The following is a 280,932-nucleotide window of genomic DNA, read 5'->3' on the forward strand; positions in this document are numbered from 1 at the left end:
GTTGTCAGCACATTCAACTATGTACAGAAAAAAGTATTTAATAAGAATATTTAATTCATTCAGACTTGGATGTGTGATTTTAGTGTTCCCTTTATTTATTTGAGCAGTGTATATTCTTTTTTAGTTTTTACATGATTACTGATCAATTCATTTATAATTAGCAGGTTTCGTTATCTGTTTTATCAAACCGTTTAGATGTTTGTATTTTTTTGTGGTGTGGTTTTACTTTTTATATAAACCCTTGGGCTTCCAAGCACACCTGCACACAGTTTTTTAAAATGTGTTTTTATCTGTGTTGTCTATCACTTGTTTTCTTTGGTGCAAATAAATAAATAAAACAAAAAGGTAAATGGCTGCCACATTGGCAAGGTGTCATCGTTCACCTCAATGGCTTGCTTAATTTCGGACAACTGTATGTAATTCCTGGCCCTCCCCATTTCCCTCACTGCCCCCTCCTGCTGGTCGATCAGCACACGACCACCACCATGGCATCTTCTGTCAATTCTGAGGTTAGAACAGAGTCTATTGTCAATAGATCATACTGCAAGAATACTGTAACATGTTTTGTGAATGTACATACATTACAATATGTAATTTACTCTAAATATAATGGTAAAGCATAGTGCATATCCTGCAGACTTACCGGTTTTCTTGGGGAAATGTTCTCATGATCAAATTGAGAGTTGAACTAATCTGTCTGCCTCTGCCATGGTAAGGCTTTTGTTTACCACATGGTCAACGACGATGGCCCAGACTTCATTAGACATAACAGTTCCCTGCCGTTTGCCTCCCTCTCTCTGATGGTACACCTCTTTGACGGGCTCATGCCCATCTCTTTGACAAGGCCCGTGCCCATCTCTTTGACAAGGCCCGTGCCCATCTCTTTGACAAGGCCCATGCCCATCTCTTTGACAAGGCCCATGCCCATCTCTTTGACAAGGCCCATGCCCATCTCTTTGACAAGGCCCATGCCCATCTCTTTGACAGGGCCCATGCCCATCTCTTTGACAGGGCCCATGCCCACCTCTTTGACAGGGCCCATGCCCACCTCTTTGACAGGGCCAATGCCCACCTCTTTGACAGGGCCCATGCCCACCTCTTTGACAGGGGCCCATGCCCATCTCTTTGACAGGGCCCATGCCCACCTCTTTGACAGGGCCCATGCCCATCTCTTTGACAGGGCCAATGCCCACCTCTTTGACAGGGCCCCTTCCCACCTCTTTGACAGGACCCATGCCCACCTCTTTGACAGGGCCCCTTCCCACCTCTTTGACAGGGCCCATGCCCACCTCTTTGACAGGGACCCTTCCCACCTCTTTGACCTCTTTGACAGGGCCAATGCCCATCTCTTTGATGGGGCCCATGCCCTCCTCTCTGAGCCGTTTGATTTCTCTCTCTCCTTTGCTGTCTATACTGCTCCATGTTGAACAAAAATGGCAATTCTTCACACATCCCCTTTTGCAGTATATGGTGACCAAATGTGGTTACCACAATGTGAAATCAATGAACAATAACGAGTAGTCATTATGTATGGTTACCAGGTATCATACATGTCTTTTAGATGTTTATACTTTTACAAGCACACATTTTTTTACTCAAAATCCATATTTAGTAGACAACCCCGTTTAAAATCTATAGGTTTACCAAACGGTGATTAACCATTAAGCGCAGTTGGATTAAGTGATGGCCAAATGTATTTAAACAAATGAGAAGAGAATCATATAAAAAGTATCTTGAGCATTGCATTTCACTTTCAATGAAAGGTATTTCTTGATGAAACACTGATTAGGTTTGGTGAAAAAGTTACTGTGTGATTGTGTGTTGAAAATGTGCTTAAAGTTGAGTTGAGTTGTGAAATTGTACCACATACTTGTGAAAATAATACCAATAGTACTACAAAAGTGGCTTATTTTCCATTTTCCATTTTCTTATTTTTGAAGTAACCTTCAATATGATAGCAGCAATGTTTTCACATGGTGCAGAGTTCTGTAGTACAGCCAGTGTGTGCGCGCACGTGTGTGTACAGTACGCCTGCATATTTCTGTGTGTGCGTGCTTGCATGCGTTCATGTGTGTGTATGTGAAAGTGCACTGGGAGTGTGTCGTCCCACAGATGGACCCGCTGGGCTACCAGATGCCAGGAAGTGACAGCCTTCCTCAACCAACTAGGTCATCCCCGCCACGGCCACCAATACACAAAGTTTTCTCGGGCTATTAAGCTTGCTCAACTCTGAATGTGTGTGTGTGTGCTGTGTAAGGCTGCAAAGTTTGTATTTCACTAGGGCAGTCCAATTCAGATATTATTTTCTCACTAATTGGTCTTTTAACCAATCACATGAGATCTTTTCACATCAGCTCTTTTTCATTAGTGAAAAATAAAGATCAGAATCGTGCTGCCTGTGTAAATGCAGCCTAAGCTACATATAATTTTTATGATTATCTGATTTCTGGCAAACCATGTTGGATTTGGTTTGGTATTTTCTTTGCCCCATAGCTATATCTCCAATTAACTTATGGTAATTGAAACTCTCCTTTGTGTATCTCCTTTGTGTCATCAACAAATGCTAAGTTGAATTTTATTCGCTAAATTGTAATTTCAGAGATAGATTCCTTTGTGTGTTGTGTTCGTGATTGGAATATGCTGTCTACTAGGCCTACGCTATACATGTGGGTAGATGAGATAATATTGTAAATGGTCCTCTGATTTCTCAGTGCGTTCCAGCTCCTACCGTTTCCATGGTCACCTGAGCATGGAATGTTCTGCAGTCTAAGTGAGCTGTGGGCCAGGCAGCCTGGAGCCATCAGACTATGGCCTGTTAACAGGGCATTGAGCACTGGTTCTACCAGGATCCTCATGCTTTACCCACAGACACAGGCCCACAGGATGAGACAAATGCACAGCAAATGATTAGCATCCAACATCCAGGAAGTCCTAATATGGACACCGTAAACCTAAGTCAGGTTTAAGTTGAGTGAATTATGGGGGGAGCCTATACCTTGTCTTGGAAGAATGATCATGACTATGTGGACATTTCCCTTAGGATTTCAATTGTTTGGCCAGATTTTACCAAGTGAAGAAAGCAGCTGTACTGTTCATAAAATACATCACAGAGCCATGAAAATCTAGAGACAGTGAAATACCTCCTTTGAGTGCTTAATATGCTCCGATCCTCTTCATTACAAGCTCTATAGAGTATATTACTGAACCCTGGTTATGGGAAACGAAGCCAAGGCACGTACTGCATGCACCCTAAAAGGTATCATCCTTTATAGAGTAGATTTAGCGTATCTGCAAATCACAGGTAAAATAGTATGTAGGAAAAATGAATATTTCGAAAGAGATTGGCCAGATGACCACAGGTCCTTATGGGAGAGTGGGAGAGCTGTTGCATGTATTGAGCAGAGAACTACTCACGGGACAGCTGGGACACATCATTTAGTAGGACACTTTCTAACTTCCGTCAGGAGATGGCGCTATAGGCACCAGGAGGCTTGGGTTACATTGTAATGCTGTATGGATAAACAATTGTTATGGATTTTGCAACATATTTGCAACATAATCACTGTCCACAAAAATGACACAAATTGGACAACTGCAATATTCCCACCAAAAGTCCTAACACAAATAAGTCTCAGTACCTTACACATTTCAGTTTACGAACCAAAAACCTCGCCTCAAAGGACAAGCTGATGTTTTGCCAGCATAGCCAATATCATTCTCCAATTGGAAAATTTTGTGGCCAAAACCAGGCCATAAAACATTCCTAAAAACCACACAGTGGGTTGAATGCTTTAATCAGTGGAGTGTGTTGGCCAATTACAGAGATACAGCGACAAACTGACAGGAAGAAAATAATTACGCAATCAACTAAATGAGATAAGCAGATCAGTGGCGCCTGAGATCACCACCCTTTCAAACAGACTCCTCTAAAGGTCAAGGTCAACAAGGTTATACAATAGCTAGCTCTGGTCCAGGGTGTTAGCGCAGCTTTTAACACTGAGCCCCTTAATAACAGCGTTAGCAGCCATACTAACGCCCTGGACCAGAGCAATACAGTAGCCTACATGTTATGGTAAGGTCAGGACCATTTTGAAAATTAGCATTTATGTTATATTATCATAATAAAATGTTCCATACTGGTTCAAATGTTATGGTTGTTTTTAATAGGCCAGTGGAATATATTTGGAAATTGGTGAATTAATAAAAGTGTGGAGTGTGAGAAACACTAGACCACTCCAATAAAGCACACCAAATGTTTTTCACTGCATGATTTAAGATACACAACTAACGTGTAGGAGGAGATGATTTTGCCAACTCTCCATATTGAAACGTAAATGTCAAACTGCCTTCCCTTGAGCAGGGTTAACACTGCATGTGGAGGAAATCACAGAGGGGGGTTTCCTATACATCTGTGTTTCAGACAGTTTAGGATTGTTTTGTCTGGAGTTTTCGTTTGAGGCAGCACTCCCAGAGAATGTTTACTTTTACCTTTCCGGTGGGCTAGCTACTCTTGATCTGATTCCCATGCTGAAGTAGCCTACTGCAAGGCCTGCCTCTTTCTGGAATGGGTAGGGGGGAGTCAACATATTTACATGTAATATGACATTACTTTATAGAAGCTGAACACATAACAGTGTATCTCGTTGTTTTATGACGTTTCTTGTAGCTAACCATCCAGAGGTATAAATACTATTGCTCCTTTGCTTGACCAACACAGTTCATTAGAAGGTAGGAAAAGACACAGTTACAGATAATAAATACACTGATATGCTGATGTACTGATAAACTGAAGTGTAATAGTACAATATAGTACAATATCCACTAGAGAGCACCGATGTAACGCTGATGCTGACCTCTCAATGCACAATTGGAAAATGAGTTAACTGTTAAAAAAGTTAGATGAGGTTATGGTGAGTTTGCAGTTTGACTTATAGAGCTTCCAATGTGTGTTATTTGATCAAATCAGTGACCATACTAAATGAACGCCATGCTTCCTTTGCATAAACCTAAGAAACCCCATCATATTATCATCAAATCACAAGTTATATTGACACTTTCTCTCAAGCTCTTTTGTTTCTTGCATATGGGCTGTTTCTTATATCCAGCCCACTGACATCTTTTTGCTTCCTGTGTTTTCTACATAGCACTGCCATCACTGAGTGTTGACAGGCTGTGAAATCAGCTGCAAGTCAAGAAATGCATTTCACTGGGTTCTGTAACAGCCAGAAGACGTGGCAGGTGTTTTCACTATTTAGCCTCTTACTTGAATCCCACACGGACTAAATGACCATTCCACATGTTACAACTGTCTGCCTCAACTCTTGCGATAGCTCAGCTGCAAGAAGATGCATTTTTCACAGTAATATTTAATCAGCACAGAAATAACTACACTTTAAATGGGGCTTTCAAAAATGGTGTTCAAACCAGTGGCTGTTCGTCCCTAGTTACCACAGCCACAAAGTCAAATGAGGCTAGGCATAAGGTTAGCAGTGTGGTTAAGGTTAGGGTTGGGTTTAAAATATGATTTTAAGAAAATAAATAGCAGAAATAGGTGGGGATTAGCCATAATTAGACTTTGTGGCTGTGGTAACTAGTGACAACCCTAGTGGCTCTTGGTGATAGTTGTGAACTATGGTGTTTGAACTGATTGTGGAGTGAATACAGTGACAAATGCAGAGGAGAAACAGCCCTAGACTGTCCTTTTTGTTTTGAGTAATCACAACCTGTCCAGGTAATGATGAAAGTAAGCCTGAGAGGCTATTTCAGTTTCGTAACTGGGTATTCAAGGTAATCAATACATCACTATATATACAAAAGTGTGTGGACACCCCTTCAAATTAGTAGATTTGGCCATTACAACCACACCCGTTGTTGACCGGTGTATAAAATCGGGCACACCGCCATGCAATCTCCATAGACAAACATTGGCAGTAAAATGGCCTTACTGAAGAGCTCAGTAACTTTCAACAAGTCAGGTCATCAAATTTCTGCCCTACTGGAGCAACAACTGCTCAGCCACGAAGTAGTAGGCCACACAAGCTCACAGAATGGGACCACCGAGTGCTGAAGTGCGTAGCGTGTAAAAAGCGTCTGTCCTGGTTGCAACACTCACTACCCAGTTCCAAACTGCCTCTGGGAGCAACATCAGCACAATAACTGTTAGGTGTGAGTTTTATGAAATGGGTTTCCATGGCCGAGTAGCGCACACAAGCCTAAGATCACCACGTGCAATGCCAAGCGTCAGCTGGAGTGATGTAAAGCTTGACGCCTTTGGACTCTGGAGCAGTGGAAACGTGTTCTCTGGTGTGATGAATTACCTATCACCATCTGGCAGTCCGACAGACTAATCTGTGTTTGGCGGATGCCAGGAGAACTCTACCTGTCTGAATACATAGTACCAACTGTAAAGTTTGGTGAAAGAGGAAAAATGGTCTGCGGCCGTTTTTCATGGTTCGAGCTAGGCCCCTTGGTTCTAGTGAAGGGAAATGTTCATGCTACAACATACAATGACATTCTAGACGATTCTGTGCTTCCAACTTGGTGGCAACAGTTTGGGAAAGGCACTTTCCTGTTTCAGCATGACAAAATGCAGAAATAGTTTGTCGAGATTGGTGCAGAAGAACTTGACTGGCCTGCACAGAGCCCTGACCTCAACCCCATCAAACACCTTTGGGATGAATTGGAATGCGAACTGCGAGCCAAGCCTAATCACCCAACATCCGTGCCCGACCTCACTAATGCTCTCGTGGCTGAATGGAAGCAAGTCCCCACAGCAATGTTCCAACATCTATTGGAAAGTGTTCTCAGAACAATGGAGGCTGTTATAGTAGCAAAGGGGGCACCAACTCCATATTAATGACCATGATTTTGGAATGAGATGTTCGATGAGCAGGTGTCCACATACTACTCATGTAGTATATGTGATAAGGACTGAAAGTTGGTTACATTTCAGAATATGGCTTTCTGTTTGTAGGCTATGTGGAATAAGCACTGAATAGCCTATGTAAGTTATCTATTTGAATTTACCAGTTGAAATTTATGAACTAATCCTCAAATAAATAGTGGAAGAAGCTGAGAGCAAAATACATCATGTAGTTACATCATTTCATACATCAATTTACAAATGCTGTGTGACCCAGACCAGGCAGTACATTTGGGGATAGATCTGCAGATTTTCAGACCTCCCCCTTTCCCATCTCGCACGACCAATGAAATGTCTCACAACGTATGTTAGGATTGACGCCAAAAAGTTTGATACTGGCAACGAATCCCGCAAGATCTTACTAAAGTAGACGGCGATACATCCGACGGATGAGTGACCCATCTGTCTTTGAAAGCGCAATACATTTTCTCTGCTGAATTGTTCTAGGAGAAGTTTATCTCATCAGAGTGAAAAGTTAGAGCAGAGGAGCAGCGCTTCATATTGGCGAGACGCTATTTTGGCAACGTGCTGTTTTGGTAAGTCCAACTGAAATATTGAAAATGTTTGTCTCAGCCTACCTGTAACTCTGGGATATCACTGCACCTACAAAAGGTTGCTCTGATCATGGTAGGCTATTGCATAAACGTTTCAAATGAAGGAACTCTGATCATGACAATAGAGAACTTTTATTATTGCCTCTTTAGGTTATTGATTTAGCTTACTCTATTCTTGATGTGACTTTACAATTGTTTGTATGAATTTCCATTTTCAAATACATCGACTTTTTCATGTATTTATTACTTTAAATTAATCTGAAATTACTAGTGATATTATTCTACTGAATTATTTAAAATAGCCTAATACTTTACCACAATATTTTCAATCTATAGTTCTTGTTGTTGAGCTTTTCATTTTTTTGCTTTTTAGTTTCAAATTCCACATAAACCTTGCAGTAGATGATTCGAAAATCATGTGGTGTTTTATTTCAAGGTGTTCTCAGGGCAATTTGTATTATTCTGTACTTAAATCTGTGTCACTCCATTTAGTATGATATATTACGTTACGTTAGATTATGAATGGAATAGCAGTCGTACAATATCATACATATTACCCGGTCATGCAATAGAATACGAATTGGATGACGTACTTATCATGCGTCTTGGAAGACATGTATAATTAAATACGTGTCCACAACAGTGGATCGAGTAATCGAATTGAATGGTTTATTAACCAGAACTCACAGGCTGCTGTTTTGGCCATAGCCTACTCCAAATAAATCAGTAAACAACAACAGGCTTCCAACTCTCTGTCAGGATGCAAAAAGAGAGCAAACAATAGCAAGCATGGTCTTTCAACCTGCAGTGCCTGACCTCCTGCCTCCCTCCACCAACCACAAGGACACCTGGCACCAGAACATTCCAGGCATTCCTTTGGTTGGCAGACAACAGGTTGACTGGATACTGGTAAAGTGCACCACAATAAAGGAACAACATAACTTAGGGACACACAGTTGTCTATGTGGGTTGCTACACCCCCACCCCACCCACCTCAAAGTCCCTCGTCTCCGAGGGAACACACAAAGTCTTCGGAAGCAAACCGGAGGTCTCCTTTGTCTGCACGGGCGTGATGGGGCAGAGTGTCTGTTCTTTGGAAGGTGTCTCCTAGTGTACTCCGACCCCCGGGGGAACAGCAGGGATATCAGGGGGCTGTCGAAATGCTATCTCCGCAGGGGTGCGGATCTCCCCCAGCATGAGAAGGGCAGGTGTGCATGAGGTGGCGTTCTGGACAGCGGAGTGGCACGCCATGAGGACAAGGGGCAGATGATTGTCCCAATCATGCTGGTGTTTGGCAGAGATGTTCAGCTGCTGTGCAAGCGTTTTGTTGAAGAACTCCATGAAGCCATTGCCCTGTGAGTGGAGTAGTGCGGATCTTGAGAATATCCAGCTGCTCACACATGGTGGCTAACACGCAGCACTCAAAGTTTCTGATTGTGAATGGACTCCGCAGCGCCAAACTTGCTGAACATAACTGCTGTGAATGCATCCACAAGGGTTTCTTCTTCTTGGTCAGGCAGAGCGTAGGCCATTTTGTAAAATAGTCCATGGCCGTGAGCACCCAGTGGTTTCCACTGTCTGGTGGGGAATGGACCAATTACATCCACTCATGGGCGCCCCGACTGGACACTGTTGGAGGTGTGTGTGTGTGTGTGTGTGTGTGTGTGTGTGTGTGTGTGTGTGTGAGAGCGGCCTAAAGGGCTCTTTCTCGCTGTGCAGCTGTCACAGCGGCGGCAAAAGTCCTTCACATCCCTCTTGTGCTGCCCCCAGTAAAAGCCTTGACAGAGGCGGCAGAGGGTTTTTGTGACCCCCAAGTGTCCAGTCCCTGCTCATCCATGTATGCCCTGGAGCACAGCCTCTTGCAGTGCTTTGGGGACCACCACCTGCCACCTCTCTTCTCCTGTAGCTGGCCCTTTCCATGCTTGCTGTAGCACACCCGTAGCCAGCCGCAGAGCCCCGAACTTTTACCACAGCCCTTTGGTGAGAGCGTTGCCATTCAGCCATGTTGACCACCTGCAGCTCACAGCAGACAGGCACGTGACATAATATGGCACAGGGCCCCCTCCTCCGTACACAGCTCTCTCACGGGCCTCTCTCCGCTCAGTGGTGGAACCTGTCTGCAGTACACGGCCGGTGGGACGTGGCATTGGAGTGGCTTATGACTGAAGCTCCTTCAACCAGCATGTGACCTTCCTCTCTGGCACTTTGAAAGACTTGAGGCACTGGAGGGCAGAGTGGTCAGTCCTTACCATGAAGGGCAGGCCACCCAGGTAATACTTGGAAGTGACACAGTAGCGGCACTCATGTTTGTTGAATGTCTTGCTGAAAGTCAGTCACCACTTTCTCCCCCCTCTGGCCCCACCTAGGCCAGCACCTCACCCATTCCCACATTGCTTGTGGGGGGTGAGCATGGAGGCCTCGATTAGTGCACGCTGAAGGGTGTTGAAGTCCTCCTGGCACTCCATTGTCCATATCAAGGCCTTGTCGGCAGCAGGCGGTTTAGGGGACCGGCGAAACTGGAGCAGCCCTGTACAAACCTCCTGTAGTGCTGCTGGTCAGTGGGGGTAGGCCAGTCTCGGACAGCCCCCACTTTGTTCTCCATGGTGCTGATACCCTCTCCCCCCCCATCCCCACTTTGTGCTCCAAGAAAGAGAACCTCTCTCCTCATGAAGTGGCACTCCACCACATGCCGTAGCACTCCCAGGGCAGACTGGAACGAGCTGCCGTGGGCAAGGATGTCATCGAGGTAGACCACACACTCCTTTGGTGGAGATGCCGTCCAGCATCCTGTCCATTAACCTCTCAAAAGTAGCTGGTGCGTTGCAAAGGCCCTTGAACTGCCAGTGACCTCTGCCCTCATGTCTCTGGCCTCTGGAGATAAGGGCACCTGCCAGTAGCTGCTGCAGAGGTCCAGATCAAGCGACTCATTGACGCATGGTAGGGGGTATGAATGCTTCCCGGTTACCTCATTCAGCCACCTGTAGTCTGCACAGAACCTCAGCTTGCCCCCCTTTTAAGGAACCAGCCCTGGGGCTGAGGGCTTGATGAAGTCCTCTCCTGGCGTGCCATGCAGGTACAGCAGGGACGCACCTTGATGGGCAGAGCGTTGCCGGTGTCGATCTCATGTGGGTCTGACCCACCTTATCCTCAGAGCATTGTTCAGAACTTGAACAATGACTGCCACAGATGTTCCACCTGCTGTGAGTCAAGACCATCAGTTCTTTTCCCATATCTCCTTCACTGCCAACAATGTCCTCTCCTATCTGGAGTAGCTGGGCTAGGGGGGAGGTGTCATTGAGGTAGCTGGGGGAATGTCACACTAAGCTGTGGGGGCTTAGCTATAGTGTGCAGCTGGGGGAAGGTCTCACACAGATGTGGGGGAGGGGCAGGGCAGCCATGAGTATTTGGTGACGGCAGGCCCTCCCTGGAAGCTAGTGTGCCCCTGTCTAGCCTAGCTGGAAGCCTGTGCTCCTAAGAAAGTCCAACCCCAGGGTACATGGGTACTGTACAGCTGCTACCCACACAGGATGATGCACTGTCCTGCCCCCTACCCTTTCATGGGTACCAGCTCACCTGTGACCGTGCGGGCTGAAATTGAGTCCAACCTGGTACAACGTCTGACTTCACCGGGGTTACTGTGGACTCAGTGCAGGGCACCCCCTTGACAGGGATGTAACAAAAGTCCCCAACACAGTTCCTGCCCACCGACAATGCAGGCTACATCTGCTTGCAGTTGTCTGCTTTTGGGGGAAGTGGAGCCTTTCTCCCCCGTCCTGATGATAATGGGGGTTGGTAAAGAGAGCCAGGGGTCCTCCCTGCCCTGTCTTTGTGGAACCCAAGCCCTTTCCCTGGGCTCTGGGGGACATAGGGCAATTCCTGGCTGACCACACCCCCAGCAGACCATGGGGCCGGGGTGTGTGTTGCATGCTGTCTGTGGCGATATCGCACAAATTAGTTTAGTCATTTCAGTCACCCATACAGGCTTTCCAGGCTCTGCACCACAGCCCGCACAGTGGGTGTATCTCCAAACGCCCCCACTGTTTGCTTCTGTAATGACTTGGGATAAGTTAGCTGGGTCTGTGTGTGCAGCTCCGTAGTAGAGCGTGAACTGGTCACGTGCCAGCTCGCTCTGCACGGAGGGGGCATGTGAGCGCATGCCTGCTGAGTGATGCGTTCAATGTCATTAGCGAGCACCCGTAGTGGCTCCCCTGGCTGCCTGTATCTACTACTCAGTTTGGAGCCCAGCAGCTCGGGTTGTAAGTAGTGTCCAAAGTGCCTCATTGTTCCAACTAACACCCCATAATCATGTCTGTCCTCCGGGCTAAGCAACAACAAACAGGACAAAGCATCATCCGTGAGGCACAAAGCTAGTTGAAGTCCTCTATCTTCATCCGATCACCCGCCTAAATGAGCTGTTCTAACTGGGCATGATACTTCCCAAACCACCTTACCAGAGTACAGTAATGACCTTTATTAAATAATAAATCAAATTGTCCACAACAGGACTGAGTTCTCGATTGAATGGTTTATTAACCAGAACTCACAGGCTACTGTTTGGCCATAGTTTACACCAAATAAATCAGGATTCATCCAATGGCATTGAGGGATATCCCACCTCGGTCATCCATAAGTGCATCGACGACGTCGTCCCCACAGCGACCGTACGTACATATCCCAACCAGAAGCCTGTAATCCATGGCAACATCCACATTGAGCAAAAGGCTCGAGCTGCCACTTTCAAGGAGTGGGACTCCTTGAAATCTGGGCACTTATTAGAAATCCCGTTATGCCCTCCGATGAACCATCAAACAGGCGAAGCGTCAATACAGGATTACGATTGAATCCTACTTCACCGGCTCTGACGCTCAACGGATGTGGCAGGGCTTGAAAACTATTACAGACTACAAAGGGAAACTCAGATGTGAGCTGCCCAGTGTCGCGAGCCTACCAGAAGAGCTAAATGCCTTTTTATGCTCGCTTCGAGGCATGCAACACTGAAGCGTGCACGAGAGAACCAGCTGTTCTGGATGACTGTGATAACGCTCTCGATAGCCGACGTGAGCAAGACCTTTAAACAGGTCAACATTCACAAAGCCGCGAGGCCAGATGGATTACCAGGACTTGTACTCAAAGCATGCGCGGACCAACTGGCAAGAGTCTTCACTTACATTTTCAACCTCTCCCTTAATGAGTCTGTAATACCTACATGTTTCAAGCAGACCACCATAGTCCCTGTGCCCAAGGAAGCGAAGGTAACCTGCCTAAATGATAACCGCCCGTAGCACTCACGTCGGTAGCCATTAAGTGCTTGAAAGGCTGGTCATGGCTCACATCAACAGCATCCTCCCGGATACCCTAGACCCACTCCAATTCGCATACCGCCCCAACAGATCCACGGATTATGCAATCTTAATCACATTCTACACAACATTCGCACCAGGACAAAAAGAAACCCTTTGTGAGAATACAGTTCATTATTCAAATGGCCACAGGACTATTACATTGACCCCTCCATGCATAGTCACTTCACCCCTACCTACATGTACAAATTACTTCAACTAACCTGCACCCCCACACACTGACTCAGTACCCCCTGTGACTCAGTACCCCCTGTACAGTATATAGCCTCGTTATTGTTAGATTTTTTTTATTTGAAACCTTTGGTAAATATTTTCTTAACTATCTTATTGAATTGCACTGTTGGTTAAGGGCTTGTAAGTATTTCACGGTAAGGTCTACACTTGTATTCGGAGTATGTTACACGACGAAACCTGCATGCAATTTTTAGTAGCTTTACAACTGAGTTGCTTGATTGCTTCGGAAACACCCCCCTGCAACTAATTTTCAACTTGGTTGCATCCAGTTGAAACTTTGCGAAACTAATTGTAAGTAACAACCTATCAAAAGAAACACGTGTCACATGATCCATTCGAAGGTTCAGAATTCCGACCCAGTTGTCATGTCAACACAGCCGTCAGTGCTGCGCAACCTGGAATCAGGGCTGACAGAACAGACGAGCACAGTGGTATAAACATGATTGGCGTCATGGTTTATGTATATGGTTTAGCAATCAATAACTAATTTTGAGGTGATCCTAAACCTCTCACTGAACAGTTTCAACTGAAATTTTCCAACATGAACTGTGCTAGCTATCTTATTTCGTTGCTAGCTTGGTTAGCACGTTCCTAGCTAGCTATGTTGGTGTTTTGCAATGTCATTTTGGCTAGCTAGCTAAATTGTACAGGCTACAGGTCTGTATCCTTGCTGTTACAATAACCAAACGTTGGAGAAACAAATAATTTGTGAAACCAAGATGTAATGCAGCAGATGACATGCGGTGGGTTCTGAATTCTCAAACAAGCAGCTTCAATTTGATTGGCCGTTGCATGCAATTTGGGTTTGAGTTTCTTCATGTAACAGCAAAATTGCTTGATGTCACTTGCAACTGGAAATAAAATGGCGTGAGTGTTACTTCGTGTAACCCAAGCCTAAGGCGCGGTAGATCTGTACTATGTACACAATTTCTTATGTTTTGCCGTTCTTAGGTTTCGTTTTTGCGTCTTTTGTACACCAGCTGAAAATACAATATTTTTGGTTATAGAAAATATATTTCAGTGGTTTAGATGGTACCATGATTCTCCACACAATGACTGCCTGTTTTGTCACACAAACAGAAATTTGGCGAACTACTGGAATTTAAGCAATCAGGAAATGACGGAGTGAATTCTGCATATTGCATCTTAAAGCCTGCAGTGTCCGGCCCTCTGCCGTAACCCGCGCCGCTCCACCAACCGCAAGGTTAAGTTTGGAATAAGAGTTAGAGGAATGGTATTTAAATTGCTGCAATGGTCCTTGATTCAAACATGCAACCTGTTGGATTGCTAGACGGTGACCGATTACTCCTCCCCGACCAACCATTCTACTTCAGACAGAAACGAAAGTAGACCATTAGTAGGTATCGTATGTCTTGGAGGTGCTCAGAAATACGTAAAGAATACAATGTTTTCTATGGTTCTGAGGCCAGGCGTTAGGGCCTTTCATTTATTGCCTTTGAGTGACAAGTCAAATCGAAACACATACACATATTTAGCAGATGTTATTGCGAGTGTAGCGGAATGCTTCTGTTCCTAGCTCCAACAGTGCACTAGTATCTAACAATACACACATCTAAAAGTAAAATAATGAATTCAAGAAATGTATATATTAGGATGAGCATTGTCGGAGTGGCATTGACTAGAATACAGAATAGATGCATGAAATTAGTAAAACTATGTAAACATTATAAAAGTGACCTGTGATTCCATGTCTGTACATAGGGCAGAAGCCTCTAAGTTGCATTTTTGATTAACTGATTGGTTGCTGGCTAGTGATGGCTATTTAACAGTCTGATGGCCTTGAGATAGAAGCTGTTTTTCAGTCTCTCAGTCCCAGCTTTAATGCACCTGTACTAACCTCACCTTCTGGATGGTAGCGGGGTGAACAGGCCGTGGCTCAGGTGGTTGTCCTTTTTGTCCTTCCTGTGTAAGTGTCCTGGAGGGCAGGCGGTGTGTCCCCGGTGATGTTGGGCAGACCGCACCACCCTCTGGAGAGCCCTGCGGTTGTGGGAAGTGCAGTTTCAATACCAGGCAATGATGCTGCCCGACAGGATGCTCTCAATTGTGCATCTGGGAAAGTTTGTTAGGGTCTTGGGGGCCAAGCCAAATTTCTTCAGCCTCCTGTGGTTGAAGAGGTGCTGTTGCGCCTTCTTCATCTCAATGTCTGTGTGGGTGGACCATTTCAGGTTATCATTGATGTGTATGCCAAGGAGCTTGAAGCTTTTCACCTTCTCCACTGCGGTCCAGTAGATGTGGATGGAGGCGAGCTCCCTCTGCTGTCTCCGGAAGTCCACGATCAGCTTCTTCGTTTTGAGAGGTTATTTTCCTGGCACCACTCTGCCAGGGCCCTCACCACTTCGCTGTAGGATGTTTTGTAATTGTTGATAGTCAGGCCTACTACTGTTGTGTCGTCAGCAAACTTTTATGATTTGAATTGGAGGCGTGTGTGGCAAAGCAGGCGTGGGAGTACAGGAGGGGGTTGAGCATGCCCCTTTGTTGGGCCCCTGTATTGAGGATACGTAGTGGTGGTGTTTCCTTCCTTCACCACCTGGGGAGTGGCCTGTCAGGAAGTCCAGGACCCAATTGCACAGGGTGTGAGGGTTCAGACCCAGGGCCCCGAGCTTAATGATGAGCTTGGAGAGTACTATGGTGTTGAATGCTGAGCCATGGTCAATTGAACAGCATTCTTACTTGGGTATTCCTCTTGTCCAGATGGGATAGGGCGGTGCAATGGCAATTGCGTCATCTGTGGATCTGTATACAAATTGAAGTGGGTCTAGGGTATCCTGTAATGTGGAGGTGATTGGATCCTTAACTAGCCTCTCAAAGCACAGAATTGAGTGCTACGGGGTGATATTCGTTAGTTAAGCTACCTTTGTTCCTTTACCCAAGAAAGCAATGGTGGACATTTTGAAGCAAGTGGGGACAAGTGTCCGTAAACACTCCAGCCAGCTCGTCTGCTCATGCTCTGAGGACTCGACTAGGGATGCAGTCTGGGCGGGCAGCATGTCTTACTCACGTTGGCCACAAAGTCCACGTTAAGCCTACAGTCCATGTTGAGACTGGTGTTTTGCGGGAACTATTTAATGAAGCTGCCAGTTGAGGACTTGTGAGGTAACTGTTTCTCAAACTAGACGCTAATATACTTGTCCTCTTGCTCAGTTGTGCACCGGGGCCTCCCTCTCCTCTTGCTGTTCTGGTTAGAGCCAGTTTGCGCTGTTCTGTGAAGGGAGTAGTACACAGCGTTGTATGAAATATTCAGTTTCTTGGAAATTTCTCGCATGGAATACCCCTTCTTTCTCAAAACAAGAATAGATTGATGAGTTTCAGAAGAAAATTCTTTTTCTGTCCATTTTGAGCCTGTAATTGAACCCACAAATGCTGATGCTCCAGATACTAGTCTAAAGGACAGTTTTATTGCTTCTTTAATCAGGACAACAGTTTCAGCTGTGCTAACATAATTGCAAAAGGGTTTTGTAATGATCAATTAGACTTTAAACATTTTAAACTTGGATTAGCTAACACAACGTGCCATTGCAACACAGCAGTGATGGTTGCTGATAATGGTCCTCGGTACGGCTATGTAGATATTCCATTAAATATCAGTCGTTTCCAGCTACAATCGTCATTTACAACATTAACATTGTCTACACTGTATTTCTAATTAATTTGATGGACGAAAAAAAAGCTTTTCTTTCAATAACAAGGACATTTATAAGTGACCCCAAACTTTTGAATGGTATATAGCTAGATATATATAACATTTTACCCCCCTTTTCTCCCCAATTTCATATCTAATTGGATTGAAGTGCCTGATGTAAGTCATCCCGGCTTTGCCGCTTCTGGCGCATTCTAAAACCATTATATAGTCTAATGGATTTGATTTCCTTTACCAGCATGAACGACGACAATGACCGTTTATAATGAAAACAATTTCTATTCATTTTCTAGTCTTCTATTCTTGGAATTTTAGAGTTGTAGGATTTATATATTTTTTTTTACCCCTTTTTTTTCAAATTTCGTCAAATCCCGTTGGTAGTTCCAGTCTTGTCCCATCGCTGCAACTCCCTACAGACTCGTGAGGCGAAGCTCGAGAGCCGTGCGTCCTCCGAAACAACCCTGCCAAGCCGCACTGCTTCTTGACACAATGCACACTTAACCCGGTAGGCAGCTGAACCAATGTGTCGGAGGAAACACCGTACAGCTGGTGACAGTGTCAGCGTGCATGCGCCCGGTCTGACACAGGAGATGCTAGAGCTCGATGATACATGGACAACCCAGCCGGTCAAACCCTCCCCTAACCTGGACGACATTGGGCTGATTGTGCGTCGTCTCATGGATACCGGGGCTGCAACACAGCCCGGTATCGAACCAGGATCCGTAGTAACACAGCTCGCCCTGGGAAGCAGTGCCTAACACGGAACCCAAACCGGCTGCGCGCGTGCGCTATCGTGCAAACATTTATTTTGTCCCCCTAAACGCGATCACGACACGCAGGTTAAAATATCAAAACAAACTCTGAACCAATGACATTAATTTGGGGACAGGTCGAAAAGCATTAAACATGTATGGCAATTTAGCTAATTTGTCCTATTTAGCTAGCTTGCTGTTGCTAGTTAATTTGTCCTGGGATATAAACATTGAGTTATTTTCCCTGAAATGCACAAGGTCCTCTACTCTAACAATCAATCCACACACGAAACGGCCAACTGAATCATTTCTAGTAATCTCTCCTCGTTCCAGGCTTTTTCATCTTTGAACTTATATGGTGACTGGCATCTACACTTTCATAGTATTACCACGACGACCGGCAAAAAAACATCTTTCAATCACCCACGTGGGTATAACCAATGAGGAGATGGCACATGGGTACCTGCTTCTATAAACCAATGAGGAGATGGGAGAGGCAGGATTTTCAGCAGGATTTGCATCAGAAATAGGAATGACTTCTATTTTAGCCCTTGGCATCGCAGACGCTCGTTGGCGCGTGCGCAATAATTGAATAACATGGATTTCTACATTTATTTTAAGACAGGCACGCGATGTGTCCGGTCTGGTCAGCATGTTAGACCGCTGTGCCACTCAGGAGGCCCCTGTTGAATTTCTTCTTAATGAGCTTGATCCATAATCAGTTGGACATGAGTAGTGCCATAAGTAATGAAACACAGGTGATTGAACAGGAAGTCCAGTTAATACAGTAACACTAATAGTAATCTTCACTCGCCAGCTGTGCTCTGGCAGTCAGCTATTTTATTGGGCATCCAGAACCTAAGGACGGTCTTGAGTAGGAGTAGAAGTCTTAGGTCAGCACTTTTCCCTGTCCAGACACTGACTACAGGCAAACAATGGAGCTGGTTGGTGTTACAGTAGGTTATGTAAAATTCCCAGGTTTTCCAGAAATCCCATTTGTAAGAATCTTGAAATCAGGAGGGAATAAGCAGGAAATCTGGGATCTTCCCATGTGGATAAAAAACAACACATTATTTCACCTTTTATTTAACCAGGTATGCCAGTTGAAAACAAGTTCTCATTTACAACTGCGACCTTGCCAAGATAAAGCAAAGCAGTGCGACAAAAAACAGTTACACACGGGATAAACAAAAGTACAGTACAGATTTATGGAAAACTAACTTAATTATTACGGTTTGATATGACATGACTCTGCTACAGTCACAGTTGGCAACTGAAACTGTTATGAGGCATGGGCCCTGGTCAAAGGTAGTGCACTATATTGGGAATAGGGTGCCATTTGGGATGTACTTTGTTGAGAGGCGTGGGTTACCGGGTTGTTACTAGCCTTTTCACAGTCCTGTCCTATGAGCTTCCTGATGCTATTGACAAGCAGTAGTATTGTCCATGTACATCATGGACCCAGTTTTTATTTATTCATTTTTTTATTTTTTATTCTCCTAACTCATGTTTCCCCCAGCTGTCAGTCGACAGTGTGTCACATTTACCAAAAGCTCCAAGTGTGTGACTACTCTGAGTAAGATTAGACATTTGTGTTCATACACACGTTATCCAGTTTGGCCCCATCATTCTCCTTTCATGATGTCCTTTGTATTTAACTGCAGTCCCCTCCGTGTTGTACACCGGTTTGTCATCCTGGTGATTCATTGTGCGTCCCAAATGGCACCCTATTCCCTATATAGTGCTCTACTTTTGGCCAGAGCCTGGTCAAAAGTAGTGCACTACATAGGGAATAGGGTATAATTTGGAATGTGTATACCTTATGTGCTGTGGGTTATCTCACCCTAATGGCCTCGAGTGAAGGTGAATGACCCCATGGCCATGTAAAAGTGTTTGCTTATTGCTAGCAACGGTCCCCCAAACTGTCAGATAGAGTACATCTCTCCCAGCCAGGTATTCCAGGTATGCATATGTGACTTAACCCTTAGATGAAAGGAGCATTGGTATTGGATTACTTTGGATGGAACCAATATTCCTGTGGGCCTCCTGGGCCCATGTTGTGCATCTAAGGGTTAACACAGTTAAATAGTCTTATGTATGGAAATAGCCACAGTTATGTGGGTTTGCAATAACAGTGATACATTTTTAGTGGTTTGTCTTCTATCAGCTATTGCAAGCATTTTTATGAACTATTATGCCGTGGTTCTTTTTATTGATATTGGTTTTTAAAGGGTATGAACCTTACTTTGACCATGTCGAATGTGAGGTATGAAGCATGACTGACTCGGGGCCATGCAAAACATCATAGCTCAAATAAACTGAATATACATTCTGCAATGTGTCCACTGATAAGGCACCAATGTGCCTATCTTGGTGTTCCAATAAATAATTAATGAAACACAGGTCTGGCTGTGTTTTTGCTGATAGTGGCCCACTGTTATTATTTCATAGATGGCAAGCAACATGGCATCCTGATGATGGATTACAGAACATGCATCCCAAATGACACCCTATTCCTTATATAGTACACTACTTTTGACCAGAGCCCATGGATCATTTGGGACACGGATAGAAGAATGCATTCAGAAAAAACAACAGTTCTGTAGTTAAGGGCAACCTTTTGATGTTCGTGCTATGCTTAGAGGGAACTGTTTGTCAAATTTGTGTACAGAATAACAACTAACAGTTGTTTTTTTGCCCTGTCTTGATGGTTTATACAGCAAAAAGGGACTTTGTTGGTTATTATAGGCCTTGCACATCCTGTCAATTAAATGTTTTCTCAGACAGGAACCATTTATGTTAATTCCTGTGGCTGATGGAAAGTCAATACAAGCAACACAACTGTTTTCATTCTCTAGTCCTCACCAAGCACATGTTTAGATTCCACCTGAGGTTATACTCCAACTTTGTTTGCATCAGTTTCTCCTCGTTTTCGTTTTGATTTCCAACTGAAGAGAATCTAATGAATAAAACAAAGTATTTAACTTTTAATCAAGACCATGTGTTCTTCCTTGATAGATGTGTTTAACGTGATGTTGTGTTAGTTGAACAAAGACTCGGACTTCTTTTGGAAGTAAGCCATCATTTGACAGGCTAAATAGAGTAACATAATATGGACTTTTGAGAATCAAATGGAAAAAGAGGACAAAATTGGAAATCGGACGCCTTTGGGCATTTATTGTGTTTTATCATCGGTCATTTAAAAAAAAAAATCAGGCTGGAGCAACTTTATACTTATCAATTCAATCAATAAACAAATGAACCGATCACTCTCAATCCATGTGAAGATGTGCAGCTCTGTTTGTCCTTAGACAAATAATGTGTTCCTACCTTAACTAATTTTATCCATGCAAACAGGAGAAAAAGGAGGGACGCTCACAAACCCAGCCCCAGGGGTAGCCAGTGGTGATTCCTCCGACGAGCAAGCATCAGGCTTCCTAAACAGAGGCAGGCCTTGGTCCTCCACTGCCCCTCCTACGGCAAAGGCAGCCCAACACAGAGTACAGTGAGTTGGCTTCTCTCTGATGTTATGTTTACCCTCCCTCTTTCTGTTGCACATACTTTCTTAATGACTTAATGTTTATTGTATGTACCTTTTTAAAACACTTTTTTTTTGTGTTGACATGAATGTTATAATGCAACACGGCGCATGGTGATGTCATCATTGAAGTCTGTCATTGTCTGTCCACTGCAGGGCAGAAATGGCATCTTTATAAACTCGGCAAAAAAGAAACGTCCTCCCACTGTCAACTGCATTTACTTTGAGCAAACTTAACGTGTAAATATTTTTATGAACATAAGATTCAACAACTGAGACATAAACTGAACAAGTTCCACAGACATGTGACTAACAGAAATGGAATGTGTCCCTGAACAAAGGGGGGGTCAAAATCATAAGTCATTGAGTACTGCAGTGCATCTCCTCCTCATGGACTGCACCAGATTTGACAGTTATTGATGTGAGATGTTACCCCACTCTTCCGCCAAGGCACCTGCAAGTTCCCAGACAGTTCTGGGGGGAATGGCCCTAGCTTTCACCCTCCGATCCAACAGTTCCCAGACATGCTCAATGGGATTGAGATCTGGGCTCTTTGCAGGCTATGGCAGAACTCTGACATTCCTGTCTTGCAGGAAATCACGCACAGAACGAGCAGTATGGCTGGTGGCATTGTCATGCTGGAGGGTCATGTCAGGATGAGCCTGCAGGAAGGGTACCACATGAGGGAGGAGGATGTCTTCCCTGTAATTCACAGCGTTGAGATTGTTATTGCAGCCAATCTCAGTCCGATGATGCTGTGACACACCGCCCCAGACCATGACGCACCCTCCACCTCCAAATCAATCCCGCTCCAGAGTACAGGCCTCGGTGTAACGTTCATTCCTTCAATGACAAACGTGAATCCGACAATCACCCCTGGTGAGACAACTTACTCGTCAGTGAAGAACACTTTTTGCCAGTCCTGTCTGGTCCAGCAACGGTGGGTTTGTGCCCATAGGCGACGACGTTGCCGGTGATGTCTGGTGAGGACCTGCCTTACAACAGGCCTACAAGTCCTCAGTTCAGCATCTCTCAGCCTATTGTGGACAGTCTGAGCACTGATGAAGGGATTGTGCGTTCCTGGTGTAACTCGGGCAGTTGTTGCCATCCTGCACCTGTCCCACAGGTGTGATGTTTGGATGTACCGATCCTGTGCAGGTGTTACATGTGGTCTGCCACTGTGAGGACGATCAGCTGTCCGTCCTGTCTCCTTGTAGCGCTGTCTTAGGCGTCTCACATTACGGACATTGTAATTTAGTGCCCTGGCCACATCTGCAGTCCTCATGCTGCCTTGCAGCATGCCTAAGGCACATTCACGCAGATGAGCAGGGACCCTGGGCATCTTTCTTTTGGTGTTTTTCAGAGTCAGTAGAAAGGCGTCTTTAGTGTCCTAAGTTTTCATAACTGTGACCTTAATTGCCTACCGTCTGTAAGCTGTTAGTGTCTTAACGACCATTCCACAGGTGCATGTTCATTAATTGTTTATGGTTAATTGAACAAGCATGGGAAACAGTGTTTAAACCCTTTACAATCAAGATCTGTAAAGTTATTTGGATTTTTACAAATGATCTTTGAAAGACCGGGTCCTGAAGAAAAAGGGACAAACGTTTTTGCTGAATTTATATATAGATCCCCTAAGGTATTGATCTCTAGTTCTCCCCATTGCTCTAAGGTGTTAGATGGGGCAAAGGAGGGATTTCTGGCAACAGGAAGCAGGAATGATATTGGTGTAAGGTCAAAATAGACTTTAATTTGCTTCCAGATTCGGACCGTGCTGTGTATAATAGGATTGTCACTATAAAGTGACATCAACTTGACAGGTGACAAAATTACAGTGCCAATAGAGAATTGGGGGCAATCCTCACGCTCCATACTAAGCCAACTGGATGACGGAAATGCATCATCCAGCAAAAACATAACAGCACAAAGGTTAGCAGCCCAATAGTAAAATAGAACATTTGGGAGAGCCAATCCTACTTCCATCTTGGACTTACAGAGGTGTTTACCTATCCTGTGTTTTATAATCCCAGATGAATGGATTGATAATTGAGTCCAGTTTAATGAAAGGACTTGGGTATGAATACTGGGATGTTCTGGAATAGGTAAAGCAGTTGTGGGAGGAAGACTATTTTAATGGCATTAATACTTCCGAGCAATGAAATTGGGAGAGTTCTTAAATTGTATGTTTGTCTTGAGTTTTTGCATCAGAGGGGGGAAATTCTCTTTAAATAGTGAGGAGTATTGTTTGGTAACTACATGCAGTGCCTTGCAAAAGTATTCATCCCCCATGGAGTTTTTCCTATATTGTTGCATTACAACCTGTAATTTAAATAGATTATTATAATGTCATGTAATGGACATATACAAAATAGTCCAAATTGGTGAAGTGAAATTGAAAAATGTTTTTTTATTTTTATAAATAAAAATGGAAAGTGGTGCATTCATATGTATTATCCCCTTTGCTATGAAGCCCCTAAATAAGATCTGGTGCAACCAATTACCTTTTAGAAGTCACATAATTAGTTTGTTTACACACGTTTGGACTTTATTTGTCACATGATCTCAGTGTGTGTGTGTGTATATACACCTGTCCTGAAAATCCCCAGAGTCTGCAACACCACTAAGCAAGGGGCACCATGAAGACCAAGGAGCTCTCCAAACAGGTCAGGGACAAAGTTGTGGAGAAGTACAGATCAGTGTTGTGCTAGAACATAATATGAGAAACTTTGAACATCCCATGGAGCACAATTTAAATCATTATTAAAAAATGGGAAGAATATGGAACCACAACAAACCTGCCAAGAGGGCCGCCCACAAACTCATGGACCAGGCAAGGAGGGCATTAATCAGAGAGGCAACAAAGAGATAAAAGATAACCCTGAAGGACCTGCAAAGCTCCACAGCGGAGATTGGAGTATCTGTCCATAGGACCACTTTAAGCCGTACACTCCACAGAGCTGGGCTTTACCTGTTTGTCTTCCAGAGATTTGAGACTGGCACCGAGGTTCACCTTCCAGCAGGACAATGACCCTAAGCATACTGCTAAAGCAACACTCAAGTGGTTTAAGGGGAAACATTTAAATGTCTTGAAATGGCCTAGTCAAAGCCCAGACCTCAATCCAATTGAGAATCTGTGGTATGACTTAAAGATTGAAGAAGATTGAAGCAAAAATCCCAGCAGCTAGATGTGCCAAGCTTATAGAGACATACCCCAAGAGACTTGCTGTTGTAATTGCTCCAAAAGGTGGCTCTACAAAGTATTGATTTTGTGGGGGTGAATAGTTATGCACAGTAAAGTTTTTTTTTTTTTTTTTCTTCTTCTTGTCACAATAAAAAATACTTTGATCAAATGATACACCCCCCCCCAAAAAAAGAAAAAAGAAATAGATATTTTAATTCCAGGTTGTAAGACAAAAAATAGGAAAAATGTCAAGGGGGGTGAATACTTTCGCAAGCCACTGTATAGGAGAATGTCATCTGTGTATAGTGAAATCCTATTATAGCCGTATATCGCCTGAGCGAGAGGTTCAATGATTAGAGCAAAAAGCAGAGGCAACAGCGCACAACCTTGCTTTGTCCCTATATAAAGGTTAAATCGTGGTGACAAAGTTTGGTACGTGGGTATTCTCGCACAGGGGTTCCTATATAAAAGCTGGATCCATTTTGTGAACCCATCTCCAATATTACATTTCTGTCGGACCTTGAATAGATAGGATCACTCAACTTGGTCAAAGTCCTTTTCGGCGTCCAAAGATATATAACGACAAGGTCCACTTTGGGTTACCTCTGAGAATACATATTGTTGAAGAGGCTCCTGGGATTGAAGAATGAGTTTCTGTTAGGGATAAAGAAGACGCCATATTTTAGAATGGCCTTTTATTGTCCCCAGCACAAGGTGCACCTGTGTAAGGATCGTGCTGTTTAATCAGCTTGATATGCCACACCTGTCAGGTGGAAGTATTTTCTTGGCAAAGGAGAAATGCTCACGAACAGGGATGTAAACAAATTTGTGCACAAAATTTGAGAGAAATACACTTTTTGTGCATCTGGAAAAATTTCGGGGATATTTTATTTCAGCTCATGGAACTGAAATTTTACATGTTGCTTTTTAAAATATTTTTGTTAGTATACTTACAGAGTAATAATACATTAGAACTTTTTGTAGATAGACTGCATTGACGTTGGGGCCAATCAAGCTTCTTTTGTTAGATTCATTTAATATTTAATGTCACTAACATGTTTGCCCAGAGCTCAAGCTAAATCCTTCCCCTTCTTGTGATGCTTTTGTTTGCTGACAGGGCATGTCAATGTCATGTTTTGAGTGTGTCATGCCACGTCTGTGAGGTAATAACCCAATGGCAAAGGCTGTGTCCCAAATGGCACCCTATTCCCTATACAGTTCACTACTTTTGACCAGGGCCTCAACCAAAAACACATTTCAAAGCCCCTCAGTTACCCTGAACTGACACCGCTCTCACAACACTAAAAGAGCAAGAGGGCTTTACAACACGCCACATCAAATACACAGCTGTATTGACATCATTATTAATCCCATGTGATGTTACGTGGCATTGTGTGGATTTGGGATATGAATTGTATTAAATTCTAATAAAGGCTATGCTCAAGTTCTTTGTTTGAGGCTTGAAAGCCACTGCCATTGAACCGTAGAGTACAATAAGTGTTTTTGCAAAGTTTTTTTTTGAAGCAGATTAATGAAACTAAATGCGGCATGAGCTTTCATCCTCTGCTCAAAGGTGCCTTTCCTGTTTCCCAGTGGAACTGGTAGTTGTGAATCATCAAATCATTTTGCCTAATACCACCAGTACTTGTTGTTAAGCTGGAGAGTAGTCCAACAAGCCCTTCTGGCATCCTGTGGAGGTAACATTCATGGTTTTCTACCCTGTGCCACTCTCACGTTCATCCTCAGGGGGCACCGGCTGCAGCTCCATATGGCTGCAGACTGAAGGCCCCGTGTTTATACCAGCGTTAGGCATCTAACGTCTCAAAACAGGCAGGATAAAAACACGTGTACTTGTCCCAACTCCTCTATTGAGACCATGGTGGTGATTAACACATTCCACACATGGGATATACAATGACCAAGACATCTGTCGGACCTACTGAGTACAGTATGTGGGTGTTGTCCTTATTTAGCTATTCTAATGACTTAGATTAGATACGCAGGGATGCAAATGTTGGCCAGCTAGAGCTAGATTGAGCACGTACTGTGATCCAGAAAACTTTGAGTAGTCAAATATGGTGATTATTTTTCTGTTGAATATTTTTTGGGGGGTTGCTTATTTGCTTTTAATTTGACTTTTGACTCTGTCACAGAGATGTGGTCGAGGGGCTGAAAAGGTGTCTGAGAATGCCATTTCTGTTCAAGCCTGTGCTGGAAAATAAACATCGGAGGTATTTCCCCTAAAAATCATCAGGGAAAGGAAGTTGCAGTTATTTTCTAATATTTCCTTAACTACCTCTACAGCTTGGCCTTCCAAAGCTAAACTAGGTGTATAAGAATAACAAGCTCAAAACTTGCAAAAGTAATGATTGTTAAAAATCATCCATTGATTCACAATTGTTTTTATGGTTGCTCATTATACCGATTCTGTTGCAAAGAGGTTTGTACACTTGCAACAGGAAATGTTTACTCCAAACTGAGAACATTTTGCAACAAAAACAAGCATTTCTATTGGACAGATTCCGGTAGGTCCCTTCCCATTTTCATTCTGTTTGCTCTGTTTGGTTCTTTTAACGGTTTACGTTGTGAGACGTAATAAATACACCCCAAATGGTGGATTAGATTAAAAAGAAAGGTATATAAAGACAGGAATCGCATATTTCTATTTTATCTGTAATATGTGAAGCCAAACAGCCTTTAGCTGTGTCCCTATTCCCTTTATAGTCCCCTATGGACCCTGGTCAAAAGTACTTCACTACGTATGGAATAGAATGCCATTGGGGATGTGGCCTATAAAAGTGAAGTGCATTATCAAAACAATTTACAAAAAAGTAATTCTATCCTTTACAGAAATATGGGGGATGTGCAGCTTGTGACTACAACACGGATCTCCAAGACCAGCTTGACAGTAGGCCGAGGTTCTCCAAGTCCGGAGTCTCCAACCTTCACTCTCCCACCTCGCAATGCCCGGGTCAGCCCAGGAGAGACCGCACGCCTTGATGGGAAGGTAGGAATCGCTCTCTCAAAGCCTGTCCCAATTCGCTCCCTGTATCCCTTCCCCTTGGTCCTATCTTCTTTGATGTTAGCATTTCTGAATAGGTATAACCAGTGTAGTGTTAAGGCTTCCACCATATCTGCAAACATTGAAAGATTAGGGCCATAAGGAGGAGAGGGATCCAATTTGTGAATGGACCAAAAATGGAAAAAAAATTCCTCCCTCCTGACTTTGTACCGGTTATATCTTTATTTTCAACCCAACCGAGTGTGCGCGAGCTGAGCATGTTGTATAACCTTCATTGTGTTTGGAGTAGAGGTGCTGAAGTGTACTTTGTTGCCTTTGGGTTAAGGTCTTGTGTTGACCCCCCCCACCTCCTATTAGCAGGCCCAAGGCTCCTACTGTGCTGTTTACTGAGCTCTCCTTGGCATCCCTCTCTGAGTATCACTGTCTGTTTGGACTTGGCCCAATCCCAAATCGACCCCTATGCACTTGTGGAGATGAGCAATATGGTGAAAACTCCACCTAGCCTATCCAAGGGGCCTGGTGGAGATATTGCCATATCACTAACACCTATAATATCTTTTCGTATCTCCACGTGCGTAGGGATTGATTTGGAATTGGGCATCCGTGTCCAATTTATCAGCTCACCCAGTGTGGTCATGGGTGAGCAACCAGGCTTTTTACAAAAAAAATGACCGTCTCAGAATGCTTTTCCCAACATGTACTTGAGGCTGGCAGACGGTACTGTCAGGTCTTGATTTATCGCAAAGGTCATTTTGGCAAAGATTGCTTGAATTTCCATTTTCCAAATGATTAATGGATGGTGACTTGTTATCCTTAAAATACATTTTTGCCCAATATGTTTTGAAGTTAGCCTACGCATCAATGATTTAAATGTTTGGTTATGTTTTTTTTTAAATACACTTAAAAATTGGGGGAAAAGAGATCCATGTTGATCGGGAATAAGTTAGAGGTTTTATCATGGGTGAAATACTAGTACTAATACTAGAATAATATAATTTATGCCATTTAGCAAACACTTTTATCCAAGCAATTTTGTCATGTGGGCATAAATGTTCATATTGGTGGCCACCGTGCGACTCGAACCCACTATCCTGGATGTGCTAGTGCCGAACTCTACACAGGACCACAATGCATTTCTCCAATACATTTTATTTTCTAACTATATCTCCAGAGTGTAGGTCATTGCTTTTGTGATCTTGATTTGTTATCCCCCAAAATGCACGATAGAAATGTTACTCTGTCCACTGCACATGTTGTCAGCATGGCCAGTCAGTTAAGCTAGACAAACTCTCTCTACAGTGGCTTTGCTCTGTGTTTGGAACCCTTTCATGTACCCGTGTCATGTTTTGACACTCCCCCAAGGGTCGGTTCTGCTCCTCAGATGTCTCAGTTCCTGTCAAGTCTCCCCACTGCTTTCCATGTAAAAGGGATAGTTCACAAAATAAATGACATTGGTTTACATACCTTATCAATTGCCTGCTTACAATGTATGGCAGCAATCAATACTTTGGTTATGTTTACCTTACTGCTCTCTTCAAATGCTAATGCTTTGAATGAGTCCTCTTTGAAGTGGAAGTTCAGAATTTTACAACTTGATGTTCGATGATTCCTCACCCTGAAATTAGTCAACATGGTTCGGTTTTAATGACATGTAGGCAGTGTTATGGCCCTGCTGTGTGTGGGATCGCTCTTCGATTGGAAAGGATGTGTGACTAATGAGACTGGTGTTACAGAAAGCAGGCTCCTGTCGCTTTGAGTTCACCTCCACCGTACACATGGTTTTCATTCGGCTTCCCTGTCTCTGCTTTGAGTCTGATGTGAAGTAATGGAGTCATTTCTGGGGCTCATGGTAAAAATCCAAATTGCATCCTCTTTATGAAACGATAAAGTAAAGCAAGGTTCCCCAACTGGCGGCCCGCGAGCCAAAACCATGTGTATGGTGGATCCCCATGTTTTGTGGACATAAGATTAAAAAAACACCAGGAAATCAGCTCCAAGTGATTTTCAAATCTGTTCAAGTATTCCCACGCATATTAGAGACATTCTGTATGTGATCGTATACAAATAATAATTGATTGGATTTATATAGCGCTTTTCTACAAACTGAGGAACTGCTAAGCACTTTATACATAGTAGGGGAAAACTTCTCATCCACCATCAATGTGTAGCACCCACCTCAGGGATGCATGGCGACCATTTTCGTGGCAGAATGCTCACCACACATCCGGTGAGGAGTGATATATGCCGATTAGATGGGCATGATGGAATGTGGCCAGGTTGGGAATTTAGCCTTGATACTGCCCTGAACTCCCCTACTCTTACAATAAGTGCCATGGGATTTTGAATGGCACCCGCTTTAATGTCTTATCCGAAAGACTGCACCCTACGCAGGGCAATGTCCTTAAATGTAATCCAGGTGTGAAACGATTGTTTTAGTCAAATATTCTATCTGTTTAGTCAGTCAATTTGCAGCCCCACCATCCGCTCAAGAAACATTTGCCCCGCGGCTGAATCTAGTTAATGATCCCTGCAGTAAAGTCTTCAAGAAGGAGAGAGAATTTGGAAGGAACTGTTAACAGGCATTTGCCGACAATTTAAAGTCAATAAATAATGCCTATCAACCAATCGGCATCCAGGATCTGAACTACCCGTTTCCAAAGTTGATTCAACTAAACCAGGCTGGACTTCAACCAGTGCTCATGTTCAAGATCCAGTATGAATGTAAAAACCTCCCCTATCTTCAACTTCCTCTGGCTTCTCTAACATACCATCTTTGCCTGTGTTGCCGTCAATGAGCTTCCACATTTTAGTTGATTTTTTTTCCCCTTCTCAAATGGCTCTTGGTACTCTAAATACTCTCGCCGCCCGCAAACCCTTGCGGTGTGCTCCTAAAACACAGTGGGTAAGGCAAAGGGAATTGAAATGATAAATGCTGCTGCAGTCTGGAGCCAGGGAAGCTGCAGGAGCATGGAGCTAGAAGCCTGGGACTGCTGAGGGAGTTAGAGGAGAACTGGACTGACTTTGTCTGACAGTGACTGCAGCTCAGACGCTCGGTCAGAATCCATTGAGCTGTGGCCACAGATGTTTAACACCACAGAGCACCACAGGTCCACAGAGCACCCTGTTGTGCTCCACGTGTATAGCTCATTCACAAAGGAAGCTCATCCCTCCACCCTGTGTCATCCTAATCTATGGGTTTATTTGAATTTGCCTGGAAATGTATTTAAGATCTTTAAAGTCAAGTTGTGTTGGATGAAATGTGAATAGGGAAAAATTTATAATAAGGATCCAAGTTGGGTTGCTGGGATTTCTGGGAATTTTGGGAAAGTTACCATAGATTCAAGTATGTCTCACCCGCCTACTGTAATTCCCATGTTAAAGTATACACACTTCTGACTGTTGTCATGACACACCCCTGACATAATTTAAGGAAGCACATTATTGAATCCCCCCTGAAGATATTGAGATGGCATGATAATGGCTGCCTCAAACAATTCTGGTCATTGATAGCAAAGCCTTTGGCAACCAAGTCTAGAGCTGTTTCCTGAGAGAATGGAGTGAACTGTTGGAGTTGAGAGGTCCAGTTTGGGGGAACTGTTCTGTTAGAAACCCATTTTAGCACTCTGGTTTTAGATACAGTACCGATCATATAGGTTCATACACAGCGACCCTAATATGTAATTCTATGGGTTCAAATTGGTTTATTTTGGGCATAATAACCCACTGATATTGAAAGTACTTTTAAATTTAAGTACAGCTAACTTGAATATCTTTAATTTAAAAAATAAAACTGACACAATGGAAATTGTTTCTGCAGACTGACTACTCGCCTGGGTCACTTCTGTTCTGGCACATTGACAGTATGGATAAATCTGTATTATTTATAGTTCCTAAACACAGACCTTTTGCATTCCTGTGCTGCACGTTGGACCAACAATAACAATACCTTCAGTTCTAATTCTCTAGCTCTTTCTATAATGTGTAACAGTCTTGGCATTTTAACCTTCATACAGTGATTATGTAAATATGATTTTGGACAATAGAATTTGAAAAAAAATGTAACACACTGTATTTGCATTACTGTTGATACTAAACCAACGCTAAATCCAACATCGAAATAAATGGATGTGTATTTTTGCTATGAGGATAGTCTAGTCCCGCCTTATGCATCACTTATCCTTTGGGATTGGTCATTTGTGATGAGGGTGAGATGCTTAGCAGAGGAAGAGGGAGCCAGCATTGCGGTGTCTGATTCAGTACAGCCTGACTGTCCAGTGGTAAGAAGACCTGGGTTCAAATACTATTCAAAATAATCTCAAGTTCTTTATTTGTGCTTGATTGAGTTTGCCTGTCTTAATGGGCCAATAAAATGCTCCCAAAACTGTCACTCCAAGCAGGCTAGTCCAAATGCTCAAGTTATTGAAAGAATTGAAATAGTATTTGAACCCAGGTCAGGTGCTGGGACAGAGTAGATATATGGAATGCGTCTTGATAGGGATTAAAAGATCTTAGTCTTGTGACTTTCAGCTTCCTGAGGTATTGTTTTTTTCAGAGCCGCTGGAGCAGAACCCAGTCAGCTCCTCTTCTGCTTGGATGCTCTGCAACAACACAGAATTTCTCCAACTGTTACTTTTTGTGGAGGTGTACAGTAGTACCTCAAACTGTGAGGGAGCTAAAGCATGTTTGTGTGCAGTGAGAGCATCTTGGTGAAGGAATTTTGAAATGACTTCAAAAATATTGTGTGGGATGTAGAAATGTTCAGCACCAACCTTAAGACTTTAGGTTCTTTGGTATCGATGGAATGGAACACTTTGGACATCTGCCAGCCAAATGCCCCACACACACACAGTTAGATTAAAGCGGGCTCCCACCATCTATGATTTACAGATGACCTTCAAACAAGGGTATCGTGTGCACATATGGTTATCTGCTTCCAGGAGGAGGTCATGTGTCAGGGAGTTAGTTACTTTGTTCTGTTGCTCTCCCAGGCAGCATTCATCACTACTGAAGAAAAGATCCATCACCTCTCCTTACGTCTGTGTCCCAAATGGCACCCTATTCCATATATAGTCCACAGGACCCGTAGGGCTCTGGTCAAATGGAGTGCACTATATATGGAATAGGGTGCCATTTGGGATGCATACTAAGTACTTACTCTTGACATTGAGGATCCAAGAAGAAGAAACCTTCCCAGTGCTGTAGGTCATGGTGCGTCCATAAATACCACTGTTGACCATCTAGATTGAAGCTTTTTCAATGGCTCTGTGTTACGTAGGGGGAAACTTGACTTCTCTTTTATCAAAACGGTGCAAGTTGTAGCTCCTCTGGCACTAAGTAAAGATATTTGTGGGGTCAGATACTGATCTCGATGCAGATGTTCCTGTTTATGCAAATCCCTCTGTTATCATTATAACTATCACTAGAAGCAGCATACAAGGCGATCCAATTTTTACTTTGCTATTTTTATTATCCATGGAACCCTTGCCCCAGGTAATTCATACATTTAAGGAAATGACACCAATATCTCTCAAATATACTGACCACTTCATCTCATTATACGCAGTCGATGTTTTACTATATCTATGTAGACAATGTATCCCAATCGCTCCCAAACGCATTAAAAAGGTCATAGATAAATTCAGCGCCATCAAGTTTTATCAAATTAATCAGCCATACTGCCTCTTAAGACTCTGATGGAGGACTCCATCTCTACTTATAGATTCCCAATTGTTTCCAATTTTAGAAATTTGGGAGTAGATACATTTCTTTCCTTAGATAAAACCATTTGCAGAAACTTTAACGGAACACTCAAATCAATTCAATCCGACCTCAGTAGATGGACTAACGGTTGCTTTAACCGGCAGAATAACCATTATCAAAATAAATATATTGCCACAGCTGCATTTCTGTAGTTAAATGCTTCCCATGGTTCCCACTTCTGGCTAACGGGACAAAATGTGTAGTGCAGTTTAAAAATGTATGTCAAGATAAGCCATCCTGGATAACATTTATAAACTTACAAAGAGAGAAAGACGTAGGACTATCCATACCAAACTTTAAATTCTATTTTCAGGCTCTAGCATTTCACCACGTCAAATTGGTTTCGACATGATTTATTCTGCCCACTCGCTGAATATAGAGATTGTGTATCGTATTACCCTGGAAGAGGCTGTCTTTACTGATATAAGCCTTAAACAATGCAAATTACACTTTGTTCGAAGTAGAGCTCTGAGACAGGATTGTGTCGAGGCACAGACCTGGGGCAGGGTACCAAAACCTGTCTGCAGCATTGAAGGTCCCCAAGAACAGTGGCCTCCATCGTTCTTAAACGGAAGTAGTTTGGAACCAACAAGACTCTTCCTCGAGCTGGCCAAACTGAGAAATTGGGGGAGAAGGGCCTTGGTCAGGGAGGTGACCAAGAACCAGATGGTCACTCTGACAGAGCTCCTGAGTTCCTCTGTGGAGACGGGAGAACCTTCCAGAAGGACAACCGTCTCTGCATCTCTGGCCAGACGGAAGCCACTCCTCAATAAAAGGCACATGACAGCCCGCTTGGGGACTCACAGACCATGAGAAACAATATTCTCTGGTCTGATGAAACCAAGATTGATTTCTTTGGCCTGAATGCCAAGCATCACATCTGGAGAAAACCAGGCACCATCCCTACGGTGAAGCATGGTGGTGGCAACAGCATGCTGTGGGGATGGTTTTCAGGGGCAGGGACTGTGAGACTAGTCCGGGTCAAAGGAAAGCTGAACGGAGCAAAGTACAGCGAGATCCTTGATGATAACCTGCTCCAGATCACACAGGACCTCAGACTGGGGCGGTTCACCTTCCAACAGGACAATGACCCTAATGGCTTCAAATACACCGACAGCGTCATTGCGCAAAATAGTACTCAGCATCATCTGGATATATATGCAACAAAAGTTCAACATTTACCTAGTGTTAGCATTTCTGTCAAGACGTCTATGCATCCAGTTTGATGCATACGTTCTATAAATCCAATGTATTGCACCACACCGAACGCACTGCAACTGCTCCTGCAAGGCAAACGCAGTGTTTCATGGAAATTAATGTAATTCTGGTGTACCAAAATGCGATGTCGGTGTGATCACAGGAGTGGCTTCAGGACAAGTCTTAATGTCCGCGAGTGTCCCAGCCAGAGCTTAGACTCAAACATCTCTGGAGAGACCTGAAAATAGTTGTGCAGCGACCCTCCCCATCCAACCTGACAGAGCTTGAGAGGATCTACAGAGAATGGGAGAATCTCCCCAAATTCATGTGTGCCAAGCTTGGAGAGTCATAACCAAGATGACTCGAGGCCGTAATCACTGTCAAAAGTGCGTAAACAAAGTACTGAGTAAAAGGGTCTGAATATTTTATTTTTTTCAAATTTCTAAAGCATTTTTGCTTTGTCGATATGGGATATTGTGTGTAGATGGAGGGGGATTTAAAAATCCATTATAGAATAAGGCTGTAACGTAACAATGTGGGGATTGAATACTTTCCAAATGCACTGTTTACTGAACAAAAATATAAACACAACATGTGAAGTGTTGGTCCCATGATTCTTGAGCTGAAATAAAAGATCCCAGAAATGTTCCATATGCACAAAAAGCTTATTTCTCTAAGTTTGTGCACAAATTTGTTTACATCCCTGTTCGTGAGTATTTCGGCTTTGCCAAGATTCTCCATCCACCTGACAGGTGTGGCATATCAAGAAGCTGATTAAACAGCATGATCATGACACAGGTGCACCTTGTGCTGGGGACAATAATAAAAGGCCACTCTAAAATGTGGACTTCTGTCACACATTGCAATGCCACAAATGCCAAGTTATGTTGACGTGGTATTACACTCTGGGTCAATAGCCAGGCCCAAAGCATCGATCTAAATATGACTCTGGCCAGACATAAAGTACATTCAACTGTCCTAGTGGCCAACAAATATCTGGCAAAAAGAAAAAACATGTCAACATAATTTAACAGCTAAGTTTTGAGGGAGCGTGCAATTGGCATGTTCATTTCTCTACCAATATCCGCTTCAATGTCATGGCAGTATGTCCAACCGGCCTCCCAACTGCAGACCATGTGTAACCACACCATCCCAGGACCTCCACATTCGGCTTCTTCAACTGCAGGATTGTCTGAGACCAGCCACCCGGACAGCTGATGAAACTGTGGGTTTGCGCAACCGAAGAATTTCTGCACAAACAGTGAGAAACCGTCACAGGAAGCTCCTCTGAGGGCTTGTCGTCCTCAACAGGGTCTTGACCTGACTGCAGTTCGGCGTCGTAATCAACTTCAGTGGGCAAATGCTCACCTTCGATGGAGAAGTGTGCACTTCATGGATGAATCCCGGTTTCAACTGTACCGGGCAGACGTGTGTGCGAGCAGTTTGCTTATGACAACGTTGTGAACAGAGTGCCCCATGGTGGGATTATGTTATGGGCATGCATAAACTACGGACAACGAACACAGTTGAACTTTATCAATGGCAATTTGAATGCACAGTGATACCCTGACCAGATTCTGAGGCCTGTTGTCATACCGTTAATCTGCCACCCTCACCTCATGTTTCAGCATGATCATGCACGGTCCCATGTCGCAAGGTTCTGTACACAATTCCTGGAAGCTGAAAATATCCTAGTTCTTCCATGGCCTGCATACTTACCAAACATGTCATCCATTGAGCATGTTTGATGCTCTGGATCGACATGTACGACAGCGTGTTCCAGTTTCTGCCTACATCCAGCAACTTCGCACAGCCATTGAAGAGTGGGACAACATTCCACTGGCCACAATCAACAGCCTGATAAACTCGATGCGAAGGAGATGTTGCTCTGCATGAGGCAAATTGGTGGTCACACCAGATACTGACCTGTTTTGTTATCCACGCCCTTACCGTGACCAACAGATGCATATCTGTATTCCCGGTCATGTGAAATCCATAGGTAAGGGGCTAATGAATTTATTTAAATGGACTGATTTCCTTATACTGTATGAGCAGTAACTCAGTAAAATATTTGAAATGGTTGAGTTTATACTTTGTTCAGTGTGTGTGTGTGTGTGTGTGTGTATGGTGCCATTTGGGACATGGACAATAAGTAATTGGGCGGTGCTGCAGGACTATTAATATGGCATAATTACAGACTCTCCTGAAAGAATATATAAATAAAAAAATGAAATGTCATTCATTGGCAGTGGAAGTACTGTAGTCGTGCTTGTCTATATTCTACAGTAGACAGTGCAGTTGTCCATCGCAAACCAGGTCTGTGTCCCCATTTGAGGTCAGCTGGTCGTGCTGCCTGACAGTGACCGTACGTGGGTTTTTTTCCTTCCCGACAGGCATTGTTGTTGTCATGCTCAAGGGCCATGTTCTTAATGTGAGGGGATGCTCCTCTGAAGACTAGGAATGTCCACCAACATGGAGGCAGCCATCTGACATGCCACGGGTCAATGTAGCGCCTCTCTCCCCAGCCTCCCAGTCATTTTAATGGCCTGCCCAGGGTAGAACTCATCCTCCTAAAGAATTCTATTATTACATAATTACGAGCCAGTAGGAAAATATAGGGGGAGCAGCATGCGAGGGAGGCTCCATGTGAACGCTGTGAAAGGTATGCTGCCAGAAACCTGATGGTGGTTGAAACTGCTTGCCTATTGAAAGCAGATGTGGACCACTTCTAGGCTACTCCTACACGGCTCCACCCTGACTCACCGCTCCGCTGACTCCTCTGACCAGTGTTAGAGAAGCGGCCATCTTTCTCCTGCCGCTGGTTACATTCAAATGTTACATTTTGGTTTTAATGGCGTACGCTGTTCACATAGGCTACTTCAATGAAGGCCTTTTTTCCCCGCAGAGAGCGGTCTCATCCGTCCACTGACTGTTGTTTGGAACGGTAGTTGAACACGGGTAATTATTGTCTTTTGCGTGTGTAATTCATGGCAGCCTTTTGGCAGTCTGGCTTGAAAGTGGCTGCGAAGCCAGGAAAAATGCAATGTTGATGAGATGAAGACATCAGGTTGTTTTTGAATGGTGAAACAGCAGTCAAATACTTAATTTTTCCCCCTCCAATGGAATGTTAGCTCAGGATTAAACATGAACATGTCCCTAAATGATGTTGGATTCTCACAATGTGGATAGTGGCTATTCACAGCACTGTGAGAATCAACTTATGGATCACTCAACCTGACAGAACAGGGATGTGTCTCAAATGGCGCCCTATTCCCTAAGTGCGTTTCTTTAGAACAGAGCCCCTATGGGTCCTGGTCAAAAGTAGTGCACTATGAAGGGAATAGGGTGCCATTTGGGACGTTAACCTGTTCTGACACCATCCGGACGGTAGCAATCACAACTTGGTGGGAATACATACATAGGTTCTGCTGAACTGTACGTCCAATGAGAATTAGCCAGACAATTATTCTTGAGTCTCTGAGAGGCCAGCTCCAGCTGTAATCCACTACAGGTGTCTTCCAGAATGCAAAGTTGAAAAGTAATTCTCTGTACAAGACCTTTTGAGAATTACCGGGCCAAATAAACCATAGGCCTATTTCTTGGGGAATGGAAAGGACAAGGCCTTAGTTCCAAATGGAACCCTATTTCCTATATAGTGCTCTACTTTTCACTAGGACTTTGGTCAAAGGTAAAGCATTAAATAGGACATAAGGTGTCATTTGAGAAGCAGACAAGAAAACATCCGATGCATTTATTGATTTGGAGCAGCGTCTTGTCTAAAGACACGAGGGATGGAAACGGTGGCAGTATAAATCGCTCTGCTTACATGATTAAAATAACAAACTTCAGCTTCCCTTTGATCATTTTCCTCTCTTCATTATGAGGGGATTTCGTTGTAAAGTTTGCTTTTATCCCAGAAGTATTAGCCTTGTTATGGCAAGTAGTAACGCTTGATGTGGTGATACATTGGGTGCCAGTAGCGTGACTCAAAAAGCACTAGAGACAATATTCCTCGCTTTGTTCCTCATATGTCTCTCTCCCTGTTTACTTGTCTTCTTGCATTCTTGGGTATTTCGATGCTCTTCGGGAGCTAGCCTGTATGTCCAGGATGGATCGGCAGTCAAGGCTCTCCTCGGCTGCCAGTGCATTGATCCATAGTCCTGTCGCAACCTTTGTTTTCATGCCATTTTTCCCTTGACAAACCAATATGGTACTTGTGTCCGGGTTTTGTATAAACTTGACTCGGTGTGTAAACAACCCGTTGTTTCTCCTATACTCGACATGTGAACGTGGTCATTTGGGATGTTTGAGGTCGAGAGGTTGACCACAATAAGTTTTGTGAACGAGAAGTCTCGACTCTGCTTCAAGATTTCTGTGGCACTGAACGTCAAGCAGCTGAGGTTTAAGAGGAAATGCCAGTGTCTGTTTTATTTAATAACGACTTTAAACCTAGTACTGCTATTTTTGGGCAAGCCTGAGGAGGACTGGGTACAGCAGAGGTAATATTTTATTGAAACTGAGAGGCTAGTTTGACAGACTGGAATGAGAGTGGTCGATTACAGAGAGTAGCTGGACTTTTGCAGCTTTTTTTTGTTTTACCTCCCCTAAGACTTGAGTTCCATATGGAATCAATCTATTGTCTATGAGCTGTCGAGCCATATTCATTTGTATGTTCAATCTGAAATGCGTACCAGCTGCAGTGGTCAACAATTTACATTTTTTTGCTGTTAATTTAAAGCCAGTATGTGCATGGGCTTGTATTGCTTTGCAGAGTGAGACCCATGTAATGTTCATGTTTGGGTTTACCATGGTTCTCCTCTGAAATGGTATTTTACAAAGTCCCAGGGGTTCAAGGTGAGGATGGTTGGCAATCCTACCCCCGGAAACACAGAGTGGGAGAGAAAGAGATTGCCCATCCGCTTTCCTTTTATTAGCTGTGACCTCTGCCTGTAGATTTGTGATGCTTCAAAGACTTCAGAGAAAATAAGCTGTAGTGCGATTTTTATGGAAGTCGACAAAAAGTGAAATGAATCGGAGAAAGGTGGGAAGTTCCTCCAGATAAACGGGTGATGTGAGCAGTGTTTCACAGAGCTTCTGTACCTGTTCATCCCTGCCATATCGTGTGCCCTTTCAGCACCTCTACTCCACTCTTCACGTGGTGTTATTAGTGATGGCTACTGACCTGGGACAAAAAGCATCGAGAGAATGTAAACGTCAGAGAGGACTAAGAACTTGAGTAATACAATATGCACTGGGGATAGGAAGTTGTGGAAATGTAGGTTTTGTTGGAAAACAGAAGACCGGGATAATTAAACGGACATTAATTGCTGCCACAAGTAGCATTTGTTGTATTCTGGGAAGTCGGAAACGCCGAGAGTAATCAGTAGCTTCCCAGTTGGCTTGCTGATTGTTGATATCAATGCTTATCATTTGTTTTTGTAAATATCCTATTGTTTTTACGTGTTAAGTTTTAATTAGGCTATGGGCCACAGATTCAGTCAGTTTCACACACCCAGGGAGTTCCTGTGCTCCGACTCCAATTGTATTGAGAAGATAAATGGATGTATGTGAACACATACTAGGCATGGGGATTGTCACGGAGCTGGTGTCAGTCAGTGGCCTAAAAAAAGTCATCTGCTAGTTAAAAAAGTCATTTCTTACGGAAACCGTTATGATTGTGAGTAGCACACCGTTGGGCTGTGTTTCAACCATGACCATTAACCCCTGATGCCCCATTTTTCTTCTGTTTTTGTATAGTTAAAATCCACTGAAACACATCCATCTATTCCCAGGTGAGAGGACACCCTGAGCCCCAGGTCATGTGGTCCAGGAATGGGAAAGCGGTGATAGCTGGAGATCGCTTCGCCATGGAACAAAGTAGCCGTGGAACCTTCAGCCTGGTGGTCCACGGTATCCAGGAGGAGGATGCGGGACGTTACACGTGTGAGGCAGTCAACGATGCCGGAAGTCGCCAGGTCACAGTGGAGATCACTGTAGAAGGTACAGAAGCGCCTTCAATTTGTTTCCCAAATGGCAGTCTAGGCTTCCATTTGGAAAACAACTTGACCCTCTCCGTCAGCCATCCAGATAGATAATTGAATGGTCTGTCAACAAATGTTTTGGCAGGGTCCACTGGCTTTGCTTTGTAGCTCCTTTTCAAATGTAGCATGGAAAGCAGACTTCTAAGGAACCCTGAGAAATGCACGGCCTCAAAAGCTCATGTGAAATTAAAACCAAGACTGTGTCAAGTATTTTAAACACCAGCACATTTATTCAACTCCATAAAATATAAGATGTCCTGTAATACAGGCTTTTATACTGCTTTTATACTTTGCCCAAGTGATGTTTTAACTCAATGTAATGATAGGGATAAGGTTGAGTATGGATCATCTTCAAAAGGACCACTTTGTTTTTGATTTATTGCAGATAATGTCCTTTTCTAATTCCCTGTTCAGAAGGAACTCATTAGAGCAACCCATCCAAAGCCAACAGAGGTTTTCGTCCTAAATGGCCCCCTATTCCCTATATAGTTCACTACTTTTGACCAGAGCCCCATAGGCCCTGGTCAAAAGTAGTGCAGTAAATGGGGAATAGGGGGCCATTTTGGATTTATACTGTCCTGTTAGCATAAGCGGTGTTAGCACACTTAGTTTTTTTTCTATTCCTTGGTGTAGACATGCCAGCTGTGCCTTTCCATTTCCGATAGTTACACTGTGGATACTTAGGTAACATTATGCATGATAGAGGGGGGCCGGCACCTACTGCTTTCCGGGGAGAAGTGGAGGATGTCCGAGTGTTTCCATACATTTTGTTCAGCTTTCCAAGATCATAAACAGCTATTTAGGCACCTCAGGCTCACTAAACATTAACACATGGAGCACGCCCTTTCTAACAAGTAGCAGAACAAACACATCTTACAAAGCATTGGACTGAGATATGAAGCATTCTGCAACACTGCCCATTCATTTACGTGCTGCTGGAATTGCACCAGCGATATATTCTATGGCTGTCTCCAATGGCACCCTATTCCCTATATAGTTCACTACTTTGGACCAGGTCTCTGGGCACTACGTAGGGAATAGGGCGCCATTTGAGACGCATACTTTTAGTTTTTTTTATTCATTATCTGAGGCATGTTTTCTCTCAGGGAACACGGGGAAGAAATACAGCCTCCCTTCCTCCAGTAGAACAGGGTAAGATATCTTTGGTTGTGTCCCAAATGGCACCCTATTCCCTACAAAGTGCAGTACTTTTGACCAAAGCCTTATGGGCCCTGGTCAATAGTAGGTCACTATATAGGGAATACGGTGCCATTTGGGACACATTTTTCTTTGCACATGGTGGTATGATTTCTCTTTTTTAAATCAACCTTCCTATCCTGTTCCATCTGTAACACCAGAATATTTGTTGCATGAGATGTTTAATCTTGTATTTTTTAAATTTAGAATAATGCAGATATGTTTTATGTTGGTGTTAAAAATATAGCCAGTCAGTCATATTGCTATATTAAGTCATTATTAAAATGTAATTTGTTTGTTCAAGTGATGTTATTGAGCAGACATCTTTGGACGATAAGGTAGTGAGTCATTTTGTTTTCTCTCTGACTCCAGCGGGCGGTTTGGAGTTCCAGCGGTGGAGAGCAGGCCCAGTATTTGGGGGGAGAGCCCCCCCAAGTTTGTGACAAAACCCTCACGTATTTTTGTCAGAATGGGACAGACTGGCAAATTCTCGGCCAAAATCACAGGACGTCCACAGCCCTTGGTTACCTGGCTCAAAGTGAGTTTGGCAACTTCTGTAACTTTCCCCAAGTTTTCCAGAAATCTCAGTTGTAATGTTCTTGGAATTAGGAGGGAATATAAGTATGAAATCTGACCAAGATTTTTAGAAACCTGAGAATTTAGGGAAAGTTACTGGAATTTTGCAACTCTAGATGGTATAGAGAAGACATTCTGTCTTTCAAAGATAGAGGATGATGAATCTTCATCTCTGAATTTCTGACTTCACTCTCTTCCTCTCTCCCCCTTTCTTTCTTCCACTTTCTCTGTGATGGATGGCTGTCGCAGGGAGATGAGGAGCTCCATGCTTCTCCCCACTTCAACATGTTTGAGAAGTCCGGAATCCACTTCCTGGAGATCCGAGATGTGTGTGTAGACGATGCAGGAATGTACACCTGCTCTGTGGCCAACAGTGCTGGGAAGGCCACGGCTACAGCGGAGTTGATCGTTCAGGGTAGGACACTGCAACCAATCACACAGCCTGTTATTCAGCCATCAGCCGTCAACACACAGACAGTGTCCCGAATGGCACCCTATTCCCTTTGCAGTGCACTTATTTTGACTTGGGCCCACTAAATAGGGAATAGGGTACCGTTTAACGTCACAGTAAATCATCAGCAGCGCCAGTTCTGAATACTGAGTTATATTTCGGAAATGTTGATTCGTATTTGAGAGGGGAAATTCAGTGTGTATCCATTCCTTTTTAGGTTCAGGCAGTGACTCGGGCATGTGAGTATGTATCTCATAAAATTCCCTGCATAGTGGTATTACTGTGTGACTACATGAGTAAGCATTTTTGTGAGTTGGCTGAATTTCTAGAAAATATTTCCACAATTTCTTCACAGTGAGGTGTTCAATCTTTTGACAATGTCATATGTTACTACTTCTACAGCCTAAGTCCCTCGGCTCTGGTAGCACCTGTCCCAAAGACAACTGACTCACGTGAAGTCAAGCCCACAAGTAATGGCCTGCTCGCAGACCAACGATCCCCTGCCAAAACAGGAGACGGGACTGAGACCAGGCTCACCACTCTCACCAGGGAGACCAAAGACAGCACAGAGATCAAAACTCCAGCATGGAAGACCAGCGTAGCATCTCCCAAGACCACCGTCGTGACTTCTCACAAGCCTCCTGCAGACCTGCCAGACAAAGCCCCTAGAAAGCCTGGTGTCTCTCCCCCCAAGACTGCCAGCTCCACAACCCTGCAGCACCATCTGGGAGGCCAGGGCGCTGCAAGGACCAGCCCTCACCCCCAAAGCAGAGCCCCTGAGAGGGATACAAGAGATCAGTTGAAACCCCCCCCAAAGGGAGTCCCAGAGCCGTCTCCAGAGCCCACCAGAGAGACCAGAAGGCAGACCAGAGAGAGCCGGTCAGAGAGGGCAGCAGTGACTGCAGGAGCTCAACCCAAATTTGACTCTGTACCTCAGAGCCAGGATGCTACGGAGGGGACCCCAGTCACATTCAAATGCCAAGGTGATTCAAAACATTTCGCGATTCCATGTTTTCAGAAGTTAAAAAATAAATACATCTATATTTAATCTGAGAAAATAGTACATGACCTTCCCAACACATTCACAACTTTTAGATGTTTTTGACATTTTAATAGGCCATTTGGACAATGTTCACTACTAGCTACTTCATTGTTGCATGTTTATCCCATTAGATTGACTGTTGATGTGCTCTTCCAGTCTCAGGTTCTCCTGTGTCTGGCCTGAGCTGGGTTAAAGATGGCCTCCCTTTGAGACCCAGAGCAGGGCTGACCTTCCAGCAAGATGGCAACACACACATCGTCACTGTGACCAACGTCCAGAAGAGGGACAGTGGAACTTATGGTTGCACCATGACCACCAACACTGGGAAGGTTTCTTCTACTTGGATCCTCGGTGTTAAGAGTAAGTACTTAGGATGCATCCCAAATTGCACCCTATTCCCTATATAGTGCACTACTTTTGACCAGAGCCCTATGGGTCCTGGTCAAAAGTAAGGCACTATATAGGGAATAGGTTGCCGCCTGGGATGTAGTTTTACTGTAAATAAGTACATTTAGCTTTAATAGGGTGAACTAAGGCCCGTGTTGTGTAGGCTCATTACATTACTCCTTTTCAGTGAACAGGTCTATGTTTGTAAAAGTGTAATAGTTTTGAGCAGTTTCTGGTCTCCTGCTCTGCTTTTGGGTAAAAAAAAACACATCTAATTCCTTTCCCCTGGCTGTCTCAATCAAAACATGGTAATGATGAAGTCAGGATAAGTGAGCACATTGAGGTTAAGTCCATTCCTCAGCTACAATGCTGAGTTGATCTCAAACGAGACTGTTGCGTTTGTAAACGAGACTGTTGCATGTCCTTATAACCCCCCAAAAAGTTGCTTGTTTATTTAATGATAATCAAAGTGAAACTATTTTAGTGGAGGATTTGGAGAGGTTTTGATATCTTGTCTAGTTGTTTTTGTTTGGACTTGACAGACTGGCACCAGTCAACCAGTGATTCAATTTGCAGCAAAAGGGGAGCGTCTGGCATTTTATATTGTGTTTATTTTCTCTAATTCAGAACAGTGCCAAACACTATGCAGATTCAGTTTGCTTGAGACGAGCAGTATATATTTGTTGGGAGTGAGCATCCTTTAGGAATGACTAACAGTTGTCTACCTATGCCATCTATTGGAAAGAAGGAAAATTGCATCTTGTCAGATACCCAGTATGCGTCCCGATTTTCCCAAAGTGTGGCACACTGGCACACTCCCCGTCATCGATATAAAAGCTTTGGTTTGGTGTCAGCTTTGGTTGGAGGGCACTTCCAGCATTGTTAAATCTGAGATGGGAGTGTGCAAGTACACACTTTGGGAAAAGGGTGCAGAATCACGATGGACCTCCCCCCACTTTGCTAATACCACATTTGTCACTCTTAGACTGACCATTACCACACATTCCATTTGAAATGTACTGCAAGGCTCCAATACAGCATACTGTAAATGTTAATACACCATCTGTGTACTCCCTCCCCTGCAGACCCACGGCAGGAGGGCAAGCCCCCAGCATTCAGCACAGTCCTGAAGGGATGTTCAGTGAGTGAGGGCCAGGACTTCCTTCTGCAGTGCTCAGTGGATGGAAAGCCTCGACCTGACCTCTCCTGGCTCCTAAACGGTGAGAGAGCCTATCATCTCCCCCTGCAGTAAGAAGGGTTGCAAAAGTTTTCCAAAAATCATGGTTGAAGGATTCTGGAATACTTCCTGATTCTGGGGAATCTTCCAACCAGGATTTCTGGAAACCCCAGGAGTTCTGGGAAAGTTGAGGGAATTTTGTAACCCTTTCAGTACCAGTCATCACGTCCAGTTATGCCGCTTTACCCACTAGAGGGGGGTGACTTCCTGTTTTCAAGGCTTTGCACCCACAGGACTGACCAACTAAAATCAGGTCCATTTCTATGAAAAGTGAAGGATGATATGAGAAGGGGGAGGAATACAAATTTCTCTGTACTCAGAACCCTCTTGAACAGATCAGCTAGACAGGGGGTGTGAGTTATTGTGTGTGTGTCCCAAATGGTGCTCTATTTCCTATATAGTGCGCTACTTTTGACCAGAGCCCTATGGGATGCCATTTGGGAGGCATTATAGGAGTTCTGCTACTGCTTTCCCTCTCAGCCTGAGGGCGGCCAATCAGAGGACCACCATTTCACAAGTCTGGCTGCTCTGCTGCTGAAGGCTCATGTGTCTGTACCACGTCCAGATCACACACCGAGTGTTTATTTTTCATCTTTAACTGCTCCACATATTGAACGTCAGGGGAAACCCCCTTGAATGTTGTGTTTTACAAGGTTACAATAAAAAATGTAAGCATTGGCGTTGACAATTGATCTAGTAGAATTTCAACTCAACACAAGTGAAACCAGGTTATTATAGTTTTGTGATTTTTCTATTTGTTTTTATTTCTGTTTCTGTTTTCAGACTTCATCTACTCTTTTTTTTATTTAGTTTGAGTATTCTAAAATGTTTATTGTTTTTAATTGAGTTTCAATTTTAATGTTAGGGACAGAAACTCGCATGTGTGGGAGGCTAGGATCCATAGTGTTTTTTGGGGGATGTCACTTGTCACTGGGGGGGAGTAATCCATTCAGATTGATTTATGAATTATAATTTAAATGTAACTTAGATTTAAAATGAGAATTGTCTGCCGCGCAGTTCAAAGCTATGGCCAGCTCTGGTCATGGTTCTTCTTTTGCCTGTTGTGTAACAGCTTGATAGCCTTGACTATGTTCGCCCTGTTGTCAGTTAGGACGAGAAGGATCTTCTCCTCTGGTATGTCCAATGTGCAGTCAATTACCTCTCCGATGTGCGGATGCTAAATCCGATGGAGGTTGAGCAATGCATGCTGTGCCTTGTTGAAGGAGGGGTGACAGAAGCTGGCTGAAATGCTCATAAATGAAGCAATCAGTCCTTTCATGCTCCGTTCGTCTACGCCCAGGGTTATTTTTCATGCCTCATTCAGAATGTCATAACTTTCTGGGTTGCTGTATCAATTTGCAAAGCAATCAACCCATTCACTCTAGCACCGGCAGGAGTTTTGAATAAAATACAATTCTATTTGTCACATGCTTCATAAACACTGCTGTAGACTAGCAGGGAAATGCTTACTTAAGGGCCCTTCCCAACATTGCAGAGAGAAAGAAAATAGAAAAAGAATAGAAAAGTAACCTGTCATTTTTAAATTTGCAATGAGTAACTACAGGATACCAGTACCGAAGGGGTCCAAGCCTTCGGTCAGATGCCAAGCAGTTGCTATACCAAGACCTGCAACATTTTAGAATTCTGGATCTGGACCCGCTCGGGTCCCAGACCGGGTCTTGGGTATTCGGGTACAGGTGGATCCTTGAAGACCTCTAATCTGTGGATCTGCTTGGGCGCTATATACGAATTGGAGTGGGTCCAGGGTGTCTGGGATGATGGTGTTGATGTGAGCCATGACCAGCCTTTCAAAACATATTATGGCTACAGATGTGAGTGCTACACGGCGATAGTCTTTTAGACAAGTTACCTTGGTGTTCTTGGGAACAGGGGATATGGGGGTTTGCTTGAAACATGTAGGTATTACAGACTGGGTCAGGTAGAGGTTGAAAATGTCAGTGAAGACACTTGCCAGCTGGTCAGCGCATGATCTGAGTACGTGTCCTGGTAATCCGTCTGGCCCTGCGGCCTTGTGAATGTTAACCTGTTTTTAAGGTCTTACTCACATTGGCTATGGAGAGCATGATCACACAGTTGTCTGGAACAGCTGGTGGTCTCATGCATGGTTCAGTGTTGCTTGCCTCGGAAGCGTGCATAGAATGCATTTAGCTTGTCTGGTACTGTAAGTTTGCATCACTGGTCAGCTCGTACCTGGGTTTCCCTTAGTTATTTGTGATAGTTTCCAGGCCCTGCCAGATCCGACAAGCGTCTGAGCCAGCATAGTAGGATTCGATCTTAGTCCTGTTATTACGCTTTGCCTGTTTGATGGCTTGTCGGAGGTCATAGTGGGATTTCATATAAGCGTCCGGGATTAGTGTCCCGCTCCTTGAAAGTGGCAGTTCTAACCTTTTAGCTCAGTGCTGGTGTTTCCTGTAATCAATATCACCAAGCCGGTGACTGATGTGGTGAACACCTCAATGCCATCGGATGAATCCCAGAACATATGCGCATCTGTGCTAGCAAAACAGCTTAGCTTCCGCTTCATCAGACCTTCCGTAGTTGAGCGTGTCACTGGTACTTCCTGTTTGGAATCAGGATAAGATACACTGAACATAAATATTAACACATGTAAAGTGTTGGTCTCATGTTTCATGATATGTACAAAAAGCTTATTTCTCTAGCATTATTGGTGTTAGGGAGCACTTCTCCTTTGCCAAGATAATCCATCCACCTGACAGGTATAGCATATCAAGAAACTAATTGAACAGCATGATCATTACACAGGTGCATCTTGTGCTGGGGACAATAAAAGGCTACTCTAAAATGTGCAGTTTTGTCACAACACAATGCCACATGTCTCAAGTTCTGAGGGAATGTGCAATTGGCATGCTGACTGCAAGAATGTCCTCTAGAGCTGTTTCCAGAGAATGTCATGTTCATGTCTCTACCATAAGCTGTACTCAATTTCATTTTAGAGAATTTGGCAGTGTCCAATCAGCCTCATAACCGTAGACCATGTCTATTGCTTTGTGACGGGGCGAGCGTTTGCTGATGTCCATGTTGTGAACAGAGTGCCCCATGGTGGCAGTGGGGATGTGGGCAGGCATAAGCTACGGACAACGAACACAATTGAATTTTATCGATGACTATTTGAATGCACAGAGATACCATGATGAGATCTTGAGGCCCATTGTTGTGCCATGATTCAGCTTGATAATGAACGGCCCCATTTTGCAAGGACCTGAACACAATTCCTGGAAGCTGAAAATGTCCCAGTTCTTCCATGGCTTTAATACTCACCAGACATGTCACCCATTGAGCATGTTTGTGATGCTCTGGATTGACGTGTACAAGAGTGCGTTCCATTTCCGCAATATCCAGAAACTTCACACAGCCATTGAAGAGTGGGACAGCATTCCACTGGCCACAATCAACAGCCTGATCAACTCTATGCAAAGGAAATGTGTCGCTCTGCATGAGGCAAATGATGGTCATACCATAACTGACTGGTTGTGTGATCCACGCTCATACTTTTTAAAATATTTTTTTGAAGGTATATGTGACCAACAGATGCATATCTGTATTCCCAGTCATGTGAAATCCATAGATTAGGGCCTAATGAATGGATTTTAATTGACTGATTTTCCTTTGACTGATTTCCTTACATACTGTAACTCAGTATAAGTACTGTAACTCAGTAACTCACTACATTTTTGTTCAGTAGAGTTTGTTTTTCTTAATTTTATTTCAGTTTCAGAATTTTTTTTTCCAATTACGTTTTTTATTTTAGTTTTTGTTTACTTTTATAACCTTGCCGTTACAACCCTATTTTCTGTATTATTGTAGCTGGGTTATTTTTATCCTTTCTGTATTTATTTATTTACCTTTTTTATTTAACTAGGCAAGTCAGTTAAGAACAAATTCTTATTTTCAATGACGGCCTAGGAACAGTGGGTTAACAGGGGCAGAACGACAGATTTGTACCTTGTCAGCTCAGGGATTTGAACTTTGAACGCTCTAACCACTAGGCTACCCTGCCGCCCCAATGATGCATGAATTATAATCATATTCTTATCATATAACTTGACTCTCAAGGATTCAGTTCTCAACTCTAACTTTCATTACCAGTCAAAAGTTTGGCTGCTGAAATTGTTTGTAAACTGATAGGGGTGAGTCTAGGCCAGTGTAATTGTTTGTTTTGTTGTGCTTCGGGGGCCAAATGTGTTGAATTATCCTCTTCAGAAAACATCTTCTTTAAGCACTAATTGAATTGACTTGTTTTAGAGAAGTATCATTGTCTCAGTCCCAAATGGCACCCTAATCCCTTCATAGTATAGTACTTTTGACCAGACCCCTATATACCCTGGCCAGAAGTATTGCAGTATATAGGGTTTCATTAGGGATGTACTCATAGTTTCCAAAGGTCTGCTTCTCTTAGTGCTCCAGGTTTGAGCTGTATGTGCAGGAGCTGTTGATGTTAGCCTCTTAAAGACGGATAGACAATTAATGGCATCATAGTCAACTCAGGGAAGAGAAATAGTCCTGTTCCCAGCAACTGTGTAGGGATCCCAGTACCAATCCATTCACAGCCCCTCTGTTCTCTTCTGTTCCTACCGCTGGAAAATACACCCACAGCCATTAAACAAATATGAAGCCGAGGAACCATATAAAGGAAAAGCATGCATCCCTCCTTCCTGAAACCCTGCTGAAGTATTACACCCAGACAGACTTGGCAAGTGTTTGTGCTCCCTAAGCAGACATCTGAGATTCTCTCTTTCCGAGACTCGGACTTGCGCAGGCCGATTCTGAAATACCTGCCAACAGGCTCCCCTGGATTTCAAAGTGAATGCCTTTCTTGGGATCGGGTTGTCCAGCACTGGGCGCGGGAGTCATTTATAATTGTTGGTGGCAGAGCATCACAACTCATCCAGGTTAAATTCAACACCGAGCTAGCTAGCTTCCCGACTGTGAAATGTAGGCCTGCGAGGGAAGATTAATACATAGTGCCTTCAGAAAGTATTCATACCCCTTGACTTATCCCACTTTTTCTTGTTAAAGCCTAAATAAAAAAACGATTAAATATTTTTATATAGATTTTCAAGCTGATTTTAAGTCCACTTTAACTAGGCCACTCAGGAACACTCAATGTCGTCTTGGTAAACAACTCCAGTGTATATTTGGACTTGTTTTAGTTTGTCTAGCTGAAAGGTGAATTTGTCTCCCAGTGTCTGGTGAAAAGCAGACTGACCAGGTTTTCCTCTAGGATTTTGCCATTCCATTTATTTTTTTTATCCTGAAAAACTCCCCTGTCCTTAAGGATTACATGCATACCCATAACATGGTGTAGCCTCCACTATGCTTGAAAATATGGAGAGTGCTACTCAATAAAGTTGTTGATATGATTTTCCCCAATTTGTAAAAGTTAATTGCTTTTCCAAATGTTTTGCAGTATTACTTTAGTGCCTTGTTGAAAACAGGATTCTTTTCACTCTGTCATTTACGTTAGTATTGTGGAGTAACCACAATGTTGTATCTCCTATCACAGCCATTAAACTCTGTTTTAAAGTCATCATTGGCCTCATGGTGAAATCCATAAGACCGTTGCCAGAGAGGAAGGAAATCGGATCTTTGTATTGACTGGATTTATTGATACCTCATCCAAAGTGTAATTAGTAACTTTTTGAACATGACTGTCTGCTTTCTGTATTTTTACCCATCTACCAATATGTGCCCTTCTTTATGAGGCATTGGAAAACCTCCTTGGTCTTAGTGGTTGAATCTGTATTTGAAATTCACTGCTTGACTGAGGGACCTTACAGATAATTGTATGTGTGGGGTACAGAGAGGAGGCACTCATGCAAAAATCACATTAAACACATTGGTATTGATTATTATGTTTTGTGACTTGTGAAACACATTTTTGCCCTTATTTAGGCTTACCATTACAAAGGGGTTGAATTCTTATGGACTCAAGGCGTTTCAGCTTTTCATTTTGTAAGTTTATTTGTAAAAAATTCTAAAAACATCATTCTACTTTGACATTATGGGGTATTGTGTGTGTGTGTGTGTAGGCCAGTGACACAATCTCAATTTAATCTATTTTAAATTCAGGCTATATCACAACGTGGAAAAGGTCAAGGGGTGTGAATAAAGAAGGATCTTTTGCCGTTGTATCAGCATGTACCTCTGTGGGGTGTTGTCTTTTTATGCCTCTGCATATTTATTCGTTTTTATGAGCTATTTTACAGCAAGCATACGTTTGTTTAACATGAATGAACGTCAACGGGACATTAAGAACTGTAAAATACTATGCTTTATCGAAGTAATGGCTGAACAAAGACATGCATTGGCAGGACAGAACAGCATCTGGTAAGATCCGTAGGGGTGGGGTTTGTCTGTGCACCAGTCTTTGTTCACAATCTCTAATATTAAGCAAGTCTCAAGGTTCTGCTCGCCGGAGTTAAACCTCATGATGAGCTGTAGACCGTACTATTTACCAAGAGTTTATCTATTTTTCTGTAGCTGCTTAATTACCATCACAAACCGATGCTGGCACTAAGACCGCACTCAGCGAGCTGTATAGGGCCATAAGCAAACAAGAAAATGCTCATCCAGATGCGGTGCTCCTAGTGGCTGCTGAATTTAATGCAGGAAAACTGAAATCCGTTTTACCTAATTTCTACCAGCGTGTAACCTGTGCAACTAGAGGGGGGAAAAAACACACTAGATCGTCTTTACTCCACACACGAACAAAGCTTTCCCTCGCCCTACATTTGTCAAATCTGACCATAACGCCATCTTCCTGATTCCTGCTTATGAGCAAAAACTCAAACAGGAAGTACCAGTGCTGTGCTCAATACAGAAGTGGTCAAATGAAGCAGATGCTAAGCTATACAGTGCCTTGCGAAAGTATTCGGCCCCCTTGAACTTTGCGACCTTTTGCCACATTTCAGGCTTCAAACATAAAGATATAAAACTGTATTTTTTTGTGAAGAATCAACAACAAGTGGGACACAATCATGAAGTGGAACGACATTTATTGGATATTTCAAACTTTTTTAACAAATCAAAAACTGAAAATTTGGGCATGCAAAATTATTCAGCCCCTTTACTTTCAGTGCAGCAAACTCTCTCCAGAAGTTCAGTGAGGATCTCTGAATGATCCAATGTTGACCTAAATGACTAATGATAAATACAATCCACCTGTGTGTAATCAAGTCTCCGTATAAATGCACCTGCACTGTGATAGTCTCAGAGGTCTGTTAAAAGCGCAGAGAGCATCATGAAGAACAAGGAACACACCAGGCAGGTCCGAGATACTGTTGTGAAGAAGTTTAAAGCCGGATTTGGATACAAAAAGATTTCTCAAGCTTTAAACATCCCAAGGAGCACTGTGCAAGCGATAATATTGAAATGGAAGGAGTATCAGACCACTGCAAATCTACCAAGACCTGGCCGTCCCTCTAAACTTTCAGCTCATACAAGGAGAAGACTGATCAGAGATGCAGCCAAGAGGCCCATGATCACTCTGGATGAACTGCAGAGATCTACAGCTGAGGTGGGAGACTCTGTCCATAGGACAACAATCAGTCGTATATTGCACAAATCTGGCCTTTATGGAAGAGTGGCAAGAAGAAAGCCATTTCTTAAAGATATCCATAAAAAGTGTCGTTTAAAGTTTGCCACAAGCCACCTGGGAGACACACCAAACATGTGGAAGAAGGTGCTCTGGTCAGATGAAACCAAAATTGAACTTTTTGGCAACAATGCAAAACGTTATGTTTGGCGTAAAAGCGACACAGCTCATCACCCTGAACACACCATCCCCACTGTCAAACATGGTTGTGGCAGCATCATGGTTTTGGGCCTGCTTTTCTTCAGCAGGGACAGGGAAGATGGTTAAAATTGATGGGAAGATGGATGGAGCCAAATACAGGACCATTCTGGAAGAGAACCTGATGGAGTCTGCAAAAGACCTGAGACTGGGACGGAGATTTGTCTTCCAACAAGACAATGATCCAAAACATAAAGCAAAATCTACAATGGAATGGTTCAAAAATAAACATATCCAGGTGTTGGAATGGCCAAGTCAAAGTCCAGACCTGAATCCAATCGAGAATCTGTGGAAAGAACTGAGAACTGCTGTTCACAAATGCTCTCCATCCAACCTCACTGAGCTCGAGCTGTTTTGCAAGGAGGAATGGGAAAACATTTGTCTCTCGATGTGCAAAACTGATAGACATACCCCAAGCGATTTACAGCTGTAATCGCAGCAAAAGGTGGCGCTACAAAGTATTAACTTAAGGGTGCTGAATAATTTTGCACACCCAATTTTTCAGTTTTTGATTTGTTAAAAAAGTTTGAAATATCCAATAAATGTCGTTCCACTTCATGATTGTGTCCCACTTGTTGTTGATTCTTCACAAAAAAATACAGTTTTATATCTTTATGTTTGAAGCCTGAAATGTGGCAAAAGGTCGCAAAGTTCAAGGGGGCCGAATACTTTCGCAAGGCACTGTAGAACTGTTTTGCTGGCACAGATTGGAATATGTTACGGGATTCATCCGATGGCATTGAGGAGTTTACCACATGAGTCACCGGCTTAATTAAAAGGTGCATTGACGATGTTGTCCCCACAGTGACAGTACGTACATATCCCAACCTGAAGCCATGGATTACAGGTCACATCCGCACTCAGGTAAAGGCTAGTGTTGCTGCTTTCATAAGCAGGACACTCAACTGGACGCTTATAAGAAATCCTGCTACAACCTCCGACGAACCATCAAACAGGCAGTGTCAATACAGGACTAAGATCAAGTCCTACAACTGGCTCTGACGCTCATCGGATGTGGCAGGGCTGGCAAACTATCACAGATTACAAAGGGAATCCCAGTCCAGAGCTGCTCAGTGACGTGAGCCTACCAGATGAGCTAAATGCCTTCTATGCTTGCTTCAAGGCAAGCAACACTTGCGTGAGAGCACCAGCTGTTCCGTATGACTGATCACGCTCTCCGTAGCTGATGTAAGACCTTTTCACAGGTTTAACATTAACAAGGCCACAGGGCCAGACAGATTACCAAGACACATGCGCTGAGCAGCTGTAGAAGAGTGGGTCGAGAGCTTCAAGTTCCTCGGTGTTCACATCGCTAAGGACCTATCATGGTCCAAACACACCAACACAGTAGTGAAGAGGGCACAACAACAACTCTTCCCCCTCAGGAGGCTGAAAAGATTTGGCTTGTCCCTCAGAGCCTCAGTTCTACAGCTGCACCATTGAGAGCATCTTGACTGGCTGCATCACTGCTTGGTATGGCATCTGACCGCAAGGCACTACGGAGGGTAGAGCGTACGGCCCAGTACATCACTGGACCCGAACTCCCTGCCATCCAGGACCTCTCTACCAGGCGGTGTCAGACTGTTTGATCTGCTACCGCATGGCAAGCGGTACCAAAAGTCTCCTGAACAGCTTTTACCCCCAAGCCATAAGACTGCTAATTAGTTAACAAAATAGCTACCCGGACTATCTGCATTGACCCTTTTTGAACTAAATCCATCCTTTTGACTCCATGCACACACACTGGACTATCATGTATATAAATTATAGCTTGGCTCTATATACATGGGGTACCAGTACCGAGTCAATGTGCAGGGGTATGGGGAAATGGAGGTAGATGTGTATGGGGTAAAGTGACAGGATACATAAGACAGTAGCAGCAGCAGCGAAAGTTTGTGGCAAAAATATTTGCCCCACACATCACATACACCAAGTTGTCATTGATCATTGTCTTATCCCTTGTTAAAATGTTTTTCTATATTTACAGTACAGGTCAAAAGTTTAGACACCTACTTATTTCAGGGTTTTTCTTTATTTGTACTATTTTCTACATTGTAGAATAATAGTGAAGACATCAAAACTTTGAAATAACACATCAAATCATGTAGTAACCAAAAAAAGTGTTAAACAAATCAAAATAGGTTTTGAGATTTTTCAAAGTAGCCACCCTTTGCCTTGATGACAGCTTTGCACACTCTTGGCATTCTCTCAACCAGCGTCATGAGGTAGTCAACTGGAATGCATTTCAATTAACAGGTGTTCCTTGTTAATTTGTGGAATTGCTTTCCTTAATGTGTTTGAGCCAATCAGTTGTGTTGTGACAAGGTAGGGGTGGTATACAGAAGATGGCCCTATTTGGTAAAAGACCTCGCCCATATAATGGCAAGAACAGCTCAAATAATCAAAGAGAAATGACAGTCCATTACTTTAAGACATGAAGGTCAGTCAATCTGGAAAATTTCAAGAACTTTGAGCGTTTCAAGTGCAGTCGCAAAAACCATCAAGCAATATGATGAAACTGGCACTCATGAGGACCGCCACAGGAAAGGAGAGTTACCAGCCTCAGAAATTGCAGCCCGAATTCATCGTTCAGGTAAGACAAATCTCAACATCAACTGTTCAGATGGGACTGAGTGAATCAGGCCTTCATGGTCGAATTGCTGTAATGTAGTAGTACACAGCGTTGTACGAGATCTGCAGTTTCCTGGAATTTCTCGCATGAAATAGCCTTAATTTCTCAGAACAAGAACAGACTGACGATTCAGAAGAAAGGTCTTTGTTTCTGGCCATTTTGAGCCTGTAATCGAACCCACAAATGCTGATGCTCCAGATACTCAACTATTCTAAAGAAGGCCAGTTGTATTGCTTATTTAATCAGCACAACTGTTTCAACTGTGCTAACATAATTGCAAAAGGGTATTCTAATGATCAATTAGCCTTTTAAAATGATATACTTGATATATTAGCTAACACAACGTGCCATTGGAACACAGGAGTGATGGTTGCTGATAATGGGCCTCTGTATACCTATGTAGTTCATGTAGTCATTTACAACATTAACAATGTCTACACTGTGTTTCTGATCAATTTGATGTTATTTTATTGAACAGAAAATGTGCTTTTCTTTCAAAAACAAGGACTTTTCTAAGTGGCCCCCAACTTCTGAACAATTGTAATTTTTGCATTGTTGGGAAGTAAGCGTTTCACTGTTATGCTACACCTGTTTACAAAACGTGACCATTCAGAATTGATTTGAAGGAATACACTCTCTTAGTCCCTTGATTTGATATGAAAATGGATTTACACAAGTCCTGCATGGTAAACGTCTTCATTTGTAATGACCTTTCATTATCTCTCCCCAATACAGCCCTGCTTTACCGTGACAGCAAAAGTGTACCCTGCTCTGTGTAAGAGAAACTATTTTTGCTGGGAGTGGATTGTGTTTAGGTGTTCCTCAAGTGTGACACATGTTCCTCTCTCTTCCACCATCAGACAAGCCCATGCCATACGCCCGCTCTTCCTTTGAGAATGGCCTGGCCCAACTCATAGTCCAGGGTGCCCTGCCAGAGGACGAGGGCCAGTATACTTGTGTTGCTGAGAACATCCATGGGAGAGCCGTGTGCACTGCCAAAGTCATCATCAAAGGTGGGCCTGGGAGCCTCTACAGAGGCCATATGTATCAAGTTTCTCAGGCTGCGTTTACACAAGCTGCCAAATTCTGATGTTCTTTTCACTAATTGGTCTTTTAACCAATCAGATCTTTTGCCAATAATTGGGCAAAAGATCAGAATTGGACTTCCTGTGTTAACGCTACCTCAGTGTAGGAATGCCAGGATCAGCTCCCCTCTGTCCGGGTAATCTTATTCATTGTCATCTAAAAGGCGAAACTGATCTAGATCAGCACTCCCCTCTCTGAGACGCTTGATACATCCAGCCTCAGATGTGTTTCTTTATCCTTTGCATCTTTGAGAAGACACATTTAATCTGTGATTGATGTATCAGATATTTCCCAGAGGACTACCCCAATAGAGCACATATGTATGTAATTATTTCTCAAAATGATGCTGATCACTTGTACTTTAGCAGTTCCGCTATTAGTCCCCGAAGCCCTATAGTTTGTAATATATTCAAATGTTTTGACTTTGGCTTCCAAAAGTCTGCAGTGCTAAAATTAGGGGAATGACCAATGAATGTTATTTTGATAACTGAGTTTAGATTTTACGTTTTTGAACATCTAAACACGCGTTTTGTTTTGGCTAAATTGAGAATGCGCTCAATTCATGAGTTAGGAAAATGCTTCTTTTTTTTTTAGAAGAATGAGTATTTGACAGTTTGCTAAAGCCCTGAATTGTCTCTTGTGAGTACTTTGAGCCTCTTTGAAGAAGTGCTACTCTAAGATAATAGCTATTTAGGGATCCGATGTAGCATTTAAGGAAACATCTGCTCTCTCTGTTCCAGCAAGCAGTTTTAGTCCCAAATGGCACCCTATTTCCTTAAGTAGTGCACTACTTTTGACCATGGCCCTGATCAAAAGCAGCACACTGGGGAAAAAAATTGGTTAGCATTTGGGATGAAATCCTTGTCTATCAGCACACGCCAGGCTTCAAGGTGGAGGTTTAGCTATTTATTTCGCTGGGGTAAACATTTGAAATACCACCATTTTCCCAGGGGCACACTCCAACATCCAAACCTCATTTCCAAACAAAGCACGTGTGTTTAGTGAGTCCGCCAGAGGCAGTAGGAATGACCAGGGATGTTTGGTTGATAAGTGCGTGAAATTTACTGTTTTCCTGTCCTGCTAAGCATTCAAAATGTAATGAGTAGTTTTGGGTGTCAAGGAAAATGTATGGATGTAAAAAGTACAATATTTTCTTAAGGAATGTAGTGATGTAAAAGTTGTCAAAAATTGAAATGATAAAGTACAGAGACCCTCCAAAAACTACTTAAGTACTTTACACCACTGGTCAAAGGTGGTGCGCTAATAAACAGAATATGGTGCCATTTGGAATGCTGGCTGAGGCAGCAGTGAAGCAGGGCTGTTTAAGCAACAGTGCTGATGGAAACATGCTGGAGATGCCTTGGATCTCCCTCTGGCATGCTGGATATGCATACAGACGGTGTTCTGTGTTTATGACAAGCCTGCCTCCCTGTCTGTTGGGGCCGTGACATCCACAGGGTTAGAGCCATTTCAATTTATAAACTTGGGAAGGGAGGTGGGTTGACTACGTAAAACCAAACGCCATACATGGTGTGCATGAATCAAGGAGCGAGGGCCAAAAAGTTCCCGTTGGTCTCTCGTTCTCTCTCTTTCTCTCTCTCTCGTTCTCTCTCTCACAGCGAGGCTGGCCTGTTTTGGTGCCCAGACTACCACTAACAGCATGAAGCGAACCCATGCGCAGATACTGTGTATGACTGTGTGTGAGCGAAGTCTTGAGTCTCGCTCATCTTAATATCTGCGGTGTTGTTCGTTGCAATGTAATTCATCTGAGTCTACCTTTAATGGACTGAAGCGTAATGATGAGTCAAGTAATTTGATTTTGGACTCTCAAAGACCTTGGCAGGAACATCGTCCCTATGGTCGTCTTTTAATGAGATTATTCCAGTGTTTGCATATTCAGGAAAATGTTCCTTGCATGTTTGCCAAGAACATCACAATATGGGGAGCTGACTTCGTAGAACCAAGCACAATACATGCTGGTAATGTTCAGGATGTGTCTAGTATTCATGATCTGCATTCCAAATGGCACCCTATTCCCTATGTAGTACTAAATAGGAAAAACGGTGCCATTTGGGATTCAGACCCCATCAGAGATGGTAGAGAAACCAAGACACCCCACTCCCTTATTTATTACACAGACCGGAACCTTGACCATTTTTTTCCAAGGGTAAACTGCCGGAGTTAATTTTATAGCGTTGCTTTGTGTTCCAGATGGCAATTCCATATGAGGATCAGGTGTACTCGTGACGTTCTGCTCCATAGCTTCTGGAAGTGTGCAGACAGTGGCTGCTGCTGCAGCACCTATATATGCTTGGCTGCCAATGTCATTAAGAACATAAACAGTTTTCCACAGATTCTTTGGTATGGGTTCTTCAGTATTTTAGGTTTCGGATATCCTGCAGTAGACTGCCAGACAGCTCATTTCCTGATGTAGGAGAGCTGTTGCTCTCTCCCAGAAGGTTATCTTTTTCTGAACGAACAGAGACTCCCAAGAGACACACGGAGTTTGTTAACATCAGCATGTTAACATCAGCATGTTCCTCTTTGTTTTTCTAAATCATCATGACTGTGTCCCAAATGGCTCCCTATATCGTCTACTACCTTTGACCATGGGCTATGGTCATACGTAGTCCATTATATGGGGTGCTATTTGGGATGTATTTTAAGAGATCTACTCCAGCCTCTATATATAGTACTCCAGGAATCCATGTTGAGGTAATATTTATTTACATGACTGTGAAGGAAAGACCTTCACTTGGAGAAGACTCTCTTAATATAGCATATTTAACTGTGAAGCAAGTAATGTTATGTCTTTGACTGGATTGGAAAATGAACAGAAAGACAAACTCCCAATAGCCTGCACTGATTGACATATGCACACACCCAACTGCTAATTGTCTTGTTAATAGGTTGTTGGCTGTTTAATTTCACACTGGAGAACTGACACAGGTGCAGATGATATTAGCTTAATGAATGAATGTATTTTTAACCTGTGTCAAGTGTTTGGAGAGTCCTCCAAGCAAGGCTGTTTTTTTTCTGCCAATGGTTTTTACTTGCGCTGCAGTTTTAAAATAAATGAAGTCATTTTTTACCTCCCTTTTTGTCTGTTGTTTTAAGCCTTTTGACTGTTGTAGGCCAGCTCCCTCACGATGACCGTCAACTGGGGGAAAGTTAACCGTCGTTGGTTCTCTAGGCTTAGTGTGCTGTTCAGTGAATGACTCATGTTCCTGTTCTGTAAAAAGTAACCCTGCAAATATTACATTTCAGCTAAAAAAAGTGCCAAGAGGTCGGACCCTCCAAATGCAGTCGACACCAAGAAGCCATCGGCCCCTGTATTTCTCAGAGGTCTGAAGGATCTAAAAGTTATGGACGGTAGCCAAGTCATCATGACCGTGGAGGTGACAGGTAAGAGAAGGCCTCTCGGGTCGTATTCATTAGGCACCAAACGGAAGAAAACAGACAAACAGGAGAAGGACTACCTGGACAAGTCCAAGAAGTGCTTCCCCCCTCTATTAAAAAATAACCTTCTTTACTTTGAAACATTTTGCTGTGGTGCACCCCAATGAATACAACCCTGGTGGGTGTCTCGTTTTATCCCTGATTCCCATTAATCAGAATGGAAAACTCATCGTGTGTGTTTTCAGCGACTGTTTGCTTTAGAAGCTGGTATTTCCTGCTTGGCCCCCCAGAGATACTTGTTTGGTTTTCGGGTGTTTTCTGCATTTCCATTTCCTTCCAATGTGTGACCTGAGGGGATGGATTGACTCGGAGTATTAACACTTATTATTATTATTATTACGTAATCTTCATTATCCCACTGAGGTTGTTCGCATGGGGGAGGAGTCACTAGTAATGCGTCGTATGATTTACATTATTCTAGACCTAGTCTTTTTAATGTGAATAGTGATGGAGCAGGAGGGTCTCTTGCTTTATTTTCTTATAAAGATTTCTAATAGCATTAAAGCACATGCATTTTATTTTGATCATGCCTATGTGAAAAATGCATACAATTATGCAAGACAACTGTATATCATTGAACGGCCTGCTACTATAGGGCACAATTTAAAGGGGTAGTTCACCCAAAGTTAGAATATGATTTTAGTTTCCTTACCATGTAAGCGGTCTGTGGACAAGGTGAGACTGAAATCTGTACTTTGGTTTTGTTTACCTGTCCACTCTCCAAATGCTTACTTTTTTGTCCAAACCGTGAATTTGAATTAGAGGAAGTAGAATCAATTCAAAGAAATTTGACGAACATATGAAACGTAAGTCTCATTATTTTGGCAAATATTTTTGCCAAAAGCATCTCCCACCTCTTACTTAACCAATAAGGCCCGAGGGGATGTGGTATATGGCCAATATACCCTGGTTAAGGGCTGTTCTTATGCATGATGCAACACGGACAGCATGGACACAGCTTTTAGCCGGGGTATATTGTCCATATCACAAACCCCCAAGGTGGCTTATTGCTATTATAAACTAGTTACCAACATAATTAGAAAAGTACTGTGTATGATACACAGTACCACGACTGTCAGCCAATCAGCATTCAGGGCGCGAACCATCCAGTTTGTAATAAAGAAAAGATACCATTTCAAATATTAGTTTGATTATAACTCTATGTTGAACAAGTTTTTGCTTTGAGATGTAAGGTCAAAGATGGTGGATATATGAAGACATCCCATAAAGGCCATTTACCAACTTTTTGTTGTCGTCTGAGTTCAGTTCTACTTAAAGTAAAGAATCATCCATTTTGAATGTTATATTGTATTTGTGCATCTCTGAGTGATGTTCTATCGATTTCCAGGGGTAATTTAATGTTTTCATGTGTATCTGAGCTATTCGGCATTCAAGCAGGCAGAAATACAGCCGGGAAATGGCCCTGGGAATTGATAGATCGTATTTGTGCATCTCCGAGCGATGTTCTAACATTCAAAATGGGTGAATCTTTCCTTCTAAAGGGGTGGCTCTCCCATAGGCAATAATCAATAGTAGCTGGGCTGGTCTTTGGTTCATGGACTGTATATGAACCAGAAAAAAAGTGTTAAAATAAACAAATGTAATTAAATGATAGCTTTAGTTCCAATTGTGGCCAATTGACTAACTCGCAACTCCATTCTGAATTTACCTTAACCCCGGTCCAAATCATCTTAAAGTCACTTTATTTTTCATCTTAAAGTCACTTTTTTAAAGTCACTTTACACAATCCCATTTTAGACACTTTGAAATGATGTGGACATGAAACACGAGGTTTAATGTAACCTTTTTATGGTCGTAGGGAATCCTCATCCAGAGATTGTGTGGCTCCACAATGGGAAGGAGATCCAGGAGTCTGAGGACTTCCACTTTGAGCGGAAGGGGAACCAATGCAGTCTGTTCATCCAGGAAGTCTTCCCTGAGGACACTGGGAAGTACACCTGTGAGGCGTGGAACAAAGTAGGGGAGGTTCGCACAGAGGTCTCACTCACTGTACAAGGTAGGCTAGCAGCCTAGCTAACTCTACTTGAGATAGCTCGGTGTGTCAGGTGAAATTGTATGTATTAAACTGTAGCAGATGTAGTTTACGCCTAGGGTTACAAAAATGTGGGTAACTTTACCAGCATTTTGCAACCCTGTTCATGCCATAATGACCTGTTGGTTATCCATGTCTGTCTTCCAGAGCCCCAGGACGGGGTCCAGCCCTGGTTCATCACAAAGCTCAAGCCCACCACCGCCTACCTGGGCCAGAATGTCCTGCTGTCCTGTGCCATCGCTGGGGATCCCTTCCCTCAGTGGAGCTGGATGAAGCAGGGCCAGGTGGTGACCACTGACCTGGACTATGAGATACTGCAGAAGGAGGATGTGGTGTCCCTGCTCATTAGACGAGTCCGGTCCCACCACGCCGGGGACTACGAGATCAGCCTGAGGTAGGCTTCTACATACCAAGTGGCACCCTATTCCCTATGAAGTGCACTACTTTTGACTAGATGACCAGGGGATGCACTTCATAGGGAATAGGGTGCCATTTGGGACATAGTGGGAGGACTCTTTATACAGTAGATGACTTGAATGTTTCACTTTTGTTTCACTGTTTTGTTATGCTTTGATTGGTTATTATAGTACATGGGTTAGGGTTACATATTGAAAAGTCATGTTAAGGTCATCTAAAACTGCCATCACTGAGACACAAGCCCTCTTCTTGACGGTGTCCCTTTTTTTTTTAGAGGGATTTGGTCTGAAAGGACCAGTTATGGTCAATTAAAACACTCCCTCCTCCCCAGTTTTCCATTCCTTTTCTCATCTTCTCTTCTAGGAACAAAGTGGGTGACTGCAGTTGTGTTGCCACTCTGGTGGTCAGTGATGGTGCAGTGGTGTCCAGTGGAGAGCACCAAACGTATGTAACTAACTAGCCTACTGCTTCATTGTCGAGGTCCCTCAACCTGGGCTATTTTTGCCTTCCCTTCCCCTCCCCAGACCCCAGTTTCAAATCCGCTTAATCCCTGAATATAACCAAATAAATAGTTTACAGTACCTCCTCCAGCTGTGCCATTGTTCAAAGCCTGGGGGCTGGGGCCCTGTTCAGGGTGCATGCCCTTATAAGGCTACTGAAGTCATCTCTGATGTAACATGTTGAGTTGTGTATCTCCCCCAATTAACTAGTGGAGGCTGAGCCAGCCGGGGCTTTTAAACAACCCCTGTTTTTTTTCCTCTTCCACACCTCGCTCTCTCTGTGCTGCTGCAGCCCTGAGCCTTGTCAGCGTGTGGGAGGAGTGGACGGGACAGTGCGAGGCAGAGCACCACCAAGCAGCAGCTCCATTCCGCAGCAGGGGTCAGAAGAGCCAAGCACAGCCCGGGGACTCCTGAAGAGGCGCGTGGAGACCAAGGAGCACCGTGAGGACCAGATCCGCCTGCAGGAGGCTGAGCAGCGCGACTTCCGCACGGTGCTGGGCAGGAAAGTCACCACCAAGAGCGTCTCCGAGGAGGACCTGAAGGAGATCACGGCGGAACAGATGGACTTCAGGGGCCAGCTCCAGCCCAGAGGGGGCAAGCCCAAGACACTGTCTGAAGATGAGAGGAAGGTCAACGCTCCCACGCAGGTGGACTTTAGAGATGTGCTGGGGAAAAAAGGGGGCACCACCTCCCCGAAACCAGGTACCGCTCCTACTGAGAAAGGAGAGCCTACAGATTTCAGATCGGTTCTGGCCAACAAGAAGAATCAGACGAGCTTGGAGAAGAATGGGGAGAGCCCTGCTCCAGAAGCAGCAACACCGAAAGCCCCTGCTGCCACTGAGAAGGAGAAGAACGCTATCAACTGCGTGGCAGGTGGGATTATTGATGAGAGTAACAACATTGGAAAGGAGCCTTTGTTCAGTCAGAAGCTGAGTGATATGAGCGTGGTGGACGGGGCTTGCCTGAGGCTACATTGCCAAGTGACCTGTGACCCCCCAGCAACTATTACCTGGACTCTAGACGGGAAGGTCATCAAGCCCTCCAAGTTCATCAAGCTGTCCAACGAAGGTAAGTATGTCGACCAATACTAGGCCGACCATGTCTGCATCCCAAATGGCACCCTATTAGGTTTTTATAGTGCACTACGTAGGTAATTCGCATCCCATGTGTTTGTGGAGGCTTGGCTTCTAATATTATGAAGTAGTGTGACAGACAGTGATGTGACTGAGTTTCCCCTCTTGCACCGCTGCATTCGATATGGGATATGATGGAAACATATCAAATCCAAATCAAATCAAATTTTATTTGTCACATACACATGGTTAGCAGATGTTAATGCGAGTGTAGCGAAATGCTTGTGCTTCTAGTTCCAACAATGCAGTAATAACGAGCAAGTAATCTAACTAACAATTCCAAAAAAAACTACTGTCTTATACACAGTGTAAGGGGATAAAGAATATGTACATAAGGATATATGAATGAGTGATGGTACAGAGCAGCATAGGCAAGATACAGTAGATGATATCGAGTACAGTATATACATATGAGATAAGTATGTAAACCAAGTGGCATAGTTAAAGTGGCTAGTGATACATGTATTACATAAGGATGCAGTCGATGATATAGAGTACAGTATCAACGTATGCATATGAGATGAACAATGTAGGGTAAGTAACATTATATAAGGTAGCATTGTTTAAAGTGGCTAGTGATATATTTACATCATTTCCCATCAATTCCCATGATTAAAGTGGCTGGAGTAGAGTCAGTGTCATTGACAGTGTGTTGGCAGTAGCCACTCAATGTTAGTGGTGGCTGTTTAACAGTCTGATGGCCTTGAGATAGAAGCTGTTTTTCAGTCTCTCGGTCCCAGCTTTGATGCACCTGTACTGACCTCGCCTTCTGGATGACAGCGGGGTGAACAGGCAGTGGCTCGGGTGGTTGATGTCCTTGATGATCTTTATGGCCTTCCTGTAGCATCGGGTGGTGTAGGTGTCCTGGAGGGCAGGTAGTTTGCCCCGGTGATGCGTTGTGCAGACCTCACTACCCTCTGGAGAGCCTTACGGTTGAGGGCGGTGCAGTTGCCATACCAGGCGGTGATACAGCCCGCCAGGATGCTCTCGATTGTGCATCTGTAGAAGTTTGTGAGTGCTTTTGGTGACAAGCCGAATTTCTTCAGCCTCCTGAGGTTGAAGAGGCGCTGCTGCGCCTTCCTCACGATGCTATCCCTTTACATAGAGGGAGTCGGTGTTATCATAGTGCCAAATTGTTTTGTTCTGGGTGCTTGTAATTGTCTCCTTGTAGAAAGCCCCACATATTTACAAGGTGATATGAATCGACTGTAGAGTAAGAATGGCCAAAGGATTCCCTGTTTCTGGGCTCCTGGGGGTCCCCTGACACACCGCCAACACAGATGTCATGTTTGTCCCAAATGGCACCCTTTTCCTGAAATAGTGCACTGCATAGGGAACGAGGTGTAATTTGGGACGTGTTCGTCCATAATCACTGCGCTGTTATTTCAGGCAGTTTGTGTTTATTCAGGTACCTGAAACTCTGGCTATCTTGAACCAGTATTTGTCAGTCCAGTTAGAGTGCATTTTTGTCGGGATAACAGTTCAGTCCAGAGTTGAGGCAGGGGTTTAAGCGTTGCTCTGGTCCCATTGCTTGACGATGACAACGGCGAGTTGCCTGTCTGTTATTGAGTGCAACCGAATGACGCCCCTTGACCAGCGCTATGGGTAAGGGCTAATTTAACAAGACAATCAACGGGCAGCAGCACAGTAACATAACTAGGCACACTGCTCAACCACCAGCTGTTATGTCCTGTGACACAGCCCCAGATCTCAACCGTCACACAGCCAAGTCAGGGCCTCGTCTAATGAAATAATGGAATCATGTATAGGTGATCCCCCCTGGTCATTTTTATTCTCCTTTTAGTGTCACTGTGGGTCATGTTGAAGAATGCACATTTTTTAAATTTACGTCCCACCGTAACAAAAGTAGTATGTGAGTTATGTCCTCATGGAGCCGTAGGGTAGTAATGGAGGCTACTCTGGCTACGGTTGTGTGTTTGTGCTGGGGGCCACTGTAGCTATGGTTGTGTGTTCTCGGGGCCACTGTGATTGTGTACTGGGGGTCACTGGCTATGGATGTGATTGTGTACTGGGGGCCGCTGTGTGTGTGTACTGGGGGCCACAGTGACAAAGTTTCTGTGTGTACTGGGGCTACTCTAGCTAAGGTCCTCTATGTGTGTGTGTTTTTCCTGCAGGAGGCCAGTGCTCCCTGACCATCGACAAGGCCCTGCCCGAGGACGAGGGCCAGTACAAGTGCCGGGTGGAGAACTCGGCCGGTAAAGCAGAGTGTTCCTGCATGGTGCTGGTGGATGGTGAGTTGTTCCTGGCTGCCATGTCCCACTCCCATGAGTCCCCCTTGGACTCCCGGCTGCCCCGGCATAACCCTAGGCACTTCCTGCAATTACATGGGCCAGATTAGCCGAGCTGGAGTCCCTGTTCCAGGCTCCCACTGCACGTCCGCCTTGCCCAGCCCCCCAGCACTCACTAACAGGCCTGCATCAAAACATTAGGCAGACACGCACGGTTCAATCCTAGTTTTAGATTAATTCGCAATACACATTGATTGAACTGTCGCATACTTCTACTACTGTTGCCATCAATACAAAAATATGAGATTATGAAACGTAATTTAGGGAAAGGGGGTTACCTAGTCAGTTGGACAACAATGCCTTCAACTGAAATGTGTCTTCCGCATTTAACCCAACTGAATCAGAGAGGGGGGGGGCTGCCATTTAGTAAAGTGAGTCGAGATAAAATATGTTTAGCAGGAGAGACAAAGATGGATACAGGGGCATATCTCAATGATTCAGTTCACTTTAAATGGTCCATAGGGAATCATTACATTTTTAACATGGTTAATGGTTAACATGGACTGGTTAATTTCATGTATGGTTCACTGTCCACATGGTCTATACACACCATTATATTCCGGACGCTGACATTGCTCGTTATATGTCTACATTTCTTTTTGGATTATGTGTATTATTTTGAATTACTTGCACTGTTGGTGTTAGGAAAACAAGCGACCAATAAACTTTGATTTGATTTCTATAAAGTACTGTACGAGACTATGGTTCTTTTTTTTTAGTTACTGATACAATTCGTAGGGATTATTTTTAGCATGAAAGAAATGGCAATAATAATGTGTGGAAATCCGTGACCTGAAACATGTTTTCGTTTTCCTCTCCCATAGATCCTACAGACACAAACTCGACAGCAGCTGACAAGAAGAGCAAGAAGCCATCCATCCCTACCTCCGAGAGTGAGTTTCCAAAATATGCTTATTCCCCAAAGAAGGAGCAGCATGGGATCTGCCTTTCCCACTGCTGCAGCCTGTCTGCCTCCTCGAGCTCTGGCACTTTTATAGCATGTGAACAAAAAAAAAAGATATATTGTTCTTACCCTGTAATCGGCTTGCAGTATGTAGAGAACAAAGGACAGATATAAGGTGTAAATAGCGATCAGTAAATGTTTTATCCGAAGTAGGTTCGATTTACACTGCTAGAAAAGATGACTAAGAAGATGTGCTTATCTTAATAGTCCTCTTAATCTTTCCAAGCTTGAGGAATGCATAGGTAGTTTGACAGAGTTATGTGCTATACCCCTGCACATTATTTTCCATATGATGTAAGCCTGTAAAGAACCCAGCCGAATCCTCCTTCTGAATCAAGCACATAAATCTTCCTTTACATAAAAGGCTTTGTATCGGGCACGCTTAGGGCTGAGCATGAAGCATGTCCATTTAGCCCTCCAGCTTGGATGGTTCCTTCCAGGGGTCAGAGGCCACTACGACACCCCTCTCCTCTGTGATGTTTGACAGAGCTAATTGACTGCTGTTTGTCTTTAAGCCCGGGACACTCGCTGGCACTTAAAACAAGCCCAAGGAGGGAGGGAGGGAGAGGAAAAGGCAAGGGGGAAAGAGAGGAGAGGGAGGAAGCGAGAGCGAGAGACCCTTTGCATGGCTGCCCCGCTTACTCAACCTCCTCTCCCTAACTTCCATGTAAGGCTCGCGTCTCCCTGTTCCTCAGCCATCTCTTGATTCAGCCAGACGCACATGCTCCGGCCTCTTTTTTCAATACTTGGAGTTTCTGCAGAAAATCTGCCAGCTTTGGGATACGCTTTTGTCCTGCTGGAATGTGGCCTGACCCCAACAAGCTACAAAACTCAGAGCTGTAGGATAGTTTGGAGCAGTTAAATAAAAGCAGGAGGCTGAGACCTGACACAAGAGCCCCAGATTTATTAAGGCTAATCTCTTTTGATGTTGGATTCCCAAGTAGGGTAGATTTGAAACAAGGAAAATGTTTTCAAGTCCGGCGTCGGGTATAATTCTGTTTTTAGAATGATTCATTCACTACAATGTTCCAATGGGGTATTGGATGTCATGTGAAGCTATAACCCCGATTTGTGATTGTTGGTGTCAGCTTATACTGTAGTTCTTACATATTTTGTTATTTTACATGGTACTAGAAAGCTTATTGTTGCCAAATGTAACGTTAGTTTTATAGCTTCATTCTATAGCTGGAGGACTCCTGATATCCGCAGGAGTGTTGAACTTTTTTGTCTTTATCTGTTGTGGTCTGTCTTTTTGCTAGCTAGGGCCATCTACTTTAAGTGCTGCCTGTTTTCCCAGTGGCTGACTTGGTGTGTGAACTGCTGACTGCTCATAATTTGCAGGTAGTTGTTGACACATCAACCAGGATCAAGGGGCTTGTTTTGTTCCCCTCCTAAAGAAATTGCCTGACAAACCTGCCTGCCCGACCCCATCTCCTCCCTTCTGGAGAGCTCATTTCCCTCATCAACTCATTTCTGACCACTGGCTGCATCCCCTCTGACTTCAAAATGGCTCGAGTTGCGCCCCTCCTCGAGAAACCATCACTTGACTCATCGTCAAAAACTATAGACCTGTATCCCTTCTCTATTTTATTTCCAAAACACTTGAGCGTGCTGTCTCTGATCAACTTTCTCATCTCTCTCAGAATGATCTTCTTGGCCCTAACTACTCAGGCTTGAAGACTGGTCATCCACCCGAGACTGCTCCTCTCTGTTTCAGAGGTTTTCCACACTGCCAAAGCTTACTCTCTCTCCTTTGTTCTCATCCTCCTAGATCTATCCACTACCTTCGACACAATGAACCATCAGAGCCTCCTCTCCACCCTCTCAGGGCTGGATACCTCAGGCTCTGCACACTCTTGGATTGCATCCTACCTGGCAGGTCGCTCCTACCAGGTGACGTGGAGTTGATCAGTGTCTGTACCACGTACTCTCACTACTGGTGGCCCCCAGGGCTCGGTTCTAGGCCCTCTCCTCTTCTCCCTATACACCAAGTCACTCGGCTCCACCATATCCTCACATTGTCTCTCCTATCATTGCTATTATTACCTTTATTTAACTAGGCAAGTCAGTTAAGAACAAATTCTTATTTTCATTGACGGTCTAGGAATATTGAGTTAACTGCCTTGTTCAGGGGCAGAACGACAGATTTTTACCTTGTCAGCTCGGGGATTTAATCTTGCTATCTTTCGGATACTAGTCCAACGCTCTAACCACTAGGCTACCTGCGGATGATGGTCAACTACTTTTCTCTTTCACCCCTTCTGACACCCAGGTGGCAACACGCATCTCTGCGTGCCTGGCAGATATCTCAACTTGGATGTCGGCCCACCACCTCAAGCTTAACCTCGACGGAACTGCTATTCCTCCTGAGGAAGGCCTGCCTGCTCAAAGACCTATCCATCACGGTTGACAACTCAAGTCTCCTTCCCAGAGTGACCCCGGACAACATCCTGTCGTTCTCTGCAAACATCAAAGCAGTGACCCGCTCTTGCAGGTTCATGCTCTACAACATCTGTAGAGTACGACCCTACTTCACACAGGAAGCGGCACATGTACTAATCCAGGCACTTGTCCTTTCCTGTCTGGACTATTGCAACTGGAGGGTTGGCTGGGCTCCCCGCTTATGCCATTAAACCCCTGCAACTTATCCAGAATGCAGCAGCCCGTCCAGTTTTCAACCTTCCGTAGTTCTCTCAGGTCACCCTGCTCCTCCCCACCCTCCACTGGCTTCCAGTCAAATCTCGCATCCACTACAAGACCATGGTGCTTACCTACGGAACGGCAAGAGGAACTGCCCCCTCCCTACCTTCAGGCTATGCTCAAACCCTACACCCCAACCCGACCACTCCGTTCTGCCACCTCAGGTCTCATGGCCCTCCCCCATACGGGAGCCCAGTCCAAGCACTTCTGTGTCCTGGCACCCCAATGGTGGAACCAGCTTTCCCTTGAAGCTAGGACAGCAGAGTCCCTGCCCATCTTCCCGAAAACGTCTGAAACCCAAACAGTATCTTAAATCATTCTCAACACTCAACTAGCACTTGCACTTGACCCCACCCCCGCCCCCCCTTCTAGCTCCAACTCTACTGATGGCTATGTTGAGGAACAATGTACTGTCTATGCCTGTGATATGTGTTTGTCCTACCTATCGATCTTAAGATGAATGCACTAACTGTAAGTCGTTCTGGATAAGAGTGTCTGCTACATGACAAAAATGTAAATGTTTTGATTCAGATTCTCATCCAGATGCATGGTCGTATTACGTCCAAGTGCTTTATCGAGTGGGCTATCGGTGTTATTCGCCATGTTATGGTTTTTCTAAAGCAGTCCCTGTTGCTCGTGCTTGTGTGTTATCTAATTACAGCCGCAGAGCGTGGTGAGCCATGGGAAATGCGTCAGTGGTGTAGTGCTATGAAAACAAGCAGCTTTTTCATCCCCGCTGGAAAACTCTAACCCCTGCACATTTATTTAACTTGCGCTCGGGGGCACAGTCCAGCACTGCAGGGTCCTGGAGAGCTCAGAATGCACTGTCCCATCGGGACACTCAACCGCTCCTTTACCTCATCAAACTGCTTTCATCTGTGCCCTCTACTCCTTTTGACAGCCCGTAACAATGCTGGACAAGTGAGATGTAATGTTCTCCCTCTGTTATGACGGAGTGTGTGCTCATCAGGTAATTCAATGGTTTCTCTAGATTCCATGTTGGGGGGGGTGGGGCGATTTTTAAAAAATAATTTAAAAAAAAACTGTGATACAGGCCTGTGCAATGCAATATCTCCAGATTGTCTAAACACAATGAAAGTAGAGAGAACTGACTCCAAGCCTGTGAGAAGGAACCAGATCAGGGCTCTGTGGAAGGGTTAAGGCCGGACTTGTTTTGACAGCTTCAACACGTCTCTGGCTGGGTAACATGGTGCAACTGCTCTGCAGCTCACATATGGGCCGTGAGCCTTCAAGGCTTGATATCCTGGGTGCTGGCATAAGAACAGTTTAGTAGCAAGTAGCTGAGAATTCTCCACTTCACACTTTTGCATCAGCCCCAGCTAACACACCTGGCTCCAATAATCACCTAATCATGATCTTCAGTTTAGAATGCAATTTGATTAATTATCTGTGTTTGCAAGGGATGGAGAAAATGTTGACAAATCAGGCCCCAGAGGATTGGGGTTGCGCACACCTGCACTAGATGTTTGAACATTGCTTCGGGGACTTGCTTCCATTCAATCACACAGCATTTGTGAGGTCGGGCACTGATGTTGGGCGATTAGGCCTGGCTCGCAGTCGGCATTCCAATTAATCCCAAAGGTGTTTGATGGGGTTCAGGGCTCTGTGCAGGCCAGTCAAGTTCTTCCAAACCAATCTTGACGAACCATGGACCGCGCTTTGTGCACGGGGGCATTGTCATGCTGAAATAGGAAAGGGCCTTCCCCAAACTGGTGCCACAAAGTTGGAAGCACAGAATCGTCTAGAATGTCAATGCATGCTGCAGCATTAAGATGTCCCTTTACTGGAACTAAGGGGCCTAGCCCAAACAATGAAAAACAACCCCAGACCATTATTCCTCCTCCACCAAACTTTACAGTTGACACTATGCATTGTGGCATGTTCGCGAAATGCTTATGCTTCTAGATCCGACAGTGCAGCAGTATCTAACAGGTAATTTCTAACAATTCCACAACAAAACCTAATCTAACAATTCCACAACAAAGTCTAATACACACAATCTAGTAAAGGAATGGGATGAGAATATAAAAGTATAAAATATATGGATGAGCAGTCGTGCTAGTCCTGGCTGTTTAACAATCTGATGGCCTTGAGATAGAAGCTGTTCTTCAATCTCTCCCAGCTTTGATGCACCTGACCTCGCCTTCAGGATGGAAGCTGGGTGAACAGGTAGTGGCTCGGGTCGTTATTGTCCTTGATGGTCTTTTTGGCCTTAATGTGACATCGGATGTTGTCGGTGTCCTGGAGGGCAGTTAGTTTGCCCCCTGTGATGCGTTGTGCAGACCGCACCACCCTCTGGCGAGCCTTGCGGTTGTGGGCGGTGCAGTTTCCATACCAGGCGGTGATCTAGCCCAACAGGATGCTCTCAATTGTGCATCTGTAAAAGGTTGAGGGTTTAAGACAAAATTCTTCAGCCTCCTGAGGTTGAAGAGGCGCTGTTGCGCCTTCGTCACCACACTGTCTGTGTGGGTGGACCATTTTCAGTTTGTCTGTGATGTGTACATTGAGCAGTGTATCATTTATATGGCGCTGGTCTGATCCTTTTGCTACCAAAGTCGATTATTTCCTGAAACAGCTGTTCCATTTATCTAGCGCTTTGATTTGTTGTGTGTGAATGTCCACTATGTCTGGGCTGGCTGGCTGTTTTTCAAGGATACACAAAAAAGTGGTTTGGTTGAACTGTAGATGGGAAGGTGAACCTTTGCCCTAGTCTGAGGTCCTGAGCACTCTGGAGCAGGTTTTCATAAAGGATCTCTCTGTAATTTGCTCCGTGCATCTTTCCCTCGATCCTGACTGGTCTCCCAGTCCCTGCCACAAAAAACATCCTCACAGAATGATACTGCTACCACCATGCTTCACTGTAGAGATGGTGCCAGGTTTTCTCCAGATGTGACACTTTGCATTCAGGCCAAAGAGTTCATACTTGATTTCATCAGACCAGAGAATCTTGTTTCTCATATGGTCAGAGTCCTATAGGTTCCTTTTGGCATACTCCAAGCAGGCTGTCATGTGCTTTTTACTGGGGAGTCGCTTCCATCTGGCCACTCTACCATAAAGGCCTGATTTGGTGGAGTGCTGCAGAGATAGTTGTCCCATCTCTACAGAGGAACTGGAGCTCTGTCAGTGACCATCTGGTTCTTTGTCACCTCCCTGACCAAGGCCCTTCTCCCCGATTTCTCAGTTTTGCCAGGCGGCCAGCTCTAGGAAGAGTCTTGGTAATTCCGAGCTTCTTCCAATCCTGTCTCAGAGCTCTGTGGCAAATTCCTTTGACCTCATGGTTTACTTTTTTCTCTGACACGCACTGTCAACTGTGGGACCTTATTTAGACAGGTGTGTGCCTTTCCAAATCATGTCCAATCAATTCAATTTACCACAGGTGGACCCCAAGTTGTCGAAACATCAAGGATGATCAAAGGAAACAGGATGTACCCGAGCTCAATTTAGTCTCATAGCAAAGGGCCTGAATACTTATGTGAAAGTATATATTTTTTAATGGATTTGACATTTTTATTTACTTGAATTTGCTTTGTCATTATGATGTATTGTGTGTAGATTTAGGGGGGTAAAAATAATCAAATTTAGAATAAGGGTGTAACGTAACGAAGTGAGGAAAAATGGAAAGGGTCTGAATACTTTCTGAATGCACTGTATCCATAGCCCTCAAACTCAACTGTGGACTTTGAAGCCAGTTCCACTGTTTAAAAAAAAAAAATGTTCCCCTCTAATCAGTGATGATTTTAGACCTGGGACAACAGGTGGCTGCAATTGATTCAGGTAGAACAGAGAACCAGAATGCTCCGGACCTCGTAGGGTACGAGTTCAATACCCCTGATCTATAGTATGACAGCATCAGCAGTTTGCTACCAACAGCTGGCAGACATATTTACATTTGCTTAGTTTGATCAATTTTATTCAGATGGAAAACGTGAGCTTAATGCTAGCTAACGTTAGCATAGAGATAGAAAGCTAGCTCTTTTGACTTTCACTTACACCGTTTGACTTCCATGCATGATTAGTTTATTTTGGACCAAAGCAAGATTATTTTTAATTGTCAAACGGCAGCCATGCATCGACTGTCACCAGAATAAGACCCTTAATATTTATTGGCGCATCAAGCTCATCACCTTGCACTTTCACAACCCTGTGAAGTTCACAATTTATTTAATCTGTAGCCCCAACCCTAATAAACTGCATACATTACCGAAGAGTCATAGTGGGAGTCCAAGTTTACTTCAATATGGTTGTTATATCAATATTTGAGCATCAGTGTTTTCACTGATATTTCTCACATTTATTTTAAAGACACATTAAGATCCGGGCCTCCCGGGTGGCGCAGTGGTCTAAGGCTGTGCCACCAGAGATTCTGGGTTCGAGCCAAGGCTCTGTCGCAGCCTGCCGCGACCGGGAGGTCCATGGGGCGACACAAATCATCCGGGTTAGGGAGGTTGGCCTAGCGTCGTCCTGGTTAGTGAGGGTTTGGCCGGCAGGGATATTCTTGTCTCATCGCGCACTAGCGGCTCCTGTGGCGGGCCGGGCGCAGTGCACGCTGACCAGGTCGCCAGGTGTTTCCTCCGACACATTGGTGCGGCTGGCTTCTGGGTTGGATGTGCGTTGTGTCAAGAAGCAGTGCGGCTAGGTTGGGTTGTGTTTTGGAGGACGCATGGCTCTCAACCTTCACCTCTCCCGAGTCCGTACGGGAGTTGCAGCGATGAGACAAGACTAACTACTACCAATTGGATACCACGAAATTGGGGAGAAAAAAAGGGTAAAAAAAAGACTAAGATCCCACCTTGTATGCATGTTACTTGATTTATTTTTTTACCCCATTTCAATTCAACTTATATAAACAGGTGTGTGCCTTTTCAAACAATTGAATATACCACAAGTGGACTCCAATCAAGTTGTTGAAACATCTCAAGGATGATCAATGAACTATGTTATATTTTTTCAATCAAGGGAGGTCAAATGCTCACTGGCTTCTCTTGAATTCAGTGCTATGGATGGCAACAACGTCATACTCTTTTTGACCAGACAGAGTCAGGCGGGTACTGTTTCGCTCACTTTGATGCTTTCTCTAGTGAGATACAGCCTCTTGCGAAATGAAGGAAAATTATGAAACAGACAATTTCTGGGGGGAAGCCTGGCTTCCCTTGGTACCCATGAATACACACACTACCTTTTAACTGCAGCTCAAAGGCTGGGTGCAGTAGTTTTAGAATTCAGAACTGAACTGATGTATGTGAAAACTTTACAACTGGACTAATTAAGCATTCGTTGTTCTTTAAAGGGAAAATCTATCTTTTGGTGTTTTTTATTTTTCATTAGTCCGCTGTTGATAAAGTCCCGACATATTTTGCATGTCAGCAGTCAAGTCTTCAAGACTTTGGACTTTCAAGATGCAAAGTGTCACCGGCCCCATCACGTTGTCATGATGCAAAATGTATTTGTGACACATTGCTTCTTGAAAGTCCAATATCTTGAAATTTGACTGCTAGCATGCAAAACATTTAGAAAAAAATACCAAAAGAGTGGATTTCCCCTTTTAAGTTCTCTACTTGTTTTGGAAACTTCATGAACACAAGCTTTTAAAGAGTACGCTATTTCCCACATTAAACCCTTTCACGGCCATTCAGTGTGCTCATAACAATTTTAGTGTGTTTAAAAGCCTGTTCTCTTTGTTTGGCTGTCATTTTCTGTATTTGACGCTGCAAATGTAAACAGCAATGGTAGATGTGATTTGTGCAAATTAAACTTCATGTTTTGTTTCAGTACACTGGGCAAAAATAGTTGTTGTAAAAAGGATGTTCTTTCCAGAGAGGAGGATCTCATGCAGAAAAGAGGGAAGTAAAGACATTACGAGCCTAAGCTGTAATTCATCAAGGTTAATATTCTGTGTTGCTCCTCACTAGCTCCATTAGTTTGTTTTTACTGTCACATTCATTCTTGACGGCAATCAAATGTAGTGTATATTGTGCCAAGAGCTATTTCCTGAAGACTTTGGTACAATTTTTTTTATTTTTTTTATGACCAAAAAAGGCAAATACCAAAGAGCTCCCTCCCCCAAGTTCACTTATCAGACAGTTTGTTCTTGGTTCACATATACTGTCCTGGGAAGAACTAACATTTTCTATGAAGTTCATAATGCCTTATAATACACTGGTTATGGCAGACTATACGCCTAAGTCTTCAGAACTCATAAGTGGTTATAAAACCAAAATGATTTTATAGATGTACTATAAAGGCAAATGCTTTAAACAAGGATTCTGAATGTACGAATGTGTTATTTCCCACAGTATGTGCTCCATCAGAGGCTAGCCTACAAACTGGACTGGTGTTTCAAACTTGTGGTAAATGAGCTGTACAAATTCAATCTTCATCTATGCTTTGATCAATAAGTCTTGTCAATAGTAACAACTGGATTCCAGCTATATTGGTGCAGGAACACTGAGTGATTATGTTGGGAAAAGAACAGGAACTTAAACTTTGATTTACTGATGCTTGCTGCTGTTGTTGCTCACAATGTAATCAAATGCAATGTCATTAATTTATGCAAATTCTACACACCATTTTTAGAATCAGTCTGGGTTCTGATCAGTATATTCATTTTACTTGAATAATTGCGTTGAAGATTCACAAATGGGAATCATTTGTATCAAATCTCATTGGATCCATTATCAACTGCATTGACTTAACTGCGGCCTTCCCAATTTGTAAAAATTTATTTTTTCCAGGTGAGGCAAGGATAAAGAAACCGAATACAAAGACTCCTCCCAAACAGGGTAAGAAAGACTTCCTCATAAATGCTAAAAGTATCTCTATGTACCAAGCTTCTCAGAGTAGGAGTGCTGAAGTAGGATCAGCTCACCCTGTCCAAAAAGACAAAATGGATCCTAAATCTGCTCTTCTACTCTGGAGCACTTGATACATAAGGCCCCTGTACTAAAACTCTCTGGCCTAATAGAGAACGACCCAAATGTCAACAAGCAGGATAGATGATCCCCCTAGCCTGTGCTCCAGCCCAGCTCTCATTCAGGCTCGAGGGCCTAGCTCATGTGCCAAACACTGGCTGGACTCAGCTGCTCTGTGAGAGCTGCTCCCTGCTCTGTCTGAGGGTGCCTGTAATAGCAATGGGAGATTCCCACTGCCAACCCATCTCAGCCCCCAGATTATTGGACAAACAGTGGATGGGGGGAGCCAGATGAGTACTGAATGCTTTACCTGGAGGTTTGTTCTGATGATGGATAGAGATGTTTCTTGCTGAAGTGTGTGTGTGTGTGTGTGTGTGTGTGTCATCCAGCTATACCACCTCAGATTGTTCAGTTCCCAGACGACATGAAGATCCTGGCAGGAGAGAAGGTGGAAATTCTCTGTAAGTTTGGAGGAGCTCCTCCAATCAAATGCACCTGGCTCAAGTTCCGCAAACCAGTAAGGACAAGTCTGTACCAGTCCGCCCCTTTATGTATTGATTATATATTGACTCTATTGCTCTGCCCTGTCTATGATCAACTCCAACCATCACCTGAAATGAACCACCATGTCCAATTTCTAATTATTTATGTATATATATTTAACAACACTATAGTAACTCTGTAACTGTTTTAGCTAAAGTTTCCTTCTCCGTGATATGACTGACCTTTTATGGTGGTTTTGTCTGCAGATCCAAGAGGTCAAAGGTGATTTAACCATTGAAACCACTGAGTCCAACAGTAAACTGACCATCGCTGACAGCCAGCAGGAGCACTGTGGCTGCTACACCGTAGAGTTGCGAAACAACTACGGCGTGAGACAGGCTGCTCTCAACCTCACCGTTGTTGGTATGTTCCATTTATCCAAATCAGGCCGTATTGAGTTTGGCCTCTAGGTGCTAGGCAGTGACGCCATTTTTAGCTCCATCATTGAGATTCACAAGACAATTAAGACTCTTGAGACATCTTTCCCTGTGAAATTATTTTTGCTATAACGCATGATTTAACTCTCCCTACTACCTATCATGTTCGTCTCTCGTAAAAATGGCAGTCCTGTAGCTTTGGGGAATGTGGTTGGGGAAGGGAAGGTACGCAGGCCGGGAAAGCTGGAGCTCTCTAGGTCCTAACACTAACAAGCCACTGCAGGGATCTCCAATGGCCTTTTAAGGCTTGTGCTTTCTCTTCAGCTGTTGCTTTAATGAGGCCCTTTGCCACTTCTGTCAGAGTGGAGTGTATCCAGCCTGACTCAGGGAAAATACGCAGCAGCCTGGGAGACGAGTTATTGAGCTGCTCCACATAAACGCAACCGTTTATGTGCCCAGAGAACTGTTAATAGCGTACAGAGACACAGCACTTGTTACACACTGGTATAAGCAGCCCCCTACTTAGATGCTTGTTAATGTATATGGTCCTCGCGTTACTATTAAAACCTTCGACTGCATGTATGGCGTATAGAGGTTTTAGTATTGAATTGTTTCATATAATTTGTTTCATTGACTCCTCCACCTTTGCAAGCCTGTTGGTGTCAAGCTGTGCTCTTTGAGGCGGCTTTGTTTGGTTTTTTACAATGGAACCCTGGGGATTAAGTGGGGGTATGGTGGTAACAGCTTGTGTAACATGGCTCCCACCCCTTCAACAAAGCAGGGAGAATAAAGTGCACTGTAGCTGGCTGTACATAAAACTGATCCAGACTTCTTGTGTGGATCCTCCCTGCCTCACTGATCATCTGCTCTTACGTATAGTCTCCTGTACTGTGCCCTTTAATGGACACCCTGCCATGACTGGATATGGTGAGACTGTTGTTGACGAATGGTTGTTGGCTGTTCAGAAGGTAGCCACTATAGCCAGACACAACTTTTTCATTACCAACACGGCTGTGCTTTTGTGTATGGTAACTACTGAGTACTGACATTTGTGAATGGAAGGTTTGTTTGTCCTTCCTGGAACTGTTATCATTCGATCTCCCCCTCAGGTGGTTCATCTTGCACAACACATTTATCAGATCCTGGGACTGGGAGTCTAATCTGTCCAAATCTTATAGTGCACTACTTTTGACCAGGGCCCATAGGTATCTGGTCAAAAGTAGCGTACTATATAGGGACTGGGTTACATTTGGGACAAAGCCTAGAGCATGTTTCACATCAATGTAACCCGGACCAGTGTTCAGAACTCAGCGTTGACCTCTTGAATGGCTCTGTGTTCCAGACAAACCTGATCCCCCTGCCCGTGTTCCAGCTGCCTCAGACATCCGCCGCTCCACCCTCACGCTGTCATGGTACGGCCCCACCTACGACGGGGGCAGCGCGGTCCAGTCTTACAACCTAGAGATATGGAATTCTGTGGACAACGAGTGGAAGGATCTGGTCTCCTGCAACAGCACCTTCTATAATGTTCACAATCTGCTGGGTCAACGCCAGTACAAGTTCAGGGTGCGGGCTGTCAATATCTACGGTATCGGCGAGCCCAGTGCAGAGTCTGAGCCTGTCACAATGCTAGAGGAGGATGTAGAGGGTAAGTGGGGGTCTTTTGGTGTACTGCCACTCATTGGTTACACTTGTCACTCGTTGTTAACAAGCTATTTTCCTTGACATTGTCGGACAGTGATTCATACTAATGATTATTGATTCATACCAATGACTAACAACATTCTTTTATAATTTTATCGAACAGAAAAGGAGGAGGTTGAGGATGATGAAGGTATGTCTAATCCAATCCATGTTTCGACATCATTGTTTCCTTCAAAAAAATTAAAATGGGTAACACCTGTGACGCACATATGTAAAATGCTTTATTTCGTGTTTTGCAACGTGCTTATGTGTTATGACTGACCAGGCATATATATATATACTGTCATAACTCCAAAGTGTCATGTTCCTATTTTCAGACAAAGAGCCAGACTACAGAGACGTGACCGTGAGAACAGATGTTAAAGTCAAGGATCTGTACGATGTGGAAGAGCGCCTCGGAACGTGAGTACCCACCTACAAACGTTGGTCAGCAAAGCATTTATTTAATTGTGCTCCTCAGGCTCAGTCAGTAGAGCATTGCACTTGTAACACTTGAGTCGTGGGTTCGATTTCCGCTCCGGGTCCCCATATGAACAGAGTATGCCCTACTACTGTACGTCGCCTTGGATAAAAGCTTCTGCTAAATGGCATATATTTCATGCAAAGCATTGATCTACATTGACACTTGTCCGCAATAGGCCTATTGTACATGCCTCGCATCCATGATCTCCTCTATCAGATTCCCCAAAAACATTTTTGTCTTCTATGTTGTAGGGGGAAATTCGGACAAGTATTTAAACTTTTGGAGAAGGCAACGAAGAAGCATTGGGCTGGAAAGTTTATCAAAGCCTACTCTGCCAAAGAGAAAGATAATGTGAGACAAGAGATTGCTATAATGAACTCCCTCCATCACCCCAAACTTGTCCAGTGCATTGATGCCTTCGAGGGCAAGTCGGACATCGTCATGGTTTTGGAAATGTGAGTATATTTCATTTCACTTTTATACCTTACAAATAATATTAATTTCAGTTACCCTGTGGGGCCTGGTCAAAAGTAGTACACTATATAAAGAATAGGTGCCCTTTGGGGGACACAGGCCTATTTACAGTAGTTTGGCTAGAAATGTTATTTAGTAGATGATGACACTCATATGTTGAAAAAAAAACCTGAATATGAAAGTGATATCATCTTTATTTTGGGGAAGGAATTTGTTTTCCATTTCCAACATTTCCGTCTATTTTTTTTTTTACCAGACAGACACTTCAGACAGAACCATCGGCTTTTTTTATATGGTTATGCTTTGAAAAAATTCACTTGCCAAATATTTTAGACATGTAAACACATTAGACTGAAACATTTCCCCTTTACTTTTTATAGCATTGTCAAACAGTTGACTGACACAAGAACACTTGACTCATATTAAAAACAGCAATTGTCCTTAGTACCAATTTTAGACATGCCTTGTAAGCTGAAAAATGATATTCGAGATACTCTAGATTTGACAAGGATGTGGTATCCAGTGAATGCTTTTCATATTTTGCTGTGATTATCTATATTGCAGGATCTCAACAATCTTTCTCTCTCTCCCTCTGCAGGATCTCTGGTGGGGAACTGTTTGAGCGTATCATCGATGAAGACTTTGAGCTGACGGAGAGAGAGGTCATCAGGTACATGCTGCAAATCGTGGATGGGGTCCATTACATCCACAAGCAGGGCATAGTCCATCTGGACCTGAAGCCTGAGAATATCATGTGTGTCAACAAGACTGGGAACACCATCAAACTCATCGACTTTGGCCTCGCACGCAGACTAGGTAACCAGGCCTCATGTGCAGAAGACATTTTCAGGATTAGAGTTGCAAAATTCTGGTAACTTTCCCAGAAATCCTGGTTAGAGGATTCCCAGATATCCTGCTTATTCCCTCCTGATTCCAGAAATATTCCAACTGTGATTTCTGGAAAACTTGGGAATTTTGGTGAAGTTACAGGAATTCAGAATCATGATGTTTCTTTTCAATAACTTCCTATGCTAAACTTCAACATTTCATTCTTGAAACCCTCTTCCCTTGTGTGCTCCTAGAAAACTCTGGAACATTGAAAGTTCTTTTTGGAACCCCTGAGTTTGTGGCCCCAGAAGTGATCAACTATGAAGCAATCAGTTACCCAACAGACATGTGGAGTATAGGAGTCATCTGCTACATTCTGTGAGTGTCAAGCAAGTTATAAGTACCCTTATAACCACTATAATTACCCTTATAACCACTATAAGTACCCTTATAACCACTATAAGTACCCTTATAACTAGTCTTATTTGTAATGTTTGTGGTAAGCTTCTATGGTAACACTTTATTTGGATAGTCCCAAATAGATGGTTTGTAGATTGTTCAACTAATTATCAGCAACATTTCAACTAAATATCTACTTGCCCTAGCCTTAAAAGGCAACATTTGGGTTGTTATTATGAAGTATTTACTGATGTCCTACACAGTTTGTGTAATTTTATGATTTCATGTCTGACTGTTTAGTGATGAGCAAATCCAGAAATGGCTTCTCTGACGTTTTCCAGTAGGATCCCTGAGATGACTAATACAATACCTTTTGGACAGTCAATTATTAGTGATCGTTATGTTGCTCTGGTTGTCTAACATTTGTAAATATTTTAAATAGAGGCTCAGAAACCCTTAGAAATATATTTATAGTCGGCTTACTCCAATATTTTTCTGTTCTGTTCAACTTTAATGATTCCATTTGGCAAAACCACTCCCACCATCACCAAACGAAGTTGCAGCTCCTGCCGCCATTTTGCCCTTTTTATTAATTCCAATAGGCCTCCAGTGTTTTTGGAAGGTTGCTTGTCTTATTTTTGAAAACACTATTTCAGGTGCAGCAGGTTTAGTGCGTTAGCTAGCTAGCATTGGTAATATTGGCACCAAAGACACAGGCTGAGACTAGGACTCCTTAATGATTTGCCTATAAATTTTAGAGTAAACGTTGTGTTCTTCTGACAGGCCTACATGTTAAGACAGTTGCTAAGATGAAACTCTGCTGTTATTGTTGCAAACTCTATTATTTTGGGTGTAGCAGTCGGGCTAGCTAGCATGCCATCTAGATGCAGTAACTCTTATGGTTAGCGTCTAATTATACTTTTTTTGTGGGTTGCAGTTGATTGGTGACAATAACATGAACAGATTCAGCATGACATTCATCCAAGCACTATAATTTACAACCCAAAAGTAATGTGAAATACACTCAGAACTTATGGCGTGAGCAAAATATTTAGACTAAGCCTTGTCTGTGCTTGATAGCCAGCCAGCTAAGCTAAAAGCAGGCGGAGCATTGGGAGGCGAAATGTACCCTGAGAATCATAGTATGCTGTATGGGAGTGCAATTCAGAAGCTTCAAAATGACAAACGAGGAATCGTGCAGTATGACTAACAAAAATGATCTAACAGTAGTGTATACTCACTGGCCAGTTTATTAGGTACACCTGTCAAGTACCGGGTCAGACCCCCCTTTGCCTCCAGAACATCCTGAATTATTTGGGGTATTCTACAAGGTGTCGGTAACATTCCACAGTGATGTTGGTCCATGCTGACGCAATGGCATCACGCAGTTGCTGCAGATTGGACGGCGGTTCATTCATGATGTGAACAGCCTGTTTCATCTCATCCCAAAGACGCTCTATTCGGTTGAGGTCTGGGGACTGCGCAGGCCACACAAGTAAACTGAACTCTCTGTCATATTCCAGGTGATGTTTTTTCACTGTCCAGTGTTGGTGATTGTGTGCCCACTGGAACCACTTAGTTTTTAGTTGATAGGAGTGGAACCTGGTGTGGTCGTCTGACGCAATAGCCCATCTGTGACATGGATCAGCGAGTTGTGCATTCCTAGATGCCGTTCTGCACACCATTGTTATACATGATTTGTCTGTTTGTGGCCTGCCTGTTAGCTTACACAATTCTTGCCATTCTCCTTCGACATCGCTCATCAACAAGCTGTTTTCACCCACAGGACTGCCGTTGACTGTTTTTTGTTTGTCACACCATTCAAATCAAATTGTATTGGTCACAGACACCATGGTTAGCAGATGTTAATGCTAGTGTAGCGAAATGCTAGTGCTTCTAGTTCTGACAGTGCAGCAATATCTAACAAGTAATCTAACAATTCCACAACAACTACCTAATGCACACAAGTCTAAGTGGAGGAATGGAGTAAGAAACATAAGATGCAAGATGCAATAGATGGTATAGAATACAGTATATGAGATGAGTAATGCAAGATATGTAAACATTATTAAAGTGACTTGTGATCCATTTATTAAAGTGGCCAATGATTTTGAGCCTGTATGTAGGCAGCAGCCCCTGTGTCAGTGATGGCTGTTTAACAGCCTGATGGCCTTGAGATAGAAGCTGTTTTTCAGTCTCCTGGTCCCAGCTTTGATGCACCTGTACTGACCTCGCCTTCTGGATGGTAGTGGGGTGAACAGGCCGTTGCTCGGGTGGTTGTTGTCCTTGATCTTTTTGGCCTTCCGGTGACATCGGGTGCTGTAGGTTATCTTGGAGGGCAGGTAGTTTGTCCCTGGTGATGTGTTGTGCAGACCTCACCACCCTCTGGAGAGCCTTGCGGTTGTGGCCGGTGCAGTTGCCGTACCATGCGGTGATACAGCCCAACAGGATGCTCTCAGTTGTGCATCTGTAGAAATTTGAGGGTTTTAGGTGACAACAAATTTCTTTAGCCTCCTGAGGTTGAAGAGGCGCTGTTGCGCCTCCTTCACCACACTGTCTGTGTGGGTTGACCATTTCAGTTTGTATGTGATGTGTACTCTGAGGAACTTAGCTTTCCACCTTCTCCACTGCTGTCCCTTCGATGTGGATCGGGTGCTCCCTCTGCTGTTTCCTGAAGTCCACAATCGTCTCCTTTTGTTGACGTTGAGTGAGAAGTTGTTTTCCTGACACCACACTCCAAGTTCCCCCACCTCCTCCCTGTAGGCGGTCTCATCGTTGTTGGTAATCAAGCCTACTACTGTTGTGTCATCTGCAAATTAGATGATTTGAGTTGGAGGTGTGCATGGCCACGCAGTCATGGGTGAACAAGGGAGTACAGGAGGGGGCTGAGCACACACCCTTGTGGGGCCTCAGTGTTGAGGAGCAGCGAAGTGGAGATGTTGTTTCCTACCTTCACCACCTGGGGGGCGGCCCGTCAAAGTCCAGGACCCAATTTCAGGACCCAGAGGGCAGGGTTGAGACCCAGGGCCTCCAGCTTAATTCTGAGCTTGGAGGATACTATGGTTTTGAAGGCTGAGCTATAGTCAATGAACAGCATTCTGATGTAGATATTCCTCTTGTCTAGATGGGATATAGGGCAGTGTGGTGGCGATTGCATTGTCTGTGGACCTATTGGGGTGGTATGCAAATTGATGTGGGTCTAGGGTGACAGGAAAGGTGGAGGTGATATGATCCTTGACTAGTCTCTCAAAGCGCTTCATGATGACAGAAGTCAGTGCCACGGGGAGATAATCATTCTCGGTAAGCCCTAGACACTTGTGCGTGAAAAGCCCAAGAGGGCGGCTGTTTCTGAGATACTGGATTCGGCGTGCCCTGCACCAACATAGTTTTGCCCATTTTAACGTTCAGTCAAACAGTAACTGGATGCCTGTTTGCCTGCTTTATGTAGCAAGCCACGGACACTTGACTTATTGTCTGTAGGAGTGATCCATTTTCATGAACGGGCTGGTGTACTTAATAAACTGGCCCGTGGGTGTATACAAACAGCATAACTGGTTATAAAGTGGCAGAATTGTCTTTTAAACCTTGCTCTAACCCTAACCAGCAAGCTGTTGCAGTAATAGTTGATAGATGACATACAGATGCTCAAACTATAGGGGACTATGCAAATAAATTATGGCTGTCTATGTGCTACAATGTGTCCCTAATCTCAAACCAGCCTTATCAGGTTTTTCTGGGCTTTCATGATCTCTGCAACAGATACTTTCCACCAGCAGGCAGTGTATGGGCCTTTCTGGCCTCTATGCCTGTAAATGGATATAGAGGAAGAGCACAGCGATACTCTCCAGTGCCCCCAAACCTCTGAGGTCTCCTTGGTCCACAAAGATTTATTACACACTGCTTACATAAGTGTTACAAATGAGGCTCTCCCCGTATCTCCTCTGTTGCTTCAGATTCCAGTGTGCGTCCCAAATGGCACCCTATGTAGTGCACTACTTTTGGCCAAGGCCCTATGGGAATAGGGTGCAATTTGGAGAATAAAAAAGCTTTACTGATGTACCGTTATACACCTACAGTATGGAAAACACCTGGGTGTGCCCAATGAAACAAGCAGCTTTGTTGAAATTTACCAAGACCACCAATCGTAATAATTTATACTACAATTTGGCCTTTCATAATTTAAAAGTAAGCAGGTTTTAGGGTGCCGCCAGGGTGTGGTGTACTTTCCATGCAAAGCAGAAATGTTTTTTGGTAGATATTGTTGTGCAATTTTTGTAGGTCAAACATCACGATCCTCTATCGCTTTGGCTCTTTCTCTCTCCCCAGCGTGAGTGGCCTGTCCCCGTTCATGGGGGACAACGACAACGAGACCCTGTCCAACGTGACCTCGGCCACCTGGGACTTTGAAGACGACGCCTTCGATGAGATCTCAGACCACGCCAAAGACTTCATCACCATGCTGCTGAAGAAAGATATGAAGTAAGCACGATGGTGCTGCTCTCTGAAACACTACATGATGAAAGACCTGTGCATCCCAAATGGCACCCTATTCCCTACATAGTGCACTACTTTACCATATTTTAGGGTGCCATTTGGGATGAAGTCCCAGTTTTGACATGATTTGAGTGTAAATGTTGTAGAATGGCTTTGATCAGCCTGCCAGATGTCTGTTTTCATTGTTGAGGTGTAAGATGTACGTAATGCTTCCTTCCCAAATGGCACCCTATTCCCTGGGTTGTAGACTACTTTTGATCAGGGCTCTGGTCAAACGTAGTGCACTATATAGGGTGCCATTTGAGACTTGACCCAAATCACTATCTGATGTGTTGGAATACAGTGAGAATGAGATCTTTACGCCTCTCGCTCATGTGGTTATCTGATCGTAGGGCCAGACTAACATGTGATCGCTGCTATGAACACCCATGGCTAAAACAAGACACTGGCAAAATGGAGGCCAAGAAGCTGTCCAAGGAAAGGATGAAGAAATACATCCTGAGAAGGAAATGGCAGGTAGGTGCAAACAGAACAGATCGTGGGCTTTGTCCCATAGGGCTCTGGTCAAAAGTAGTCGACTGCAGTATATAGGGAATAGGGTGTCATTTTGGGGTGCCGCCCATTTCTCATGTCACAGTGCAACATAACGGCCATCCATCTTTAACCGTAGGGCTGTGCTCAGCAGCGTAAAATTGTTTAAATGAGAAACAAGACTAGCACTGTAGTATGGCACAGTATATGAATCATCCAAAACATGTGCGTTTGAGAATGTTATTTAGAATTCTGCTACAGGAGAGGCTACAGAAATTGTTGACTTGCCTCATCAGGCCGTCTCGATGAGCTTCCAAGTTGGTTAAGAAAAGTGAATCTCACTAAGTCCCTGCAGTTCAACTCATTCTCTGAGTGCTCACACATGAGTAGACCGCTCATTTTACGACAAAGTCAACATGGAGGTCCATTAGTATTTCATGAGGTTGAAAAGGACAAACTGCTGTTGGAAAACTAGAGCACAAAACAGTAGACTGTGAAAGTGAAGCGATGTCTCTTTTTTTGTCCTTTATAAATCCTGAAGGCAACAATCTCAGGGATCAAGTTATCAAGCTTTGGTTGTAGTAGCAAGCATACTTTTAGGATCACAGGCTGGGTGTGTCCCAAATGGCATCCTTCGCCATATATAGGGCGCTACTATAGACCAGCTCAGTGCACTATAAAGGGAATAGGGTGCCATTTGGGATTCACACCTAGTCTATACTTCATGGCCAACAAACAGGACATTTCAAATTGATACAAAGGAGCCCATTTACTTATAAGATTGCGGTTCTAACATTTCTGGAGGATGTAATTATCTTCTAGCCCATGAACTGTTTGTACTGCTCAGACATGTAACGATTGCATCATTGATTTCATGGCAGAAAACGGGACATGCAGTGCGGGCCATAGGAAGACTGTCGTCCATGGCGATGTTGGCGGGCGTCAGTGCCAAGAAGGGCTCCCCTACCGAAGGTGGCATGGCAACAAAACATTTATTTATTTATTTTTTACTCATGAATGTTCTAAACCTTTCTGTTGTACCCCTGAGTAAGGGATGGCACTCAGCTAGGGCTGTTTGTTTTATTAATGCCACTGAAAATATTTGCCCTCATTTTTTGGAGCACTTTGGTTGGTACAGTAGGTGGTGCTGCCAAGGGAGCTGCTGCTCCTATTTGAAGTCAGAGCAGCACTCTCTGCACCAGTTTAACTTGAGGCTAAAACAATGTCATTTTGTTTTGTCCCATATTTTGCAGAGGACAACCAGTTCCTTGAGTTCCTGGAGTCTGAGGAGGGAACCCAGGTCAAGCCCACCTTCAGCTCCATGATAAAGGATGTTGAGGTGGTAGAGGGGAGCGCAGCCAGATTTGACTGCAAGATTGAGGGTAATGTCTCATAAACTCCTCATTTACATATACATGCAACATGGCCTCCTAATTTACATATGCATGCATCACAAGTGCTGTATCCATTAATCTGCCATGAAGTACATAAACCAAACAGAAGGAAGGCAAATATGGTTTTATGAGGCAGCACACATAGTGTAAACTTTTCTCTCGATGGTTGTCCATAATTGTAATCTGTTCGATCCCATTCATATTTCTAATACTACCTGCATCCTATGAATACCCATTGAGAAACACAGCCTGCATCCCGAAGTGGCACATGCTACAATATGCTGTTCATCCTATAAGAATGCTGCTCATTGACTACAGCTCAGCCTTCAACACCATAGTGTCCTCCAAGCTCCTCACTAAGCTCAGGGCCCTGGGTCTGAACCCCTCCCTGTGCAACTGGATCCAAGACTTCCTGACGGGCCAACCCCAGGTGGTGAAGGTAGGCAACAACACCTCCGCCAGGCTGATCCTCAACACAGGGGACCCACAAGGGTGCATGCTCAGCCCCCCTCCTGTGTACTCCCTGTTCTCCAACGCAATCATCAAGATTGCTGACGACACAACAGTGGTAGTGAGGAGGTGAGTGGTGGCAGGAAAATAACCTTTCCCTCAATGTCAACAAAACGAGCTGATCACGGACTACAGGAGACAGCAGAGAGCACATCCCCAAACACGTCAACAGACTGCAGTGGAGAGGGTCAAAAGCTTAAAGTTCATGAAACCAGTTTTAACCATGGCAGTAGCAAATTGAGTTAGAAAACCATGATAAATCTGTAACAATCAACTCATGTTGAAGACGAAGATGCCTAGTTTATGGCGCAGTATCGTATTTTAAATCAATTCCAGCAAAAATGTCAAATGTAACATTTCACCCCAAATTCTAATTACTGAAAAGTGTCATGATTAAATTATCGGTTCATTTTATATAATTTTTGTTCTTCTAACTTATTTGAATAAAACACATTATGTTGCTGTAGTATTTCCATAAATTATAATAATTGTATACTAGTTGAAGTTAAACTAATAATATTAGTACATAAAAAGTGTCTGTGGACATGTTTCTCATTACCATAACACTTTCAAGTTCCTATATATATTTTTCATAGTTTAATAGTTTTATTCGCGTATGATGCATCATCTATTGAAGTAGTCCTTAGATGAGCACAAGTTAATATCTTCACTTATATGCCTTCAGAATGAGGATCTTATTCTGAAGGCATATTTCGGTAATGATAAGCTAATTCTAATGTATAGTCAATGGGGTGCGCTGGGCTGTAACTTTAATTTACTAGGACCACTGCTTACATATAGTATAGATTTTTTTGTTGTCAAACATCAATTATTTGATTAAGTAGAGGTTGTCAAGAAATATGGTTGTATAAACCCAATTTTGTTTCACTTACAGCCACAATCTGGAGTTTGTCTTTCAGCAAAGAACAACCCCACCACTTAAAGGAGAATATCCCCCATTTTGACGTGTGTGATTTTAGTATTCAAGTTTTTTGGATCAACAAATTAGTTACTGAATCTCTAATGGAGCTCAGTACAGATTTTCTTTTTATGTCAAACATTCTCATCTCAGAAACCTGCTTATCATTACCGTAATGCACCAATATTTTGTAAATGGTAAGAAAAATAACTAAGACAAAATTACTGAAGTATAAATCTAATAGTATGCCTTTATCCAAATGTGTACATAAAAATAACATGTCTACACAAGTAATTATGACAAACAAGATTCAGAAGGTTACGTGTTGCGGTAATGAGAAATTACAAAATGTATTTAAAAAAAAATTCAATTATGTTTAACTCAGGCATTTTCATTAGGTGATCAATGTAAAAAATGATTTTTAAAAATGGATTTGTTTACCTTTTTCGACTTGGAAAACAGTTTTGGAAATTGTGGTAAAATGCATAATATCAGGTCAACTAACTTTAACAATAATTCTGAAATGGCAATTGCACCGCCCGCAACCGCAGGGCTTTGCAGAGGGCAGTGCAGTCAGCCCAACGCATCATTGGGGGCACACTACCTACCCTAAAGGACATCTACAGCACCCGTCACGGTAGGCCAAGAAGATCATCAAGAACCTTGGGCAACTGCAGCCTGGTGATCTGAGGTGAGCCCGAGCCATGGCCTGTTCACCCTGCTACCATCTAGAAGTTGGAAGCCGTACAAGTGCATCGAAGCTGGGGACCGGTAGACCGAAGCTGTTGATCAATCTCCGGTCCATCAGACAGTTAAATAGTAACCACTAGCCGGCTTCCACCCAGTACCCTGTCCTGAACCTTAGACACTGTCACTAGCCGGCTACCATCCGCTAAACTGTACACAAACCAAAGTAATAAAGTTGGTCTGTATTTTGTGGTTCCCAGGCTACCCTGATCCAGAGGTGGTGTGGTACAAAGACGAACAGCCCATCAAGGAGACGCGCCACTACCAGATTGATTACGACGAAGAGGGCAACTGCAGCCTGGTGATCTCTGAGGTGAACGGTGACGACGATGCCAAATACACCGTCAAGGCTGTCAACAGTCTGGGCGAGGCCACGTGCACAGCCGAACTCCTGGTGGAGGTGATGGCGGAGGAGGAGGAGGAGGAAGAAGAGGAATGAGTGGTACAACCAGTACAAAACAAACCGATATCCCCTGTTTTTAGCTTTTACAATCTTTTTTAATAGCTGTGTTGGTAATACACTCCCCTTCTCTGACACACTCTGAAATGGGGGGAGAGGGAATGAGCTTCATTACCTTTTGCTATGATTATGCACTTTCCTACTTATCAGTTATAGTAGATATCAGATGTTGATATTTCTAACATTACCTTGACATTAACCGCATTAAGGCTGTTTGTGTGATTCATTTATTTGATTTGCTAAATTTACAGTGTCTACGGTTTTCTCCCCTCAACCAAACAAACCCGAAGTCAGTGGCGTGTTTGTGGGTTGTTCCACCAATTCGGTGCCTTTTGAGAAGTGTAACTTGGTCAACATTTTTTTTTTTTCACCAAATGTTAACTTTATCATAGAGTGCACATGTTCAACTTAATAACAAACACATTTTCCTAAGTGTGTAAGTGCCAAATAATTTAACACGGTTGACAATTTCATCTTATATCGGCCATGAATCCCCTAGTGACGGGGAATGGAAGTTTTGGTGCAAGCTTCACAAAGACATGTTTAATTGTTAAAACAATTCTAGCCTGTCTATCTATGCGTAACAGAGTTGATGTGTTATGGCAGACCCGCTCAGTTTTCCACCACAGGAGTAGAAACCAGCTCCCCTGCTTTTACACTATGATTTGATTGTTGAATGTTTCTTTTTGAAAAGAATATTTAAACATTTATAGTTTCACCATTATTTGAACGAGTTCAGTTCACGTAACAAGGTTGACCTTTAAAATGAGGGACAGACATAAAGTAGTCACGAATCACATTACATAATGGATCATCTTCACATTTGGCTTTGTCAAAGCGGCAAAATAACTAAGGCTTTACAATGATGGTGAAATGTTCGGGTTAAGTGGGTTCAAATGTTCCTAGAAGTCAGAGGGTGCACATCATGGTACATGTCAAAATGCAGAATTTAGCCACTTTAGCAAGTTATTATTTATATTAAAAATCTGTGATTTGAATTGTCCATGTGGTCTGTTAAAGGGCACTTCATTTAATATAACACAAGGGTCAATTCAATATTGGTGACCAATTGCTACTTATATAAAAAGGCAATCATTTTGTGGAATGACCCTTGTGTTTTACCAGCATTATGGTATTTGCAATTACTTGGGCTTTTAGAATGTTTTTTAAATTATTTAAGCACAGTCTTGTTATCATATTTGAGCATCAGTTTTGTGATCTTCCCTGCAAGCACATATCCACCGTTATTACACATTTGCAATACTAAACAGACCAGTGAATTATCACACACAGATTTTTATTTTGTATTCGATTGTGTGTAGATTATATTTCTTCAATTTTTATAAATGTATCAGTATGAGAGATTACATGTAATGAGAACACTACAAGTGTAGTTGCTCACGGTTACAAAATAAATTATCACAAAATCAAGCTGGTTGTATTTCGTGATTGGGATGAGTTTCCTATAGTGTTAGAAGCATTGGGAAATGTCTAGATTGTTTTTGTCAATTAAAGAAAAACAAACAGTAAAAAAAATGACTGACCGGCATTGTTCAATTAATTGACTTATTTCTATAACTTCCTTAACTGAAGAGGCTAATATGTACACCATAAATACTAGAACTGCACAACTATGAAACTTGGCTTCAGATGCCCTCACCTCTGGGATAAAGCTATTCTCAAAACGATAAGCCAGTCATCCAAAACCATAATTGACGGCTCTACACAGGTGCTCCTGCCAAAGGACAACCTGTGACCCCTTCTGGTTCTAGACTGAGACCAACTTCCTTCACAAGGCCCAGGGTCACAAGGAACAAGCTCCATTATGTTGGCAATTGTGAGACTTGGAGCAACCACCACCAGGGACAAGTGAACATCAGCAATGACTTCCAAAAAAACCTCACCAGGAACACGTTCCCTAACGCCGTCTTCCTCCAGCCCTGAGCACTCGCTGGAGGGGAACTGTTAGCCATTGCCGCCTCACTCTGACTTTGAGAACAATCTCTACCTTCTCCAGAGCATTAGTGTTCCTCGAGTATTATCAATGGGGGAACACTAACTGTATTCTCCTCACCTCCGTATGGTCATTTTCACGATTTCATAAGTTAATAGAATGCAACTTTAGATCATTAGAACGCATTCCCCAAAAGCCACACAATACCCCTGAACGGATTTCTGCAAGTGTAAAATACCACGTGAGTCCTCTTTTACATTCGGGGTCGTCGCAGTTCGATTGATCAAACAACCATGAAAAGGCAGGCTATCGCTCCCTCAGTTGCCTATTGTTATAGGGTTGTGTGTAAGTTCGAATCTGGTATCAGGATAAATATAACAATGAGTCACCGATTTTATACTATATTTTTTTATTAGCTAAGTAATAAATGGCAAATGCAACTTTCGTATATACAGGCTCACTGTAATGCCACTGTAATGCCACGCAGGGCAGAACAGAGAACTGACAAGATTCGCACAAGTAGACAATGGACCTGATCGGACAGCTCAGAGCCTCTGCTCTTTTCTGTCCATAAGAAACAATTGGATTGGTGGAAGAGGCAGGGCAGGCCAGGAACAAGGAAGACTGGTGTGGTCAGCAAGGCATCCCCCGAGGCTGAATGCCCTAAGGTTTTTATCAGAACGGTTGTAGATTAGTGTCGCCTTTTTGCTTTTCCCGACATGAGTTTGTGGTGTTTTGTTTTAAAAATAGAGGTAAAAATTAAAACAAAGTAAAAAATGTAAATTTAAAAAACTGACGATGTATGTAAACAGTGTTCTTATACTGTGATAGGCCAACAGACGGGTTGGAACAATGTCTATCACAGTAGAAACTGGGCGTGGTTTAGACTCACCCAGCCTATTGTTGATTTGTTGTCGTACGAGCTGGTACCAGCCCCCGGGCGCTCCAGTTGATAGATGTAACTTGCTGTGAAGAATATCTGTGCGCTCATGCTCGATACCGTTATCTCGCACCTGGCTCCTGTTATCTAACAAAAGACCGCTTGTTCTCGCAACACCCTGCTCTGAACGTGCCTCCCCCCAACTCATTGCACAGTTCCTGTCTTCATGTTATTCTGTATTTTTCCATCATGAGAAAGGCCCATGGCCCTGAAACTGTTAACAATGTTTCAAGTCAGCTATGTTGCATAACACATACATCCACACAAGCCAACAGCAGATAATATTCAATCATATATATGGTAATGGCTATAATGTAAAACACAGAATCCAACACTATGCACATCAACAACTAATGCTAGCCAGAGTGAGATGCACTAAAATCTAAAGAAGGAATACTAAGATAAACACTCAAACTTTTTCAGCTAGTTGGCCGTCAACATTTTAGCTATTAAGAGAGATGCTAACTGTGGATAACAGTCATTCAAGATTTCAGCATAGCTAGCTAGCAAATCAATTCACATGTATTGCTAGTCAACCAAGTGACACCTGCATCTCCAGCTGTAGCCACTGAAAAACAATGAGGGGAAAAAGTCACTCACTCACCCACTCCAATGACATCCTCCCAGCAGCTAACGTTAGACTCTGTGTTTTTAACTTGCTAAATAAATAGGTAGTGCCAGAAATAGACAAGCTAGCCCAGGGGTGTCAAACTCAATCAGCACATGGGCCGTATTGAAAATGTGGTGCACTCAAAATGTGTTGTTGTTGAGTAGCCAGTCTAGGCTACTTCTCAAATGATGCTGTAATAGGCCTACATGTTTCTCCTTTGTATGGTGTTTTGTTGCAGGTTTAGTTTTTTTAGGTTATTCATTGTCAAGCTTTAGAAAGCGAAGCCAGACTGCAACATTTTAGTAGCCTAGCTAGGACTGTGGTATGTGTCTGTACACTTTCCTTCCACTGCACACTGTAAATGGGGCAACTGAAAGCAAGCCCCATTGAAGTTGAATTCACCAATGCAAGAACATTGAGCTGTAATTTAATGAAGTAGACTGTTGACTCATTTTATATTCGCTTGTTTGTCCAATTTGGTTCAAGGGCCTTGTTTGATACCTGTACTAGCCTATTGTCTACATTATGACTGACTTGTGCTCTTTGCCCATGCTAGTTTGATTGTATTGACATTTTATTTTTGTATTTATTTAACTTTTATTTAACTAGGCAAGTCAGTTTAAGAACAGTATTATTTACAATGATGGCCTACACCGGCCAAACCCGGACGACGCTGGTCCAATTGTGCCTGCACTGAGACTCCCAATCACGGCCGGTTGTGATACAGCTTTAGTTACAGTAGTCCATTTTAGTTCAAAATATTGAGTCATTGAAACTGGAACAGTGCATCCCAAATGGGTGGAGGCAGCAAACAATGTACCAGGCCAGCAGGGATTTACAACTTCATTGCAATATTTTTTTGGACTACCAAGAAATTGGTGAACTATATTAATCAAGCATTGAACTACATCCATCCATTCTGCCAACAATGCCTTACTTTACGTCATGGAATTTTGAGTCAAATAGGTTCTATTTTTAAAACCTCTTTTAAAAGTCAGTTTTGCAGCATAAACTAGGAATTTTATATTTTTTACTGCTGTTATGATTGTCTGTTTCATATCTGCAAAGTAGTTCCAACACTGTCGGTTCCACTTTACCAGAAGAAAACACTACATGCTGCATGAACTGTCGACAGCTCCTCAACAACAGGAAGCGACAACTCCGGTGGATCTGGCTTTCCCCGCAACCTCTCTTCTTCAAGCTCCTGATTCTCATCACAAGATACAACCTAAAGAAAAAGTATTCCAGCGGAACCTCACTAATCTCACAACATGACTGGGAAGAGTCTCCTCCCTCTCACAGCTCAGTGAGAAATGTCAGCTAAATCAGCACCTGACAACCAAACAACCTTGTTGTCAGGCTGTGGAGGAACCACAACCTCCACTACTCTGGTAAAGGACATGTCAGCTAAAGGACCAAAATATAATCACTGACAACTTCTGAATACAGTAGATCACTTGGGGGAACCAAATCCTTTCTCAAACCACCAAGATAACCTAGTTCCTCAGTGTCACTCAACACAACATAGAACGTCTCCCCTAAATAGACACAGGAATCAACCTCCGCCTGTAGAGGGTACACTTTATCACATTTCTCTTCCCAGGTCGTCTCTGCTCTTCCTCATTCGGGAGAACCATTTCCTCCAAGTCCCCACACAAAACATCCTCCTCCCTATCTGGTTTTCCATCAGCACTCTTCTGAACATGAGTTACTTCACAACCTATGTGTAGTTATATTATTTAGCTACACTGCTACATGGCAGCAAAAAAAAGGTATTAAAGGCCCAGTGCAGTCAAACATGTTTTTCCTGTGTTTTATATATATGTATTCCACACTATGCGTTTGGAATAATATTGTGACATTTTGAAAAGTATATTGCCCTTTTTAGTGTAAGAGCTGTTAGAAAAAGCTGGATGGAATTTTGGCCTGCCTGATGACCAGGCAGTAAATTAGTTAAAAGATCCATAAGAAAGAGTTCCAAACAATTCTTGCTTGAGAAATTGCTTTTTGCTAAGAAGCTGTTTTTGTTTCTTTTTGACCATTTTCATTTAAAACAATCACATTAAGTTACCGAACCACACCGGTTTACAACCACACCACAAATGCTACATTTATCACGGACAAACCCCCATTTGTTACGAAACTGATTAAGACAACTTACCGGCACGCTGTTTGTTTTAAGTCAATAGGGGTCCTAGGTTTGCCTAATGGTTCTGTAACCTGAGCTAATGCGTGGAAGTATGAGTATGTGGACTGTGTTACGTGCATGTGCCCCCAGGAGACAGCAACCTTATCTGGGTCCAGGGCCAGCTCCGTCGTGACCTCCATCATGGGTCGGCCAACCCAAGCTGAGTATTAGTTGTTGACAAGGAATACCAAACTAAAGAGGTTAATTAACATAACACCGACCACATCTACATGCGTACAGTATTCTGGATAATAGCTCATATCTCGGTTAAGGTCTTATTCAGGACAAGCTGTTAACATGCATCTTTGATATCCTGCTCACGAGTAACCATGAATAAACAGAATATTCTTTATATGCCTAGGGACGGCGGAACAATTGATTTTACATGAACAAAAAAATATAGATAATTTTCGGCTACCTACATGAGATTCCTATTATGTATAAAAGAGTGAGATTATTTTATTTGTGAAATGGCAACCGAGCATTGATCGTGTCACCAGAATAAGATCCTCAATATTTATTGGAAAGCAGCAACAACCTCATAACTGTGTACTTTCACCACCCTGTGCAGTTCATAGTTTTGGAAAAAGTACTCAATTATCATACTTGAGTAAAACAGAAAATGAAAAGTGAAAGTTACCCACTAAAATACTGCTTGAGTAAAAGTATCTGGTTTTAAATGTACTTAAATAAAGTGGTAGAAAAAGTACTCAAATGGCATGATTTTCATGTTTTTTTATTTCGGACAGACGAGCACACTCGAACACTCAGACATAATTTGCAAACACAGTTTTCGTGAGTCTGCAAGATCAGAGGCAGTAGGGATGACAAAGTGTTATATTGACAGGTGCCATAATTCTGTCCTGCTTTAGCATTCTAAATGTAATGAGTACTTTTAGGTGTCAGGGAAAATGTAAGGGGTAAAAAAAATACATTATTTTCCTTATGTCACACCTTGGTCTTAGTATTTTGTGTTTTCTTTAATTATTTGTTCAGGCCAGGGTGTGACATGGGTTTATTGTGTTGCCTATTGGGGTTTTTGTAGGCATTGGGATTGTGGCTGATTAGGGGTGTGTCTAGCATAGGCTTGGCTGCCTGAGGCGGTTCTCAATCAGAGTCAGGTGATTCTCGTTGTCTCTGATTGGGAACCATATTTAGGTAGCCTGGGTTTCACTGTGTATTTTGTGGGTGATTGTTCCTGTCTCTGTGTAGTGTTCACCAGATAGGGCTGTTTCGGTTTTCACATTACGTTTATTGTTTTTTGTAAGTTCGTGTTTCTTTATTATTTAATAAACATGGATTGCAATAGCCACGCTGCATTTTGGTCCGATCCTTGCTACACCTCTTCGTCAGAGGAGGAGATAGAAGAAAGCCGTTACACCTTAGGAATGTAGTGGAGTAAAAGTTGCCAATAATATAAATAGTAAAGTACAGACACTCCAAAAAAACAACTTAAGTAGTACTTAAGTATTTTTACTTAAGGACTTTACAACACTGGCAGTTCATGGCTCAATTCATCTGTAGCCTAATAAACTGCATGCTTTCCTGAGACACAGTGGGAGAACTACACAACATATATGCATGACTACAATTTTACATTGATATGATGGTTGTAAAGACTCCAGCCACCCTAGTCATAGACTGTTCTCTCTGCTACCGCACGGCAATCAATACCGGAGCGCCAAGTCTAGGTCCAAGAGGCTTCTAAACAGCTTCGACTCCCAAGCCATAAGACTCCTGAACATCTAATCAAATGGCTACCCAGACTGGCCATCAAAGGTGAGCATTTGCCCACTGAAGTTGGTTACGATGCCGAACTGCAGTCAAGTCAAGGCCCTGGTGAGGAAGACGACCACGCAGATGAGCTTCCCTGAGACGGTTTCTGACAGTTGGTGCGAATCGGTTGTGCAAAAATGCATAGCTTCATCAGCTGTCTGAGTGGCTGGTCTCAGATGATCCCGCAGGTGAAGAAGCCGGATGTGGAGGTCCTGGGCTGGCGTGGTTACACGTGGTCTGCAGTTGTGAGACCAGTTGGACGTACTGCCAAATTCTCTAAAACAACGTTGGACGTGGCTTATGGTAGAGAAATTAACATTAAATTATTTGACAGCTCTGGTGGACATTCCTGCAGTCAGCATGCCTATTGCATGCTCCCTCAACTTGAGACATCCGTGGCATTGTGTTGTGTGGCAACGCTGCACATTTTAGAGTGACCTTTCAATGATCATGCTGTATAATCAGCTTCTTGATATGCCACACTGGTCAGGTGGATGGGTTATCTTCGCAAAGGAGAAATGCTCAGTAACGGGGAACATTTCAGAGAGTTAAGCTTTTTGTGCTTATGGAACATTTCTGGGATCTTATATTTTTAGCTTATGAAACATGGGACAAAGACTTCACATGTTGCGTTTTATATTTTTGTTCCATGTAGAATCCACGATCTAACTCCTTGATGGTTCTCAGCCTCAGAGACATTTTGAGTCTCCAGGTCCTGGGTGATCAGACTCACACTGCCCTCATAACCCCTCCCCCTGTCACCTGGCCATTCTTATACAGGTAAAAACACTCTGCCATTTTAAACCGCCTTATCGTCTTTGCAATAGCACTGGTTTCAACGGGAGATATGACCTGGACAGGGTGGCAACTTCAACAACATAAGCATTCATATAGTCTTCGGTAGTGATTAATTTAAACTCATGAGTTTAAACTCGTCTGTTCAGAAAGAGAGAGGATTTCTGGTTTAACCCTTAGATAGCCGGGACCAGTTAGGCAGGGATTAGGACGGCTTCAGGAGACCCCAAATAACACATTTCTATGCATTATTAAATGAGTGGTTGGCATCTCGTAAGGCCCGTTGTCGCATGTACTGTACGTCACATGAACATTTTATGTGACATGGGGGGAGTGGGGTAAGTTGAGACATTTTTTTACATTCAGCATCAATCAGTCAAGGGAAATGTAGTATTCTTTCTAACAAATATATCTACATATATTTCAGGATGTTGAGTATCCCTGGAAATTATCAGAATTCAATGCAAACATTACAGTTTTGAATGCGCAAATATTGGGAATATAACCACAAAGTATTGTTTTATGTGCGCTGCGCCATCACACAGCAACAAGTCCATTTGATCAATGTTGAAGCCCATACATTTCTGGAGTGACATTTATTTATTTTTCCTACCATATACAGTGCACTCGGAAAGTATTCAGACCCCTAGACTTTTTCCACATTTTGTTACTTTACAGCCTTATTCTAAATAGGATTAAATAAAATGTTTTCCTCATCAATCTACACACAATACCCCATAATGTCGAATACTCCACTATTCAGACCCTTTGCTATGAGACTCGAAATTGAGCTCAGGTGCATCTTGTTTCCATTGATCATCCTTGCGATGTTTATGTAACTTGATTGGAGTCCACCTGTGGTAAATTTAATTTATTGGACATGATTTGGAAAGGCACACACCTGTTTATATAAGGTCCCACAGTTGGGAGTGCATGTCAGAGCAAAAACCAAGCAATGAGGTCGAAGGAATTGTCTGAAGAGCTCCGAGACAGGATTGTGTTGAGGCACAGATCTGGGGAAGGGTACCAAAACATTTCTGCAGTACTGAAGGTCCCCAAGAATACTGGCTTCCATCATTCTTAAATTAATGAAGTTTGGAACCACAAAGACTCTTCCTAGAGCTGGCCGCCCAGCCAAACTGAGCAATCGGCGGAGAAGGGCCTTGGTCAGGGAGAGGACCAAGGACCCAATGTTCACTCTGACAGAGCTCAATTGTTCCTCTGGGGAGATGGGAGAACCTTCCAGAAGGACAACTATCTCTGCAGCACTCCACCAATCAGGCCTTTATGGTGGAGTGGCCAGACGGAAGCCACTCCTCAGTTAAAGGCACATGACAGCCCGCTTGGAGTTTGCCAAAAGGCACTCTCAGACCATGGGAAATGAGATGCTCTGGTCTGATGAAACCAAGATTGAACTCTTTGGCCTGAGAATCACGTCTGAGGAAACCTGCACCATCGCTACAATGAAGCATAATGGTGTCAAAATCATGCTGTGGGGATGTTTTTAGGTGGCAGGGACTGGGAGACTAGTCAGAACAAAGTAGAGATCCTTGATGAAAATCTGCTCCAGTGTGCTCAGGACCTCAGTCTGGGATGAAGGTTTACCTTCCAACAGGACAACAACCCTAAGCACACAGCCAAGACAAGTCTCAGAATGTCCTTGAGTGGCTCAGCCAAAGCCCGGACTTGAACCTGATCGAACATCTTTGGATAGACCTGGAAATAGCTGTGAATCGCCGATCCCCATCCAACCTGACAGAGCTTCAGAGGATCTGTAGAGAAGAATGGGAGAAACTCCCCAAATACCGGTGTGCCAAGCTTACCAAGCATACCCAAGAAGACTTGAGGCTGTAATTTGTTATCAAAGGTGCTTCAACAAAGTACTGAGTAAAGGGTCTGAATACTTATGTAAATGTGATATTTAATAATTTTTGTATACATTTGCAATTTAAAAAAAAAAAAAATTGTATTGTGTGTAGATTGAATGTGTGTGGGGGGGAGAACTATTTAACCTCTATTGGATCGGTGTCCCTGACGGTTGTTGCTCAGTATGCGATAATGTGACTAGAAAATTTTGTATACAACAGCCAACTTTCCAGGACATAGACATGTCTTATATGGGCAGAAAACTTAAATTATTGTTAATCTAACTGCATTGTCCAATTTACAGTAGCAAAAATACCATGAAAAATACCATGATATTGTTTGAGGATAGTGCACAATCACGGCAACTGTTTTGATACATTCACCTCTGAAGGTAAATAATGTACTTACATTCAGTAATCTTGCTCTGATGTGTCATCCTGAGGGTCCCAGAGATACAATGTAATGTAATGTATTGTAGTGTAGTTGTGTTTGAAAAAATCTCTGGCTCCACAACCACCCCGCCCGGCCATCTAGATGTATTTTATGTAGAGAAGCTAACGCACCACCATGTATGACATTCCTGGGAGTGTGTAAACTCAAATGTTTTATTGCCATAGCATTTTTGTATGTTCTCTATAGTTATGTCCTTGAAAATGTATAAATTGGCCAATTCAGCACATTTGGGCAAACTCCCGGCAGACTCGATGCCAAATATTGTGACTCTGGGATGCTGACCTTCTAGGCAGAGTTCCTCTGTCCAGTGCCTGTGTTCTTTTGCGCATCTTAATAATTTCTTTTCATTGGCCAGTCTGAGATATGGCTTTTTCTTTGCAACTCTGCCTAGAAGGCCAGCATCCCGAAGTCGCCTCTTCACTGTTGACGTTGAGACTGGTGTTTTGCGGGTACTATTTAATGAAGCTGCCAGTTGAGGACTTGTGAGGCGTCTGTTTCTCAAACTAGAAACAGTGTCAAACTAGTACACAGCGTTGTACCAGATCTTCAGTTACTTGGCAATTTCTTGCATGGAATAACCTTAATTTCTCAGAACAAGAATAGACTGACACGTTTCAGAAGAAAGGTCTTTATTTCTGTACATTTTGAGCCTCACATCTGAAAGTGAAAATCAAATGAGCAGTTTCACACCTAAACTCCACATTTACTTAACATTTGTTTGTAAACCAAGTAAATGCAAACAAACACTGTATAGCGTAAAGACATGGTTAGAACTAATATTTTTGATATCATGGATGGTCAGTCCTTGGCATCCATAGCATAGTCTATGGATTTGACTGGTTCTATTTCTCCAGCCCCATCCTTCAGCTTTTTAGCAAAACTGTGGCACTATGCGTTTGCATACATTTGCTCTTTTCTAAGAAGCTGTTTTTCTGTCTTGACCATTTAATCAAAACAATCACAGTATTTAAGGTATTTAATTGTTACCTAGAAATGATTTGATATTGAGATAAAAACAGCTGCATTGGACATTTCTTATTGAGTAATAGTGTTGTTATATGGGGCAACCCAATCCTATAGTGAGTTACTTTTGTGCTATTTAATAGAAAGCTGAACGTATGAAGTCGAGAACAAAATTACTAGTATTTGCAAGCAAAACGAATGATATTACTATCCAAACTAAACATTGAAATGATATCATGTTAAATGCGAGAGCAAATAAATTGTAAATGGACGCAAAAAAAAAAAGTTTTATGATAAGGCGATTAAAATAAAACGCCTCCCTCTTTGCAATTTTCCCTATCTTTGGTTATGCTACCTTGGCCTTTGCTTCGCTGCCTTTTCTCCATTTGCAAATGTTGGCACATTAATTCCAGCAAGATAGCACCCTTGCATCCCACTGCTGGTTGCCTCTGAAGCTCAGCAGGGTAGGTTCCGGTCAGTCCCTGGATGGGAGACCGTGTAAAGTGGTAAAAATAATCATGTGAATAAAAAGTCACGTGGGGATTTTTTTTTTTAAACGAGGGATTTACATGTGAAACTAAACACATTTCCCGAAACCGACGTCTGACTCGTGATTTTTGTTGTTAGTAATTACATTTTTACAGATTACATTTTTAACTAGCGTTAGAGGTTATTCAAATTTTCCGTTAGTGTTAGGCGTTATTGTCTTGCTGGAAGATTCACTTGTGTCAGCCTGCTGTCAGACGCATACACGTTTTTGTCTAAAATGGTACCTAGTAAAGTTCAGGATGTCACTGACCTTCACAACGATCCACTACCATATTTTACTGTAGGTATGAGGCACTTTTCTGCACACGCTTCGGTTTTTCAATGCCAAACCCACCACTGATGTACTTTTTGGCCATGCACGCCAGTGGTGGGTTTGGTGGAGGGAAGGGGGATATGGTTTACATAATTGTCATGGTCATCAAAACATTCAGTGACGACTCGAGCCCTTTGGAATTTTGGATGGGGGCATTGTCATCCTGGAAGAGACCACTCCCATCAGGATAGAAATGCTTCACCATAGGTTGAAGGTGATCACTCAGAATGGCTGTGTATTTGTTGCCGTTTTACCTTGCCCGCGATGTGGTTGAATGAACCATGCCAGGAAATGGCACCACACCATAAGACTCACCAGAACCCTCATTTACTCAGGTGTCTCCATAATTTTTTTTCATTTACTTGTGTGTTTCTAATGTGTGATTCACATAGCAAGAAAGGAATTGTATCACATTTTTCTTCTTCTTGAAATACACTTAATATACACTAGAGGGCGTTTTCGTTCTATGGGACATTACTTTCTCAGCTTTGGACCTCACTCAGAAAATGTCTGGGTAAAGCCTTCATGCAGCTTGAATCTTTAACAAGTCCAATATTCTGTCCACATTCACGATGCTTAGTTGACCTGAATACTATAACTTCCTGTCTCCTGCTGTCTACTCTGAACCGAAATGGACGCTTTGACGTGACATTTTATTCACGTTTATAGAAAGACCTGAACGAACTCCCTGTGTGGGTGATGTGTAGACTCGTGCCCACTGATTAACAGACATTGTTGGGGGTTAAGGAGGATTGTAAAACTCTGGCTCTGTTGTGGCTCCACCACAATGTTCTCTTGGTGTCACATCTCCTCCCTCTCATGAGCGTGCACTCTAGAGCAGTGTTTCCCAAACTCGGCTGATTCAAATAATCAAAGCTTGATGATGAGTTGGTTATTCGTGTCAGCTGTGTAGTGCTAGGGCAAAAAACAAAATGTGCACCCGGGGGGGGGGGCCGGGGACTGAGTTTGGGAAACCCTGCTCTCGTGTTTGAGAACACAACGTCCTTTGGCTGCGTTGTAGAGAAATATAGCAACAGCTGTGAATTGGTGTCCCTGGGAGATTCCTGACACAGAGATTTGATTGTGCTCTCTTTATTTTTGGCATCTGTTTGGCATTTTACATTTCCGTGTGGTGCGCTTTGGACTCTCTTAGGAGTGCCTTTAGTGGGGATTTCTGTAGGCCTCTCAGCACTGTGCAGCTGTGCGGTGTCTCCCCCTGAACCACCATATTCCCCCATTCTCTATGTGGAGTAGGCCAAAAAAGCCTGCCCTGGAGGACTGTATTATGTCATTGTTTGTTGTGATACAAAACATTGGACCAAAAAAAACGAAGGCATTTACTATAGTATTTGGCCTAGCGGTTGTCATAGTAACACATTTTAGCCTATTTGTCACAAGATAATGCTGGTGCAACACAATGTGTTGTTTACATGTTAAAGTTCGGGGAATGTATTCCACCTTCGTGCTCAGACACTGATGACTGCATCGTATCTAGTCACGTGCACTGGGTTATATCAACGGGGTAACTTGCCCTTTCATAGTCTTTCTATCAAATACCTGGTGTCAGAGGCCCCCTTCATTCCGTCATTGTTTGTGGGGGGCACATGGGCATCTCTCTCTCTCTCCCTTTTTTGTCTCTCTTTCTCATTCTCTTTCTCTCTCTCTCTCTCTCTGTGTTCCAGTGGACTGACACGATCTCCCTGCCTTTCTCAGCCAGCTGAGGACCTGGCCTGTTTGCAGCTACCACCACCACCACCCTACACCAGGCAATCAATGTCTCTCATTTCCATCTACACACAAACACACCATCTCCTGTGTCTAGCTCATCAGCTGCATCAGGTCTATCCCACTCACTCCACAGCCTTGGCTACTGTCCACTGCAGACGTCTGGGAGAGACCCTACTATTGTTGGACTGTTAATTGTTTTGTGTGTGTATTTTACAGGCATAGCTCTGCTGAGCACTACTGTTCTGTATGTTCATTACTTCATTTGTGGTGAATAATAGGTCAGTTGTTGAGCTCCTGAACCAATGGGATTACGACTTTGAGGGGGGAAAAAAGGCCAATTATTATAGCTACTGTATGTGATTCAGGTTGTAATATTATGTTGAAAAGATATCTATGGAGATTCTACTGACAAGGACATTTTGATTGTAATTACAATGTTATGAAGATATACCCACCGGTATTAGATGGTATTTGATGTTTTGTTGTGTGTCTGCAAAGGGGAAGAATATCAAACGGAAAGAATATAATATCTTAACTTTGAGTATTTTACATTTCCATGTGGAATTCTAAGAAATTATATTGGAATTTAAAATAGAACTCTATTTGTGCTAAACATATATGTAGGCCTACTTTTGTTCCTCAAAACTTAATCATTTCACATCAACTGACTATAATGACTGGAATGACCGTGATCTATCCAGCATATTTTTATGCTTTGCCCATGTCCCCAAAATATCACTTTTCTCAACCGACTCAGTGACTGTGAATCAAGCCAGTCAAAATCCTGCTTAATCACGATGCTTGATAATTGAATTACGAGAAACGAGACGGAGGAGGAGAATGTCAGAACATGTACGTCGCCAACAAAAACAATTTGGAGCATTTTGGTGTGCCTCACTCTTCATTATCTCCCTGATGCAATTTGTGTAGCCAGCTAACACAGCTGACCCCCTGATAACGCCCTGTTGACACAGTCTGTGTTGTTCACTAAAAACACTGTGCATCTGGAGAACCTCTCATTTTCATGGAACCTCTCCCCAAGCTGATGTCATCCTCTCTCACAAGCAATGGGACTCCATCCTGTTTGGCTATACATTATCTCATATCTTCTGCAAACTAAAAGCTTAATAGATTCTTTGCTCTTTTTTCTCTTTCAAGCCTAGTGAATAGCTGGGTTATTCTATCTACGGTGCCTTCGGAAACAATCTACACACAGCACCCCATAATGACAAATCAAAAACAGATTTCAGGGTTTTTTGCAAAAAAAAATCTGAAAACATCACAAGTATTCAGTCTTTACTCAGTACTTTGTTGAAGAATCTTTGGCAGCAATTACAGCCTCGAGTCTTTTAGGGTATGGCACTACAAGCTTGGCACACCTGTATTTGGGGAGTTTCTCCCATTCTTCTCTGCAGATCCCCTCAAGTTCTGTCAGGTTGGATGAGGATTGTCGCTGCTCAGATATTTTCAGGTCTCCAGCGATGTTCGATCAGGTTTAAGTCCGGGCTCTGACTGGGCCACTCAAGGACATTCACAGAGACTTGTACTGAAGCCGCTCCTGCGTTGTCTTGGCTGTGTGCTTAAGGTTGTTGTCCTGTTAAGGTGAACTGTCACCCCAGTCTGAGGTCCTGAGAGCTCTGGAGCAGGTTTTCATCAAGGATCTCTCTGTACTTTGCTCCGTTCATCTTTGCCTCGATCCTGACTAATCTCCCAGTCCCTGCCGCTGAAAAATCTTTGTTTCATCAGACCAGAGAATCTTGTTTCTCCTGGTCTGAGAGTCTTTAGGTGCCTTTTGGCTAACTCCAAACGGGCTGTCATGTGCCTTTTACTGAGGATTGGCTTCCATCTGGCCACTCTACCATAAAGACTTGATTGGTGGAGTGCTGCAGAGATGGTTGTCCTTCTGGAAGGTTCTCCTATCTCCACAGAGGAACTCTAGAGCTCTGTCAGTGACCATCGGTCAGGAAGATGACCAAGAACCCAAGGCCCTTCTCCCCCAATTGCTCAGTTTAGCCGGGCGGCCAGCTCTAGGAAGAGTCTTTGTGGTTCCAAACTTCTTCCATTTAAGAATGTTGGAGGCCACTGTGTTCTTGGTGACCTTCAATGCTGCAGAAATGTTTTGGGTCCCTTCCCCTGGTCTGTGCCTCGACACAATCCTGCCTCGGAACTCTACGGACTATTCCTTCGACCTCATGGCTTGGTTTTTGCTCTGACATGCACTGTCAACTGTGGTACGTTATATAGACAGGTGTGTGCCTTTCCAAATCATGTCCAATAAATTGAATTTACCACAGGTGGACTCCAATCAAGTTGTAGAAACATCTCAAGGATGATCATTGGAAACAGGATGCACCTGAGCTCAATTTCGAGTCTCAAAGCAAAGGGTCTGCGTATTTATGTAAATAAGTTATTTCTGTTTTTTTTGTGGGTTTTTTGCAAAAAAGTCTAAAAACCTGTTTTTGCCTTGTCATTATGGAGTATTGTGTGTAGACTGCTGAGGATTTTAATTTTTAATTTTATCCATTTTAGAATAAGGCTGTAACTTAACAAAATGTGGAAAAAGTCAAGGGGTCAGAATACTTTCGGAGTGCACTGTATAATGGTTCTAATGGAGGACTTCTAATTAGGCCTTTCCTAATTCTTGGGGATATGGGATTTAAATACTTTACTACGATTGTAATAAAGGTTGTGGACTAAGTAAATAAGGTTGTTATGCACATGTTATACACCATGAGTAGACTGCATATACCAGCATGCAATCATACAAAACATTGTGCGGCTTATGGCACGCCCAAGTAGTAGGCTTGTCTGAAAGAGCTCGTTACCCCAACGTGTAGAGATGTGATTGTGAATGCGGCGTGTAGAGTCGACAGGACTCTACTGTATTAGTTAGTCATCACTGGGGAGATTTAGCTAGCTACACATACGGGGATTGCTAAACCTGAATCATGCACATCGTCATTACATCTAACTGGGAGTGGAGCAGAAATTGTGCAAGATATGGATAGGAGTTATCTTTGGTTCTAGAGATTGCGCGGTTGTTGCTCCGAGTCAAGTTTCCAGCAAGTCCCATATTCCATAATGCTTCACGAGGACTCGACTCATTGGAACCATGTGCACATTTCCTCACGTGCGTTTCATGTTGAAGCGGTGAGGCTGGGATAAAACGGGAAAATTAGCAAACAACAAGCATCGGTGCAGATATATATATTTTTGGTGGGGGGGTTCGTAGACTTTCTGTGATTTCTGAAGTCGAGGAGGAAGGTGTGGACGGTAGTTGTGATCCAGCTCAAATAAATTAGAAACATGGGGAACGCAGGGAGTATGGACCAACAAACTGATTTCAGGGGACACAACATGCCTTTGAAACTGCCCATGCCGGAGCCAGGTGAATTGGAGGAGAGATTCGCAATCGTTTTGGTATGTTCACTGTACTTTCTTATCGAACACTGAGTTTCCCATTCTTTGTCTTGCGCCATGCCTCATTTGCGCTTGGCACCGCACAACCGCTAACAGTAACTAGCGCAGCATTCTCCCAACTCGAGCTCGTTCATCTTTTGTGTTGATTGAGTTCGACTTCGAGGGGACATTTCACAAACATACAAGTTTGTTTTTTTGTTTAGTCTTTTTACGCATGCCATGTTAGGTTAGTGTTAACGCTAGCTGAGAAGTATGGCAGTCATTTTTTTGTTTTGTTGTTTTACTTTCTTTACATGTTTTACATGGATCCGACTGCAATAGACAATCACATGTAGTTGTTATGTAGAGAACTACATGGACAACATTCAAAGAGTCTTAACAGTTAAGACATTTCCTTTTATTTTAACGGGTGAAGTTATACAGGTAGCCAGTGAAGGCAACTGACCTCGACAAGTTTGCTCCCTTATACGATCAGCATGTCAATATAACCTCAGACATTTGAGTAGTTAGCTGTTTGCCCCATACATGGACCAAACGGTAGTCTGGCAAATTCGAAAATGCCTTTCTGTGTGTGACATTCGTTGTGTTTAGTCAGAGAGTGTTTGTTTGTTCAGCCTGTATACGCCTAGGCTATTTACCTACACAGCATGCTTCTGTAAATTTGATGTGTGGCCAACCTGTGTTTACTCAAAGAACCACCTGCACAGCTGTCAAGACAAAATGAGCAAGTTAGTAACTTTATTGAATTCTGCTCATCTCCATGTTCTGTTTTTTTTAAAGATAAGATACAGCCTACATGACTAATACACCTTCTCAATGTTTCACTATCCTAAATCATGGCCTTAAATCATCATCCTATGTTTTGCATTACATAGCATGCACGACAACCTGTTCAGCTTTTCTGCATTCAAATGCGATGACAATTGTGCATTTCTGTGCTACGTGTTGCTGCTTCAGGGGCACTTTACAGTACAGCCCTCCAGTCAAGGCACATGGGGGGGGGGGTTGTGTAAATGTGGGTCAGACGTTATTGTAGTCAGACCTAATACTCCACTCAACTGAGGGTAGGCGGCTCTGTTGTGGGACCTGGGCGCCTGCAACACACTTAGTCTAACACAGACCTACTAAGAAGGTCATGCAGTGCCATGTGACTTAAGCGATCCTGCAACTGTACTTGTCAGAAGGAATGGTTAAAAGAGGAAATAACTGTTACATGTTTCATTCTGTGTTTCCCCCTTTTCTCTGCCTTGGGGTATAGTCTGTTACTCTGTTTGCTGACTGTGCTGGCCCAAGCCATTTTGCCTGTTATTACCTAATGAAGTTTTTTTTTTTCTTTCGTGGGAGTAACTAATGCGTGTCACAGTGTTCCAGTTGGGGTGTAATTGCTGCGTGTCCTGGCCAGATGAATCCCATTCTGTGTTGGAGGAGAGGGAGGCAGGGAGCAGACTTCTGTCTAGAGATGGGTCGCATCCCAAATGGCACAGTATTCGCTTGACCAGAGCCCATAGGTAGTGGACTTTATATGGAAAAGGGTGTCATTTGGGACAGAGACAGGGTTGACGTCACACTGCCTAATCCCGTCTGCTTCTCATGATCTGCCTGGCTCGAATACCTACTTTTCAAACTAACAGGCCGAACAAAGTAGGACAGAGGAACGGAATTGAACTGCCTTAAGGCGCTACTCTGAGGATGCCGCATCATTGAGTTCATAGTAACAGTTAATGGTCTGTTAGCTTTTCCCAGCATGCTCATTACCCATATTTATTTTCCCTCCGTAAAGGTGTAGGTCATCGATGGCCTAATGAGTCGTATTGGAAATGGATCCTATTAGTAAATGCTACTAGCTGAATCCATAAGCACTGGCTTAAACAACAGAGTGGGTCTGGTGGCACCAGGAGTAATCAGTGCTGGGACTGACGCTCACTGAAGAAGGATGGATGTGACATTGAGGGAGTTCCAGCTTAGAATGTTCTTCAGCATGGTTGGCATGTCAGCAAAACTCCCTCCCTCTGCCAGTAGGATGTCTTTACTCTTGGCAGGAAGCGAACCGTGCGACATTAGGCGAGTTTAGCGTCTTAATCACAGCACGTAGCTATATTTAATGCGATTTAAACCCTGTTGCATGTCAGCCATGCCCGTTAGCTGGTGGCTCCCCCTATGCCTCGGTGAGCGTGTGAATCTGGTAACCTGATGTGTCACTTTAACCTGCAAGGCTAGTGATTGCAAAGATGTATTGGGCCCCTCTATCATTGATCAATACCACCATACATACACTCACTGGTTGATAAGTATGTGCAGCAGGCTGATGGTATCACGGGTTGGATGTTATGGCTGCTCATTTCTTTATTTGCCAACTCAAAAAACCATTCCAATCTCCATAGATTGGGCCTATGTAAAACAGTCTATTTCTATAATAAACAGGATGGCCTGTATGTAATGAAATTATTTGAGAAAATATCCCTTTCAAACTGCGATGCTATATTGTCCGGGTATATTAGTCCTATATTTAGAGAATTTTAAATAGCTTTTGCCTTAAAAGTTCCTTGTCCAAATGGTTATTTTTAGCCGTAGAGGTGATTTAATTACAACATGCTTACATAAGAGCTCCCTCTTAGTCTGATCCTTAGGGATCTAGAGCAGTGGTCACCATGGTTGATCTTCAGAGCATTCCTAGTCGATCACCAAACATTTCTGTAGAAAAACCAATGCTACTGGTTTGTGCTCTCTTTTTCTTTCTTTTTTGCGCTGTTGGCGGTAGGTGAAGCCAAAGTGTTACCATTTTTAACCATTTCATTTGTTTAAAAGAAAAAACTCTGCCTACCTGGCGAACTGGGAGAGCTGTGGCCAAATGAAGTGTGCCTACTGCGCTGTCCAATCGGATAGCTCAAATCACCGTGCCTACAGCTTCCACGACCCTGGCCACAGCAACATTTTATACTAGCCTACTTGACATTTCATAACTTTTAAAACCTGACCAGATAGAGAGACTGTCAAAGAATACAGCAAAGAGATTCTGGTTTTATGAGTGAGTTCATGTTGGAAGTTTTTATTTAGCACTGTCAACCCTGTTTTTATTCAACACTTTTACAAAACATAAAATGCACTCACGCTGCAGCTGAAATGAAATGAGTAGCCAAGTATATTAATAGGCCTGCGTTTTTATTATTAGCAGCTCGACGTTGTCACGTTCTGACCTTAGTTCTTTTATCATGTCTTTGTTTTCGTATGGTCAGGGCGTGAGTTGGGTGGGTTGTCTATGTTCGTCTTTCTATGTTGTGTTTTGCGTTTGGCCTGGTGTGGTTCTCAATCAGAGGCAGGTGTCGTTAGTTGTCTCTGATTGAGAATCATACGTAGGTAGCCTTTTTCCACCTGTGTTTCGTGGGTGTTTATTTTCTGTTCTGTGTTTTGTATTTCACCGTTCTCGACTGTTTCGTTTCGTTCTCGTTGTTTTTGTTTTGTGTTCATATAATCAATACAATATGGACACTTACCACGCTGCGCATTGGTCCTCTGATCCTTCTTACTACTCCTCCTCAGAAGAGGACGGGAATCGTTAGACTTGTCTATTTTAATATTAGTTTAATATTAATAATAGGAAAATGCCACTTTCTCTGGTCAAATCAAATGAACGTTTATTTGTCACATGCATCGAATACAACAGGTGTAGACCTTACAGTGAAATGCTTACTTGCAGGCTCTAACCAACAGTGGAATTTCAAAAAAAGAAGGTATTAGGTGACCAATTGGCAAGTAAAAAAGTCAAAACAACAGTGAAAAGACAGTTCAAAATTAAGGCTATATACAGTAGCGAGGCTATATACAGTAGCGAGGCTATATACAGGCACCAGTTAGTCAGGCTGATTGAGGTAGTATGTACAAGTAGATATGGTTAAAGTGACTATGCATATATGATAAACGGAGAGTAGCAGTAGTGTAAAAAAGGGGTTGGCAGGTGTTGGGTGGCGGGACACAATGCAGATAGCCTGGTTAGCCAATGTGCGGGGACACTGGTTGGTTGAGCTAATTGAGGTAGTATGTACATGAATGTATAGTTAAAGTAACTATTCATATCTGATAAACAGAGAGTAGCAGAACTGTAAAAGAGGGGTTGGGGGGGGGGGCACACAATGCAAATAGTCCAGGTAGCCATTTGATTACATGTTCAGGAGTCTTATGGCTTGGGGGTAAAAACTGTTGAGAAGCCTTTTTGTCCTAGACTTGGCACTCCAGTACCGCTTGCCATGCGGTAGTAGAGAGAACAGTCTATGACTGGGGTGGCTGGGGTCTTTGACAATTTTTTGGGCCTTGCTCTGACACCGCCTGGTGTAGATGTCCTAGATGCCAGGCAGCTTAGCCCCAGTGATGTTCTGGGCTATACGCACTACCCTCTGTACTGCTTTGCGGTCGGAGGCAGAGCAGTTGCCGTACCAGGCAGTGATGCTCTTGATGTTGCAGCTGTAGAACCTTTTGAAGATCTGAGGACACATTCCAAATCTTTTCAGTTTCCTGAGGGGAATAGGCTTTGTCGTTCCCTCTTCACTACTGTCTTGGTGTGTTTGGACCATTCTAGTTTGTTGGTGATGTGGACACCAAGGAACTTGAAGCTCTCAACCTCGGTCCTCCTTTTCTGTAGTCCACAATGATCTCTTAGTCTTGGTTACGTTGAGGCATAGGTTGTTATTCTGGCACCACCCGGCCAGGTCTCTGACCTCCCTATAGGCGTTGTCGGGTGATCAGGCCTACCACTGTTGTGTCGTCTGCAAACTTAATGATGGTGTTGGGAGTCGTGCCTGGCCATGCAGTCGTGGGTGAACAGGGAGTACTTGAGGGGACTGAGCACGCACCCCTGAGTGGCTCCAGTGTTGAGGATCAGCGTGGCAGATGTGTTGCTACCTACCCTCACCACCTTGGGGTGGGCCATCAGGAAGTCCAGGATCCAGTTGCAGAGGGAGGTGTTTAGTCCCAGGATCCTTAGCTTAGTGATGAGCTTTGTGGGCAACTATGGTGTTGAACGCTGAGCTGTAGTAAATTAATATCATTCTCACGTAGGTGTCATAGGAACAACATGAATTTGTGCGTGAGGCATATGCGGAGCGACTTGAGATTCGCCATCAGGTGGAAGACTGTGTCCCTTCTCTGGAAAGTCTCACCATAGAAAAGGAGAGAGCAGGGACCGTGAGAGGTGGACCCTCTGCTGCTTCTTCCCTCGACTCAGACTAATTTTCTGTTCAAAACAACTGGGAACTCGGAAATCTCTCACTTCCGACTTCAGTGCGTTCAAGACTACTGGGAACTCGGAAAGAAACGGTCATCCAACTCGGAATTCATTAATTTTCTGAGTTCCCAGTTGTCTTGAAAGTACCATGACCATCAGATGCAGGTACGATCAGTTCAGTAAAACAAAAAAGCAAATTATTTCAATTTATGCTCAGCTGTGCCTCGCAAGTGCTACACGAACTGATCTATTTTGTCATCAAAGCTCGAGTTTTGAAATATGAGAAGAACAATATTGGCAAGCCACGCAAAAAGCTAATATGCTGTGATTATGTATTAGGCCTAGTGCCCAAAGAACTGTTTTGAATAGGTTAATGTTACATTTTCTAGGTCATGTTGCTTTTTGACTGCAAAAGGTGACCACTGATCTAGAGGGTAGCTGTGAAGGCCCCGCCAGCTCCTACATTAAGAAACCAGGTGGATTTAACAAGGTTGGGAGGGATTTGACTAAATTAAAGCATTGACTTCTCCACAGACCCTGTAATGTTCAACCCAAAACAACTCTATGTCCATGATCCGCAGACAGCTGTGCTTTTTTTTAGGCTATGTGATGCACCTCATTACAGGTTTATTCTGTTTGAGGTCACAATTGACTGTGTAGTAACACTGTAATTACCATAGTAACAACATTGTAACATGTTGTTACGTAGGCTTATAAATAGACTAATTGCTTTGTAATTACATATTAGGGGAATTTGGTTGTTATTACGCAGGTGGAATAGTGGACTTTATATGTACTTGTACTGTAATCATAAGAATAGACATTGAGAACAGAGTTAGTGCGCTTTCAGGTAGCCTTTGTCTGGAGAAGTCTACGTTTGCTCCAGGCTGATTCTACTAAGCCTAACCGTTTCCCCTTACAAAGCAAATTGGCTTCCATTGATACAGCTGCTGTAGGGGACTCAAATAATCCCTAGAGCTATGGCTGATATTTAAACTAGACATCATTTGAATGTAAGGCCTCTGCCAAGATAAGGCAACGTTTTTCAAATGCGACCTTGACCATGGAGAGAAAATAGTATAATGTGAACTTCCATTTAGGGCTGTTACGATTATGCCATTTTTGGTAACGATGAATTGTCATTGTAAATGGCCCCGTTTTTGTCATAATTATTTTTTTGTCAATATTTTTAAAAACTTGTAGTGCATCATAATGCATCTTTGAATATTAGCTGCAACATACCTAATGAATACAACACAGATTTTGTGATACCCCTGTCTAAAAAAAGTATGGTTTTAACCGCTTATAACTTTTGGAAATGAAGCTTCTCTTTACTGTGCCGTTCTCCTCTTAAAATGACTACTAACATTTCCCACTTCATGTAAAAAAAAAAAGACAAAAAGACAACTTCTATTGTGTAAACTACGCTATATATACAAAGTATGTGAACACCTTCAAATTAGTGGATTCAGCTATTTCAGCCACACCCTTTGCTGACAGGTGTATAAAATCGAGCACACAGCCATGCGATCTCCGTAGACAAACATTGTCAGTAGAATGGCCTTACTGAAGCGCACAGTGACTTTCAACGTGGCACCGTCATAGGATGCCACCTTTCCAACAAGTCAGTTCTTCAAATTTCTGCTCTACTAGAGCTGCCCCGGTCAACTGTAAGTGCTGTTATTATGAAGTGGAAACGTCTAGGAGCAACAATGGCTCAGCCGCGAAGTGGTAGGCCACACAAGTTCATAGAACGTGACCACCAAGTGCTGAATAGTCTGTCCTCGGTTGCAACACTCACTACCGAGTTCCAAACTGCCTCTAGAAGCAAATATAGCACAATAATTGTTCGCGGGAGCTTCATGAAATGGGTTTCCATGGCTGAGCTGCCGTACACAAGCCTAAAATCACCATGCGCAATGCCAAGTGTCGGCTGGAGTGGTGTAAAACTTGCCGCCATTAGACTCTGTAGTAGTGGAAACGCTTTCACTGGAGTGATGAACCACGCGTCATCATCTGGCATTCCAACGGATTAATCTGGGTTTGGCGGATGCCAGGAGAACGGATGCCAGGAGAACGCTACCTCCCCGAATGCATAATGCCAATCTGGGGCTGTTTTTCATGGTTTGGGCAAGGCCCCTTAGTTCCAGTGAAGGGAAATATTAACGGTACAGCATACAATGACTTTCTAGACGATTCTGTGCTTCCAACTTTGTGGCAACAGTTTGGGGAAGGCCCTTTCCTGTTTCTACATGACAATGTCCCCCGTGCACAAAGCAAGGTTAATACAGAAATGGTGTGGAAGAACTTGACTGGCCTGCACAGAGCCCTAAACTCAACCCCATTGAACACATTTGGGAAGAATTGGAACACCGGCTGTGAGCCAGGCCTAATCGCTCAACATCAGTGCCCAACCTCACCAATGCTCTTGTGGCTGAATGGAAGTACCTCCCTGCAGCAATGTTCCAACATATAGTGGAAAGCCTTCCCAGAAGAGCTGAGGCTGTTATTGCAGCAAAGAGGGGACCAACTCCATATTTAATGCCCAAGATTATGGAATGAGATGTTTGACAAGCAGGTGTCCACATACCTTTGGTAATGTAGTGTGTATGTAATTGAATATAAAGTTGAAATTCCCTTCTTCTTAAAGGAATGTATTAAGACGATGATGAAGCAAAATAACGTTTTCACTGTTATTGTCCATAATTAATGGTTAATTATACAATAATTGTGCCAGCCCTACTACCATTATCTTCTATGTAGATTTGATTAAGTAGCAGGACTGTAATTTCATTTCCATTAACACGTTTTTGCTCAAAGGGCTGTTTTTACCAGGTAGCCTAACTCGTTCTTTGTAGGTAATACTTTGTCGCAGTAAAAAAATATTTATTTTCGTGTGCATAAGGCCTATGAAAATCATTTTTTACAAACGCTCAGTTTTAATCATACTCAATGTGTTCTAGCTGTCATGCTTATTTTACAATGAAGGGTAGGCCGTCAATTGTAAATAAGAATTTGTTCTTAAACCGACTTGCCTAGTTAAATAAAGGTTAAATAAATACAAAAATAAATGTCAATACAATCAAACTAGCATGGGCAAAGATCACAAGTCAGTCATAATGTAGATAATAGGCTAGTGCAGGTGTCAAACACAAGGCCTTTGAACCCAATAGGACAAACCAAGCGAATATGAAAATGAGTCAACAGTTACATTAACTACTTCATAAAATTACAGCCCGATGTTCTTGCATGGGTGACTTCAACTTCAATTGCGCTGCTTTCATTTGTTCCTAACTGTAGGCCTCAACACTCTGCTATGTCCCCTTGCTGTAGTTGCTTACACTTCTGTAGTTTATTGCGTTGTGTAGTAAACTGTCATACTGAACGTCCCTCCATTGATCACTGTCTAAGCCCCTCTGATTTTGGTAAGCATAATGAAGACAGCTCATTACACACTAAGGCTCTGTTTTCATCAGAAATGTGGACGTTTCCATTTTTCATCGAACACAGAGGTGGAAAACAGTCGGTCTAAGTGAGTTTGGCATTTAGGCTAGTCGTCTCTTTCGCTCAGGAGCATGTCTGTAAGCTCTCGTTTGGTTTCCATAGCACCCATGACATTAGCGTTGGCTGTTTCAACATGGGAAATAATCAAAGAGATGGGTTGCACTAGACTAGAGGTGTTTTCCTGTTTTTCGAAAGGGCAATTCCACAGTAAAGGACCCCATTTTTCACTTAAAATTCTATTCACTAACTTTTAACAATTTACATGGAACATTTTACAAAAACACATTTACTGGAAGAACTGTGCAGATGCAAAGTTCGGTAACATCATTTTGTTAATCTCGCTGTTCACCATGTTAAAGCAGTGATGGATCTTCATTTAGGCTTTGCTGTATACACAGGCTTGTGAGGGAGGCAGAGAAGTTTGAGGCAGTTATTGGGACTTGCTTGAATACCATATGGGGGCTGAGGGTTTAGCTTTTGTCGTAGCTGGAGTTCTCAATAGCCAAGATTACTGTATATATAAACTGCTTTGTTTAAAGGAAGCCAAAGGACCATGAACTTTTCTTGTTATTTTACCCTGAGATACTGTACATTTTTTAAAACGTTTTGGTGAATGGGCCAGTTTGAAAAATTGTCAGCTCGCTCTGGTTAGAGTACATTTACCATTTTAACGTACCTTTCTCCTTGCCCACTCAGTAGGCCTATATCTTTTGAGAAAAGAAATGCAAACTGTGGTAAAGGATAAATACATTAATAGCCAGCATTCTTTTCATTTTTCATGCTGACTCTTCATGAAAAGAGTCAAATAAATGGCTATTATCTGTGCCGCAGACCCTGGCACTAACGCTAGACTGGCAGGCAGCTAGGCTAGTGGCCGTCCCTTCCCCGGGTCCAGAGGACAGCTCCGTCCCATAGCGCTTAGTCTGGGGATGCTTCTGACCTGGGCTGCTTCTGCTGGGTCGTTCAGGGGATTGATTGAGAGGCAAACAGTCGACGTGGTGTCAGAACTCCAGGATGCTCCTGGACTAATTAGCCGTTGCGCAGAGGAACACAAAATTGTTAATGGAGAGAAGTAGTAGGCTTAGTGATCCAGCTAGCACCACATTGGCCAGTCCAACCCATCACAAGTCTTAGGCTGCTGTGGTGTGCGATGGGCTTTTTAAAGCATACACTGCAGGCAGGCAAGCAGCAGAGCTTGAAGGCTTCGGCCTCGCTCCCTCTGCTGGCATAGAATCGGCTGGTTGTGTGGGAACCAGCCTTTGGCTGTGTGCAAGGAGTGTCAGGTCGAAAACGTTTGGGTTCTCTTTCAGTCTGCACTTTCGGTACAACACCTCACAATAGGGAGTCGCACTCTCGCAAGCTCGACTGAAGAACGTACGATCACGCCTGACAAGGCCAATGAAACTCAAGCCTCACTGGAAGCCCTGCCTTCAACAGGTGATAACACTGAGGCTCGGATTAATTTCTTATTCTTCAGGTCTTCACATCGAGCTGAGTAGAACAATTCACGCTGCTATCTTGAAACAAAACATTGGAAATCGAGACTGTCAAACTTGTGTGCTAGAGTTTGTATTTTGTTTTTGTTGTTTCCCTCCTACAAACCAATTGTACTGAACAAAAATATAAACACAACTGTTAGTGAGTATTTCTCCTTTGCAGACAGGTGTGGCATATCAAGAAGCTGATTAAACAGCATGATTGTACAGGTGAACCTTGTGCTAGGGGCAATAAAAGGCCACTCTAAAATGTGCAGTTTTGTCACACAACACAATGCCACAGATGTTTTGAGGGAACGTGCAATTGACATGATGACTTGGAATGTTCACCAGAGCTGTTGCTAGGGAATTGAATGTTAATTTCTCTACGTTAAACCACCATCAACGTCGTTTTAGAGAATTTGGTAGTACATCCAACTGGCCTCACAACGGTTAACCACGTGTAACCACGCCAGCCCAGGACCTCCACATCTGGCTTCTTCACCTGCGGGATCGTCTGAGACCAGCCACCTGGACAGCTGATGGAACTGAGGATTTCTGTCTGTAATAAAGCCCTTTTGTGGGGAAAAACTCATTTTGATTGGCTGGGCCTGGCTCCCCAGTGCGCCCCTGCCCAGTCATGTGACATCCTTAGATTAGGGCCTAATGAATTTATTTCCATTGACTGATTTCCTTATATGACCTGTAACTCAGTAAAATCATTGAAATTGTTGCATATTGCGTTTATATTTTTGTTCAGTATAGTATTCTTCGAGTTGTTTAGCCTGGCTATAGAAATGAGTTAGATGGCAAAAAATCTGACTGACACGACGAAGACTGACATCCAGGCAGGGGTTTGCGACCCTGAGTCAGGCAGCTATTCTACAGCACTAAAAGATACTTACAATTGTTGTGTTGTTTGTCTCGGCTTGGCGCACAATCAGGCTGCCCTCACTCGAACCAGTCTGGGTGCGCATTGCCACTGACCTCGTGCAAAGTCTCTGGATAAATGTGTAGCCTTCTTGAGGAAGCTTTGAGTTTCTGATAGTGACTTTCCTCTCCCGGATGCCTGTACCTCGGCTGATGCTGAGTTGCGGGAGGCGGGGATGGGAGCTGGGGCTTTGGTCAAATCAGATGTCTTGTTTTTGCCTCAGCTTGATGCATGCGGATGCTGCCCTTGCTCAACCTGGTCTTGTGTGTATTGTCACCGGTTGCAGGAGACTACTCTCACCGCTTGCATCCCTTTTCAGTATTGGTTGACTAAGGGTTCAGTCTTACGAGACTTTTGAGACTAGGCTATAGCGAAATGCTGCAAAACGTGCTACTAGCTATTCCTGCCTTCCCAACGGTGGAATTGCTGGTGTAGTTCTCTTCTTTAGTGTGCGTAGCGTTCAGTTGCTTGGTTATTCTAAACTGACAGGTCCCACCTCACAGTGCTATGGTCAGAGATTTTCAATATCGGAGGAAGGCTCCACAAGCTCAGGCTTGGCTACTAATCCACTGGGCGAACACCAGCTAGCTGGCTACTAGCTTAGCTTAGACTAAATCCTCATGGCTAATGTTGGCTAGTATACATAACTAACAGAAAATGAAACTACTAGCTTTCTCCCAGTGTTATGGCAACCCCCGCTTTCATTTCGATGACTGCTAGCAAGCTGGACAGAGTGAAGAGACTATAAATATAGGCTCGTTAACATTTCTACACAGTTTTGATTTAGTTTGTCAGTCCAATGTCGATTAAGATATTTTTTTCCCCTGAGGAAAAACAAAACAAAAATTAATATATTTATACCTTATGTTTGAAACCTCTGGTTTAAAGGGTTGACTGTAGGGGATATTTGTGCGAAGGCGACTTGGGCATCGCCATACACTTGTGAGGTTTTATCACTTGATGTCACTGCTCTCGGTGTGGCCCACAGTGTGCTTACAGTTGGGACAGGAGAGGGTCATTAGGCAGTGGGCAGTTTGCACAAAACCAAGACTTCCGCATCTTGCGGGTTGGTGGTCTGCCATGGCCCATTTAATTTGGTATCCGTTGGTGTCGGCTTTGGGCTGGATTGTAGTTCCCCTTAATGGAGTGTTGTACTGAGAGTACCTGCTGAAAGGGAACGTAACGTTATGACTATAACTACTGTTCCCTGGAGGAAGGAATCGCGGTACAACACCTGCTTGGCTTAGCTCTGCCCGGTTCTGGGCTCGGTGAAGTGCAGTACCGAATTGAAGGAATGAATCCGACCCTCAGTGTTATCACCTGTGAAAAGCAGGTCTTCCAGCGAGACACTGTTTTCAATGGCCTTGTCAGGCATGATTGTAAGTTCTTCAGTCGTGCTCGCGAGAGCAAATTTTCCACAAAGCAGTCTTGTGGGTTGATAGGGATGTTCGAGGGTTACTGTGTAACTAGGCATGAGTGACATGGGCCAAGTTAGAAAACATGTAGCCTAGGCCTATTGAAAGGAGTTTAAATGGATGTCAATTCAATCAGTTATACCTTCTTCTAATCACTCATACAACTTCTAGGCCTAACCAGTACTGCCAAGTCATTTTTTGACATGAGGTCTGTACTGAACAGAAGGCTAGGCTATGCGCTAGTATGATTACAGAGCTATTTTAACAGGATTCAGGCTTGGCATCCTTCAGTCGATAGTACACAAGTTTAAGTGCATATATATAGCCTCGTCTAACCCTGTTAAAAATGGAACAGATCTGCACAATGCCAGGATGTCATTGAACATTCATCATGACACAAACATAGCTTACAACTTTCACTACACATTCACTTTTTCCACATTTTATGTTACAGCTTTATTTCTGAAATTGATTAATGTTTTTCCTCATCAATCTACACACAATACCCCATCATGACGAAGAGAAACAGGTATTTTAGAAATGTTTGCAAAAAGCTCCAGAGTTCCTTTGTGGATATGGGAGAACCTCTGCAGCACTCCACCATTTAGGCCTTTATGGTAGAGTGGCCAGACAGAAGCCACTCCTCAGTAAAAGGCACAGCCTGCTTGGAGTTTGCCAAAAGGCACCTAATACCCTGACTACATCGCTCCCGTTGAAAAATAAATGTAGAAATCTGTTATTCAATTATTGCACCCACACTGCTCGCGCGCGTCAACGAGTGTCTGCGTTGCCAAGGGCTAAAATAGAACTCCTTTCTATTTCTGATGCAGATCGCGCTGCAAGTCCTGCCTCTCTCCCACCTCCTCATTGGTTATACCCACGTGGGTGATGGAAAGATGAACTGTGTTTCCGGTTGTCATGGTAATACTATGAAAGTTTAGATGCCAATCACCATATAAGTTCAAAGATGAAAAAGCCTGGAAGGAGGAGAGATGACTAGAAAGGATTCTGTTGACCGTTTTATGTGTGGATTAATTGTCGAAGTAGAGGACCTTGTGCAGTTCAGGTAAAATAACAACTCAATGTTTATATCCCAGGACAAATTAGCTAGCAACAGCAAGCTAGCTAAATAGGACAAATTAGTTAGCAAGTGCAAGCTAACTAGCTAAATTGCCATAAATGTTTAATGCTTTTTGACCTGTCCCCAAATTAATGTAATTGGTTCAGAGTTTGTTTTGATATTTTAACCTGTGTGTCATGATCGCGTTTGGTGTAGGGGGACAAAATAGATGTATGCACGATAGAGCACACGCACAGCCGGTTTGGGTTCCGTGTAAAGGACTCTGACGATGAGAAATAAGATTATTTAGTCTGATGAAACCAAGATTGAACTCTTTGGCCTGAATGTTAAGCATCACATCTGGAGGAAACCTGGCACCATCCCTACGGTGAAGCATGGTGGTGGTAGCATCTAGCTGTAAATCAAATCAAATCAAATCAAATTTTATTTGTCACATACACATGGTTAGCAGATGTTAATGCGAGTGTAGCGAAATGCTTGTGCTTCTAGTTCCGACAATGCAGTAATAACCAAGTAATCTAACTAACAATTCCAAAACTACTGTCTTATACACAGTGTAAGGGGATAAAGAATATGTACATAAGGATATATGAATTAGTGATGGTACAGAGCAGCATAGGCAAGATACAGTAGCTGATATCGAGTACAGTATATACATATGAGATGAGTATGTAAACAAAGTGGCATAGTTAAAGTGGCTAGTGATACATGTATTACATAAGGATGCAGTCGATGATATAGAGTACAGTATATACGTATGCATATGAGATGAATAATGTAGGGTAAGTAACATTATATAAGGTAGCATTGTTTATATATTTACATCATTTCCCATCAATTCCCATTATTAAAGTGGCTGGAGTTGAGTCAGTGTCATTGTCAGTGTGTTGGCAGCAGCCACTCAATGTTAGTGGTGGCTGTTTAAGAGTCTGATGGCCTTGAGATAGAAGCTGTTGTTCAGTCTCTCGGTCCCAACTTTGATGCACCTGTACTGACCTCGCCTTCTGGATGATAGCGGGGTGAACAGGCAGTGGCTCGGGTGGTTGATGTCCTTGATGATCTTTATGGCCTTCCTGTAACATCGGGTGGTGTAGATGTCCTGGAGGGCAGGTAGTTTGCCCCCGGTGATGCGTTGTGCAGACCTCACTACCCTCTGGAGAGCCTTACGGTTGAGGGCGGAGCAGTTGCCGTACCAGGCAGTGATACAGCCCGCCAGGATGCTCTCGATTGTGCATCTGTAGAAGTTTGTGAGTGCTTTTGGTGACAAGCCGAATTTCTTCAGCCTCCTGAGGTTGAAGAGGCGCTGCTGCGCCTTCTTCACGATGCTGTCTGTGTGAGTGGACCAATTCAGTTTGTCTGTGATGTGTATGCCGAGGAACTTAAAACTTGCTACCCTCTCCACTACTGTTCCATCGATGTGGATAGGGGGTGTTCCCTCTGCTGTTTCCTGAAGTCCACAATCATCTCCTTAGTTTTGTTGACGTTGAGTGTGAGGTTATTTTCCTGACACCACACTCCGAGGGCCCTCACCTCCTCCCTGTAGGCTGTCTCGTCGTTGTTGGTAATCAAGCCTACCACTGTTGTGTCGTCCGCAAACTTGATGATTGAGTTGGAGGCGTGCGTGGCCACGCAGTCGTGGGTGAACAGGGAGTACAGGAGAGGGCTCAGAACGCACCCTTGTGGGGCCCCAGTGTTGAGGATCAGCGGGGAGGAGATGTTGTTGCCTACCCTCACCACCTGGGGGCGGCCCGTCAGGAAGTCCAGTACCCAGTTGCACAGGGCGGGGTCGAGACCCAGGGACTCGAGCTTGATGACGAGCTTGGAGGGTACTATGGTGTTGAATGCCGAGCTGTAGTCGATGAACAGCATTCTCACATAGGTATTCCTCTTGTCCAGATGGGTTAGGGCAGTGTGCAGTGTGGTTGAGATTGCATCGTCTGTGGACCTATTTGGGCGGTAAGCAAATTGGAGTGGGTCTAGGGTGTCAGGTAGGGTGGAGGTGATATGGTCCTTGTCTAGTCTCTCAAAGCACTTCATGATGACGGATGTGAGTGCTACGGGGGGCGGTAGTCGTTTAGCTCAGTTACCTTAGCTTTCTTGGGAACAGGAACAATGGTGGCCCTCTTGAAGCATGTGGGAACAGCAGACTGGTATAGGGATTGATTGAATATGTCCGTAAACACACCGGCCAGCTGGTCTGCGCATGCTCTGAGGGCGCGGCTGGGGATGCCGTCTGGGCCTGCAGCCTTGCGAGGGTTAACACGTTTAAATGTCTTACTCACCTCGGCTGCAGTGAAGGAGAGACCGCATGTTTTCATTGCAGGCCGTGTCAGTGGCACTGTATTGTCCTCAAAGCGGGCAAAAAAGTTATTTAGTCTGCCTGGGAGCAAGACATCCTGGTCCGTGACTGGGCTGGATTTCTTCCTGTAGTCCGTGATTGACTGTAGACCCTGCCACATGCCTCTTGTGTCTGAGCCGTTGAATTGAGGTTCTACTTTGTCTCTGTACTGGCTTAGCTTGTTTGATAGCCTTGCGGAGGGAATAGCTGCACTGTTTGTATTCAGTCATGTTACCAGACACCTTGCCCTGATTAAAAGCAGTGGTTCGCGCTTTCAGTTTCACACGAATGCTGCCATCAATCCACGGTTTCTGGTTAGGGAATGTTTTAATTGTTGCTATGGGAACGACATCTTCAACGCACGTTCTAATGAACTCGCACACCGAATCAGCGTATTCGTCAATATTGTTATCTGACGCAATACGAAACATGTCCCAGTCCACGTGATGGAAGCAGTCTTGGAGTGTGGAGTCAGCTTGGTCGGACCAGCGTTGGACAGACCTCAGCGTGGGAGCCTCTTGTTTTAGTTTCTGTCTGTAGGCAGGGATCAACAAAATGGAGTCGTGGTCAGCTTTTCCGAAAGGGGGGCGGGGCAGGGCCTTATATGCTGGGTGTAGGGATGTTTTTCAGGGACTGGGAGACTAGTCAGTATCGAGGGATAGATGAACGGCGCAAAGTACAGAGAGATCCTTGATGAAAACCTGCTCCAGAGCACTCAGGACCTCAGACTGGGGCGAAGGTTCACCTTCCAACAGGACAACGATCCTAAGCACACAGCCAAAACAACGCTGGAGTGGCTTCGGGACAAGTCTATGAATGTCCTTGATTGGCCAGCCAGAGCCCGGACTTGAACTCGATCAAACATCTCTGGAGAGACCTGAAATAGCTGTGAAGCGACGCTCTCCATCCAACCTGACAGAACTTGAGAGGATCTGCAGAGAGGAATGGGAGAAACTCCCCAAATACAGGTGTGCCAAGCTTGTAGCGTCATACCCAAGAAGACTCGAGGCTGTAATTGCTACCAAAGGTGCTTCAACAAAGTACTGAGTAAAGGGTCTGAATACTTATGTAAATGTGACATTTCAGTTTCATTTTTAAACAACTGTTTTTGCTTTGTCATTATGGGGTATTGTGTGTAGATTGTTAAGGAAAATAAACAATTTAAAACATTTTAGAATAAGGCTGTAAGGTAACAAAATGTGGAAACCGATAGTGGTCTGAATACTTTCCGAATGAGCTGTATGTTGCTTCACTACCATCCATGCAGTTTTTTGTATTGGTCATTTCTTAGCTGTTGTTCTACCCTACCGTAATGAGCAGGTGTAGGGTGAGGCAAGTTAGACATGGTCCAGCTTGGCTCCTTTATGTTAAGCACAGCCAGTTACAGCCAGTCCTCAGTATGGCCCAACGCACCAGCCCTACAACAGTCACACAACAATAGGAGAGAAGCGTCACTGTTGGCACTCAGCCTCTGGAGTGAACTGCCTTGCGAAGTGGTTCTTTGCACAGCCCAAGGTGACAGCTGTTTGAAACAGCACAAAATTAGACACTGTTTAGACTATCTTAAGTCTGGGTGTTTTTCTGTTTTTGTCATTTTGAATTGTTTTATGTTCGAGCTGTTTTATTTGAAGTTCAACTTTATGATTAAAGCAAACCATGCTTCATGTTCCTTCAAAACAGGAGAGAATGTTTTACACTGAGGTCAGTCATGAATTAGAATCTGTGTCCTGGGCACCAGAGGCATTGTTATCTTGTGTTGCCCCTTTTGATTTCAAGGACTTATGCGCTATCAAAGGTGTTTACGTCTGACAGCACAGAGAACGGTGACTGGCTCCTTCAAATAGTCTCAGACCATTTAAACAAATATTTCCTTCATTTTCTATACCGCTGCTTTGAGTGAAAGTCGGTTAGAGTTAAAAAAATAAATCAAGTTACAGTAAATGAAGTCCATGGCCTTTTTACCCTACAGCCAGACTATCTAGCCTACTCCTTTCCTAATGCAAGCCTACTCCATTGTGAGTGCAAGGCCATTGTGTCTATCATAGTTATTAGATCTCAGATCTACTGAAGCTGAAATATTAAGGCTTTTGCAGAAAGCTCTGCAGAAGTATCCCTCCCCCCCAGTACTGACTGATGATCAACAATCAGCCGGAGTTCTCTTGAGACATTTGTTGCGTTTTGAAGATGTCTGAGTAAAAGGAGGGTTTTGTAGGGTAAGCTCTTGCCAGAAGCAACATCTGCAGTGAAAATGTGAGGTCCTGCCTTGTGCATTTGAATGTACTCTCATGTCATGGTTTGATATAGGCCTCAGAGACAGCTCCTTAGGCTCAAAACAATACAGCAATCTGCTGTTACAGGTTTTTTGGGCTGAAAACCGGCCTCTCCCCCTGGGCCTCGCACATCATACACACACATTGGGCAAAGACCTGACGTCAACATCCTGTCAACATCACATTTTAGTTGGCTGAGTGTACAAAACATAAACTCTTTATTGCTCTTTCCATGACAAAGACTGACCAGGTGAAAGCTATGATCCTTTGTATAATTTGAAGATGTGAAATATTTTTTATTGTCACACAAACAAGAAATTAGACAAAAAAAACAGAACTTGCATAACTATTCCCCCCCCCCCACCTTTTGCAGCAATTACAGCTGCAAGTCTCTTGGGGTGTGTCTATAAGCTTGGCACATCTAGCCACTGGGATTTTTGCAAAACTGCTCGAGCTCCTTCAAGTAGGATGGGTTTCCTGGTGTACAGCAGTCTTTAAGTCATACCACAGATTCTCAATTGGATTGACTTTGACTAGGCCGTTGCAAGACATTTAAATGTTTCCCCTTAAACCACTCAAGTGTTGCTTTAGCAGTATGCTTAGGGTCATTGTCCTGCTGGAAGGTAAACCTCCATCCCAGTCTCAAATCTTTGGAAAACTGTAACAAGAATTTACCTGTATTTAGCGCCATCCATCACTCCTTCAAATTCAATTTCAGTTTCCCAATCGCTGATGAAAAACATCCCCACAGCATGAGGCTGCCACTACCATGCTTCACTATGGAGATGGTGTTCTCAGGGTGATGAGAGGTGTTGGGTTTGCGTCAGACATAGTGTTTTCCTTGATGTCCCTGATTTAGATTTTTTTTACACTTTTATTTAATCTTTATTTAACTAGGCAAGTCAGTTAAGAACGCATTCTTATTTTCAATGACGGCATAGGAATGGTGGGTTAACTGCCTTGTTCAGGGGCAGAACGACAGATTTTTACCTTGTCAGCTCGGGGATTCAATCTTGCAACCTACAGTTAACTAGTCCAACGCTATAACCACCTGCCTCTCGTTGCACTCCGCGAGGAGACTGCCTGTTACGCGATTGCAATAAGCCAAGGTAAGTTGCTAGCTAGCATTAAACTTATCTTATAAAAACAATCAATCATAATCACTAGTTAACTACACATGGTTGATGATATTACTAGTTTATCTAGCGTGTCCTGCGTTGCATATAATCTGACTGAGCATACAAGTATCTGATTGAGCGGTGGTAGGCAGCAGCAGGCTCGTAAGCATTCATTCAAACGTTCATTTAAGCATTCATTCAAGCAAATGAATGCTTGAATGAATGCTTGAATGAATGCTTACGAGCCTGCTGCCTACCACCGCTCAGTCAGATTATATACTCAGTCAGATTACACGCTAGATAAACTAGTAATATCATCAACCATGTACAAATGGTATAGAGGGAAATAGTCCTATAATTCCTATAATGACTACAACCTAAAACTTCTTACCTGGGAATATTGAAGACTCGTTAAAAGGAACCACCAGCTTTCATATGTTCTCATGTTCTGAGCAAGGAACTTAAACGTTAGCTTTCTTACATGGCACATTGCACTTTTACTTTCTTCTCCAACACTTTGTTTTTGCATTATTTAAACAAAATTGAACATGTTTCAATATTTATTTGAGGCTAAATTGATTAAATTCGATGTATTATATTAAGCTAAAATAAAAATACTTAAAAAAAAAAAATTGTCCGATTAATCGGTATCGGCTTTTTTGGTCCTCCAATAATCGCTATCGGCGTTGAAAAATCATAATCGGTCGACCTCTAATTTGTTTACCAAACGCGCAAACAAAAGGAGGTATTTGGACATAAATTAACTTTATCGAACAAAACAAACATTTATTGTGGAACTGGGATTCCTGGGAGTGCATTCTGATGAAGATCATCAAAGGTAAGTGAATATTTATAATGCTATTTCTGACTTCTGTTGACTACACAACATGGCGGATATCTCTTTGGGTTGTTTTGGTCTCTGAGCGCTGTACTCAGATTATAGCATGGTGTGCTTTTTCCGTAAAGTAAAAAAATCTGACACAGCGGTTGCATTAAGGAGAAGTATATCTCTAATTCCATGTATAACACTTGTATTTTCATCAACATTTATGTTGAGTATTTCTGTAAATTGATGGGGCTCTGTGCAAATTCACGGGATGTTTTGGAGGCAAAGCCCAATGTAAACAGAGTTTTTTTCGATATAAATATGAACTTGATCAAACAAAACATACATGTATTGTGTAACATGTTGTCCCGGGAGTGTCATCTGATGAGTGATTATTTTTATTTATTTTTTCTGGTTAGTGATTCATTTTATCTCTATTTCTGCTTTTTGTGACTCCTCTCTTTAGTTGGAAAATGGCTGTATGCTTTCTGTGAAAAGGTGCTGACCTAACATAATGATATGTTGTGCTTTCGCCGAAAAGCCTTTTTGAAATCGGACACTGTGGTTGGATTAACGAGAAGTTTATCTTTAAAATGGTGTCTAATACTTGTATGTTGGAGAAATTTGAATTTTGAGATTTCTGTTGTTTGAATTTGGCGCCCTGCAATTTCACTGGCTGTTGGCGAGCGGAACGGAACCCCGTTCCCAGACAGATTAATGGTGTTGCAGACTCTGGGGCCTTTCAGAACAGGTGTATATATACTGAGATTGCACACAGGTAGACTTTATTTAACTAATTATGTGACTTCTGAAGGTAATTGGTTGCACCAGATCTTATTTAGGGGCTTCATAGCAAAGGGAGTGAATACATATACACGCACGCACCACTTTACCATTTGCATTTTTTGAAAAAAGTAATTTTTTGAATTTCACTTCACCAATTTGGACTATTTTGTGTATGTCTATTACATGACATCCAAATAAAAATGACATCCAAATAAAAATGCAACAAAATAGGAAAAAACGGCAAGGGGGATGAATACTTTTGCAAGGCACTGTATGTGTGCCATTCAGAGAGTGAATGGGCAAGACAAATTATTTAAGTGCCTGTGAATGAGGTTTGGTAGTTAGGTGCCAGGTGGACCGGTTTGTGTCAAGAACTGCAACGCTGCTGGGTTTTTCACGCTAAACAGTTTCCTCTGTGTATCAAGAATGGTTCACTGCCCAAAGGACATCCAGCTAATTTGACACAACGGTGGGAAGCATTGGAGTCAACATGGGCCAGCATCCCTGTGGGATGTTTCGACACCTTGTAGAGTCCATGCTGAGGGCAAATATTAGGAAGGTGTTCTTAATGTTTTGTGTACACAGTGTACGTAAAACAAAAAAAATGTGTGTCCTGTAAACCTAAGCCTTCTCCAATCCGTTTTTTCTTTGTATCATACTCAAGTTCTCACATAACTATGCTTTGAAATTCTGTTTTCAAAGTCCCAAGTTGTCGTGTGATTTGAAGTCGATCAAACCAACACCTATAGATGTGTATGATACAGGCGCGTATTTTTCCAGTGGGCACCTGTAGTTCAGAGAGCGTCAATGATCTCCCTACGGAGAGAGGTGGGTCTGAGTTTCTTACTGCTCTCTGTTCAGAGAATTCCTCAGAGTTCTCTGTCGAAGAGATTCATGTCTCAGATGTTGGCCTGATCACTGTGGCAGTATTACAGGGTTAATGGGTCCTGGGTCTTTTATCTGTAATCCCATTTCCCTTTGTCTGAACTGGGTGCCCTGGCACTGTCAGAAATGTTAGCAGTGCTGCCAAGACGCAGAGCCTAACCAGCTTTGAAAACAAGTGAGCCAATAAGATGGCGAGGCTACCGTCTGCTACTGTACTGTATGTGCTGGGGGGGTATTCATCTGATTTCCACAAAAAATCAGACTAAGTGTTAAGTGTTTTACACATCAGCGAACAAAAAAGAAAGTCGGCAGCATGTTTTAGGTTTATGCCCAAAAGGGGAACTATTTAGCCGTTTTCATGTCAGAACATAAGGCTACAGTCGAACCAGACCATCTTAGAGGGGTGTCACAACTGGTCTGACGAAACTAAGCTAAATAATGTTGACTTGCCACCTTCACAGATTAAATAAGAAACTGATTTGTGTCTAAATCTGATATTTTTACTAGATTATAGACTAAACGTGCTGAGTAAAGGCTTGTTCTTTACCCATCTCATTATTTTAAGTTTAGGACAAAGTTTCAGGCTAAAATTGTGTCCAGGTGACTGATGTAATGAAATGACCAATTACCCCTGTAAATTACACTCTTAAAGCCACAGTGCAGTCAAAAACTAGACTTTAATGTGATTTATATATATTTCCACACCATGAGGTTGAAGTAATACTGTGAAAATTAAGATAATGCCCGTTTTAGTGTAAGAGCTGTTTGAAAAGACCACCTAAAATGTCAGCCAAGTATTTTTCCAACAATTGTTTACAGACAGATTATTTCACTTATAATTCACTGTATCACAATTCCAGTGGGTCAGAAGTTTACATACACTAAGTTGACTGTGCCTTCAAACAGCTTGGAAAATTCCAGAAAATGATGTCATGGCTTTAGAAGCTTCTGATAGGCTAATTGACATCATTTGAGTCAATTGGAGGTGTACCTGTGGATGTATTTCAAGGCCTACCTTCAAACTCAGTGCCTTTTTTTGCTTGACATCATGGAAAAATCTAAAGAAATCAGCCAAGACCTCAGAAAAAATATTGTAGACAAGTCTGGTTCATCCTTGGGAGCAATTTCCAAACGTCTGAAGGTACCACGTTCATCTGTACAAACAATAGAAATGGCTATATTGTACTTTCAACCTTTTCCCGTACTAGTTGCAAATATCTCTGTCGCCCCAGCATCTTTGGTTTTTATGCGCTTGATGTCAGAATGTACTCACTGTTCCAAAATGTGATTGTTAGGCAACAGGACAGTTAACCCACGCTGCCCTCAAACCAAGGCACGCTTCCGGCTAATTATCTATAGGCTATGTTTCAATTAGGCTATGTTTCAACACAATTGAGCTGTGTTCCGCCTCCTCATTCATTCATATAGAAGTAGCCCATTTCACTGTTGCAGGAAATGTACGTTTGAGGCAGTAATGAGCCAGATAAAACTTCTCTCTTTGACGAGAACCAAAGCACAAACTTTTTCCTCCCTGGCACATTTTCTTGCTGGCGCATGTATTGCTTTCACTAATAATAATAACTTTGTACATGTGTGCGTTCATCTCGAAGTAAGTGCCTTATTACGTTATCATCATAGTTTCTGTATATCGTGTTGTCATTTCTACTAAGCACACCGTATGTATGGAGCATAATGTATTTACTGTTTTATTAATGTTTTAAAGTACTGGTGACAAATCTTGCATAGATTGAAATGGACAGATTTGATGGGTGTAAAATACTTTTGGGAAGGTTGGACTGATTATGCTGAGCTAATGCTAAGCTAATTTTCAGCTATGTGTGGCGCCATGTTTGTTGACATCATACAAAGCATTCTGCTTGTCACGTAAATGTCTGTCAGACCAAAGATGTTATAACAAAACGAGGTGAAGAGATGGTTCACTCGTCTTTTGAGTAAATTTTCGGAAGTGAATGATGGAAGTGAATGGTGAGGTCACCTGTGATCTGATGAATTGTGAATAGTAATTGCTATTAGCTAATTCCTATTATGGTTTCTGTCAGCCTAGAGTTAGCTAAATATTATTGTTTGTGTTAGGTCTAGGGCCTACCCAAATGAGTTAGATTGTTTGTCGACCGAGATAGTTTTAGTCGAGCAGTAAGAAATATATGTTTGCGCCCATCTCAGTGAACTAATCCATTGCGGAGGCCTAGACTTAAAGCCAATATATGCTTGATCTAAAAATGTGGTCGGAGGTGCCATGTGGACTGTGTGAAGCCATTGCGAAGCCTCCAGAGGCCAAATCAAGCTCCATACATGCATTGCCATGCGCCTCCCAAATGTTGTGACAATGCGGAGGGCTCTGTACAGCTCCGCATTGACGGCAGGTGGGGGCGGTACATCCTGTAGAAAACACGAACTCGCTTCCTTGACAATAGCTCTGCACTGCTCCACGAAGCGCATGAAGAATGAATGACCTGACTTCTGCTGAGGCCGCATCATCGTGAATGTTGCGTGTCCCATGCAGACGTCGGATTGACCACACACCCAGATGCATAATGCACTTCTCTCTCCAGAATGTGTGTCCAATGCAGACGTCGGATTGACCACGCACCCAGATGCATAATGCACTTCTCTCTCCAGAATGTGTGTCCAATGCAAACGTCGGATTGACCACGCACCCGGATGCATAATGCACTTCTCTCTCCAGAATGTGTGTCCAATGCAGACGTCGGATTGACCACGCACCCAGATGCATAATGCACTTCTCTCTCCAGAATGTGTGTCCAATGCAAACGTCGGATTGACCACGCACCCAGATGCATAATGCACTTCTCTGTCCAGAATGTGTGTCCAATGCAAATGTCGGATTGACCACGCACCCAGATGCATAATGCACTTCTCTCTCCAGAATGTGTGTCCAATGCAAACGTCGGATTGACCACGCACCCAGATGCATAATGCACTTCTCTCTCCAGAATGTGTGTCCAATGCAAACGTCGGATTGACCACGCACCCAGATGCATAATGCACTTCTCTCTCCAGAATGTGTGTCCAATGCAAACGTCGGATTGACCACGCACCCAGATGCATAATGCACTTCTCTCTCCAGAATGTGTGTCCAATGCAAACGTCGGATTGACCACGCACCCAGATGCATAATGCACTTCTCTCTCCAGAATGTGTGTCCAATGCAAACGTCGGATTGACCACGCACCCAGATGCATAATGCACTTCTCTCTCCAGAATGTGTGTCCAATGCAAACGTCGGATTGACCACGCACCCAGATGCATAATGCACTTCTCTCTCCAGAATGTCTGTCCAATGCAAACGTCGGATTGACCACGCACCCAGATGCATAATGCACTTCTCTCTCCAGAATGTGCTTTCTCCCTCCAATTTGTGCACATTCATTGTTTCATAACTTTATTGTGTGAATTGTTTTCCTTTGATTGTTAGTTTATATCAATTCCCCCTTTACATATATCACCAGTAGACATTTACCGTTAATTCCTATAAGTTCTAATCTACAATGTTAGTTACTTTGGTTACGGTAGTTTATGTTAATTCATTCAATATTATAATTCCTGTCTTACATTGTTTGTGGAGTGCACAACCTATGCTACACTTGTGAGAAACAAGGTTTTATTTCATTCTATTTACGAGTTTTGTCAATTTAAGCATTGTCTTTTGTTTGGAGCGCACCTGTCAATGTTGAGTAATGAGTAGGCTACCTGGCCTGCGTGCAAATGTAGGCATATAAATGTGCCCATTTGGGGGATCTGATAGTATTTCTGATTGGCTTAACGCACCACCACTAATGACCTGTGGAGTTTCTCAAAGTAATGTTTTCTTCACCTCGAACAGCAAGCAAACAAGTCTGTATCTACAGCCATTGAAAATTACACAGGGAATCTCTGAGAGCCCAGCTTATTTTATACAGTACAATGCTGCAAGTTCGCTAGTGCATGCTTCCCAAGTTAATAGTTGATACAATGTTTCAATTCCATTGCAGACAGGCCATGTGTAGCCAATGTGATTTATATGATATTTATTTTTATCAGGATATTTTCTAACTGCAGGCTGCAATGTTTTTTTGTTGGCTTTATGTAGGCTATTTTTACATAGTTGGCAATCACAATAGAAGTTTTGAGATATGAAGACGATATTATAAATTAAATGAAACTGTTTCACGAAAATGTGCATATGAAAACTATAACTGACACGTAGATCGATAGAAACGGTAAGATAAATTGGCATTCCACATTAGAAAGGTTGCCGACTCCTCGTTTAGCCTATTACCGGCAACTTTAGGAGAGTAATTCCAGAATCTGAGGAAGCCAGCAGGAGCGGGAGGAGAATAGTTGGGCCAGGAGAATAGCTGGCGCTCTCGAGGCATTTGTCTTATTTCATCAAACCGTAAGCTTAAAGCATCAGACAATCTCAATGCATATTGTTTATTTTATTTAAACACATAGGGTGTGTCTATATATGGAAGAATACACAATAAAACATGTCTATCAAACGATTGGTCAAAAGAACAGAACACTTTTGGTCGACAAAGATTTTTCAGGGACAGCCCTAGTTTTTTATTTACTTAATTTAATTTTACCCCTTTTTCTCCCCAATTTCGTGGTATCCAATTGGTAGTTACAGTCTTGTCTCATCCCTGCAACTCCTGTACGGACTCGGGAGAGGCGACGGTTGAGAGCCATGCGTCCTCCGAAACATAACTCAACCAAGCCGCACTGCTTCTTGACACAATAAGCACTTAACCCGAAGCCAGCTGCACCAATGTGGAAACACTGTACACCTGGTGACCGTGTCAGCATGCACTGCGCCTGGCCTGCCACAGGAGTCGCTAGTGTGTGATGGGACAAGGACATCCTTGCCGGCCAAACCCTCCCCTAACCTGGTCAACGCTGGGCCAATTGTGCGCCGCCCCATGGTCTCCCGGTCGCGGCTGGCTGCGACAGAGCCTAATCTTGGACTCAGAATCGGTAGTGGCACAGCTAGCACTGCGATACAGTGCCTTAGACCACTGCTCCACTTGGGAGGTCCAAGGACAGCCCTAGTTAGGTCATGGTACAACTAATGTAGTTTACATTTTCCAGTTTGGATGATAATTTTGTTATGCTGTCATTACTTCTGTGAATGTCTGAACATTGCATCCCCAAAAATAAACTGTTCACATTAAGGACATAACATTGTAAAGACTGTGTTTGTGCAAAACGTTTCTGTGGAAAAACAGTGTGGCCAGCTCAAAAGGTGACTGTTGCGTCAATCGTAACTGGACGTTCCAAACAAGTTTTCTAATCACACCGATTTGAGGCTACGCTGCAGGGACCACCGATCACATTCGTATGTGTCAAAGGGTTAACAAGCCTGCTACAATCACAAAGTCTCTTCACTTTCTCCCAATGAAGCCCAAATGGTTGTGGCCACGAGTGAGCAATGTCTCTTTGAGAAGCCACGCACAGTTTGAACCATGTCAGGAATGCCCCCTCCCTGGGATGTGCCTTTTGCAGCCTTGAAGGTACCGGAGACCTGAGTCTTTATGGCTCCCAGGCTGGCCCTGTCTTAGAGCCCAAGGCTCTGTGGAGCATGGGCCTGTTTACCCAGCAGTAAACTTCTGTGTCTGGCCTATCTGATGTGGTAAAGTAGAGGCAGACCTCTGGGTACTACCACTTAGGCCTGAGCAGACGGCCTCGATGTTCCAGTGTGGCGATCATGTCACTGCGGTCAGGGCCTGAGGTGGATGCCTCTCAGGTTCGTGACGCTGACTGCATGAGACGAAGCTTTTTCAGAAAGCTCCTTGGTAAAGATCAGGCATCACTGCTTGGTCAGCCTTACATTGAATGTGCCAACATCTTATTGAGTTTATTAGACTAAACTAATTGTCTGAAATTCATATCAGTTTAGTACTTTAGAACAATACAGGACTGACGATGGCAAGTCTGTTTAATTGGCTTGGCTAGCTATAGCTAGCTAGCTGGCTAAAACTAGTTTGAATGATGCATCAACACCTGATCAACACAGCATCCGCTATTTATTCTACCTGCTCCTGTTTCTGGAAAGATGTGGACTACAGTTTGAGGGGATGACAGAGGTTCGCTTTGTAAGGACACTGTTACTGATTACTGCAGAGGTGTGGTGGTTTCTCATGTGCTTATAAATGCCGAGGCGTCACCCAAGTAGATGCTACACAGTCGGTGGAGGATGTTCCAGCCTACCTGCAGTACAGAGGAGGAGTAGCTGTGAACTTCAGACAGGTGCCTGATGAAAAGCTAGGGTCTGACTGATGGTTCTCCCTCCCTGGCTGCACCTCAAGCTAATTCAAGCTAATTCTTTACTGAACTGCCTCATCTAGCTGTGGAAGAGCATCTCCCCTTGAACTGCCAGCTCCGTGAATTATTTGTATTTTTTATTTAAAATGTATAATTAAAGCGACTTTGAGATTCTGTATGAAAAGCGCTATACAAAATACATCTATTATGATTGTAAGTCATTAAATAAGTAAATTGCTAGCCTAGCGTTTAATCAGAGGGCAAATGAAGTGCCGAGGCAATTTTCATTGTGATTCCTGGAGGTTTCATGAGTGTGTGTCTTTGTCAAGAGTTCAGAGAGATGCATCTACATCTACTCTGCTCACATGACTCCTACCAGAGAGGGCAGGAGGCTTTGAAGGCCCTGTAAAGCCAATGAGGTAGTGGGGCCATTAAAGTTAATTACCAGGCTTTAAAATGACTGCTTTGCAGAAGACCATTGCACAGAAATCAATGAGCCAACAGGGGAAGGCTAATTGGAACACTTTTTTATCTTCTGACATGAAAGTAACTTTGTAACCGCGCTGCTTGCCCATCCAGACTTTATGTCCGAGGCGGCTGATGTAATCGCTACACAGCAGAAGCACATGGAGGAATAGCCATGAAGTGTCAAACAATCAGCCTAATGCTTGTGACGTGGGAGCCGCATTAGATCAGAGTGTATGCTCCGCGGTGCTGTGTGGTGCCGCATCTTTGGGATGACGTAGAAAATAGAACAAATCAAGTTAAGGATTATGGGTTGGCATTACAAATCCTGATTTCATCAAGGTGCATTCCCCAATTTCAAGCAAACAGGAATCTAGGTTGTAGATTTAAAATTGTACAATACCGTAAGTGTGCGAGTATAATCTTTTGTCGTAAAAATTGTGTCTTCTAGCCTATTAATTTGAGTTGACATTGACCCACATTTGCAACACAACCCCCCAAAAAAATAGACTTTTCCTTATAGTCTAACCAGACTATATGGCTGTAAATGCCTGTGGAAAGTTGTGTAATTTAAATCAAATCAGAGAGGAATAGGCTACTTGGATGAATTTGCGAGGCATGCAAGACAAGACGTTACGAGATACAGATTACCAAGACATTCTTTCTGCCTACCCCTCCTCTCTCTCCCTCGCGCTGGCTCGCCTGCACTTGCTCTTTGCTAATGATGCAAGTGTGTGTTCAGTCTTCGGGCCTATTGCGTGTAGAATATCCTAGCCTATTCGTTGATGATAGGCCCTGCTTTACTGAAGTTGCGAGACATTGCAAGCAAAAGAAATCGCAAGATACACTATTCCTTTTGTGAGATACAGCTTTAGATAGGCTTAGTGCACGGTTCTGACTGTCTGCCTGGTGGCTGACCGTTTTAATGGAACCCCCTAAAAAAAAAATGTTAGTGTAAACGTTTAATAAAAAATGTCCATTTGTCACATCCCTAGTGTCTGTTATTCCAGTATGTTCAACATGTAATTCCTTTTTCAAGCAAGGACACTCAGTCACTCTATCCATGATTGAAGCAGTTTATGTAATGTATTAGAATTGTGCAAGGCTCATTGGCAATGGTATTTGCACCCTGGCAGACACCTATTCACCTGGGAGCATGGACTGGGCAACCCTATTGGGAAGTAGAAGGAGTTGTTTTACACTTCTATACTAGACGGGGATTCAATGACTAAAACAAAGGAGACTATTGGCCTTTAGGGACTCCCGAGTGGCACGGCAGTCTAAGGCACTGCATCTTAGTGCTATAGGCGTCACTACAGACCCTGGTTCGATGCCAGGCTGTATCACAACCGGCCTTGATTGGGAGTCCCATACCGCGGTGCACAATTGGCCCAGCATCGTCTGGGTTAGGCCGGGGTAGGCCGTCATTGTAAGTAAGAATTTGTTCTTAACTGACTTGCCTAGTTAAATAAAATAAAAAGTAATACGAATAATTATGAGTGAAATCTTTTTTTAAAGTCTGTGGAAAAACATTAAGCAACCAAGTATCATATTAAACATTACAGTGTTATGATAAGGGAGACTTGCAGCAAATGTCTCTACGTTTGTTTGGCATAGGATACATTCCTGTGAACAGCTCTCCAAACAAAAACAATAGCCTGTCATGATGGTGGGTTAAGCCAGGGGCCGGGCAGGGGGGTCCCCAGGATTACACGGCTAATCTGAGGACAGACGAGGGACACCTGTGCCACCACATAATTCCGACTGGAGGATTATGGATCCACACTGTGCTAATGAGGGGAGGATGCTTGACTGTGCTTGGCCAGGACACACACAGTCTGGGTTAGTGGAGGGAGGGCCAATGTGGAGGGACAGCGAAGTGCTGCCTGATGGCTGGCTCTGGCTGTCATGCACATTTATAACCCAGCTGCTGCAACCAAGTGGGTCTGACTGTCTGAGAGAACATTTAATGTTTTATTTATCCGTTATTTTACCAGGTAAGTTGACTGAGAACACGTTCTCATTTGCAGCAACGACCTGGGGAATAGTTACAGGGGAGAGGGGGATGAATGAGCCAATTTGTAAACTGGGGATTATTAGGTGACCGTGATGGTTTGAGGGCCAGATTGGGAATTTAGCCAGGACACCAGGGTTAACACCCCTACTCTTACGATAAGTGTCATGGGATCTTTTATGACCTCAGAGCGTCAGGACACCCGTTTAACGTCCCATCCGAAAGACGGCACCCTACACAGGGCAGTGTCACTGCCCTGGGATATTGGGATATTTTCTTTAGACCAGAGGAAAGAGTGCCTCCTACTGGCCCTCCAACACCACTTCCAGCAGCATCTGGTCTCTCATCCAGGAGCTGACCAGGACCAACCCTGCTTAGCTTCAGAAGCAAGCCAGCAGTGGTATGCAGGGTGGTATGCTGCTGACAAACATGGCGCACACAGTAATTTCCTGAACATTGAGCAACTCTTAGATTAGTGTTATACAATGACTTGTTATTACCAGATGTCTTTTTTTACAACGTCAAAGTGCATGTTGCGGCCTGCAGACTAAAGTCAAAAATACAACAAAGATAGAGGAGCGTGGGGGGAATAAAAGTTGCTTTGAATAGTAATATTTATGCCACAGAAGGCAATTTGATTTGCAGTCCTCTTGTCATTATCATTCTCCTCTCTTTTATTCCCTCTCGCTGTCTGGTCTGATCCAACCCACTTTGCCTTAGCCTCTCCTGGGAAAGCCATCTAATCCAGTCACAGATTCAGTCCTGTGTGTGTATGTGCAACAGCCGAGCAAAGAGCCCAGCCATCTCACCAGACCATGCAGATCAGAAAAGCCTCCAGTACACTCTCCCATTCTGTTCTGTACAGCAGCTGTACAGCAGCTATACTACAGCCTCCCTGGATCCTCCTGACACTGTTGCTTGCAGTGGATGGCAGCTGGACTGTAGAGGGGTAGGGGGGCCCACACGCTCATCTGACAGGTCCTGGCTGGATCAGTGACAGGTTACGGGGGCGGAAAGGAGGGGCATGCTCTACTCCCTCATTGTAGCTAGATAGTCCCCTGGGTCGTATCAATCAAAGGCTCCTAAAAGATCTGAGAGGATGTGGGCGGGGGAGAGATGCTGCATTGCAGACACTATTTTGTATTTTCAGAATCCTGCAAAAGTGAAGTAAACTAGGCTAAATATGCTACTGTAGGACATGTTCTGGTTTGCAGAACTCTTAAGCTGGTGGGCAGATGGTGATAGATCACGGGTCACTGTCCGCATGAAGGATGAATGCTGTCAGAAATAAACAGACAATGTCAAGATTATTATTGGCCTCAGCCATTTTCCTATGATTCACCAGTGTGCTCACAACGGTGGTGATCAGAGTTCCCAAGTTGGTTCTTTTAATAGCCTAATCACATGGCCTACTGTATGTCAGAAGTTGGCAAAAATGTGTTTGCGGTGGCATAGGCCGTAGTGCTTTTGTCCAAAGCCCCATTGAATACTTTTTCACCGTATACAAGCTTGAGGTTTTAGGCTATTGACTTCCTCTACCAAGCAGAGAAATTAGGCCTAGGCTAATTGATGTATCCTATCTCAAGGTTCAAGGGAAGCCCATGTTTGGGGAGGGGTCTCTGCTGGTCTGTGACGACAGCAAATGAAGCAAAAAATAAGTGTTTTTTTTTTACTAGCAATGTGAAGCCATTTTTCTTTGGATCTCCCAGGGAGATGGTGGGTAGAGGTGGAGGGGTTGAGTCAAGTGCTGTCCGTCTGTCTGCCTGGCCAGTATGACTCGCGTAATGGGAGGCTGGAGTTTATTTAAAGGTAATGTTGTTGTTAGTCAATGGAGGTCCTCGTTCACGGCGGTCGGAGCGGACTGAATTCTCGTCTCCGCAATACACGGGGATGAATATTTCACAAAGGTGTCCACGTAGTGTGTTATGTGCCACGTTCAGGAATGTATTTTTTCCACATTTTGTTGTGTTACAAAGTGGGATTTAAAATGGATTTAATTGTAATTCAACTATCTATACAAAATACTGTAATTTCAAAGTGGAAGAAAAAGTCTTAATGTGTTATATATATATATATATATATATATATATATATATGTATATGTATATGTATATATATGTATATGTATATATATGTATATGTATATATGTATATATATGTGTATATGTATATATATGTATATAAAGTGGAAGAAAAAGTCTTAATATGTGTATATATATATATATATATGTGAAAAATAAAACACTAATATATTGTGTCTTGATTAGATAAGTATTCAACCCCCTGAGTCAATACATATTAGAATCAACTTTGGCAGTGATTACAACTGCAATGCTTTCTGGGTAAGTCTCTAAGAGCTTTGCACGCCTGGATTGTACAATATTTAATATAAAACATTCGAGCTCTGTCAAGTTGGTAGTTGATCATTGCTAGACAGACATGTTCAAGTCTTGCCATAGATTTTCAAGCCGATTTATTTAAAACAAGTTTGTTCTAGGCTATTTTTCATTTGTTTAATGCAGCCTTTTGTACACAGGGATTGTTTACACAGCGATGGGCTATTTCAAGACCACTGGGAGTCAATTAAATATGGCAATGCAGTGACATCCCTGTTGGGCATATTTAATTTTGACTGTAAAGTTCACGTAAAAGTTTATTCTATGCATCATCAGTAGATGTCTAGGCCTACATCAAACTAGTACATAGGCGTAGCCCACAGTTCACAAAACAACCATTGGTGTTGTTGCCATCTCGACAGCTAGGCCTTTAAACCTTACATAACATACTATAGCAGGGCTATTACAGGCTGATCTCCACAAGTCAGCTCATGCCTGATTTCTTGGATTCTTGATTTGGATTGACCTCCAACGAGGCATGTTTCTGAACTCTGGGGGGGGATGTCCTTCCTGTAGGCGGGAGGATGGTCAGGAGAGGAGTTGCCATACACCTACACGTCAGTCAACGACGCCGCCCCATTCATATACACACACACACACACACACACACTTCCGTAGCCTCCGGCGAGGGAAACCCGAACCGGCGCTCTAAGAGCTCATTTCAGAGGCGGGATCATTAAAGGTGCTAGAAGTGGCCTCTGCTTGAGTTGGAACACAGGAAAGCTAGCCCTCAGGGGCCGAGGGATCAGCCAGCAGGCTGCGCTCAGGACTGCACATTTAACAGCACCTACGTCAGTGACACTGCCACAGACCCATATGTCTCGGGGCCAAGGGCTACTGCTGGGCTCCAAGTATAACAAGGCAGCAGGCAGGAGGAATTAACTTTCATTAATGGTTTCGCCTCCCTTATTTTGAGCATGTCATCCAATTGATTAATATGGGTTGCGTTTCAGTGGCTCGGTGGATATAATACGCTGCCCACGGCTTGTGGCTTTATGTCACTCTATTGTGACTGGCTGCTCAGATGTAGTGTTCTCTTTTAGGGACCGGAAGGGGGTAGCTACTAGCTAGAGATGTTAGGAGTCTGGATCCTAGCCAGACCAGTCGATGGAACTCGGGGAAACTCCAATTTCCTCCAGTCAGCAGGCTGCTTGTTTCCAAGCCACTCTTGAATACGAATGTCATTTTCTGTTTCCTACGGTGGTGGGAGAGAGTGCATGGCAGTTCAGTGCTATTACGAGCATGAGTGCTTCTTGTGTTGTGTAGGCTCTGTGTGCTGAATCAGACATGGATCCTCACATGGCCTTTTCCCCCAACAGCATCCGTCACCATGAGACAATGTCGTAGAGATCCACCCACGGGCTTGAGTTTCTTCTCAGCTAGCTAACATTCAATGCAGATACATTCCTGAAAGGCATTATTTAACACTATCTTATCACAGCACTGGCAAACCATGACCAACCATTACCAACTCCCTGACCGAAAAGGCTGACCCATAGAATTAGCGATTTAGAATACTAGAATGTACTTGGATCTTCTTATGACGGGATCAAGGCCAGCCATTTTGGTCAGGGAGTTGGTCAACCATGGTTTGCCAGTGCTGTGACAAGATATTGTGTAAAACCATTTGAATAATTGATCTGCACTGTATGTTTGTTAGATAGCTAGGCAGTTTCAGAAGAATGGAAACATAAATTTTTCAAATTAAATGCCAATATGCAATTCAAACAATGCAGTCAATCTAAAGCCATACAATGGCTGAAATCAGTTGATGATAGACAAGTTGTAAATGCAACAAGTACTGCTATCGTTCCCTAAATGCAACAGGTACTGTTCCTTGTTCCCTAAAGTAAAGTTGAGGCCGTGTGGGGGATTGATCTCGGAGTATGCATTTTGATCAGGTTTTATGCATTTTGGGAATTGTGAGAAACACTGGTCGATATCCTTTTTATCGCTTTTGAATGAGAGAATCAGATTTTGCTTCTTTTTTTTACCAGGCAACACTTGGCATGTTATTCCTTTCCTTCCTAACCCTGATGCCAGCTCTGTCTAGGTCAGGCCCTTCCAACACACATTGCATAGACACAGATGTGAGACATGGGGTCATCTCCGGCTGTTTCCTGGTATCACTCGGTCACGGAAAACGACACATGGCGCCGGAGGGAATGGCGGCCATTTTACATGCTATTTTGTGTATTTTTTTGGCGCTGACCGTAATTATTATTATGATTATTATTTTTTTTACATGTTTTCACCATTGTTTCCTATAACTGAAAAGAGCTTCTGGACATTAGAACAGCCTCGTTATTGTTTTTATTGTGTTACTATTTCTTTTTTATTTAACAAATATGTGTCTTATTTTTTAACTGCATTATTGGGAATGGGCTCATAAGTAAGCATTTCACTGTGAAGTTGCATTCTGTTGCATTCGGCACATATGACCGATACGATTGGATTTGATTTGAGTTGCAGGATATCCCCCCCATCTGTCTTCCATTAGCTGTCCTCACCGTGTGGCTCTGGAAACTTCAGTGGCGGAAAACCATAGACTAGCTAGTCCCAGTGCTGAACACACATTGATAGACGATCCTGACGATTGAATCAGAGTATAAAAATAAATAAAAAACAAATCTGCACTAGACTGTAAAGTGGCCACATTTTTTCCTTCCTTAAGCAGTGGAAAACATTCTCCCTGCACCACTAGTAGTCTGTGTTTATAACAGAGACATGGTATTCAACGGTCATAGTAACAGAATGGACCACAGCCCTGGGTTGTATTTCATGACATACCTTCGCACGATGACAATCACACAAATGCGGAATATCTAGGTTCTTGTTTATAATCTGCGTTTCTCATCTGAAGAATTGCTTCATGTTTTAGCCTAACGCCTTTAGTTGTTTGCCGAGTAATAACGAAGGTTATGGTTCAATAGGGTGTGTTTTCTGTCAGTGAGTGTGCGCTAGGATAGGCAATGAATTTGGGTGTGTGGTGGCGATTAAGCACCAGCTAATTGTTTCAATATTTCCTAATGCACTTATGGGTGGGGTACAGTGAGGGTTGGGGCCAAAACGAGACAACCACAGTCTTCAGGGGGACATGACATAAAGCAGATGTTGATTAAGTAGGGTAGGCGAACCCGAAAAAGAAAGGGCTTCGTAAACAACAGGTGTGGACTAACAGTCAATTATTGGGCCCTTCCCAACAATGCAGAGAGAAACTTCTAGAAAAGTGAAACACGTAATAATAGATTAACAATGAGTACTGCTAATTTGGCTACATACAAGGGGTAGCGGTATCGAGTCGATGTGCAGGGGTTCGGTTATGGTACAGCGGACAAATATGAAATGCTAACAGTTACTCTAGTTCATTTTTGTTTATTTGGCTAAATACGCCAAAATTAAAAAGGCACCCTATTTGTGACCCAAGTCCAGTTTCTGTGACGTCATTCACAATGTTTCTGGATTTGTCTGTTGTGACAGGGATTATTATACCGGGCCTCTCAAGAAGTTGTTCCCGAAATGGACCTGGAGCTTTCCCACCTGGACAAATATGCATAAATCGACATGGTCGGATCCGAGTGAGGGAAGCAGTAGAAGAGTCCGTTTGTAAGCTACTTTATTAGCCGGAGATGACACGGCGTGAGGGAGAGCAGGCGCGGGAGGGCCCTTGCCTTGTGTTACTGTGTGCGAGACAAACAGGAGCAAGGAGGAGGTAGGGAGCGACAGAGACAGCAGCCAACCATAACAAGCCAACTTACGCTAGAATGCTAACTTCGAGCTTGTCATAGCTAGGTTATTTATCATCCAATAAGATTATTTAGTAGCTGTATTCACTGCTTCAAACCTGAGAGAAGCTAATTGGCTTAGATAGTCAGGCTAAATTGAGTCTGCATGTGCTTTCTTCCTGTTCTACAGTTACAAATAACAGCACAAGAGCCTGTTGGCTCTTGGTCGTTGTACAGTATACTACTGACTGTAGTGGCGCTTTGATGACTTGTGACTGGCCGACAACAACAACAAGCTACGTGCACCACTCTGGGCTATTCTGGTTGAGCAGTGGAGAACATATGATTAACGTTTTATCTACAACTCTCTGTCCCTCGCTGTTGTAAACGACTGTGAAGCCAAAATGTACCCAAGCTGGAGTTTTAAACAATGATTGAGGATCCCACAATTCTGGTTTTATCGAGCCCACCACTCGCCATCTACAGAGTTCCCGGCTGCCCCTCACAAAAGGATACTTTGAAAATTCGCCAGTTAATATTAGAATCTTGATTACAACGGGTGTATAGGCTGTAGTTTTAACGGAATATCCTACAATATGTTTTCAGCTCAGATTTACTCACGAGGCAATGGCATACCACCCTGCATCCCACTGCTGGCTTGCTTCTGAAGCTAAGCAGGGTTAGTCCTGGATGGGAGACCAGATGCTGCTGGAAGTGGTGTGAGAGGGCCAGTAGGAGGCACCCAGGGCAGTGATTGGGGACATTGCCCTGTGTAGGGTGCCGTCTTTCGGATGGGAAATTAAAGATCCCATGGCACTTATCGTAAGAGTAGGGGTGTTATTCCCGGTGTGTTGGCTTAATTCCCAAACCCACTGGCTCCAGGTCATCTATACGTCTTTACTAGGTAAAGCTCTGCTCACTGGTCACCATAGCAACACCCACCTGTAGCACATATATTTCACTGCTGCCAATGACTGGAACTAATTGCAAAAATCACTGAAGCTGGAGACTTATATCTCCCTCACCAACTTTAAGCATCAGTTGTCAGAGCAGCTTACCATCACTGTACCTGTACACAGCCCATCTGTAAATAGCATACCTCATTACCTCATCCCCATATTGTTTTTTTGTTTGTTGGTCTTTTACACCCCAGTATCTCCAGTTGCACATCATCATCTGCACTTCTATCATTCCAGTGTTAATGCTAAATTGTAATTATTTCACCATTATGGCCTATTTATTGCCTTATCTCCCTAACCTTACAACATTTGCACACACTGTACATAGATGTCTCTATTGTGTTATTGACTGTACGTTTGTTTACTCTATGTGTAACTCTGTGTTGTTTTTGTCGCACTGCTTAGCTTTATCTTGGCCAGGTCGCAGTTGTAAATGAGAACTTGTTCTTAACTGGCCTACCTGGTTAAATAAAATAAAAAAATCTGTCCCTTATACCATCAAGGTCACCTAATCATCCCCAGCTTACAATTGTCTCATTCATCCCCCCTCCTCTCCCCTGTAACTATTCCCCAGGTCGTTGCTAAATGAGAATGTGTTCTCAGTCAACTTACCTGGTAAAGTAAGGGTAAAATAAAAAGAATACAACGCAGCATAGCCTAAAGGCCTGGTGTTTTTATTTAAAGATATTTTCACAGTGCAAACCGAACATAGTTTCCTGTACCAAACAGTTCGGTACGAATATGTGTACTGTTACAGCTCTAGTCAAGGCAGACAGTTTGGGTAGCTATTTGGTTAGCTAATTAACAAACTATTTAGCAGTCTAATGGCTTGGGGGTATAATCTGTTGGTTGCAGACTTGGGGCATCGGTACTGCTTACTGTGTGGTAGCAGAGAGAACAGTCTATGACTTGGGTGGCTGGAGTCTTTGACAATTTGTAGGGCCTTCCTCTGACACCGGCTGGTAGCGAGGTCCTGGATGGCATGGAGCTCGGACCCAGTGATGTACTGGGCCGTACACACTACCCACTGTAGCGCCTTGCGTCGAATGCTGAGCAGTTGCCATACCAAGCAGTGATGCAGCCAGTCAAGATGCTCTCAATGGTGCAGCTGTAGCACTTTTTGAGGATGCCAAATCCCCTCCTGATGGGGAAGAGGCGTTTTCGTGCCCTCCACGACTGTGTTTGTGTGTTTGGACCATGATAGATCCTTAGTGATGTGGACACCGAGGAACTTGAAGTTCTTAACTCTCTCCACTATAGCCTTGGTGATGTGAATGGGGGCGTGCTCGGCCTTCTGTTTTCTGTAGTCCACGATCAGCTCCTTTGTCTTGCTGATGTTGATTGAGAGGTTGTTTTCCTGGCACCACACCACACCTCCCATTAGGCCGGCTCATCGTCGTCGGTGATCAGGCCTACCACAGTCGTGTCATCTGCAAACTTATTGATGGTGTTGAAATCGTGAGAGGCCACGCAGTCGTGGGTGAACAGGGAGTACAGGAGGGGACTAAGCACGCACCCCTGAGGGCCCCCGTGTTGAGGATCAGCGTGGCAGATGTGTTACCTCCCTTCATCCCCTTGGGGGTGTCCCTTCAGAAAGTCCAGGATCCAGTTGCAGAGGGAGGTGTTCAGTCCCAGGGTCCTTAGCTTAGTGATGAGCTTGGAGGGCACTATGGTGTTGAACGTTGCGCTGTAGTCAAAGAACAGCATTCTCGCGTAGGTGTTCCTTTTGTCGTAGTGGTGAAAGAGCAGTGCGGAGTGTTGAGGCGGTATGCGAATTGGAGTGGGTCCAAGGTGATCCATGACACGCCTTTTCAACGCATTTCATGACAACAGATGTGAGTGCTATGGGGCGATAGTCATTTAGACGGGTTACCTCTTCTTGGGAAGAGGGACAATGGGCTACATGTAGCAGGGACAATCTGCAATTCAAGCAGTAACAAAGCATAGAGTGTCATGAATTGAACCAATGCATGGGCGTTGGATAGCAGGCCGCTAATACAGCACATCACTTCCTGCTGCATGTCACTTTCAAATCCTCTCCATAACAAAGCAGCTTTTTGTTTCCAGTTCCCATTTACCAAAGAAAATGGAATCGAAAGTTGTATTTTCTGGCTAAATCGTTTGGTTGGATGTTTACAGTTTGTTTTACGAAGTGGTTTCGCTACAATAACTCTTAAGATTGCATACGGTATATGTGAGACAATCATATCTCATTGCAGAAGACCTATTTCAAGGCAGAAAGAAGTTTGGATTTCCTTAGTGAGGATACGTAGCACTGGGGAGACTAGGCCTTGTTATCTATGCTCTCCCTCACAGCCTTCCTCCCCTATCTTACTCTGTCAGTGTTGTGTACTTGTGTGGATCCAGAAGTGCAATCACATAGAATGATGACACGCTTGCACACACACACACAAAACCCACACACGCATGGTGCTGTGCCTGGGGATCCCTGAGGGATTAAATGGCGCTGAGTGATTGTACTTGATGGTGCTTATTATGATGAAGGGACGTTCATCTCAGAGAGAGAGAGAGAGACATGGCTCCTAGCGCTACAGACGGGTTATATTATACAGTAGTGCAATCCCATGACTGACACACACACACCCTGTATACAGACTACAGAAAGGGGTTAGTTCATCCCCCCTAGACACAGCCCACAGAGTCAGACTCATTAGGAGATAGTTCTCTCCTCACCCTGCTACTCCTTAACCTCTATATGTCACAAGCCATCACAGTCTCCCTCACGATGACAGAACAGTTATTAAAGCTGTGTCGCAAACGGCAACCTATTCTCCAAATAGTGCCCTACTTTTAACCATTGGGCTCTGGTGAAAAGTAGTGCACTATACAGGGAATAGGGTGCCATTTGGGAACCATCCAGTTTACATTTCCCTCCCGCTTTGTCTGTGTTGTCTTCTGACAGTTCGGGTCGACGTTTCGTCATTGTTTTACATGTTATTATTGGCACCTGTGTGAAAGTGTCTTGTGGTGATGTTTTCCCTGATTCTCTTTCAGAATTCGATGAACCTTCCTCCAGACAAAGCGCGACTACTGCGGCAGTACGACAACGAGAAGAAGTGGGAGCTCATCTGTGATCAGGTGGGATGTTGCTCTATCAATAATCTGTTCACAAACTCCTAGTTTGGGATCTCATATCCGGTGTGTCAGTGACTCACAAGTCTAACCAATGGCGAGGGCACTCTGTGGCTGCATCCCATGTATCACCATGTTTCCTATATAGTGCACTACTTTAGACCAGAGCCCATTTGGAACCGGGTCAAAAGTAGTGCACTATAAACGGTATAGGGTGCCATTTGCGACGCAGGTGTTGTGTTCAGCAGAATGAGTGCTCGGCCCTTCTGCCAGTGTGTTTTCTGCTTACCTGAGCAGAGGGAAAAGAGGAGAGTGAGAGAGGGACCACCAAGCACCCGCTCAGGCTGAGGATACCATTGATATGAAGCCACCCTGAACACAATGAAGCTGGGAAGAATTTGCAATTTGCTGCCTGGCTTGAGGCAATGTTTCTGTCACTGTCGTACACCAAGTGATGTGTGAGGTGGTCTGGCATTTCTCAATGCAACCCTATTCCCAATTTAGTGCACTACTTTTGACCACGGGACCATAGGGTTCTGGTCAAACGTTTTTTTTTTTTCATCTATATAGGGAATACTATAGGGTGCTTTTTGGGACACAGCGTCAGAATGACACTTCTCCTTCTAAACAAAGATTGATCAAGTAGTGGTGTAGGGATCGACTGGTGTAAATCTGTCCTGAGAATGTTTTGGCGTGAGATGTGATACACCGGGATCCGATATCTTCTTCACTGTTTGTGCAAACAAAGTTGGATCATGTTTTTCAAAAAAAAAAATGGACTCCTGGGTTTTCATGTTTGCCATCAAAATAACGAACCCATGTTAAAGCCTTGAATAATATGCTTTTCCATGTCACGGTATAGCTACACTGAGTTTCTCGATGTATAATCATGGAAACTGCGATGTTCGTAGGGGTAACCAGAGAAACAAGGCTGATAAGTGCATCAGCTTTTCACAATATTTATCCTGAAAAAATATTCAGAGGGGTTGAATTATTCAATTCTCGGGGGGAAATTAAGGAGATCGATCAAATATTAAAGATGCTCTCACAACACAACAAAAACAATGTGAGGAGATGATTCGAAGGAGGCCTGCATGAAGAACATGCTGAATTCGTCAATGTCCAATTATCCTCATCAGAGACTGTAATCACCTAAAGAGCCTTACTCTGACCCTCAGTAGACCTCTCTCATCTACATCATGGGTTTGTCCCAAATGGCACCCTATTCCCTATATATATAGTGGACTGCTTTTGACCAGAGACCTGTGGGCCTTGGTCTTAAGTTACAAACTAAATAAACAAGAGAGTGCCATTTGGGACATAGAGCATGGCTTTTCTGTTTGTCAATGCCATGTGGATGGAATGTTGGTACAGCAATGTTTTTGAGAGATGGGTCGTTTCACAAAAAGAGTACCTTTTGATATTTGTACCATTTTTTTTTTTTTGACCCTATTTTCTCCCCAATTTCGTGGTATCCTATTGGTAGTTACAGTCTTGTCTCATCGCTGCAACTCCCGTACGGACTCGGGAGAGGCGAAGGTCGAGAGCCGTGCGTCTTCCGAAACACAACCCAACCAAGCCGCACTGCTTTTTGACACAAAGCCAGCCGCACCATTGTGTCGGAGGAACTGCGTCCGGCCCGTCACAGGAGTCGCTAGTGTGTGATGCAGTGCCTTAGATCACTGCGCCACTCGGGAGGCCCTTATTTAACTTTTTCATAGGAAAATTTGTTTTTCATTAAGTTGAATATGAGCTTTGCATTAGAGGTCGACCGATTTATGATTTTTCAACGCGGATACCGATACCGGTTATTGATGACCAAAAAAGCCGATACCGATTAATCGGACCATTTCTATTTATATATATTTGTAATAATGACAATTGCAACAATACTGAACTTTTATTTTAACTTTGTAATATATAAATAAAATCAATTTAGTCTCAAACAAATAGTGAAACAAGTAAAATTTGGTTTAAATAATACAAAAACAACGTGTTGGAGAAGAAAGTAAAAGTTCAGTTCCTTGCTCAGAACATGAGAACATATGAAAGCTGGTGGTTACTTTTAATATGAGTCTTCAATAATCCCATTTAAGAATTTTTAGGATGAGTTATTTTAGGAATTATAGGAATATTTCTCTCTATACCATTTGTATATAATATACCTTTGACTATTTTATGTTCTTATAGGCACTATAGTATTGCCAGCCTAATCTCGGGAGTTGATAGGCTTGAAGTCATAAACAGCGCAATGCTTGAAGCATTATGAAGAGCTGCTGGCAAACGCAGGAAAGTGCAGTTTGAATGAATGTTTACGAGCCTGCTGCTGCCTACCACCACTCAGTCGGACTGCTCTATCAAATCAATTCTAATATAATAAACACACAGAAATACGAGCCTCAGTTTCCGGATTTGACCATATTAATAACCTATCATTTCAAACACAAAATGTTTATTCTTTCAGTGAAATACAGAACCGTTACGTATTTTATATAACGGGTGGGACTCATTTCGTGGAATGACCCAGTTATTCACGGTGCTTCATCCTCAGCCTTTAGATTGGGAAAGCCCTTGAAGCAAAGTGTCTCTCGACTTGTTCCTCCTGCAACACCGGAGAGAGACACATCTGCTTTCCCCATTCATAGAGGAGTTGTAACGATTTGCTCGATCAGCTGCCTGACGGCCCAGTATGGTGCATGTTCAGTGATTCCTCTCTGTCCCTTTGAAATGGGAGAAGTTTTTCTCATCTCCTTCTCCTCTTCCTTTTCCTGTCCTTCTCATCCACACTGCAGTGCTGTTTCTGAGAATGGGGGAGAAGCGGTGCTGCCTGGGATTTTAAAGAGATTCTCTGGTACTTTTGTATACTTTTTAGCCAGTACGTCTGGAAGTAGCACCTCACAATCCAAAAGTGGTCCCCAAATATGTCGTAGTAAGTCACGTATGTGCAGATATGTGCACCACGTCATTGCTCTCTCTCTCTCTGCTGTGTCCAGTGAGCCGTTGGGCCCGCCCTGCAACCTCATTGGATAGTGCTGAGCAGGCCTATCTAGCTGTCACTCAAATGCAAGAGACTGAGGCAAGAAATCTAAATGCTAGCGGGCTGGCCCACGTGGGGGGAAATGTAGGGAAATTTACACAGCACAGCTTCACGAACTCAGTCGCTTTCGCACTTGGGATTTCGTGGCTAATTGAGGTATGACAGTAATTCTGCTCAAAGATTATGCATGAATGAACTACACATTGACACATCCAGCCTAAAGCGGAAGGTTTCTTAGTCGCCAAAGTACCGGAGCATGTCTTTAACTCAGGGATTTACAACGGCGGCTCGGTTGTAATTACCAGGAATTCACTCCTCTTTATCTGGCGGCTATACCAAGCTCCTTTTTCCCTCCACACACAGGATATTACATAAGCTCCTGGCACAGTGCCCTTTAACCCCTACCTTCCCAGTCTCCCACTTCCTACTCTCCCAGCTCCCTTAACCCCTACCCTCCCAGTCTCCCACTTCCTACTCTCCCAGCTCCCTTAACCCCTACCCTCCCAGTCTCCCACTTCCTACTCTCCCAGCTCCTTTAATCCCTACCCTCCCAGTCTCCCACTTCCTACTCTCCCAGCTCCCTTAACCCCCACCTTCCCAGTCTCCCACTACCTACTCTCCCAACTCCCTTAACCCCTACCTTCCCAGTCTCCCACTTCCTACTCTCCCAGCTCCCTTAACCCCCACCTTCCCAGTCTCCCACTACCTACTCTCCCAACTCCCTTAACCCCTACCTTCCCAGTCTCCCACTTCCTACTCTCCCAGCTCCTTTAATCCCTACCTTCCCAGTCTCCCACTCCCTACTCTCCCAGCTCCTTTAACCCCCACCTTCTCAGTCTCCCACTTCCTACTCTCCCAGCTCCCTTTACCCACACCTTCCCAGTCTCCCACTTCCTACTCTCCCAGCTCCCTTTACCCCCACCTTCACAGTCTCCCCCTCCCCTGTCTTACTCAGCCCCCATGCTGCAGGTGCAGAGGAGAGGAGGAGGGATTCTACTGCAGTCTAGATCGAATCCAGACCACTACCCTTCCTATATCCTCTCTCAGACCACTTGTATAGCTGTCCTAGACCATGCAGGAACTCTCTTTTATATGTGCCCCTATGAATCTCATAAACTTTCTCTACTCTATAGGCTTGACACATATATTAATTTCCCTGTCCTTTTCTATCAGCAACATATGCAGCCTGTCTGTCAACAACAATGGTTTCCATGTTTGAGGCCTAAATAACACCCCATATCTTGCACTACGTTTGACCAGAGCCCTGTGGGTGACCCTATGGGCCCGGGTCAAAAGTAGTGCAGTATAAAGGGAATAGGGTGCCATTTGGGACTGAGAGGCACTCACTCACGCATTGATGTGACGGCCGAGGCCATCGCCATCATCACACAGCCAGCAATGGGATGATCAAACCGCTCGCCCCCGAAACATAAAAACCACTCTGTCTGCGTCCCTGCATGTCTGACCTGGGTTGCCTAGCGACATGTAGTGAGCTCTGGAGCACCGTGGGGGAAGGGGGGGGCCTGCCTACTGCCAGTCGGTCAGTGCAGCCGGGGGTAGCCAGCCTTCCTCCGGAGCTCTTAGTAGGCACAGATGAACCACCGCAGTGCATAAATACAGCATAGACACAAAGCTATTGTGTGGGAACAGGAGCTGTGTGGATTAGTTAATCACCCTTCTGGACTGGCCACTTTTTTTGTCCCGAATGGCACCCTATTCCATATATGGTGCACCACTTTTGACCAGAGTCCATCAGACTACCTCTGCCAGGGTGGTAGCTAACAGCACGCTGAGGCATATTGGTCACGTCCACTCCAGTGTGAGTGGAGAGTCAATCAGACATAGGGCCTGTCAGAAATGATTTGATTTGATTTGAAATGACACCCTATTCCCTATATAGTGCACTTTCTGGGGATTGTAGTACACCATATAGGGAATAGGGTGCCGTCTGGGACTCATTCAAACAGACTGCTTCCCAGCTCTCCAGCCTCTCACAACACAACAAAGCCCTATGATTTACATTGCCTGGATGGATGATGGTGATTCTTGATGGGGCTTTTGCGTGATTCGATACTATAAAGAGGGGTGTCCATCTCAAGATCAGCTGTTATTGTATCCACCACCAGCTGGTTTCACATTAAGACGAGGGAATCAAAAAGGAGTCTATGATTTTGGGGTCCCTGTGAGTGATGATCTGATGGCCTTTGATGCTAGTGCCGTTACAAAACAACCGCAATGTTTCTGAGTCCGCAGGCTTGAGCAAAGTAGCTAGGCTCGTAACCGCTGCTGAACAAAAAGTAAAGTATTCGAATGTGTCTTGTGTGTTCTCTCTCTCCTCCTCTCTTTCTACTCCTCTCTCTTTCTCTTGCTCTCTCGCTCGCTCTCTCTCCTCTCTCTCGCTTTCTCTCCTCTCTCTCGCTCTCTCTGCTCTCTCTCGCTCTCTCTCTCCTTTCGCTCTCCTCTTTCTCTCTCCTCTCTCGCTCTCTCGCTCTCCTCTTTCTCTCTCCCAGGAACGATTCCAAGTGAAGAACCCACCTCACACATACATCCAGAAGCTGAGGGGTTATCTGGACCCAGCGGTCACCAGGAAGGTGAGTGAGTGTTGATTGATCCCAACCAACTGTTCCACTGCTTCAGCCTCTTCCTTCCCTTTTCAACCAGCTCCACACCACTAGGATATCCCAGCGTCCCTATGGCTGTGGAAAGAAGGCCCAGTGGCCCCGAGAAGTAGTGGACCCCTTGGCGTTAAAGGGACATTGCACGTTCAAATCAAAAATGTGTCAGATGTTTTCAGACCTCTAATGTCAAGATGAATCCACGACCCACGGCAATCGGTTGCGTAGATCCAGCTACTGTATGTCTCCACCCCAAATGAGTGCACCGTCATCATGGGAAATAGGCATATAGGTGTCCTTCTGACTACTTTTGAGGTCTGAAAACATCTGACACAATGTCATTTGTGAGTGAAATGTCCCTATAAACATGGCCTTGCAGAGCCTCACCATAGTTTAAAGGAGTGTTATGATATCATCCCCACAACCAGGGGAGTGAAGCAGCCTGTACTGGCTGAGGATGACTCTCTGGCCACAGAAGGGGAGTTTGGGGTGTGGTTTTTTTTCCTTCTAAAGTACAGTGTCAGCCAACCTTCAGGCCTTGCCAATAAGGCAGAGTTTTGGCTCGCGGAGAGCGATAGTGCCGCTGTGAGAAGGGTCTGCGTCCGCAATCTATTCCCTTTATAGTGCACTACTTTTGGCCAGGGCCGGGAGGGTATATCGGAAAGTATCTAGGGAATAGGGTGCTATTTGGGTCGGCGGCGTCGTCTCTCTCTGTGATTAAAAACAAATGAACTGAATGACTCTGCCAGAATAACAGCAAACTGTTCCGGATCATTTCATTACGCTGAACTGACTGGAGTGAACGTTTCAAGAGCCACATTGTACGCTCGCAGCGGCACGACGAGAGTGAGAGTTCAGATCTGTAGCTGGCGATGGATGTGACGACGGCGACACAAATAGAATGTCTGTCTCTGCTATCCTAGGCTAATGTTGAATTATTTACAGCGTTGTTCGTTTTTTTGTTTTTTTTCATAGTGTTGAACGTTTGTCCCTTGTCCCCTTCCGCGATAGAAAGAGCAAAGGGAATGTGTTATGCAGCGTGTATTTTGGCACTCCTGCACCCCATAGCTGCATTATCGATGTAGTCTTAACGTCTATCCCAAATGGCACCCTATTCCCTTTCTGGTGCACTGCTTTGAACCAGATCCCTATGGGGGTGCCGTTTGGGACGCATCCTTGGTACACTGTTTTTAATGATACCCGAACAGGGTTGAAAGATCAGCGTTTCTCTCTGGAGGCGGAGATGAAGGAGAATGGCAGGAAGAAGAGGAAGAAGGTTGAGGAACAAAATAGGTGAGGAGAAGAGAGGAATAGAAAGAGGGAACAGAGTGGATGGTGGATGAGAGGTGCTCATATTGTAGGCAGACGTAAGACTATGAGGACGAGTGTACTGTGGGATGGGGCAGGTTTGCTCAGCATCCCAAATGACACCCTTATTTCCTATACTGTTGACCAGGGCCTAGTCAAAAGTAGTGCACCATATAGGGATTAGGGTGCCATTTGAAACCCAGCCGTAGTGTGTGGGAGGAGGGCTCCCAGATGACGGATGTGACTGGTCCAGGTTTACTCTGTCTGTGTCTCTCTCTCTCTCTCTGTCAGGGTATAAACACGTAGCACTACGATGGCTGAAGGAAGGATTTATTACACGCTGGTTGCATCCCAAATGGCACCCTATTCCCTATAGTGCCTTACTAATGGGTCCAAGGGGAGACCCATAGGGCTCTGGTCAAAAGTAGTGCACTATATAGGGGATAGGGTGCCATTTGGGATGTGACCACTGACTCCAGGGCCTGCATACAGTAGGTTAGCCCTCGCTCCCTTTGTTTGTCTAGCAGCGCTGACCAAAGTATGGTCGTCCTCTACCTTTATTGAAAACGTCTGTCACAATCGGACCGAGAGGCACCAGCTCTTTATTTAAACAGGTCTGCTCTGCTCTCGGAGGAGGAAAGACATCCCTGACCCTCCCGTGTTTATTTTCACATCGAAGCGTCAGCCTGTATGGGCCGTTTAGCCCCTGCCCTGGTAGAGAAGAACTGTGAGATACTCCTCCAATGTTCCTGTCTGCTCCTTCTTGCGCGCGGCTTTATACCCTGTTCCTACGGGAGTTATCGTGTCCCTCGCCGAGGTCAGCAGCCTGCACCAGGGGAGAGGGGAGAAGTGAGAGAGAGAGAGAGAGAGCGGTAAGGGGGCGAGAGAGGGGGGGGAATTGAGAGAGAGGGTGAAATAGAGAGAGAGAGTGAAATAGAGAGAGAGAGAGTCAGGGGAATTAAAGCGAGAGACGGGGAAAGAGAGTGGGAAAGAGAGAGAGAGAGAGACTGGGAAAGAGAGAGAGAGACTGGGAAAGAGAGAGAGACTGGGAAAGAGAGAGAGAGAGACTGGGAAAGAGAGAGAGACTGGGAAAGAGAGAGAGAGAGACTGGGAAAAGAGAGAGAGAGACTGGGAAAGAGAGAGAGAGACTGGGAAAGAGAGAGAGAGAGACTGGGAAAGAGAGAGAGAGAGACTGGGAAAGAGAGAGAGAGAGACTGGGAAAGAGAGAGAGAGAGACTGGGAAAGAGAGAGAGAGAGACTGGGAAAAGAGAGAGAGAGAGACTGGGAAAGAGAGAGAGAGAGACTGGGAAAAGAGAGAGAGACTGGGAAAGAGAGAGAGAGACTGGGAAAAGAGAGAGAGAGACTGGGAAAGAGAGAGAGAGAGACTGGGAAAGAGAGAGAGAGAGACTGGGAAAGAGAGAAAGAGACTGGGAAAGAGAGAGAGAGAGAGACGGGAAAGAGAGAGAGACGGGGAAAGAGAGAGACGGGGAAAGAGAGAGAGACGGGGAAAGAGAGAGAGACGGGGAAAGAGAGAGAGACGGGGAAAGAGAGAGAGACGGGGAAAGAGAGAGAGACGGGGAAAGAGAGAGAGACGGGGAAAGAGAGAGAGACGGGGAAAAGAGAGAGAGACGGGGAAAGAGAGAGAGAGACGGGGAAAGAGAGAGAGAGAGACGGGGAAAGAGAGAGAGGGAGACGGGAAAAAGAGAGAGAGACGGGGAAAGAGAGAGAGACGGGGAAAGAGAGAGAGAGAGACGGGGAAAGAGAGAGAGAGAGACGGGGAAAGAGAGAGACGGGGAAAGAGAGAGAGAGAGACGGGGAAAGAGAGAGAGAGACGGGGAAAGAGAGAGAGAGACGGGGAAAAGAGAGAGAGAGACGGGGAAAGAGAGAGAGAGAGACGGGGAAAGAGAGAGAGAGACAGAGAAAGAGAGAGACTGGGAGAGAGAGAGAGAGACTGGGAGAGAGAGAGAGAGACGGGGAAAGAGAGAGAAAGAGACTGGGAAAGAGAGAGAGAGACGGGGAAAGAGAGAGAGAGAGAGAGACGGGGAAAGAGAGAGACGGGGAAAGAGAGAGAGACGGGGAGAGAGAGAGACGGGGAGAGAGAGAGACGGGGAGAGAGAGAGACGGGGAGAGAGAGAGACGGGGAGAGAGAGAGACGGGGGAGAGAGAGAGACGGAGAGAGAGAGAGACGGGGAGAGAGAGACGGGGAGAGAGAGAGACGGAGAGAGAGAGAGACGGGGAGAGAGAGAGACGGGGAGAGAGAGAGAGACGGGGGAGAGAGAGAGAGACGGGGAGAGAGAGAGAGAGAGGGGAGAGAGAGAGAGAAGGGGAAAGAGAGAGAGACGGGGAAAGAGAGAGAGACGGGGAGAGAGAGAGACGGGGAGAGAGAGAGAGATGGGGGAGAGGGAGACGGGGAAAGAGAGAGAGAGAGAGACGGGGAAAGAGAGAGAGAGAGAGACGGGGAAAGAGAGAGAGAGATGGGGAAAGAGAGAGAGAGATGGGGAAAGAGAGAGAGATGGGGAAAGAGAGAGACGGGGAAAGAGAGAGAGAGAGAGACGGGGAAAGAGAGAGAGAGAGAGACGGGGAAAGAGAGACGGGGAGAGAGACTGGGAGAGAGAGACGGGGAAAGAGTGAGAGAGACGGGGAGAGAGAGAGAGACGGGGAGAGAGAGAGAGAGACGGGGAAAGAGAGAGAGAGAGACGGGGAAAGAGAGAGAGAGACGGGGAAAGAGAGAGAGAGACGGGAGGGAGAGAGAGACGGGGAAAGAGAGAGAGAGACGGGGAAAGAGAGAGAGAGACAGGGAAAGAGAGAGAGAGACGGGGAAAGAGAGAGACGGGGAAAGAGAGAGAGAGAGACGGGGAAAGAGAGAGAGACTGGGAGAGAAAGAGACGGGGAGAGAGAGAGACGGGGACAGAGAGAGAGAGACGGGGGAGAGAGAGAGAGAAGGGGAAAGAGAGAGAGACGGGGAGAGAGAGAGAGACGGGGAAAGAGAGAGAGACGGGGAGAGAGAGAGACGGGGAGAGAGAGAGAGATGGGGGGAGAGGGAGACGGGGAAAGAGAGAGAGAGAGAGACGGGGAAAGAGAGAGAGAGAGAGACGGGGAAAGAGAGAGAGAGATGGGGAAAGAGAGAGAGAGATGGGGAAAGAGGGAAATGGGGAGAGAGAGATGGGGAAAGAGAGAGACGGGGAAAGAGAGAGAGAGAGAGACGGGGAAAGAGAGAGAGAGAGAGACGGGGAAAGAGAGACGGGGAGAGAGACTGGGAGAGAGAGACGGGGAAAGAGTGAGAGAGACGGGGAGAGAGAGAGAGACGGGGGAGAGAGAGAGAGACGGGGAAAGAGAGAGAGAGAGACGGGGAAAGAGAGAGAGAGACGGGGAAAGAGAGAGAGAGACGGGAGGGAGAGAGAGACGGGGAAAGAGAGAGAGAGACGGGGAAAGAAAGAGAGAGACAGGGAAAGAGAGAGAGAGACGGGGAAAGAGAGAGACGGGGAAAGAGAGAGAGAGAGACGGGGAAAGAGAGAGAGACTGGGAGAGAAAGAGACGGGGAGAGAGAGAGACGGGGACAGAGAGAGAGAGAGATGGGGAAAGAGAGCGAGAGAGACGGGGAAAGAGAGAGAGATGGGGAAAGAGAGAGAGAGAGATGGGGAAAGAGAGAGACAGGGAAAGAGAGAGAGAGACTGGGAGAGAGAGAGAGAGAGACGGGGAAAGAGAGAGACAGGGAAAGAGAGAGAGAGAGAGAGACGGGGAAAGAGAGAGAGACGGGGAAAGAGAGAGACGGGGAAAGAGAGAGAGAGACGGGGAAAGAGAGAGAGCGAGACGGGGAGGGAGAGAGAGAGAGACGGGGAGAGAGACGGGGAGAGAGAGAGAGAGACGGGGAAAGAGAGAGAGAGACGGGGAGAGAGAGAGAGAGACGGGGAGAGAGAGAGAGAGACGGGGAAAGAGAGAGACAGGGAAAGAGAGAGAGAGACGGGGAAAGAGAGAGACGGGGAAAGAGAGAGAGACAGGGAAAGAGAGAGACGGGGAAAGAGAGAGAGAGACGGGGAAAGAGAGAGAGAGACGGGGAAAGAGAGAGAGAGACGGGGAAAGAGAGAGAGAGACGGGGAAAGAGAGAGAGAGACGGGGAAAGAGAGAGAGCGAGACGGGGAGAGAGAGAGAGCGAGACGGGGGAGAGAGAGAGAGAGACGGGGGAGAGAGAGAGAGAGACGGGGGAGAGAGAGAGAGAGAGAGAGACGGGGGAGAGAGAGAGAGAGAGACGGGGAAAGAGAGAGAGACGGAAAGAGAGAGAGACGGGGAAAGAGAGAGAGAGACGGGGAAAAGAGAGAGAGACGGGGAAAGAGAGAGAGAGACGGGGAAAGAGAGAGACGGGGAAAGAAAGAGAGAGAGAGACAGGGAAAGAAAGAGAGAGACGGGGAAAGAGAGAGAGACGGGGAAAGAGAGAGAGACGGGGAAAGAGAGAGAGAGACGGGGAAAGAGAGAGAGAGACGGGGAAAGAGAGAGAGAGACGGGGAAAGAGAGAGAGAGAGGGGGGGAGGGAGAGAGACGGGGGGGAGGGAGAGAGAGACGGGGGGAGGGAGAGAGAGACGGGGAGGGAGAGAGGGAGAGAGAGACGGGGAAAGAGAGAGAGAGAGACGGGGAAAGAAAGAGAGAGAGAGACGGGGAAAAAGAGAGAGAGAGAGACGGGGAAAGAGAGAGAGAGAGAGACGGGGAAAGAGAGAGAGGGAGAGAGAGACGGGGAAAGAGAGAGAGGGAGAGAGAGACGGGGAAAGAGAGAGAGGGAGAGAGAGATGGGGAAAGAGAGAGAGATGGGGAAAGAGCGAGATGGGGAAAGAGAGAGAGAGAGAGATGGGGAAAGAGAGAGAGAGAGATGGGGAAAGAGAGAGAGGGAGATGGGGAAAGAGAGAGAGAGAGAGACGGGGAAAGAGAGAGTCAGGGAAAGAGAGAGAGAGAGATGGGGAAAGAGAGAGAGAGACGGGGAAAGAGAGACAGAGAGAGTTATGGTTTTTACATTCCTGCTCAGCCCCCTTTTCTTCAAACAATTGCCACTTTGTGCCTCTGTGGAGAGCGGAGCTGGAGGTCATTGCTTCCGCTTTACATATGCAGGCCCAGTGCATTCCGCTCAGCCAATAGACAGCCAAGGAGGAAGATTTCCATTCCAAAAAGTTCACAAGAATGTATCAGCCTTTGATTTGTTTCCAGAATGACCCCCTCTGGAGCGGGCACAGCTCCCCACTCTCTACCTCTTTCTCTCGCTTTCCCCCTGTTTTCTCTGCTCTCTCCTTTCCCTGCTTTATTTCTTTCCCTGCTTTCTCTCCTCTGTTTCACCCTGCTCTCTGTCCTCTATATCCTCCTACTCTCTGTCCTCTCTCTCTGTCCTCTATATCACCCTGCTCTCTGTCCTCTCTCTGTCCTCTATACCCCCCTACTCTCTGTCCTCTCTATCCTCTCTCCTCTATCCCCCTACTGTCTGTCCTCTCTATTGTCTCTCCTCTGTTTCACCCTGCTCTCTGTCCTCTCTCTGTCCTCTATACCCCCTACTCTCTGTCCTCTCTATCCTCTCTCCTCTATCCCCCTAATCTCTGTCCTCTCTATTGTCTCTCCTCTATATCCCCCTACTCTCTGTTATCAGTCTCACTCTCTCTCCTCTATATCCTCATACTCTCTGTACTCTCTCTCTGTCCTCTATATCCCCCTACTCTCTGTCCTCTCTCTCCTCAATATCCCCCTACTCTCTGTCCCCCACCCTCTCTCTCTCTCCTCTATATCCCCCTACTCTGTCATCTCTGTCTCTCTCTCTCCTCTATATCCCCCTACTATCTGTCCTCTCTCAGTCCTCTATATCCCCCTACTCTCTGTCCTCTCTCCTCTATATCCCCCTACTCTCTGTCCTCTCTCCTCTATATCCCCTACTCTCTGTCCTCTCTCCTCTATATCCCCCTACTCTCTGTCCTCTCTCCTCTATATCCCCCTAGTCTCTGTCCTCTCTCCTCTATATCCCCCTAGTCTCTGTCCTCTCTCCTCTATATCCCCCTAGTCTCTGTCTCTCTCTCTCTCCTCTATATCCTCCTACTCTCTGTCCCTCTCTCTGTCCTCTATATCCCCCTACTCTCTGTCCTCTCTCTCCTCTATATCCCCCTACTCTCTGTCCTCTCTCTCCTCTATATCCCCCTACTCTCTGTCCCTCTCTCTCTCCTCTATATCCCCATACTCTCTGTCCTCTCTCTCTCCTCTCTATATCCCCCTACTCTCTGTCCTCTCTCCTCTATATCCCCCTACTCTTTGTCCTCTCTCTCCTCTATATCCCCATACTCTCTGTCCTCTCTCTCTCCTCTCTATATCCCCCTACTCTCTGTCCTCTCTCTCCTCTATATCCCCCTACTCTCTGTCCTCTCTCCCCTCTATATCCCCATACTCTCTGTCCTCTCTCCTCTCTATATCCCCCTACTCTCTGTCCTCTCTCTCTCTCTCCTCTATATCCCCCTACTCTCTGTCCTCTCCCTCCTCTCTCCTCTATATCCCCCTACTCTCTGTCCTCTCCCTCCTCTCTATCCCCCTACTCTCTGTCCTCTCTATCCTCTCTCCTCTGCTCTCTCTGGATCTGCGCTGGTAGAACAGCTGGTTGTACTTAGTAAGGAGTGGGGTGTGTATGTGTGTACGTGACTGTGTATGTGTGTGGGCGGGGGGTGTCAAGGAGTCTGCGCAGTAGCCCTCGCACTTGCTCTGATTTCCACACAATGGATCTCCTCCCTAATACAATTACACTCTGTTTCTCATCTCCACATGGGCCAAACACACACACCACCTCCACCCAGCCCAGTACTACGAGCCCAGAGAAGCCCTGGCAATGGGAACGTCCCTGTACTGCTCTCTCTCGCTCTCTGTGTTTATAACACTTGAGTCTAGCTCTGTTTGTTTCCTCCCTGATAGACACAGGGTGCATCCCAAACTGCGCTCTATTCCCTACACTATGCACTATGGGCACAGCATGGAACGGGAAGGCAAGGCCACAGCCAAACTGGGTGGATATGGATACTGGGAGCCTCCGCCTCGGTCTATGTCATTGGTGATGCAATGATTTCACTCTCTGTCATCATTGAGATTTCTTCCTCTGAACTAGTAGTGAGCAACATTGGTTCTTCTGGCCGTTGATTATGAATGCCTGCTAGCGAGCCCCGTCGCTCACGCTTGTGCCTTTTCTATTCCTCCTCCTCCTCACAGTTGTGGCGCAACAGGCCACAGGGCTTTTGTTTGGAGAGAGAGAGAGGGAGAGAGAGAGAGATGGAGAGAGAGAGTATATTCACATGCAGGTCAGGTCATACACTTCGGTCCCCCAAGCGTTTTCTCCGGGCGGTAAAACCACGGTAACAGCACACAGGACAAGAATGGATCTACGGTCGGTGTGTGCAAAGGGCCCGGCAGCTCAAATACAAGCCAGGACCAATTTAATGAGTTGAATATAACCGCGTCCCAAATGGCACCTTATTGCCTATAATAGTGCCTACTTTTACCAGGGCCCATTAAAAAAACAAGTGTACTACATAGGGAATAGAGTGCCATTTGGAACCAGGGAATGTATTGGAAGTTCCCAGATTTGTGCAGCCCTATTCAAGACATGGAAACACACACATTCTCTTCAGGACATTTCCCTTTCGGGAATGGCAGCGGTGGTGTCTGTTGTCTGATTTAGGATTTATAACCTGCCCGACCAGAGTGATGAAACGTTAATAATAATTCCTTTTCTTTGCCCCCAGAAATTCCGACGGAGAGTGCAGGAGTCCACCCAAGTCCTGAGAGAACTGGAAATTTCGTTAAGGACAAATCACATAGGGTGGGTGGCAATTGATATGTGTGTGTGGATGTGAAAGTGTTTTCTGCATCCCAAATGGCACCCTATTCCCTGTGGGCCTGTTGAAATGGTGTGCGCTATAAAGGGAATGCCATTTGGGACGCATGCCAGGTCAGCTGTGGTCCCAGGGAGTAATGAAGCCGGGGTGCATGCTGGGAGCTATAGTCAGGATGAGGCAAGATAAGGGACAGCAGGATGCAGCGGGGCTGATGGGACGGGGCAAGGTCACCGGTGACACGGTAGGCAACACTGGCAGACAGTTGTGAGGGACAGGAAGACACAGGCCTGCGTCCCAAAGGGCACCCTATTCCCTACCTGGGTCCTGGTCAAATGTAGGGCACTACATAGAGAAAAGGGTGACATTTGGGACTCTGTTGCAGAAAGGGGACCAGACAGCCACAGTTCTGTACCATCAACACACAGACTCCAGCTAGTCAGGCACTATAACACAACAACGGTTACAGGATCTCAGGGTCCCAACAACACCAATGCACTCACTCACTCACTCACTCACTCACTCACTCACTCACTCACTCACTCACTCACTCACATACATACACACACTGAACCACAAAGCCGAGTTACGTTGGAGGAAGTCTGTCTCCCAAAACAAAGCCAGGAGGAGGGGCATTGTTTACGTGGATTATCTCGTGCCTTGTTTTAGTGACCTTATGTCGCTAAGCTAGATTACATTAATAATCGACCTAATCTAGATGAGATAATGAAGCATTATCTTTTCCCAGAGAGAGACTGAGGGAGTGGGAGGGAGGGCGGCGGTTATAAAGAAGGGGGGGGGCAGAAACCAGAAGAAATCAGTGTGATGACCAGTAGGCTACATAACAATCAGTCCTTTTCAGAGAAGACACGTCTTGCGTCTACTGATAGTGGAGATAGCGTTTTTCTCAGTAAGCACTGAGTACAACACAGCCTTTCAATTGTTTTCACCTCGTTCAATTGTTGACAAGTTACATTGTCATATTCTGAATCAAACTGTTGCTGTTGTGGTCATGACTCGTGACTACTGTGCGTGCCTGTTTAAAGTCAGGTCACACCCCTCCACACCTTCGACGCATCCCAAATGGCACCCTATTCCCTTTACAGTACATTACTATTAAGGGCCCCCATGCCCTTTAAATGATCCCTTTTATATTAGCAACACAAGTCAGAATGCAGCCACGCCATAGTCAGACTGAGGGGCCCAGTTCATTAGGGCACAGTTCCGCCTAAAGCACTCCGTGTTTCAATCCGTTTTTCGTCCCTTCAGTGCCTAATGAATGGGACCCTGCTCTCAGACGAGCACGTCCCTTGTTAGTGATCGTCACAGTACTTCTAAAGGCCTGGCTGTGTGTCACGCTCGGTGCAATCACCGCGCAATCACAGCCCGTTAAAGTAATTGGCCCCGTAAATAGACACGATGCTGGTGGAGTCGCTAATAAAGAAAGTGTTAGAAAGAGTGTGAGTGAGTGAGTCCTTTGCTCATAAATGAGAGAGAGAGAGAGAGAGAGAGAGAGACTGTCTTTAGTCAAACATTCTGTATTGTCTCTCAAAAAGACGGCTCTGTTTTCCGTCGCTGTCGAGTGCAGATGAAAGCTCCAGCATGCTGAATAGGTGGCCCACTTTTACACTGGTGGCGGTTAGAAAGGTAGAAATGGTCTTTTGATCATTGTCAAGGCCTTCCCTGGCAGAGAGGAGAAGAGAGGGAGCTGCCTATGTGTCTTTATATATGTGTGCGTGTTGCCGTATTCCACGGCATCACCAAGGCTTTGAAGTCCCCCAACCGGCTCATCGCTATTCCTCCCAGTGACTGATGGGAAGAGTGAGAGAAATGTGGGGGAAATCTAAAATCTCGCTCTTTCTCTCCCCCCCCCCCTCCTCCCAGGACTTATTTCAAGCTTTTTATTCTAGCTAGATCACGTTTCAGACCCTTAGCACTTGACATGTATCTCAACGATAAAATGGCTGAATCCCAGACAGTTCTGTGTGTGTGATGTTTGTCGTGTGTCTCACACTGTGGGCCCACGTACTGTTTGTGTGAGCCGAGTGTTGTTCTTGGACTAACACCGGCTGTTATTTCTCCTTCTAGGTGGGTGAGAGAATTCCTCAACGACGAAAACAAAGGCCTGGATGTGTTGGTGGAGTATCTTTCTTTTGCGCAGTACGCTGTCACGTAAGTCCCCCTTCGCTCTGTTCACCCTATAGATGGACCTCGTCTCGCGCAGGCCCAGACAATGAGCACAATGGCCCTTTTCTGCCTAATCAGTGATGCATTTCCTCGACCAATGCTGCTACTGCTGCCTCGTTCTCAGAAACACCCGAGTCACTGGTCGAATGTGGTAACCGAACGGTTCCTGGGACCACTGGCTGCATCCCATTCACTATATAGCGCACTACTTTTGACCAGAGCCCTATGGGGCACCCAATGGGCCCCGGTCAAAAAGTAGTGCACTACGTAGGGGAATAGTGGTGACATTTGGGACGTAGACATTTTGCTCTGTTTGGCTTGTAGATTCAGTTACATTTGAAATGTACGTTCGGACCCTATGTTACTAGTCTGTCCAACGAGTATCAAATGTCTACCCCATCAATGAGTGTTGACCTTGATTCGCTTGGTACAAGTTAGCCCCCTGCCTTTCCATTAGAAAAAAGCCACGTCTATTTGGGAATTATTGCCCTGCTGAAATCTGAAATAAGAGCATCTCCATAATGTTGCACTTACGCAGAATTTGTATACCCTTCTACCTACTGATAGTGCGCGAAAAAGACTAGGCTTGTGTCCCAAATGGCACTCGATACCCTATGTAGTGCACTACTTTTACTACCTATGGGCCCTGGTCAAGACTAGTACACTTAAAAGTGAATAAGTTGCCATTTGGGACACGGGCGTCGGACTGTGATCAGAGAGTACAGTGATGTATTACGATCTCTTAAGTCTCCTGTCCTGCGTGTTCCCCCTCTCCAGGTTTGATGGCGACAGCGCTGAGAACAACCTGGAGAAGTCGGTGGACAAGCCCTGGAGCAGATCTATAGAGGACCTGCACGGGGGGAGTAACTTCCCGTCCCCCGTCAACGGGAACAGCATCTCCCGCGCCGGGCGACACTCCACGCTACGGTAAACCACACGCCTCAATACTGTACCTAGGCTTGAAAAAAATGTGGATAACATATACAATTTAAAAAAGAACCCCCAGATTTTCCAGGTATCCCAGTTTGACGTTTCCTAGAATCAAGAGGGAATACACATGACATCCGGAGTCCTCCAACCTTGATTTCTGGCAAAAGCTGGGGGTTTTGGGAAAGTTGCCGGACTCTAACCATACATTACAGGCTAGAAGCTACTATAAGGCTACACCACAATGATAACGTAGTCAGAGTTCTGTATTTAAAACTCTATGTGTGTGGTATCTACAGGGAATGGTTTAAAAAGTCCAGAATGTGGTTCTCTTAGTCTGGATTGTTATAGTTCCCTAATTTGATGCTCTGGGTTCATTCACGTGGTTGTCACGAACCGGCGCGAAGTCCGTAACAAAAAGGGAGACAATGTGGAGATAAGGAATAACAGAAATATATTTATTAACTGAAGTAACATAAATACAATGAACAATGGTGTGTGTCGTCGGTAATCAGTAGTGTAAGTGAGTGGTTGCGTGCATAAATGTGATCACGGGGGGTGTTGAAAGGTGCCAAAGCAAACAAACAAAACGACCACAAAAATGCCACAACCAAAAATCTATCGGTGTGTCTGCATGGAGAGAGTCTCCTCAATGAATGGGGAAGAGGTGTATTTATCCCGGGACACACCCGAGCCCAGGTGTGTCCCATTTCGCTGACGACCCTCCCGCCTCTGCCCACTATTAAGGAAAACAAGAGCAAAGAGAGAGAATTCAGGCAGACGGAGTGGGAGGGCCGTCACATGGTTGTATTTGACGTTTCTGAAGGCGCGCACATTTCATGTGATGTCTGAAAAGGTCGTTTGTTGTGGTCATGAGGCCCTGAAGGCTTTGTATGGCTTAAACCACCTTTCAGTCTGGCACGAATTGGCAGGATAGAGGACGGGGGTGGGTTTGTTTTCCATGGATACGTTCCAAATGGCACCCTATTCCTTAGATAGTGCTTTTGCCCAGAGCAATATGGGATTCCCTATGGGCCTTGGTCAAAAAAAGGTTCACTACATAGGGAATAGGGTGCCATTTGGAACGTATCCATGGAAAACAACCCCACCCCCCCATCCTCTATCCTGCAAATCCATGCCAGACTAAAACGTGTCTTAAGCCATTTAAAGCCTTTCAGGGCCTCATGACCACAACAAACGACCTTTTCAGACATCACATGAAATGTTATGGATTATGATATCTCTACCACACATTGCTGACACTGGGGTTTTCATAGCTACTGAACAAGCCGGAAATCCCCATTTTCTAACTATCTTTTCCACAGTAATTTTACAAATATGATATGTTATGTGATGAATATGATATGAATGATACACATTTTTTATAATTTGGCCAACATTGAAATTGTCCCCCTGCTTACGTTATTAAACCAGGTTCATCCAATTCTGCCTATTTCTGACTGCGTGTGTTAATCCCTGCTGTTGTTTCAATGATGTGCCAGGGTGTTATTCCCATTGACTTCTCACATAGACGGCTAATCCTTCTGTCTGACTGTTGTGACGTTGCACAAAGGAAACCATTCGCACCATGTTGCACATGTCTTCTCAATCCCAACCAGAGGCGGCTGGTGGGAGGAGCTATAGGAGGACGGGCTCATTGTAATTGTCACTGGATTCTTCTGTTGAAGGAAAGGCGGACCAAAACGCGGTGTGGTTTGTGTTCATCTTGATATTTAATTAAAGAAAGTACTGAACACTGAATACAAAAAACAATAAACAATTAACGACCGTGAAGCTAAATGAGAACTGTGATGACACAAGCAATCAACATAGACAATCACCCACAAACAAACAGTGCAACCCAGGCTACCTAAGTATGATTCTCAATCAGAGACAACTAATGACACCTGCCTCTGATTGAGAACCATACTAGGCCGAAACATACAAATCCCCAAATCATAGAAAAACAAACATAGACTGCCCACCCAACTCACGCCCTGACCATACTAAATAAATACAAAACAAAGGAAATAAAGGTCAGAACGTGACAGTAATGGCTGGAATGGAGTCGATGGAACGGTATCAAACATTCATTCTATTTATTCCATTCTAGTCGTTACAATGAGCCCGTCCTCCTGTAGTTCCCCCCCACCAGCCTCCGCTGATCCCAACACTATTCTAATTCACATATGGTGGATTAAGCTACATTAATTTTCAATTAATCTCAACTCACGACTCATGAGCTTCTTCTGGTAGGCTAGTGTGTGTGTCCCAAATGACACCCTGTTCCCTGTATGTTGCAAAACTTTGATAAGTAATAGGGTGCCATTTGGGATGCATCCAGTGTGTCAGTGTGCTGGCACGTATGTACAAGGGACTGTGGGGCTACAGTGTTAATACTCCTGTCTGTCCAAGTTTAGATCAAATGGAAGATCCTATAGGAGACTGAGGCTATGTCTGCATCCCAAATGGCACCCTATTACCTATATAGTGCACTACTTCTGTAGTAGTGCACTAGGGTGCCATTTAAGTGGCACCATACAGTGCATTCTGAAAGTATTCAGACCCCTTCCCCTTTTCCACATTTTGTTACGTTACAGCCTTATACTAAAATGTATTAAATAATGTTTTTTCCTCGTCAATCTAAACACAATATCCCATAATGACAGTGAAAACGTGATTCTAGACATTTTAGCAGATACCTTATTTACATAAGAATTCAGACCCTTTGCTATGAGACTTGAAATTGAGCTCAGGTGCATCCTGTTTCCATTGATCATCCTTGAGATGTTTCTACAACTTGATTGGAGTCCACCTGCGATAAACTCAATTGATTGGACATGATTTGGAAAGGCACATACCTGTCTATATAAGGTCCCACTGTTGACAGTGCGTGTCAGAAAAAAACAAACCATGAGGTCGAAGGAATAATCCGTAGAGCTCAGAGACAAGGTTGTGTCAAGGCACAGATCTGGGGAAGGGTACCAAAACATTTCTGGAGCATTGAAGTTCCCCAAGAACACAGTGGCCTCCATCATTCTTAAATGGAAAAAGTTTGGAACCACAAAGACTCTTCCAAGAGCTGGCCGCCCGGCCAAAATGAGCAAGGGCCTTGGGTCCTTGGTCACCTCTCTGACCAATGGTCACTCTGACAGAGCTCCAGAGTTCCTCTGTGGAGATGGGAGAACCTTCCAGAAGGACAACCATCTCTGCAGCACTCCACCAATCAGACCTTTATGGTAGAGTGGCCAGATGGAAACCACTACTCAGTAAAAGGCACATGACAGCCTGCTTGGAGTTTCCCAAGAGGTACCTAAAGGACTGAGAACATGATAAACAAGTTTATCTCGTCTGATGACACCAAGATTGAACTCTTTGGCCTGAATGCCAAGCGTCACATCCTGAGGAAACCAGGCAACATCCCTACGGTGAAGCATGGTGGTGGCAGCATCATGCTGTAGGGGATGTTTTTCAGCAGCAGGGACTGGGAGACTAGTCAGGATCAAGGGAAAGATGAATGGAGCAAAGTACAGAGAGATCCTTGATTAAAACCTGCTCCAGAGCTCTCAGGACCTCAGACTGGGGTGAAGGTTCACCTTCCAACAGGACAACAACCTTAAACACAGCCAAGACAACGCAGGAGTGGCTTCGTGACAAGTCTCTGAATATCCTTGAGTGGCCCAGCCAGAGCCCGGACCCGATGAAACATCTCTGGAGAGACCAGAAAATAGCTGTGCCGCGATGCTCCCATCCAACCTGACAGAGTTTGAGAGAATTTGCATTGAAGAACGGGAGAAACTCCCCAAATACAGGTGTGTCAAGCTTGTAGCGTCATACCCAAGAAGACTTGAGGCTGTAATCGCTGCCAAAGGTTCTTCAACAGAGTACTAATTAAATGGTCTGAATACTTATGTAAATGTGATATTTCTGTTCATTTTATTTGATTAATTTGCAAGAAAAGAACAAAAAAATCTAAAAACCTGTTTTGGCTTTGTCATTATGGTGTATTGTGTGTAGATTGATGAGGGGGAAAAAACAATGTGCTGTATGTGAATGTGAGCTGTATGAAGGTGACAGTGACAGCTGTGATGTTGACTGGTGTTCTGTCCTGGCCTTCGTCCTCTAGTCTCCTGCTCTGTGCTCCACTCTTCAGCAGCAGCAGGCAGGTCTACTTGAGGTGTCGCTCATGGTGCTGTCTGATAGATGTAGATGCCCGCAGCACCCCCCTCCCACCTCAACCCCCCTGGCTCCCCTACCTACCTACCTACCTACCTACCTACCTACCTACCTACCCTACCTACCTACCTGCCACTCACACACACACACACACACACACACCCCGGGGTTTCTATGAGCAAAATTTGGCGCCGGACAACCGTGACTGGCAAGATTTGAATTTACCGGATATTTGAGAAATGTACCGGGTGTCCATATGCATTGGGTGCGTAACGCATTATGGCATCCACCCACGGTGCTCAAAATCACCTTTAGATTGTCATTCATCACCTTTAGATAGTCATTCATCTTAACGGAATAGGAATTAGCCTGTAAAGTTGTAATAAAATAGAATGATGCTCTTAAACCAAAATGACCGGTTTTATTGAAAAGCATAGGATTGCCCGTTGCGTCTTCATCCCTTCTATATATCTTGAATGAATATCGTAATATAAATAAATACCAACAGCCAATAGCCAATAGCCGAGAAGAGCTAGTCTCCGACACGACTTCAAAATATAATATTTGTATAATGTAATTTGCCAACGACCTGTCCTATAGGCTATTTGTATAAAATGTGTAATTAATGAATAACAGAACACAGCTGTTTTCAAATACAATCAAGGCCTCTCTGATTTAATTTAGCAGCAGGTTAGGAGAATTAGCATAGCAGGTTAGGAAAATTAGGTTAGGAAAAGGGTTAGGGTTAGCAAAAAGAAAAATCGATACTGAACAAAATTATAAACGCAACATGCAACAATTTCAAAAATTTTACTCAGATTTATTGAAATATATTCATTAGGCCCTAATGTATGGTGTGGATCAGAAACGAGTCAGTATCTGGTGTGAGCACAATTTTGCCTCATGCAGCATGACACATCTCCTTCAGATAGAGTTGATCAGGCTGTTTATTGTGGCCTGTGGAATGTTGTCCCACTCCTCTTCAATGGCTGTGCAACATTGCTGGATATTGGCGGGAAATGGAACATGCTGTCGTACACGTCAATCCTGAGCATCCCAAACAAGCTCAATGGGTGACATGTCTGAGTATGCAGGGCATGGAAGAACTGGGATATTATGTTCTACGCAACAGCTCTGGTGGACATTCCCGCTGTCAGCATGCCAATTGCACGCTCCCTCAACTTGAGACATCTGTGCCATTGTGTTGTGTGACAAACTGCACGTTTTAAAGTGGCCTTTTATTTTCCCCCAACACAAGGTGCACCTGAGGAATGACCATGCTGTTTAATCAGCTTCTCGATATGCCACACCTGTTTAGGTGGACGGGTTATCTTGGCAAAGGAGAAATGCTCACTAATAGGGATGTAAACAAATTTGTGCATTGAGAGAAATACACTTTTTGTGTGTATCGACAATTTCGGAGGTATTTTATTTCAACTCATAAAACATGGAACCAATATGTTGTGTTTATATTTTTGTTCAGTGTACTTTTGACAAGCTGGATCCCTTCTAGCCATGACCGGTCCGGCCCATTCCCCATTCCCACCGCGATTCAGCAACACAGAGGTGGAAAGAGTACAATCTAGGCAGCCACAAAATGAAGAAATGATCATGTTGGACAATCAAATGTGATATTAATAAACCAAATGAGTTCAGGATGGTTCATTGAGAGAAAGCTTAGTTTACAATGCCTCACTCTTTTTACAGTTCTACTGGATGATGCTAATAAATGTTATGTTTATTGTAATTTGAACTATCGTGGTGTCGAGAGACTCGTGTCGTGTGATATACGGGGCCTATTGACAACTCTGTTTCCTACTAGTGATTGCAACATTGTACGATTTGTCCGTTTCCAAGCGCAACTGAATAAGTTCAACTGAAATGCACCAATTGCGCATGATACACATCATTACTCTAGTCTATCAATCCATTTCAAATCCTCATACTATACGTGACACGGGCGGCATATGTTGATCTGGCCTAGTGCGGCAGCAGAACTGCTAGGACTGGGCCTGACGAACACAATAATTTGCCTCTAATTTACTTGCGTTTGCGGTGGACCATGGCCTGCTCAAAGGCAGCCACTGCTTGTTGGGAAGTCAACACCTTGGAGAAGCTTGACTCACATCAGCCTCATTACTTTGTCCTTAAGAAGGCGAGATCATGAGGCTGTCTTCGTTCTGTTTTGGTGAAAGATACACCTCTCGGGCGGGCGCACTGGAGACAGAGATAATCAACACAATCTTCACCAATGTTGCCCAGTCAGGGTTCACTGAGCTGAAGTTCCTTGTGAGGGACCTCCAGTCTTTTGCATGAGTAAGACTAGAAACACATCCAACTCTAATGTCCCAGCTGCTTGAGGATTTATTAGCCTATGAAGTATATTTGCCTTTGACGTTTGGAGCACATCCACTGGTATTTCCATCAATGAATAAAAAGCACTATTTTACAATGGAATTCTTTTTTTCTCACAACAATTTGGACAGCAAATGTAGTTTATTTTATCGGCCTTGTTAAAAATAAAAATATTGGCCAAAAGCCGGTATTTACCAGCTAACAGAAACCCTGACACACACGCACACACACACACACTACCTGCTTCCATTACCAAGCTGTGTCCCAGTGTGTGAAGGGGAGCGAGGGGAAGTTAGGCCTATTTGTTCTGCTGCTACTAACTCTATTGTGCTTACTGTAGCAATTAGATTTCTGTTCCCATTTAGAGCAAATGGCTGTTTGTACTGGCATTGTTTCTGGCCCCCTCTGTATATGGCTAGTTGTTCAATTAGTAATTGGCTGTAAACCAAACCCTTCTGTACATTCTTTAGTTTCCTCCTTACACAGACTGACAAGTCAAGGTAATTAACATTAGCAATGTTAGTATTTATTCATTTTTCCCACATAGAGAAACTTAGCCTGTAACAGTTTCACCCCCTCCAAGTCAATCATTGTTGTCACTTTTCTGATGTCATATTAAGAATTCTATGTATTTTTCTGAAAACCTCACTGCACACTTGGAAGGACGTCAAGCTCTTTAAAATGCCCAAAGTGTTCTCAAGGACGATGGTATGTCTTCTGTTTTTTTCTTTCTTCCAGAGCTCCTTATTCAGGCTAGCCTACTGTAGTCTATAGTTGTGTCTGTCAACGTGGTGTTGTACTGTAGTGAGACGTGACTTAGAGTGTAAGTGTGTCCCAAATGGCACCCTGTTCCCTGTGTAGTGTACTATTTGGCCCCGGTCAAAAGGAGTACACTGTACAAGGAGTAGGCTGCCGCTCGGGACTCGGCCTTAGACTAGGTAGCTGTAGTGTTGAAATAACGTCCACGAAAGCATAGCTCGAAGCCTTTTGGCGAACTTTCATTGGGTGGAAGTTGGTACGCCACCACCAGGCCTGTCAACGCAAGCCTACCGGGCCGACATTGCAGCGGGGTGAATGACTGTCTCCTTTTACTCATAGTCAAGTCATCACACATCATTCCATCTGTATGATTAAGAAACAATGTGCTCTCCAAGTCACTGGTGGCATCCCGAATGGCACCCTTTTCCCAATGTGGTGCACTACGTTTGACCAGAGCCCTGGTAAAAAAAAAGAAGAAGAAGAAAGTAGTGCACTATGTAGGGAGTAGGGTGCCATTCAGGATATAGATCCTTTTTCCCCTCAGATGTGTTACTCTACCTATTGTCCCCGCTGCCTGGTCGCAGGCTGAGGGCTGGAGATAGTTTTGTGTAATGAGGGGAAAGAGTACAAGAGGTTAGTTCTCGAAGAACACCGCCGTCGCCTGCTGGGTGAGGCAGCGGTCCAATTCTGTCACCGTCTCGCGAAGCGAGCTCATTTACGTGAGGACACTTGTCTTTTTTCTGTCACATGCACCTAAATAGAACAAAGAGCACACATAAACACACACACAAAGACAAAGTCACGCATACACACACTTACTGTTATAGCTATTTTACATTTACTACACGCAGACGTCATAACTGCTTGGTGAATAGCTCACATTGATGAAACCAGTGAGACGTGCCTGACCATGAAGACCTATCATCTACTGTGGTTTGCTAGGTTGTTTAGACAACACACTCTGCCAATGCTGTGACTGAAGACTTGGCCCTAAGGCATCGGTGCAAACATGAGTCAGTGTTTGTGTGCATCGGTAGCCTCAAGGAACCTTTTCCCAGAACCATTGCTAGTAGTTAGAGCCTTGTGACAGCGCTGAAAATATCACGTCTTATGTCCCTGGCTGGACGGAGCTGATCTGTGCTGTACTGGGCCGTGTTCAGTAGCACACACACACTTGAACAAACACACCCACTCTCCTTTCATTGTGATAAAGGCGTCAGCGGGAAAGGCTCCCCTCTTTGCCGTTTTATCTCCACAAAGCCGGCCTGGTCGCCGCCATGCATGTAAATGACTTGCTGCCGTTGTACTAGCTGCAAGTGATATCTTTGTGCGGAGATAGTTCAATTCCCCTTTGGCCTCTTGAGTAAGGCAGTAGATTACACAACTCTTTGTGTCCTTCTAACAAGTTTAATTTCTGCAGTTTTCCTGTTCACCAAGCGCTGCTTCTTTGTTTGTATCAATTCAGACTAATGGTGCATACTGTGAAAACTCTCCTGTGTCCGTATGTTTCAGTTGCAACACGTTGCCGAGCCGGAGAACTCTGAAAAACTCCCGGCTGGTCTGTAAGAAGGACGATGTTCACGTCTGCATCATGTGCCTGCGAGCCATCATGAACTACCAGGTGAGAGTCTCTCTCTCTCTCTCTCTCCAGCCCCCATGCTCACCCAATACATAGCCTGCCTCCTAAATGGCACCCTATTCCCTATTTGGTGCACTACTTTTGACCAGGGCCCATAGGGCTCTCATCAAATGTAGTACATCTCGGAAAGTATTCAGACCCCTTGACTTTTTCCACATTTTGTTAACGTCACAGCCTTATTTTAAAATGTATTAAATAATTGTTTTTCCTCATCAATCTACACACAATTCCCCATAATGATAAAGCGGAAACAGTTTTAAAAAATATATATATTTGCAAACATTTTTTTTTTTAAATGTACGTATTTAATAAGCATTCAGACCCTTTGCTATGAGACTCGAAATTGAGCTCAGGTGCATCCTGTTTCCATTGATCCTCCTTGAGATGTTTCTACAACTTGATTAGAGTCCACCTGTGGTAAATTCAATTGATTGGACATGATTTGGAAAGGCACACACCTGTCTATATAATGTCCCACAGTTGACGGTGCATGTCAGAACAAAAACCAAGCCATGAGGTCAAAGGAATTGTCCGTAGAGCTTCGATACAGGATTGTGTTGAGACACAGATCTGGGGAAGGGTACCAAACATTTCTGGAGCATTCAAGGTCCCCAAGAACACAGTGGCCTCCATCATTCTAATATTGAAGAAGTTTGGAACCACTAAGACTTTTCCTAGAGCTGGCTGAAGCGGACAAACTGATCAATCGGGGGAGAAGGGCCTTGATCAGGTGACCAAGAACCCAATGGTCACTCTGACAGAGCTCCCACCTCCTCTATGGAGATGGGATAACCCCTTCCAGAGGGACAAGCATCTCTGCAGCACTCCACAAATCAGGCCTTTATGGTAGAGTGGCCAAGCAGAAGCCACTCCTCAGTAAAAGGCGCATGACAGTCTACTTGGATTTTGCCAATAGGCACCTAAAAGGACTCTGACTGTGAGAAACAAGATTTTCTGGTCTGATGAAACCAAGATTGAACTCTTGGCCTGAATGCCAAGCGTCATTATCTGGGGGAAACCTGGCACCAACCCTACGGTGAAGCATGGTGGTGGCAGCATCATGCTGTAAGGGATGTTTTTCAGCAGCAGGGACTGGGAGACTAGTCAGGATCAAGGGAAAGATGAATGGAGCAAAGTACAGAGAGATCCTTGATGAAAACCTGCTCCAGAGCGCTCAGGACCTCAGACTGGGGTGAAGGTTCACCTTCCAACAGGACAACGACCCTAAATACACAGCCAAGACAATGCAGGAGTGGCTTCTGGACAAGTCTCTGAATGTGGACTTGAACCCGATTGAACATCTGCACATTACGACCTGTTTGAGAGGAACTGCAGGGAAGAATGAGAGAAACTCCCCAAATACAGGTTTGCCAAGCTTGTAGCATCAGACCCAAGAAGACCTGAGGCTGTAATCACTGCCAGGTGCTTCAACAAAGTACTGAGTCTGAATACTTATGTAAATGAGATTTCATTATCTTTTTTTTTTTTTATGTCCCAAAATGTATAGTCCCAAAATGTATAAAAACCTGTTTTGGCTTTGTCATTATGGGGTGTTGTGTGTAGATTGATGAGGGCGGAAAACAATTTAAAACATTTTAGAATAAGGCTGTAACATAAGAAAATGCAGAAAAAGACACACACCCTCATCTATCCTCAGACAAATTGTATTTGTCGTCTGCCATGTTTTCCGCGACAGATCATTTCTCAAGTTTCCCTTTATTATGTAAACGGGTCACTCCCTGTTTATTAACGAGCTATCTTTCTTTTTTCTCTCCCCCTCTCTCTCTCTCTCTCCCTCTATCTATTTTTGATGGCCCAGTACGGCTTCAACATGGTGATGTCCCACCCGCATGCTGTGAATGAAATTGCACTAAGTCTCAACAATAAGAATCCCAGGTAAAATGGACTCTTTGGGTGGATGGCCCCCAGTGCCTGGTTCTAAACAGCTCCTCTGGGTGCTTATTTTTCAAGCGTCTCCGAGGAGTAGTGCTGATCTAGGATCAGCTCTCCAGGGTCCATATATTATCGTATTTCATTATGATCTAAAAGGATTAACTGATCGTAGATCAGCACTACCGGCCTACCTTCCCTTAAGACTGCACCAGCTCTGTCAACTGCTGATAGAGCCAGTGCACATGCTCATTCAACACCCCACCCAAAGTGTGTGTAAAGCCAGCATCCAGTGCAAACTCATTCAGCCAGCCATCTAGACAGCCCGGCTTGCAGATCAGGGCACCACTTCACTCTCTGTGTGTGTGTGTGTGTGTGTGTGTGTGTGTGGAATAGAATAAAAAATAATAGAATACCTTCCTTTGAATGAATGAGCGAACGGTACAAGGTACCACGTCACCACCTCATCACTCATAGGGATTATGGCTGAGGGATTCACTCTGCTCTGTATACCTTTCGTTTAATCCCCAGGATTAGACCCACAGCCCTGTTTATCATATAGTACTATTGAATTGACATGTTTGATCCAGCAACATCATCTGGTAAGACACGTTATGTAACCTCGGATGGCACCCTATTCCCTTCATTGGGCACTACTTTGGGCCCGGGTCCATGGACCTCTGGTTGAAAGTAGTGCACTAGGAAGGGAATAGGGCGCCATTTGGGAAACAGCCCTTGTGGGAGAAAGGATGCGACCTCTCTTTCTTAGGCATCACTGGGGGTTGGCTTTGGCAGTGGCATCACACGAGGTTATAACCCAACATTGTTTTCTTCTCCTGCTTTCCCAGAACCAAAGCTCTCGTGTTGGAGTTACTGGCCGCCGTGTGTCTCGTCAGGGGAGGACACGAAATCATCCTCTCTGCGTTCGACAACTTCAAGGAGGTACGGTGCAGCGGATGCGCGGAGCAAGAAGGCGGCGCTATGCTATTATACCTAAACGGTGTCATTCCATGTAGTTCACGCATTGAGTCGTGTAGTGGTGGAATGCTCTCAACAGCAGACCCGAGGTTGGTAAATTCCTGTGGAGGATTGCATCTAGGAATGCAGCGCTGCCTGTATCGAAGGCTATAGACGTGTTGCTCGGCATCGATCACCCGGAAAGGCAGTTCACAGACCTCTCAGACCCACAGAGAAAACAGTTTGTTAGTGATTCGCGAGGCACTTCACAGATATAAGAACCTATGTGACACCTATGTAATACAGCCGGATCAGGGGTCGTATGTACCAAGTTTAGCAGAGTAGGCGTGCTGGTCCAGGATCAGGTCCCCCTTTCAATTTAATCTTCAATTCAGTATGATCTAGAAGGGAAAACTGATCCTAGATCAGCACTACTCTGAGACGCTTGATACATATATACAACCCCTGACCCTGTGTGTCTGCATTTGTATGTGTAAAGTAGTTGGGCTTCTGGAGGGGCCCTCTGTACAACAGTCCAATCCGCAGGCGGGCTCTGGAAAAATTGGGCTGACTGAAGTTAATACAATATTTAGACCCAGAATAAAATATTGAGCATTACTCTCTATTGTATTTCACTGTTGTTAGAGGTGGACTAGCCAACTCTAAAGCTCAGAGTCGCTCCCCCTTAACCAGAAGGTAGAGACATAGCCATGTGTGTCGCTGCACTATTAAAGTCAATGGATTGCGATTGGCCCTTCACAATATATGTGGTGGAAACGGCAATGGTCCAAAAACTATTAGATTATCTTATTGGTCACATTGTACAATCGTTATTGTCTGGCAGTATGTTCCATATAAACTGTAATATAAAGACAGCGCTTTCTTTTGATGCTTTTCTTTCGTGTTTTATGCTATTATACAACAGATATACAAGTGTTATTTTGGCTTGCTTGAGTTGAGATGGTGCTCATTGCTTTCCCTCTATGGGGAAGCTTGTTGTTAGGGGGCTCTTGACTCCCCGCCCTGTGGGTTAGAGGGGGTTGTTTGGAGTGTGTTTTGAGTGGGGGCAGCGTGCAGGCTGGGGCACAGAGCATTGTGTGGAGTGCTTATGCACTCCTCTCCTCTCCTTGGCTCTTTATCTTTCCCGTCTGTCTGTCTCCCCTTCCCTGCCTTTAAGCGATGTCTGAACTGCAGAGGTGTCTCTCTCTCTCTCTTCCCCATACCAACCTCACTTTCTCCTCTCTCTCCTCTCTCTCTTGTCCTCCTTTCTCCACTCTCTCTCCCCTCTCTCTTGTCCTCCTTTCTCCACTCTCTCTCCCTCCCTCTTTTCTCCCCTTTCTCCCTCTCTCTCGCTCTCGCTCTCTCTCTCCCTCCTTTCTTTCTCTCCATCTCTCTCCCTTCCTCCTTTCTTTCTTTCTTTCTCTCCCTCTCTCGCTCCCTTCCTCCTTTCTTTCTCTCCCTCTCTCTCTCCCTCCCTTCCTCCTTTCTTTCTCTCCCTTCCTCCCTTCTTTCTCTCTTTCTCCCTCTCCTGCTCTCTCTCTCTCCCTTCCTCCTTTCTTTCTCTCTCTCTCTCTTTCAGTGCTGTATATATGGTAAACACAGAGGGGGAAAATAGGTCATGAGTGTTACAAAGCCCTATGGCAGGGGAGGTTTCACCATGCTGGCGCTCTTCTTGATATTTGATCAGGGAAGGATTCAGTGTGATGGGAGGGAGTGAGGAGACAGTACAGGGGCTGGGTTTTTATATAAGGCAGAGATTATGACGGAAACATTTCATTTCTCTCGCTAAGGTAATACAATATTCTGCATTGCAAAGTAAGACTTAACTTGACGATTCCATGTATAATGCAGTTATGAGGCTTGGACCCGTTTATAATGTCTCACACATATTTCATAATGATTCAGGTAAGTAGCCTAGTGGTTAGAGCGTTGGGCCAGTAACTGAAAGGTTGCTAGATCGAATTTTTTATTTTTTTTAACCTTTATTTAACTAGGCAAGTCAGTTAAGAACAAATTCTTATTTTCAATGACGGCCTAGGAACAGTGGGTTAACTGCCTGTTCAAGGGCAGAACGACAGCTCGGGGGTTTGAACTTGCAACCTTCCGATTACTAGTCCAACGCTCTAACCACTAGGCTACCCTGGTTAAATAAAAAATAGCAGCCAGTTTGAGACAACTGAAAAATGTTATTCATAGAGAAACATAACAGCCTTGCTATAAGAGATTATTAAGACTCATACATATTTATAACCAGTCATAAAGCGTTATATCTGGATGCTCTAAGTAATTAAAGATTCCTTTCATGGCCTTTTGAGTCCACGGCTAAAAGTCAATGATTGCTGATTTTTCTTGCAGGTGTGTGCTGAGACACAGAGGTTCGAGAAGCTAATGGAACACTTCAAGGACATGGACAACAACATTGACTTTATGGTACACAGCGTTTCCACTGGTCGAGCCATGAGCTGTTCGGTTACATCATATCCTGAAATCACATTTTATAACCAGACCCTGTTCTGTTTATTTCTATATCTAGCCAACCACACGTAAGGAATCCTCGGCAACTCAGTTTGTTTTGTCGCACTATTCCTACGTGTTAATCGAACTAGATGAGGCGGCATGGTGTGTGTGCCAGCGAAATATCTGTTTTCCTCAATGTGCCACACTGCCTCCACTTTGAGGCTCCCCATTGGTCCGTGCCTGCCGTGTGTGCATGAGAGGCCAACCAGATGCCCTGTGTGTTTGAATAGGCCGCGTGTGTCACAAGTCCGTTCTGAGCCATTTGGTAGAGGGCCAGTCATTTGACACGAGCGCGAAAGCAAACAGATTTGTCAGACAGGGCTGGCATCTCTCACCCAGTTGACTCCAAGCTTCTTAACAAGGCAGTCCATTAAGACAGTATTAGCAGGGTGACAAGAATGCACTGATTCTGTGGCGCTCCACTGTGTACGTTCAACACGGAGGAAGTGTCCCAAATGGCACCCTATTCCCTATGTAGTGCGCTACTTTTGACCAGAGCCCAAATGGGCCCTGGTCAAAAGTAGTGCACTACATAGGGATTAGGTGCCATTTGGGATGCGGTCTGAAGTGACTCCCTTTATCTGCCCATTTAGCATGACGAATGCACCCATATCATTTCCATGCTCATTTACACATTTAAGACTTTTCCCCCCAAATGGCACCCTCCTCCCTGAATAGTACATGGAATAGAGTGTGATTTGGGATGTATCCTATATCCCATGGATGAGTATCAGTACAGTGAGATTATCCCTTGATGGTTGTGCTTGTTGGTCCCTTATAGGTGGCGTGTATGCAGTTCATCAACATCGTGGTCCACTCAGTAGAGGACATGAACTTCAGGGTTCACCTGCAGTACAACTTCACCAAGCTCTGTCTGGACGACTATCTGGACGTAAGTAGCTGGATACCAGCCTGAGTTGGGGTCTCATACATTTTCTCAGCCGGTTATTGTCATGCTAAAGCTTACCGGTGTCACGGTAATTGACCGTTAATTAACATGAACATTTAGCATCTCCAGGCCTCCACACATACAAGCCTGCTGATGGGCACCTTTGGAACATCTACATGATAAAAAAATATATTTAAAAAAGTCTTAAGAAATCAATTATATATACGCCATCACAATACATCCATTATTTATTTTAGTCAGCTCTAAAGAAACAATACGAAATGAAGGAAATGTATTTCCGAAGAACAGAATATGAGTCCTACTGTATGTTATCTGGCTATGCTCCATGTCATAGGCTGTAGGCTTGTTCATTTAGCTGACAAGATATGCTGATAAGTCCTGTGCCATTATTTTATATTATATGATTTTATAGTAAGAACTTAGCTAAATAAAATAGAAAGGATATTTTTTCCCATTATGGCAAGAGTGCGCATATGAAGTGGCTATGTTGAGCATAAAAGTGATCATTTGAAACAGGTCCTATATGCTAGATTTAGAGTTATTTGTCAACTTTAGTTGTGAAAGAAACAAACCTTATACTGTCTTAGAAATCCAAACGTATAGCTTGCACTCGGGCCCTCGCCTCAGGCTGCACAGCTGTTCTCTCATCAAGTGATCATATTTTCGCCCGTCAGACAATTCTAAATGAGATCTTGTCTTTAGTAATATGTCAAATGAGTTTGGATTTAGAATGGTCCATGATCGAATGGGCAGGAACAGGGGCAGGGGAAAAACACATGTCATTTGTCCGCACTCGAATAGCGAAAAGGGAGGAGGGTGCGCTCTTTCCCGCCAGTCTGTTTTATAGGCTACTGTGGCTTTATAGCGGAGTATGTGGTTACTATGAGCAGCTGAGAAATAAATATACAAACACTTATTTCACTCCACTCGCGTCAACCACTGTTTGAGGAGAACGCTCTCACTGCCCAACAGGTGGATATTCCTCCCAAACTCTGTATGCCATGGGCTCTCCAACCTCCTCCTTGCAGCTACCCAGTGCTTAATTTGGGGACATTCTCGCCACAAAACATATTTCACTAAACTGTTGACAGCCCCTCTGCCCGCACGCGACAGGAATAAAGGAGAGCGAGGAGGAGATGGAAACGCGTGGCGGTGAGATATTCTGTATAGTTAAAGGTAATGTGCCACCCAGTTAATTATGAAAATATATCAAGAAATCACTATTACTAAGCTATTCAAAGTCAAATACAAATTCACTCATTGTAGGTCAAGTGTAAGTCGCCCTGCACAATCAATGAGCCAATAGCATTGTCTAGGGCTGTACGTTCTCTCCCAGACTCATGGACAGACATTTTGGAGTGTGGCATAGAGTAACCAGTCTATCCAGAATGCATAATAATACGGTCCACACTCAAAGGCCATTACTTTAATTTTGGAGTATAGGCTGGACCAATTATGTACCAAAGACATCTTAAATCGGTTTTGTTTGATGTTTTTCTGCCATGTGTAATATGGGTAGGCTATGTATTGTATAACGGAACAATCCTCATTTTAATTCAGTTCTTTTTTGGGGGGGCTTGGGCTCATAAACCTTCATATGCATAAGCTCTAATATATGCGTATGGTTGTTTTGTAATTAATCATCACCTTAGAAAGCAGCTGTCCATTTTGTTGAATTAGGCTTTGAAACAACATCCACAACGACCATGTTTTAAACTCAGTTTCAACCTGCTGTTGAACTTCTTTCTTCAAATTGATCACCACAGCGAGGGGAGTTTTAAAAGCACAATACTGTTTTGATGTCAAGTGTTTGATGTGAATTGTGATTTCATTTGCATTGATGTCAGAGGGACAATAGAGCCCTGAGTACCAGGCCATTAGGACCTGATGGTACATAGCAAGTTGTGTACACATGTCCAGAGGGCATAAAGGAGATAACAGTCACGTGGAATTTTACTGTGGTCATGACTCATGGCTGCCAGTGTGGTGGTAATATGGCCCCAGCAAAGGCCCTAGAGTCAATTCCATTTCAAGTCAGTCAATTCAGGAAGTAAACAGAATTGCAATGTTTTTCTCTCACGGAAAAGCATTTACATTTTTCTGTCTAGGTAGGCCTCGAGGAGAATTGGAATTGGGATTTATTTTTACTTACTGAATTGAAAAGCAATTGGCCTCAAACCTGCTATATATCACAGGAAACATGTTGAGATGCTAGTAAAAAATGCACTTAGTTATTCAGCTCAAGACTCTGAAACAAGGTCAATACTCTGTTTGGAAAATGAATTAATTCTATAAACCCTCTCCTTGAAGAAGAAGCTGAAATCAATCCTCGTCTTTGAGATGCGACCCTGAGTTCAGTAAAGTTCAGTATCCTCAGACCTGTCTGTCAGACCTGTCTGTCTGTCTGTCTGTTTGTCTGTATATCCATCGGTCCTGCCTGCATGTCTGTCTATCTCCCGTTCTGGATCAAAGTGTCTCCTAAATATAAAATCTAATGTAAGTGTCTGTGTGTAGAAGCTGAAGCACACGGAGAGTGACAAGCTGCAGGTGCAGATCCAAGCCTACCTGGACAACGTGTTTGACGTGGGCGCCCTGCTGGAGGACGCCGAGACCAAGAACGCCGCGCTGGAGCGGGTGGAGGAGCTGGAGGAGAACATGTCACATGTGAGAAGAAACGACAACCACGCACAGACGTACTGTCTCTATCCAATAACACTCTGACTCCCTACAGGAGACTCTTTGCCACCCTACCTTTTTGATAACTCACTCCGCCGTCCCTTCTATCTGAATCCTCAGTCACTCGTTCAGTGACTTGGCATCCATCCATTTCTCTCCATGCATTTATTCGTTGACACGTTCACTACAAACACTCAGTCTGCGTTATACGTGTCATGTGATCTGACGGAACCCCCCTTGTCGACCTTTGCTCCCCCAGATGACGGAGAAGCTGCAGGACACGGAGAACGAGGCCATGTCCAAGATCGTGGAGCTGGAGAAACAGCTGATGACGCGCAACAAGGAGCTCGACGCCGTCCGGGTGAGACTTGAGACTTTACTCGCTCTACTCCCTCAATCGGTAGGGGAGAGGAGTTAGTGACGTTGACGGCATCGAGATCCTAGAAGTAAAGTGGTCGCCCCCCCCCCGACCAAGACGGACGGTTCTTTAGTCATGTTGCTGGGATGCCAGTGTCCATTCTACTTTTTCTTTATGTAATTCTATGGCTGACGGACACAGGTTGATCATCCTCTGATCTGCGTGCAATGCAGTAACACGTCTGTCTGTTTCCTGCCCTCCCCCCACCCAGGAGGTGTACAAGGATGCCAACTCGCAGGTGCACACGCTGCGGCGGATGGTGAAGGAGAAGGACGAGGCCATCCAGAGGCAGTGCAACCTGGAGAAGAAGATCCACGAGCTGGAGAAGCAGGGCACCATGACGGTCCAGAAGAAGGGCGACGGGGACATCTCCATCCTGACCTCGCCGCCCGCCCCCGGGGGCCCGCTGGTGGCCGGATTTGAGGGTGTACCAGGGGGCTATAACGGGGGTGCGGTCAGCCCGATGGGGTCGAATGGGATCCCGGGGATGCCCGCGCCGCCCCCTCCTCCTCCCCCACCACCTGTGCCTGGTAGGTGGAATTCCGAGTCCAGACCAGTTCCGGCTTAGCTTACTGTTTAGTCACAGATGGTAGCGAAGCAGTCTGGACTGCTAGTTGCTAGTTTCACAACATGCCCTTTCATTTTTACTGTCCTATTTTCTTGAGTGGAATTTAATGTAACGGTATGCCTTTAGCCCAAGCTGTTCCAGCTCTGGCATTTGAGTTGTAACATAAACAGACACAGAGGCAGAGCTGGGGAAGCCAGCAGAGAGAGAAAGCGAGAGCAGAGCAGTCACACGAGAGGAGTTTGTACTCTGCTGATTGAGTCTCAATGGAAGACAGCACTTGGCATGCTGTCATCTCAATTCCACGCTTACTTTCTCTCTCTTGTTCCCTCTGCTCCTGTTTGTTCATCTTCTCCTCTATTTCGCTCCCTCTATTCCAGTGCCAAATGGGCCATTGGCTGGCCTCGCTGCTCCTCCCCCTCCCCCGCCGCCCCCGCCTCCCCTGGCCCTATGACGGCGTCTGCCCCCCCCCCGCCCCCTCCTCCACCCCCCATGGCCCCACCGCTGCCCGGCTGTGGATCCCCCACTGTCATCTTCAACTCAGGGTTAGCAGGTAAGGTCATCCCACCCAGACGCCGCCTGCGTGTGAGACTGAATACGTCTCAAATGGCACCCTATTCCCTTTGTAGTGGATGTGGAGGAATCACGCTGGACCAGACAATGAAAGATGGGTTTTCCCGATACGCTTTTGTTCTGTTACAGTTTTTTTGTTATCGCTTTGGTGCATTTTCAAAACTGTTAATGCAATACTCCAAACTGCTAACACTTATTCAAAACCTTTTTATTTTGCATTCATTTTGTTTGGTGACATCTTTCACCAAACAACCATTGATCCCAAAAATATGTTTATATAATTTCTATCCCATGTGTGGTCAAAAGGTGAGATTATTACAAATTTTCATTGATGCGAAAATATATTGTTCAGATGTAATTACAACATAGGTGTCCTGTATTAAAATGAAACAAATGAAAGAAAGAAACAAAGTTTTGCAGCCTCAAGCCTGTCTTGAGAATTTGGCCATAGGTTCTCATCAACATTGCAATAAACGTCCTCATTGTTCATGCACCTGGAGTGGAGAAAAACCTTTTGGCATGGCGAATCATTGCATGCCTCATCCATGGCCTGGAGGGGATCATGTGCAATGTGAAACGTATTTTTAGATGAAACACTGATTTAAGTTTGGTGAAAAAATGACCTATGTTTTTGTGTGTTGTACTTAGTCAATTTAAAATGTGCTTAGAGTTTTAAAACTGCCTTTTCGATTATCTGGTTTGAGTTTTGTACTAAACGTTTTGAACTTTCCTACTTGTGAAAATCGCACCAACGCAATTGAAGAAAACTGTAATGTATGTTAATGGTATCGGCTATCAGTGATCATCACAATTGTAATCTTTTTTGGTATGTTTGTGAACCGTCATTATCAAGTGTTAATCATTTGCAGTATTTTATCAGACCTTATCATAATACGGTGCATTCAGAAAGTATTCCGACCCCTGGACTTTTTCCACTTTTTGTTACGTTACAGCCTTATTCTAAATTTGATTAAATAGTTTTTTCCCTCATCAATCTACACACAAAACCCATGATGGAAAAAGCAAAAACAGGCTTATAGAAATGTTTGCAAAAGTATTTATTTACAGAAGTTTTCAGATCCTTTGCTATGAGACTCGAAAATAGCTCAGGTGCATCCTGTTTCCATTGATCATCCATGAGATGTTTCTACAATGTGATTTACCTGTGGTAAATTCAATTGATATGACATGATTTGGAAAGCCACACACCTGTCTTTGTAAGGTCCACCAGTTGACAGTGCATGTCTGAGCAAAAAAACAATCCATGAGGTCGAAGGAATTGTCTGTCGAGCTCCGAGACAGGATTGTGTCGAGGAAGGGTACCAAAAAATGTCAGCAGCATTTAAGTAAAAGGCACATAACAGCCCGTTTGGAGTTTGCCAAAAGGCAACTAAAGGACTCAGACCATGAGAAACAACATTCTCTGGTTTAATGAAACCAAGATTGAACTCTTTGGCCTGAATGTCAAGTGTAACGTCTGGAGGAAACCTGGCACCATCCCTACGGTGAAGCATGGTGGTGGCAGCATCATGCTGTGGGGATGTGGGAGACTAGTCAGGATCAAGGGAAAGATGAACAGAGCACAGTACAGAGAGGTCCTTGATGAAAACCTGCTCCAGAGCGCTCAGGACCTCAGACTGGGGTGAAGGTTCACCTTCCAACAGGGCAACGACCCTGAGCAACAGCCAAGTCAATGCAGGAGTGGCTTCGGGACAAGTCTCTGAATGTCTGAGTGGCCCAACCAGAGCCCGGACTTGAACCTGATCGAACATCTCTGAAGAGACCTGAAAATAGCTATGCAGCAATGCTCCCCATCCAACCTGACAGAGCTTGAGAGGATCTGCAGAGAAGAATGGAAGAAACTCTCCAAATGCAGGTGTGCCAAGCTTGTAGCGTCATACCCAAGAAGAGGTAATCGCTGCCAAAGGTGCTTCAACAAAGTACTGAGTAAAGGGTCTGAGTACTTACGTAAATGTGATATTTCCGTTTTTTGTTTTTTGAAAATGTGCAAACATTTCTAAAAACCTGTTTTTGCTTTGTCATTATGGGGTATTGTGTGTAAATTGATGAGGGGGGGGAAACTATTTAATCCATTTAGAATAAGGCTGTAACATAACAAAATATGAAAAAAAGTCAAGGGGTCTGAGTAATTTCTGAATGCACACCATGTGCTTTCCAATGCTTCTAAATTCACAATTTTATGTTGCCTTATCAACTTGAGCCAAGCCTCCTGATATCCTTTAGGCCTTTTGAACCCTGCCGATATTTACAGTATCACTGTGTCTGATGCTGTTTACTCACCGCAATTTCAAGCTGCTTGACTTCCTGGATATCAGGGTGTGGATATCATGGGTGACTCAGAGCGGATGTGACGGCTAGTCAGGCGTCTTCTGACTCACTGACTTGGCCTCCCCCTTAACCTATCATTCATTGTGTGTCACTGGGTCTGTACTCACTGCAGACTTTGACCAGTTGAGACAAAGATACAATGTGACACAAGATCATTCCAGAATTTGACCTTTAACCTTGAATATGACTCTTGATCTGAAGCCTTAATTCAGTATATGACAGCACTAGCATTAGTACACTTTCAGCTGTGAAGCTTGTTTTGTATGATTTATTATCTTACTAATCTTTCTCTCCTTAATAATGATTTCTCTGGTTGTTTTTCTCTATCTTGTTTTCTGCCAACCAGAGGGACCCATCAAACTGTTCTGTAGGTTTTTTTCTGTCATGTGGTTGTGTTTTCACTGTTCCTCCTCTCCTGAGTATTTGGAAATGGTATTTTTAGTCATAACACCAAACGTGAAGACAAGACACACACACACACACACACACACACACACACACACACACAGGAGGAATGTCTGCATAGAAATGGCCATTTATGCCCTATGATTTTTTTAGTCTAGCCAAGCATGAAATTGGACTCTTTTGTTTCATGCATTCTCTTTAAATTCTCTTGCGACTGTTTGCAGACTCCCCCAAAATATTCTTAATTCTTCACAGCTGTACTGTAGAAGGCTTGAGCCCACCAAAATATGAAACAACAGTCTATCCACAAAACAAGGACCACAGGACATGGAGTTCTAGTTGGGATCATTTGTCATCATTCTGGGATCCTGAACTGCTGGGGTCTTTAGCCTGTTACACATAATGGGACGAGACAAAATACAGTACAATCTGTCTTACTTAGTCTTGACTGATGGGAAAGCACTGAAAATGCCACATTTCCAACTCCTGCACGGTCTCCATACTTGTATTCTACCATGTGCGTGTGTGATTTATTGTAATGTCAGGAAGTGTCTGTTGTTGCATGCTCAAACACATTGACGTGCCACTGCAGGTAGGCTGGTATTGATAACAAGATAGGAGAGTGTTGCGCAAGCCTGGAATGCCCTGGTTGTCACAATCTCCAATCCTGATCCTTATCGCTAGGCTCCACGGTACCTCTGTCTGTCTGTGTGCTTGAGAGGTTACCCGGGGAGAGGCAGTCAATCTGGGTTTATATACTCCGTATGGCCATAATCTTTGTCTATATAAACACAATATGCCACTGTGCCAGGGATGACAACCCTAGCCATATGCACATTCAATATCATAGCTAACTCAATTTGGTGTCCCCCAAGGCACTATTCTGGGCCCGCTACTGAACAGTATGTCTTGGTTAAATGAAGGTTAAATCAATAAACTAGTGGCTATGGCTAGCAGTAAAGAGCTAGCCAGAGACCATCATGCCCTGCTGTAGAAGTGGCTGTAGAGCACATCTCCATCTCTCTCAGGCGGGATTTCATTAAATGGGCTCTTAAGATGAGACCGACGGCCAGTCTCAGCCTATTTATCTATCTACGGAGGGAGGCATATCCATGTGTGTCACCACCACCAGTCACTGATAGGACTGTGTGTGTCCAAAATGCCACCCGTATTCCCTATATAGTGCACCCTATTTCCTATATAGTGCAGTGGAGGCTGCTGAGGGGAGAACGGCTCATAGTAATGACTGGAATGGAGTCAATGGAATGGTATCAACCATGTGTTTGATACCACTCCATTGACTCCATTCCAGCCATTATTATGAGCCGTCTCCCCCTCACCAGCCTCCACTGATCTTGTGCACTTCTTTTGTAGTACTAAAAGTAGTGAACTACATAGTGAATAGGGCACCATTTGGGATCCATGCAGCCTATGTCTATCCTTCATCACACGATGTGTGCACTGTGTGTTTGTGAGAGCGATGACAGAGAGAGGTAGATGGTGTGTTTGCTGACTTATTCCTCTGTGTTCCGGTGCAGCCGTGAAGATTAAGAAGCCCATCAAGACCAAGTTCCGTTTGCCGGTGTTCAACTGGGTGGCACTGAAGCCCAACCAAATCAACGGCACCGTGTTCAACGAGATCGACGACGAGAGGATACTGGAGGTAGGGAACCGTCCACTCACCCCCACGTATATGCACTTCACACTTCGACCTTCTCTAAACGCTATGTTGGTCTTCTGTACTTCAAAACAACATGTAGGCTACTCACCACAGGGTTGCTTAGGATTCAAACCTTCTCACTTGAAGTGTGTTTTCAACCTCAGGACCTGAACGTGGATGAGTTTGAGGAGATGTTCAAGACGAAAGCCCAGGGCCCGGCCATCGACTTGGCCGTGAGCAAGACCAAGATCATCCAGAAGGGTCCCAACAAGGTGGCGCTGCTGGACGCCAACCGGGCCAAGAACATGGCCATCACCCTGAGGAAAGTGGGCAAGGCCCCCGAGGAGATCTGCAAGGCCATTCAGCTGTAAGACGTCATGGACTCCGCAACACGACCTAGTGGTCTTCTTAATCTATGTATCACTGCAAATGAGGGTTTTGTTTGTGTGTGTGTCTGTATAGCAATAGCGTCTGTGTGCATGTCTGTGTCTCCAGTCCGTGTTTGCCTGTGCCTCCACACAGCGCGCATTTCTGTGTCTAATAACCGACATCACCTGCGTGTCCCCCCCACCCCCCTCCCGTCAGGTTTGACCTGCGCACCCTGTCGGTGGACTACGTGGAGTGTCTGATGCGCTTCCTGCCCACGGAGAACGAGGTGAAGATCATGCGTCAGTACGAGAAGGAGCGGAAGCCCGTGGAGGCTCTGACGGACGAGGACCGCTTCATGATGCACTTCAGCAAGATCGAGCGGCTCATGCAGAAGATGACCATCATGGCCTTCATAGGCAACTTCTGCGAGAGCGTTCAGATGCTGACACCGGTGAGGCTGTCTTAGGGCTTACCTGATATGATTGAGGTTATATGTGACGGGAGAGGAGGATTCGGTCTTCGGCCCTGTATACACTCAAGTTGTGCAACTGATGTACAACGCTTTTGGGTTTTGTGATACAACGGGGTGTTTTCTGCACACCAAAAAATTACACAAGCATCGTGTGAACATTTTTGTGCAAACCAACTAGGGCTGGGCGATATGTCCAAAATACCATATCAAATTTTTGACTGTATTTGATGTTTTAGAATAATACAAGTTCTAACTTTGCTTTATGAGTAGTGTGACCCTAGGGTGGCAACACATACCAAAAATAATTTCCTGCATTTTCATTCATTTCTGCATTTCCAGCACTCATTTGAGGTCATTTCCACACTGCCACGTAGGCCTGCACGATTTGGGCAAAAAATCAAGGCCATATTTTTAACCAAATGTTGCAGTTGCGATTTGACTTGCGATTTACAGCAAAACACTTGGGTGAACTGTTGGAATCATGGAAATAGAATGATTATTCTAATTCTATATAAATGTATAGTGGGCACTTTGAATGCAGTGTTTGACATGACAACGAATGAAAATGCCAGGGAGGAGTTATTGTGACTGGATAGGAACCAAAGTGTTGGTCAGTGTTTCTTAGGGGACCCTACCGGTTTAGCTACATTAAATGTTTCTTCATGTAGCCAACATATTCATGCTTCCTTCGCCTATTCCTCTTTGATTTAGAAGATAATGTTGCACAAACAATATGCTGATTTAGGCCTATACCATCACTGGTATCAGTCTGTATAGTTAGCTAGCTCAGTACATTTATTAGACCGCTAACTAGCGATTAACATTAGCAGTAACGCGATTTACTTAAAACTTGCTAAGAAAAGACAAACTAGCTGTTTGCAGATATAAGAAACACAAAATAATAGTGTAATTATAGAACCCTTTACATTAAGAAGCAAAGTGGAAACAACATTGTCATCAGCATTATTGCATTGACCATGCAAACTGAACGAAAGCGTCTCGTGGTCAAGCAACATCAAACACTCTCCTTGAGTGATAGGGGGCCGGGCTAGGTCTGTGTAGAAAGTGGTATGGAGAGAGATGACTCACTTGTATTTATTTAACCAGGTAAGTTAACTGAGAACAGATTGTCGCTTAAAGCAACGACCTGGGGGACAGTTACAGAGGAGAGGAAGGTGGATGAATGAGCCCATTGGAAAGTTGGGGATGATTAGGTGTATATCATGGTATGAAGACCAGATTTGGAATTTAGCCAGGACACAGGGTTAACACCCCTGCTCTTTAAATAAGTGGCATGGGATATTTAGTGACCACAGAAAGTCAGGTCACCCATTTAATGTCCCATCCAAAAGACACCACCCTACAAAGGGCAACGTCCCCAATAACTGTCCTGGGGCATTGGAGATATATTTTAGACCAGAGGAAAGAGTGCCTCCTACTGGCCCACCAACCACTTCCAGCAGCATCTGGTCTCCCATCCAGGGACCAACCCTGCTTAGTTTCAGAAGCAAGCCAACAGTGGGATGCAGGGTGGTATGATGCTGGCCCAAGTAGCAGTGTAAACTTAAAAAATGTACGTTACACACGGCATATCACATTTAACAAACCAAAAATTCAAATAACGTTATAGAAGGTAAAGTAAAAACCCAAACCGGTCTGTGCATTAATACCGGTATATAGTAAAATACAGTATACCGCCCGGCCCTAGGACCAACTCTCCATTGTATCATAAATATATCAGTCGTATCACAACCATTGTCAAATGTGTTGTAGATCAGTTGTACAACCTGAGTGTGTACAGGGCCTTCTTTAGTTTGACTTATTCTCCTCTTGTCTGACTTTTGTTCTACTTCCTTCTTTCTTATTTTTTTTTAAAGCAACTTCATGCGATCATCGCAGCATCTGTGTCAATAAAATCCTCACAGAAACTCAAGAAAATTCTAGAGGTAAGCGACCAATAACAGATTTCTTTGCATCGAAAATATTCCGTGCTGATTTTTTGTTGTTTGAAATACTGTTCCTGGCTGCCTTCTGTGTTGATGTTCCAGTGCTGTTGTTTCCCCCACAGATTATCTTGGCTCTCGGAAACTACATGAACAGCAGTAAAAGGGGAGCGGTATACGGTTTTAAACTACAAAGTTTAGATTTGGTAAGAGATTTTCTCTCCCATCCTAAATGTATTGCTAGTGCATAACGTGGTTCAGGATTGTCATTGGCCACATCCCAAATTGCACACTATTCCCTATTTAGTGCACTACTTTGAACCACAGCCCTAATGGGCCCATGTCGAAAGTAGTGCATTACAAAGGGAATAGGGTTCCGTTTTGGGGCGTAATTATCTTCGCACGCCTTTTTAAATCCTCTAATTCCCCCAGCTACTAGACACCAAGTCGACGGACCGGAAAATGACACTGCTGCACTACATAGCCAACGTGGTGAAGGAGAAATACCAGCAGGTCAATCTGTTCTACAACGAACTGCATTACGTGGAGAAGGCCGCAGCAGGTACGATTCACAATATGGCCTCGTGATATTACAGTGAAAGGGCTGATGCTAAATCAGAACCTAGGCTGCACCCTATTTCCTACATAGTGCGCTACTTTTGACCAGAGCCCTATGGGCCCTGGTCTAAAATAGTGCACTATATGTGGAATAGGGGTGCCATTTGGGACGCTTGCCTAAGTCATTGGGTTGTAGCCGATCTTTGGTCCGCAGACAATTCTGTTGCACTGCGCCTTCAGTCATCTGCCGTTTTGTGCTACAACGGACTGTGATGTCGTTCTCTTGCTGAGGAATTGACACCTCCAAGCTGGGTGTTACTCTGAAGAGCTGTGCTGTAAACTCACTGAGGTATGGCCCTCCCTGATTTGAACAGTATCCAATTGTGTGTGTGTGTCTGCGTGCTATCTCAGTGTCGTTAGAGAACGTTCTGCTGGATGTGAAGGAGCTCCAGCGGGGAATGGACCTGACCAAGAGAGAGTACAGCATGCACGGTCACAACACCATGCTCAAAGACTTCATCACACACAACGAGGGCAAGCTGAAAAAGCTGCAGGACGACGCCAAGATCGCACAGGTAAATCTCCTCTCACCGAATTGATTTTGTGCCAAACTAATACAGCGACTTTAATAAAGGTTTTAGTTCAGGACTAAGTTTAATCTGGGTCTGAGAAACTGGCCTTATATGTTTGACAGGATGAACTTACGATTGGCATATGTAACAGATGTTTCGATGCTAAAGAACGTCGAAGGGAAATCACGAATGCAAAATGTGCAATTTTTTCTCTCTCACAGGATGCCTTCGACGAGGCGGTCAAATTCTTCGGCGAGAATTCCAAAACGACGCCCCCGTCTGTGTTCTTCCCGGTGTTTGTGCGCTTCGTCAAGGCCTACAGGGTGAGACTAATGTCCCAAGCCCCCCCACCTGCTCCTGACCAACCCTCATCCCTGTTCCCCCAGCTGTGGAAACACCTCAGTCTAAGGCTCAGTCTAAGTGTGTCTGTGTGTGTTCTTTCAGCAAGCGGAGGAGGACAACGAGCAGAAGAAGAGAGCGGAGCAGATGATGATAGAGAAACGTCTGGAGCAGGAGGCCATGATGGACCAGGAGGACAAGAAGGTAACCTCTCCTCCCTCATCTATATCTCTCTCTCTCCCTCCCTCCCTCCTCACCCACTTCCTATAAGATAAACTACCCCTTCCCCCCTCTCACCCTTTCTCCCTCTCTCTTTCCCTCTCCTTCCTCATCCTCTTCCTATAATTTAAGCTTATCTTTCTCTCACAGCTCTACTTGTCTCTCCTTCCCCTAACTCTGCCCCCTCCCGCTCTCCCTCCTCCCCCACCTGCTGGTGGGGCAGCTATATTAGGTACTGCAGACACCTAGTGTATCACATAAAGTCCAGATAAGCCACTATATATAACCAGTAAACATAAACTGTTAGTAAACCAACCAGGAAATATAGACGGTATATATAATATATGTAGAACCTTTCCAATGGACACATTAGAGTGACAGCTACGGCTCTAGGTTTTATAGAGCTATAAAGTGTCACACACGGACACCCTAATGCTGTTTGAATAGTCGAAAAAGGCGCCTGTGATTTGACTGTGTGCGTACGTACGTCCGGGTGTGTGTGTGTGTGTGTGTGTGGTCTCCCCACCAGTCTCCGTCCCATAAGAACACCCGGGGCAGGAGTCAGCAGCAGGAGGTGATAGCTGAGCTGAGGAAGAAGCAGGTGAAGGATACGGGCAGCCGCCACGTCTACGAGGGAAAGGACGGAGCCATCGAGGACATCATCACCGGTAAACAGGACCGGGGGCCAATCACCATCAGTTCTACAATCACCCAACATTACTTATACACATCCAAACGTACACACACACACACACACACACACACACACACACACACACACACACACACACACACACACACACACACACACACACACACACACACACACACACACACACACACACACACACACACTGGGTGTTCTGCATGCAAGTCCTCTCCTGTGCTCTAATCCAGTCTCATTCAATCATTAACATGGGCTTCTAAACCCCTAACAAGTACGTTGCCTCTGAACTATTGAAATGTTTGAACTGTCAAAGATTCGATCCTAAGGCTTTATTTAACCTTAATCATGTGTTAAAAACATGCATTGACAGTCCAGCTAACCTAACCTAGACACTTGGAGCCGGCTCAAATGTGTATACGATCATTACCTGCTCTCTGCTTTTTCAGAAATCCCCGGTTGGAAGATTCCCGAATGTCCTACTTATTCTGTACTGATTCCAGGGAATCCTCCAACCGGGGATTTCTGGAAGACCTGGGAGTTTTGTGAAAGTTCACAGAATTTTGCAGCCCTTGTAGGCCTGTAGTAGACTGTAACCCTCTATAGAATGTGTTAATGTTTCTGTGCTTCAGTCTTTTAATGCTGTACGCTGTAGGGTGTTAACTTGTTCTAAAACCCTGTAGATGTGTGCTTCTCCTTACTGTCTTGTCTTGGCTGTTGTCGTTGTTTCAATGCAGTGCTGAAGACAGTGCCCTTTACCGCCCGCACAGCCAAACGGGGCTCTCGGTTCTTCTGCGAGCCGGTTCACAATGAGGAGAGCCATTACTAAAGCTTAGAACTCTCTCTCTCTGAAAGGTTGCTGTAAATACAGTTTCTCTTCTTTCTTTCCTATCTCTCTTTCCCTGTACTCTCACTGTGTGTTGTGTGTTCCCTCTTCACTCTCTCACTCTGTGGGTGTCACTTACGTGTGTGTTTGAATGTGTGTGTGTGGGGGGGGGTGGTGTCTGTCCGCCCCTCCTATGAGGGGAGCATGAGGAGGGAGGAGTCGCTGATGTCAACTCCGTTACCCTGCATGAAGCGTGTCATCCCTGTTATATACTTTCTTATCCGTTTCTATCATCACCCATAGCAGACCATAATGTCACAGACATTTTCTTGTCGGTCAGTCAGGCCATTGATATTTGAGAAGAGTGAGAAACCAGCTCACTCTATCTGTATTAGTAATACATCCACTGAGTGTACAAAACATTATGAACACCTGCTCTTTCCATGACATAGACTGATCAGATGAATCCAGGTGGAAGCTATTATCCCTTATTGATGCCACTTGTTAAATCCACTTCAAATCAGTGTAGAGGAAGGGGAGGAGACAGGTTAAAGATGGATTTTTCAGCCTTGAGACATGGATTGTGTATGTGTGCCATTCAGAGGGTGAATGGGCCAGACAAAAGATTTAAGTGACTTTGAACTGGGTATGGTAGTAGGTGCCAGGAGCACTGGATTTGTGTCAAGAAGTGCAACGCTGAACAGTTTCCTGTGTGTGTCAAGAATAGTTCACCGCCCAAAAGACATCCAGCTAACTTGATGCAACTTTGGGAAGCATTGGAGGCAACATGGGGCCAGCATGCCCGTGGAACACTTTTGACACCTTGTAGAGTCCATGCTCCGACGGGACTGGGAGGTGCATCTCAATAGTAGGAAGGTGTTCTTCATGTTTTGTACACTCAGTGTATATCAATCAGACAGCGTGGTAAGTGCCCTCTGCTGTTAAAATAGCTGAAGTGCTTTCTAGGCCGTAGCCCAACGGATTGTCACTGACTTCCATCCAAGATGTTTATATTGCATGACATATGTTATGTTGACTAGTATTAATGCCAGTAGTTATGTGGTATAGTGTATTGTAGTTCTGCTTCAGTAGATGAAGTTTTAGTATAGTTAGTATTGTCAACATAGCACAGTAGTTTACCCTATAATTCTATAATATATTGTAAGTTAGGATGTGTTGATCTTGACTCATTTTAAAATGGCTGTGGCATTATACCTTGCTTGTGTGTCCGTCTGCCTTATAATGAAAACTAATGAGTGTCGTGTTCATCATGTATTACTGCTGCTGTTCGGGTCTCTGCATGCCACTGGCTTTCTCCTGCTTCATACCTAAAAATGTCCCCTGTTCCCAGATCCCCTATCTCTGATCCAGGGTGTTACATCTGTCTTGCTGATGCTGAGCCTTGAAATTATACGTAGCGCTCTGGACCAGAGCTACAGTTCCCCACCTTACCTTGTGCTTGGCTCAAATGCCTGGTGATGGAGCACAATCTGATCACATGACTTTCTGTGGCCTGCCAGGGCACCTTTCTAACATATTGCATGAGGTTGTATTTTCTGACACGTGGTCTTGAATGTCACATGTGCTTTGTGTGCCACTAACCTACAGCCAGATACATGAATTAGCGATTTGAAGGGAAAAGCCTCAGTATTTCTAAACATTTCCGAACAGTTTAATTTGCATCCTATCCCCATGTACCTGGCTGAATGCATGCTGTTCTTTTGGTTTTTGGTCCGTGTTCTATTCAATATTAACTTTTTTTGTTGGGAAAAAAAAAAGTTGGTTCATGATAACTATTCCAAAGTTTTAGTGCAAAGTTTGATGCTTAGCTCTATTTTTGTCATGCTGGTAGTCATTCTGCAAAGCAGCCTGAGTTTTGAGACCCAGAAAAACAAATGCTTTGGTTTGTTCTCCCTTTGTCTTAGCTTTGGCCCTCCTTAACACCTCTAGTCATGTCTTATTCTGTCCCCTGCCCCCCTATTGGCTGCTCGCTCCCACCGCTGCAAGGACACTGTGAAAACACTGGAGTGACTCCTCTGGTCACCCTGCTTCTTTAACCTCCATTTTGTCTTCTCTTCATCCATCCAGCCCTAAAGAAGAATAATATTACTAAATTTCCCAATGTCCACTCAAGGGTAAGGAATTCCTCCAATAGCACCCCTGTGGTGGTGGATGTGTCCCAGACCTGGCAAGCATCTCTCTCTTTTTTTGAACCTCCATTCCCTTTAAGTTACCTACCGCTGAGGGCTTTCCCTCAGCGGTAGGTATGTCTGAAATCAAAGAATGCAAAATTATATTTAAAATGCTCTTCATGGAAGACATTTTCAGCCTTTTTGAAATTTGTAAAACATGTTACTTCTCCATTGACAAGGCTTGTAATAAAGGGCCATCCATAGCTTGTTTTGTTTTATTGATTGTAAATCAATCAGGTCTTTTCTGTAGACCTGTTTTTGTTTTACGTCCAGATAAGTGAACGGAGTGGGGAATGTTTCTGTAGAACTCGAGCTGCTTTGCCTGACTGGCTGCCAACGCAACCAGCCTCTGGGCACATCTGAAGGCCCTGGCAAGATGATTGACACATCTTCCTCCATTCCAGGTCTTCGCAATCAGCCTTACAGGCGAGCCGACGCGGTGAGGAGGAGCGTCAGGAGACGCTTTGACGACCAGAACTTGCGGCCGGTCAACAACTCTGAAGTCGTCATTTGAAGAGGGGGAAGTGCATGTTAGGGGCGGAGGGGGAGTGATGTGGAAAGTGTAGCAGTCTCTCACTCTTAAGGACTGAAGGAGAGATGATGGGTCTGACAGGTCAGTTTTAGGGAACCTTAGACAAGCCAAGTGCCTAAAACTTACTTGTGTTCAGTTGTTGTTTTGCCTCCTGTTTGTCTGTCTTGTGATTTTTTTATTTTTTATTACTTCAAGCAATACAACTTGATCTGGCTTTAATTGTATTTTCCTTTGATATGTAAAACTGGACACAGACGTCTGTAGCAGGGATTCCTGAAAGAAGTGTAGAATGTAACGGGTCGCGGTTCCCTTAGCTGTCGAAAGGTATTCCGCCACAGGGGATGAATATGGTATTTCATAGCTAGTATCTTACTACATTCCTGGTGCTACTGCCATCACTCTTAGAAATTACACAATGTGCTCGAGTGGCACTTTAAAGAACGCATTAGCTTTTCCATTGTTACTAAAGGGCTAATGTACTTTTTAAAGGGGACATACACTATATATACAAAAGTATGTGGATTTGTCTGTTTCAGCCACACCCGTTACTGACAGGTATATAAAATCAAGCACACCGCCATGCAATCTCCATAGACAAACATTGACAGTGGAATGGCCTTACTGTAGAGCTCAGTGACTTAACGTGGCACCGTCATAGGATGCCCCGTTTCCATCGAGTCAGTTCGTCAAATGTATGCCCTGGTCGACTGTAGGTGCTGTTACTGTGAATTGAAAACGTCTAGGAGCAACAACAGCTTAGCCGCGAAGTGGTAGACCACGCAAGCTCGAAGAACGGAACTGCCGAGTCCTAAAGGCAAGTTAATGTAAATAAGAATTTGTTCTTAACCGACTTGCCTGGTTAAATGAAAATTGTCTGTCCTCAGTTGCAACACTCACTAGAGTTCCAAACTGCCTCTGGAAGCAACGTCAGCGCAATAACTTTGTCGGGAGCTTCATGAAATGGGTTACCATGGCCGAGCAGCTGCACACAACCCTAAGATCACCATGCGCAATGCCAAGTGTCGGCTGGACTGGTATAAAGCTTGCCGTCATTGGACTCTGGAGCAGTTGAAACGTGTTCTCTGGAGTGATGATTCCATGACCTCACTAATACTCGTGGCTGAATGGAAGCAAGTCCCCCCAGCAATGTTCCAACATCTCGTGGAAAGCCTTCCCAGAAGAGTGGAGGCTGTTTTAGCAGCAAAAGGGGGACCAACTCCATATTAATGTACATGATTTTGGAATGAGATGTTTGACAAGCAGGTGTCCACATACTTTTGGTTGTGTAGTGTACATGTCTTACTTTAGTATATTATAAAGCAGTGATCCAAAACAAATATGTTCAAAGAAAGTACTTAAGCGAGTATGAGGTAGACATATGTACACCAATGTATGACCACAGAGAAATCATATCAAAGACAATATAGCTCAGAGAGGTGTGGCTTTCTCAAGATGAGACCAGGCTAATGTGAATTGTATATAGCTGGCCTCCATATTACGGTTATGACGGTATTAACATCTCATTTATCAGTGTTAACATGGTTAGTGGACCAAGCCGTGAATAGATAGAACTATATATTCTCCTCATGTAGACCTCAAGTGCCATTCACATGCAATGCTGTTGGTGGGGGCCCTGGAGCCACAATAGCTCTGGTCCAGGTCGTTGTTTGGTCATACGATTGTGTGATCACAGCCAAACTAGACCAGAGCGAGAGACACAATTGACTCAGAGCGAATAGGAAAGGTGCTGAAACAAACACTTCTCGGCAGATATACTTCCAGTGAAGTGTAGTGGCTGCAAGTAAGGCACTTTAGGCTACTTGAGGAGCTTGTCATGAAAACTGGATTCCAAGATTTTTTTACTCTGAAAACTGCTATCGGCTAATGAATCTCTAGGAAACTGTCAACTCACTATTATAACTTTAATGTATAGTATTTAACCACTGAAAACTGTTCCCATTCAGTATCGCTCATGTGACCCACTTGGACAATGAGCGGCAGTTGTTTTTGATAGTGTTTAAGTATGTTAAAAACATGTCAGAACAGACGTTTTTGAAATGTACAGATATTTTGATAAATGTATGCATTGTTTTATACTTCTTAATCTACTCATTACCATATAAGGTTAATATTGTACATATTGTTTAAAACACCATGTCATATACAATTTCTTATTTTAACGTATCTTTTGGTCCATTTTGTATTTTTAATTTAAGACAAACAGATGTGGCTTCTCTTGAACATAATGATCTAGTGTGTGAAACAGGATGCCCTGGTGTCACACTTGCCCGACAGTAAAGAGTTATTAGATCAGTGTATGTGTCGCTAATGGCACCCTATTCCCTATATAGTGCACTTCTTTTGGCCAGAGCACAATAGGAACTGGACAAAAGTAGCGCTCTATAGGTAACCCATTGACATTCAGAGAAGCTTCCTGTGGTCTTGGGACTGTAAATGTCCACATTATAGCATGCGCAACAAACCACTCATCTCTAGATTTCCTGTGAACTTAACCACTCATCAGCTTCATAAGACTGGATAATATTGGCATGTTATTAACTTCATGTTTTTTTTAGGCAATATGTGCTTATTACAAAATACTTGTTAGATTGAGTTCAATGGATATGATCAAATAAACTGTCTACACTGTGCGCATCTTTACTTCAACGTTAATATTCGTTTAAGCAGACAGCATGTCTACTGATACAGAATCCATCTCATCCTATGTAATTACAGTTGCAATCATTACACACTCATCTCTGTTGTGCCGACTGGCACACAGGGCAGCAACCAAGGCTCTCCATTTGTCAGTCTCTGGCCAGCTCTGCTTATGTTGTTGGAACTCAGTCTTGATTTCTTCTGCACCATGTTCTTGGGCCTCCCTCCTACAATAGCACTCATTACTTACAGCCTGCCTAGCATGTCACAGATACTAATAAGCCTATTGAATGAGTTCTGAGAAGAGGTCCGCATAAAAGGATGATCTAAGGAAATAATAACACTATTTGTAGGGGGACCTATGTGTGTGACTCGGTAATTGTACAGGAAGGCTAATCCATGTCAACTATTTTATTACATTTATAGATCAGGTCACAAGGACTTTTAATTCCTCCAACCAATCCTAGACCAAAGATTAATTTTAAAATGTCTCGTTTCACCTGTTTGTTTTTTTAATCAAATGTACAGAACATGGATTCTTCAAACAGACTTTGGGACAAACAGTGAATAACTACTTCCCTATATAGTGCACTACTTTTGACCATGGTCCCTGGTCAAAAGTAGTGCATTATAATGGGAATAGGGTGGCATTTGGGACTCAAACTAAGAAAATGTACTGCGAACTGCAGGGCACAGTCACCGTGAAGAGCAATGTTAAGATGTGCTTTTAATCCATTTAGATATCAAACTAGTAGCAAAGAAAAACTTCTACGAATGACTACAAATTACAAAGAGAAAGGATATTATCAAAGGCAACATTTCAACACAGTAGACCTTACTCTGATAAAGTAGTCAACTCAGCCTGTGACCACTTCCCATTATGTAAGGAAACAAAGAAAATATGTACCCAGTATTCTTGTGCAGCGGATTCATTCCCATAGTTTACATACAGTCAAAGTAGGGTTGCGAAATTCTGGTGAACTTCCCAGGAATTAGGAGAATCTCTCAAATGGGAATTCCTGAAAACCCGGGATTTTGGGGAAATTTACCAGAATTTTGCAGCACCTGTCCAAGCATGTGTGGCATTACGCTGAAAAGGAAGCACTAGGGGGAATGCATGTTGGATGAAGTGAAGAAAGAGCATAGGGAGAAACGGAACATTAAGGAGCATCCAGCTGTTCTAGTAGAGTCCTCCTCCTCTTCTCCAGCTCTCCTTCACTCAGCTCGCTGCCTGATGTGTCCCAGCCACCCTACAGAAAGACATCAAAACCCACATTTTCCAACAATACTTATGAGGCGATGGAATGTCACATTTATCTGTTTAGAAATTAAAGCACTAAGCATCTAGTCCCCCTTAAGGTGTCATATGTCTTTGGAGAAATTCACTTGAAGTGTAGTAGACCTTCACACCTGTATACGGGTTGAAAATACCAGATATGGGCACTAATTGGAACATAGTGGCTGTACAGTAACACGCTATATCTGTAAATAGCACACCCAGCTACCTCATCCCCAAATTGTTATTTATCCTCTTGCTCTTTTTGCACCCCAGTATCTCTACTTGCACATCTATCACTCCAGTGTTAATGCTAAATTATTTCACCTCTGGCCTATTTATTGCGTTACCTTCCTACTCCTGTACAAAGATTTTTCTATTGTGTTATTGACTGTACGTTTAACTCTGTTTTGTTGTTTTTGTCGCACTGCTTCGCTTTATCTTGGCCAGGTCGCAGTTGTAAATGAGAACTTGTTCTCAACTGGCCTACCTGGTTACATAAAAAATAAATGTCAGAGCTCTGGCTCTGCGCTTCACAGCTCTGTATGGGTTTTCACTGACAGCCGTTCTGAACTTCAACACCGCGCGCGACAGAAAGTGGCCTCCGTCCCTCCCAGTTATTGGCTAACTTTAGCAAATGTCTAAGTGAGAGAATTGCTGTAAATTACGAGGACTATGTATTTTGACAGATGAGACGTTGAGGATTATAATAAATACCGCTTTGATGTCAGACAAGAAAGCGGAACACCTGTGAGTCCAAATCTGCACTTCACATTTCTACATCATAAAAATCATGTCATATACAGTTTATGATCACTATGTTTGATGTAGAGCTACATGATGACATACCCATGATGACATGGTGTCATACCCTCTGAATACAATGAGCCTGTTTATTGTTAAGAATATGTACCGTGGCACACCAGCATATGTGAGTGGAGCGAAGCGAGGAGCAGAGCGTGCCCAATTTGAATGGAACACCGAGCGAGATTCCCAAAATGCAGGAGCGTTGGCGTTCGCCTGCTCCAATTTTGACTGGCCAAACTTGTTTTCGAAAAAATGAATTCAAAGTATTCTAAGTCACAGCCTATATATGCACAATTTATACACTAATGATTTAATACAACAAAATGTTGTTTAAATGCTGTGCGTTTTTAGGTTCTTACCAGCCTATTGTGCCGCACTTGCAAATGCTTCAATGGATTTCTTTGTAGGCTATAACCTTAAAATAATAGCCTAAATGATTAATTATCGTTCCTTCTAAGGCTCCCTGTCTGGCTCCTGACATAATTTAGAGTTTTTATCTCTTGTTTAATATGACATGTAGCCTATCATTTCAATAGGCTACATGTGCTTCTTACATTCCCCTTTTCATGCTTATGGAAAGAGAGGGGGGACAATATACATGCCTCCAACTTTCTCGCTCATTATTCACGATTCATTCATGACTATCCATAATCATGTAGAAGTGTTCAGAAACATTTATTTACAATAAAAGTGACCACCACATTTACCATTCATTTCTATTGGGCACAACATAATCCAAAACAAACTGCAAATGCATCCAATAGTTCAGTCACAAGCTTGATGTAGTCCTTGGGTGCTAGGAATATGGGACCAAATAGTACCATTTTTGACTACTTTAACCTATATAGAGTCTGAGCCCTATATAACCCGTGGGAGAGGTAGGCGGTTCTAAACTAACATGGAATTGTTTTAAGATGGTCATACAAAGGATCATTTAGCTATTATATACTTCCATCATTTTTTTAAAAACGGTACCTTTCAGACGAGTCTTGTTGGTGTCCTAGGGGTAAGGGGTAAAGGGTAAATGCCAATGCCAGTGTGTAAACCATTTGGACACCACAGATGTTTTCGTGAGACAATAGATTTTTGGGATGTCTCTTGGTCTGACAAACACCGTTCACCACAGATGTGGAAGGGCGATATCGGCAATTGTGACAACAACAAAAAAACATTTCTATTTTAAACACAGATTTTTGTATTATGTTAATGTGATTTCCGGAGGGGCGTGACCATTGTAAGCCAAGGGTTAATACAATAGTAAATATACTTGACACCTTCAAATGGTGGTGGGGGTGACTAGATACATAAAGTACTTTACATTTCTAAATGGAAAATACCCTCAAATAAAAAGTGACATTCTGTACTATCGCCTCATAAAACATTGCATCTTAGCTTCACTGTCCAAATACATATATGTAGGGGAGTCTACATATTGACTCGTGTGACATTTGGGATGCACTAGGAGGATAGTACAAAATATGACCTCTGCACCCAGGATGAGCCAAAACGCTTCAATAGCAGTACAAGTGGTGTTTACTGGAATGGTGTATTTTTTTTTTTTTAAGCTTTAAAAGCCCAGGCTGGCTTCAGTGACCGGAATGGGACGACTCACCTCCTCCTTGGTAGGTTTCCTTTTAGGAGACTTCTGCTTGGAGTCAGAGCGACTCTTCCCCCGGGACTTGTCGCTCTCTTTCTCCTTCTCCTGGTCCTTCTCACGCTTGCTGTCCCTCTCTCTTCCTTTATCTTTTCGTTCCCCTTCAGATTCAGGAGACTGCTGAAAGGTCACAATACCCAGCACATGGTCAGCCATTGCACTCCACATCCTTTCCCCAAGTGGCCCAATCATTCCTCCAAAAATACAGTCCAGTCCTGAGAACCTACCGACTTGTGACGCCTCTTCTTTCCCTTCTTCTTGTGCTTCTTGGACTTCTTATAACTTCTCTCTGTTGACCAAATGGACAGGGATGTCAGAAAATGGCCGCCACACATTTCTTCCATGTAAATGTGTTGAGAAAATGCCTAAACGTAAAAGTATTGTCAACGTGAAAACCACTGACCAGATTCACCGCTGGAGGAACGCTCGGACGGGGACTTGGACTGTGAGCGCTTCTTCTTCTTGTTGTGATAATCGTCTTCACCATCAGACTCCGAGCCCTGCAGAGAGAAGGGTGTGAGTAGGAGGGAGGTTTGTCTGGTCAGGTGCCATGCTGATACAAATACTGGCCTCGGAAACTGAATATGTAATTATATGAATTTGTATATTGTACCTGTAACCCCCCCCATTAAGAAATTACTAAATAAATAAAAATTTGGTCACAAAACAAAATGTCTCCACAAGTGTATAGGGTGGGTATATGTGTTGATTTGGAATTGGGCCATAGAGGGGGCTTGGCCTGTGCGGTGACGGGGCATACTGACCGATCGCGATCGAGACCGGGAGCGGGAGCGCTTCCGGTGGTGCTTCTTGGACTTCTTGGAATGTTTCTTGGTCTTGGAGTGATGATGCTGGCACTCGTGCTGTGAGGAGAAGAAACAGCAGTCAGGTTGGTGTATAGTATGTCCTGATGATTACACATGTATCCACATTCTTGGATACTTTTCCCCCCACAGAGTTTAAAAACCTTTTTGGGATAGGGGGCAGCATTTTCACTTTTGGATGAATAGCGTGCCCAGAGTAAACTGCCTCCTACTCAGTCCCAGATGCTAATAAATGCATAGAAAACACTGAAGTTTCTAAAACTGTTTGAATGATGTCTGAGTATAACAGAACTCATATGGCAGGTGAAAACCTGAGAAAAATCCAACCAGGAAGTGGGAAATCTGAGGTTTGTAGTTTTTCAAAGCTTGACCTACCGAATACAGTGTCTATGGAGTCAAGTTGCACTTCCTACGGCTTCCACTAGATGTCAACTGTCTTTAGAAACTTGAATGAGGATTCTACTATAAAGGAGGGGCTCTCATGAGACCTGAGTCAGTGGTCTGGCAGAGAGCCTTGGTCTCATGACACGCGATCACGAGAGAGTTGGCTCTCATTCCAGTGCTTTTCTTCAGACATAGGGATTCTCCGCTTGGAACTTTATTGATGTTTTATGTTAAAAACATACTAAAGATTGATTCAATACATCGGTTGACTTGTTTCTACGACCTGTAACGGAACTTTGAGTTTTTGTCTAGACGAAGTGCTCACGCCTCATGAAGATGGATTACTGGGCTGAACACGCTAACAACAAGTGGCTATTTGGACATAAATGGACTTTATGGAACAAATCAGTCATTTATTGTCGAACTGGGATTCCTGGGAGTGCCTTTTGAAGAAGATCATCAAAAGTAAGTGAATATTTGTGTTATTTCTCCAAAATGGCAGATATTTCTCTGGCTGGATTGGGCTCTGAGCGCCGTTCTCAGATTATGCTTTTTCCATAAATTTTCAAAAAATCTGACACAGCGGTTACATTAAGGAGAAGTCTATCTTTAATTCTGTGAATAACAATTGTATTTATCTTTAATTTGCTGTATTGGACTTGTGTGAAAGTTATATATTTCAAAAAATATTTTTGAATTTCGCGCGCTGCCTTTTCAGCGGAATGTTGTCGAGGGGTTCCGCTAGCGGAACGCCTGCCCTAGAAAGGTTAATAACAGTTAAATTAATCTTACCTCCAAGACATGCATGAAGTCTTTGAATATCCTTTTCCTCTCAGACTCCAGAGTCACGTCTTCGAACGCAGATTCTTTGAGGAACCTTTCTCGGACCTACGACATCCAAAGAGACCATAGGAAGTCAGAAAATAAAATGGTTCGCTTTCGACTATTTGCATGATTATCAAATCAGGTGCCAGACAGTAGCCCCTAACACCAATATGTGTGTGTGTAAGGCAGCGGTGTCAAACTCATTCCATGGAGGGCCTAGTGTCTGCAGGTTTTTGGCTTTTCCTTTCAATTAAGACCTAAACAACCAGGCGAGAGGCATTCTATACTAACTAGTGACCTTAATACAATCAATCAAGTGCAAGGGAGGAGCAAAAACTGCCCTCCATGGAATGAGTTTGACCCCTGTGGTTTAAGGGTAATATAATTTCATACCCCCTCCCAGGTGGCCTCTGGTTCCAGGGCCGGGGTGGCCTGCTTCAACATGCTCTTAAAGGTAGCCTCTTTCCTCTTCATCTTCCTGGCCTCCTCCTTCTCCCGCTCCCTCTCCCGAGCCTCTGCCTTCTCCAGCAACTACAGAAGGCGAGAGGGAGGGCACAGCGGGGTCAGTGAAATGATCAGCATCCCAAATGGCACCCTATTTGGTGAATTACTTTTTGACCAGGGCTCATATGTGTCTGGTCCAAAGTATTGCACTATCTAGGGTGTTATTTGGGACACAAGCCGGGTCTAAATGGCAGCACTCTTACACTGTTGAAGGCCAGCTTGATGTTGCCTGCGTCCAGCGTCATGGCTCTCTTGTCTGAGCTGATCACAGAGCCAAAGTCTTCAAAGCTAGTGTTGACCTCCACCAGGAAGTTTTTGTCCTACGGGAGGAAACAAAGTGACAAGAAAGTAAGTTCATGAAATGCACATGAATCAAAAGTGGTTACCAGACAAGAGACACTGTAAAGTAGATTTAAATGCATCCCAAATGGCACCCTACTCTAGGTACTCAAAAGTAGTACACTAAACAGGGAAAAACGCAAAATATAGTTCAAACGCAGGGCAGGGAATAGGGTGCCATTTGAGTCTCGACCCCTAGGTGGCAGTAAATAACATCTCCCACCTTCAGGATATCCTTAATGATCCTCTTCTCGTCGTGGTAGCGAGCCTTCAGGTCTTCCACATAGAACTTGAACAGATCGAGGGGAGTGGAGCCTGCAGAATAGACACCATAAACTAACATGCACATGTTATTCAAGACAAGCTCCGACAACACATGGTTATGACAACACCAGAGAGTTAAAAGAACCAGAGCAGCAGAAGGACGATTTGACATTATTAACGCAGTGGCTTTGAACGTGTGAGTGAGTGTCGTCAGTCTGTGGGTGCGAGTGCATGACGGAGTGTGTCTGTGCGCATGCAGAGAGCGAGGCCGTTACCTGGCTGGCCCAGCATGTTGGCGAAGCGGATGTCTGAGCTGACGGTGGGGTACATCTCCATCCAGGCAGACATGGAGTGGAGTTGACCGTGGTCATGGAGCTCGTCCAGGAATTTCTGGGGGGGAAACAACACAGCTGAGCTCAGCAAATCAACTGAAATGACCAATGTCACTTGTCCCCAAGAGGGATTTACACACAAAACATTCTCTCCTATATTCCTGTACTTTTCCAGTACATTGTTACAGTCAAACCCCTGACTGTCCAGTCTGGGTTAGTATTATTATGCATTACATTTTTGGGGGGGTGGGAGTAATTTGTCATATTACACACACGTGTGTAATTTAGGCGCATGTGTGACCTGGAAATGTGTTTTTTATATATCTCCCAACTCAGAGACGGTGACACTAAAGGGCTCGGTTTGCACTTGCCATTTTGTATCAGGATTGTCTACGGTCTACACAATGTTTCCAAAATGCTAGATGGTGGGGTAGGACGCCCGTCTTTCTCACCTGGAAGGACTCTCTGTTCTTGCGCTGTCTCCTCCTCTCCCTCAGCAAAGTCTTCTGCTTCTCGTCCTCCTCCTCCTTTTCCAGCGCGCGGATGTGCTCCTCGAAACAGATCAGAGCATCCTCCTTGTCCATGTCTGAGCCAAACATGGAGATAGAGGAGAGAGAGAGAAAAGACAGCCAGAAGAGCGTCAACAGAGCACTCACGTCAAACGGAGTCACTCTTTTACCCACACAGCTACACCGGTGCAAACCACATCACCTGACTGGACAGGGCAGTCAGCCAGCGACCGCAGCTACTCAGCCTGTTCAGTCGTTCACACATTCAAGCTTAATGACGGAGATGTAACGGTGCTGCTCTAGTTATATGAACGCAGAGCTCGGAGTAAGGATGTATCCCAAATCGCACCCTATTCCCCACACAGAGCACTACTTTTGACCAGAGCCCTATAGAGGGCAGCTCAGAAGTAGTGCCCCATGTAGGGAATAGGGTGCCATTTGGGACGCAACCCAGTATGAATGACAGCGTGCTGCGTACTCTGGAGCTCCTCGTCCTCTGCGAAGGTGGGGTTGTCCAGCAGGTACTGCTGGGCCTCGGACCAGGTGGTGCGGTAGGTCACGTTGGCCATGTTGTCCAGGATGTTCTTCAGCGCCTCCCAGTTCCTCTTCCTCAGCTGCTTGGCTTGCTCCTGTACCACACACACACACGACAAGGATGGAACAGACGTTAGTTAGGCGGAGGTCCACACACTGACAGAATGGTAGGGTTGTCAAATTTCAGTTACTGCAATTTTGCAACGCTACATAATATCCTTATAGTATTACTATGTTCTTCAGACAGCAAAGGTCCTGGTAGTGGACTATATAGGGAACAGGATGCCGTTTGAGAGGCAGCCAGTAACACAGACCTTCTCCTTCTTGGCCAGGTAGAATAGGACATCTTCATAGATCTCCAGTCGGTCTCTCTCTGGGACGGTGCTCCACACGTCCAGCTCTGCAAACATCTGCTCTGCTTTCCTGGTTCACACACACAATCACAGTCATGAACAAAGATGACATGCATGACAAACATGGTTGTGAAAATCCCAAAGTTCCCAGAATCAGGAGGGAATAGGTTGGGGAAAAAATGAGAAAAACACTTGTTTTTTTATAATCTGGAATCCAAATGACCATTCCACAAGGGGGCAGCATTACACAAGCTATAATCATCACTTCTGATCTTGCCTGGCTCAAAGCACTGCTGCGATTGCACATGGTCCAAGAAAGACTAGTTCACTTTCAACTTTAACATGAGAAGAAACGTGTTTAAAATACCTCATGACGTAAGTAAACCAAATCAAGTACATGATCTCCATACTAGCAGTGAGGCCAGCGGAGAAGTAGTATTTCTAGGATGAGTGTGTTCTAAAACAATAAAAATCAGACAACCTTGATGTCACACACCCCCCCTCACAGCTGTTCATTCTAGGCCAGCCCAGCACACAAACATGGAGTCGCCACGACAACAGTGGCCTCCAAACTGGCTGGTTGTCAAGGTCACCAGCCGATCACTTTCCCTTGAGCCATGTCAGTGACTTTTACAGTTCACACCCAGACAAAGAGGGACACACACACAGAGACAGGGAGACTGCATGGTAATGAATGTGGTGGATTCAAATGCAGGGGAAGTCAAAATCCTAAAATCTCTCTGATAAAGCAACATTTCATTTTAGGGTTGGGGGAAGTTCATAAACCAATCTGCTTGTGATTTATTCAGGATGTGTACTATTAGTGTATACTCATCCGCAAACAATACATCTGGTATGGCTAGATATGGAATATGGACTAACCACAAATACTAGACCATAGAGAGGTCGATGATTAAGTGGGGGCATATTGTCGGTGCTCCGGTCACACATGAGCCAGTAACTCACTTGGATCACGTCTGCGTGGTGTCATTGATTATCTCAATAGTGCCACATATTGGCAACTCCAGGAACCACATATCAGTGACAGAAACGAAGACGTATAAAGACTGAGGCTTAAACAGCAGCCTATTCTTACTGGCCCTAGTGCACTATATTATTAAGGAATAGGGTGGCATTTGGGACACCTTGACTACGCCAAGAAAGGCACTTACTTGTATCTGGTGGTAGATGTCATTTTCTCGTGATTCTCCAAAAATCTCTGATACGTTTCCTTGGACTCCTTGTATTTGAGTCTGGCCTCCTCCTTCTCCTCTTTCTCTGTCTGCACCTTGTAAGCATTGAAGGCCTGCTTTTTCTCGCTTAATTTGGGCAGGGCACTTCATTGTGGAGGGAAGAAAAAAACACATGTCAAACAGTTGGTTAGAAAAGTAATTGAATATTCATGTACGACATAAGCATAATTAGAAATGCAAAGGTGGGTGGGTACCTGTAGCGTGGGTCATTGATGATCATTTTCATGGCTTGTTCCCAAGACGCATTGGATGAAACACCCTGAAATTTTAAGAAGAGGATATTGAGCGTTAAGAGTTGACACTCAAATCACCTCAGCTGTACAATCTGCATTACAGCTCATATGTAGCAAAGCTGTGTATGAGGGCAGCTTATGTCACCATCAACAGCAAACAATACATTGTGCTGGGAGTAGCCTATGTATTCAATTTATGCACTCATGTACCAGACCTGGGTTCAAATACTGTTTCAAATATCTCAAGTATTTTAAAATATATTCAAAGGAAGTATTAAAATATATTTTATTTAAAAAGACAGGTAGTCTTTCAATGTAGGCATTTCATCATTGTACAACTAGTTAAATATACTTGTAAGTATGACAGTATTTTCAAATACATGTATATATACTTGAGTCAGTCAGTGTATTTGGTTTTTACAAATAACCATTCAAATAAAAAGTACTTGTTTTGGGCTGTGTTTAAAAACCAGATACTCAAATATACACTGCTCAAAAAAATAAAGGGAACACTTAAACAACATAATGTAACTCCAAGTCAATCACACTTCTGTGAAATCAAACTGTCCACTTAGGAAACAACACTGATTGACAATACATTTCACATGCTGTTGTGCAAATGGAATAGACAACAGGTTAAATTATAGGCAATTAGCAAGACACCCCCAATAAAGGAGTGGTTCTGCAGGTGATAACCACAGACCACTTCTCAGTTCCTATGCTTCCTGGCTGATTTTTTGCTCACTTTTGAATGCTGGCGGTGCTTTCACTCCAGTGGTAGCATGAGACGGAGTCTAAAACCCACACAAGTGGCTCAGGTAGTGCAGCTCATCCAGGATAGCACATCAATACGAGCTGTGGCAAGAAGGTTTGCTGTGTCTGTCAGCGTGGTGTCCAGAGCATGGAGGCGCTACCAGGAGACAGGCCAGTACATCAGGAGACGTGGAGGAGGCCGTAGGAGGGCAACAACCCAGCAGCAGGACCGCTACCTCAGTCTTTGTGCGAGGAGGAGCAGGAGGAGCACTGCCAGAGCCCTGCAAAATGACCTCCAGCAGGCCACAAATGTGCATGTGTCTGCTCAAACGGTCAGAAACAGACTCCATGAGGGTGGTATGAGGGCCCGACGTCCACAGGTGGGGGTTGAGCTTACAGTCCAACACCGTGCAGGACGTTTGGCATTTGCCAGAGAACACCAAGATCGGCAAATTCGCCACTGGCACCCTGTGCTCTTCAGAGATGAAAGCAGGTTCACACTGAGCACATGTGACAGTCTGGAGACACTGTGGAGAACGTTCTGCTGCCTGAAACATCCTCCAGCATGAACGGTTTGGCTGTGGGTCAGTTATGGTGTGGGGGTGGCATTTCTTTGGGGGGCCGCACAGCCCTCCATGTGCTCGCCAGAGGTAGCCTGACTGCCATTAGGTACCGAGATGAGATCCTCAGTCCCCTTGTGAGACCATATGCTGGTGCGGTTGGCCCCGGGTTCCTCCTAATGCAGGACAATGCTAGACCTCATGTGGCTGGAGTGTGTCAGCAGTTCCTGCAAGAGGAAGGCATTGATGCTATGGACTGGCCCGCCCGTTCCCCAGACCTGAATCCAATTGAGCACATCTGGGACATCATGTCTCGCTCCATCCACCACAGACCACCACCTTGCACCACAGACTGTCCAGGAGTTGGCGGATGCTTTAGTCCAGGTCTGGGAGGAGATCCCTCAGGAGACCATCTGCCACCTCATCAGGAGCATGCCCAGGTGTTGTAGGGAGGTCATACAGGCACATGGAGGCCACACACACTACTGAGCCTCATTTTGACTTGTTTTAAGGACATTACATCAAAGTTGGATCAGCCTGTAGTGTGGTTTTCCACTTTAATTTTGAGTGAGACTCCAAATCCAGACCTCCATGGGTTGATAAATTTGATTTCCATTGATAATTGTGTGATTTTGTTGTCAGCACATTCAACTATGTAAAGAAAAAAGTATAAGAAGAATATTTTATTCATTCAGATCTAGGATGTTATTTTAGTGTTCCCTTTATTTTTTTGAGCAGTGTATATGTATTTGAACCCAGTTCTGCCATTTATGGGAACATGTATGCATGTGTAGCCTATTTAAAAGATGTAACTTGGTGCTGAGATTCTCTGGCTTGTTCCAGCCAAGGCCATACATTTTCTTCAAGCTGCAATATGGAACTTTTGGGCCAAATTCACATATAAATCTGAGTCAGATCTGTAACTCTCATTGAAACCAAGTCTAAGAAGTGATATATCTATGATTCCAGTTCTTATGTTTTTTTTTCTCGAATGTCTTTCACTTTTATACACCAGCTTCAAACAACTAAAGATACAATATTTTTGTTATGGAAAATATATTTTGGTGGTTTAGATGGTACAATGATTTTCTATACTATACTTGCTTGTTTTGTCATATAAACTGAAATTACAATTTTAGTAACCAGGAAATGGCAGAGCGATTTCTGCATAGTCCATCTTTAATTACTAATAGATGCAGGGTTAAGAGGGGTTGAGTACCAATAATTTAAAGAAATGCCAGAGAGATAGCTTACGTAAGTGGCCTTTTTGCCTGCCTTTCTCCAGTAGAGCGACTCATTCATCCATTATGAACAGATGATTTCTGGGCATGCATTTGCCTTGTCACAGTCCATGTCCCAAATGGCACCCTGTTCCCTACAAAGTGCACTTGTCAAAAGTAGCGCACTCTACAGGGAACAGGCTGCGATTTGAGACACAACCAGAGTTATTCTAACCCAGTGGAGCATGCCACTCTCCGCTGTCTTAATCCAGGCCCGTGCCTTCATCCAATAACGCTAATCATAAAGACGGAGTCATTAAGATCTCGCAGGGAAACGGTGAAAGCAATCTCAGAGGAGAGCTTTGTGCGCCAAATTAAAAAGACCTAAATATAGCTGTGCTGAGCCACCTCCTTGGTCAAAAACAACACATCCACTGCCACAGCAACAGGAGGCGCGGTGAGGATTAGCAATCATGCTAAAACCTGAGAGTGCTCACGATGAGGCGAGACGGATTCAGTCCAGGAGGGCCATATTGGTAAACAATCTTTAGGTGGAGTCCTTACAGCACTACGAGCACCTTATTATTAAACCGGATGAAAGTGGTTCTCAGACAAAAGTGTGTGGTTGAGGTTCATCTTGTTGGCTAGCTAGGAGAGCTGCAACTGACTCAGTGGCCATGTGGTTAGTGTCTGCCCTGAGATTGGAAGGTTGTGAGTTCAATCCCTGGCCAAATCAAACCAAAAGACTCAGCATTAAGCACTCAGCATTAACCTCTTGAGCTTATGGCTCAATACTGCCCCCGTTGGAGGAAGTGCGTGCCCATAGTAAACTGAAAATATTTTTTCCAAAATTGCTAATATATGCATATAATAATAATTATTGAATAGAAAACACTCTAAAGTTTCTAAAACCGTTTAAATTATGTCTGTATGTAAAGCAGAACTCTCAGGGCAGCCTTTCTCCCAAACTCTCTCTTGTCAAGAGAAAAGTTGGGTCAACTTTGACGTCATCGCCCCCACCCTTCCCAGGCAGCTACCGATCTGGGAACAGTATGTATTTGTTCAGCGCGATGTCTGCTTTCAATTGGCACGTTCATTGTTTGAATTTCGTGCTCCCTCATCCTTTGGCGGGCGAAAATGCCCGGTTCACTCTCACATACATGCACTCTATTGCGCGCGGCCGATTTGGGGAACGTTCTTTTCCAATAGACACCAGTTGAAGCCGGTTCGTTTGTTCGCGTTGATCATTGTTTTACATGATAAAAACATCATTTTGCTCGATTCTGCACTTAGTTTGACCAGTTTAGTCAACATATAATATGTAATTTTGAAGTTTGATTGCGCAAGAGTGCGGGACCAGAAGGAGCAGAAGTTATTTTGGGTGCATTTCAGCTGAAGCTGTTAGCATATGCTAATACAAAGACGCACAACTTGAAACCAAACGATGTATTGGGTAAGTATGACTCCTTCTACGTCTTCTGATCGAAGAACATCAAAGGTAAGGGAATATTTATGTGGTTATTTTGGGTTTCTGTGGACTCCAAACGTAGAGGAGACACTGCTAATATCTGAGCGCCGACTCATAGCATAGACTAGTGAACGAATTCTGTAACGTTAAAAATAAATGTAACACAGCGGTTGTATTAAGAAGAAGTGTATCTTTGTAACTATATGTAGAACATGTATATTTAGTCATGTTTATTGCTTGTTATCTGACGTTATCTGTCCGAGCTATCATAATTTCTCCGGACATTTTGAGTAGCATTTTTGAAATGTCGTCATTGTAAACAGAGATTTATGGATATTAATGGCATATTATTGAAAAAAAAAAAAAATGTACTGTGTAACATGTAATATTACTGTCATCTGATGAAGATTTTCAAAAGGTTAGTGAATTATTTATTTTTTAATCCTACTTTTAAATTTTATATTTTCTGGGACAAAATGGCCGCCGCTTGCATTTTGTTTCGGTGGTGGTCTAATATAAATGTGTGCTATGTTTTCGCCGTAAAACATTTTAGAAATCTGACTTGCTGGGTAGATGAACAAGGTGTTTATCTTTCATTTGAGCTATTGGACTTGTGTAGGTGTGGAGGTTAAATATGTCTAAGAATATTTTTTCACATTTTGCGTTATGCTAATGAGCTTGAGCCGTAGTCACGATCCCGGATCCGGGATGGGTAGCATCAAGAGGTTAAGGAGATAGACTAGTGTCCTGTACAAGTACAACCCCTGGACATCAAGCTGCCTCACGCTACAGAAACAGGAGCTAGGCTCCTGCCCTATGAGGCGTTCCAGCTCGCACAAGCTTCATTGACACACTTTGCCTTTATGAGCGAGATGTAATGTTCAGATTGCAATAATCATTTGGATGACACATGCAGGAGTCCCAACTGAGCAGCAGGAGAGTAATGGAATCCTCACCTTCTCCTTCAGGAGCTCTTTAAAGGCCTGCTTGGCCTCTTCTTTCGTGTTCCACTTGTACGTTTTCTTCACCAGCTCTGGCCTCTCATCCTTTGAAGCGTCATTACTAAAAGGAGAGAAAGGAAGAAAAATATGAATACTGTCCTCAGATAAAAACGGCAACAAGGTTTTTGGTAGTCCGATGGTGTGTGTTCCTTTTTTTAGAGACATTTTTCTGGCTATTTTGAAGTTTTATTGGCAGATATAGACTAAAATATGAGATTGGGAGATGGGTAAAGGGAAAATTTACAGAAAGTGAATGGTTGAACAGCACATACCGTCAGTGCCAGGGGCTGGTCAAGGGGTAGTGTGCCACCCATGGACCACATATTTCCCCATACCACTAGACCAGCCCCTGGCACTGATGGCATGTGTTCTGATAATATAGGTCACCCCACTGACAGGAGAAACTGATGTTTCCCATAGGTTTGTACATTAGGGTCGGTGCCTTTACTAGTCGAGTGAGATTCCTGGTGAGTTCATTGTAAAGCCCATGTTGCGGGCTTCTCTATTCTATCTGGGGGGAAAATGGGCTGTCTGTAGTACCTGGCTGAGGCCTCCATGCCGACCGCTTCTTCTGTGGAGTTCACAGGCGCCTCAGCGCTGACCTCCGCTACATGCATGGGCACCTGGGACATCTGTTCCTCCAAAACTGTTGTAATCGGCATCATGACCGGCATTTCCATCATCATGGTCGCCATGACAGCAGCACTGTCAGGCTGAAGGGTGGGGGCGTTTACAGCGCAAGGAGCGCCTACCTCCGATGTCCTGCAATCAGTTACGTTAGTGATAGAGGACCTTGATAGTGCATTCCCCATGATGATTTTAATTATAACAGGAGTGCCTCTTCAAATGTCACAATAATTAGGCCATTCCATTCTAATAGAACTATAAATAACAGATCAAAAGGAAATGTTTTTGATCATTTGATTAAGTTAATGTGCTCTGTCATCTACAAAGATTTTTTATTTTAGTTAATATAAAAGGTAAAATGGCTTTGGCAATAAAGTCTGTAGAGTAGGGTTGGGCGGTATCCAGATGTTCATACCGTTCCTGTACCACACCGGGTAGACGGTATTACAGGCAGTGCACACAAGGGGCGCTATTTCCATCCCCCCCAAAATCCAGAGGGGGATTGACTGTCTCTGCTGTAACCAAGAAGTTTGATCTTGCAAGCTAACCACTTAACTAGCAAGTTAGCAAACCAAATGCATAGCTGAAGCCCTGAGTTGGAGATCATTTATTTGGCACATAGCTTATAGTTAGTTACAAGCTCTGCGGCGGGTGGGAGGACGGAGGGGTCAAGTCGCGGGAAGGACGCAATATCTGGACTGTAGTGACACACATTGGTTATGATTTAGTGCTTAGGCTAAGCTGTATGTAATTATTCTAATTAACATAGTTACAAAAGCCATAAACATTATTAAATCCCTGTTAAGAATAAACACTAGTTATGTTGTTTTCCTTGGTAAAAGAAAGTTGCGCTCAGTCACACAGAGTACACAACAGCGGTCCAGAGCAGAGCTCCCAGCCTACCTCACTGAAGATGCCATCGGAGGAAACGATGACCCACCTAGAATGGTGGAGAGGAAATGAGGATCGCTTTCCAGTCCTGGCCAACGTCGCCCATAATACATATGCAGCTGTGCAACAAGCACTCCGTCTGAACGCGTTTTCAGTACAGCAGGAAATATTGTCACTCTACTCCCAGGTCTTTAGGTAGGCCTAAGACAGGGTATAAAAAAAACTAAAAGTTTGGGGTCACTTAGAAATGTCCTTGTTTTTGAAAGAAAAGCACATTTTGTGTCCATTAAAATAACATTGATCAGAAAATACATTGTAGACATTGTTAATGTTGTAAGTGACTATTCTAGTGGGAAATGGCAGATTTTTTATGGAATATTTACATAGGCATACAGAGGTCCATTATCAGCAACCATCACTCCTGTGTTCCAACAGGACGTTATGTTAGCTAATCCAAGTTGATCATTTTAAAAGGCTAATTGATCATTAGAAAAATGTTTTGCAATTACGTTAGCACAGCTGAAACTGTTGTCCTGGTTAAAGAAGCAATAAAACTGGCCTTCTTTAGACTAGATGAGTATCTGGAGCATCAGCCTTTGTGGGTTCGATTACAGGCTCAAAATGGCCAGAAACAAAGAACTTTCTTCTGAAACTCGTCAGTCTATTCTTGTTCTGAGAAATGAAGGCTTTTCCATGCGAGAAATTGCCAAGAAACTGAAGATCTCGTACAACACTGTACTACTCCCTTCACAGAACAGCACAAACTGTCTCTACCAGAATAGAAAGAGGAGTGGGAGGCCCCGGTGCACAAATGAGCAAGAGGACAAGTCCTCAACTGGCAGCTTCATTAAATAGTACCTGCAAAACACCAGTCTCAATGTCAACAGTGAAGAGGTGACTCCGGGATGCTGTCCTTCGATATTCTATAATAGTCATTTACAACATTAACAATGTCCACACTATTTCTGATCAATGAGTTGTTTTTTTTAAATGGACAAAAACAACATTTCTAAGTGACCTCAAATTTGTTGAAAGGTGGTGTAAATGGTTCCTCATTGTACTTTTAATTTAGTTTTAATTATAGCCTATTTTTAACCTCTACGGGATCAGTGATCTTATACCGGGATGGTTGAGCTAAAGTGTGCTGATGTGATTAGCATGATAGTTGTAAGTAACAGAAAACCTTCCAGGTCATAGACATGTCTTATATGGGCAGAAAGCTTAAATTCTTGTTAATCTAACTGTGCTGCCCAATTAACAGTAAAAAATTGCTAATGTTAGAAGAGAGTGCACAATAACAAGACACTTATCACGGCAACTGGTTTGATACATTCACCTCCTTAGGTAAATAATGTACTTACATTCAGCAATCTTGCTCTGATTTGTCATCCTGAGGGTCCCAGAGATAAACATGCAGCATAGTTATTTTTCATAAAATCCACTTTTAAATTCAAATGTAGGGAACTGAGTTCTACAGTTTGAACCCCTGCTGTCTCTGGCTCCACACCCACCCATCTAGATGTGTGAAAGTTAGTGTATAAGCTAATGATCCATCATGTATGACATTCCTGGGAGCGTGTAAACTTAATTTTTTGTATTACCATATAATTTCTTATGTTCTCTATAGTTATGTACTTGAAAATGTATCAATTCGGCACATTTGATACAAAATATTGTCCAGTATTACAATGCTTCACTGGATCAATGTGAAACTTTGCAAAAATCTAAATTGCGACCTAAACTGCAATATGATATTATGGCCTTTCTCTTGCATTTCAAAGATACAAATAAAAAATTAAATAAATGTATTATCTTTTACCAGATCTATTGTGTTATATTCTCCTACATTACGTTCACATTTCCACAAACTTCAAAGTGTTTCCATTCAAATGGTATCAATAATATTTGCTTCAGATCCTGAGCTACAGGCAGTTAGATTTGGATATGTCATTTTAGGCAAAAATTGAGGGTCAGATGATTAAGAGGTTTAAATCCAGACTTATTTGCACTGTTTGGTTATTTTCATACATACATTACTTTAGGATTTTTACAATTTGATATAAAAAGGCATAAGGATAATGGGCTTATTAGTTTTTTGCCTAAGCCAAGTTCATTCCCTTTTCAAGTTTTATAAAGTCATTTTTGTATCTGATTGATGTTGGCTTTGATATTACTGCACAATTTGTTAAGTATGCTATTGCTTGTGAGACAACTGACAGACTCATGATTCATTTATTTTGTATTCCTGCTTATTGAAAGCTCTGCTGCAGGAGCTTATGTAATGCCTGTTGCGCAATTCAAGGACATTAACAAACACTTATGAATAAATATTTATAATATTGTCTAAGTATAACTTGTTGAAGTCAGGTGCTGCAAAGGAGGACCTAGTAAAACTGCAGTTGGCCCAGAACAAAGTGGCACATCTAAACAAAAACAAAGAAAAAAAATAAGAATTTAAAAATAGCATAAGGGTACTCTCTCGTGCCTCCCTCTTCTTAACCAACAATTACCACTTTTCAAACCATTCATTTACCTTTGAGGTCTTCATTCCAAAAAACAACCCAAACAACAAAAATCTCGCTGCAAACCTATCTGAGGGTTAATATCAATACTACGCATGCCAGTCTCTCTTGGCTAAAAGTAGAGGAGACTGGTCACATCACTTCTTTTTATAAATAAATATCAGTGTAGAAAATTCCAAACTGTTTGGATAATGAACTTACACACAGCACTGACACCCACTTACCCCACCAAGGGTCTTTTCACAGTCCCCGAATACAGGACAAATTCAATTTTAAAAAACATACAGTATTATACAAACCCATGATTGCATGAAACTCCCATCTCAGATTGCTCAAGCGAACAGCAAACCTGGTTTCAAAAAACAGATAAAGCAACACCTCACAACTCCCCTATTTGACCTAGATATTGTGTGTGTGTGTGTGTGTGTATATATCTATTGATTTGTAGGCTGTGTGTGACGTTTGACATCTATAAAGTTCCAACCTTGAGATGTTCTTGTCTATTAATGTTCTGTATTATTTCATGTTTTAGGTTGTATGTGGACACCAGGAAGAGTTGCTGCTACTATCGCAACAGCTAATGGGGATTAGGGCTGGCCAAAATCTCATATCCCGGTATAGGTCATTTCATACCCCGATAACGATACATATCACGATATACACATTCTGTAAATTCAATGAATAAATTGTTTATATAAAATGACCACACGTAAAAGCCTATTTCTTATTACATTTTGAATTATACTGAACAATTAAAAAGGTATTTTGCATTTGGTACCTTGGGTCGAGTGTTAGCACCAACTCACGAAACCCCCATGTCTCTGCTAAGTTTTAACCACAGCTGTTATCTCCTTCCATCCGATTCTTTGCCATGTGGTGTGCCGCGGGCAAAAGCCTCTTACAACGTCTGAGTCGGGGGTTTGTTTTGAGCACTCGACTACTTTTTGGGGTCTCATTCGTAGACACTCTCCATACTGTTTCACATGATTCTTGCGTAGGTGGTAAGAGGTTAATAGTCTACCTACCACATATTTATTGAAAATGTAGGCTATGGCAAAAAGGGAATTGGCCGTTTTGCATGTCGGGCGCTGCCCCGACTCCATTCTGATTCAAAGGCTAAACCATCGTTTGTGACATCACAATGTTGTCACCATCGACGATGGCTGTCAATCATCATCGGTATATGATGCCATCATAATATCGCCCAACCCTACTGTAGAGTAGTTGTAACAATAAGCAGCTCTTACCCATTCTCCTCGGCTTTTATCATAGCTAAAAGAGAGGATATACACCTGTTAACAATGTCTCGCAGGAAACTTTGAGGAACACATTTCATGTCTATGAATAAATAGTGCAAAGATTAATTCATGCAAAGGGATGAGACTGATCCATGATTACCAGTAGTTGTTTTTGTCTGAAGACCCCCTGCTATTTACACTGGTCTAAAGGATGAGTAAATGCGATCCCAGGTCCTTCACAGTAGATTATAAAAGGATCATCAATGCACAGGCTCACCTTCTAGATCTTCAAGCTCTTTGGGTTTGGTCCACCGGGACTCCTTAGTCTGGGAGTTGTAGTAGTACGCCTTGCCATTGTCTGATTTATACTCCTTCCATGGGCATTTTGACAGCATTTGCTGCAAAGCACAAAGCAAAAATATGGCTTCTCTACCAGACTTGGGTTCAATTACTATCAGGTATTTCAATTACTTTTCAATACAAGTATTCGAAAATACTTTCAAAACTTTTTTTTTTATATACATACCATACATACATACATATATATATATTTTACAAATAACCATTGAAATACTTGAATAAAAGTACTTGCATTGGGCTGTGTATTTGAAAATACTAAAATTCACAGAAAAAAAGTATTTAAATAACAAATACACGTATTTGAACCCAGGTATGGTCTAGACACGCTCCACAAATTGTGCTGGTGGCTAGAGTCTGGGAATGGCCTCTACTGTTAACGATGAAGAAAGTTGGGGAGGAATAGTATTTGCGTTCCAAATCGTACCCTATTCCTGACATAGCACAATATTTTTTTTTACAAGCCTTACTTACGGGTGCACTATGAAGGGAAGTAATGAACTATAAAGGGAACAGGATGCCATTTAGGACACAGCCATAGTGTGCGTGGAGGGATGGGTACGGGGGTTCCGTTTGTGAGGCCTTACTTCTGCAGGAGATTTCAAGTCATCAGGCTTCTCCCAGGAAGACTGCTTGGTCTCGGTGTTGTAGTAGTAGGTCTTCCCATCCATGGACTTGTGTTCTGTCCACACAGACTTCTGAGGATGACAACCACACGTTGCCTTCACCACTCAACAACACTTGCAACAGTTAAATGAAGGGCTCTGTGATACAAATGCTACATTTGCATGGAAAGTACTAGATTTCAAACCATTAAATCAAGCAATTTTTCATCCCCCCCAAGAAATGTTTTCCATCTAAGGCTATAACAAAATTAAATTAAGTCTACATCTTTGCACAGAAAACAATGGGCCATCTGTGGTTAATAAAGGCTTCCACTTAAAAATGTTCACTAACCTTCTTTGGTTGGTCATCCTGTGGCGTGCCATTTGTGGTACCCTGTTGAACATTACACATAGCATGGTCGGTCATTTAGATACTGCTAGAGATCATTACACGAAAATAACTTATCCAGAGAAATGAGGCTGTACTTACAACTGTTCCAGGCGCAGCAGTGACTGAAAAAAAAAAACAATAATTAGAATTCATAAAATCACTAAGACAACATAAAAGCTTTTTCTAAATATATATATATATTTTTTAAATAAAACATAGACCGATTCAAGCCTTACCAGTTGTGTCCACTCCAGGCTGCGGAAGAGAATTTTATTAGTTAACAAAAATGATGACCTGAATGTGCTTCATTAACACAACACAAGCTTGTACCCTCGAGCGTCTAACACAAAGACAAAAATCTCTGTGGTCTTGATACATCAGAGTTGACAGGTGGAAGGTTTATTTGACAGCTTGCAGCTCTTAGTGCATATAGTTAAACAGCTGGCTGCTGTCGAAAGCAACACACAGACTGAAATGTAGCTTCCATAAATCACTCAACCATTTACTGGAGGGAGAAACCTGGAGTGTAAGGATGTGATGCTCCATTTAACAAGATGTTTTAAGTGGTAAAAAAAAGAAAGTTGTTTTTCCTTTGACTTTTCTCCAATTTAAGATTGAAATGATCTTGTCCCCGAAGCACTTTGAATGTCTGAGACACAAATTGTATTCATTTGAGCTACTCCACTCCAGATAACATTCATCCAAAGCAAACTAACAGTGCCTTCAGAAAGTATTCAACCACCTTGATTTTTTCACACATTTTGTGTTACAGACTGAATTTAAAATGGATTCAATTAGATTGTGTCACTGATCTACCTTAATGTCAAAGTGGATTTATGTTATGAGAATTTCTTACAGATTAATAAAAAATGAAAAGCTGTAATGTCTTGAGCCATTAAGTATTCCACCCCTTTGTTATGGAAAGTCTAGGTTCAGCAGTAAAAATGTAGTAAACAAGTCACATAATAAGTTGCATGGTTAACTGAACCAGTATCTGGACAGAGGAGGAGAAAACAAATGACAAATCTCCTCTAGCCCAGTTAGAAACCATTCATTTTCCCATATGTTTTTTGTATTTAACCTTTATTTTGACAGGTAGTCAATGCTGAGACCATGGTCTCTTTTCCAGGAGAAGCCCTGTATAACACCACAATACACATCAAAATAAACTCAGCAAAAAAGAAACGTCCCTTTTTCAGGACCCTGTCTTTCACAGATAATTCGTAAAAATCCACATATGTTCACAGATCATTGTAAAGGGTTTAAAACACTGTTTCCCATGCTTGTTCAATGAACCATAAACAATTAATGAACATGCACCTGTGGAACGGTCATTAAGGCAATTAAGGTCACAGTTATGAAAACTTAGGACACTAAAGGCCTTTGTACTGACTCTGAAAAACACCAAAAGAAAGATGCCCAGGGTCCCTGCTCATCTGCGTGAACGTGGCTTAGGCATGCTTACAACGAGGCACAAGGACTGCAGATGTGGCCAGGGAAATATAATGCAATGTCTGTACTGTAAAACGCCTAAGACAGCACTACAGGGAGACAGGACGGACAGCTGATGGTCCTCGCAGTGGCAGACCACGTGTAACACCTGTACAGGATCGGTACATCTGAACATCACACCTGTGGGACAGGTATAGGATGGCAACAACAGCCCGAGTTACACCAGGAACGCACAATCCCTCCATCAGTGCTCAGACTGTCCGCAATAAGCTGAGAGAGGATGAAATGAGGGCTTGTAGGCCTGCAGTAAGGCAACTACGTTGCCTATGGGCACAAACCCACAGTCGCTGGACCAGACAGGACTGACAAAAAGTGCTCTACACTCAAAATACATTCTTACTCACCAAATATGGAGTTTCCCTGAGCAACTACTATAATTTACTGCTGTCACCTAGGGCTGTTGCGGTGACTATTACCGCCACACCGGTGGTCACAAGTCATGAAGGCAGTCAAATTCCATGTGACCGTTTAGTCACGGTAATTAGACATCTCCAAGCTGATACTGCCGATGGTCATTAGCAACTTTAATTTTTATTTCACCTTTATTTAACCAGGTAGGCAAGTTGAGAACAAGTTCTCATTTACAATTGTGACCTGGCCAAGATAAAGCAAAGCAGTTCAACACATACAATGACAGAGTTACACATGGAGTAAAACAAACATACAGTCAATAATACAGTAGAAACAAGTCTATATACGATGTGAGCAAATGAGGCGAGATAAGGGAGGTAAAGGCAAAAAAAGGCCATGGTGGCAAAGTAAATACAATATAGCAAGTAAAACACTGGAATGGTAGATTTGCAGTGGAAGAAATGTGCAAAGTAGAAATAAAAATAATGGGGTGCAAAGGAGCAAAATAAATTAAATACAGTAGGGAAAGCTAAATTATAGGTGGGCTATGTACAGGTGCAGTAATCTGTGAGCTGCTCTGACAGCTGGTGCTTAAAGCTAGTGAGGGAGATAAGTGTTTCCATTTTCAGAGATTTTTGTAGTTCGTTCCAGTCATTGGCAGCAGAGAACTGGAAGGAGAGGCAGCCAAAGAAAGAATTGGTTTTGGGGGTGACCAGTGAGATATACCTGCTGGAGCGCGTGCTACAGGTGGGTGATGCTATGGTGACCAGCGAGCTGAGATAAGGGGGGACTTTACCTAGCAGGGTCTTGTAGACATGGAGCCAGTGGGTTTGGCGACGAGTATGAAGCAAGGGCCAGCCAACGAGAGCGTACAGGTCGCAATGGTGGGTAGTATATGGGGCTTTGGTGACAAAACGGATGGCACTGGGATGGACTGCATCTAATTTGTTGAGTAGGGTATTGGAGGCTATTTTGTAAACGACATCGCCGAAGTCGAGGATTGGTAGGATGGTCAGTTTTACAAGGGTATGTTTGGCAGCATGAGTGAAGGATGCTTTGTTGCGAAATAGGAAGCCAATTCTAGATTTAACTTTGGATTGGAGATGTTTGATGTGGGTCTGGAAGTAGAGTTTACAGTCTAACCAGACACCTAGGTATTTGTAGTTGTCCGCGTATTAAGTCAGAGCCATCCAGAGTAGTGATGTTGGACAGGCGGGCAGGTGCAGGCAGCGATCGGTTGAAGAGCATGCATTTAGTTTTACGTGTACTTAAGAGCAATTGGAGGCCACAGAAGGAGAGTTGTATGGCATTGAAGCTTGCCTGGAGGGTTGTTAACACAGTGTCCAAAGAAGGGCCAGAAGTATACAGAATCGTGTCGTCTGCGTAGAGGTGGATCAGAGACTCACCAGCAGCAAGAGCAACATCATTGATGTATACAGAGAAGAGAGTCGGTCCAAGAATTGAACCCTGTGGCACCCCCATAGAGACTGCCAGAGGTCCAGACAACTTGCCAACTGCATGGTACTCAGCACTCTATTGTCCCTCTAATCACTCTGACATCAATGTAAATCAAAACAAACACTTCATGAGAGCCCATGAGCTCATGTTGAGCAATATTTCTTTAGGCTATGCAATTGCACGAGAAAACAGAGTGATGGCCTCTATTAAAGAGAGGATTCCATCAGCGTTCTATAGGCTAGGCCAACTATATTTACATATTCCTAATATTAAGCACATTGCTTGTCTTTACAAAAGGAGTAAAGCCTACCTGGCTGGAATGAAAACGAACCACGGGAAAAGCATCCTCCATTCGCTATTTAGGTGCATAGATTACCTGTATTTTTGTTTCGAGATAAGTGTATGATAATGGTCCAATATAAATCAAAACAGGTCTGATGGGTGACAATATTATCTTATCACTTGTTAATTATATATTATCACTTGTGAATGATGCCCAGCGTAAGGCAAGAAACAAAGCCTTTTGCAACTTTTTCGAATCATAGTCGCACACCTCATGTAGCCTAGCCCATAGGCCTATATGTTTTTATCACAACTAATGTGGCCAAATAACTTAAAATTAAGCACACTTTTCAAGGGGTGTAGAGCCTAACTGGCATATATAAGCAGCCCACGAGTTTCAAGTTTAGAGAAGATAATTTACCATAAAAGTGCACCTTGATAATAAAAGCATTACATGCATAATCACGTGGTCACTTTAGCACTGGTGTTTCCCCGTGAATGGAACATTTGCGCTTATAGCCTACTGCAGTGTGCGCATTGCTGCGCTTATTTGAGGAAATAGCCTAATAGTTTATCAACATTTTAAGCTAAACGTTCTGATCTGTTATGTCAGCCACATTGCGTAAAAAAGTTTGATGCTAGTGTTTGTATTAATTTGGGATCTATCGCATCCCACAACTGTCCCAAACTATGTTTGGCATATTTAATTCTCACACAGAATAGAATAGATTGACTGTACTAACGGGGATAGTAGATTGACATAGGCTAGAGCTCTTGCTGTTTGTTAGATCTACTCATTTTGTTGGCTGATGAAAAGTAAAGTTTACTTACATGAAATATTATTTACAGTCCATGTAACGCATGTCAAACAGGTTCATACGAGGTTCATACACTGTTGTAGGTGATAAAAATCAGTGCTTTTTTGGGATTCTGTACTGCTGCTAGATCAGCCGAGATGTGAGTGGCAGTAATTCAGTTTATTGGAGGTGCTGAGGTGAATTTGGCACATGCACACTTGGTCAGAAACAATACATAGATTCTTTCCAGACAAATTGTCTCTCTCGATTGCTCGTAAAATGTTATTTAGAAATTTTTTGGAAGTACATACCAGGTGTGATGTCAGTAAATGACGATAGTTGCTCACGGAAACTCCATATTTGGTGAGTAACGAACGCATTTTGACATAACGCTCGCAGAGCTGTCTACAACTTAAAAAGGCCAAATATAGATTGGTGTTGCTTTCCAAGACGACATTGAATGTTCGACTTTTAAAAAATCAGCTTGAAAATCTATGGCAAAACTTGAAAATGGCTGTCTAACAATGATCAACAACAAACTTGACAGAGCTTGAAGAGTTTTTAAAATAAAAATGGGCAAATATTGGTGTGCAAAGCTTCGAGACTTACCCCAGAAGACTCGAATTGCTTCCAAATGTGATTCTAACATTGAATTGGGTGTTGAATACTTATCTAATCAAGATACATTAGTGTCATTATAAAAAATATTCTCATAATTTCTCTTCCATTTTGACAGAGTATTTTGTGCAGATTTAAATACATGTCAATCCCACTTTGTAATACAACAAAATGTGGAAAAAGTCAAGGGGGTTGAATACTTTAATGCTGAGCGATTAGTGCTTTTTGAGATCTGTTTGGTTTCTGTTTGATTATGAAAAATACCTTGGCATTGTTGAATACTCGTTTTTGATTGGCTTGAAGGGCATTCTAGAGGGTGCATTATTTCCCTATATAAAACGCACGGTATATTAGCACGGTAGAATTCAATGTCAGAAGTATTACAATGTAAACAAACTTTTAATCCGCCTGTCTGCATATTTCAAGACATATCATATGAGGGTGTAGTGATACCCAATGTGCAGGACGAGTCTCTTATCACTCATCTTGAATAAAATATATACTACAAAGTTGGAACTTAATCAATCCACCATCATTAACACAATGAAAAAAATCAAATGATTTATTATTGAAATAGTAGGCATTAGGGATGGGGGTGTGAGCATGCAGGTCTGGGTAGATAAGATGTAGTCGTCATTTGTGTGCGTCTAAGTTATTGTTCGTATATGGTGTAAAAAAACATATATACACACAGAACAAAACTATAAATACAACATAACAATTTCAAAGACTGTACTGAGTTACAGTTCAAATAAGGAAATCAGTCAATTGAAATAAATATAATAGGCTCTAATCTACAGATCTACACCTTAAAGTTTTTTTACAGAGCTACACGATTCACATAGATTACCTATTTTGAGATCAAAACGGTAAATAATCGCCAAAAAGTGGCAAGTTTGCATCTCTGTAAGAAAACGTGTACCTGTACAGTTCTATGAGGGAAAAAATGTTGCCTAATTAAGTTAGAAGTGTAGAATTCTTATGGAGATGGGATGTACATGTTCAAGTTGAGTTGAATATTTAAATTCCTCTATATTGGTAGCCTGTGTCTGTTTTGGTAAGTGTTCCTATGCTTTGCCACGTTAGCTAATAGTGTCACTCCTGACAACCTGAGGGCTCTATTTTAAAAAGTGCAAAGCACAACAGTGAGGCAGTGGAGGAGGCAGGCGAGTGAGTTTACCGGTCCTGTTGGCTGCATCGCCGCAGCAGACATGTGAGGGGGCATCATCATCCCGGGCATCATAGGTGGCATCATGCCTGGTATCTAATAAAAGAGCATCATGAAATATTCATTGGACCCGTTAATTTCACCCCCCGCCTGGCGCACTGGGTGCACGCTGGGTATTAATACACAGTGAGAGCAGACATGGCAGGGTGAGAGCGACGAACTGAGTCTTATACAGTGCGAATGGAGCCACAGCTTGTGATCTGTGAAGCTCCAATCTTCAGTTCCTCGCCGCCACCTGAGCCCCGTTTCTCAGGCAGGCAGCTGGATCATACACATCTCGGATCACACCTTTTTCATTTGGATAATGAGATCACACACTCCCCTCCGTATGCATTTGGACAGTGAAGCTAACATTTGGAATTTGGCTCTATACTCCAGCATTTTGGATTTGATATCAAATGTTTCATATGAGGCAACAGTACAGAATGTCACCTTTTATTTAAGGCATACCAGGGCTCCGGACTTTGGCCTAATAGGAAGTGAATGGTGAATAATGTAGTCATTTTTTATTAACTTTTAGTAAAAACAAAATGTTTGTGAACATTACTACATCAATGTCGATGCTACCATGATTATGGACAATAATGAATAAATCGTGAATGATGATGAGTGAGAAAGTTAAAGAAGCAAAGGTCATAACCCCCCCCCAAAAAAAATATTTCCCTCCCCCATTATTGGTAATGTTCGCATGTTGTTGTAGCCTCCAACTTTTTCACTCATCATTATTTATGATTTTTAACTTGTTATTTCTGTTAAAGGCCCAGTGCAGTCAAAAATGTGATTGTCCTGTGTTATATACAGTGGGGGAAAAAAGTATTTAGTCAGCCACCAATTGTGCAAGTTCTCCCACTTAAAAAGATGAGGCCTGTAATTTTCATAGGTACACTTCAACTATGACAGACAAAATGAGGAAAAAAATCCAGAAAATCACATTGTAGGATTTGTAATGAATTTATTTGCAAATTATGGTGGAAAATAAGTATTTGGTCAATAACAAAAGTTTCTCAATACTTTGTTATATACCCTTTGTTGGCAATGACAGAGGTCAAACGCTTTCTGTAAGTCTTCACAAGGTTCTCACACACTGTTGCTGGTATTTTGGCCCATTCCTCCATGCAGATCTCTCCAGTGATGTTTTGGGGCTGTTGCTGGGCAACACGGACTTTCAACTCCCTCCAAAGATTTTCTATGGGGTTGAGATCTGGAGACTGGCTAAGCCACTCCAGGACCTTGAAATGCCTCTTACGAAGCCACTCCTTCGTTGCCCGGGTGGTGTGTTTGGGATCATTGTCATGCTGAAAGACCCAGCCACGTTTCATCTTCAATGCCCTTGCTGATGGAAGGAGGTTTTCACTCAAAATCTCACGATACATGGCCCCCATTCATTCTTTCCTTTACACGGATCAGTCGTTCTGGTCCCTTTGCAGAAAAACAGCCCCAAAGCATGATGTTTCCATCCCCATGCTTCACAGTAGGTATGGTGTTATTTGGATGCAACTCAGCATTCTTTGTCCACCAAACACAACGAGTTGAGTTTTTACCAAAAAGTTATATTTTGGTTTCATCTGAAATAAAATTTGATTTGATTTGATTTGACCATATGACATTCTCCCAATCTTCTTCTGGATCATCCAAATGCTCTCTAGCAAACTTCAGACGGGCCTGGACATGTACTGGCTTAAGCAGGGGGACACGTCTGGCACTGCAAGATTTGAGTCCCTGGCGGCGTAGTGTGTTACTGATGGTAGGCTTTGTTACTTCGGTCCCAGCTCTCTGCAGGTCATTCACTAGGTCCCCCCGTGTGGTTCTGGGATTTTTGCTCACCGTTCTTGTGATCATTTTGACCCCACGGGGTGAGATCTTGCGTGGAGCCCCAGATCGAGGGAGATTATCAGTGGTCTTGTATGTCTTCCATTTCCTAATAATTGCTCCCACAGTTGATTTCTTCAAACCAAGCTGCTTGCCTATTGAAGATGCAGTCTTCCCGGCCTGGTGCAGGTCTACAATATTGTTTCTGGTGTCCTTTGACAGCTCTTTGGTCTTGGCCATAGTGGAGTTTGGAGTGTGACTGTTTGAGGTTGTGGACAGGTGTCTTTTATACTGATAACAAGTTCAAACAGGTGTCATTAATACAGGTAACAAGTGGAGGACAGAGGAGCCTCTTAAAGAAGTTACAGGTCTGTGAGAGCCAGAAATCTTGCTTGTTTGTAGGTGACCAAATACTTATTTTCCACTATGGTGGAAAATTTGCAAATAAGGTAGGAATATGGTGAAATTGTGAAAATTATGATAATGCTCTTTTAGTGTAAAAGCTTTTTGAAAAGGATGCCTGAAATTTCAACCTGCCTGGTGATGACATCAGGCAGTAAATTAGTTAATAGACCAATAAGAGAGTTCCCAAACTCTGTTCCATTATCATACTTTTCACAGTATAATTCCAACCTCAGCGTGGAAGTATATATAAAGAATCACATTTTTTTACTGAACTGGGCCTTTAAATCCAAAATGCCGGAGTATAAAGCCACATTTTACATCACTGTCCAGATATATAAAGAGGGGAGTGTTAGTTTATATTGGCAGCAAATAGTACAAACCCAAGTGATGAGAATATTTTTGTGCCAACTCTTGGGAAAAGGTAGTGGTACTTAAAATCCATTGCAACACACTCCAAAGACTCAACCAAAGCTAAGCTTCTAGTCCAACTCCAACATTGTACTTCCTGGGTCCCCGGCAAAATTCAATAGGCCTATATTCAATTCAAATCTAATCACTACACGAGGCTACGCATTGGTGGTCTAGGTTGTTGAGAGCTAAACTGGAAAATTCCAACAAATTACAAACGATTGATCTTTAAAGGTGTGGCCCACGTTCTGTGACGACAAGTGATAATGACAACTTAAAGCTTGATAGTCAGCTCACCTGTCCCATCGGTGGCATCATGCCAGGTGGCATCATGCCAGGCGGCATGGGAGCCATGTTGGGAGGCCTCTGTCCCATGGGTGGAATTCCCATTGGTGGGTAATGAGGCGGCATTCCCGGTGGTCCCATCTAGACAGGTGAAAATATAGGAGACACATGCTGTGAGATTAAACACACTCAATGAGACCCCATTTTGAGATGCCATTGGGAACACATAGAAGATACAGGTGTTTTCCAACACCAACTTACAAAAGGCGGTGGCATGCCTGAGGTTGGGACCCCAGCAAAAGGAGGTGCTTGGCTCTGGCCATTATTACCATCTGAAGACTGGACATGAATGAACAAGAGACCCCATTTATACAGTTACAGCTTGTACGTTAATATGGCTCACATATGTCCTGTACTAGGCCTAGTCCAAACGGAAAACGTTTTGCAACTTAAACGAGTTTGTATTAGACAAATTCAGGTATGTCCATCCCTGTTCCCTGTCTTGCTTCCGTTTGGTTCCTAGAGTAAACGGTTAGGCGGTTTTCGTTGCAAAACGGTTTGCAACGGAATCCGACTGATGAATACATGCTTAACTTCCCGTGGGCTGTTCAGTTTTTTTGCAACCAAATTTAGCTAATAAACAGGCAGGCTAGCTAGATAATACAGTTACCGCCAATGCTCGCTAACATAGCTACCTAGCTAGCATGAACTATTCAATACATTGACTAGCTAACGTTAGCCGCTATTCTCGCGGAGTGTCAACGCCAACATATTGCTAGCTAGTTGGATAACGTGATGTGTTCACACACGTAACTCCTCCACAAATAACATTACCCCTTTAACGCTTGTCTAACTTTTGCTAGGTACTGAAAAAGGATTCCCTACAGCAGTACGCTAACGTTAGCGAAGTAGCTGCAAACTAGCTGAGTAACGTTAACTGTTGAATTAGCTAGCTACGCGCTAACTAGCTAGCGACAGTTGACGACACACACTAAGCAAATTAAAAATAGCTATGTTGGTTATCCCCTTTCATATATTGATCGTTTATGCCAAACACCCCATACAGTATGATACTTAAATTAGCTAGTAATTCAAAATATGGACATATTATCAATAAACTGTACTCACCATGTTGACTTCACGGTGAGCGTCCAGACCTGGCACTCCACAATAACGTGCAATCTGATTGGTTAGTTTGCCTCTGAATGAAAGGGCAAAGGTGAACCAAATTTTCTCAATACAATCTACGCACAGATTGTAATTTGTAATTCTGTCGGGTAGACAACTGATTTTTCAAGAACTCATGGATTCTTTAGACTGAAATATCCCATCTTTGTTCGACTGAATGTTTTCTTCATAATAATCACATCTGAAATATATATTTTTTATAAACTAAAGTTCAGCTATCACATCATGTAAGCATCAAGACTTTACCGGTTTTAGGTGATGGATTTTTTTCTTAGATGGTCAAGGACATCAACCACCCGAGCAACGGCCTGTTCCACCCCCTACCATCCACAAGGCTAGGTCAGTACAGCTGCATCAAAGCTGGGACCATGAGACTGAAAAACAGCTTCCATCTCAGGGTCATCAGACTGTTAAATAGCCATCACTAGCTGGCTACCACCCTGTTACTCAACCTTGCACCTAAGAGGCTGCTGCCCTAAATACAGTGCATTCTGAAAGTTATCAGACCCCTTGACTTTTTCCTAATTTTGTTACGTTACAGCCTTATTCTAAAATTCCTAATCAATCTACAAACAATTCCCTACAATGACAAAGCGAAAACAGTTTTTTTGAAATTTTTGCTAATTTAAAAAAATTTAAAAAACAGAAATACCTTATTTACATAAGTATTCAGACCCTTTGCTATGAGACTCGAAATTGAGCTCAGGTGCATCCTGTTTCCATTTATCTTACTTGAAAGGTTTCTAAAACTTGATTGGAGTCCACCAGTGGTGAATTCAATTGATTGGACATTATTTGGAAAGGCACACACCTGTCTATATAAGGTACCACAGTTGACAGTGCATGTCAGAGCAAAAACTAAGCCACGAGGACAAAGGAATTGTCCGTAAGAGCTCTGAGACAGGATTGTGTCGAGGCACAGATCTGGGGAAGGGTACCAAAACATTTCTGCAGCATTGAAAGTCCCCAAGAATGCAGTGTCCTCAAACATTCTTAAATGGAAGAAGTATGGGACCACCAAGACTCTTCCTAGACCTGGCCGCCCATCAAAACTGAGCAATCGGGGAGGAAGGGACTTGTTCAAGGAGGTAACCAAGAACCCAATGGTCACTCTGACAGAGTTCCTCTGTGGAGATGGGAGAACCTTCCAGAAGGACAACCATCTCTGCAGCACTCCACCAATCAGGCCTTTATGGTAGAGTGGCCCGACAGAAGCCACTCTACAGTAAAAGGCGCACGACACCCCGCTTGGAGTTTGCCAAAAGGCACCTAAAGGACTCAGACCATGAGAAACTAGATTCTCTGGTCTGATAAAACCAAGATAAACTCTTGGCCTGCATGCCAAGCGTCACATCTGGAGGAAACCTGGCACCATCTCTATGGTGAAGCATGGTGGTGACAGCGTCATGCTGTGGGGATGTTTTTCAGAGGCAGGGACTGGGAGACTAGTCAGGATCGAGGGAAAGATGAACGGAGCAAAGTACAGAGAGATCCTCGATTAAAAACCTGCTCCAGAGTGCTCAGGACCTCAGACTGGGGTGAAGGTTCACCTTTCAACAGGACAACGACCCTAAACACAGCCAAGACAACGTAGGAGTGGCTTCGGGACAAGTCTCTGAATGTCCTTGAGTGGCCCAACCAGAGCCCGGACTTGAACCCAATCAAACATCTCTAGAGAAACCTGAAAATAGCTGTGCAGCAATGCTCCCCATCCAACCTGACAGAGCTTGAAATGATCTGCAGAGAATAATGGAAGATACTCCCCAAATACACGTGTGCCAAGCTTGTAGCGTCATACCCAAGAATACTTGAGGCTGTATTCACTGCCAAAGGTGCTTCAACAAAGTACTGAGTAAAGGGTCTGAATGCTTATGTACATGTGATATTTCGTTTTTTGAAAATTTTATACATTTTATACATCTGTTTTTGCTTTGTCATTATGGGGTATTGTGTGTAGATTGATGAGGGGGGGAACTATTTAATCCATTTTAGAATAAGGCTGTCATGTAACAAAGTGGAATAATTTCAAAATCTTAGCTAGCCATCATCATCATGACTCAAGTCGACAATCTACTGGCAAATCCTTTTCAATCCTGGTCATATAAAGAGAAATAATGAAGAGAAATTAAAGATAAACGTATCGGTGCTCAGTGGCCATTGGACATAAACATTACACAACAAGTTGGAAATCGCAAATTTAACAATGAGTGGTTTTGAAGTAATCAGTGGCTAACTGCAAGCATTGCAAAGTAATCACTAGCCTGCTATTCAGTGGAGTGGGTATTTTTGTCCAAGTATGGGTTTAAGGGTCTCTTTTCCAAGCTTAACAGGATAAACATTCAACATTGGCAATGCTGTCAATCCAGCATGACTTCTGTCGTGTTCAAAACAACTGGAAACTTGGAACTGGGAAATCTCAGACTTCATTGAGTTCAAGACAACTGGGAACTCCGACTTGGATAATACGGTTTGAACTTGGAATTTCAAGTCAGCAACTCGGGCCTCTTTCTAGAGCTCCGACTTGAAGATCACTGACGTCTTCATGATTCAAACTAGTTTATTTCCGAGTTCCCAATTTTCTTGAAAGCACATTGAATCCAGAGAATGCCAGACTTTGATGGCAACATTTGCCCACAAAGGACCGCTGCGCCACCTCCCTGTTCAAGTGAGCACAGCATAACAAGGTGAGTATGCCAGGGAGCTATGTATGCTGTAGCTAAGAAAGTAAAACTAAGTGTATGTTGTGTAGTAAGCTGTTAGTAGCCCATGTTCCTCGCCCCAATTTCCCCCTCATAATTTAGCCTACTGTTCAGACTTGGTGGTGCACATGTAGCATATAGCCTGTTTTAGAGAAATGTCATCATCTCGAATATTGTAAGAGCTTTCAATGACTGCTTATAATCCCCCTTTTTTATCCTATGGTTCTGACTTGGTGTACAGGGAGAATACTGTAAGAACGGCCCATGTTCTGAATTCTGTCGCTGTACATTTCTAAAGTGCTGAACAAATAGTTATTTTGACTAAGTCCATCCTTGCTCACTCATTAATGTCTTAATCGAAATTAGCAGTGACAGAGTTGACAAGCAAATACTCAAAACAGACATTCTTATCTCAAAAAATAAAAGTCAATACAAACATTTGTAAACTATGGAAAATTATTAATTTGACAATACCCCCAAAAAGATAGAACGTCTATCAGATCTTTCAGCACAGAGTTGACATTAGACACATTTTTCTTATTTATTCAAGTGGTATACTACGTAGCAATTTTGTTTTTCCTCAGTTGCTTTCTGACTCTAAAACCTAATTAAAATGAACATATTTGAACAAAAATTCATATTCAATGATAATCTATAAATAAAATAAAATGTATTTGTCACATGCTTCGTAAACAAGAGGTTTCGACTAACAAGGAAATGCTTACTTATGGCCCCTTTCCCAACAATGCAAAGAGAAAGAAAATAGAGAAATAATTTAAAAAGTCAAACACGTAATAATACAGACACAATGAGTAATGATAATTTGACTATATACACGGGGTACGAGGTAATTGAGGGAGACATGTACAGTACATATAACTAGGAATTAAGTGACAGATAATAAACAGTAGCAGCAGCATATGTAATGAGTCAAAAAAGTAATGAACCTTCACACAAAGCTGCTAGCATCAAGCTAACGAAGTTGGTACCAGGTGAGTTTTGCAATGGAGCCCTCTTTGTCTGGAGAAATAAATGAATGGTTCCAGCGCTGGAGGAGCTGTATCAACTACGCTTTCTTTTGGGACAAACCGGATCACTCAGAGTTCCAATGCACCAATTGTTTGCTACCCGAGGATTATAGGCTTGAGGTTGCTTACTTGATCATGCAGGTCACCAGCCTACATAAGAAACTGGGGAAAACTCAGAGTGGAATGTTTACATTTTGTTCGCCAGTGGCTGGACTGCGTTCGCGCTTGTTGGATGCATCTCTGCCTTGTCGTTTTTTGTTATCTGACTGGCTGGTGTTGCCTGGAGCTCCCACATCTGATAGCGGAGTCGAAGGAGCACAGCAAGAGGAGCAAGGCAATCAATGATAGTCGCATAAGCCTCCAACAACGTCATTTTAGAGAATTTGCCAGAATGTCCCAACGGCCTCACAACCGTAGACCCTATGTAACCATGCCATCCCAGGACCTCCACATCCGGCTTCTTCACCTGGGGGATCATCTGAGACCAGCCACACGGACAGCTGATGAAACTGTGGGTTTCCACAACCGGATATTTTTGCACAAACTGTCAGAAACGTCTCAGGAAAGCTTATCTGTGGGTTCGTCGTCCTCACCAGGGTCTTGACCTGACTGTAGTTTGGTGTCGTAACCGACTTCAATCGACAAATGCTCACCTTTGATTGTCACTGGCACACTGGAGAAGTGTGCTCTTCGTGGATGAATCCCAGGTTCAAATGTACCGGGCAGATAGCAGACAGCGTGTATGTCGTCGTGTGGGAGGTTTGCTGATGTCAACGTTGTGAACAGAGAGCCCCATGGTGGCGGTGGGGTTATGGTATGGGCAGCTGTAAGCTATGAACAACGATCACAATTGCATTTTATTGATGGCAATTTGAATGCACAGAGATGCCATGACGAGATCCTGAGGCTCATTCTCGTGCCATTCATACGCTTCCATCACCTCATGTTTCAGCATGATAATGCACAACCCTATGTCGCAAGGATCTGTATACAATACCTGGAATCTGAAAATGTCCCAGTTCTTCCATGGCCTGCATACTCACCAAACATGTCAACCATTGAGCATGTTTGGGATGCTCGGGATCGACGTGTATGACAGTGTTCCAATTCCCGCCAATATCCACCAACTTTGCCAAGCCATTGAAGAGGAGTGGGACAACATTCCACAGGCCACAATTAACAGCCTGATCAACTCTATGCAAAGGAGATGTGTCGTGCTGCATGAGGCAAAAAGTGGTCACACCATATACTGACGGCCCTACCTTTTTTTTAAGGTATCCGTGACCAATAGATGCATATCTGCATTCCCAGTCATGTGAAATCCATAGATTAGGGCCAAATGTATTTATTTCAATTGACAGATTTCCTTATATGAACTGTAACTCTTTGAAATTGTTGCATGTTGCGTTTATATTTTTATGCAGTGTATAAAAGTGTGGTGCAAAAACAATAGCCACGGCTGACCGAAATCCTTCTGCTGCTCAGACATCAGCGTACTTGGTAACTGGAAAGCACCCTTACTTATTGATCCACCCCGATCTCAATGAGTGCAGGCCAAATGCCAATATTGGAATTTTGAACGATTGTCTTCTGCTTCTCGCTTTGATCTCAGGTGGACGAAGACACCACCCTGGAACTGTTTGAACAGGAACCTTCTCCATTTTTCGCACTCGAAAGAACATTTGGGAATCCAACCAGAGATTGAGCTACTACGGAATTCCACGTAAAAACATTCAATGCAGCCTTTTCTCAATCGTTTAATCCCTATTGGTGTGAGCGTGTACAACTGTGTGTACCTCAATACTGCTTAGGCTATCTCTCTCTTAAATTCCTCGCTTTCTTGTTTAGAATCATTGTTGCTTGTCCTATTCTTGTGAGTTAAAAGAAACCATCCTCTCCTAAGTACTTCATTGCTCATAATTTTCCCATAATCTGTCACTGATTCATTTATCCTGTACTGTAGTATTAACTTGTTTTATAATAAATCTTCTTTGTGTTATAAAATAATATCACCGTCTCTGAGATTTTGAATCCGACTTGTCATTGAAAGAACTCTACAGAACCTTCAGATTATAATTGTGACACGTACCGTTTATCCTTACTTGCTAACAAAGTTCCCAATCAACTTAAATGACATGTGGTACCACTGTAGAATATAGATACATCCATATTTTATAGTCCATAATTAATTACCCAATGAATTAGACATTATCATAAGGTTAGGCCACTCTGCTACACTGTTTAAAAGTTTTGCTCACATCGGCCACGCAGAGCGAGAGCACACAGTCATCCAGAACAACAGGGGCTTTCATGCAGGACTCTGAGTTGTTTTCCTCGAAGTGACCATAGAAGGCATACAGCTCATTTGTGAGTTCTGCGTCACTGGGCGGCTCATCGCTGGGTTTCCCTTTGTAATCCGTTATCGTCTGCAAACCCTGTCATATACGGCGAGTGTCAGAGCCGGTGTAATAGGATTCCATCTTCCACCTATATTGTCCTTTTGCATGTTTGATGTCTCGTTGGAGGTCATAGCGGGCTTTGTTGTATGCGTCCATGTCTGTGTCCCTTTCTTTGTAGGCGGTAGCTCTAGCCTTTAGCCCAGCATGGATATTGTCTGTATTCCACGGTTTTTGGTTTGGATACGTTCCTATGGTCATTGTAGGGATGACGTTGTTTATGCACTTATTGATGAAGCCCGTGACTGATGTGGTAAACTCCTCAATGCTATCGGAATCCCAGTCTGTACTAGCAAAACAGTCTTGTAGCCTCGTGTCTGCTTCTTCTGAACACTTCTGTATTGAGCGTTTGAAATTTTGTTTGTAAACAGGAAGCAGGAAAATAGTCATGGTCTGATTTGCCGAAGGGAGCGCGAGGGAGGGTCTTGTGGATAGAATAAAAGTTTCTGTGGATAGAATAAAAGGGCTCTAGAGTTTTAGCACACCTAGTGGTGCAGGAAATGTGTTGGTAGAAGTGAGATAGAACGGTTTTAAGATTTCCTTCACACTGGAAGCAGTGCACCAGTTGTTGTTTATGAAAATGCTTACCCCTCCCCTTTGGACTTGCCCAAGGCTGCCTTTGTCCAATTGTGCCACTGCATGGAGAAACCATTGATTTCTATGTTCATAGATTGAGCTAGCCAGGTTTCTGCAAGGCATATAATATTGCAGTTTTTTAAGTCTCTCTGATTGGAGACTCTTGAATGAAGATCATCCATCGTATTCTCAAGTGACTGGACATTTGCTAATAAAATGGAGGGGAGTGCCTGTCAATTTTATCATGTCTGAGTCTCACAAGGATGCCAGCCTGTCTACCGCATCTACGCCTGCAGTGTTTTGGTAGCCCATGAAACAAAGTTAAAGCGTCCGGTGTGAAATAGGGAACAGCTGAGTCAGTTGAAGTCGGTTTTGAAGTCGAAATCGAGGTTAGTAACTATTGATCTGATGTCCAGTAGTTGGTCATATGTAATAATAGAATAAACTTTCTGCACAACAAAGGTAAAAAATAAACACAAAAAAAGTCACTAAATAGCAACGTTGGGTTGGAAATTGTAAAATGTCGGCCTTCTCCATTGGTGCTATCTTTGTTCAACGTTTGCTACATTGCGTGACAGTTTGTACTGAATGACACGTTTCCCCAAAAGAATGCACAATGTTATTCAACATCCTTTGACTTACATTTTCTCCATAGACGTTATACACTGCTCAAAAAAAATAAAGGGAACACTAAAATAACACATCCTAGATCTGAATGAATTAAATATTCTTATTAAATACTTTTTTCTTTACATAGTTGAATGTGCTGACAACAAAATCACACAAAAATGATCAATGGAAATCAAATTTATCAACCCATGGAGGTCTGGATTTGGAGTCACGCTCAAAATTAAAGTGGAAAACCACACTACAGGCTGATCCAACTTTGATGTAATGTCCTTAAAACAAGTCAAAATGAGGCTCAGTAGTGTGTGTGGCCTCCATGTGCCTGTATGACCTTCCTACAACGCCTGGGCATGCTCCTGATGAGGTGGTGGATGGTCTCCTGAGGGATCTCCCAGACCTGAACTAAAGCATCCGCCAACTCCTGGACAGTCTGTGGTGCAACGTGGCGTTGGTGGATGGAGCGAGACATGATGTCCCAGATGTGCTCAATTGGATTCAGGTCTGGGGAACGGGCGGGCCAGTCCATAGCATCAATGCCTTCCTCTTGCAGGAACTGCTGACACACTCCAGCCACATGAGGTCTAGCATTGTCTTGCATTAGGAGGAACCCGGGGCCAACCGCACCAGCATATGGTCTCACAAGGGGACTGAGGAGCTCATCTCGGTACCTAATGGCAGTCAGGCTACCTCTGGCGAGCACATGGAGGCCTGTGCGGCCCCCCAAAGAAATGCCACCCCACACCATGACTGACCCACCGCCAAACCGGTCATGCTGGAGGATGTTGCAGGTAGCAGAACGTTCTCCACGGTGTCTCCAGACTGTCACGTCTGTCACATGTGCTCAGTGTGAACCTGCGTCTGCGAATTTGCCAATCTTGGTGTTCTCTGGCAAATGCCAAACGTCCTGCACAGTGTTGGGCTGTAAGCACAACCCCCACCTGTGGACGTCGGGCCCTCATACCACCCTCATGGAGTCTGTTTCTGACCGTTTGAGCAGACACATGCACATTTGTGGCCTGCTGGAGGTCATTTTGCAGGCCTCTGGCAGTGCTCCTCCTTGCACAAAGGCGGAGGTAGCGGTCCTGCTGCTGGGTTGTTGCCCTCCTACGGCCTCCTCCACGTCTCCTGATGTACTGGCCTGTCTCCTGGTAGCGCCTCCATGCTCTGGACACTACGCTGACAGACACAGCAAACCTTCTTGCCACAGCTCGCATTGATGTGCCATCCTGGATGAGCTGCACTACCTGAGCCACTTGTGTGGGTTGTAGACTCCGTCTCATGCTACCACTAGAGTGAAAGCACCGCCAGCATTCAAAATTGACCAAAACATCAGCCAGGAAGCATAGGAACTGAGAAGTGGTCTGTTGTCACAAACTGCAGAACCACTCCTTTATTGGGGGTGTCTTGCTAATTGCCTATAATTTCCACCTGTTGTCTATTCCATTTGCACAACAGCATGTGAAATTTATTGTCAATCAGTGTTGCTTCCTAAGTGGACAGTTTGATTTCACAGAAGTGTGATTGACTTGGAGTTACATTGTGTTGTTTAAGTGTTCCCTTTATTTTTTTGAGCAGTGTACTTTATATGCACAGTTTCACAACCCAGAGACGCAACATTGTGATACTGTTCCTGGAGAGCTACGTTCCTGTAGGTTTTCGCTCCAACCCTGATTCTAATAATTAGCTGGTTGATTAGCTGAATCAGATTAGTTACAACTGGGGTTGGATTGAAAACCTACAGGAGGGTAGCTCTCCAGGAACAGGGTTGGAGAGCCCTTCTGTACATGTTACGGCCCTGCTACACTATAGCCATTGGTCAACCATTGAGGAAATGCTTCCTTTGAAATCAATGAAAGCTGCTATACTGCCCATGTTGCGCTCGTGTTGTGTCACGTCCATTGGAAATGTCCAGGAATCGCCATGGTGCAATGCTCGATGGCTGACGCACGCGTTCATTATATCTTGTGAATTAAAATAATGAGAAATAAAGTTGATTTCGGTTGCATATGGCCTCAACAACACCACTGGTTATATGGTAATGAAGCTACTATCTAGCAGAAACTTTAGCTAGCTAGTTCACAAGCAACTAAGGAGTACTAGTGAGTACTTCTGAAATACTGGACCACAGCTATTGTACTTACACATAACTGATAAATATGGTACTGTACAATAGGGGACATGAAAGAATAAAGGAAAGCCACACACTCTCGATGCAATCATTTAATAACCTAATATCCAATGTTTAGACAGACAAGCTCCGTGTTGCAGGTAGAACGTCACATTGACGCGACGCTGATGGCAAAGCAACGTGGCGCATATAGTGGAGGTGCCTCTATACAGTGAATTATGGTAGCCGTGATTGTGACCTGTGTGCTGATCGATTGGTCTGTTTTAATTAATCATCTGTTTGCTCTAATTGGTTGCAGGTTCGAATGCACTTCCACCTGGGGTGTGTACATTACGCCGATTCTGTTGCGACAGGTTTTGTAACAACCGTTTACTCCAAACGGAAAATGTTTTGCAATGAAAACTCTGCTAGGTCCTTCCCCGTTTTTTTTTCATTTGCTCAGTTTGTTTCCGTTTGGTAAACGGTTTCCGTTGCAAGACGTAATGAATACACCACTGTTTCCTTAAAAATTCTGGCTCCTTTCCCACTAAACACATTAGTTTTGTCAATTAAATAGCGTTTTATCAACTACCACTGCCCTCAAGAGTTCCTTCTTCACTTCAGTTTGTTTCTCACTTTATGCACCTTGTTTGGAGAGTGAGGTAGCGCCAGTGTTCCTATCACTGTCCCACATCAGACCTAGCTATAAAACGCCAATACGTGAATTCTTCCACAGTAACTACTAGAAAGGGTTGGAAGCAATTTTTCAACTAACCTGCACTTGACGCTATTTTCTTCATTCTCGATTCTATGGAAGAATTCACATATCGCCGTTTTAATGTATAGCTACACCAGACCTAGCCTGTGAAACATTCACTGTTGTCTAATCTTCTATCCTGTCTGTTAATTGTCAGTGTCCTGAATAGCATGTGACTGGTAGCTGTGTTGACAGCCAGCCACTTTAAGTCTTTCAGACTCTTTTGATAATAATATTAACAATAATCCCTATGTAACACTCTCTGAAACTATTTGAGATACTTCTATTTGCTTGAATTGAAGATGGCAGGTGGATGCCCAAGCCCCAAGGCCCCAGACGGACACTGAGAGAAAACATAGGAAAACCCCACATCTAAAACACACTGTGAGTAACTAAAACAACAGTGCACACGAGGACAGGCACAGAAAAGTGGGTGAGTGTCATGAATGTGTGCTTTCCACCAATTAAGACTTCAATGACTCTGCCCAATGTAACCTGCTTACATACACAACCACATTATGTTATTTGGCACATAGCCACTGATATGTTTTCAGTGTGAGAGTTATTCAGCAACGTTTTTTATTAAATTATGTTTTAGATATCATAACTGCTACCCATGTCTGGAAATAAAGCATGACATTGTGGTTGATGTTCAGACCAGGGGGCCAGGGTTCCGGTCTGGAAGCACACTTTCCACTGTGATCACATTCGGTACTGCAGTTTAGCTGAAGTCGAGCCCAAAGGGACAATTCCCATCGACGGCCCCATAGAGAAGTGAAATTGTAAAATTACTAAACATAAACTTTAGTTATCACTTTATTTAAAACATTACATTTTTTGTATTTTACCCTAATTTTCTCCCCAATTTCGATTTTGTCACATCGCTAAAATTCCCCAACGGGATCAGGAGGCGAAGGTCGAGTCATGCGACCTCCGAAACATGACCCGCTTCTACACAACAGCGCTTCTTAACACCCCCCCCCCCGTCCGGGAAGCCAGCCGCACCAAAGTGTCGGAGGAAACACTGTTCACCTGACGACCGAGGTCAGCCTGCAGGTGCCCAGCCCACCACAAGTGGTCGCTAGAGCGCGATGAGCCAAGTAAAGCCCCCCCCCGGTCAAACCCTCCCCTTACCCGGACGACGCTGAGCCAATTGTGCGCCGCCCTATGGGACTCCCAATCATGGCCGGTTGTGATACAGCCCGGGATCGACCCAGCCCAGTCACGGACCAGGATGTCTTGCTCCCAGGCAGACTAAATAACCTTTTTGCCCGCTTTGAGGACAATACAGTGCCACTGACAAGGCCTGCAACGAAAACATGCGGTCTCTCCTTCACTGCAGCCGAAGTGAGTAAGACATTTAGACGTGTTAACCCTCGCAAGGCTGCAGGCCCAGACGGCATCACCAGCCGCGCCCTCAGAGCATGCGCAGACCAGCTGGCCGGTGTGTTTACGGACATATTCAATCAATCCCTATACCAGTCTGCTGTTCCCACATGCTTCAAGAGGGCCACCATTGTTCCTGTTCCCAAGAAAGCTAAGGTAACTGAGCTAAACGACTACCGCCCCGTAGCACTCGCATCCGTCATCATGAAGTGCTTTGAGAGACTAGTCAAGGACCATATCACCTCCACCCTACCTGACACCCTTGACCCACTCCAATTTGCTTACCGCCCAAATAGGTCCACAGACGATGCAATCTCAACCACACTGCACACTGCCCTAACCCATCTGGACAAGAGGAATACCTATGTGAGAATGCTGTTCATCGACTACAGCTCGGCATTCAACACCATAGTACCCTCCAAGCTCGTCATCAAGCTCGAGACCCTGGGTCTCGACCCCGCCCTGTGCAACTGGGTACTGGACTTCCTGACGGGCCGCCCCCAGGTGGTGAGGGTAGGCAACAACATCTCCTCCCCGCTGATCCTCAACACTGGGGCCCCACAAGGGTGCGTTCTGAGCCCTCTCCTGTACTCCCTGTTCACCCACGACTGCGTGGTCATGCACGCCTCCAACTCAATCATCAAGTTTGCGGACGACACAACAGTGGTAGGCTTGATTACCAATAACGACGAGACGGCCTACAGGGAGGAGGTGAGGGCCCTCGGAGTGTGGTGTCAGGAAAATAACCTCACACTCAACGTCAACAAAACTAAGGAGATGATTGTGGACTTCAGGAAACAGCAGAGGGAACACCCCCATCCACATCGATGGAACAGTAGTGGAGAGGGTAGCAAGTTTTAAGTTCCTCGGCATACACATCACAGACAAACTGAATTGGTCCACTCACACAGACAGCATCGTGAGGAAGGCGCAGCAGCGCCTCTTCAACCTCAGGAGGCTGAAGAAATTCGGCTTGTCACCAAAAGCACTCACAAACTTCTACAGATGCACAATCGAGAGCATCCTGGCGGGCTGTATCACCGCCTGGTATGGCAACTGCACCGCCCTCAACCGTAAGGCTCTCCAGAGGGTAGTGAGGTCTGCACAACGCATCACCGGGGGCAAACTACCTGCCCTCCAGGACACCTACACCACCCGATGCTACAGGAAGGCCATAAAGATCATCAAGGACATCAACCACCGAGCCACTGCCTGTTCACCCCGCTGTCATCCAGAAGGCGAGGTCAGTACAGGTGCATCAAAGCTGGGACCGAGAGACTGAAAAACAGCTTCTATCTCAAGGCCATCAGACTGTTAAACAGCCACCACTAACATTGAGTGGCTACTGCCAACACACTGTCAACGACACTGACTCTACTCCAGCCACTTTAATCATGGGAATTGATGGGAAATGATGTAAATATATCACTAGCCACTTTAAACAATGCTACCTTATATAATGTTACTTACCCTACATTATTCATCTCATATGCATACGTAGATACTGTACTCTATATCATCGACTGCATCCTTATGTAATACATGTATCACTAGCCACTTTAACTACGCCACTTGGTTTACATACTCATCTCATATGTATATACTGTACTCGATATCATCTACTGTATCTTGCCTATGCTGCTCTGTACCATCACTCATTCATATATCCTTATGTACATATTCTTTATCCCCTTACACTGTGTATAAGACAGTAGTTTTTTTGGAATTGTTAGTTAGATTACTTGTTCGTTATTACTGCATTGTCGGAACTAGAAGCACAAGCATTTCGCTACACTCGCATTAACATCTGCTAACCATGTGTATGTGACAAATAAAATTTGATTTGATTTGAGGTCTGTAGTGACGCCTCTAGAACTGTGATGCAGTGCCTTAAACCGCTGCGCCCCTCGGAAGGCCTAGTTATCACCTTTGTGCAAAAAATTAACTTTCTGAGAGGACAACATCATCATGTGATGACGTTGTCGCTGCTCGCGCTTGCTCCAGTGCGCACTGAGTGCTAGCGCGTAGGCGTTATCGGCTTTGTAAAGCAGATGGCAGCTACCATGAAGCGGCGTATGCGAACGTGAGTGGATTATGTTGAAAACAATGGCCGGCCATCTTGGACGCTTTCTCCAGTTTAGATATACCTCAGTGGTTCAGACCCATCAGAATTACCTGCAGCAAGACGTGATGATTTGAAGAACATGGAGCAATATTCCTATAATTGGCTTCCATCCTACACCTATAATCCTAGTGTCAGGGCAGAGTTGGTTTCAAAGGGAGTGGGAAATTGTCTAATACAAGGCTATCTATCTCTTTATATGTTGTTGGTCCCAACTCTCTTACATTTTTTCTGTATGGAATAGTGTGGAAAGTACAGTGAACCATCTATGTCATATTGACATAGGAATTACATTATAAAATGTCTCTTGAGCAATGGCATTATGCACATGCAGATTAACGTAATCAAACCTCCTTTGTAATGGATTGTCGCCACTAACTATTTAAAATAGCATAATATGGTCATTTAGCAGCTCACGTTTATCAATATATGGTACATGTATATAACAAACTGACCATATTTTTCAGATGCAACTGAAAAATTGCATCTGTGTTTATCCTGTATCCTGAAATGTCGGCAATACACGGGAGAGTTTTTCACACAAAACAAGGTCAAGCAGCTCACCCATGTGCAATTTGTTGTTCAGACAGAAAATTAGTTAAATGACCCGATAAAAGCATGGATTTCTGAGAACAAAGAAATATTTTTTCATTTGGTGGGTACCAAGTGTCTTGAAAGGAAATCCATGGATTTTCAAGTAAAGAAACATCCCCGACATACCCTGCACAAACATTCCAAAAGGATGTCAATAAAAAGGCTGATGTATGTGACTAGGACTTAATGAAAATGGTGTTTATGTTCTTGGATGCTAATGGTGTGTAACTAAAGCATGCAACAGGATTGTTCTGAAACCAATTGTTCTGAAACCAAGTGAGGTAGATGACAATAGACTGATCTGTTCAATGACAAGTGACTCTGCAACACTTGATACCCATTAGCTTATCAAGCTCAGAGCAGAGTAGTGGTCCAGAGTCACCATGCAATCATTCTTTTTTAGAGGAGGCACGAAGAACGTGACAATGAAGCTGATTGGAGAATTTAGCATTTTTCTAACACCTGAAATGCAATCTAGAGCATCCTAATCAATGCATAATTAAAGCACGAATATATTGATATTATCATAAGGTGCCAGATTGAATGTAAGTATTTTTCTGAATATCTAACCACGCCTCTTGAGCTGTCTGTATCCTCCTTACTTGTGGTTCTGTTTTTAAAGAAAGTAAATATGCTTCTCTGCATCTCTGCTAAAATCTAGGTAAAATATTGAAAGAAATGTGAGTCTTATTCAGTACATTTAGTAATTGCTTGCTTTTCTAAAGTCTAGCAACCTTGCCAGCAGGCATGCCAGCTAAGATAGTTAGACAAACTACACTATCTTGATTGATAGACTGAAATGGCTTGGTAGCTAGTTATGAGATTGGGAACCTATCTGGCTTGCTAGCGAAAGCCAACTTCATACAATTGCTAGAGGGCTAGTATTACAGAGAAACAACAAAAATATGTTTGTTTTATTTATTCATCAAGAAGGAATCAATAGGCTACATAGGCTGATCAAATTAATTGAAAAACATACCCCCTGTCCATCACTGGCAGCTAAAATCAAATCAAACGCTGTGTGCAGTGACATCACAAAGGCACGTTCCCCCTCAGATTTGTCCAGTTTAAAAAATATATATATTTCTGAATTTAAATTAATGATTAAACGGGCATGACAACACTGGTAGACAGTATACAGGATATGGGAGACTTTGTACTTATTCATTCTGAAATAAAGGGCACATTTGGGAAGAGAACCGTGTACCATTGCTTGGTTTCCAGCATTCAGTTACCTTTAGTTGTCACAAGCCCATAGGGACTTTTAGAGTGTGAGTGCATTGTTGCCACAGGATGCCTCATTGGAGCACATCAATCTGATGCAAGCTTTTGGAGTGGTTTTGTATTTCATTCCATTTCTTGTCATACCCAGGGTACAGTTTGTCATCGGTTAACATCACTTTTTGGAACGTATTTCTTCTTCAGTAATAAACTGGTAATAGATTTGTTTTCTATATGAAACAAAGCTACTTTGCCATGTCCAATTACGTACAAAGCCATGCACAATGTATTCATAAAAGACTCCCTTATTCATGAATGAATTCCAGCACAGTTCATGTGCACCTCACTGCTGAATATGGGATTGATTCACAATACAGTCAGCTGGTCAATGGCTGCCCTCAGCCTTTTTGAATCAATCAGCTTTGAGTTTCCCATGCCCTCTCTGACCTGCCTCGCAGGCACCTCTCTCTCTCTCTCTCTCTCTCTCTCTCTCTCTCTCTTTCATTTATTCTCTTTTTCTTTCATTCATTTATTCTCTTTTGCTTTTATTCATTTATATTCTTCATTTCATTCATTCATTATATATATATATATAACAACTAGCTTAATTAACTTAATGGATTCCAATGTCACATTTGCCATTCGAGAACTTCCACAGCATTCTAATATACGAGCTGGTTTATCTTTGATGGTGATGTCCAAGTTGGTGTGACTTTGTTCATAGGTCTTGTCAATGACACCGAATGCTTTTTTTTTTACTGTTGATTCTCCCCACAGGACTAAGTAGGACCTCAAAACATGGGAAATCCTTAAACCATTCCAACACTTGCTCCCAGTTTGAAAAAGTATAACTTAAGGGCAGGGCTTATACATTTCTGGTTCACTCTACAGTGGGAGGAATAACCTAATAATAGTCCCTCTGCTGCCATGGAGATGCTGCTTTAAAATGGGCGTGTCCGTCTAAAAGCGTATTTGACCTGTGGGGAGATATTGACCTGTGCAAGATACGGCTCCATCGACCCACCAAAAGCATGGCCTCTATGTTGATAACGTGAACGTCTGCCTATTTGCTTGAATGCATGCTATACATTTTCTACATAGTGTAGAAACCACTATACCATTCATCTGAGAGAAAAGACTTGAGATTTACTCTGCGAAATGACATGTTGGGTTTTTACCTACAATGGTGTTAAGTCTTTCAAAGAGCATTGTATGTGCATGGGAAAACTTTGACACATATCCAGGGAAGTTATTTAGTTTCATTCTTTTTTTACAGCTTGCAATTCCGAGCTCACGCAAAGAATCGGATTTACTGAAGAGTAACCACCTCTTTTGAGTCTCTTCTGAAAGTATGGCTGATTTCATGAATATCAATCACGAAAGTCCCCCCCCCCCACACAACCTGACACATACACAACTGATTCATCTAGACTTAACTCTCGCATTGGTAAAAAAAAATTACACAAGCCTTTCCATGTAAATGTAGGTCTTAAAGATCAAAAAAGATTGTACCAAAGACATCCCCCTGAAATGCATGTTGCAAAGTGAAACAAATCCTTGTTGCAAACCACATCTTTCTTTTGCTTCTGAAATAAGACCCATACTGGATTTTCTTCTGTTGGCAGATACGTACACATTGCTGACAGTCTCTGTCAAAAGGAATTACTGTCACATTGTCCATGTCATCTGAATATTATAGTGATGTCTTACACTTGAGCGTAAACACCCCTCCCTCCTCTGCAGCTGTATTCAGTTAAACCTGATTGTACAGTATTGTCATCAGGGCACGATTGCCATCTCATTTCGTGTACGTGACCGACAGGATTATCCCTGTTGGTACATATTCCTTGTGCTCTTCCAAAAGAGGAGCAGTATGTGTGAGGAGAATGGATGTGTCGTAGCCACTGTCACAGTCAACGTGACTGACAGCTTCTTTGGGCAGTTTATCAGTCAATTAAATTGAGATGTGTCACATGCTGTCAAGTCTGAGGGACTCTCTGAAACCAGGGCAACAACTCAGATTCATGCCTCCAGGGATAACTACAAAATGGTTGCTTTCTACAGGTCTGTCAGACACCATAGGGCTGTTGTGTGCTCTTCAATGGTGAGAGAGATGAAGTTGATTTAGACCAGTGGGGTCTTTCAGAGGGGACCCCTTTTTTTTCCCGCCAGAATTTCTGGGGACCCCGTTCGACCCCACCCCAACCAAAATCTAATGACGCAACCTTCAATTCATTACATTTTCCTTTCTTATCAAAATGAAAAGAAACCAATAAATCAATTTACTCAGTTTTTTTTTTTTTCTTCAAATGATCTTTCTCCAAAAAATTGTTTTTGGTCCCCTACAGTAATATGTACTTCTTTTATATGTATTTTGTATTTATTTTGGCGACCCCACTGCAGTTCCCCCATCGTGCCCGGGACTTTGAATACCACTAGTTTAGACGTTCAATCAATGAAGAACTTGTCATATGTATTTATTTAATTATGCAATTTAAATAACCATGTATGCCAACCGCAAGGAACCATTTTTATTTCTCTTGATATTTCAAGCTTGCTTTGTTGTGTTTTTGGGCCACCCGGTGAATTCTGTTCAAGATTCACCAGCTTGTGTGTAATAAAGTACCATGGCCGTGGTTGTTGTACAGGGCAGATTACATGGAAAAGAGACAGGCTAGGATCAGACAGTGGACAGGAGGGCACTGGTGTAGATTAGATGGGGATGCTCAAAGGGACATGCCGACACAACCCCGGGTACAGCACCATGAATGGGTAGCAAGAAAGGATAACCTGGAAAACACGACCCACTGCTTCTAAACTATGGTCATAGCGATCATATTACTCACATGAATTGTGATTCTCTAGTAATTGTATTTCTTTGTTGATGAATGTACACGATGGGGTGAAGAGAGACAATCAGGTCCAAAATGATTGCCAACCTTTATATAGAGACAACAACAAAAAGACTGTGTAGAATAAATAATACAAATACAATATAGCTCAGTATCCCCCCAAAAATTGGGAAATTATATTATTTTTTATACTAATACAATTGCTCAGAGAAAGAGACTTAGTTTAACAAGTAATATTTTTTTCAAAAAATTATTTTGACGGCAATAATTTTGACCACTTTTCCAATACCTTTTATAATGCCACACCTTGCTAGGAAAATAGCATTGAGCCTTTTTCATAAATGTTTTCTGAGATTGAAGAACACACTGAGATTGAAGAACACACTGGGAGTGACCTTAGACCATTCTTCCATACAGAATATTTTCTAGATCCTTGATCAATTAATCCAATGTATTTATATAAAGCCCTTTTGACTTCAGCCGATGTCACAAAGTGCTTATACTGAAACCCAGCCTAAAATCCCAAACAACCAGCAATGCAAATGTAGAAACAAAAACCTAGGATATCCTTCGTCTGCGCTAATGGACTGCCCTCTTCAATTAAAACCACAGGTTTTCAATGGGGTTAAAGTCCAGAGACTGAGATGACCAATGCAAAATGTTGATTTTGTAGTCAATTAACCCTTTAATTGTGGATTTTGATGTGTGCTTGTGTGTCTTGCAGGAAGATCCACTTGCGGCCAAGTTGCAGCAACCAGGTTTTTGGTTAAAATGTTGATCTTAACAAGGGCCCCAGGACCAGTGGAAGCAAAATACCCCATAACATCAAAGATCCACCACCATATTTTACAGTAGGTATGGGGTTCTTTTCTACATATGCACATTTCTTTCGATACAAACCCCACCACTGGTGTGCGTGGCTAAAGAGCTCTATTTCCATTTCATCCAGCAAATGTAAACGCCTGGAGTTTGTTAAACGGCATTGGCACTTGGATTGGAATTGATGCTATGGTCAGACTGCATGAAAATAGAGCTCTTTGGCCATACACACAAGTGTAAGATTTTGCGTCGAAAGAAAGCCAGGGAAATGACTGTAATTTGCAAATGATCCTGAGGGATTTATACTTATCTTTTTGACTGTCCCGTTTGTTCAAGCTGGGCTGAAGGTGTTCGGGTATGCTTTCATTCTATTGTGACCGCCGTTTACCTGTAGACTGCTCAGAAGAGGTTTCTGAAGGTATGAATACAATTATAGCTCTAAAATAGTCTTGCGCGTCATGTGCCTGGGCTGTTTCAGATAAGAGGAGTCATTGAACCTCCCCGTTTTTTACATTTTATTTTCAAAACACAGTCCTGATACCTGAAATAGCTTTCCGAAATAAAAATATTGGTATGTTTCACCTATGGGTGGGACAAACGACTTTGGAGAATTGATTGTCACGTTTTTGGCTTTGATCAACAATCATAATAGCTTTTGAGCAATCAAAACATTTCAAACTCTGATGACAATGTTGTGCTTTAGCAAACCCAGACCATTTAATGGCTCATTATGGATTCCACCATAATTGCTTATAATGGGGTAAAGCTCTCTTGTATTGCAAAACAAATGGCATGAAAATATTTTGCCTAGATAATTTCACACATGCCACACCTCAAAATGTATCCCGTCTCCTCATAATGTTCTCTGGGGATTACTGGGCATGTGCATACTCTTACTCATTCTGTCGGCACACAACCATGTTTTAGTCTACGACCTTTTGAACTTTATACATTGGGGGGGGGGATTCAGACCCGAGAACGTATCCCTTTTTATGCACTTTTCTCTCTACACATATTCTGACTTTGAGCTTAAGCATGGGGAAACGCATGGGCCAGCCAGCTATACGTTTGTGTGGAGATCTCAGAAATGGAGGCGTGGCAGAGGTGTGTCTACAGAGGTGTGTCTACAGAGGTGTGTCTACAGATAGTGTATTATGACCTTGGCTTAATTCCCTAATAATACTGCCACCTTTACACGCGAGGAAACCACAAAGCGCTGGGCATGTCTGTAGCAAGTAGAAAACACCTCTTGTGATTTTCTCATATAAAAATTTTGCCACTATCCATGCACTTTCATTTTTAATATGAGCTATTAAAGGTAAATGATTAGGTCTAATCAGTTTTGGAGAAGTGGATGATAAATACAAATACTGAGAAAGCATAGCGATTGCTTTAGGATCATTTTTCCTTATGATTGCTGGAGATGAATGTGAAACCAGTCATATGGAAACAATCTGAAAATAATATCAACATGACAGGTATTTCAGCCTCATTTCCACAGTGAAGTCGGCTAAAATAGCTGTGCCGTTATTCAGAATTGTAATTGTGTGGCCTCGTAATTTGCGGAGATGGAATTTGGAGACAAATCAGCGGTTGAATTAAATGTATTCACTGCCAAGAGAGCCACACCTTGAAAGCCCGTTACACACAAGCACAAGGTAAGTCTGGATACCAACCACTGATAAGTGCTTAAATCAAAACGCTTAATAACAGGTATACATGTCCTAAGTCTGAATCGGTCCCTTAGCGCACATTATGATGGAATACCAAGAGAGAGTGCAGTCTGTCTACCAATATTAATATGCAGCACGTGGGTTATTTCTCTACAGTGAGAATAATCAGTGCATCTTGACAGAATGTTGTGGGAATGGATTATGTGGTGATATCTACTCATCAGTTTTGATTTAAAAAGTGTCAATGTTTTCAATTCAGTGTTATTAGTCCGTTTGAAATATGTACTGCTTTGATGAAACAGTCGGCAATAACTTTATAATATGGGCAATCTTCTCCATCCATAGGAAAGCCCAAACAGACTAAATCAATAACCATATTGACTTCCCCTGCCAAATGTGTCCCATGTTTATGCAGTCCCTACCCCTACTGCTCCCAGAACATTGTGTTCAGCACATGAATGAACAGTCAATTAAGTATCAAATTGTCCATTTGTTCCTGTGCAATGACTTGATTGTCAATCAAACAATATCAATCTGTATACGCTGGTATATGGAGCAGATGGCTCACAACAACACCGCCATTTAGACAAATGGACCCTGCCAGCCACTACACTGACATGAATGAACCCTTTATATCCCTTTCTAGGAAGTACATACAGAATGTATAATGCTTTATAGAAAGTTCTCAAATAATGAGAATAAAAACGATTCTAAGATGCACGTTTAGATGTGTAAACCATTCCTGGAAAATATCCTTATTTTGGGAGAGGTTGAGATCAGGTGCTGAATGGGACTCTTCTCCCAGATGGAGTGTGCCTTGAAGAAGAACCCAGGATGCATCCCAAATGGCACCCTTTTCTCTTTAGGGCTCTCGTCAAAGGTTGTGCACTATAAAGGGAATAGGGTGCCATTTTGGACACAGACCCACTGTAAATTGGGGCTGGATCAGCAGGTTCATTGCCAATTACTGGGTCCTAAATGCAGCTGAGAGAACACTCACCACAGTGCGCAATGAGCGTGGCCTTTGACCATCTGTTACACAAGCGAAACCATTAGCTAAATCTGTCATACTAACATCTGAAATGATCCAGCTCACAGGCAAGGAGCCATAACCACAGTATTCAAAACAGGAAACAATATTTATTCTCTTAGTTTATTGGCTGTTCAAAAAGTGAAGTGCTCATGAGTGATTTGCACCATGAGATTGCAATTATGAATCAAGATTGACAAGTATTTTCATTGTTACTACCGTACGGATGTTCATTTGGGGCTAGATGCACAGGGTTAATAAGCGTTGACTTGTGAATGTGATAAGGAAGTTAATCTTGTGTTTTATTTTCTTATATTTTTTACTTTGAATTTAGAGGTTATTTGAGGGGAATTTATCCTCTGATTCACAGGAAGTTGGTGGCATCTTAATTGGGAAGGACGGGCTCATGGTAATGGCTGGAGCTGAATGAGTGGAATTGTATCAAACACATGGTTTCGATATGTTTGATGACATTTCATTCGCTCCGTTTCAGCCATTATTATGGGCTGTCCTCCCCTCACCAGCCTCCTGTGCTCTGATTTCTATCCTTATGAGAGACCCATTCTGTAAAGTAGACCTGGTGTGCTTCAGGGTAGGCTACCTAGTTGCTGACTGATATCGCATTATGATATTCACTCATAACTTCACTTGCAAACTTTAATGAGTGTGGGGAGTTTGACTCTCATGGCCCAAAAGGATGAAAACCTGATGGGATCGCTTCCTCTACAAGTAAAAAATAATAACCTCTTGGTGAAGACCAGGTGAAGAGCCTCCATTTAAATTCCCCATCCACTTTAACAAGCATACGCCTTTGAAAGTTCATTAAAGCCCAGCTTCAGTTGCTCGCCTGCAGAATCATTCAATCCATGATGAATCCATTTCCCACAAGGCATTGACAAGACTCTGTTAGGCTTCTTTTTTTAGAATGTACTCCTAACCTGCCAGGTAATTCTTCAAGATTAAATAAAAAGGTCATTATTTCGTGATAACACCATATCCCCGGATGACAAACTTGAGTAAAGAGGCATTTTTCATAGTTGGAAATCTGATTATGCAGGCTTCAGTACCTGGATGAAATACCACAGACAATAAATTGCACAGGGCATTATGTTATATTGGAGATATACTGAAAAGGCTGGCTGTGAGTGACCGCAGGGATTGACGCCTCTTATAAAGACCATATCTACAGTACTGTGTCGACTGTTTTTCTGTTTATTCCCCCATTACTTTCTCCTAGGTTACATGGGCCACCTGGGATTGGTACCTACTTTTATATTAATGATATATAGCCATTTATATACAGGAAATCCCAGATTGCCCCTTTAATGCATAGAGCAAACTATACAGTAATTTCTCTCTCATAGACATAGTAGAGGGATTAAAGCACGACTGCGACTACACAACAAATTCAAGCTTCATCAGTAAAGCTGCAGAGTAAACCGCCATTGGAAATCTTTGTCAGCCTGCAAAAAAAAATTACTATTGATGTTGGGATTTCGAAATTCACTCTCTCATCCACTCGGGAACTTTAGAAAATGCCTGAGTCTTGTGATCCCCGATTGTTAATTAGATAGTGACAGTTAACATGCTATCTCCTGGACTTATTAAATTAGTCCCATATCAACTGCTCCGTTCTCTCTTATCTCCAGGAAACAGTTGGTCGGACGCCAGCTCGCCGCCGGCTCTCATTTAGGCTGGAACAGTCCCACTGACTTCACACATGGAGACATCCTTTTGTGCTATTTCTCCGAAGGCTCCAATATTGCAGGTCTGCCTAGTCAGACTTGAAATAAGACTATAATTAGCAGGCTGTCGCTGAGTTGTTTTCCACTGTCTTGAGATTTAAGCTGCGGCACAACCCCTTTGATTGGGTAAGGGGTATTTGAGGCGACATGTTTTTTTTTAAATCAAATGTTTCATAATAAATGTCAGGTGAACATGAATACAGATAAATAAAGTAATTGGAGGTAAAATAGGGTGGTCCTTTTATGCAGTACAGTGACTCGTACATATTCATATTCCATACTACTCTGTTGACAGTAATCATACCGCACATGGATTTCATATACTTTGCTCATTTGGATGATTGATTTAGAGCTTTTTTTCTGCAGTTTTGCAGTGGCTGGGTGCCAGGCAGACAGTGATCTGATTGAATAGGAGGAGATTACATTCATTATTTGCAGCCCGCCTCAAAGCAGCCTAACATGCATTATTTTCAACAACACAAGAAAAATCGGTACGTCTTATCTTGAAAGACAAGTTAGCAATGAATGGAATGTTGTCTCTGCTTCAGTACAATCCCATTTAGATTTTTTTTTAAATAACTCTCACTCAACAGGTGATGCACTCTCTTCCCCTAGAATAAATGTGTGTACTGAGCAAACAAACGAAACACTAAACCTCGTCTCAGATGTCAGAAACACATTTTTGAAGGCCTATCAATTTTTATACTGGGACAGTTTTTTTTCGTGTCAACTTGGATTCATCACTGGTTTGATATCTCCCTCTTTTTCTCTGGGCGTGCAGGGTCCTCCTGCAGTTTCTCAAAGATCTGTACTTTAATTGCTGATGACAGTCTGTCAGTATTCATTTGCGTTCAAACAGCAGCAAGAAATAAACACAATTGCACATGTTTACAGCCGACAGACAATACCATTTATATTCATGTGCCTTTCAATGCTTTAGCTTCTGGATCGTGGAGAACAAAACACTGTACAAAATGCGACTTACTGCATACTCTAAGTCTGAGTACCAAATGGCATCCACATCTCTATATAGTGCACTATGTTTGACCAGAGCCCATAAGAAATATAGGGTGCCATTTGGGTTATAAAATAAGTTTGTGTAAATTATTTTCACTTCTCCTCCTTCAAAATTAAATTGACCATTTCCAATGAACATCAATCCAAAAAAAGTCTATCTCGGTATGATGTATCAACTCTGTTTGCAACGCAAGATTGATGTAGCAGTTTCTCTATTGACCCTATGCTGCATCATATCTCGGATGCAGCTGCAGTGTTCCCCTTTTCGAACCATTTCCATATCAAATCTGGGTCTATTTCAGCACTTCATCAGCACAGCAGTGGTTCCTAGGACTGTCAGACATAATGATTTAATACTAGCTGTGCTATGCCATCGACTCAAATCCATTAGAGCCCAATACAAGTACAGAGACAGGTGGTAGGTAGGAAACAAACAGACAGTCAGAAATACGTGTCATAAAGTCCACTGTGGTGAATGACACGATTACATACCTGGTTTTGTTATGAATCACTAAGCTTGCTTCCTGGTTGTGAAGGCAAATATTATGGATAAGAATCTGAAATTTAATCAAATAAAGTCATTTCCAGTTTTGGTGATATACTGTAGTTATTTGTTTTTACTGTGTATTGATTGCCATTTATTAGTCTTAATATTTTATCATGGTGTATTTCATACCCCACATAAGATCTGATAGAGCTGGGTTACGTAAAAAATGGCACCCTTTAGGGCTCTGGTCAAAAGTAGTGTACAGCACTTACACTCTTGGGGGAAAAGGGTTCCAAAAGGGTTCTTTGGCTGTTCCCATAGAATAACCTTTTTTTTTTGTTCCAGGTGGAAGGGGTTCTACATGGAACCTCTCTGTGGAAAGGGTTCTACATGGAACCCAAAACAATTCTACCTGGAACCAAATGGCTTCTTCAAAGGGTTCTATGGGGACAGCAGAATAAGCCTTTTAGGTTTTAGATGGCACCTTTTTTTATATATATATATATATATATATATATATATATATATATATATATATATAGGGAATATGGTGCATAATATAGGGAATATGGTGCCATTTGGGACACAGTCAGTCATGCAGTGTGACACTCATTTATTGCTTCAGTCATGAGTGGCAGCAGTTCCTTATTAGAAGGACTTATTACATCTTCTGACAACCTACGTCAGACTCCAGTTATAGTTGCTTCATGTTATAATTGAATAAATATACATTATAACGCTGTTTGGCATCTCAGGTCATATGCTGACATATACCGTACTCGGCTATTTAGATCCTGTACAGTATATGAAGTGCATGTCTATCTCATCTAGACCTAAACAGATAACAGGAGCTAGAGCTGCCTAAATATCCAACACACTTTGCCTCAAATTTGATACGGCTCCATGTCATATTGTATATGCAAAAATGGTAATTGTGTGAAAACAGACCATTTTTTTCCTTCATATTTCAATAGATGAATAAGACATATGTTGTCTCTGCATGTGTGGGTTAAACCACATCACAAACAAGATGAGAGTGAGGGCAAATTAATATTTCATCAATTCCCCTCAGATTCCATTGCGGTGTCCTACTCCAAAAGGGATTTTAGTGTCAGTCGCCTTCTGTCAAATCTGCCCAACCTGCCAGTAATCCGAACCAGCTACTGGAGTGTAACGTCATGTGACAGTCGTCTCACCCATGCTGTGGCTCGTCCTGTCCATATTCATCTAGCCAAATACAGCCCTACTCAAAGCTATTTCCAGTATTCTTTAAAAAGAAAAAATAACTATGTGGTGGCATACTTTGTTGATTACATCTAATACACCTCTACAGTGGCGATTTTAACATGGAAATCTTGGTGGGGCAAACTCAACATTCTTTTTTTTATGTATTCCAGCAAAGCCACAACACTAAACAATACATTAATTGCACTATAACTGTGAGAAATGGTGCCCACAAACTGTTAGGGCCTACATAAAGTTGTCCCAACAGCAGAGCTTTCTTTTCGACACCATGGAGTGAATCCTTACCACTGCTACACCTGGCTATCAACAGTTCATTCAGCCTCATTTACTGCCTTTATAAAAAAAAACATAGCTGATATGGCTGACTTGCAAACCTGTTAAGGATCGGACCCTTTTTTTTTCAATTTTCGCCTAAAATGACATACCCTAATCTAACTGCCTGTAGTTCAGGACCTGAAGCAAGGATATGCATATTCTTGGTACCATTTGAAGGAAACACTTTAAAGTTTGTGTAAATGTGAAATTAATGAAGGAGAATATAACACATTAGATCTGGTAAAAGATAATACAAATGAAAAAACATATATATGTTTTGTTTGTTCCATCATCTCTTTGACATGCAAGAGAAAGGCCATACATCAAGATATGATCCTAGTTATAAATTAGATTTTGTCCACAAGATGATAGCAGCATGTGTGCAAAGCTTCAGACTGATCCAGTGAAGAATTACCTCACTACACAATATTTAGCCTATTTTGAAGTCTGCCAGGAGTTTTCCCCAATTCATACATTTTCAAGTACATAACTATAGAGAACGTACAACAATGCTATGGTAATACAACATTTAAGTTTACACGCTCCCAGGAATGTCATACATAATGGATCATTAGCTTCAGGGGGGAATGTTGGAGCCAGCAGTGGGATCAAACTGTAGAACCCAGTTCCTACATTTAAATATAAAAATAGATTTTATGAAACAAAACTATGCTACATTTTTATCTCTGGGACCCTCAGGATGACAAATCAGAGCAAGATTACTGAATGTAAGTACATGATTTACCTTCAGAGGTGAATGTATCGAAACAGTTGTGTTTTGTTGTCGTGCATTATCCTCAAACAATTGCATGGAATTGTCTTCTGTAACTAGCTACTGCAAATTGGACACTATAGTTAGATGAATAAGAATTTAAGCTTTCTGCCAATATAAGACATGTCTATGACCCGGAAAGTTGGCTGTTGTATACAATGCATTGTAGTCACATTATTGCATATTGAGCAAAATCCATCCAGGTTTAGGAACACCGATCCCATAGAGGTTAAACTCGGACTTGGACCACACAAACCCTCTCCACCGAAAAGCAGGGGAAGCAAAAATCGGGATTGCTCTGCAATGCTCGCAGTTAGCAGTGGATTCCTTCCAAACCAATAATTTTTGAATTTGTAATCTCCAACTTGTTGTGTAATGTTTATGTCCAATGGCTGATGTGCACCTTATAAGTTTTATCTATAATTTTATCTTCATATGACAAGGATTGAAAAGGATTTGCCAGTAGATTGTCGGCTTGATTCAGGATGATGACTGCTTGTCTAGCTTGCTAGCTAAGATTTTGAAAGTATGATGTTGACAGGATCAGTCCAGTCACAGCTATGGTAGATAACTTAATTTGACATCATTTTATGTGGCCAATGATCTTGAGCTTTCTTGGAAAGGCACTTCTAATGTAAATCTATGGCAGCACCCAAGGGGGCTTGAACTTTCTAGCGCTCCCTGTAGATTTTACGGTGAAGCAGTGTCCCCATGAGTGACAGAACACGGAGCCAATCATGGCACAGCTACAAAAGATTACCAACCCCTATGCTCTTTATTTTCCACTGGCTGCCCCACCACCACCACCACCACCACCACAGAAAGCTCTAATCTAGGCGGCATTTTGGAGCTGCCTTTCTCAAGAAAGCAGAAAAGAGACCATGTTTGTATGCGTCTTCAGAAAACTTTTTGTTTTGTTTTTACATTGTTTGCAAACTGATATGTGAAACGTATTAATTCCAAAATAACATGCAAAACAGGCAACAACAAAAAAATATATCGATTTTTTTTTGCTAAACAAGTGGTGCTCAAAAGAGCTAAATTACGGGTCGCCACTGCACCTCTAACGCCTTGCTAAAACAATCTGGGGACTGCCTATTACTGTGGGTTTAGTCATTAGTTTCAATCGGATTCAACTTCCACAACACAGCTGCTCTTTCGCTCAGAGTGGGAGGCTAATGTAGGTCATTTTCCTACAGTCACCCCCGCAAAGCTTTTTTAAAAAGTTCTGATTCGTTATTCTCTGTATTTGGGCTCATTAACATATTTTGCACAGACACATGTCCATTAGCTGCTTCTCTCTCATGCGTATGGTGTCTATATTTGGACAGGCGCCTGTTTTTCCTGCAAATCACCCCTAGCCCTATCAGCACCCCAGGCCCCACCAAGGACTCATTATGGGATGGTCTTCTCGGGGGACCATGGAGGACACCTGGAAATCAAGTGAGAAACGTTGAAGCTGTGACAGCCCTGTGGTGGGACTGGCTTACCTCCGAGGGTAATGCTGTGTTCACGTCATGTCGGGAACTTGTAAATACGGCCTTCCTACTGGGGAAAAATGTACCTAAATGCCCCTCCAACTCGTAATTACGACTAGGAAACTTGGGTATGATCTCTGGACCCTGATATGTCTCTCATGCTGAACTATGAAGTCATGCACCACTCGTGCACCACATTTTGCCAATTTATTCTTTACTACATTTAGCTAGCATTCGATAGTTCATCCAGACATTCTTACCTTTGCCTCGATTCAGCAGTCTTGTCCAGATCATCATGGCATTTGTAGTTCTTTACATTAGCAGCTAATTAGTGTTTCCTTTTGGGAGGTAAATACAGGCACATATATTGATAAAAGTCAGCTTTTCCTAAATCAAATCAAACTTTATTTGTCACATGTGCTGAATACAACCTTACAGTGAAATGCTTACTTACAAGCGCTTAACCAACAATGCAGTTCAATAAAGAGTTAAGAAAATATTTATCAAATAAACTAAAGTAAACAATAATAAAAAGTAACACAATAAAATAACAATAACGAGGCTATATACAGGTGGTACCGAGTCAATGTGCGTAGGTACAGGTTAGTCGAGGTAATTTGTACATATAGATAGGGGTAAACTGACTAGTGGCTAACAATCACTTTTAATGATGTGCTTTTGAATGCCAATCAGAATAAAACACCATTAATTTTGTTCTATTTTGCGTTTGTTGCTGTGTACTGTACATTGCTAAGTGAATGGCCAGTCTCTGTCTCTGCCAGGACTGTACACTATCATTCTTGAGTAAATACATTATCACATTTATGGGTATTATTAGAGTTAAATTTATGTTCCGATCAGGAGGGAGTCATAAGGCCATTGGTAACAGTAAAGTGGAACTGAATCTGGCTGCTGTGATATAGTAAAAGGGTGAGGGAAAGTATGCCCTAAATTGCACCCTATTCCCTATTTAGTGCACCACGTTTGACCCAGCCCCTAGGGCTATGTTCAAAAGTAGTGTACTTTGTAGGGATTAGGATGCCATTTGGGACGTACCCGACGACTGTGGCCCTGGTCTGTGTGAAATTGGTATTTAAAGACCCGAGAGAGGGCAGAGGAACCCTGTTGTAGTCTAGATGCAGCAGATGCACTGTGACAGCAAACTGTTACCAAATGCAGTCTGAACGCAAGCAGAGGGACATTGAAGACCAGAGAGAGAGAGAGAGATTCTGCTTTTCAGGGAAGCTGGACTTCAGATGGAATCACACAAAGGCACGGAGGGGAATGTTTATTTTATGCTATGGTTTCACAGCTGCTTTGGTCTGCGTATGAATACAACAATACTTTTTAACAATAATACAAAATTAAAATTCGGGGGGGGACTTAGTCGTGGTTTCAACTTGCTGTTGAGAGTTAGAATAGTAGAATACGTAAGGTGCAATTTCAAAACTTGGTTATTCATCAACCGTTTTACTATTGGTATGTCAGTCAATGACAGTCCCTCTATTGTTCCATGTCAGTTGCAATTTTTTGGCCAGCTATCTAAACTTGTAGTAATCATTGCTCAATTACCAACCGGCATGTGCCCAGGGGCCCTGACCTCCAGGGGACCCCCATTTGGTTTTTGTGAGTCACTCTCAGATATCATATTAACATGGCATAAGTCAAGGCAAAATGTGTAGAATTGAAGGAAATTAGCTGTAAAACTGTACAACAAAAAAAAAAATTCTGGAAAGAAAGCGTATTTGTTTACCCTTTGTTCATAAAATACTTTTTCTGCACAACAGAACACTGTATGTATCATTTTTAATCCCGGTGCTGAGTTAATGTGTAGCGGCTAATTGCATAACTAATAGGTGTTACGTGTTTTTAGATCGACTGAGGTGAATGCATCTGCTGGGATAATAGCTGTAGCTTATGGAGTTATAGGTTCTCTATGCCTCTGCCAGTCACAGTGAGGATGCATACTTTTCAGACTTGTTTTCAGAGTTCCATCTTCCCCAACCAATATTAATATGTACATGGGGAACAAAGGAACAAGTACAAAGCATTCATCATAAAACTTGCCAAACTTTTCTGTGGAAAATGAACTGCAACTCTTCGATATAACGCCACAATTTGAAATACGGAATAAGATAGGGCTACTGCCGTCTTGGTGACATTATTATTTGTGAGTTTATGTTCTTTTGCTTTCTGTGCCTTTTTTTTTTTTAGATGAGGGAGAGAACTTTTCAAACCTCACTGCTACAAAAAAAAAATCAGGCTTGCGTTTGGATAGTGGGTAAGGTATTTTCACACCTAGAAAAATAACAAAAAGATTGTTGCCATTTCATGTTAAATGTTCCCCTTCTAGCAATTTTCTAAATGTCACCTGTAATTGTGTGCTCGCTCTTGCTCCTAAAAGCCTGAGAAATGCTCTCTGACATAACCCGGCATGTGCCGAGGTCCAATCAGTGGCCAGCAGCAACCTACCAGCAAACCTGCCTTATTTTATGGTACACGGAGGGCAGTGAAGGCTGCTGAGGGGAGGATGGCTCATAATAATGGCTGGAATGGAGTGAATGGAATGGCATCAAACACCTGGAAACCATGGAAACCATGTGTTTGATGTATTTGATGCAGCCATTACCACGAGCCCGTCCTCCCCAATTAAGGTGCAACCAACCTCCTGTGATGGAGGGGGGCTTGTCACAGTACCAGTCCACCAGGAGTCCTGTCAAAGCCTCCCTATCCCTGTACCACCTTCATTGTGTGGGGAAGAAGTGTCGCCCACATCACTACCCTTAATGCACACGATGCTCAGGGCTATAAGAGTCACAGCTGTCACTTAGCTGTCAGAGGACATTAGTCCTACAGGAATGTGTAAGATTCTAGCCTGGGAACAAGGGAGGGTTTCTCAAACCCTCGGAGAGCTGTATTGATTGATGTGGCGTCTCTGTTCTTTAAGACCAGCTACCTTGTGCAATGTAAAGGGTTATTGCTTATTCTGTTTTATAACAAACTAATCTAATATGTTGGCTAATGACAATCTGAAAGCGCATTAAAGCTTCGAAACCCCAGGCTACATGGATAGAATACTATTGAGCGAGCTATTTTGGGAAACTTTTGGAAAGCAATTTAGTTCTCCGATAATCTCTCAAATGCCCAGACAACATAATGTCCCTGGCTGCCATGTGAGAGGAGCCCCCTGCCGTGGCTGCCAGTATTGGGCTGTTCAGATGTTCGTTGTGGGGTTGCGTGACGATGGTGGCAGGCAAGAGATGGAAGTAGGGAGTGCTACAGAGTGGTGCTGTTTTCCTCCGCCCTCGGGGCTCTCTCACAGGGCTCAGCTCGCTGCTACGCTGCTCCCTATTGGCTGTCAGCTGACAAAGTTGATGGCGAACTGGTCATGACAGTCTACTCACATCCTCCCCTGACTAATGTCCCCCATATCCTCTCTCTCTCCCTCTCTCTGTCACAAAGTTTCCCTCAAAGACAAGTTAGACCTCTGTTTCATCAGTACACGTTGTCATTTTACCTTCCGATTTGAAAGAAATTGTTCCTCAAACACATTATTTCGGAATTGAAACCCACAGGGATGAATACTTGTGACTGATATTGGCAACAGGATGCATTGGATATTCCCTCTACTTGGCAATGTGAATTTAAGTTATGCAAAAAAGACAATCAGACTGACCACTAATGACACTATGCGTTGGCCATTGCTGGGTCTGAGCAGATGCTCCGATGACACGCTAATGATGATAATACATGTAACTTTGACTATTTAACAAGCGTGGTACAACGACCGCAACAAGGTGAATTACATGTCCAACTTATGACTTTGCTAGATAGAAATGATTACAACTTTCTAGGGAATTTGGAAGTCAAAAGCGATCAGCTGTTTAGCAGGCAAACCAAGGCTGGGATGGCACTGGAGTGTGTGAGGTCCAGTTGATTCGAGGAACGGGTCTGACATTGGCTAATATATCACCTTTGAGGTGGATGCATATGGTTTTTCACGTGTCCAGAGCACTGTGTCCTGTATGCATGCGGCATTGCATTTGCACAATGTTACATTTGGTTGCATCTCTTCTCTATCTCTATCCAAAAAAGTAAGTTTATTTGATATTTTGTACGGTGTCCATATTAGGACAACCTCAGCCTCAGCAGGACTTGTTTCAGTCTCAGTATTTTGACGTATCAAATGGGCATCTCCAGGTCAGCTGTCATGTAAAAGACCAAGGTAACACTGACAGGAGAGTGTACAGCAGTAATAGGTGCTCTGGTCAGATGTTTCCCTGTTGCCTATAGCGACGAGATGACCGTCTCCCTGAGCAGAACCAGACATTGGCGAGGTCACGCCACTAAGATCCGAGCTGTGGCTCCAGCTGCAGACACGTTGGAATCCGGCTGCGAGCTGAGATGAATGGCTGAGGCAGTGGCAGAGCGCTGTGATCTTACACCTGTCCCACAGTAGCAGTGTCCTCCAGACTTACCTGTCACCACCTTAAACACCCAACTGCTCTGTCACAACCACTTTGCCCCCCTCGTCACCTCAGTCCTCGAGCAACACTGGAGGAAAGCTGTTTCCGACTACCGTCTGCTCGGTTGTGACATCCCTTTTTAAGTACTGATCAATTGAATCTTTGGCCCTTTCACTGGGAGAGGAGTATACTGGTTATTATAATGGTTACAAAGGGAGGAAACAATTGGAATACAGATCAAAGACTCAAATTGACCTCAGCCAGGTGCAACTCTCCCAGAATACAGCTTTGATCTGTATACCCGCCCAGATGGCTGCTCTGTTGACAACAGATAATACAATGTTAGGCGGTTTTAAAAGGGATAGACATTTTTTGTTGTTGTTGAATATTTCTGTATCGAATATGAATAATGCACATTTGGCCACGACAATACCTGCGTAGAGACTAAACTGTCAGAGGGAGGGAGAGTCTAGCAGCATCCTATTGCGTGGTGACCTTTCATTTGTAACGATAAACGTACAAGGACAACAGAACAACGGTGCTCTTTTGGAGAGCGGCTCCCTCTGTGCAGTGTACGCTGATCTTTTGTGGCAGCTGGTGCACGTTTGAAGGTGTGGCAGTGCTGCGGCTGCCTGTCGCTTCACACTCCCTGCCTCTTACTCACTGTGGGCACCACCCGTCTGTCGACACGGCAACGGACCCAGCAACGGACCCGGCAATGGCCCCGGATCAAACTAATATAACCCATTTAGTGTCAAATTTATTTCAATATTTTTAAAAACACACCATTTTCAGAACAAAAAGTGTATTGGCTGTATTGACAAAGGCAAGACTTGCAGTAGTTTATCTTGTTTTTCCAGTGGTTTCTGAGCTTGCAGTTTGTCATGTTAACTAGCCCACATGCAGCTTGTGAAGAGGCTGATTGTGACTGTGACTCAGTCTGTGAGTGATTGAGCCTCTTTCTGTCTCCTCAGATTATATCATTTGCAAAGGCCAGCAGATTCATCCCTCCCTCTTCCTTCCTTTCTCAAACGGTTTGCTGATAAATGTCATCCGCCGGGATAACTTTCTGTTCTCCTCCTACACAGTGTTTTGTCCCATGAAGGCATCTTCCTTAGAAGGTAAACTAAATGTGCCTGTACAGGAAACAGACTGTTTCTCAATTGTTGTCATATAGACCTTTCAAAAAAGGGTTGACAAGGGTTGACACACTTCATCATACTCCAATCCACAATCAATGTCATGCCAACATGTGGAGCGCAACAGTATCACGCGTCTCATTCTTCTCATGATCTCTTCTATTGGCTTTTAATGGACTCTATTGTGTATTGGCACATTGTCTCCATATCCCAGAACTTGATGGTTTCTCTCCAAAGGAGAGATATTCTGTGCCTTTCGGAAAGTGTTCAGACCCCTGATAAGGGGGGAAAATTATTTAATAATTTTTGGAACAAGGCTGTAAACGTAACAAAATGTGGAAAAAAGTCAAGAGGTCTGAATACTTTCCGAATGCAGTGTATTTGTCGTTATGTCCTTTTTTTCAGCTAAATTTATTCTCTCCCTGTTCTGTTTACCCTCTTTATTGCCACATCCAGCGTCTCTGTGTCTGCTCTAGGGTTGCATATTCTGCCTACTTTCCCAAAATCCCCAGTTTTTTCAGAAATCCTACTTCATCTTCTAAACAGAATTTCTGGAAAACCTGGGAATTAGAATTTTGCAACCCCGATCTTTGCTCTGCACCTGCTTGTTTCATCTAGTATGATGAGGGTTTATCATGGACCAGCAGCCCTGCTGCCTTAATAACCTCTTCTGGATGTAAGCAGCTGCTTTAATGGAAGCAGACATTGATGTTGTGATGGTGGTGCTCCTCCAGACCCAGGCGATAATGGATCCGAGGCCAGCGCACAATGAGGACTGCTTCCGGCACAGTGAGAAGCAATTTGAGGAAGTTCAATAAGTCATTACCTGTAGATGTTTTATCATAAAGCAGATCTAGGCAGTGGCCTATTAAGCATGGCATTCCCAAAATAGGAGCGCTACCCTGGAGCTCTTAAACACAAGACACTTTGCTCAAATGGCAAATCAAAGTGTCTATGCTATAGCCTTTGTACTGTTGGCATGGTGTGCAGTGCCTTCGGAAAGTATTCAGACCCCTTGACTTTACCCACATTTTGTTACGTTACCGCCTTATTCTAAAAGGGATTAAATAAAACAATAAAACAATAAAACAACACTCTACACACAATACCCCATGATGACAAAGCAAAAGCAGGTTTTTAGAAATGTTTGCAAATGTATTAAAAACAAAAAACCAGGAATATCGTATTTACATAAGTATTCAGACCCTTTGTTATGCGACTCGAAATTGAGCTCAGGGGCGTCCTGTTTCCGTTGATCGTCCTTGAGATGTTTCTACATCTCTACATGGTAAATTAAATTGATTGGCATGATTTGGAAAGGCACACACCTGTCTATATAAGGTCCCACCGTTGACAGTGCATGTCAGAGCAAAAACCCAGCCATGAGGTCAAAGGAATTGTTTGTAGAGCTCCGAGACAGGATTGTGTCGAGGCACAGATCTGGGGAAGGGTACCAAAACATTTCTGTAGCACTGAAGGTCCCCAAGAACACAGTTGCCTCCATCATTCTTAAATGGAAGAAGTTTGGAACCACCAAGACCCTTCCTAGAGCTGGCCGCCCAGCCAAACTGAGCAATTGGGAGAGAAGGGCCTTGGTCAGGGTGGTGACCAAGAACCCAATGGTCACTCTGACATAGCTTTAGAGTTCCTCTGTGTAGATGGGAGAACCTTCCAGAAGGTCAACCATCTCTGCAGCACCAATCAGGCCTTTATGGTAGAGTGGCCAAACGGAAGCCACTCCTCAGTAAAAGGCACATGACAGCACACTTGGAGTTTGCCAAAAGGCACCTAAAGACTCTCAGGCCATGAGAAACAAGATTATCTTGTCTGATAAAACCAAGAGTGAACTCTTTGGCCTGAATGCCAAGCGTAACATCTGGTGGAAACCTGGCACCATCCCTATGGTGAGCACGATGGTGGCACCATCATGCTGTGGGGCTGTTTTTCAGTGGCAGGATCGAGACAAAAATGAATGGAGCAAAGTACAGAGAGATCCTTGATGAAAACCTGCTCCAAATCATTCAGGACCTTAGACTGGGGCGAAGGTTCACCTTCCAACAGGACAATGGCCCTAAGCACACAGCCAAGACAATGCAGCAGTGGCTTCGGGACAAGTCAAACCAGAGCCCGGACTTGAAAATAGCTGTGCAGCAACGCTCCCCATCTAACCTGACAGAGCTTGAGAGGATCTGCAGAGAAGAATGTGAGAAACTCTCCAAATACAGGTGTGCCAATCGTGTAGCGTCATACCCAAGAAAACTCAAGGCTGTCATCGCTGCCAAAGGTGCTTCAACAAAGTAGTCTGAATACTTACGTAAATGTGATATTTCCGTTTTTATTATTAATAAATTACGAACAATTTCAAAAAAACTCATTATGGGGTAATTGTGTGTTGATTGATGAGGGGAAAAAACTATTTCATCAATGTAAGAATACGGCTGTAACCTACCAAAATGTGGGAAAAGTCAACGGGTCTGAATACTTTCCGAAGGCACTGTACGTTGACTATTTCTTATTTTTGCCCCTGTTGAGCTGCTGCCTGTAGCCACACCCTACTGGAGCCCTATAAGTATTATGGGTAATACTTTCATATGAAGTACATATGTATAATGCTTTACAACGTACTTTATGACTACGTATCATCTTTTGCAATTATTTTCTCCCTTATACTAACATGTAAATAGTTATTATTTGGGTGCAGCATGACACCAACCATATCAATTGAGACTACAATCTCCTGACTGAATCTGAACTGTAAACCGATCCAGTTCTCTAGCTTTTTGCCAAATTTACCTAACTTGTTCTTAACTGGCCTACCTGGTTAAATTAAGGTAAAATAAATAAAAACTGTTCACCAAATATAGGGTACTGAAAGCAGTGAGTCTGATGTGTTTTTAAAGGTTCGGAATCCAACTGTTGTCCTCTTAGGAGGTTAGGTTTTTGCCAAAGGTTGCATATTACTTGTACAGTGTGCTGAGTGCAGCTGACAGCTGGGGACCACTGGAGTGCACTGAAGAGCCAGCCAGGACACCGTTGGTTTTCAGCCAGGTCCGATCTGTCACTAGAGATTTCCAAGGCGAGGTCTGAGCAGAACACAATTCGTTATTGTAACATTGCTCATCCTTGAGTTCATTGGCGGCGATGTGTGGAAATATGACATTTTAGTCCTTTTGGGATCAAGCTGTTACTAATGTTTATTACACTTTGTTTCTGTTTCTGTTGACTTGTTTTGTTTGTCCTGGTTTGACTCCTGTCTGAGTTCAGCCACGCTTGTGAACCACCTGTTTGTAGTTCATAATAAATGCATCACAGACAATGGATTCATACTGTGCAGGTTGTTATATGCCATGGGCTGTTACACTGTGCTGAGAGATTTATACAGTGATGCGCATTGCAATATACTATACGCTATACGGAAGACCTTATACATTGTTACACACAGCTGGCTCATAGCACTATCCTTTGCACATTGTTCTTTCAGTTACAAATATAACATATCCATGAGCAAGAATCAAAACAACATTTCGAATGTTAGATGGACAGCATGGAATAACAATGGTCATCTACAATACCTTTATAGGTAATATAATGTCTAGGCACAGTATGTATTTTACCTGAAAGAGATGCTTCTGTGAAAGGACTAATGTATTCTAGAACCTGCAGCATCTTTAGTAACGTTTCACCTCACGCTGAACTGATCGGAGTGTCTTTTGCTAGAAAAAAAAACGTTTTCCTTCTGTCTAGACAGGGGCTGGATGAATGACATGTGGTGCGTGAGTGAGTTCTGCATTTCTGATGCCACGATGCACCTGTAGATGAATGAAGGTCTCCTGGAGGGGCCTCATCACTGCTACCCAGACTGAGATGGCCCTGTCAGAGCACCACTGTGCTCGGCACAGAGTGAGCTCCAGGCAGTACCAGTACCATCTCAGAGCGGAGCCTTTTGAACCGTTTGCTAAAAAAATCCATGTTCCCAACACACTTGCGTCTTGGTGACAGCTCGGAAGTCGATGAGCGAGAGAGAGGGAGACGGGGAGGCTAGGATAGAAAGAAAGAGGAGGGAGGGACTTCAGGGCGCCCAAGTAACAGTCATCTCGGGCTGACAATAGTTTGTAAAAAATAACTACTTTTTTTAAACAAAATGTATTTTATCAGCTCCCAATTGTAAAGTTTATGCACTGAAATGTGTTGGAGTACGTGCTAGCACAGGATTGGGTCAGAGAAGGGATTGCTTTCCCTCTCCTGAGAGAGAATAGAATGCATGAAGTCCTACTACTGGGTCTGCAGTATACCCCCACCAACACAACAGGTTAATTATACTGTCAGGTCCAAAATGTTTGCCACCCTTGATAAAGATGAGCAAAAAAGTCTGCATGAAAAAATTCTGAGCTATATTGTATTCAAAAAAGAAAATGCACAATTCTATGATTTTATCCTAATACAATTGCTCGGAGAAATAAATGTTGTTTAACAAGTAATAATAGTTATTCTCAAAAACATAGGGGTCAAAATTATTGGCATCCTTGTTTTCAATACATTTCAATGCCTCCTGGGGCCCTTATTAAGATTAAAGGCATCATAAACTTTACCAAGTACCTGTGCATTTTAGCTAAAAACCTGGTTGCCTCCATAGCCATGGGAGTTACCGGTGCCGAGGGTACTGCAGCACCCCCTGAAAAATCGTAATAAAACACAAATATTAATAAAAACATTTTTTGGGGAAATACATTTTTTCACAAATGTAGTGCATTGGACTTTTATTAGCAGACCAATTTATTTATTTAACTAGGCAAGTCAGTTTAAGAACAAATTCTTATTTACAATGACGGCCTACCCTGACCAAACCCAGAAGACACTGGGCAAATTGTGAGCTGCCCTATGGGATTCCCAATCACGGCTGGTTGTGATACAGCCTGGAGTCACACCAGGGTCTGTAGTGACCCCTCTAGCACTGAGATGCAGTGCCTTAGACCGCTCCGCCTTAGACCGCTCCGCCATTCGGAAACCAGACATCTGTAACGCAAGTTTAAAAAAATGTTTGCTGCTTTGGCAGGAAAGGTACTTGTATAGTTTAGAACAGTATCTTGCAGGATTCAATAGTCGGAATTGTAAGAGCTGTTGCCCTGTCCTTTTCTCTGTGATCTTCATTCTAATCTGTAATTCCTGCTCAAAGGAATGAAAGGAAACATTTCATTCAGTTTTCACATAGAAATAAGTTGCATTTGCAAAGTATTTCCAGAAACTGGAAAATGTATATCAAGCAAGTATTTTTTATATTACACAAGTATTATCAGATTAACTGTTTTGTACAGATAATTATCAGACTCAAGTTACAAATGCTCCCCTTTTGCCCCCAACAATGCGAACCTGTATGTGGGACAATTCGAGGAAGCCCTCGTTTACAAAACAGAGACATACCCCCTACTTTCTAAAATCCCACAATGGAAGAGACGCATCTATTCATTTAACCTTTATTTAACTAGGCAAGTCAGTTAAGAACACTTTCTTATTTACAATGACAGCCTAAAAATGTACATAGATGTTGTCTTTGTGCTCTGGAGAGGAAGTCAGCAGGAACGAAAAGAATTCCAAACTCTACTCAACGAGAGGTCTGAATATCTCAAATTCACCATGCAGACTGATGAGAGAAAAACAAATGGACTTATGGATCATCACAGAGAATGACGCGTTACACACAGACTTATACACAAAGCCCACAGACCGCAACACCCTGCATAATATATGAGAATAATATTCATCCCCTTCCCCTCAGGAATGGTCTACCATATAGCCAGTTATGCAGGGTTAAACAAATCTGTGGCCACCAGTCAGACTGACAGCAATGCTAAGAAAATGACAGATCAATTCAAAATGAGAGGCTACAAGGACAAAACTCTTAACGCTGCGATGACGGCAATATCTCAAAAACCAAGAGAGGAATTGCTAAAAACTAAACCAAAGAATAAAAAACAACGCAACAGTGTTTTGCACTTATTAGTACACCGAGTGTTCAGAGAAAATGAAAGCAATCCTGAAAAAGCACTGGCATATTCTGCAAAATAATTGCCCACCTCTTCAAGGAGCCCCCACTGGTGGTCTATAAGCATGGTCGCAATATTGGGTATAGCTTAGTGAGATCTGACCTGCCCCCTGAGCCCACTCAGACACTCTTGACACCCATTCCAAATGGGAACTACAAATGTGGCTCATGCGCACAGTGCAATAGCACTACAAAAACATCCTTCTTCAGACACCTACATACAGGTTTTCAAAAAAATCCCTGTTTTGGGTATCATTTCATGCAAGACCAAGGGAGTAATCTATCTCATCACCTGTTCATGTGGAAAAGCCTTCGTCGGACAAACGAAAAGACAATTAAAACAACGCATAGCTGAACACCGCAGCTCAATCAGGTGCAAGAACACAGACTATCCAATCGCAACTCACTTTGTTGAAGCTAACCATCCCATCTCCTCCCTCAAATACACAGGCATTGAGCATGTTGCTCTACCAAGGAGAGGAGGTAACATCGAGATCCTACTACTACAAAGGGAGGCGTACTGGATATCCTATTTTAAAAAATTTACCCCTAGTGGTCTGAATATTGACTTTGATCTCAGGCCGTTCTTATGACCAATTCTATTATCTGTGATCAGGTCTTGTAAATGAAGATATTCTTTCTACAACATATCAGAGTACACCCAATATGTTCCCCCAGTTGATGATGCTTATTATGCATTATGGTTGAACCAAAAGATGTAACAAAAGTGTTTAATGAAATTGGAAATATTTAAATATATAGGTTCAAATTAAAAGAAAGAATAATGTATGTTGACGCTAACGTTATGCTAATGCTAACGATAACATGGGCATAATATGTTCAATATGCTGTGGGCTATTGTCTTTTAACAGTTTCGCTCAATTCTTTCTGATCAACCTACGTAGCAATTACAACACACCCTCACTATTGTCATTGGTTGCACTAATTGCACTGTTTGTCTACATAACCTGGTTCAACATTCATGACATTACCCTGAAGAAGGCACAGTGATGCCGAAACATTTTTGTTTTTTTACCAAATAAGTTATTGGGAGGATATATTATATGGAGTTAGCGACTCTCTTCGTTCAAGAGATTTTTGAAATACTCTACCGATTCCATGGCACATTGTTTATGAACTGATACGCAAAATGACCATGGATTCCAAACTTATTATTCAAAATTCTTGCAACCAATAGAATGTTATTTACAGTTGAAGTCGGAAGTTTACATACACCTTAGCCAAATACCTTCTCAGTTTCACAATTCCTGACATTTCGTCCTAGTAAAAATTCCCTGTCTTAGGTCAGTTAGGATCAACCACTTTATTTTAAGAATGTGAAATGTCAGAATAATAGTAGAGAGACATGTTTTATTTCAGCTTTTATTTCTTTCATCACATTCCCAGTGGGTCAGAAGTTTACATACACTCAATTAGTATTTGGTAGCATGGCCTTTTAAATTGTCTAACTTGGGTCAAATGCTTCGGGTAGCCTTCCACAAGCTGGCCCATTTCTCCTGACAGAGCTGGTGTAACTGACTCAGGTTTGTAGGCCTCCTTGCTCGCACATGCTTTTTCAGTTCTGCCGACAAATTTTCTCTAGGATTGAGGTCAGGGCTTTGTGATGGCCACTCCAATACCTTGACTTTGTTGTCCTTAAGCCATTTTGGGGTCATTGTCCATTTGGAAGACCCATTTGCGACGAAGCTTTAACTGAATGTCTTGAGATGTTGCTTCAATATATCGACATAATTTTCCTGCCTCAAAATGCCATCTATTTTGTGAAGTGCACCAGTCCCTCCAGCAGCAAAGCACCCCCACAGCATGATGATGCCACCCCCATGCTTCACGGTTGGGATGGTGATCTTAGGCTTGCAAGCTTCCCCCCCTTTTCTTGCAAACATAACGATGGTCATTATGGCCAAACAGTTCTATTTTTGTTTCATCAGACCAGAGAACATTTCTCCAAAAAGTACGATCTTTGTCCCCATGTGCAGTTGCAAACCGTAGTCTGGCTTTTTTATGGCAGTTTTGGAGCAGTGGCTTCTTCCTTGCTGAGCGGAATTTCAGGTTATGTCGATTTAGGACTCGTTTTACTGTGGATATAAATACTTTTGTACCTGTTTCCTCCGGCATCTTCACAAGGTCCTTTGCTGTTGTTCTGGGATTGATTTGCACTTTTCGCACCAAAGTACGTTCATCTCTAGGAGACAGAACGCATCTCCTTCCTGAGCGGTATGACAGCTGCATGGTCCCATGGTGTTTATACTTGCGTAATATTGTTTGTACAGATGAACGTGGTACCTTCAGGTGTTTGGAAATTGCTCCCAAGGATGAACCAGGCTTGTGGAGGTCTATAATTATTTTTCTGAGGTCTTAGCTGATTTCATTTGATTTCCCCATGATGTCAAGCAAAGAAGCACTGAGTTTGAAGGAAGGCCTTGAAATATATCCACAGGTACACCTCCAATTGACTCAAATGATGTCAGTTAGCCTATCAGAAGCTTCTAAAGCCATGACATCATTTTCTGGAAATTTCCAAGCTGTTTAAAGGCACATTCAACTTACTGTATGTAAACTTCTGACCCACTGGAATTGTGATACAGTGAATTATAAGTGAAATAATCTGTCTGTAAACAATTGTTGTGAAAATTACTTGTGTCAAAGTAGATGTCCTAACCGACTTGCCAAAACTATAGTTTGCTAATAAGAAATTTGTGGAGTGGTTAAAAAACGAGTTTTAATGACTCCAACCTAAGTGTATGTAAACTTCCAACCTCAACTGTATATGCTGGAAATAGAAGCCTAAGCGTTGTGGTTCACTAGTTTACTCCAATTAGGGAAGGGGTGGTAGGGTTAGAAAGTAATAAAGGGGGGAAATATATATATATATATATATATATATATATTTATATATGTATATGTATGTACACTACCAGTCAAAGGTTTTAGAACACCTACTCAATCAAGGGTTTTTCTTTATTTTTACTATTTTCTACATGGTAGAATAATAGTGAAGACATCAAAACTATTAAATAACACATATGGAATCATGTAGTAACCCAAAAAATGTTGATTCTTTAAATAGCCACCCTTTGCCATGATGACAGCTTTGCACACTCTTGGCATTCTCTTAACCAGCTTCATGAGATAGTCACCTGGAATGCATTTCATTAACAGGTGTGCCTTCAAAAGTTAATTTGTGAAATTTCTTTCCTTAATGCGTTCGAGCCAATCACTTGTGATGTGGGGGGGAGGGGGTATACAGAAGGTAGCCATGTTTGGTAAAAGACCAAGTCCATATTATGTCAAGAACAGCTCAAAGAAGCAAAGGGAAACGACAGTCCATCATTACTTTAAGACATGAAGGTCAGTCAATACGGAACATTTCAAGAACTTTTCAAATTTCTTAAAGTGCATTCGCTAAAACCATCAAGCGTTATGATGAAACTGGCTCTCGTGAAGGCTGCCACAGGAATGGAAGTCCCAGAGTTACCTCTTCTGCAGAGAGTAAGTTCATTAGAGTTACCAGCCTCAGAAATTGCAGCCCAAATAAATGCTTCACATAGTTCAAGTAACAGACACATCTCATCATCAACCGTTTAGAAGAGAATGTTTGAATCAGGCCAACATGGTTGAATTGCTGCAAAGAAACCACTACTAAAGGACACCAATAAGAAGAAGAGACTTGCTTGTGCCAAGAAACACGAGCAATGTGTCCTTTGGTCTGGAGTCCAAATTGGAGATTTTTGGTTCCAACCGCTGTGTCTTTGTGAGACGCGGTGTGGGTGAACGGATGTTCTCTGCATGTGTATTTCCCACCGTAAGCATGTAGGAGGTGTTATGGTGTGGGTGTGCTTTGCTGGTAACACTGTCTGTGATTTTTTTTAGAATTCAAGGCACACTTAACCAGCATGGCTACCACAGCATTCTGCAGTGATACGCCATCCCATCTGGTTTGGGCTTAATGGAGCTATCATTTGTTTTTAAACAGGACAATGACCCAACACACCTTCAGGCTGTGAAGGGCTATTTGATGAAGAAGTGTGATGGAGTGCTGCATCAGATGACCAGCCACAATCCCTCGACCTCAATCAAATTGAGATGGTTTGGGATGAGTCGGACCGCAGAGTGAAGGAAAAGAGGCCAATAAGTGCTCCGCATATGTGGGAACTCCTTGGAAAAGCATTCCAGGTGAAGCTGGTTGAGAGAATGCCACGAGTGTGCAAAGCTGTCCTCAAGGCAAAGGGTGGCTATTTGAAGAATACAAAATATAAAATAAATTTGGATTTGTTTAAAACTTTTTTGGCTACTACATGATACCATATGTGTTATTTAATAGTTTTGATGTCTTATTCTATAATGTAGAAAATAGTAAAAAATAAAGAAAAACCCTTGAAAGAGTAGGTGTTCTAAAACTGTTGACCGGTAGTGTATATATATGCATGTATTTATATGTGTATGTAAATGTGTGTATGAATGTATGTGTATATTTGAAAAATAAATAAATAAATATATATATTTGCAAAAAAATATATGGGGGATTGGAAGTTATGCAGACAATTTAATTGATGGAAGCTACAATCTATCTACAATATTAAAGCTGATTTACCCCCTAAAAAATAACAAAATAAAAACATTGCTCAGTATTTGTATTATTCATTTTATACATAATTTTTTACTTATCTTTATCAAGGGCGCCAATAATGTTGGACCCGCTACGCTTCTTAGGTGTTGGACAACACAGGTGATTAAATATAAATGAGCGAATGTTTAAACAGTAGAAAGACGATGATCATGTGCACTGAAACAAGCCGTGGATAAATAATTCATATTTCTATTAAACACCTTGTTTGATGAGGATTCCCTCAGTCACACCATTTATTATTGATGCCGCTACTGTTGGCAAAACCCCAAAAGGGATTGCAAACCGAAGCTTTTCTGTTCAATCATTGTTCTGTTGTGTAACTCTAGATCTGTAAAATGATGGATTTTTATAGAAGTAATATGAACGTCATGGAAAATCTGTAGAAGTAGACTATGCGTAAACAGTGCTCCGGTGTTCCCTAAAAACTATAAACACGTTAGTGTTTAGACAGAATAAACACTGCTATGCATTCAATCAACTGGGTGGCCTCGATGTTCAAAAAGGGGTTTCGAAAGTTTAGCTGAAGATCATCAGCAAGCGAAGAGGCTGTAGATCCTCTCAAACTGCCAGCTGTGCTCAAAGTTATGTCCGGAAAAGGAGATACTTTAAAGCTGTGTCCGGAAAAGGAATTACTATGTAGAAGTGTTTATCTCAAAGCAAGAGTAGTAGAATATAGCAATAGTTCATTGTCTGTGATGAGTTTATGATAAAAGTGAAAACTAACTGGCACAGAGTTGGATGATCATCATGAGATCGATACACCCACAAACACTCGTACTCTAGAATTGAAATGGATTTCAAGATCAATATCACATTGGCATAATAGAACAGACTTTTAAAGCAACATGCACTGATTGCTATTGTGTGATATAGTGAGGAATGGGTGGTATACTGCATAGTACGCACTGTAAATGGGGGGCTGAGAGGGTGCTGATTGTTCGGGGGTTGCTGCAGCACCCTCGGCACCCTTACTTCCCGTGGCTATGCTTATGGACGGTTTCCCGGGCACAGTTTCAGTCCATCGGAAATGATTTTGAGTCTATGAGGACTAGGCTTGATCTGTGTCTGTGAAACGGACTTGAAAAGGGGTATCTGTATAGCTCAGCAAAAATCTACATGGAGTGCAATCACATATCTATGAACTTCAGTAGGCTACAGTATTATT

The 280,932-nt window shown here is 43.4% G+C and overlaps 3 protein-coding genes across 6 annotated transcripts; 2 read left to right on the forward strand and 1 right to left on the reverse strand.

Annotated features, from left to right (window-relative positions):
- Positions 1 to 7,268: 7,268 nt before the first annotated feature.
- Positions 7,269 to 92,399, forward strand: LOC112225163 (myosin light chain kinase, smooth muscle). The gene is made up of 33 exons (XM_024388843.2): positions 7,269 to 7,458; positions 20,838 to 20,985; positions 27,050 to 27,206; positions 39,971 to 40,178; positions 41,326 to 41,371; positions 41,789 to 41,954; positions 42,242 to 42,407; positions 42,661 to 42,682; positions 42,846 to 43,426; positions 43,642 to 43,845; positions 44,958 to 45,092; positions 56,436 to 56,588; positions 59,929 to 60,066; positions 61,940 to 62,137; positions 62,321 to 62,567; positions 62,954 to 63,034; positions 63,383 to 64,158; positions 66,359 to 66,475; positions 67,357 to 67,425; positions 76,949 to 76,996; positions 77,515 to 77,642; positions 77,875 to 78,031; positions 79,388 to 79,693; positions 79,853 to 79,879; positions 80,067 to 80,151; positions 80,464 to 80,667; positions 81,285 to 81,502; positions 81,769 to 81,892; positions 86,240 to 86,392; positions 86,800 to 86,923; positions 87,820 to 87,910; positions 88,192 to 88,320; positions 90,709 to 92,399. Exons 3-33 carry the CDS (start codon positions 27,054 to 27,056, stop codon positions 90,945 to 90,947), a joined length of 5,493 nt encoding a protein of 1,830 aa, XP_024244611.1. The 5' UTR covers positions 7,269 to 7,458; positions 20,838 to 20,985; positions 27,050 to 27,053; the 3' UTR covers positions 90,948 to 92,399.
- A 15,541-nt stretch (positions 92,400 to 107,940) lies between these two features.
- fmnl2a (formin-like 2a) lies at positions 107,941 to 199,959 on the forward strand. Its single transcript, XM_042306336.1, is given in 28 exon segments — positions 107,941 to 108,523; positions 149,227 to 149,310; positions 154,852 to 154,932; positions 164,007 to 164,083; positions 166,185 to 166,268; positions 167,061 to 167,210; positions 176,013 to 176,121; positions 177,959 to 178,035; positions 178,878 to 178,971; positions 181,342 to 181,416; positions 182,285 to 182,395; positions 184,928 to 185,077; positions 185,349 to 185,450; positions 185,719 to 186,025; positions 186,483 to 186,517; positions 186,520 to 186,625; positions 190,938 to 191,062; positions 191,224 to 191,426; positions 191,645 to 191,879; positions 193,778 to 193,846; positions 193,969 to 194,049; positions 194,276 to 194,405; positions 194,813 to 194,976; positions 195,195 to 195,296; positions 195,418 to 195,516; positions 196,061 to 196,199; positions 196,933 to 197,050; positions 199,618 to 199,959. Coding segments are annotated over 27 exon segments (3,195 nt in total). The 5' UTR covers positions 107,941 to 108,409; the 3' UTR covers positions 197,025 to 197,050; positions 199,618 to 199,959.
- A 2,933-nt stretch (positions 199,960 to 202,892) lies between these two features.
- Positions 202,893 to 234,481, reverse strand: LOC112225165 (pre-mRNA-processing factor 40 homolog A). Of its 4 annotated transcripts, none has more exons than XM_024388847.1 (27): positions 234,409 to 234,481; positions 233,542 to 233,619; positions 233,293 to 233,421; positions 230,326 to 230,409; positions 224,364 to 224,382; positions 224,227 to 224,249; positions 224,089 to 224,130; positions 223,719 to 223,829; positions 223,052 to 223,172; positions 222,784 to 222,808; positions 218,037 to 218,258; positions 217,452 to 217,557; positions 212,456 to 212,520; positions 212,181 to 212,345; positions 210,970 to 211,078; positions 210,600 to 210,750; positions 210,065 to 210,198; positions 209,556 to 209,670; positions 209,240 to 209,331; positions 208,881 to 208,997; positions 208,567 to 208,704; positions 208,141 to 208,236; positions 206,905 to 207,003; positions 206,544 to 206,640; positions 206,368 to 206,429; positions 206,099 to 206,260; positions 202,893 to 203,653 (listed from the first exon to the last, which is right to left on the reverse strand). In XM_024388847.1, the coding sequence occupies exons 1-27, from the start codon at positions 234,409 to 234,411 to the stop codon at positions 203,564 to 203,566; spliced, it is 2,655 nt and encodes an 884-aa protein (XP_024244615.1). In that variant the 5' UTR covers positions 234,412 to 234,481; the 3' UTR covers positions 202,893 to 203,563. The 4 variants fall into 4 exon arrangements, with proteins under 4 accessions (XP_024244615.1, XP_024244614.1, XP_024244613.1 ...); XM_024388846.1 differs by having other exon boundaries at positions 206,099 to 206,257; positions 209,240 to 209,352; XM_024388845.1 differs by having other exon boundaries at positions 209,240 to 209,352.
- Positions 234,482 to 280,932: the final 46,451 nt, after the last annotated feature.

Source organism: Oncorhynchus tshawytscha, linkage group LG26, assembly GCF_018296145.1.
Source record: "Oncorhynchus tshawytscha isolate Ot180627B linkage group LG26, Otsh_v2.0, whole genome shotgun sequence".
Classification (NCBI taxonomy): domain Eukaryota; kingdom Metazoa; phylum Chordata; class Actinopteri; order Salmoniformes; family Salmonidae; genus Oncorhynchus; species Oncorhynchus tshawytscha.

Bases quoted from the DNA above. Each gene is read 5' to 3' on its own strand.
- LOC112225163 (XM_024388843.2), top strand. From the start codon at position 27,054: ATGGGGGATGTGCAGCTTGTGACTACAACACGGATCTCCAAGACCAGC. The intron at 63,035-63,382 runs GTATGTAACTAA...GTGCTGCTGCAG, and splicing joins TCCAGTGGAGAGCACCAAAC to CCCTGAGCCTTGTCAGCGTG. The intron at 88,321-90,708 runs GTAATGTCTCAT...TGTGGTTCCCAG, and splicing joins ATTTGACTGCAAGATTGAGG to GCTACCCTGATCCAGAGGTG.
- LOC112225165 (XM_024388845.1), bottom strand. The intron at 224,131-224,226 runs GTAAGTACAGCC...AATGTTCAACAG, and splicing joins CTGCTGCGCCTGGAACAGTT to GGTACCACAAATGGCACGCC. The intron at 211,079-212,180 runs GTAAGTGCCTTT...TGTGTGAACCAG, and splicing joins ACATCTACCACCAGATACAA to GAAAGCAGAGCAGATGTTTG.